The sequence below is a fragment of the Pristiophorus japonicus genome, chromosome 3 (genome assembly GCF_044704955.1).
Source record: "Pristiophorus japonicus isolate sPriJap1 chromosome 3, sPriJap1.hap1, whole genome shotgun sequence".
In the NCBI taxonomy this organism is placed as follows: Eukaryota; Metazoa; Chordata; class Chondrichthyes; family Pristiophoridae; genus Pristiophorus; species Pristiophorus japonicus.
The window spans coordinates 194748726-195024842 of NC_091979.1; the positions used below are offsets into that span (position 1 = coordinate 194748726).

General features: G+C 47.3%; 2 protein-coding genes and 1 pseudogene across 3 annotated transcripts in view; 2 read left to right on the forward strand and 1 right to left on the reverse strand.

Annotated features, from left to right (window-relative positions):
• The first annotated feature begins 99851 nt into the window (after positions 1-99851).
• On the forward strand, positions 99852-239264 carry trak2 (trafficking protein, kinesin binding 2). Of its 2 annotated transcripts, XM_070876173.1 has the most exons (17): positions 99852-100012; positions 105184-105525; positions 139102-139296; positions 161745-161819; positions 174842-174918; positions 175968-176084; positions 177709-177918; positions 182314-182392; positions 185110-185240; positions 185380-185454; positions 207861-207995; positions 211871-211947; positions 212504-212704; positions 215708-216003; positions 228476-228760; positions 230701-230800; positions 233553-239264. In XM_070876173.1, the coding sequence occupies exons 2-17, from the start codon at positions 105471-105473 to the stop codon at positions 234235-234237; spliced, it is 2793 nt and encodes a 930-aa protein (XP_070732274.1). In that variant the 5' UTR covers positions 99852-100012; positions 105184-105470; the 3' UTR covers positions 234238-239264. The 2 variants fall into 2 exon arrangements, with proteins under 2 accessions (XP_070732274.1, XP_070732275.1); XM_070876174.1 differs by lacking the exon at positions 161745-161819 and having other exon boundaries at positions 99853-100012.
• An 18345-nt stretch (positions 239265-257609) lies between these two features.
• Positions 257610-257718, reverse strand: LOC139260601 (5S ribosomal RNA; annotated as a pseudogene).
• A 2115-nt stretch (positions 257719-259833) lies between these two features.
• Positions 259834-276117, forward strand: part of LOC139255081 (flagellum-associated coiled-coil domain-containing protein 1-like) — a 147287-nt gene continuing 131003 nt past the window's right edge. Inside the window, exons 1-2 of the mRNA XM_070873870.1 lie at positions 259834-259895; positions 274160-274226. Coding sequence (XP_070729971.1) covers positions 259834-259895; positions 274160-274226 — 129 coding nt within the window. The remainder of the gene's footprint in view (positions 259896-274159; positions 274227-276117) is intronic.

The window sequence follows — 276117 nt, forward strand, 5'->3', positions numbered from 1 at the left end:
AGTCCTAGTTCGGGAGAGTCTGAGAGTGGGAGAGTCTGAGAGTGGGAGAGTCTGAGAGTGGGAGTGTCCGAGAGTGGGAGAGTCTGAGAGTGGGAGAGTCTGAGAGTGGGAGAGTCTGAGAGTGGGAGAGTCTGAGAGTGGGAGAGTCTGAGAGTGGGAGAGTCTGAGAGTGGGAGACTCCGAGAGCGAGAGAGTCCGAGTTCGTGAGTGTCCGAGAGTGGGAGAGTCTGAGAGTGGGAGAGTCTGAGAGTGGGAGAGTCTGAGAGTGGGAGAGTCTGAGAGTGGGAGAGTCTGAGAGTGGGAGAGTCTGAGAGTGGGAGAGTCCTAGTTCGGGAGAGTCTGAGAGTGGGAGAGTCTGAGAGTGGGAGAATCTGAGAGTGGGAGAGTCTGAGAGCGGGAGAGTCCGAGAGCGGGAGAGTCCGAGAGGGGGAGAGTCCGAGAGCGGGAGAGTCCGAGAGCGGGAGAGTCCGGGAGCGGGAGAGTCCGAGAGCGGGAGAGTCCGAGAATGGGAGAGTCCGAATTCGGGAGAGTCTGAGAGTGGGAGAGTCTGAGAGTGGGAGAGTCCTAGTTTGGGAGAGTCTGAGAGTGGGAGAGTCTGAGAGTGGGAGAGTCCTAGTTCGGGAGAGTCTGAGAGTGGGAGAGTCTGAGAGTGGGAGAGTCCGAGAGTGGGAGAGTCCGAGAGTGGGAGAGTCCGAGAGTGGGACAGTCCGAGAGTGGGAGAGTCCGAGAGTGGGAGAGTCCGAGAGTGGGAGAGTCCTAGAGTGGGACAGTCCGAGAGTGGGAGAGTCCGAGAGTGGGAGAGTCCGAGAGTGGGAGAGTCCTAGAGTGGGAGAGTCCGAGAGTGGGAGAGTCCGAGAGTGGGAGAGTCCGAGAGTGGGAGAGTCCGAGAGCGGGAGAGTCCGAGAGAGGGAGAGTCCGAGTTCGGGAGAGTCCGAGTTCGGGAGAGTGTGAGAGCGGGAGAGTGTGAGAGCGGGTGAGTCCGAGAGCGAGAGAGTTCGAGAGCGGGAGAGTCCGAGAGCGGGAGAGTCCGAGAGCGGGAGAGTCCGAGAGCGGGAGAGTCCGAGAGCGGGAGAGTCCGAGAGCGGGAGAGTCCGAGAGCGGGAGAGTCTGAGAGCGGGAGAGTCTGAGAGTGGGAGAGTCTGAGAGTGGGAGAGTCTGAGAGTGGGAGAGTCTGAGAGTGGGAGAGTCTGAGAGTGGGAGAGTCTGAGAGTGGGAGAGTCCTAGTTCGGGAGAGTCTGAGAGTGGGAGAGTCTGAGAGTGGGAGAGTCCGAGAGTGGGCGAGTCCGAGAGTGGGAGAGTCCGAGAGTGGGAGAGTCCGAGAGTGGGAGAGTCTGAGAGTGGGAGAGTCTGAGAGTGGGAGAGTCTTAGTTCGGGAGAGTCTTAGTTCGGGAGAGTCTGAGAGTGGGAGAGTCTGAGAGTGGGAGAGTCTGAGAGTAGGAGAGTCTGAGAGTGGGAGAGTCTGAGAGTGGGAGAGTCTGAGAGTGGGAGAGTCTGAGAGTGGGAGAGTCTGAGAGTGGGAGAGTCCGAGAGTGGGAGAGTCTGAGTTCGTGAGACTCCGAGAGCGAGAGAGTCCGTGTTCGTGAGTGTCCGAGAGCGAGAGAGTCTGAGAGCGAGAGAGTCTGAGAGTGGGAGAGTCCGAGAGTGGGAGAGTCTGAGAGTGGGAGAGTCTGAGAGTGGGAGAGTCTGAGAGTGGGAGAGTCTGAGAGTGGGAGAGTCTGAGAGTGGGAGAGTCTGAGAGTGGGAGAGTCTGAGAGTGGGAGAGTCTGAGAGTGGGAGAGTCTGAGAGTGGGAGAGTCTGAGAGTGGGAGAGTCCTAGTTCGGGAGAGTCTGAGAGTGGGAGAGTCTGAGAGTGGGAGAGTCCGAGAGTGGGAGAGTCCGAGTTCATGAGAGTCCGAGAGCGAGAGAGTCCGAGTTCGTGAGTGTCCGAGAGCGAGAGAGTCTGAGAGCGAGAGAGTCCGAGAGCGGGAGAGTCCGAGAGTGGGTTAGTCCGAGTGTGGGAGAGTCCGAGGTCTGGAGAGTCCGAGGTCTGGAGAGTCCGGGAGTGGGAGAGTCTGAGAGTGGGAGAGTCCGAGAGCGAGAGAGTCCGAGAGCGGGAGAGTCCGAGTTCGGGAGAGTCCTATAGTGGGAGAGTCTGAGAGCGGGAGAGTCCGAGAGCGGGAGAGTCTGAGAGTGGGAGTGTCCGAGTGCGTGAGAGTCCGAGTGCGAGAGAGTCCGAGAGCGGGAGAGTCCGATGTCTGGAGAGTCCGAGAGCGGGAGAGTCTGAGAGAAGGAGAGTCCGAGAGCGAGAGAGTCCGAGAGAGGGAGAGTCCGAGAGCGGGAGAGTCCGAGTTCGGGAGAGTCCGAGAGTGGGAGAGTCCGAGTTCGGGAGAGTCCGAGAGTGGGAGAGTCCGAGAGTGGGAGAGTCCGAGAGAAGGAGAGTCCGAGAGCGAGAGAGTCCGAGAGAGGGAGAGTCCGAGAGCGGGAGAGTCCGAGTCCGGGAGAGTCCGAGTTCGAGAGAGTCCGAGAGAGGGAGAGTCCAAGAGCGGGAGAGTCCGAGTCCGGGAGAGTCCGAGTTCGGGAGAGTCCGAGAGTGGGAGAGTCCGAGAATGTGAGAGTCCGAGAGTGGGCGAGTCCGAGAGTGGGCGAGTCCGAGAGCGGGAGATTCTGAGAGTGGGAGAGTCCGAGAGTGGGAGAGTGTGAGAGTGGGAGATTCCGAGAGTGGGAGAGTGTGAGAATGGGAGAGTCCGAGAGTGGGAGAGTCCGAGAGCGGGAGAGTCCGAGAGAGGGAGAGTCCGAGTTCGGGAGAGTCCGAGTTCGGGAGAGTGTGAGAGCGGGAGAGTGTGAGAGCGGGAGAGTGTGAGAGCGGGAGAGTGTGAGAGCGGGAGAGTCCGAGAGTGGGAGAGTCCGAGAGTGGGAGAGTCCGAGAGTGGGAGAGTCCAAGTTCGGGTGAGTCCGAGAGTGGGAGAGTCCGAGTTCGTGAGACTCCGAGAGCGAGAGAGTCCGAGTTCGTGAGTGTCCGAGAGCGAGAGAGTCTGAGAGTGGGAGAGTCCGAGAGCGGGAGAGTCCGAGAGCGGGAGAGTCCGAGAGCGGGAGAGTCCTAGTTCGGGAGAGTCTGAGAGTGGGAGAGTCTGAGAGTGGGAGAGTCCTAGTTCGGGAGAGTCTGAGAGTGGGAGAGTCTGAGAGTGGGAGAGTCTGAGAGTGGGAGACTCCGAGAGTGGGAGAGTCCGAGAGTGGGAGAGTCCGAGTTCGTGAGAGTCCGAGAGCGAGAGAGTCCGAGTTCGTGAGTGTCCGAGAGCGGGAGAGTCCGAGAGTGGGTTATGTCCGAGTGTGGGAGAGTCCGAGAGCGGGAGAGTCCGAGGTCTGGAGAGTCCGGGAGTGGGAGAGTCTGAGAGTGGGAGAGTCTGAGAGTGGGAGAGTCCGAGAGCGAGAGAGTCCGAGAGCGGGAGAGTCCGAGTTCGGGAGAGTCCTATAGTGGGAGAGTCTGAGAGCGGGAGAGTCCGAGAGCGGGAGAGTCTGAGAGTGGGAGTGTCCGAGTGCGTGAGAGTCCGAGAGCGAGAGAGTCCGAGAGCGGGAGAGTCCGAGAGCGGGAGAGTCTGAGAGAAGGAGAGTCCGAGAGCGAGAGAGTCCGTGAGCGGGAGAGTCCGAGAGCGGGAGAGTCCGAGTTCGGGAGAGTCCGAGAGTGGGAGAGTCCGAGTTCGGGAGAGTCCGAGAGTGGGAGAGTCCGAGAGAAGGAGAGTCCGAGAGCGAGAGAGTCCGAGAGAGGGAGAGTCCGAGAGCGGGAGAGTCCGAGTCCGGGAGAGTCCGAGTTCGGGAGAGTCCGAGAGCGGGAGAGTCCGAGCTCGGGAGAGTCTGAGAGCGGGAGATTCTGAGAGTGGGAGAGTCCGAGAGTGGGAGAGTCCGAGCGTGGGAGAGTGTGAGAGTGGGAGATTCCGAGAGTGGGAGAGTGTGAGAATGGGAGAGTCCGAGAATGTGAGAGTCCTAGAGTGGGAGAGTCCGAGAGTGGGAGAGTCCGAGAGAGGGAGAGTCCGAGTTCGGGAGAGTCCGAGTTCGGGAGAGTGTGAGAGCGGGAGAGTGTGAGAGCGGGAGAGTGTGAGAGCGGGCGAGTCCGAGAGCGGGAGAGTCCGAGAGCGGGAGAGTCCGAGAGCGGGAGAGTCCGAGAGCGGGAGAGTCCGAGAGTGGGAGAGTCCGAGAGTGGGAGAGTCCGAGTTCGGGTGAGTCCGAGAGTGGGAGAGTCTGAGAGCGGGAGAGTCCGAGAGCGGGAGAGTCCGAGAGCGGGAGAGTCCGAGAGCGGGAGAGTCCGGGAGCGGGAGAGTCCGAGAGCGGGAGAGTCCGAGAGCGGGAGAGTCCGAGAGCGGGAGAGTCTGAGAGTGGGAGAGTCTGAGAGTGGGAGAGTCCGAGTTCGGGAGAGTGTGAGAGCGGGAGAGTCCGAGAGGGGGAGAGTCCGAGAGCGGGAGAGTCCGGGAGCGGGAGAGTCCGGGAGCGGGAGAGTCCGAGAGCGGGAGAGTCCGAGAGTGGGAGAGTCCGAATTCGGGAGAGTCTGAGAGTGGGAGAGTCCGAGTTCGGGAGAGTCCGAGTTCGGGAGAGTCCGAGAGCGGGAGTGTCTGAGAGCGGGAGAGTCCGAGAGTGGGAGAGTCCGAGTACGGAAGAGTCTGAGAGTGGGAGAGTCTGAGAGCGGGAGAGTCCGAGAGCGGGAGAGTCCGAGAGCGGGAGAGTCCGGGAGCGGGAGAGTCCGGGAGCGGGAGAGTCCGAGAGTGGGAGAGTCCGAGAGCGGGAGAGTCCGAGTTCGGGAGAGTCCGAGTTCGGTAGAGTGTGAGAGCGGGAGAGTGTGAGAGCAGGAGAGTGTGAGAGCGGGAGAGTCCGAGAGCGGGAGAGTCCAAGAGGGGGAGAGTCCGAGAGCGGGTGAGTCCTTGAGCGGGAGAGTCCTTGAGCGGGAGAGTCCGAGAGCGGGAGAGTCCGGGAGCGGGAGAGTCCGAGAGCGGGAGAGTCCGAGAGTGGGAGAGTCCGAATTCGGGAGAGTCTGAGAGTGGGAGAGTCCGAGTTCGGGAGAGTCCGAGTTCGGGAGAGTCCGAGAGCGGGAGTGTCTGAGAGCGGGAGAGTCCGAGAGTGGAAGAGTCCGAGTACGGGAGAGTCTGAGAGTGGGAGAGTCTGAGAGAAGGAGAGTCCGAGAGCGAGAGAGTCCGAGAGAGGGAGAGTCCGAGTTCGTGAGTGTCCGAGAGCGAGAGAGTCTGAGAGCGAGAGAGTCCGAGAGCGAGAGAGTCGGAGAGCGGGAGAGTCCGAGAGTGGGTTAGTCCGAGAGTGGGAGAGTCCGAGAGCGGGAGAGTCCGAGGTCTGGAGAGTCCGGGAGTGGGAGAGTCTGAGAGTGGGAGAGTCCGAGTTCGGGAGAGTCCTATAGTGGGAGAGTCTGAGAGCGGGAGAGTCCGAGAGCGGGAGAGTCTGAGAGTGGGAGAGTATGAGAGCGGGAGAGTCCGAGTTCGGGAGAGTCCGAGTTCGGGAGAGTCCGAGAGTGGGAGAGTCCGAGTTCGGGAGAGTGGGAGAGTGGGAGAGTGCGAGAGTGGGAGAGTGCGAGAGTGGGAGAGTCCGAGAGTCTGAGAGTGCAAGAGTCCGAGAGTGGGAGAGTCCGAGAGTGGGAGAGTGCGAGAGTGCGAGAGTGTGAGAGTGGGAGAGTGCGAGAGTGCGAGAGTCTGAGAGTGGGAGAGTGCGAGAGTGGGAGAGTGCGAGAGTGGGAGAGTGCGAGAGTCCGAGAGTGGGAGAGTCCGAGAGTGGGAGAGTCCGAGAGTGTGAGAGCGGGAGAGTGTGAGAGCAGGAGAGTGTGAGAGCGGGAGAGTCCGAGAGCGGGAGAGTCCAAGAGGGGGAGAGTCCGAGAGCGGGAGAGTCCTTGAGCGGGAGAGTCCTTGAGCGGGAGAGTCCGAGAGCGGGAGAGTCCGGGAGCGGGAGAGTCCGAGAGCGGGAGAGTCCGAGAGTGGGAGAGTCCGAGTTCGGGAGAGTCCGAGTTCGGGAGAGTCCGAGAGCGGGAGTGTGTGAGAGCGGGAGAGTCCGAGAGTGGGAGAGTCCGAGTACGGGAGAGTCTGAGAGTGGGAGAGTCTGAGAGAAGGAGAGTCCGAGAGCGAGAGAGTCCGAGAGAGGGAGAGTCCGAGAGCGGGAGAGTCCGAGAGTGGGAGAGTCCGAGTTCGGGAGAGTCCGAGAGTGGGCGAGTCCGAGAGTGGGCGAGTCCGAGAGTGGGAGAGTCTGAGAGTGGGAGAGTCTGAGAGTGGGAGAGTCCTAGTTCGGGAGAGTCTGAGATTGGGAGAGTCCGAGAGTGGGAGAGTCCGAGAGTGGAGAGTCCGAGTTCGTGAGTGTCCGAGAGCGAGAGAGTCTGAGAGCGAGAGAGTCCGAGAGCGAGAGAGTCGGAGAGCGGGAGAGTCCGAGAGTGGGTTAGTCCGAGAGTGGGAGAGTCCGAGAGCGGGAGAGTCCGAGGTCTGGAGAGTCCGGGAGTGGGAGAGTCTGAGAGTGGGAGAGTCCGAGTTCGGGAGAGTCCTATAGTGGGAGAGTCTGAGAGCGGGAGAGTCCGAGAGCGGGAGAGTCTGAGAGTGGGAGAGTATGAGAGCGGGAGAGTTCGAGTTCGGGAGAGTCCGAGTTCGGGAGAGTCCGAGAGTGGGAGAGTGCGAGAGTGTGAGAGTGCGAGAGTGGGAGAGTCCGAGAGTCTGAGAGTGCAAGAGTCCGAGAGTGGGAGAGTCCGAGAGTGGGAGAGTGCGAGAGTGCGAGAGTGAGAGAGTGGGAGAGTGCGAGAGTGCGAGAGTCTGAGAGTGGGAGAGTCCGAGAGTAGGAGAGTCCGAGAGTAGGAGAGTCCGAGAGTGGGAGACTCCGAGAGTAGGAGAGTCCGAGAGTAGGAGAGTCCGAGAGTGGGAGAGTGCGAGAGTGGGAGAGTGCGAGAGTACGAGATTGGGAGAGTGCGAGAGTGCGAGAGTGCGAGAGTGGGAGAGTGGGAGAGTCTGAGAGTGCGAGAGTGCGAGAGTGGGAGAGTCCGAGAGTGGGAGAGTGGGAGAGTGCGAGAGTCCGAGAGTGGGAGAGTCCGAGAGTGGGAGAGTCCGAGAGTGGGAGAGTCCGAGAGTGGGAGAGTCCGAGAGTGGGAGAGTCCGAGAGTAGGAGAGTCCGAGAGTGGGAGAGTGCGAGAGTGGGAGAGTGCGAGAGTCCGAGATTGGGAGAGTGCGAGAGTGCGAGAGTGCGAGAGTGGGAGAGTGGGAGAGTCTGAGAGTGCGAGAGTGCGAGAGTCTGAGAGTGCGAGAGTCCGAGAGTGGGAGAGTCCGAGAGTGGGAGAGTCCGAGAGTGGGAGAGTCCGAGAGTGGGAGAGTCCGAGAGTGGGCGAGTCTGAGAGTGGGAGAGTCTGAGAGTGGGAGAGTCTGAGAGTGGGAGAGTCCTAGTTCGGGAGAGTCTGAGAGTGGGAGAGTCCTAGTTCGGGAGAGTCTGAGAGTGGGAGAGTCCGAGAGTGGGAGAGTCCGAGAGTGGGAGAGTCCGAGAGTGGGAGAGTGGGAGAGTCTGAGAGTGGGAGAGTCTGAGAGTGGGAGAGTCTGAGAGTGGGAGAGTCTGAGAGTGGGAGAGTCCTAGTTCGGGAGAGTCTGAGAGTGGGAGAGTCCGAGAGTTGGAGAGTCCAAGTTCGTGAGAGTCCGAGAGCGAGAGAGTCCGAGTTCGTGAGTGTCCGAGAGCGAGAGAGTCCGAGAGTGAGAGAGTCCGAGAGCGGGAGAGTCCGAGAGCGGGCGAGTCCGAGAGCGGGAGAGTCCGAGAGTGGGAGAGTCCGAGAGTGGGAGAGTCTGAGAGCGGGCGAGTCTGAGAGTGGGAGAGTCTGAGAGTGGGAGAGTCCGAGAGTGGGAGAGTCTGAGAGTGGGAAAGTCCTAGTTCGGGAGAGTCTGAGAGTGGGAGAGTCTGAGAGTGGGAGAGTCTGAGAGTGGGAGAGTCCGAGAGTGGGAGAGTCCGAGTTCGTGAGAGTCCGAGAGCGAGAGAGTCCGAGTTCGTGAGTGTCCGAGAGCGAGAGAGTCCGAGAGTGAGAGAGTCCGAGATTGGGAGAGTCTGAGAGTGGGAGAGTCCTAGTTCGGGAGAGTCTGAGAGTGGGAGAGTCTGAGAGTGGGAGAGTCTGAGAGTGGGAGAGTCCGAGAGTGGGAGAGTCCGAGTTCGTGAGACTCCGAGAGCGAGAGAGTCCGAGAGTGGGAGAGTCCGAGAGTGGGAGAGTCTGAGAGTGGGAGAGTCTGAGAGTGGGAGAGTCCTAGTTCGGGAGAGTCTGAGAGTGGGAGAGTCCGAGGTCGTGAGAGTCCGAGAGTGGGAGAGTCCGAGTTCGTGAGAGTCCGAGTGCGAGAGAGTCCGAGTTCGTGAGTGTCCGAGAGCGAGAGAGTCTGAGAGCGAGAGAGTCCGAGAGCGGGAGAGTCCGAGAGTGGGTTAGTCCGAGAGTGGGAGAGTCCGAGAGCGGGAGAGTCCGAGGTCTGGAGAGTCCGGGAGTGGGAGAGTCTGAGAGTGGGAGAGTCCGAGAGCGAGAGAGTCCGAGAGCGGGAGAGTCCGAGTTCGGGAGAGTCCGAGAGTGGGAGAGTCTGAGAGTGGGAGAGTCTGAGAGTGGGAGAGTCCGAGAGCGAGAGAGTCCGAGAGCGGGAGAGTCCGAGTTCGGGAGAGTCCTATAGTGGGAGAGTCCGAGAGCGGGAGAGTCCGAGAGCGGGAGAGTCCGAGAGCGGGAGAGTCCGAGGTCTGGAGAGTCCGAGAGCGGGAGAGTCTGAGAGTGGGAGAGTCCGAGTTCGGGAGAGTCCTATAGTGGGAGAGTGTGAGAGTGGGAGAGTCCGAGAGTAGGAGAGTCCGAGAGTGGGAGAGTCCGAGAGTGGGAGAGTCCGAGAGAGGGAGAGTCCTAGTTCAGGAGAGTCCGAGAGTGGGAGAGTCTGAGAGCGGGAGAGTCTGAGAGCGGGAGAGTCCGAGAGTGGGAGAGTCTGAGAGCGGGAGAGTCTGAGAGCGGGAGAGTATGAGAGCGGGAGAGTCCGAGTTCGGGAGAGTCCGAGTTCGGGAGAGTCCGAGAGCGGGAGAGTCCGAGAGCGGGAGAGTCCGAGAGCGGGAGAGTCCGAGTTCGGGAGAGTCCGAGTTCGGTAGAGTGTGAGAGCGGGAGAGTGTGAGAGCAGGAGAGTGTGAGAGCGGGAGAGTCCGAGAGCGGGAGAGTCCAAGAGGGGGAGAGTCCGAGAGCGGGAGAGTCCGAGAGCGGGAGAGTCCGAGAGCGGGAGAGTCCGGGAGCGGGAGAGTCCGAGAGTGGGAGAGTCCGAGAGCGGGAGAGTCCAAGAGGGGGAGAGTCCGAGAGCGGGAGAGTCCGAGAGCGGGAGAGTCCGAGAGCGGGAGAGTCCGAGAGCGGGAGAGTCCGAGAGTGGGAGAGTCCGAATTCGGGAGAGTCTGAGAGTGGGAGAGTCCGAGTTCGGGAGAGTCCGAGTTCGGGAGAGTACGAGAGCGGGAGAGTCCGAGAGTGGGAGAGTCCGAGTACGGGAGAGTCTGAGAGTGGGAGAGTCTGAGAGAAGGAGAGTCCGAGAGCGAGAGAGTCCGAGTTCGGGAGAGTCCGGGTTCGGGAGAGTCCGAGAGCGGGAGAGTCCGAGAGCGGGAGAGTCCGAGAGCGGGAGAGTCCGAGTTCGGGAGAGTCCGGGTTCGGGAGAGTCTGAGAGTGGGAGAGTCTGAGAGTGGGAGAGTCTGAGAGTGGGAGAGTCAGAGTCTGAGAGTGGGAGAGTCTGAGAGTGGGAGAGTCTGAGAGTGGGAGAGTCTGAGAGCGGGAGAGTCTGAGAGTGGGAGAGTGGGAGAGTCTGAGAGTGGGAGAGTCTGAGAGTGGGAGAGCGGGAGAGTCTGAGAGCGGGAGAGTCCGAGAGCGGGAGAGTCCGAGAGCGGGAGAGTCCGAGAGCGGGAGAGTCCGAGTTCGGGAGAGTCCGAGAGTGGGAGAGTCTGAGAGTGGGAGAGTCTGAGAGTGGGAGAGTCTGAGAGTGGGAGAGTCTGAGAGTGGGAGAGTCTGAGAGTGGGAGAGTGGGAGAGTCTGAGAGTGGGAGAGTCTGAGAGTGGGAGAGTCTGAGAGTGGGAGAGTCTGAGAGTGGGAGAGTCTGAGAGTGGGAGAGTCTGAGAGCGGGAGTGTCCGAGAGCGGGAGAGTCCGAGAGCGGGAGAGTCCGAGAGCGGGAGAGTCCGAGAGAGGGAGAGTCCGAGAGTGGGAGAGTCCGAGTTCGGGAGAGTCCGAGAGCGGGTGTGTCTGAGAGCGGGAGAGTCCGAGAGTGGGAGAGTCCGAGAGTGGGAGAGTCCGAGAGCGGGAGAGTCCGAGAGCGGGAGAGTCCGAGTTCGGGAGAGTCCGAGAGCGGGAGAGCGTGAGAGCGGGAGAGTCCGAGAGCGGGAGAGTCCGAGAGTGGGAGAGTCCGAGAGCGGGAGAGTCCGAGAGCGGGAAAGTCCGAGAGCGGGAGAGTCCGAGAGCGGGAGAGTCCGAGAGTGGGAGAGTCCGAATTCGGGAGAGTCTGAGAGTGGGAGAGTCCGAGTTCGGGAGAGTCCGAGTTCGGGAGAGTCCGAGAGCGGGAGTGTCCGAGAGTGGGAGAGTCCGAGAGTGGGAGAGTCCGAGTACGGGAGAGTCTGAGAGTGGGAGAGTCTGAGAGAAGGAGAGTCTGAGAGAGGGAGAGTCCGAGTTCGGGAGAGTCCGGGTTCGGGAGAGTCCGAGAGCGGGAGAGTCCGAGTTCGGGAGAGTCCGAGAGCGGGAGAGCCCGAGAGCGGGAGAGTGTGAGAGCGGGAGAGTCCGAGAGTGGGAGAGTCCGAGAGTGGGAGAGTCCGAGAGTGGGAGAGTCCGAGAGTGGGAAAGTCCGAGAGCGGGAGAGTCCGAGAGTGGGAGAGTCCGAGAGTGGGAGAGTCCGAATTCGGGAGAGTCTGAGAATGGGAGAGTCCGAGTTCGGGAGAGTCCGAGAGCGGGAGTGTCCGAGAGCGGGAGAGTCCGAGAGTGGGAGAGTCCGAGTACGGGAGAGTCTGAGAGTGGGAGAGTCTGAGAGAAGGAGAGTCTGAGAGAGGGAGAGTCCGAGTTCGGGAGAGTCCGGGTTCGGGAGAGTCCGAGAGCGGGAGAGTCCAAGAGCGGGAGAGTCCGAGAGCGGGAGAGTCCGAGTTTGGGAGAGTCTGAGAGTGGGAGAGTCTGAGAGTGGGAGAGTCTGAGAGTGGGAGAGTCATAGAGTGGGAGAGTCCGAGAGCAGGAGAGTCCGAGAGCGGGAGAGTCCGAGAGAGGGAGAGTCCGAGTTCGGGAGAGTCCGAGTTCGGGAGAGTGTGAGAGCGGGAGAGTCCGAGAGCGAGAGAGTCCGAGAGCGGGAGAGTCCGAGAGCGGGAGAGTCCGAGAGCGGGAGAGTCCGAGTTCGGGAGAGTCCGAGAGTGGGAGAGTCTGAGAGCGGGAGAGTCCGGGAGTGGGAGAGTCCGGGTGTGGGAGAGTCCGGGAGCGGGAGAGTCGGAGAGCGGGAGAGTCCGAGAGCGGGAGAGTCCGAGTTCGGGAGAGTCTGAGAGTGGGAGAGTCCGAGAGTGAGAGAGTCCTAGAGTGGGAGAGTCCTAGAGTGGGAGAGTCCGAGAGCGGGAGAGTCCGAGAGCGGGAGAGTCCGGGAGCGGGAGAGTCCGGGAGCGGGAGAGTCCGAGAGCGGGAGAGTCCGAGAGTGGGAGAGTCCGAGTTCAGGAGAGTCTGAGAGTGGGAGAGTCCGAGAGTGAGAGAGTCCGAGAGTGAGAGAGTCCGAGTTCGGGAGAGTCCGAGTTCGGGAGAGTCCGAGAGCGGGAGTGTCTGAGAGCGGGAGAGTCCGAGTTCGGGAGAGTCTGAGAGAGGGAGAGTCCGAGAGGAGGAGAGTCCGAGAGCGAGAGAGTCCGAGAGAGGGAGAGTCCGAGTTCGGGAGAGTCCGAGAGTGGGAGAGTCCGAGAGCGGGAGAGTCCGAGAGCGGGAGAGTCCGAGAGCGGGAGAGCCCGAGAGCGGGAGAGTCCGAGAGTGGGAGAGTCCGAGAGTGGGAAAGTCCAAGAGCGGGAGAGTCCGAGAGTGGGAGAGTCCGAGAGTGGGAGAGTCCGAATTCGGGAGAGTCTGAGAGTGGGAGAGTCCGAGTTCGGGAGAGTCCGAGTTCGGGAGAGTCCGAGAGCGGGAGTGTCCGAGAGCGGGAGAGTCCGAGAGTGGGAGAGTCCGAGTACGGGAGAGTCTGAGTGGGAGAGTCTGAGAGAAGGAGAGTCTGAGAGAGGGAGAGTCCGAGTTCGGGAGAGTCCCGGTTCGGGAGAGTCCGAGAGCGGGAGAGTCCAAGAGCGGGAGAGTCCGAGAGTGGGAGAGTCCGAGTTCGGGAGAGTCTGAGAGTGAGAGAGTCTGAGAGTGGGAGAGTCTGAGAGTGGGAGAGTCCGAGAGTGGGAGAGTCCGAGAGCGGGAGAGTCCGAGAGAGGGAGAGTCCGAGTTCGGGAGAGTCCGAGTTCGGGAGAGTGTGAGAGCGGGAGAGTCCGAGAGCGGGTGAGTCCGAGAGCGAGAGAGTCCGAGAGCGGGAGAGTCCGAGAGCGGGAGAGTCCGAGTTCGGGAGAGTCCGAGTTCGGGAGAGTCGGAGAGCGGGAGAGTCCGAGAGCGGGAGAGTCCGGGAGTGGGAGAGTCCGGGAGCGGGAGAGTCTGAGAGCGGGAGAGTCCGAGAGTGGGAGAGTCCGAGTTCGGGAGAGTCTGAGAGTGGGAGAGTCCGAGAGTGAGAGAGTCCTAGAGTGGGAGAGTCCTAGAGTGGGAGAGTCCGAGAGTGGGAGAGTCCGAGAGTGGGAGAGTCCGAGAGCGGGAGAGTCCGAGAGCGGGAGAGTCCGAGAGAGGGAGAGTCCGAGTTCGGGAGAGTCGGAGTTCGTGAGAGTGTGAGAGCGGGAGAGTCTGAGAGCGGGAGAGTCCGGGAGTGGGAGAGTCCGGGAGTGGGAGAGTCCGGGAGTGGGAGAGTCCGAGAGCGGGAGAGTCCGAGAGTGGGAGAGTCCGAGTTCGGGAGAGTCTGAGAGTGGGAGAGTCCGAGAGTGAGAGAGTCCGAGTTCAGGAGAGTCCGAGTTCGGGAGAGTCCGAGAGCGGGAGTGTCTGAGAGCGGGAGAGTCCGAGTTCGGGGGAGTCTGAGAGAGGGAGAGTCCGAGAGAAGGAGAGTCCGAGAGCGAGAGAGTCCGAGAGAGGGAGAGTCCGAGTTCGGGAGAGTCCGAGAGCGGGAGAGTCCGAGAGCGGGAGAGTCCGAGTTCGGGAGAGTCCGAGAGCGGGAGAGCCCGAGAGCGGGAGAGAATGAGAGCGGGAGAGTCCGAGAGCGGGAGAGTCCGAGAGCGGGAGAGTGTGAGAGCGGGAGAGTGTGAGAGCGGGAGAGTCCGAGAGCGGGAGAGTCCGAGAGCGGGAGAGTCCGAGTTCGGGAGAGTCCGAGTTCGGGAGAGTCCGAGAGCGGGAGAGTCCGAGAGCGGGAGAGTCCGAGAGCGGGAGAGTCCGAGAGCGGGAGAGGGAGTGTCCGAGAGCGGGAGAGTCCGAGAGAGGGAGAGTCCGAGTTCGGGAGAGTCCGAGTTCGGGAGAGCGGGAGAGTCCGAGAGCGGGAGTGTCCGAGAGCGGGAGAGTCCGAATTCGGGAGAGTCCGAGAGCGGGAGAGTCCGAGAGCGAGAGAGTCCGAGTTCGGGAGAGTCCGAGTTCGGGAGAGTCCGAGAGCGGGAGAGTCCGGGAGCGGGAGAGTCCGAGAGCGGGAGATTCCGGGAGCGGGAGAGTCCGAGAGCGGGAGAGTCCGAGAGCGGGAGAGTCCGAGTTCGGGAGAGTCCGAGAGCGGGAGAGTCCGAGAGCGGGAGAGTCCGAGAGCGGGAGACCCCATAAGTTCAGGAGGTCGGGAGTTCGGGAGGCCATAGAGGACAGTGAGTTGGGTTGGTAATTAAATTTCTTTTCTCTATTTCTTTTTAATTAGATTTTAAACTAGATAATTAACTAGAGGGATGGCAGGGCACCTCAGTCCCATGGAGTGCACATCCTGCTGCATGTGCGAAGTCCTGGATGCTTCGCGCAGCCGAGACAACCATGTGTGCAGGAGGTGTCTCCATCTTCAACTACTCGAGCTCCACGTTTCGGAGCTGGAGCAGTGGGTGGAGTCAATATGATGCATCCACGAGGCTGAGAGCTACGTGGATAGCACGTTTCAGAAGGTGGTCACTGGAACACTCATAATAAAGGACGAAACTGAGTACTGTGTACAGATTGCAGGTACCTCGTGGGTGGCCTACTTATATACTGTGCTCCCAAGGGATGCTGGGATCCCTTGGGACTCCAACAGGTGGGCCCTCTGGTGATCAGGTGTCATGCAGGTTACAAAGGGTTAAATACATAACATCACTCCCCCGTGAAGTCAACAGTACACTTATTTACAAGGTAAGACAATCTGGGGCTTTACGTTCCCTTGTCGATCGTTTCGGTACAAATGTGGGTGTGGGTGGGTTGGTCAGTTCTTCACTGGGCTGTTGGGCAGTCGGCCTTGCCGGGCTGCTGGGGATGGTGAGTTCGGCTTTGTGGTCAACCATGATGTCAGTTGCCACTTGTGTGTGTGTTGGAGGGTCAAAGTTGGTGGGGTCCTCTTCGGGTTGTTCTTAACTGTTGGTGAACCGCAATTTGATTTGGTCCAAATGTTTTCTGTGCAATTGTTCATTGGCCAATTTGACCTGAAACACCCTACTCCCTTCTTTGGCTGTGACCGTGCCAGCGAGCCATTTGGGACCATGTCCATAATTGAGCACAGACACAGGATCATTGATCTCAATATCACGTGTCAAATTTGGGCAGTCATGGTACATACTTTGTTGATGCCGCTTGCCCTCCACGGGATCATGGAGATCAGGGTGGACAAGAGAGAGCCTTGTTTTAAGCATCCTTTTCATGAGCAGCTCGGCTGGGGGAACCCCGGTGAGTGAGTGGGGTCTGGTGCGGTAGCTGAGCAGCAATCGGGACAACCGGGTCTGCAGGGAGCCTTCCGACACACGTTTCAAGCTTTGCTTCATGGTCTGTGTTATATATTTAACCCCTTGTAATCTGCATCACACCTGGCCACCAGTGGACCTACCTGTTGGAGTCCTAAGGGATCCCAGCATCCCTTGGGAGCACAGTATATAAGCAGGCCACCCACGAGGTACCTGCACTCTGGAACCTTAATAAAGGAGCTAAGGTCACACTTACTCAGTCTGACCATTTATTATGAGTGTAACAATTGGCGACGAGGTAACGAACAACCGCGTGAAAATGCAAAGAACAGTCGGCATCCTGGAGAAGTTCTCAGAAGGGAACAATTGGGAGGCCTTCGTGGAGAGACTCGACCAATACTTGGTGGCCAACGAGCTGGAAGGGGCCAAGAACGTCACCAAACGAAGGGCGATCCTCCTTACTGTCGATGGGGCAGCAACCTATGGCCTCATGAAGAATCTCCTGGCCCCGGCAAAACCAACAGAGAAATCCTACGAAGAATTGTGTACGCTGGCCCAGGTGCACCTATATCCTTAGGAAAGCATTTTGATGGCGAGATATCGGTTCTACATGTGTCAATGAGGGCCAGGAAGTGGCGAGCTACGTCACCGAACTAAGGCGCCTTGCAGGACATTGTGAGTTTGAGGGATTCCTAGAACACATGCTCAGGGACTTTTTTCTACTGGGCATCGGACATGAGACAATCCTTCGCAAACTGTTGACTGTAGAAACTCCGAATCTGAGTAAAGCCATAACGATAGCCCAGGCATTTATGTCCACCAGCGACAACACCAAGCAGATTTCGCAGAACAAATAAGTTCTGGCCAGTACTGTGCATAAAGTAACGTCGCTTTTGAGCAGAAAAGTACAGGGCAGAACATACACGCCAGCTGCTGTGGCCCGACCTCAATTGACTCAGAGTCCGCATCATCTGTTAATGCGAGGCAATTAACACCTTGTTGGCGCTGCGGAGGTGATCATCGGCCCCATCACTGCCACTTTAAGCACTATGCATGCAATGGCTGCAGAACAATGGGACACCTCCAATGAATGTGCAGGTGAGCTGCAAACTCTGCAAACCACCACGTTGCAGAGGAAGATCGATCCACAGTGGATCAGATGGAATTGGAAACTCATATTGAGGAGGCAGAGGTGTACGGGATACACATGTTCACGACGAAATGCCCACCAATAATGTTGAAAGTTGAACTGAACGGTATTCCAGTGTCTATGGAGCTAGACACGGAGGCAAGTCAGTCCATAATGAGTAAAACGGCCTTTGACAGGCTGTGGGGAAAGAAGGCACACAGGCCCAAGCTCAGCCCCATTCACACCAAACTAAGGACTTACACCAAGGAACTAATCCCTGTAATTGGCAGTACTGAAGTCAAAGTCTCCTATGATGGAGCAGTACATGAACTCCCGCTGTGGATTGTGCCAGGGGATGGCCCCATGTTGTTTGGCACAAGCTGGTTGGGGAAAATCCGATGGAACTGGGACGACATCTGAGCGCTTTCGTCCGTCGACAACATCGCATGTACCCAGGTTCTAAGCAAGTTCCCTCCGTTATTCGAGACAGGAAGCAAAGAGCAGGAGTAAATGGGTACTTTTCAGAATGGCAGGCAGTGACTAGTGGGGTACCGCAAGGTTCTGTGCTGGGGCCCCAGCTGTTTACATTGTACATTAATGATTTGGACGAGGGGATTAAATGTAGTATCTCCAAATTTGCGGATGACACTAAGTTGGGTGGCAGTGTGAGCTGTGAGGAGGATGCTATGAGGCTGCAGAGTGGGATAGGTTAGGTGAGTGGGCAAATGCATGGCAGATGACGTACAATGTGGATAAATGTGAGGTTATCCACTTTGGTGGTAAAAACAGAGAGACAGACTATTATCTGAATGGTGACTGATTAGGAAACGGGGAGGTGCAACGAGACCTGGGTGTCATGGTACATCAGTCATTGAAGGTTAGCATGCAGGTACAGCAGGTGGTTGGGAAGGCAAATGGCATGTTGGCCTTCATAGCGATGGGGATTTGAGTACAGGGGCAGGGAGGTGTTGCTACAGTTGTACAGGGCCTTGGTGAGGCCACACCTGGAGTATTGTGTACAGTTTTGGTCTCCTAACTTGAGGAAGGACATTCTTGCTATTGAGGGAGTGCAGCGAAGATTCACCAGACTGATTCCCGGGATGGCGGGACTGACATATCAAGAAAGACTGGATCAACTGGGCTTGTATTCACTGGAGTTCAGAAGAATGAGCGGGGATCTCATAGAAACGTTTAAAATTCTGACGGGTTTAGACAGGTTAGATGCAGGAAGAATGTTCCCAATGTTGGGGAAGTCCAGAACCAGGGGTCACAGTCTAAGGATAAGGGGTAAGCCATTTAGGACCGAGATGAGGAGAAACTTCTTCACCCAGAGAGTGTTGAATCTGTGGAATTCTCGACCACAGAAAGTTGTTGAGGCCAATTCACTAAATATATTCAAAAAGGAGTTAGATGAAGTCCTTACTACTATGGAGATCAAGGGGTATGGCGCGAAAGCAGGAATGGGGTACTGAAGTTGCATGTTCAGCCATGAACTCATTGAATGGCGGTGCAGGCTCGAAGGGCCAAATGGCCTACTCCTGCACCTATTTTCTATGTTTCTATGTTTCAAATCTCTCATGGGCGCTCAACAATTTGAACAACTGTGGCCGCATAAAAGAGACAGACCAAAACTCACAAGGGTCGACACCACACTCAGGACCTATACCAAAGAAATCATACCAGTCCTCGGCAGCGCCATGCCCTCTGTCACACACAAAGGGACAGTGAACCGACTTCCCCTGTGGATTGTCCCCGGAGACCCCCCAGCACTGCTGGGGAGAAGCTGGCTGGCAAAACTAAACTGGAAATGGGATGATGTCCATGCCATGTCATTAGAGGAACGGACCTCCTGCTCAACAGTTATAAAGCGATTTGAACATCTTTTTCAGCCAGGCGTGGACACTTTCAAAGGGGTCAAAGTCAAAATCTACATCACACAGGGTGCTAGACCGGTCCATCACAAGGCCAGAGCTGTAACCTATGTGATGAGGGAAAAGATTGAACACGAACTAGACAGGCTTCTGCGGGAAGGCATTATATCACCTGTGGAATTTAGCGACCGGGCAAGTCCCATCGTCCCAGTCATGAAATCTGATGGATCCGTACGAATCTGTGGGGACGACAAATCTACCATAAACAGAGTCTCCCTACAGGACTAGTACCTGCTGCCCAGAGCGGAGGACTTATTTGCCACATTGGCTGGAGGGAAACTTTTCTCAAAATTAGACCTCACATCTGCGTATATGACGCAAGAATTGACCGAGGAATCCAAGTTACTCACCACCATCAACATACATCGAGGCCTTTTCATGTACAATCGATGCCCATTCAGCATCAGGTCGGCAGCTGCCATATTCCAGCGCAACATGGAGAGTCTGCTCAAGTCCATCCCGTGGACGGTTGTATTTCAAGACGACATACTTATCAGGGACACCGACTCCCATCTCCGTAATTTGGAGGAAGTACTAAAGCGGTTGGATCGGATAGGCCTACGAGTCAAGAAATCCAAGTGCCTGTTTCTCGCACCCGAGGTTGAATTTTTGGGCAGAAGGTTTGCCGCTGATGGAATCCGCCCAACAGAGTCCAAAACAGAAGCAATTCACCTGGCACCCAGGCCCCGGAATGTCTCAGAACTGCGCGACTTTCTCGGGCTACTCAATTACTTTGGGAACTTTATGCAGAACTTAAGCACGCTGCTGGAGCCTCTCCACGTGCTACTCAGAAAGGGGTGCGATTGGTTTTGGGGGGATGCCCAGGAACGCGCCTTCAATAAGGCACGCAACCTTCTGTGTTCCAACAGTGTTTTAACTTTCTTTGACCCGGGTAAAAAGCTAGTTCTCACATGCGATGCGTCAGTGTATGGGGTCGGGTGCGTTTTGCAACATGTCAATAGTGCGGGCAAATTACAACCCATAGCTTATGCCTCCAGGTCACTTTCGCGGGCGGAGCGCGGGTACGGAATGGTAGAGAAGGAGGCACCCGCGTGCGTGTACGGTGTCAAAAAGATGCACCAATACCTTTTCGGGGCCAAGTTCGCGTTAGAAACCGACCACAAGCCCCTCATGTCCCTCCTTTCCGAGAGCAAGGCAATAAACGCCAACGCCTCAGCGCGAATTCAATGGTGGGCACTCATGCTGGTGTCCTACGACTATACCATAAGGCACAGACCAGGCACAGACAACTGTGCCGACGCGCTCAGCAGGCTACCCCTGGCGACCACGGAAGGGTCTGACGAACAGGACTGACAGATAGTCATGGCAATCAATGCCTTTGAGTCCACAGGTTCGCCCATGACGGCTCGCCAAATCAGAGCTTGGACGGCCAGCGACCCCACGTTATCCTTAGTAAAAAGATGTGTCCTAGCCAGTGACTGGGCAGAGGCTCGCGATGCCTGCCCCAAGGAATTAAAACCCTTTCACAGGCGCATGCATGAGCTATCACTACAAGCAGACTGCCTGATGTGGGGCAGCCGAGTAGTCATGCCTCTGAGAGGCAGAGAGGCATTTGTCCGGGAGCTCCACCGCAAGCACCCGGGGATCGTTCTCATGAAGGCCATAGCCAGATCCCATGTCTGGTGGCCTTGTATTGACGCGGACTTGGAGCTCTGCATCCGAAGATGCACCATTTGTGCCCAACTCAGCAATGCCCCCAGGGAGGCTCCACTGAGCCCCTGGCCCTGACCTACCAAACCGTGGTCGCGGGTGCACGTAGACTATGCGGGCCCATTCATGGGCAAAATGTTTCTCGTAGTTGTAGATGCATTTTCAAAGTGGATCGAATGCACCATTTTAAACCCGAGCACAACCTCCACCACTGTGGAGAGCCTCGCAACCATGTTTGCAACACACAGAATCCCTGACATATTGATCAGTGACAATGGTCCGTGCTTCACCAGCGCAGAATTCCAAGACTTTATAATTGACCACGGCATAAATCACATCAAGACGGCACCGTTCAAGCCAGCCTCCAACGGCCAGACAGAGAGAGCAGTGCAAATCATTAAACACGGCGTGCTTAAAATCCAAGGTCCCACGCTGCAGGGTCGCCTGCCGCGACTGCTGCTGGCACACAGATCTCGTCCGCACTCACTGACTGGGATCCCCCCCCCAGCGCAACTGTTGATGAAAAGGACTTTAAAAACAAGGCTCTCATTAATCCTCCCAGACATGCACGAAATCGTTGAGGCAAAGCGCCGTAAGCTGACTGAGTACCATGACAGAAATTCGAGGGGAAGATGGAATGAGATAGGGGACAAAGTGTTTGTACTAAACTATGGCAGGGGTCCCAAATGGCTTGCAGGGACCTGTCCCCTCAGTACAGATTCACACGAGGTAGTGAAGTCAAAGTCACTCTGGACCTGCACCTTTATTTCACAGCTCTGGAACGCTGCACTTGCCTGAGACCTACCCTTATATACCTGTCTCTTGCAAATGCACCCCTGGTGGTAAGGTGTGCTGGTGGTTACAGGTCATATCTTATTACAGTCATGTATAGCATGTTAGGATACAGTTATATATAATAATGTAAGATACATGACACAGATTATGCCAGGAAGGGACAGAGCATACAAACAAAAGAGTGCACTAACAAATAGGGACCTGGTAAGAAAAAATAGCAATAAGACAAATAGGGCAATAGTAGAAAATAATGTTAAGATGTCTAATAATGTTGAAGAGACAAATCTAAAAGCACTGTATCTGAATGCACAAAGCATCCGTAATAAGGTAAACGAATTCACCGCGCAAATAGATGTAAACGGATACGATATAGTTGCAATTACAGAGACATGAATGTCCAAGGATATTCAATATTTAGGAAGGAAAAGTAAAAAGGAAACGGGGATGGTGTGGCGATGTTAGTAAAGGATGAAATCAGAGCAATAGTGAGAAACATAGAAACATAGAAAATCGGTGCAGGAGTAGGCCATTAGGCCCTTCGAGCCTGCACCACCATTCAATATGATCATGGCCTGATCATTTTTGCAACATTAGTACCCCATTCCTGCTTTCTCTCCATACCCCTTGATCCCTTTAGCCGTAAGTGCCACATCTAACTCCCTTTTAAATATATCTAATGAACTGGCCTCAACAAATTTCTGTGGTAGAGAATTCCACAGGTTCACAATTCTCTGAGTGAAGAAGTTTCTCCTCATCTCGGTCCTAAATAGCTTACCACTTATCCTCAGACTGTGACCCCTGGTTCTGGACTTCCCCAACATCGGGAACATCTTCCTGCATCTAACCTGTCCAATTCCGTCAGAATTTTATATGTTTCTATGAGATCCCCTCTCATTCTTCTAAATTCCAGTGAATACGGCCCAGTCAGTCCAGTCTTTCTTCATATGTCAGTCCTGCCATTCCGGGAATCAGTCTGGTGAACCTTCGCTGCACTCTCCCAATAGCAAGAATGTCCTTCCTCAGATTAGGAGACCAAAACTATACACAATAATCAAGGTATGGCCTCACCAAGGCCCTGTACAACTGCAGTAAGACCTCCTTGCACCTATACTCAAATCCTCTCTCTATGAAGGCCAACATGCCATTTGCCTTCACCGCCTGCTGTACTTGCATGCCAACTTTCAATGATTGATGTACCATGACACCCAGGTCTCGTTGCACCTCCCCTTTTCCTAATCTGTCACCATTCAGATAATATTCTGCCTTCCTGATTTTGCCACCAAAGTGGATAACCTCACATTTATCTACATTATACTGCATCTGCCATGCATTTGCCCACTCACCGAACCTGTCCAAGTCACTCTGCAGCCTCTTAGCATCCTCCTCACAGCTCTCACTGCCACCCAGCTTAGTGTCATCTGCAAACTTGGAGATATTATGTTTAATTCCTTCGTCTAAATCATCAATGTATATTGTAAATAGCTGGTGTCCCAGCACTGAACCTTGCAGTACCCCACTAGTCACTGCCTGCCATTCTGAAAAGGACCCGTTTATTCCTACTCTATCCACGTCAATACATTATCCCCAATACCATGTGCTTTAATTTTGCACACTAATCTCTTGTGTGGGACCTTGTCAAAAGCTTTTTGAAAGTCCAAATTCACCACATCCACTGGTTCTCCCTTGTCCACTCTACTAGTTACATCCTCAAAAAAATTCTAGAAGATTTGTCAAGCAGGATAAGGGGTAAGCCATTTCGGACCGAGATGAGGAGAAACTTCTTCACCCAGGGAGTGGTGAACCTGTGGAATTCTCTCCCACAGAAAGTTGTTGAGGCCAGTTCATTAGATATATTTAAAAGGGAGTTAGATGAAGTCCTTACTACTAGGGGAATCAAGGGGTATGGCGAGAAAGCAGGAATGGGGTACTGAAGTTTCATGTTCAGCCATGAACTCATTGAATGGCGGTGCAAGCTCAAAGGGCCGAATGGCCTACTCCTGCACGTATTTTCTATGTTTCTATGTTTCGATGATTTCCCTTTCATAAATCCATGCTGACTTGGACCGATCCTGTCACTGCTTTCCAAAATACGCTGGTATTACATCTTTAATAACGGATTCCAATATTTTCCCCACTACCAATGTTTTCTCTCTCCCTTCTTTTTTTAAAAGTGGGGTTACATTAGCTACCCTCCAATCCATAGGAACTGATCCAGAGTCTATAGAATGTTGGAAAATGGCCACCAATACGTCCACTACATCTGGGGCCACTTCCTTAAGTACTCTGGGATGCAGACTATTAGGTCCTGGGGATTTATCGGCCTTCAGTCCCATCGATTTCCCTAATACAATTTCCTGACTAATAAGGATTTCCTTCAATTCCTCCTTCTCGCTAGACCCTCGGTCCCCTAGTATATCCGGAAGGTTATTTGTGTCTTCCTTCGTGAAGACAGAACCAAAGTATTTGTTCAATTGGTCTGTCATTTCTTTGTTCCCCATTATAAATTCACCTGAATCTGACTGTAAGGGACCTATATTTTTCTTCACTAATCTTTTTCTCTTCACATATCTATAGAAGCTTTTGCAGTCAGTTTTTATGTTCCCTGCAAGCTTACTCTCATACTCTCTTTCCCCCCTCGTAATAAAACCCTTTTTCCTCCTCTACTGATTCCTCAGGTTTGCTGCTTTTTCTGGCCAATTTATGTGCCTCTTCCTTGGATTTAACACTATCCTAATTTCCCTTGTTAGCCACGGTTGAGCCACCTTCTCCGTTTTATTTTATACCAGACAGGGATGCACATTTGTTGAAGTTCATCCATGTGATCTTTAAATGTCTGCCATTGCCTATCTACTGTCAATCTTTTAAGTATCATTCACCAGTCTATCTTAGCCAATTCACGTCTCATATCATCGAAGTTACCTTTCTTTAAGTTCAGGACTCTAGTCTCTGAATTAACTGTGTCACTCTTGTCAGGGGAGCTTGGGGTGTGGGCTTGAATCCACACTCCCCTTGGGTTCTGTACGTGCGATTTATGATGATGGGTGAGTAATGAGGCACCAGACACAGTGGATAAGAGTACAAAATGGCTAATGTTGTTTATTTAGAATAGCAAACACAAAGATAGAGGGCATAGGAAGAGGTCATAAAATAGCAGTAATGGCAAAATCTCATTCAACAACCCGAAATATCTCGCAACAGGGAAGGGGAAAACAAGAGGTTAAAACATCCCACTCACACACAACCACACCTCCCACTTCCACCCTTCCTACCAATTCCTTTCCTAAATTGAGTCTGTGAGGGGGCTTGGGCTATTCTCACAATCCTATCAACTCTGGGGTTCTGGGGCACTTATTTCAGCTCGGGGTCCCTCTGGGGTGGGTTTTTCGTTGTTGTTCGGTTTTCCTCCTCGATGTTGCGTCGGTTTCTTCCATCTGCCTCTCGGTTATCGTCAGACTACAGCTGTGAATCCAGGTTATTGAACCAGGTCTGCACAGCTCTGCGTGCCCCAGCCTGATGCTTCGGCTATTCTCACCCTGTCCAGTGTGTTCAGGGCTAACAGCAGCACCTGCTGCCGCTTACTAACCAGGAGGTTAGATCGTGGGTTTTTAGTCTCAACCAAAATGAAAGTTTGCAAAACTGCCGACAGTTCAGCATGCTGGGCGCTCATGGTGGTTGGGAGCTTTATGGCCCTGGCAATGCCTGCCTGGGGATCATAAATCCCACACCTTGTGAGCTTTTCCCCTGCCACCACTGTGCTGGACCCGTCAACATAGATCTCCCGGCCGTGGGGATGGATCCCCGCCCGGAGCCCTATGTCCACGTCCCAGACTCCCTCAACGGAGCAACGGTGGGCTTTCCTGGGGTACAGCATGTTGGCTGCCAGTCGGGGCTCACACATCCCTTCTACTCTCAAATCCATCTGTGAGAGCAGGAGGGTCCAGCGAGCAATGCGTGCGCTGCTTACTGTCCCATCCTTAATTCTCCCATCCAGCAGCATCTGAGTGGGGGTGTGATGAGTGAGGAGGGTGATTGGGGACACTCCTGTAAACACCTACGACCGCTTCACAGCCCAGTGGGTGGCCAGCAGATGCCTTTCACAGTTTGAGTAATCCCTCTCAACCTCAGTGAGGACCCTGGAGGAGTAGACCACCGGCCTCAGCTGGCCGTGCCGCTGTTGCATCAGCACAGCACTAAAGCTATCCCCGCTGGCTGCTACCTCCAGGAAAAATTCCTCAACCTCATCTACCACTCCCAGGGCCGGAGCTTTCTGTAGATCTCCCTTGAGGCGGGTAAGCGCTGCATCACAGTCCTCATCCCACTCCCGCTCCACGCCTTTGCGCAGGAGCCGGAGTAGGGGGGCTGCAATAGCTGCGTAATCCTCAATGAAGTCCCTGCAGTAACCGGTCAGACCCAGAACGACCTCACCCCTGTAACTGTAGTCGGAGCCAGTAACTCCTGAACTGCCCTCCTCTTAGCCTCATCAATGGCTCTCTCCCCTGCCCGCACAGTCAGCCCCAGGAATTTTACCTCTGTCTGGCCGATCTGTGCCTTCTTAGGGTTTCCTCGTGCAGCAATCCCAACAGCTGTGCCAGCAGGGGACCGTGCTCTTCCTCCGAATCGGATAATAGCAGCAGGTCGTCCACATACTGGACTAGCTGTCTGGGTCTGCTGAACTCTTTCAGGCAGTTGGCCATACACTGATGAAAAATGCTCGGACTGTTGTGGAAGTCCTGGGGAAGACAGTTCCAGGTATACTGCTGTCCTTTGAATGTAAAGGCGAATTTGTACTGGACCTCCCGCCGCAGCGGGATGGACCAGAACCCATTCAAGATGTACAGTGCCGTAAAGCCGGCTGCGGACGCGGGGATGGCTGCGACTAGGTCGGCTAAGGCTGCCACTGTGGGCGCACAGGCAGGGATATTTTTATTGAGGACTCGGTAGTCCACCGTGGCCCTCCAAGAATTGTCCGGTTTCCTAACCGGCCAAAGTGGAGAGTTCACATGTGTGGCTATTGGTCTCAACACTGTCTGACTAGAGATCCCAATGTGACCTCTAGGTCTGCCTCAGCCTCCCTGGGAAAATTATACTGCTTCTGGGGCTTAGACATGGGGTCCCCATCTACTCTGACCTCGACCCCATTTACCCGTCCACAGTCGTGCTTATGCCTGGCAAATGCCGCCAGGTTGGCCCGCACAAAAGTCTGATAGATCATCGGGGTGCCGTCTACCAGAGCGCCGAGGTCATATCCCTCCTTCGGCTTTACGGTGCAGAGGGAACCCTTCCCCTGCTTCCCCTGGATGACTGCTGTACCTTCCCCCTCCCCGGTGTCAGCTGTGCCCCACAGACAGTCGTTCCTCAGGTCGACCAGAATTTTCTGCCCCTAGGATGCCTTTACCCACTCCCTCCCACGGCAGAAGGACACACTTCCACATGGTGTGGAGGGTGCCTATGTGTATCTGCAGTGGTTTGGAGAAGAAGCCCTCGCATTCTTCTCCAGTGAAGCTGGTTAGGCAGTAGGGGATCCCACTGGATAGGGGTGAGGTGGTTGGGACGTCTACATGAACCAGGGTGCACGAGGCTCCTGTGTCCATCAGATACTCTCCCCGGACCCCCTCAATCCCCATTATGACACGTGGTCTGCTCCAGGCATCATGGGTGACCGGGCAGAGGTACACGGGTTCCTCGGGGTCTAGTCATTCGGGGGTGTTGGTCTGGGCCTGAGGGACTTCTCCCTCGGTCACGGCTGCGACCTTCCCAGTTTGGTTAAGGAATGCCTGCAGAGCCACGAGGAGACCCTCGAGTGGGGCGGCAGGGCTGGGCATAGCTGGTTTGGGGGGGCTTGTGGCCACGGGGACTGGGGCTGAGTTTGGGGCCTGTGGACCTCTCTTTTCCTGCCTCGGATCCCGGCGTTCCCTCCTCATGTGCCCTGTCTTCCCGCACCCATAGCAAACCACCTCTCTGCCTGCCTGCCAATTCTCTTCTTGCCTCCACTCTCTTATCAGAGCCGGGGCGGATCTCACACACCTTCTCCTTGGTGGGTTTCTCCCCCCCGATTCTGCCATTGCGAAAAGAGAGGGTCAGCTGCCTCAGCACTGTCTCCTCTGTGGCTTGGGGGTCTCTGAAATCAAACCACAGGTTGGCCTGGGCGCGCAACTCAGGTTGGCTGTTTGCCACCAGTGCACGCAGCTAGAGACCACGTCGATGTGCATCCAGCTGGGTTCTGTCCAAATTCCCCCCACTGGCTTTCTCATACACTGGCCACAGTCGATCAGCGGACGCCTGGGGGGGTCTCCCTGGGTCTCTGGACAGTGGCCTGTACCCGGTCGAACGGACAGCCGTCGTTCAACCCCATGGCCTCCAGGATATCCTCCTGGAGAGCGGCCGCTGTTCACTGACCCCTCTTACTCTCAGCAGAGAGAGCCTGACACAGGGCTGGGTCCAGTGAGAACAGGAGCAATTTGCTCTGTTCGGCATCATCGCAGTCATTTATGTCTCCTACCTGCTCTACTTCCATAAAGTGGACAGAAGAGTCTCCTATTTAGTAAGTTTATTCACATGGGCCACCATCTGCCGCAGCTGGGTCGCACTGTGGGGACCCACGTACTAGTTCTGTAGGAGACCCTCAGCCTGACCCACGGCGGGTGGTCCGAATCTACTCTGCCTGATGGGGCACATTGGGGCTGGTCCCGGAGGTTTAGATTCCAGCATTTCACCCTGCCTCTCCTCCGGGATCTCCAATGGGACTGTGGGAGAGGGCCTGTAGGATTCTTCCTCCCTACAGCCTGTTTCACTATGCTCCCCCTTCCGCACCTAGGCTGGGCTGATAAGGCACACCACTCCTTTACTGGGTGCCTTGCTTTCAACCCAGGGCTTTTGCCTCAGCTAGGGCCAGAGCTTTGGTGTTGGGCCGGGTGGGGATTCGAGTCTCGGGCACTTCCAGAGCTTTTGCTCCGGCTAGAACAAGGGCTGCTTTGGCTTCAGCCAGAGCCAGGGTGAGCCGATCAATTTGTTCCTGAAAGGAACGATGATCCACCTCTGTCCTGATGAGGCATGCCTGAAGCGCAGCCTGTAGCTGGAGACTCTTACCCTCTCCCAACCTTCCCTGGTTCTGAGCCTGGGCAAGTTCCTCCTGCAATCCCCTGATGTGACCTTTTCCCTCAGTTACCTGGGACTGAAGGTACTCCCTGTGGTTGCGATAGCTTTCTCTATCTCTCTCTCTTTCCTGCCTCTCCCAATTTAAATCCTGATCCAGCTTTTCCCTTTCTTTGCTGGTCTTTACTAGCTCCTCTCTCTGCTCAGCTAACTCTGTCCGCAAGACGTCTACCTGCCTGTCCAAAACCTGTATTTGCTTCTGAAAGCAAATCAGCCACACTGCCTTTTCCAGTGATTTTTTCTGATCTTTACTCTGGGTCCACCTGGCTGCTGCGTCCTCAAGCCGTTCAGCCTCCAGCAGCGCCTGCACCCACTTCCTTTGGCAGTTTATCCTTGCTGTTACATACCTAGCAATCCTACCCTCCATTTTATACTCCTCTTCACCAAGACTGACTGTCTCTTCACCCTCACTCAACGCACATCCCTTCGTGGTCGCCATTCTTTAAGGGGAGCTTGGGGTGTGGGTTCGAATCCACACTCCCCTTGGGTTCTGTATGTGCGATTTATGACGATGGGTGAGTAATGAGGCACCAGACACAGTGGGTAAGATGACAAAATGGCTAATGTTGTTTATTTAGAATAGCAAACACAAAGATAGAGGGCATAGGAAGAGGTCATAAAATAGCAGTAATGGCAAAATCTCATTCAACAACCCGAAATATCTCACAACAGGGAAGAGGAAAACGAGGTTAAAACATCCCACTCACACACAACCACACCTCCCACTTCCACCCTTCCTACCAATTCCTATCCTAAATTGAGTCTGTGAGGGGGTTTGGGCTATTCTCACAATCCTATCAACTCTGGGGTTCTGGGGGCACTTATTTCAGCTCGGGATCCCTCTGGGGTGGGTTTTTCGTTGTTGTTCGGTTTTCCTCCTCGATATTGCGTCGGTTTCTTCCATCTGCCTCTCGGTTATCGTCAGACTACAGCTGTGAATCCAGGTTATTGAACCAGGTCTGCACAGCTCTGCGTGCCCCAGCCTGATGCTTCGGCTATTCTCACCCTGTCCAGTGTGTTCAGGGCTAACAGCAGCACCTGCTGCCGCTTACTAACCAGGAGGTTAGATTGTGGGTTTTTAGTCTCAACCAAAATGAAAGTTTGCAAAACTCTCTCAGCTCCTTTCCCCCCAGCAGCCAGCAGCCCTTTCAAGAACTGACCCCAAACTGTTTTTCCTACTGCTCCAGCTGCATTCCCCCTCCAGCAGCCAGCAGCCTTTTCTCCACACACTTTTTCCAACCTCTGTTCTCCCAGTTCTTCTCCACCCACTTCTGCAAGTCTTTTCACACAACTAAATTTCTCCACCTTTCTGCCAGTTTTTCTCTCCACACCTTTCCTCCCCTGTGATCTCTGCCCACTTTCTGCTGGTTCTGTGTCCGATATTCATATTCAATTCTGGCCTTTTCGCTTAGGGGGTGGTCCATTGTGTAAGTTTGGGCGGGGAAATAGCTTTGAATATATTTAATCAGAAGATGTCACAGGTACACGCAGGTGTGAGGACCAGGGTATTGTTACAGGGCACATTGGTGCCTGAAAGTCTGTTGGTCCTTTGTTATAGCTGGGAGTCAGTGGGCCATTCCTGCAATGATCCCAGGGCATTGTCCATTGTCTATATTAATTAGGTAGATGATGGCCCACATTCATAGTTTGATTTGGGGAGAGGGGGGGGAAGTCATTTTCAAACTGGACCAGGGAGTCCTTATTGGTTGAAGATTTCCCCGCTTCAGGCCCAACTCGACCCCTGATTGCCCTGCCAGAATGCACCTTTCCCCCATTGGCCAGTGTCTCTGTCTCGCTTGTGAGCCAGACCCCACAATGTCTGTATCCGTGTTTTCCCAGCCTGCTTTTACTTGGCCAAAAATGTTCATTTAGTGTATGGAACGACCCCATGTTAGTTTTCTTGTCCTTAGGGTGTTTCAAATAAAAAATGCGGCTGTGGATTTTTGACCCTTACACTCTCCATCTTAATGAATGATATTGGCTCAGAAAATCAAGATGCAGAATCAATCTGGCTGGAGCTAAGGAGCACCAAGGGGCAGAAAACATTGCTGGAGTTGTCTATAAGCTTCCAAACAGTAGTGGTAGTGTAGGGGATGGCATCAAACAGGAAATTGGAGATGCATGTAGCAAGAGTACTACAGTAATCGTAGATGACTTTTATCTACATAGACTGGCCAAACCAAATTAATAATAATACTTTGGCAGATGAATTCCTGGAGTATGTACGAGATGGCTTTTTAGACTAGTATGTTGAGGAGCCTATTAGGGAACAGGCTATCCTAGCTTGGGTATTGTGTAATGCGAAGGGGTTAATTAATAGTCTCGTTGTGTGGGGTCCTTTAGGGAAGAGTGACCATAACATTATTGAATTCTTTATTGAGATGGAAAGTGAAGTAGTCCAATCCAAAACTAGGGTCCTAAATCTAAACAAAGGAAACTCCCAAGATATGAGGAATGAATTGGCTATGATAGATTGGGAAGATTCAATAAAAGGCATGACGGTGGTTAGGCTAACATTTAAGGAACGAACGTATGAATTGCAACAGTTATACATTCCTTTCTGGCGTAAAAACACAAAAGGAATATTGGCCCAACCATGGCAAAATAAATAAATTAAGGATAGTATTTGATTCAAAGAGGAGTTATACAATGTTGCCAGAAAAAGTAGCAAGCCTGAGGATTGGGAGCTATTTAGAATTCAGCAAAAAAGGACCAAGAGATTGATAAAAAGGGGAAAAATAGAGTATGAGAGTAAAGGAACATGAAAACCAACTGCAAAAGTTTCTACAAGTACGTAAAAAGAAAAAGATTAGTGAAGACTAATGTAGGTCCTTTACAGATAGAAATGGGAGAATTTATAATGGGAAATAAGGAAATGGCAGAACAATTAAATAATACTTCGGTTCTGTCTTCACAGAAGAGGACACAAATAATGTCCCAGAAATGCTAGGGAACCAAGGGTCTAGTGAGCAAGAGGAATTAAAGGATATGATTATTAGTAAGAAAATAGTGCTGGAGAAACTAATGGGACTGAAAGCCGATAAATCCCCAGGGCCTGATGATCTGCATCCCAGAGTACTAACAGAGGTAGCCATGGAAATAGTGGATGCATTGATTGCCATCTTCCAAAATTCTATAGTTTATGGAACAGTTCCTGCAGATTGAAGGTGGCAAATGTAACCCCATTATTTAAAAAATGAGGGAGAGAGAAAACAGGGAACTACAGACCGATTAGCCTAACATCAATAGTAGGACAAATGTTAGAATCTATTATAAAGGACGTGATAACGGCACATTTAGATAATAGCAATGGGATTAAATGAAGTCAACATGGATTTATGAAAGGAAAATCATGTTTGACAAAACTACTGGTGTTTTTTGAGGATGTAACTGATAGAATAGATAAGGGAAAATCAGTGGATGTGTTGTATTTGGATTTTCAGAAGGCCTTTGATAAAGTCCCACATAAGAGGTTTGTGTGCAAAATTAAAGCACATAGGATTGAGGGCGATGTATTGGCATGGATTGAAAATTGGTTAACTGATAGGAAACAGAGAGTAGGAATAAACGGGTCTTTTTCGGGGTGGCGGGCAGTGACTAGTGGGGTACCACAGGGATCAGTGGTACCCAGCTATTCACAATATATATATAAATGATTTGGATGAGGGAACCAAATGTAATATTTCCAAGTTTGCTGACGACACAAAACTAGGTGGGATTGTGATTTGTGAGGAGGACGCAAAGACGCTGCAAGGCGATTTAGATCGGTTGAGTGAGTGGGCAAACACATGGCAGATGCAGTATAACGTGGATAAATGTGAAGATATCCACTTTGGTGGTAGTATTTAAATGGCGATGGCTTGGGAAGTGTCGATGTACAGAGGGACCTGGGTGTCCTTGTACACCAGTCATTGAAAGCAAACATGCAGGTGCAGCAAGCAGTTAGGAAGGCAAATGGTATGTAGGCCTTCATTGCAAGAGGATTTGAGTACAGCAGCAAGGATGTCTTACTACAGTTATATAGGGCCTTGGTGAGACCGCACCTGGAGTATTGTGTACAGTTTTGGTCTCATTACCTAAGAAAGGATATACTTGCCATTGAGTGAGTGCAGTGACGGTTCACCAGACTGATTCCTGGGATGGCAGGACTGTCGTATGAGGAGAGATTTAGTCGACTAGGCCTGTATTCACTAGAATTAAGAAGAATGAGAGGGGATATCATGTTTGACAAACCTACTGGAGTGTTTTTTGAGGCTGTAACTGATAGAACCAATGGATGTGGTATTATGTTCATAATAAACAATGAAACTGTATGCTGTATGCAATGAGTAAGTGTGACCTTAGCTCCTTTTAATTGGACTACAGAGTGCAGGTTCCGCGTGGGTGGCCTGCTTATATACAGTGCTCCCAAGGGATGCCTGGATCCCTTGGGACTTCAACAGGTGGGCCCTCTGGTGGTGGTGTGATACAAGTTACCAAGGGTTACATACATAACATCACTCACTCGTAAAGTCAATAGTACACTTATTTACAGGGTGAGACGATCTGGGGCTTTTCACTCCCTTGTCGATCGTCTCGGTACAAATGCTGGTGTGGGTGAGTTGGTTGGTTCTTCACTGGGCTGCTGGACAGCTGGCCTTGCCGGGCTGCTGGGGATGATGAGTTCGGCTTCATGGTCAACCGTGATGTCGGTTGCCACGTGCGTGTGTGCGTGCATACGTGCGCGTGCGTACGTGTGTGTGCGTGTGTACGCTTCGGGTTGCTCGTAGCTGTTAGTGAACTGCAATTTGGTTTGGTCCAAATGCTTTCTGCACGTTAGTCCATTGGCCAATTTGACCTGAAACACCCTACTCCCTTTTTTGGCTATGACTGTGCCAACAAGCCATTTGGGACCATGTCCATAATTGACTACAAACACAGGGTCATTGACCTCAATATAGCGTGACAAGTTTGCGCGATCATGGTACATGCTTTGTTGATGCCGCCTGCCCTCGACGTGATCATGGAGATCCGGGTGGACAAGAGAGAGCCTTGTTTTGAACGCCCTTTTCATGAGCTTCTCAGCTGGGAGAACCCCGGTGAGCGAATGGGGTCTGGTGCGGTAGCTGAGAAGGACTCGGAACAGTCGGGTCTTCAGGAAGCCTTCCGACACGCGTTACAAGCTTTGCTTGATGGTTTGGACTGCCCGTTCTGCCTGGCCATTGGATGCGGGCTTGAACGGGGCAGATGTGATGTCCTTGATCCCATTGTGTGTCATGAATTCCTTGAATTCAGCGCTGGTGAGACACGGCCAATTGTCGTTGACTAGGACATCAGGCAGGCCGTGCGCGGCAGACATGGCTTGTAGTCTTTCGAAGGTGGCAGTGGACGTGCTTACAGACATTATTACACATTCAATCCATTTTGAATTAGCATCCACAACAACCAAGAACATTTTGCCTAGAAATGGGCCAGCGAAGTCAACCTGGATCCTAGATCACGGTTTGGAGGGCCATGACCACAAACTTAGCAGTGCCTCTCTGGGTGCATTGTTCAGTTGAGAGCAAGTGTTGCACTGGTTGCATGCATAACTCTAAATCTGAGTCGATGCTGGGCCACCACACATGGGACCTGGCTATGGTTTTCATCATTATAATGCCTGGGTGGGTGCTGTGTAGGTCGCGTATGAGCGTTTCTCTGCCTTTCTTGGGCAAGACTACGCGATTACCCCACAAAAGACAGTCCACCTGCTGGGATATTTCGTCTTTGCGCCTGTGGAACGGCTTAATCTCTTCCTGCATCTCCGTTTTTTACCAAGGACAGTAAAGGATCCTGGCTGGTCCAGGTCCTGATCTGGTGGGCCGTAACGGGTGACTTTTCATTTTCGAATGCATCCACCACCATGAGCAAGTCTGCAGGCTGTGCCATTTCCACCCTGGTGGTGGGCAATGGTAGCCGACTGAGAGCATCAGCGCAGTTCTCTGTGCCCGGTCTATGGCGGATTAGATAGTTGTATGCCGACCGTGTGAGCGCCCATCTTTGGATGTGGGCAGAGGCATTGGTGTTAATTTCTTTGCTCTCTGAGAATAGCGATATGAGTGGTTTATGCTCAGTTTCTAGCTCAAACTTGAGACCAAACAAATACTGGTGCATTTTTTTTACCCCGTAAACGCACGGCAGAGCTTCTTTTTCAATCATGCTATAGGCTCTTTCGGCCTTGGACAGACTCCTGGACGCATAGGCGACCGGTTGCAAAATCTGCGATTCGTTAGCCTGTTGTAACACACACCCGACCCCGTATGATGACACATCGTAAGCTAGCACTAATTGTTCACATGGGTTATACAGAACAAGCAGTTTGTTGGAACATAACAGATTTCTGGCTTTCTCAAAGGCAGCCTCTTGTGAATTCCCCCATACCCAGTCATCTCCCTTGTGCAGTCGCGCATGTAGGGGTTCTAGCAGGGTGCTTAAACCGTTAGGAAATTACCGAAATAGTTGAGGAGTCCCAGGAATGACCGCAGCTCCGTCACGTTCTGTGGCCTCGCCGCATTCTTGATGGCTTCCGTCTTGGCGTCGGTGGGTCTGATGCCGTCTGCTGTGATTCTTCTTCCCAAGAACTCGACCTCTGACACCAGGAAAACACACTTCGAGCATTTCAACCTGAGTCCCACGTGATCTAGCCGACTAAGAACCTCTTCCAGATTCCTCAAGTGTTCGATGGTGTCCCGAACTGTGACCAGTATGTCGTCCTGGAAAACCATGGTGCGTGGAACCAACTTTAGCAGGCTCTCCATGTTCCATTGGAAAATTGCCGCGGCCGAATGAATCCCGAACGGGCATCTGTTATAAATGAACAGACCTTTGTGCATGTTGATGCAGGTGAGGCCTTCCGGAGATTCCGCCAACTCCTACGTCATGTAGGCCGAGGTCAGGTCCAACTTGCTGAACGTCTTTCCTCCAGCCAGGGTTGCAAATAGGTCGTCTGCCTTGGTTAATCGTTACTTTATAGTCCCCGCAAATTTTGACCGTGCCGTCACCTTTGAGTACCAGGACAATCGGATTGGCCCACTTGTTAAATTCCACCGGCGCAATGATGCCTTCTAGCTGCAGCCTGTCCAGCTCAATTTCCACTGTCTCTCGCATCAATTACCGTACCGTCCGTGTCTTGTGGTGGATGGGTCGTGTACCGGGAACCAAGTGGATCTGCACTTCGCCCCCGAGAAACTTCCAATGCCTGGCTTGAACAACGATGGGAATCTGCTCAGAACCTGGGCACATGAGTTGTCGACGATGGATGAAAGCGCTCGGATGTCGTCCCAGTTCCGGCGGATTTTTCCCAGCCAGCTTCTGCCGAACAGTATGGGGCCATCCCCTGGCATGATCCAGAGTGGGAGTTCGTGCATTGCTCCACCAAAGGAGACTTTGACTTACGCACAGCCAATTACAGGGATCAGCTCTTTGGTGTAAGTTTTTAGGCCCAAGCTCAGCCCCATTCACACCAAGCTATGTGCCTTGTTGCACCACAGCCTGTCGAAGGCCTTCCTGCTCATTATGGACTGACTCGCACCCGTGTCCAGTTCCATGGATACTGGAATTCCGTTCAGTTCAACTTTTAACATAATCGGTGGATATTTCTTGAAGGTGTGTACCCAGTACACTTCTGCCTCCTCGGTTCGAGTCTCTAGTTCAGCCTGATCCACCATGGATCAATCTTCCCCTGCAACGTGGTGGTTTGCAGGGTTTGCAGCTCACCTCCACATTGCTCTGCAGCTGTTGCACACATAGTGCTTGAAGCGGCATTGATGGGGCCGATGATCACCTCCACAACGCCAACAAGGTGTTAACTGCCTCACATTAACAATTGATGGCGGACTATGGGTCATCTGAGGTGGTGCAGCAGCAAGCGTGTACGTTCTCCCATGTATATTCCTGCTCAAACGACATTATTTTGTGCACAGTACGAGCCGAAACCTCTCTATGCTGCAAAATTTGTTTGGTATTATCGCTGGTGGACATAAATGCCTGGGCTATCGTTATGGCTTTGCTCAGATTCGGTATTTCAACAGTCAATAGTTTGCGAAGGATTACCTCATGGCCAATGCCAAGCACAAAAAAGTCTCTTAGCATTTGTTCAAGGAATCCATCAAATTCGCAATGTCTTGCAAGGCACCTTAGTTCGGCGACGTAGCTCGCCACTTCCTGGCCCTACGACCGTTGACATGTGTAGAACCGATACCTCGCCATCAAAACGCTTTCCTTCGGATTTAGATGCTCCTGGACCAGCATACACAATTCTTCTTAGGATTTGGTTGTTGGTTTTACCGGAGCTAGAAGATTCTTCATGAGGCCATAGGTTGTTGCCCCACAGACGGTAAGGAGGATCGACCTTCGTTTGGCAGCATTCTCGTCCCCTTCCAGCTCGTTGGCCACAAAGTATTGATCGAATCCCTCCGCAAAGGCCTCTCAATCATCCCCTTCTGAGAACTTCTCCAGGATACCAACAGTTCTTTGCATTTTCGTGCGGTTGTTCGCTACCTCGTCGCCAATTATTATGAGCATAATAAAGGATGAAACTGAGTACTGTATGCAATGAATAAGTGTGACCTTAGCTCCTTTTAATTAGACTCCAGAGTGCAGGTACAACGTGGGAAGCCTGCTTATATACAGTGCTCCCAAGAGATGTTGGAATCCCTTGGGACTCCAACAGGTAGGCCCTCTGGTGGTGGTGTGATACAGGTTGCCAAGGGTTACATACATAACAGGTAGTGTATAAAATTCTGACTGGGTTGGATAGATTGGATGTGGGGAAGATGTTTCCCCTGGCTGGGAAGTCTGGAACAAGGGGTCACAGTCTCAGGATGCAGGGTAGGAAATTTAGGACCGAGATGAGGAGAAACTTCTTTACTGAGGGTGCTGAACCTGTGGAATTCTCTACCATAGAAGGCTGTGGAGGCCAAGTCACTGAATATATTTAAGAGGGAGATAGATTTCTAGAAACAAAAGATATCAAGGGATATGGGGAAAAAGCTGGCATTATAGTGTTGAGATAGAGAGAGGATCAGTCATGATCATATTAAATGGCAGTGCAGACTCGAAGGGTCGAATGGTGTACTACTGCCCCTATTTTCTATGTTTCTAATCCCACCTGGTTTTGTGTCGCCAGCAAACGTGGAAATGTTACATTTGGTTCCCTCATCCAAACTATATATAATATGTATATGTGTGTTATGTATTAACCCTGAAAAAGACTTGTTTATTCCTACTCTCTGTTTCCTGTCAGTTAACCAATTTTCAATCCATACCCCCAATCCTATGTGCTTTAATTTTGCACACTAACCTTTTATGTGCCGTTACGTTCACTGGTTCTATCAGTTACATCCTTAAAAAAAACTCCAGTAGATTTGTCAAACATGATTTTCCTTTCATAAATCCATGTTGACTTTGTCTAATCCGATTGATATTATCGAAGCATGCTGTTATCACAATCTTTATAATAGACTCCAGCATTTTCCCTACTATTGATGTTAGGCTAACTGGTCTGTCGTTCCCTGTATTCTCTCTCCCTCATTTTATTAATAGTGGGGTTACATTTGCCTCCAATCTGCAGGAACTGTTCCATAATCTATAGAATTTTGGAAGATGGCAACCAATGCATCCACTATTTTCATGCCTACCTCTTTAATACTCTGGATGCAGATTATCAGGCCCTGGGGATTTATCGGCTTTCAGACCCATTAGTTTCTCCAGTACTATTTTCTTACTAATAATAATTTCTTTTAAATCCTCTTGCTCACTAGACCCTTGGAATCCTAGCATTTCTGGGACGTTATTTCTGTCCTCTTTAGTGAAGACAAAACCAAAGTATTTATTTAATTGTACTACCATTTCCTTGATCCCCATTATAAATTCTCCCATTTCTGTCTGTAAAGGACCTTCATTTGTCTTCACTAATCTTTTACTTTTTGCGTACTTGTAGAAACTTTTGCAGTCATTTTTATGATCCTTGCAAGTTTACACTCCTACTCTATTTTTCCCCTCAATCAATCTCTTGGTCCTTTTTTGCTGACTTCTAAACTGCTCCCAATCCTTAGGCTTGCTACTTTCTCTGGCAATTTTGTATGACTCCTCTTTGGATCTAATACTATCCTTAATTTCTTTTGATAGCCATGGTTGGGCAGAGTGTGGCGGCCCGGCCCGGAAATCAGCAAGCCGAGGCCATTAGATAGAAACATAGAAACATAGAAAATAGGTGCAGGAGTAGGCCATTCGGCCCTTCGAGCCTGCACCACCATTCAATAAGATCATGGCTGATCATTCATCTCAGTACCCCTTTCCTGCTTTCTCTCCATACCCCTTGATCCTTTTAGACATAAGGGCCATATCTAACTCTCTCTTGATTATATCCAAAGAACTGGCATCAACAACTCACAAGTTAATAACTCTGAGTGAAGAAGTTTCTCCTCATCTCAGTCCTAAATGGCTTACCCCTTATCCTTAGACTGTGTCCTCTGCTTCTGGACTTCCCCAACATCGGGAACATTCTTCCTGAATCTAACCTGTCCAGTCCCGTCAGAATTTTATACGTTTCTATGAGATCCCCTCTCATCCTTCTAAACTCCAGTGTATAAAGGCCCAGTCGATCCAGTCTTTCTTATGTCAGTTCTGCCATCCCGAGAATCAGTCTGATGAACCTTCGCTGCACTCCCTCAATAGCAAGAACGTCCTTCCTCAGATTAGGAGACCAAAACTGAACACAATATTCCAGGTGAGGCCTCACCAAGGCCTTGCACAACTGCAGTAAGACCTCCCTGCTCCTATACTCAAATCCCCTAACTATGAAGGCCAACATACCATTTGGCTTCTTTACCGCCTGCTGTACCTGCATGCCAACCTTCAATGACTAATATACCATGACACCCAGGTCTCGTTGTACCTCCCCTTTTCCTAATCTGTCACCATTCAGATAATATTCTGCCTTTGTGTTTTTGCCCCCAAAGTGGATAACCTGACATTTATCCACATTATACTACATCTGCCATGCTTTGCCCATTCACCTAATCTGTCCAAGTCACCCTGCAGCCTCTTAGCATCCTCATAGCTCACACCGCCACCCAGCTTAGTGTCATCTGCAAACTTGGAGATATTACACGCAATTCCTTCATCTAAATCATTGATGTATGGAATAGCTTGCGGCGGTGCCACTGCAGGGAGCAGTGCGTGCAGGCAGGTGCAGCAGGAGCGGCGAGGTCGGGATTGTCATGTTTGTAACCTTCACATAACTGTAACCAATATGTAACAACACTGTACACTGTATACAACTGTGAAATACACACCTTGACCACAGGGGGTGAACTTGTGGGAGACACTCCTCACCTGGTCAGCCAGGTACTTAAAGGGAGGCTCCACGCAGGCTCAGCACTCCTTGGTCCTGGGAATAAAGGTGCAGGTCATATACATAAAATTACATAAGAATTAGGAACAGGAGGAGGCCATCTAGCCCCTCGAGCCTGCTCCGCCATTCAACAAGATCATGGCTGATCTGGCCGTGGACTCAGCTCCACTTACCCGCCCGCTCCCCATAACCCTTAATTCCCTTATTGGTTAAAAATCTATCTATCTGTGATTTGAATACATTCAATGAGCTAGCCTCAACTGCTTCCTTGGGCAGAGAATTCTACAGATTCCCCTGGGAGAAGAAATTCCTTCTCAACTCGGTTTTAAATTGGCTCCGTATTTTGAGGCTGTGCCCCCTAGTTCTAGTCTCCCCAACAAGTGGAAACAACCTCTCTGCCTCTATCTTGTCTATCTCTTTCATTATTTTAAATGTTTCTATAAGATCACCCCTAATCCTTCTAAACTCCAACGAGTAATGACCCAGTCTACTCAATCTATCATTGTAAGATAACCCCCTCATCTCCGGAATCAGCCGAGTGAATCGTCTCTGTACCCCCTCCAAAGCTAGTATATCCTCCCTTAAGTAAGGTGACCAAAACTCCAGGTGCGGCCTCACCAATACCCTGTACAGTTGCAGCAGGACCTCCCTGCTTTTGTATTCCATCCCTCTCGCAATGAAAGCCAATTCCATTCGCCTTCCTGATTACCTGCTGCACCTGCAAACTAACTTTTGGGATTCATGCACAAGGACAAATTTTAATTTGATTTTACGTTTTAAAGTTTAATTTGTTTTCATTGCCGGTGCTTTTAGTGTCCCCCTTCCCTTTTATAGGGGGCACTGGAAAAATTTGATTTTAGCGCCCCAAAAAAAAAAAAAAAAACCAAAAAAAAAGGGGCCTTGAAAATGTCTGCTGTGTCACCCAGGTCGGGTGGCATGGTTTTAATGTTTTATGTTTTTGCAGGTTAACTCAAAAGAGTTTCATGCACAAGGACCCCCAGGTCCCTCTGCACCGCAGCATGTTGTAATTTCTCCCCATTCAAATAATATTCCCTTTTACTGTTTTTGTTTTCCAAGGTGGATGACCTCACATTTTCCGACATTGTACTTCATCTGCCAAACCTTAGTCCATTCGCTTAACCTATCTAAATCTCTTTGCAGCCTCTCTGTGTCCTCTACACAACCCGCTTTCCCACTAATCTTTGTGTCATCTGCAAATTTTGTTACACTACACTCCGTCCCCTCTTCCAGGTCATCTATGTATATTGTAAACAGTTGTGGTCCCAGCACCGATCCCTGTGGCACACCACTAACCACCGATTTCCAACCTGAAAAAGACCCATTTATCCCGACTCTCTGCTTTCTGTCAGCCAGCCACTTCTCTATCCATGCTAATACATTTCCTCTGACTCCGCGTACCTTTATCTTCTGCAGTAACCTTTTGTGTGGCACCTTATCGAATGCCTTTTGGAAATCTAAATACACCACATCCATCGGTACACCTCTATCCACCATGCTCGTTATATCCTCAAAGATATCCAGTAAATTAGTTAAACATGATTTCCCCTTCATGAATCCATGTTGCATCTGCTTGATTGCACTATTCCTGTCTCGATGTCCCGCTATTTCTTCCTTAATGATAGCTTCAAGCATTTTCTCCACTACATATGTTAAACTAACCGGCCTATAGTTACCTGCCTTTTGTCTGCCCCTTTTTTTTAAACAGAGGCATTACATTAGCTGCTTTCCAATCCGATGGTCATGAGTGACCTTGTCTGCAGTATATGCCTCGTGTGGCTTTATAATACAGTGCAGAGACACTACATTTGGCGACGAGAAACGGGAATCAATGACTCATGAGAATGGCCACCGGTAGCACAGATGAAAGGTACTGTGTTGGTGAGGACTGGGAAGATTTCGTTGAGAGGCTCCAGCAGAGCTTTGTCACGAAGGACGGGCAGCCGACAAGCGAATGGCGCACCTACTGACCAGCTGTGGGCCTAAGACGTACGCACTGATGAAAGACCTGCTTGCACCTGAGAAGCTGGTGGACAAAATCTTTGAGGAGCTCAGTAAACTGATCGATGAGCACCTCAAACCAGCGAGCAGCGTACACATGGCCCGACATCAATTCTATTCACACAGACGTCGGGAGGGACAAAGCATACCAGACTTCGTTGCGGACCTTAGGCGTTTGCCCAGCCTCTAAGTTCATAGATGCCTGCAGGGGGGAGATGTTAAGGGATTTCTTCATTGAGGGCATTGGTCATGCTGGGATTTTCAGGAAGCTTATTGAGACCAAGGACTTGACTTTGGAAAGGGCAGCTTTGATAGCTCAGACCTCCTTGGCAGGGGAAGAGGAGACCAAGATAATTTATGCACTCAGTCCTGGTTTCAACATGGCGATGAACCAGGGAGTTAATGCTGTAAAAGCGATACAGAACCCCGTAGGCAGGCAAGGGCAATTCAACACCGCCCAGGCAGGCAGGCAAGGGCAATTCGACACCGCCTAGGCAGTAACAGATTCCAGGGTGGGACAGCAACAGAGACAATGGCAGGAGGATCAGCAATTCACACCATCACAAGGGACAATGCGTCCCGGGATGGGACCATTGACACACAGCAACAGAGTGATCAGGAGTAATCAAAAAGACAATCAGAGAGGAATGCCTGGTAACAGTCCCTTTGTCCACAACAATCTCAGCTCATGCTGGAGATGCGGGGGCAGACACAATGCAAAAACCTGCAGGGTTCAATAATTTATCTGCAGAATCTGCCATTTCAAGGGACATTTGGCCAGAATGTGCAGAAAACCCGTAGCGAGGTTAGTTAATGAGGCAGAGGAACCAGACGAAGAGTCTGCAAGGCAGTTGGATGCTTGGGGCACAGCCATGGACGCTGAAGTCCAGCGGGTTCACATGGCAGACATCCACAGCTCATACACTAAAACGCCGCCTATGATGATGAAAGTTCTATTAAATAGCATCCCGGTACACATGGAGCTGAACACAGGAGCTAGCCAGTCACTTATGAGTGTCCAACAAGACTATGGCCACTCAAAGCTAGCAGACCCAAACTAGAACGCATTGAGACGCAATTACGAACGTACACCAAAGAGATCATCCCAGTGCTCGGCAGTGTAAATTTGGTGGTCACACATAATGGGATCAGAGAACCGGCTGCCACTCTGGATTGTCTCAGGGAATGATCCCGCGTTTTTGGGGAGGAGCTGGCTAGCCGAGATGAACTGGAAATGGGGGGATGTGCACGCCATTTCATCTGTGGAGCGAAGTTCATGCTCACAGGTCCTACAGAAATTCGAATCACTATTTCAACCTGGGGTCGAGGCTTTCAAGGGCACCAAAGTAGTGATACGCATCACCCCGGAAGCCAGACCAGTGCACCACAAAGCCAGAGCCGAGCCGTATGTGATGCGTGAGAAAATTGAGAGTGAGTTGGACAGGCTGCTAAGAGAGGGCATAATATTGCCTGTTGAATTCAGTGACTGGGCAAACCCCATCGTCCCTGACCTTAAAGCGGATGGCTCGGTCAGGATTTGTGGCGACTACAAGGCCACCATCAACTGAGTGTCACTACAGGACCAATACCCGAGAGCAGAGGACCTTTTTGCCACGTTGGCAGGTGGCAAGCTGTTCACCAAGTTGGACCTCACTTCAGCCTACATGACCCAGGAACTGGACGAAGAATCCAAGCTACTAACCACCATCACTACGCACAAGGGGCTGTTTGTTTACAACAGGTGTCCGTTTGGCATTCGTTCAGCGGCCGCTATCTTCCAGAGGAACATGGAAAGCTTGCTTAAATCCATTCCTGGCACAATCGTATTCCAAGATGACATCCTAATCACGGGTCGAGACACCGAGGAACATCTCCACAACCTGGAGGAGGTGCTACGCCGACTGGACCGAGTAGGCTTGTGACTAAAGAAGCCCAAGTGTGTGTTTTTAGCCCCAGAGGTCGAGTTTTTGGGCAGAAGGGTTGCCGCAGACGGGATCCGGCTTACCGAATCCAAAAGGGAGGCGATCCGTCGTGCGCCCCGGCCCGGCAACACATCGGAGTTGCGATCATTCCTGGGACTCTTAAACTACTTAGGGAATTTTCTGCCGAACTGAAGCACATTGTTGGAGCCACTACACGTGCTCTTGCGTAAGAGTTGCGAATGGTTTTGGGGGGACTGTCAAGAACGGGCTTTCAATCGGGCGCGGAACCTGCTTTGTTCTAACAAGCTGTTGACCTTGTACAATTCCTGTAAGAAACTGGTTTTAATGTGTGATGCATCATCCTATGGGGTTGGGTGTGTGTTGCAGCACAGTAATGATGAGGGCAAACTTCAACCTGTGGCCTATGCCTCCAGGTCGCTCTCCCTGGCAGAACGGGGATGTGGGATGGTTGAAAAGGAAGCACTCGCATGTGTCTATGGGGTTAAAAAAGGTGCACCAGTACCTTTTTGGCAGAAGGTTCAAGTTAGAAATGGACCACAGGCCGCTAACATCCCTGTTGTCCGACAGCAAGGCTGTCAATGCCAACGCGTCAGCTCGCAAACAGCGATGGGCTCTCATGCTGGCTGCGTATGATTACACCATACGGCACCGGCCAGGCACCGAAAATTGCGCTGATGCGCTCAGCAGGCTCCCACTGGCAACCACTGAGGGGCCATCGGAGCAAAGCGCAGAGATGGTCATGGCCGTTGAGGCTTTCGACACAGCAGGCTCCCCCATCACCGCCCACCAGATCAAAATCTGGACCAACAGAGATTCCCTCCTGTCACTGATAAAGAAATGTGTCCTAACTGGGGATTGGGCGCCCGCACACGGAGCATGCCCTGAGGAGGTCAGACCGTTTCACAGACGGATGGACGAGCTCTCCATCCAAGCCGACTGCCTACTATGGGGCAGCCGGGTAGTCATGCCCCAGAAAGGAAGGGAAGCTTTCATCAGGGAACTCCACAGCAAGCACCCAGGCATCGTGCTAATGAAGGCCATTGCCCAATCACATGTATGGTGGCCGGGAATTGACTCAGACCTGGAACACTGTTCGCAGGTGCACAACGTGTGCTCAGCTGGAAAATGCCCCTCGGGTGGCCCCCCTCAGCCTGTGGCCCTGGCCCACCAAGCCATGGTCACGCATTCATGTAGACTACGCGGGCCCGTTTATGGGAAAAATGTTCCTGATTGTTGTCGATGCATACTCGAAATGGATCGAGTGCATCATATTAAATTCGTGCATGACATCCACCACTGTGAAGAGTCTGCGCACGGTATTTGCGACCTATGGCTTGCCAGACATCATAGTTAGCGACAATGGCCCGTGCTTTACTAGCTATGAATTCCAGGAGTTTATGTCGGGTAATGGTATCAAACACGTCAGGACAGCGTCAGTCAAGCCGGCTTCCAATGGCCAGGTGGAACGTGCGGTCCAAGTCAGAAAACAGGGCATGCTCCGGATTCAAGGACCCTCTCTTCAGTACCGCCTATTGCGCCTCCTACTGGCTTATAGGTCCCGCCCGCAGTCGCTCACGGGAGTCCCGCCCGTGGAACTACTCATGAAACGCACGCTTGAAACGCGGCTGTCCCTCATTCATCCTGCTCTGTCGGACATTGTTGAGGGCAAGCGCCAGTCCCAAATCGAGTGCCATGATCGCAACTCAGTGGGGAGATGCATAGAAATCAATGAACCTGTATTTGTTCTCAATCATGCATTGGGACCCAAGTGGCTTGAGGGCACTGTAATAGGCAAAGAGGGGAATAGGGTCATAGTGGTCAGACTGAATAATGGGCAGATATGCCGCAAACATCTGGAGCAGGTAAAGAAAGGTTCAGCATGGACACTGAGGAACCTGAAATAGACCATGGGATGCCAACCACACTACTGTCAGTGAACAAGCAACAAGGGCAGTCAACAACATGCACAGTCCCTGCGGCCAGCCCGGACAGGCCGGAACCAACTCAGGCCACAGGGACACATGACACGGCTCAACCACCAGAGCCACAACTGCGGCGCTCCACGAGAGAGCGTCGACCACCTGAAAGACTCAATCTTTGACCCAAAGACATTAGGGGGGAGGTGATGTCATGTTTGTAACCTTCACATAACTGTAACCAATATGTAACAACACTGTACACTGTATACAACTGTGAAATACACACCTTGACCACAGGGGGTGAACTTGTGGGAGACACTCCTCGCCTGGTCAGCTAGATACTTAAAGGGAGGTTCCACGCAGGCTCAGCACTCCTTGGTCCTGGGAATAAAGGTATAGGTCATGAGTGACCTTGTCTGCAGTATATGCCTCATGTGACTTTATAATACAGTGCAGAGACACTACAGGGATGAAGGATTGGCAAGAGTTCGCAGAGGGATGTGAGCGGGGCGCAGAAGAGGCAAAGGTTCTGGGCCCAGCAGAGGCGAGGGCCCAGGGGCAGCACGGGCCAGCCCACACTGCGATATGTGTGTGCACTAGGTCCATGCAGCAGAGCTGGTCTCCAGTCGTCTTGGTTAATCCTTGCCACTGGACCAAGACCTAGCTCTGTCCAGCCCATGTGGTGGCTGGGGTGCAACGGCCACCACACGTTAAAAGAAATCCATGTACAGGCATCTTCCACACTTCAGGATGAAGTTCGGGATCCGGAATATGATTGAAACACCTGTGAACTCATCCATTTTTGGCATGGAAGCAAGTCATCCTTGTTTTGAGGGACTGACTATGATGATGATGACTTTTCCTTTTGTGTTTTTGCGCCAGAAAGGAATATATAACTGTTCCAAGTCATGCATTTGTTGCTAAATGTTAGCCATTGCCTATCCACCGTCATGCCTTTTAATGAATCTTTCCAATCGATCATAGCCAATTCATTTCTCATATGTTCATAGTTTCCTTTGTTTAGATTTAGGACCATAGTTTCAGATTGGATACTTCACTTTCCATCTTAATAAAGAATTCAATCATTTTATGGTCACTAAAGGACCCCACACAACAAGACTGTTAATTAACTCCTTCTCATTGCACAATACCCAATCTAGGAAAGCCTGTTCCCTAGTAGGCTCCTCAACGTACTGGTCTTAAAAAACCATCTCGTACACATTCCAGGAATTTATCTTCCACAATATTATTACTAATTTGGTTTGGCCAGTTTATATGTAGATTAAAGTCACCTACGATTACTGTCGTACCCTTGTTACATGCATCTCTAATTTCCTGTTTGATGCCGTCCCCTACATTACCACTAATGTTTGGAGGCCGATAGATATTTCCCACCAATGTTTTCTGCCCCTTGGTGCTCCTTAGCTCCAGCAGACTGATTCTACATCTTGATTTTCTGAGCCAATATCCTTTCTCACTAATGCTCTGATTTCATCCTTTACTAACATCACGCCACTTCCTTTTTGCCTGTGCTTCCTAAATATCGAATATCCTTGGATATTCAGTTCCCAACCCTGCTCACCCTGCAACCATGTCTCCGTAATTGCAGTTATATCTTATCCCTTTACATCTATTTGCGCTGTTAATTCATCTAACTTGTTACGGATGCTTCGTGCATTCAGATACAGTGCTTTTAGATTTGTCTTTTTAACATTATTAGACATCTTAACATTAATTTCGACGATAGCCCTATTTGTCTAATTGCTATTTTTTCTGGACCCTATTTGTTAGTGCACTCTTTTGTTTGTATGCTCTGTCCCTTCCTGACATAATCTGGTTATCCTTACCACAATCACTTTCCTGCATTGCTTCCTTTTCTTCTCTCTTTAGCATTCTAGATTTCTCTCCATTAGGATCCTCCTCCTCCCCCGCCCCCCATTTAGTTTAAAGCCCTGTCTACCTCCCTAGTCATTCGCTTCGCTAGAACTCTTGTCCCAGCATCGTTCAGGTGTAATCTGCCCCCATGGAACAGCTCTCTCTTTCCCGAGTATTGGTGCCAGTGCCCCAAGAATTGAAACCCACTTCTCCCACACCAACCTCTGAGCCACACAGTCATTTCCCTAATTCTATTGACCCTATGCCAATTTGCTCATGGCTCAGGTAATAATGCAGAGATTGTTACCTTTGTGGTTCTGCTTTTCAATTTGGTCCCTAGCTGCTCAAACTCTCTCAGCAGAACCTCTTTCTTAGTCCTACCTATGTCATTGGTACCTACGTGTACCACAACAACTGGATCTTCCCCTTCCCACTCCCAAGTTCTTATGCAGCCCGGAGGAGATGTCCTTTACCCTGGCACCAGGTAGGCAACACAACCTTTGGGACCCACGCTCTTGGCTGCAGAGAACCCTATCTACCCCCCTAATGATACTGTCCCCGACTACAACCACCATTCTCTTTACACTTGAATGGCTTTCTGCACCACGGTGCCTTGGTCAGACTGCTTGTCCACCCTGCAGGCTGCACACTTGTCCACACGGGTTGCAAGAATCTCAAATCTATTGGACAAGTGCAGGGACTGAGGCTCCTACAATACTACCTCCTGGATCCCCATACCTGCCTCACGCGCAGTCACACCCTCCTGTCCCTGACCACGTGTCAATTCTAAAGTATTTAATCTAGAGGATGTGGGCGATGTTTATCGAGCCGCAGACACTTACCACAGATGTAGTCGCCCTGGAGATGGGGGGGGGGGGGAAGGAGATGGGGGGGGGAAGGAGATGGGGTGGGGGGAAAGGAGAAGGGGGAGGGAGGCTGAACGGGCCAGGCCTGAGACTTCGGGCAGGGCCTTTACAGGTAGGTGACATTGGGTCGGGTCGGGGGGAGCGCGGGTCGGGGGGGAGGGGGGGAGAGGGAGGTCAGGTCGGATCCAGTCTGGGCGGGGGGGGGGGGGTGGAAGCGGGAGTCGGGTCGGGTCTGGAGGCGGGGGGGAAGCGGGAGTTGGGTCCGGTCCGGGGGCGGTGGGGGGGGGGAAGCGGGAGTCGGGTCGGGTCCGGAAGAAGCAGGAGCTGGGCGTGGGAGGAGCCTTATTCACGCAGCCCCAGTGAGGCCGTTCGGCCAGGGCTAGGGGCTGCGTGCTTCGGTCCCCTCCCACACAGTTTCAGGCGCCTGGAGCTACTGCACTTGCGTGCCCACTGTAGCGCATGTGCAGAGGTCCCGGCACTGTTTTCAGCGCAGGGACCTGGCTCCGCCCCCTACAGCTCGTGCTGCGCTGCGCCGAGGGCCAGAGGACCTGCAGGGAGGTGGAGAATCTGGAGGGTTTTTTTAGGCGCACTTTGTGGCGCGAAAAACGGGCGTCCAGGTCGGGACTGCGCCGTTCTAGGCACGGCTCGAAACTTGGGCCCATTGCAGCAGCAACAGATCTCCTGTTTTCTCATTATTTTATTTAATGAATTAGTTTAGTGTTAATCAAAGTATTTACCTTATATAGTTTATTAAATTAGTTAAACAAATAAAGGTTCATTTTTAGAATTTAGTTATATGCTATATGTTAATTTAAAAGAAAAACTTAGCCCACAATCACTACCAATTATTTACCTGCCTTCCCTGTGATGTCACACTGCAGAGTTATCCCCACCCAGAGCCGTGCGATCTCCTGGGAGAGGCAAAAAAAAGACAAAAACCCAGGCCAATTGGGAAAAGAAATTCAGGGAAAATTCCTCTCCGACCCAACCAGGCGATCGAAACTAGTCCAGGAGATCACACTGGCCGTATGCTGTGGTCTGCTGTGGCTTTGATCCCCACTCTCGGGCCTCGGTCTGCTCCCGCTCAAGTACACCACCGCTCTGCAGAAAAAGTTAGGAAAAACAAGGCAAAGCAACACCTTCTGCCCCTACTTCACTGAACTCTCCCACTTACCAAACGCTCAGGTTTCCCACTCTGAGCTGCTGCACTCCGATGTCGTAATCGTGACCATCTTCAAGAAAGGGAACAAGTCCGATTGCCGTAATTACAGAAGAGTTTCCTTGCTGTCTACCACAGGGAAAGTCATCGCAATAATCCTCCTCAATCGCCTTCTCCTTGTGGCTGAAGAGCTTCTCCCAGTGTCGCAATGCGGATTTCGCCCCCTAAGGGGCACAATGGTTATGATCTTCACCACGTGTCAATTTCAAGAGAAATGCAGGGAACAACACCAACATCTGTACACAGCCTTCTTTTGTTATATATGTGTACTTGCATTTACTCTGTACAGCCACCAGAGGACTTATCTCCTGGAGTCCCAAGTGATCCCATAATCCCTTGGGAGCACAGGTGTATAAAGAGGCTTCACAGGTTGAAGAGGAACTCTGGAGACCTGCAATAAAAGACCAAGGTGACACTTTACTTTGAGCTCACATTGTTGAGTCTGACTCTTTCTCCATACACTACAACTGGTGACGAGATACAGATAGCGAACCCAAAGATGCAGAGAACAGTGGGCATCCTGAAGAAATTTTCGGAGGGAGATGTCATGTATTCAACCAGCATTGTAATCCATGTATAATCTGACCTAGGTTGTACACTGTGAGAACAATGACCACTAGGTGGGAGACACTCCTAACCTGGGCCTTCAGGTACAAAAGAGGAAGCTCCATCCACCTTCATCACTTGGAGTGAAGGAATAAAGGACAGGTCACAGACTGACCTTCTCTCAAGCATGGGCCACGTGTGCATTTATACTGTATAGTAAGGACCTATCAATGGCGACGAGAAACTGGGATTTAAACCACACAAGCATGGCCACTAGCAGAACAGATGAGAGGTACTGTGTTAAGGAATGGTTGGGACAGAGATTCAACATTGTTAAAGCAGCACACAGTTCTCCAGGCAGACAGCGGCAATTGGGCATGCCCCAACATGTAGTCAAACCCAGAGGGGGAGTTCGACAGAGACAATGGCAAGCTGAACGGCGATTCATGCCATTGCAAGGGACAATACGGCCAGTAATGGGGCCATCAACACTTGTTAATGGCGCACTCAAGGACAATAACGGGGCAGTCAGGGACGATCGACTGGCAAGGGACCTTTTGTTTCCAACAACAGCTCATGTTGGAGGCGTGGAGGCACACATTCAGCCGGAGTTTGCAGAGATGAGCAAAATACCTGCAGAAATTGCAGAAATGAACGCTGGGGGAAATCGCTGGAAGCTGAAGTTCAGCGAGTTCATGTGGAGCACGTATACAGTTCATACATCAGGAAGCCACTGATAATGATGAAAGTGCTCCTCAATGGCATCCCAGTATCAATGGAGCTAGACACAGGGGCCAGCCAATCTCTGAAGGGTATCAAACAGTTCGAAAAGTTGTGGGCGTCCAAGGCCAGGAGGCCAAAATTATTGCCGATTGATGCACAGCTACGGACTTACACAAAGCAGATCATTCCGGTGCTAGACAGCGCCACGGTAGTCGTGACCCACAAAGATTCGGAGAACAGGTTGCCACTCTGGATTGTCCCAGGGGACGGTCCCGCACTATTGGGGAGGAGTTGGCTTGCTGTCATGAACTGGAAATGGGGCGATGTCAATGCAATTTCCTCTGTGGAGCGAGTATCATGCTCACAGATCATGGACAAATTTAACTCACTATTTCAACCTGGCATTGGCACTTTCATGGAGGCCAAGGTACTGATTCACATAAACCCGGACGCAAGGCCAGTATACCACAAGGCCAGAGCAGTGCTGTATATGATGCGGGAAAAGATAGAAGACGAATTGGACCACCTGCTGAGGGAAGGCATCATCTCGCCAGTCGAATTCAGTGACTGGGTGAGCCCGATTGTGCCGGTGCTCAAGGCGGATGGGTCGGTCAGGATATGTGGTGATTATAAGGCCACCATCAATCGGGTGTCACTCCAAGACCAGTACCCGCTACCGAGAGCGGAGGACCTCTTTGCGACGCTATCCGGTGGCAAACTTTTTTCAAAATTGGACCTGACCTCAGCTTATATGACCCAGAATCTGGCAAGTGAATCGAAGAAGCTGACCACCATCACGACACACAAGGGGTTGTTTGAGTACAACAGATGTCCGTTCGGGATTCGCTCGGCCGCCGCGATCTTCCAACGAAATATGGAAAGCCTCCTCAAGTCGATTCCAGGGACGGTGGTTTTTCAGGACGACATCCTCATCACGGGTTACGATACTGAAGAACACCTCCACAACCTGGAGGAGGTGCTACGCAGACTGGACCGGGTAGGGCTGGACTGAAAAAATCGAAGTGCGTCTTCCTAGCTCCAGAGGTAGAATTCCTGGGGATGAGGGTAGCAGCAGACGGGATCAGCCCTACTGCGTCCAAGACGGAAGCGATCCAGAGAGCACCCAGACCCAGTAACACGACGGAGCTGCGTTCGTTCCTAGGGCTCCTGAACTACTTTGGTAACTTTCTTCCCAAATTGAGCACGCTGCTAGAGCCGCTACACGTGCTCCTACGCAAAGGTCGCGAATGGGTCTGGGGGGGGCAGCCAGGATAGGGCTTTTAATAAAGCACGCAATTTGTTATGTTCCAACAATCTGTTAACACTATACGATCCATGTAAGAAACCTGTGTTAACGTGCGATGCGTCATCCTAAGGTGTCGGGTGTGTGTTGCAGCATGTCAATGTCAAGGGTCAGTTACAGCCGGTAGCTTATGCCTCCAGGAGTCTGTCCCAGGCAGAAAGGGACTATGGGATGGTAGAAAAGGAGGCGCTCGCATGTGTATATGCTGTAAAGAAAATGCACCAGTACCTGTTTGGCAGGAAATTTGAGCTGGAGACAGATCACAAACCCCTAACATCCCTTTTGGCCGACAACAAGGCCATAAATGCAAACATATCGGCCCGCATACAGAGGTGGGCACTCACGTTAGCCGCCTATGACTGTACAATTTGGCACAGACCGGGCACCGAAAACTGCGCCGATGCACTCAGCAGGCTCCCACTCGCCACCACTGAAGGGGCTGCCGAGCATGCTGCTGAGATGGTCATGGCTGTTGAAGCTTTCGGAAGCAAAGGCTCACCCGTGACAGCCCGTCAGATTAAAGTCTGGACAAATAGAGACCCGCTATTGTCTCTAGTCAAGAAATGTGTTCTGAATGGGGACTGGGCAGCCACGTACAGGGCATGTCCTGAGAAATTTAAACCATTTCACAGGCGCAGGGATGAACTCTCGATTCAGGCCGATTGCCTACGGTGGGGAAACCGAGTAGTCATGCCCCAGATGGGCAGAGAGGTGTTCATCAGAGAACTCCACAATGGGCACCCGGGCATTGTCATGATGAAGGCAATTGCCAGGTCAAATGTTTGGTGGCCAGGGATAGACGCAGATCTGGAACTTTGTGTTCGCAGGTGCAACATGTTTGCCCAGCTGGGCAATGCGACCAGGGAAGCCCCCCTTACCCCCTGGCCATGGCCCGCCAAGCCTTGGTCACACATCCATATGGACTACGCAGGTCCTTTCATGGGAAAAATGTTTTTGGTTGTAGTAGATGCCTACTCCAAATGGATCGAGTGTGACATTTTAAATTCAAGCACATCCTCTGTCACGGTAGAAAGTCTACAGGCAATGTTTGCTGCCCACAGTCTACCGGACGTCTTGGTCAGCGACAATGGCCCGCGCTTCACAAGCACTGAATTCCATGACTTCATGGCAGGCAATGGAATTAACCATGTCAGAACGGCACCATTCAAGCCGGCCTCAAACGGCCAGGCAGAACGAGCAGTGCAGATAATCAAACAGGGGATGCTCAGAATCCAAGGGGGTTCCCTACAAAGACGCTGATCACACCTCCTGTTGGCCTATAGATCGCGACCACACTCACTCACAGGGGTTCCACCCGCAGAGCTGCTAATGAAAAGGATGCTCAAAACTCGGTTATCCCTTATACACCCCACCATGAACGAAATTGTCGAGAGCAGGCGCCAGCCACAATATGACTACCATGACAGGAATGCGAGGGCGCGATGTATTGATGTAAATGATCCTGTTTTTGTCCTCAACTACGCTGCAGGGCCCAAATGGCTTGCAGGCACTGTGATTGCCAAAGAGGGAAATAGGATTCTGGTAGTTAAACTTACCAATGGACAAATCTGCTGCAAACACGTGGATCAAACAAAAAGGAGGTTCAACAACCCCATCGAAGAAGCAGAGGAAGAACACGATGTAGAGTTCACTCCACCACAGGTGACCGAACACCGGAACTAAAGGGAGGAGAGCCCAGTCACTGTGGCCTGAGGCACCGCAAACAGCAGACACTCAGGCCAGCGCCCAACAACCGGAGCCCCAACTCAGGCGCTCTACAAGAGAGCGTAAACCACCAGAGAGACTCAATCTGTGATCCCAATAAGACTTTGGGGGGGAGGTGATGTCATGTGTTCAACCAGCATTGTAACCCATGTATAATCTGACCTGAGTTGTGCACTGTGAGAACAATGACCACTAGGTGGGAGACACTCCTAACCTGGGCCTTCAGGTACAAAAGAGGAAGCTCCACCCACCTTCATCACTTGGAGTGAAGGAAGAAAGGTCAGGTCACAGACTGACCTTCTCTCAAGCATGGGCCTCGTGTGCATTTATACTGTATAGTAAGGACCTATCAGGAGATGATTGGGAAAGTTTTGTGGAGCGACTCGACCAATACTTCGTGGCCAACAAACTAGATGGGGAAGAGAGCGCTGCCAAACATAGAGCGATCCTCCTCACCGTCTGTAGGGCACCGACGTATGGCCTCATGAAGAATCTGCTCACTCCAACGAAATCCACAGAGAAATCATACGATGATTTGTACACACTGGTCTGAGAGCATTTGAATCCGAAGGAAAGCGTTCTGATGGCGAGGTACCAGTTCTACACCCACAAAAGGTCTGAAGGCCAGGAAGTGGCGAGTTATGTCGCTGAGCAGAGATGCCTTGCAGGATATTGCGAATTTGAAGGACATTTGGAGCACATGCTCAGGGACTTTTTCGTACTTGGCATTGGCCATGAAACTATACTTCACAAGCATTTGACTGTAGAGACCCCAACCTTGAGTAAGGCCATAGCAATTGCCACCAGTGACAACACTAAGCAAATCTCTCAGCACATAAGTGCTGCTACAAGTACTGTGAACAAAGTGATGTTGTTTACGAATCGTAACAAACAAAGTAGGTCACACATACCTGCAGCTACATATCCACAGATGTAAGGGTCCACCATCAAGGGTGATGAATGCAAGACCATCAACACCTTGCCACACTGCGGGGGTGATCATTGTTTCCATTCATGCCGATTCGAAGGATACATTTGCAAGGGCTGTGGAACAATGGGACACCTCCAACGAGTGTGCAAGTAAGCTGCTAAGCCTGTTAAAACTGCAAACCACCACATTGCAGAGGAGGACAGATCCACGGAGGATCACTACGAAGCAGAGCCTCAGATAGAGGAGGCAGAGGTACATGGGGTGCACACATTCACCACGAATTGTCTCCCGATAATGCTGAATGTTGAACTAAATGGACTCCTGGTATCAGTGGAGCTGGACACGGGTGTGAGCCAGTCCATCATGGGCAAAAAGACTTTCGAAAGGTTGTGGTGCAGCAAGACCTCAAGGCCAGTCTTAACTCCAGTTCGCACGAGACTAAGAAGTTACACTAAAGAACTGATTCCTGTAATCGGCAGTGCTACTGTAAAGGTCTTCTACGATGGAGCGGTGCAAAAACTACCACTCTGGGTGGTACCGAGCGATGGTCCCACGCTGCTCGGCAGGAACTGGCTGGGAAAGATTCGCTGGAACTGGGACGACATTCAAGCGCTATCACCCGCTGACGACACTTCGTGTGCCCAGGTCTTAAACAAATTTCCTTCGCTGTTCGAACCAGGTATCGGGAAATTCCAAGGAGCAAAAGTGCAGATCAACCTAACTCCAGGGGTGCAACCCATCCATCACAAGGCGAGAGCAGTACCATACATGATGAGAGAAAGGGTAGAGATCGAGCTAGACCGGCTGCAAGAGGGGGCATCATTTCACCGATCGAGTTCAGCGAGTGGGCCAGTCCTCAAGGGAGACGGCACTGTCAGAATCTGTGGCGATTATAATGTAACTATCAATCATTTCTCCTTGCAGAACCAATACGAATTATCAAAAGCCGATGACCTCTTTGCAATGCTGGCGGGAGGAAAGACGTTCACGAAGTTGGATCTGACTTCATCTTATAAGACGTAGGAACCGGAGGGATCATCGAAGGCCCTCACCTGCATCAACACCCACAAAGGTCTTTTTGTTTATAACAGATGCCCGTTTGGAATCCGATCAGCGGCGGCGATATTCCAGCGATACATGGAAAGTTTATTGAAGTCGGTCCCGCACACTGTGGCCTTCCAGGACGACATCTTGGTCACAGGTCGGAATACAGCCGAGCATCTGCAGAACCTGGAGGAGGTTTTTAGTCGACGCAACTGCTTGGGGCTCAGATTAAAATGCTCAAAGTGTGTTTCCTGGCGCCTGAAGTGGAGTTCCTGGGAAGGAGGATTGCGGCGGATGGCATCAGGCCCACCAGCGCGAAGACGGAGGCAATCGAGAACGCATCGAGGCCACAGAACCTAACGGAGCTGCGGTCGTTTCTGGGACTCTTGAACTACTTTGATAACTTCTTACTGGGTCTCAGCACCCTGCTAGAACCACTACATGTCTTACTATGAAAAGGGAGCGAATGGGTTTGGGGCAAAAGCCAAGAAAATGCCTTTGTAAAAGCGAAAAAATTGTTATGCTCAAACAAATTGCTTGTGTTGTATGATCCATGTAAGTGTTTGGTACTTGCATGTGATGCGTCGTCATATGGCATCGGGTGTGTATTGCAACAAGCCAATGATTTCGGGAAACTGCAACAGTTGCTTTTGCATCCAGGCATCTGTCCAAGGCTGAGAGAGCCGACAGCATGATTGAAAAAGAAGCGTTAGCATGTGTCTATGGGTAAAGAAAATGCATCAATACCTGTTTGGGCTAAAATTCGAATTGGAAACTGACCATAAGCCACTTATATCCCTGTTTTCCGAGAGTAAAGTGATAAATACCAACGGATCAGCCCACATCCAGAGATGGGCGCTCACGTTGTCCGCAAACAACTACGCCATCTGCCACAGGCCAGGCACAGAAAACTGCGCCGATGCTCTCAGTAGGCTGCCATTGCCCGCAACAAGGGTGGAAATGGCGCAGCCCGCAGATCTAGCCATGGTTATGGAAGCATTTGAGAGTGAGCAATCACCCGTCACTGCCTGGCAGATCAAAACCTGGACAAGCCAGGACCCCTTATTATCTCTAGTCAAAAGCTGTGTGCTTCACGGGAGCTGATCCAGTGTCCCAGTGGAAATGCAGGAAGAGATAAAGCCGTTCCAGCGGCGCAAAGATGAAATGTCTATACAGGTAGTTTGTCTTCTGTGGGGCAATCAAGTAGTGGTCCCCAAGAAGGGCAGAGACACCTTCATCAATGACCTCCACAGTACCCACCCAGGCATCGTAATGATGAAAGCGATAACCAGATTCCACGTATGGTGGCCCGTTATCGATACGGACTTAGATTCCTGCATTCACACATGTAATACATGCTCGCAGTTAAGCAATGTACTCAGTGAGGCCATAAGTTTATGGTCTTGGCCCTCCAAACCGTGGTCTAGGGTACACGTCGACTATGCAGGCCCGTTCTTGGGTAAAATGTTCCTTGTGGTTGTAGACACGTATTCCAAGTGGATTGAATGTGAGATAATGTCGGCTAGCACATCCACTGCCACCACTGAAAACCTGTGGGCCATGTTTGCCACACACGGCTTACCTGATGTCCTGGTGAGCGACAACGAGTCATGTTTCATCAGTGCTGAGTTCAAAGAATTCATGACCCGCAAAGGAATCAAACATGTCACATCTGCCCCGTTTAAACCAGCATCCAATGGTCAGGCAGAGATAGCTGTGCAAGCCATCAAGCAAGGCTTAAAGAGGGTAACTGAAGGCTCACTGCAGACTCGCCTATCCCGAGCTACCGCATGAGACCTCACTCACTCACTGGGATTCCATCTGCTGAACTGCTCATTAAAAGAGCACTTAAGACAAAGCTGATCAATATGAACAGGTCGAGAGCAGGCAGCTTCAACAAAGTGCATACCATGTTAGCGCAAATGTGTCATGCGAGATTGAAATCAATGATCCTGTATTTGTTTTAAATTATGGACAAGGTCCCAAGTGGCTTCCCGGCACTGTCGTGGCCAAAGAGGGGGGAGCAGGGTATTTCGGGTCAAATTTTCAAATGGACTCATTCACCGGAAACACTTGGACCAAATCAAACTCAGATTCACGGACTATCCTGAGCAACCCACCTTGGACCCTACCCTTTTAGATCGCCCAACATACACACCAGTGGGAACCAGCACCACGGTTGACCACGAAGCAGAACCCATCATCCACAGTAGCCCTGCACGGCCCAACATACCAGAGAGCCCAGCAAGGCCAGCTGCACAGCAGCCCAGCGAGGACCCAACAAATGATTCAACAACACCAGCTTTCACACCGAGACGATCAACCAGGCCCCAGATCGACTCGCATTGTAAATAGTTACACTATTGACTTTGGCGGGGGAGTGTTGTTATATATGTATACTTGCATTTACTCTGTACAGCCACCAGAGGGCTCATTCCCTGGAGTCCCAAGGGATCTCATAATCCAAATATAAAGAGGCTTCACAGGTTGGAGAGGCACTCAGGAGACCTGCAATAAAAGACCAAGGTCGCACTTTACTTTGAGCTCACTGTGTTCAGCCTGAATCTTTCTTCATACACTGACCTCACAAAGGCCTTCGGCACTGTCAACCTTGAGGGATTATGGAGCGTCCTCCTCAAGTTCGGCTACCTCAAAAGTTTGTCACCATTCTCCGCCTGCTTCACGATGACATGCAAGTTGTGATCATGGCCAACAGATCCACCGCAGATCCAATTCACGTGCGGACCGTGGTCAAGCAAGGCTGTGTCATCACACCAACGCTCTTCGATCTTCCTTGTTGAAATGCTCCATCTCACCCTCAGCAAGTTCCCTGCTGGAGTGGAGCTAATCTACAGAACAAACCAAAAACTGTTCAACCTCCATTGCCTCCAAACCAGATCCAAGGTCCCATCCTCTGTCATTGAATTACAGTACGCAGACAACACTTGCGTCTGCGCACACTTGGAGGCCGAACTCCAAACCATCATCAACACCTTCAAAGAAGCATTCGAGAGCATAGGCCTTATACTAAACATCCGTAAGACAAAGGTCCTCTACCAACCTGCCCCCGTCACACAGTACTGCTTCCCGATTTTCAAAATCCACGACGAGGCCTTGGACAACAAGGACCATTTTCCATACCTCGGGAACCTGCTGTCAACAAGGGCAGACGTCGATGACGAAGTCCAACACCACCTTCAGTGTGCCAGTGCAGCCTTCGGTCGCCTGAGGAAGAGAGTGTTTGAAGACCAGGACCTCAAACCCAGCACCAAGCTCATAGTCTATACAGCAATAGTGATACCCGGCCTCCTATATGCTTCAAAGACATGGACTATGTACAGCAGGCACCTCTTAGCACTGGAGAAGTACCACCAATGCTGACTCTGCAAGATCCTGCAAATCCATTGGCAGGATAGGCGCACCAGTGTCAGTGCTCTCGCTCAGGCCAGCATCAAAGCATTGACCAAGCTCGATCAGCTCCAATGGACGGGCCACATCGTCCGCATGCCCGATACGAGACTCCCAAAACAAGCGCTCTACTCGGAGTTCAAAACGGCAAGCGAGCCCTACGTGGGCAGAGGAAACACTTCAAGGACACCCTCAAAGCCTCCTTGAAGAAGTGCAAATCCCCACCGATACCTGGGAATCCCTGGCCCAAGACCGCTCAAAGTGGAGGAGAAGCATCTGGGAAGGTGCCGACTATCTTGAGTTTTTTCGCCGGGAGCAAGTGGAGGCCAAGCGCCAACAGTGGAAGGAGTGAAAGACAACACTAGCACCCCACCTACCCGTCTCTTCAACCAACGTCCCTTCAACCACCATCTGCCCCACCTGTGACAGAGACTGTAGATCCCACATCAGACTCATCAGTCACCTGAGAACCCATTTTTAGTGTGGAAGCAAGTCATCCTCGACTCCGAGGGACTGCCTAAGAAGAAGAAGATGAATACATCTGTTGCTGTTTAGTGCCAGCGCTAACCCACCATGCAAGTTCACGGACGTTGGTAATTACGTCGCAGTGGTCTGTAAGCAGTTAGCTCCACGTTATTCTCCCCCAGCTGCACCAACGGGAGGAACAAAAGAGGACCTTGCTGCCTGTGTGGATGAGAGAAAAGCCTGCAGGATGGATGAGCAAGCTGTTGTAATAACAGTGATTGCACTTTAATATGTAACTCATTGCCTGCAAAATGTTTGGGTGTCCTGATAAAATGATGAGGCTGAAATTCATCGTCGCCGGGTCCGTACGAAGTGCGGACGGACTCAACGGGGCCTCGCAAAAGCCGGTTTCGGAGCGCAGTGCGCTCGCGCCAAAAACCGGCTTTTCCGATCTGTCAAGATTTCTCTTGACAGATCCTTCGCGTCCCCGTAGGAAGGACATTCGCGCAGGTTTGATTGGGCTATTTGCCCATCTCTTGCCCAACGAATGTCCTTCAAACTTTTACGCCTGATGAAAGCAGATGCATAGCCTACTTTTACCAGCGTAAGAGTTTTAAAACATAGAAAAATTAAATTTAAAAACACATTTATGTTAAAAACTCTGTCCATTAAGGTAAGCTTATTTTAAACCGTTAAAACACATTAAAAAAAATTCAAAAAATATTTGTTTTCTTTAAACATTTAATTAACTTTAAGTTCAATTAATTTTAAATATGTGAAATGTTTCATTTATCTATTATGTTGTGTTTCTTGTCTTAGGGGTTTATTCTCATTGATAATAATGGGAGCACGTAAAATTGGAGTTCCCATTATTAATGAGAATACTGCAGAGTGATTGGTGCTCCAGGCCCACGTGACTCCAGCTCTTTCATGCATACGGGGAAGTCCTCTTCCCGTATGCTGCACATCAAAAGAAAACCTCCGACCGGAATCGAAGGTGTCTCCTGGACCACCAGGTACTTTCGCAAAAAATTTTCAGGTCGGAGGCATTTGTCCAAAGGAAGCCCTCGACCAGAATTTTAGCCCCATTATATAGATGTAAGTTCTTTCTATCATTTCAATTCCTTTGAACAATTGTAGATTGAAAATCAGGCACAAGGTTTTCATCATCATAGGCAGTCCCTCAGAATCTAAAAATGAGTTCTTAGGTGACTGAACAGTTGTACAGGGCCTTGGTGAGTCCACACCTTGAGTATTGTGTGCTGTTTTGGTCTCCTAATCTGAGGAAGGATGTGCTTGCTATTGAAGGAATGCAGCGAAGGTTCACCAGACTAATTCCCGGGATGGCAGGACTGACATATGAAGAAGTACTGGATTGGCTAGGCTTATACTCACTGGAATTTAGAAGAATGAGAGGGGATCTCATAGAAACATATAAAATTATGATGGGACTGGACAGGTTAGATGCAGGAAGAATGTTCCCGATGTTGGGGAAATCCAGAACCAGGGGTCACAATCTAAGGATAATGGGTAAGCCATACAGGATCGAGATGAAACTTTTTCACCCAGAGAGTGGTGAACCTGTGGAATTCTCTACCACAGAAAGTTGTTGAGTCCAGTTCATTGAATATATTCAAGAGGGAGTTAGATGTGGCCCTTACAGCTAAGGGGTTCTGGGGGTATGGAGAGAAAACCGGAGTAGGGTACTGAAGTTGCATGATCAGCCATGATCATATTAAATGGCAGTGCAGGCTCGAAGGGCCGAATGGCCTGCTCCTGTACCTATTTTCTATGTTTCTATGAGAACCACAGTCCCTGTCACAGGTGGGGCAGATGGTCGTTGAGGGAAAGGGTGGGTGGGACAGGTTTGCCTCACGCTCTTTCCGCTGCCTACACTTGATTTCTGCTTGCTCTAAGCGATGAGACTCGAGGTGCTCAGCGCCCTCCCGGATGTACTTCCTCCACTTAGGGCGGTCTTTGGCCAGGGACACCCAGGTGTCGGTGGGGATGTTGCATTTTATTAAGAAGGCTTTGAGAGTGTCCTTGAAATGTTTCCTCTGCCCATCTTTGGCTCATTTGCCGTGAAGGAGTTCCGAGTTGAGCGCTTGCTTTGGGAGTCTTGTGACAGGCATGCGGACAATGTGGCCTGTCCAGCGGAGCTGATCAAGTGTGGTCAGTACTTCAATGCTGGGGATGTTGGCCTGGTCGAGGACGCTAACATTGGTGCGTCTGTCGTCCCAGGGGATTTGCAGGATCTTGCGGAGATGTCGTTGATGGTATTTCTCCAGCGATTTGAGGTGCCTACTGTACATGGTCCATGTCTCTGAGCCATACAGGAGAGTGGGTATCACTACAGCCCTGTAGACCAGGACCTTGGTGGCAGATTTGAGGGCCTGATCTTCGAACACTCTTTTTCTCAGGCGGCCAAAGGCTGCACTGGCGCACAGGAGGCGGTGCGGAATCTCATCGTCAATGACTGCCCTTGTTGATAAGAGGCTCCTGAGGTATGGGAAATGATCCACGTTCTCCAGGGCCATGCCGTGGATCTTGATGACTGGGGCCAGTGCTGTGCGGCGGGGACAGGCTGATGGAGGACCTTTGTCTTACGGATGTTTAGTGTAAGGTCCATGATTTCATACGCCTCAGTGAAGATGTTGACTATGACTTGGAGTTCAGCTTCTGTATGTGCACAGACGCAAGCGTCATCCGAGTACTGTAGCTTGACGACTGTAGCATTACTGAATGCTAGATCTACCTGTGTTTCCACTAGAGGACATCAACATATTTAATGGACCAATGGTCCACGTTAAATATTTGTGACCACAACCAAAAAATAGTAACTGGTTAATTGCTTTTGAATTAGTATTTATAATGATGCTATGTTATGTTCTGGTTCTAATTAACTCATGAGACAGTTTAACATATTCTATTAGTCAAAAGTCCATGAAAACTTAATTAGACACAACATTAATAAACAGTTTAATAAGAGCCTATCAGACTTATTCTAATACAAGCCGTAAATAAATACTTGACTGCAACCCAGGTGTGGGACACTTGGCTGGGTTTGGATTCTTCTCCTGCTCTCCCGAAGTGATGGATAGCAAGAGCATTCTCCCGTTAGTTATTTCATTGCCCATAAATGGTCACATTTGTGACTTTTACAATTCGCTTAAGTCATCAAGTTTTAGCTTGTGACCTTTAGGTCATTGAGTTTAACTTCATTCCTACATTACAACAGTGACTACACTTCAAAAGTACTTCATTGGCTGTAAAGCGCATTGGGACATCCTGAGGTTGTGAAACGCGCTATATAAATGCAGGTCTTTATTTTCATTTTGCCTCAGTTCATCGAACAGATTGCTGAACACACACACCTCAATAGGAACCTTTCCCTTATCAGATCCTGCTCCATTGTGTAAAATGATTATCCTTTTAGGCAGTAGTCAACGATATTCATTACACATGTCCTGACAAAATACTTTCCTGTGCAGCTGGTAAAGTAGACTATTGAAACTGTGAAATTTGTGCTTTCTGTGTGATTTGATCAAGATTTTTAATCCTGAGTTTAGGGGCTTCAGAAAGGCTACACGCAGAAGAATACACTACTTTCTTAGGCTAACTATGTTAACCCATATTGCTACATTTTACCCTACCAATAATTCTTGTACTAGAAGATCAGTGAAGACAAATGTAAGTCCTTTACAGACAGAAACGGAAGAATTTATAATGGGGATCAAGGAAATGGCAGAACAATTAAATAAATACTTCGGTTCTGTCTTCACGTAAGAGGACACAACTAATGTCCCAGAAATGCTAGGGAACCAAGGGTCTAGTAAGCAAGAGGAATTAAAGGAAATAATTATTAGTAAGAAAATAGTGCTGGAGAAACTAATGGGGCTGTAGGCCAATAAATCCCCAGGGCCTGATGATCTGCATCCCAGAGTACTAAAAGAGGTAGCCATGGAAATAGTGGATGCATTGGTTGCCATCTTCCAAAATTCTATAGATTATGGAATGGTTCCTGCAGATTGGAGGGTGGCAAATGTAACCCCACTATTTAAAAAAGGAGGAAGAGAGAAAACAGGGAACCACAGACCGGTTAGCCTAACATCAGTAGCAGGGAAAATGCTAGAGTCTATTATAAAGGATGTGATAATGGCACACTTGGATAATATTAACGGGATTAGACAAAGTATACAAGAACTCCACGAGGCTGAGTACTGTGAGCTAAACTTAGTGTGACCTTAGTCTTCTTTATTACAACTCCAGAGTGCCTAAACAACATGGCAGCCAACCTTTTATACCGGCCCTGCACGTGTGTGCAGGTGACCATTCGGACTCCAACAGTCACGCCCTGTTGGCAAGTATTACATAGTTACATACATAACAGTCAACATGGATTTATGAAAGGAAAATCATGTTTGAGAAACCTGCTGGAGTTTGTTGAGGATGTAACTGATAGAATAGATAAGGGAGAACCAATGGATGCAGTGTATTTGGATTTTCAGAAGGCCTTTGATAAGGTTCCACATAAGAGGTTAGTGTGCAAAATTAAAGCAATTTGAATTGTGGGTAATGTACTGGCATGGATTAAAAATTGGTTAACTGACAGGAAAGAGAGTAGAAATAAACGGGTCTTTTTCAGGGTGGCGGGCAGTGACTAGTGGGGTACCACAGGGATCAGTGCTTGGGCCTCAGCTATTCACAATATATATAAATGATTTGGATGAGAGAACCAAATGTAATAATTCCAAGTTTGCTGACGACACAAAACTAGGTGGGATTGTGAGTTGTGAGGAGGATGCAAAGACGCTGCAAGGCGATTTAGATAGGTTGAGTGAGTGGGCAAACACATGGCAGATGCAGTATAACGTGGATAAATGTGAAGTTATCCACTTTGGTAGGAAAAACATAAGGACAAAATATTATTTAAATGATGATGGCTTGGGAAGTGTCGATGTACAGAGGGACCTGGGTGTCCTTGTACACCAGTCATTGAAAGCAAACATGCAGGTGCAGCAAACAGTTAGGAAGGCAAATGGTATGTTGGCCTTCATTGCAAGAGGATTTGAGTACAGGAGCAATGATGTCTTACTATGGTTATACAGGGCCTTGGTGAGACCACACCTGGAGTATTGTGTGTAGTTTTGGGGCTAGATTTTACACTTTTGTGCTTATCACCCAAAAATGGGCATTATTTCCGGCGTGGGTGGTAAAAATAGGTTTTCAGATTGCCGGCTTCTCGCCTATTCTCAAAGCACCTAGTCTCCATTTTTTTAATTGGGCGTTACCATGAACGATATGAAATGGGCGGTAGTGTTAAATCTCGCTGACCTTCTGCCGTAAAGTGTCGCCGCTGTTAGCAATGGCATGGCAACGCTTGATTCCCATGATTCAGGAGGTCAAGGATCATTATGACATGCGCAGAAGAGGAGACCGAGAGAGAGGGAGCTGAAAAGGACTGAAGGCATGTGTGGATGTGGTGTGGCTGCTTTGGGAGGAAGGAGGGAGACTTTAGAGCTTTACAGAAAATAGGGAACTAAAAACTAGCTGTTACCAGGCACATATTTGACAGAATTTGGCCTATAATATAAGGAGAGGAGGAGGCGTCAAAGCATGCTGTGGAGACTGAAGCTGGAGAGAGCAGTGAGGTGGGAGAGGAGCACATTGGAGGCTGAAAAAGAGCCAGGAGTTTCTCAGATGAGACAAATGCCTTCCTCCTGCAGGAGGTCAAGTCACGCTGGGGTGATTTGACACAGGGAGGGCATGGGAAGCTCACCCAAAGGCTTACCAGAAGATATGGACCGAGATAGCAACCAACGAGATGCGCGAGGGCAACCAATGCCACAAACGATGGAACAATCTTGTGGGATCCGCAAGAATAAGTATTACATTCATTTACATGTACTTATGTATTTATCTAATTTGATTTGTAACAGTCATGAGTGACGATCAGCAGATGTGAGGTCTTTCATTTTTACCGGGAACGTTTTACTCAAAGCCTGCAGTCACGCTGCACGTCTTTAGGTAAAGAATGATAATTATCATAACCGACAGATGTAATCATGCTTATTTATGTGTTGTAGCAGTCTCTGTGACAGTACCTAGCAATGATATCACACAATGATCTTATGCCATGTCATCCTGTCACCTTTTACAGAAGAAGCTATTGACGATGAGGTCCATGCAGCGACATCACTGAGATGGAGGAGCGCGTGCTCGCAATCGTGGGGAAGTACACCCGGACAGCCACGGAAGCATCTGCAGACCATGAAGTGATGCCACGTGAGTAAAGCTTACACCATTGCGTGATGTAAAGTCAATAGATGCCACACCCACTCATAGCCGAACAATCATATATGATAGATGATTTCTAAAATTGTCTAAGAAATAATGCTGGATTAATGAAAATCATTGCAACGCAAATGTGTTGATGGTCATGAAATGTGATGTCTGTGATGATTTTGAGAGCGGTGGTGCTTTTGTCGTGCATTTGCTGTGTGTAGGCTGGACTCACCTTGTGACCCTAGCACCCCCTTATCCTCTAATAAACTCATTTGTGTTTTGCAGCTCAGCCAGCAGCGCGGCCCCAGGCAAGACCACAGAGGCCAGAAGGTGGGGGCGCGGGGCCCGACTCTCCAGACGATCCTACCTCTGGTGCTGAGGAGCTCCGATTCTCGCCCGTCAATCCACTGGGTCTGTTCTCTAGGGATGAGAGCGTGGACTTCGAGGAACCTGCATCGCCACACTCCAGAAGCCATTCCACCCAAGGCCATCTAGTGGTCCTCCAGTCATTCCTGCCTCCACTCTGGAGGTACCGGCCCCAAGCACCTCACCACAGGGCACCCCATTTGTCCCCAGGACGGCACCGACCCCACAGAGACCTCATGGACGCGGCAGGTCTGGTCCACAACCGTGACAAGAAAGCGGAGAGATGGTACAGTTGTCCAGGAGGACTGTAGACATTGGTGACCAGCTCATCGAAGCAGTGGGAGGCATATCCCCGCAGCTGGCCACCATGACTAAGTACATTCCGCGGATAGCGGAGGCCCTGGATGCGATAGCCAGGAACACTGCTGGCACAGGCCTCCCAGTGGTCCCAGAGCGCGGCACTCCACCCCTAGGTTCCGCACCACCATTGCGAACGACAGATGAGAGCAAGGACCAAGATCCTGCTTCTGCATCAGAGAATGTTGCCCCCTCGGCACCCCCCGCTCCCTTACCCGTGCAACCACCGCATCTGCCTTCATCCCCCCCAATGAGGCACCGCCTGAGGAGCTCCTCGGTCAGGCAGTGTGGAGTGAGGAGGGAAAGGGGTAGAGGTGGGGAGAAGAAGGGGAGGGGGGGAAGGAAAGTGAGGTGCATGTCCGCAGGTGATGGCTGTGTTATATCTCCATCTGAGTGTATGCAATTTGTTGTAATGTATGGGGGCTGGGGACCACGCTCCTGCTTTGTCTTTGTATTCTGTGTTGCGGGACATGTTGAACATTTGATTGATGTCAATGGTGGAAAAAGTGGTGTGTGGGCTGGGTGTTTTTGCCTGTGATACTTATGATTTCAGACCAATGTTGGTATAAATTTTTTTTATTGAACATAACCTTGTTGTGCATTGTCTCAGATAGCTGGACCATTACACACTGGTGATTCCTTAACATGAAAGGATTAAATAAAACGTAACTTCAATCAACGTAAACTTTAACTCGCATCAAGTTGATCGGCACTATTGTTGTCTGAGCTGCACACACACAGCAGTGTGTCAGCGTTGTCACTCACAGCAACATTCTTTCAGGCAAATCGTTCAGATATCAGCTCCTCACGTAAGAGTCTTGCAGCTATGTAGCCACCACGGGCCCTTTCCTGCGGTCTGGAGGGGGTCGTGGGCATGGTTGCATAGCCAGCCTGGCCCTAAGTCAGCGTCCAGCCCCTCGTCCTCCTCTTCCTCTCTCTCCTGAGGTGGAGCATCAGTCCCTTCTGGTAATTTTTGGCTCTTCCTGATAGCCAGGTTGTGCAGCATGGAGCACACAACCACGAATTTACCTACTTGCTCAGGGTCGTATTGTAGCTCCCCTCCTGAGTGGTCAAGACATCTGAAGTGCTGCTTAAGCACAGTTATTGTTTTCTGGACCACATTGCATTTGGCTCTGATTGTATCGCTTCTCGGCCTCGGTGTGGGTGTCACGCAGCGGGGTCATCAGCCAGGTGGCTAGGCCATATTGGTTGTCACCAAGTATCCAGCATTGTCCTTGTGGCTGACTCTTAAAGATGTCAGAGACAGCGCTCTCACACAGGATGTGAGCCTCATCGCAGGTGCCCGGATATTTGGCAGGCTTTGCCATTATGATCTGGTTATGGTCGACAACTAGTTAGAACTTCAGGGAGTGAAATCCTTTTCTGTTAAGAAAACACTCCGGGTCCTGAGAAGGTGGCCGCATAGCTCCCTGCACCCTGGGGAACTTAGCAATGCGGTAGAATGCTCCAGCCCTGTCAGTCTGAGTCTCCGTCGTCATGGGGAAGCTGATAAAGTCCATCTTTCATGCGTAGAGGGCCTCATTGACCTGTCTAAAGCAGCAATCGGTGGCATGGTGAGACAGAGGGCAAATCTCGACTGGGGAGGCCCGAAAGGAACCGGACGCATAGAAAGACAGTGCCGCGGAGATCTTGAACTTGACCGACACTGATGTCCTGGTGGCAGGTTGTATATGTGGCCTGATGAGCTCACATATTTCATTGATCACCACCTTGTGGAAGCGCAGTCTCCGAAGGCAGGTGTGGTCGGACACGTTGAAGTAAGACCTCTTTTCCCTGTACGTGCGGGGTGTGTATGGTCTGGCCCTCCTCCTCATTCTTGCATGTCTTAAATTGGGGACATAATGAATTACATCACACATTGAGCCATCTGCACTCTGCAGCAGCTGCGTATTAATCGATGCAGGATGAGAAATAGCTGGCCCCATTGCAATGAAAGTATAATAGCGATTGATCAGAAGCAATAATTTCCTCACTAAAATACACCTAGAGTAAATCCCCAATAATCAAAAGTCTGAAAATATGTCTGCTGAGGTGGTCACTTCACCTGAGAAGAACTCCAGAGTCAATGCAAACTCCCCGAAGTTGAACCAGCCTTTTGAATGAAGCGAACTGCGATTTTAAAAAATGGCAGCCACACAGCTGTCTTTAGTTCAGAACAGTTCCACTTTGTCCGGGTGGTTTTTAGGGCAAGCGATATTGTGGGCGATATGTGTGCGAGGTGGTGAAAGTGATGGTGGGCGATCTCCTGGGTGTTAGTTTCGCCAAATGTACTCTTTACGACAAAAAAAAATGGCGGGCGGTATTATTGAATTTCAGCATTAATTCCATGCGGAAAGTAACACTGGGCGATATTATGGGCATTGATTTCGTCCATTCTGATGATTCTGCCTAAAAAGTAGGCGGGTGGTATTTTTTCCCAGCGTTACTTTCCCCATGTGCGTAACGCTCGGCGATAAGTTTCTGAAAAATACCCGTCAGTTTCCATTTTGTGGCTAAATGGGCATTATACGTCATTCCAGCAGTAAAATGGATGTTAATTGGGCGTTAAGCATGCAAAAAACGTGGAAAATCTAGCCCTTGGTCTCCTTACCTAAGAAAGGATATACTCTAGAGGGAGTGCAGCAAAGGTTCACCAGACTGATTCCTGGAATGGCAGGACTGTCATATGAGGAGAGATTATTCACGAGAGTTCAGAAGAATGAGAGGGGATCTCATTGAAACGTGTAACATTCTGATGGGGTTGGAAAGACTGGATGCGGGGAGGATGTTTTCCCTGGCTGGCAAGTCCAGAACAAGGGGTCACAATCTCAGGATACGGGGTAGGAAATTTAGGACTGAGATGAGGAGAACTTTTTTCACTCAGAGGGTGGTGAACCTGTGGAATTCTCTACCTCAGAAGGCTGTGGAGGCCAATCACTGAATATATTTAAGAAGGGGATAGATAGATTTCTAGACACAAAAGGCATCAAGGGGTATGGGGAAAAAGCGGGAATATGATGTTGAAATAGATGATCAGCCGTGATCATATTGAATGGCAGTGCAGACTCGAAGGGCCGAATGACCTACTCCTGCTCCTATTTTCTATGTTTCTATGTTAGCTATTCTGCCTTAGTTTCAATAAAAAGCTGCAAAAGCAAATATATATTCTCCAACAATAACAAATAGACAAAGATGGGGATGCTCTATAAAATACTCTTAGATAGGTTTTTGACGAAGTTGTTTACTTTCAAATACAAAGTGTGCACTCTTAGATTTTTCTTTTCATTGTTCTGATCGCTTCGTGGCCATCCGCCAGGAGGCACTCAGTAGCAAGTTAACTAACAACAGATTCTCTGTCTGGATTTCCCTCTCCCTTTCAGAAGGACGTTGCAGTCACTGCCTAGTACTACTTCCTGGCACAGATCAGATTAGGGATTGAATCAAAAGACTCCCATTCACCACTTTCCTGCATCAGAGCTAAAATGAGCAGCACTATTATACCACCATGTAGTCAGTGACGCATAATACCTACATAACAACAATAGAAACACTGATGGTTATGGATTAATTCACTGGTTTAGAGTTGTTGTTAAAATCGTTAATCTGTCTTTCGGATGAGATGCTAAACTAAGGTGGACATAAAAGATCCCATGGCACTATTTCAAAGAAGAGTAGGGGAGTTCTCCCCAGTGTTCTGGACAATATTCATCCCTCAACAAACACCTAAAAACAAATTATCTGGCCATTATCACATCGCTGTTTGTGGGACCTTACTGTGTGCAAATTGGCTGCTGTGTTTCCCATCATCATCATCATCATCATCACCACCATAGGTAGCCCCTTGAAATCGAGGAAGACTTGCTTCCACTCTCAAAGTGAGTTCTCCGGTGACTGGACAGTCCAATACAGAATTACAGTCTTTGTCACAGGTGGGACTAAACAGTCGTTGAAGGAAAGGGTGGGTGGGGAGCCAGGTTTGCAGCATGCTCCTTCCGCTGCCTGTGCTTGTTTTCTGCATGCTCCTGGCGACAAGACTTGAGGAGCACCCTCCCAGATGTTCTTCCTCCACTTTGGGCGGTCTTTGGCCAGGGATTCCCAGGTGTCGATGGGGATGTTGCACTTTATCAAGGAGGCTTTGAGAGTGTCCTTGAAGCGTTTCCTCTGCCCATCTTGGGATCGCTTGACGTGTAGGAGTTCCGAGTAGAGCACTTGCTTTGGGAGTATTGTGTCGCGCACGCAGACAATGTGGCCCGCCCAACGGAGCTAATCGAGTGTGGTCAGTGTTTCGATGTTGGGGATGTTGGCCTGGTCGAGAACACTGATGTTGGTGCGTTTGTCCTCCCAGGGGATTTGCAAGATCTTGCGGAGACATCATTGGTGGTATTTCTCCAATGATTTGCGGTGACTATGGTCCATGTCTCTGAGCCATACAGGAGGGCATGTATCACTACAGCCCTGTAGACCATAAGCTTCGTGCCAGATTTGAGGGTCTGGTCTTCGAACACTCTCTTCCTCACGTGACTGGAGGCAGTATTGGACCTCGTCGTCGATGTCTGCCCTTGCTGATAGTAGGCTCCCGAGATATGGAAAATGGTCCACATTGTCCAAGGCTGCACCATGGATTTTGATGACCGGGGGGGCAATGCTGTGTTGCGGGGTCAGGTTAGTGGACGACCTTTGTCTTACGGATGTTTAGTGTAAGTCCCATGCTTTCGTATGCCTCGGTTGACAATGTTGACGATGGCTTCGAGTTCAGCCTCTGTGCGCAGACGCAAGCATCGTCCGCGTACTGTAGTTCGATGATAGAGGATGGGACGGTGTTGGATCTAGCCCGGCGACGAAGGTTCTATAGTTTAGTTCCACTCCAGCTCGGAGCTTGTTGAGTGTGAGCTGGAGCATTGCAGCGAGGAAGATCGAGAAGTGTGTTGGCGCGATGACGCAGCCCTGCTTGACCCCGGTCCGAACGTGGATTGGGTCTGTGGTGGATCTGTTTGTCAGGATCATGGCCTGCATGTCATCATGGAGCAGGTGGAGGATAGCGACAAACTTTTGGGTGCAGCCGAAACAGAGGAGGACACTCCACAGTCCCTCGCGGTTAACAGTGGCAAAGGCCTTTGTGAAGTTAAAGGAGGCCATGTACAAGGATTGGTGCTGTTCCTTGCATTTCTCTTGCCGTTGTCGCGCCGTGAAGATCATGTACGTTGTACTCCTTGGTGGACGGAATCTGCATTGTGACTCTGGGAGGAGCTCTTCAGCCACAGGGAGAAGATGGCTGAGGAGGATTCTAGCGATGACTTTCCTCTGTAGTTGCCGCAGTCGGACTTGTCCCCTTTTTTAAGATGGTCACAATTACGACATCGCTGAGATCTCCCGGCATGCTCTCCTCCTTCCAGGTGAGAAAGATGAGGTCGTGCATTCACGCCAATAGTGCCTCTTTGCCATACTTTAGAGCCTCAGCGGGGATTCCATCTGCTCCCAATGACATTGTTCTTGAGCTGACAGATGGCCTTTCCTACCTTGTGCAGGGCTGGGGTTTTGCTGAGATGGTGGCGGGTAGCATGCTGTGGGATGGAGTCAAGGATACTCATGTCAAAGGCAGAGTCTCGATTAATGAGATCTTCGAAGTGCTCCTTCCAATGGGACCTGACTGCCTCGGTGTCCTTGATGAGTGTCTCCCCGTTCTTGGCCAGCAGTGGGGTGGGGCCTTGGGTGCTTGGGCTGTAGATGGACTTGACTGCGGTGAAGAATCCTCGCACATTATGGCTGTCGGCCAGCTGTAGAATCTCCTGTGCTTTCTCCACCCACCATCTATTCTTTAGGTCGCAGATTTTTTGTGGTCCTCGGCCTTCTGCCGTCTGTAGAGCTGTTTTGCTGTTCCCAAGTTGGGTTGTTGCTTTAGGTTCAGAAATGACCTGCGCTTGCGATTTATTAGCTCCTGGATCTCCTGGTCATTCTCATCATACCAGTCCTGGTTGAGTGACCAAGCGTCTCTTCGCAGGCACTGGTTATGGTGGCCTGGAGGGCAGACCAAGCACTGTGGGCACTCTGCGTCTCGGGGTCATCGAGGGTCACCAGGTTGGCAGTGAGCCACTGGCTGTATAGGGCTCTCTTAGTTGAGTATTTGAGTGCCCCAGGGTTGGTTTTTCTGCGGCATTGTTTCTGTTGCTGTTGTCGCTTTGGGGCTATATTAAGGTTGATGATGGAATGGATTAGGCGGTGGTCCATCTGTATTAAAACGGTGCCTAAACTTCAAAAGTACTTCATTGGCTGTAAAGCGCTTAGGGAGGCCCTAAGGTTATGAAAAATGCAATATAAATGTCTTTTTGGGAGCTTCAGTAGTTATTTCTTCGAAGTAATTTAGCTCCAATTTCCACTGGGGTCAGTAAGTACTCCCCTTGCCAATGCCATCAACACTCACCGTGGGTCATTCCACGATCCAGCACTTGAGGAAAATGGCACTCACAGGCAGTCCATTTGGGGAAGTGGTCTATGATTTTCCATTCATTGAAATTAAACTAAATATTTCCTGATCTCCAATGGCTGTGTAGTTAAGTATGCAGCACAGTGGAGAGCTCAGATTCAATGCACATGTTATTCAGCAAAGAAAACAACCAGCTGTGTGAAATAAATATTAAGGTTTAATGTTGAATTCATTTATGAATTCTGATGTGGATAAGTCATATAATGTAAATCCCACTTTCTCACCTTCTGTTATGCTTTTACCCAACTTACTCCTTAAAGGACTTGTTTGTTTTTTAATACCTGCCATCTAATACATCTGTACACACTTGCAGCTAAAAAAATGTAATTCTTCTGTTTGCTTTCTACAATTTTCTTTTCAGTCGACTCTTCTAATATAATTCCCAGTCCTTGTCACTTTCTATTTCTTTTTAAACAGTTCATTTAGCTTAATTCTTATCCCCATATTATTTTTCTCTGTTGTTTCACAGGGATAACTGATTTTTCCACATCCCTTAATACAGTTTTTAAAGACTTCCACTTTTCTGCTTTCCATCTTTGCTTCCTATCTGATCACAAAACAAATACAGATCAGAGAGCTCATTTGGCACATCCTAGTTCTTTTTCCCCCACCCTCACGCTCCCCCCTGCCCCCCCCACCCACATAATTCATTTACCTAGCTATTGAATAAATCCCTTCTAGCCCTTCTCAGATACCTTTGAAGTTTGCTCATTGAAAGTGTTAGAGATTAATATTGAAAACAGGAAGGGAATCCATTTATATTCTTATATTACATTTCATTTTCGATGATTTCTGTAATTAAAGAATGAGGAGAGACTGGATCAACTGGGTGTGTATTCACTGGAGTTTAGAAGAATGAAAGGGGATCTCATAGAAATATATAAAATTTTGACGGGACTGGACAGGTTAGATGCAGGAAGAATGTTCCCGATGTTGGGGAAGTCCAGAACCAGGGGACACAGTCTAAGGATAAGGGGTAAGCCATTTAGGATTGAGATGAGGAGAAACCTCTTCAGTCAGAGAGTTGTTAACCTGTGGAATTCTCTATCGCAGAGAGTTGTTGATGCCAGTTCATTGGATATATTCAAGAGTGAGTTAGATATGGCCCTGACGGCTAAAGGGATCAAGGGGTATGGAGAGGAAGCAGGAAAGGGGTACTGAGGTGAAGGATCAGCCATGATCTTATTGAATGGTGGTGCAGGCTCGAAGGGCCGAATGGCCTACTCCTGCACCTATTTTCTATGTTTCTATTGAAGAAACTAAAATTGAAAGACTGCAAAAAAAGCAGACAGTGTATCTTACAATAGGTTGACAACAGCATTCTCTAAGGCCAACTGGTACATGTTTTCATTTAGATTCTCTTTATCCCCCTAACTGGAGACCAAGGCCTAGAAATTCAGGTGGTTTGCGCCTCCAGTTAGCGTCCCTAAATTACTTTTTGCCCGGGTGTGGTGTCGCTAACGACGCCTGGTAAATTTGGCAGGAGTTTAGCTGCGGCGACATCACTATGCGCAGCACCCCGTTAGCGTCCCAGACCCTAAATTGTATATCACCCCCTGAAGCTGTGTGGGGCAATGACAGCGATAGCTTCAGAGGGTGATATACAGGGCGGGAGGTGGGCCTTTACAAAAAAAAAAATTAGCTGATTTTGTCGAGCGCCCCTTTAGTGCTTTGAATGTGGGGTCCATGCCACAATGAGTCAGCCTGGCACTCTGCTTGAGTGCTGGGCTGTTGGCACGGCACCCCCGCTGCCTGTTAGGACCCTTTCATCACTGCAGAGTTTGCAGCTTGGGCCCTTCCCTTTAATTAAAGGAAAAGCCCCTCTTACGTGGCAGCGCTACGTGGCTCAGTGCGTTGCGCAGCACCCCGCTCCCGACCATCCGTCCCACTACCACCCCAGAAAGGAAGTGAAGCATGTTATTTTATCCTGCCTTGCAAGTGTTTCTGCCCCCAAACGGGGCGCAACTGAATTTCGCTCCCCCCACCTCCCTCCCGCCCCCGAAGTTCTTTTTTTATGCCTTGCTAACCCAAACACCAATGCTTTCTGTGCAGCTATGAAAATAGCTTTGAGAACATCACATTTAAAAAGTAGTTGGATATGCACTTGAAGTGCCGTAACATACAAGGCTACGGGCCAAGAGCTGGAAAGTGGGATTATGTTGGATAGCTCTCTTTCAGCCAGCACAGACACGATGGGCCAAATGGCCTCCTTCTGTGCTGTAAAATTTCTAGGATTGTGTATTCTATAACATTTAGCTGGCCTAGGGACATCTTGAGAGGGACTGATACCAAAAGTGCGTAATGGGGTGATGGATTGCAGATGCCTATGTAGTAGTGCAGCTGGAAACAGCATGAATGAAGTAACCCTAGTCATATGTTGGGAGATGAAGAAGGGAGCAATCTGGAGGGTTGAGCTCAACTGACTAAAATGTATATCTTCCGCAACCGCATTCTATGTAATCTTGATGTTGCTCGCGAGTATGTTGGTTAATTTAAGCTTAGAATCATAGAATCATCAAATGGTTACAGCACGGAAGAAGGCCATTTCAACCATCGAGCCCGTGCCAGCTTTAATAAACCTTCAGGTGTTTGATTGTGTGTTGAATTAATTCTTGGCATACAGATGCAAAATGCAGCCTTTTTCCATAATATAATAAGATTCACAATCCTAACAAAAGGCTTATTCCTCTGCATTGTTATTTTTGGCCTTATTGTATCAAACAAACAATGATTTCTAGAGCCAGAGTGTTTGGACTGACTAGAAACTAAAATGAATGATTGTCACTTGAGTGACACTTGGCCGGTTTGCTTGTAAAGTAGAGCCACAATTCAATTGCACCTTGCAAAGGAGTGCGGTTTACAGTTTATCGTTTCACGAATCATTTTTGTTTTATTGCTAAATACTGTGCCAAAGACCCAATTTGCAAAACCGTCACTGCCTTGCTTCCATAAAAAAAAGACTTGCCTTTATATCGCGCCTTTCACAACCACCGGACGTCTCAAAGCGCTCTACGCCAATGAAGTACTTTTGGAGTGTAGTCACTGTTGTAATATGACATGATCATGAAAAAAAACTGATCTGCAGGCATTTTGGTTAGTCGCCCTCACTGTAGCAAATGGAAATTCCTTTTTCTTATTTTTTTAAAAGAATAATTGGACTACCCAGTGTGGAACTAAGCCATGCAAAGCAGGAAAGTCCCAGGATTGATCCTTGATCTGCACTAAGCATGCTGATCTTTCCCAGGCCGGCATATGGGGCACTCAATCGGGCCTCTTGGGTCAGTGTGAGGAGCCATCATTCAGGTATGCCAATCTTATCACTATCTAGTGACCTCTGGTGACATCTGTGAATAGTAGGGGAGGACAGGTTTAGGTGTGCTTGAATTGCCTCCTAGCACATATGTGAGAAATAAGACTGCCAAACTTCCAGGATTGTTCTGGAATCTCCAGGAATGAAAGATTAATCAACAGGACATGTTGCAGGCAAACAGGGAGAAAAGTCATAGGGGCATTAAAAAACTACACGGGCGAAAGTGCCCATTTGGAGGTGGTAACCTTCCGGGGCCGGGACATTTATCGCCTGGCCTGGAGGTTCCTCCCCCGGCACGGAATTCAGTCCTACCGCCACTCAATGGAACTGGCGCGCTATCGGAGGGGCACTCCCGGCATGCTCTGCATGATGGCCACCAGGGATACTCTCAACCGGGCCAACAGCCCGGCACCCATAACGGAGAGCCGGGCTTCAGGATAACAGCCCCATTTTGGCCAGGATCGCCATTGTCAGGCCTACAGAAGAGTCGGCCAACAGAAAAATATGGCGGCGCACAGTGCAAACGGCCTCCCCTTTAAGGGGTTCCCCAGTGTCGGATGTCTGCCAGCTTCTCAACCCGCGAAGCTGGTGGTGCCAACGGCCGGCATCATCCTCGCTGCCCGCAGGGCAAGTCCTGGCATAGGGCACAAAGGGGTCAGCGTGGGGCGGTGAGGGATCAGCGCACATGACGATGACGTCATCGCCATGCGTGCGCCAGCCCAGGGCGCAAATCGCGGGACATGGCGCCAACAACACAATGCTTCCCCCAAACCTCTGGGGTAATTTTCCCGGTGGCGCAATTGACCCCTTCCCCCGGGCGATAACCTAGTTGCGCTCCCCAGAGGCACTAACATTGAGGATGGGAACAAACTTTGTTTAACTGACAGTCAACAAGAACAAGAACAACAACTTGCATTAATAACTAGTAGTAAAACGTTCCAAGGCATTTTACGGGAACATTATCAATGAAAATTTGACACCGAGCCACATAAGGAAATATTAGGACAGGCAACCAAAAGCTTAGTCAAAGAGGTAGGTTTTAAGGAGCATTTCAAAGGAAGAGAGAAGTAGAGAGGTTTTGGGAGATAATTCCAAAGCTTAGGGCCTAGGCAGCTGAATGATGGAGCGATGAAAATGCGCCAGAATTGGAGGAGCACAAAGATCTTGGAGGATTGTAGGACTGGAGGAGATTATAGACACAGGGAGGGGTGAGGCCATGGAGGGATTTAAAGACAAGGATGAGAATTTTAAAATCGTGACATTGGACCGGGAGCCAATGTAGGTCAGCGAGCACAGGGGTGATGGATGAATGGCACTTGATGCGAGTTAGGTTACAGGCAGCAGAGTTTTGGATGAGCTCAAGTTTATGGAGGGTGCAAGGTGGGAGGCCAGCCAGGAGAGCATTGGAATAGTTGTGTCCAGAGGTAACAAAGGTGCGTTTCGGTAACAGATGAGCTGATGCAGGGTGGAGATGGGGCAATGTTACAGAAGTAGAAGTAGGCAGTCTTGGTGATGGAAAGAATATGGGGTCGGAAGCTCAGTTCAGTGTCAAGTAGGATGCCAGGGTTGGTTTGGTTCAGCCTCAGACCGTGGCCAGGGAGAGAGATGGAGTCGGTGGCTAAGGAACAGAGTTTGTGGTGGGGGTTCTGAAGACTATGGTCTCCTCAATATTTAAATGGAGGAAATTTCTGCTTATTCAGAACTGGATGTTGGATAAGCAGCATGATAAACACAGAGGCAATGGAGGGGTTGAGAGAGCTGGGTGTCATCAGTGTAAATGTGGAACCTGACATTGTGTTTTCAGTTGATGTCACCAAGAGGCAGCACGTAGATGAGAAATAGGAGGGGGCCAAGAATAGATCCTTGGGGGAATCCAGAGGTAACGATGAGAGAAGAGAAGCCATTGCAGGTCAAGAATAATCCAATCGGGTAACAAAGAGTCTGTTAGCTTTCCAATTGGTGTGGGAAGGCTGCGAGGATAGGAGTGTCGAGCGACCAAAGTGGGAATGTCAAGGAGGATGGTCATGTGATGAAACCTCCTGGAATACGTCCAAACATAGTTGGCAACCCTAAAGAGAAATAGTGAAACAAAAACAGAAAATTGTGGTAACACACAGGTCAGTCAGTATCTGTGGACTGCCATCCACAGGTCCAGGTTGGACGCGCCCCTTGGGGGTGATCACTCTGATTGCCTACCTCTCTTCTGCGGTCTTGTCTGGTCCAACAGGCCCCGGCAAAAGCAATGTATGCTGGTTCACTTGAGGCTTTCTGCAACTGGTGGGCACCAAAGAAACTGGAGGGCATAGTAGATACTGGGAAAAATACTATTATTTAATTTTATGAGTTTCCTTTGTTTTGTAGTTTAGTTCCTTATTAGTTGAGCCTCTCTAAAAAAGGGCACTTTTTTCTGTTTTTTGTTTCATGACACTGGGGCAACCCAATGTCTCCTTATGGGTTTTTATTATAAAAGGCATCTGTGGAGAGAACAGAATAGTTAATGTTTCATCAGAATGTGAGGTACAATCATTTCCACAAGAGCTGTGAGCATCTTAAGCCAGTGTGATTCACCACCTTCAGGAATAGATAAGAGTAAATAGATGATAGGATAGAGAGCCACATATCCAAGTTTGCCGATGACACAAAGATAGAAGCATAAAATTACAAACCGATATTAATAATATCGGATATAATAATTTGACATTTTGGAAGGATAGGTAGAAAGGAAAAGGAGGTGGGGTAGCTCTGTTAATGAAGGATGAGATCAATGCAGTAGTGAGAAATGATATTGGCTCAGAAGATCAAGAGGTAGAATCAGTTTGTGTGGAGATAAGAAATAATAAGGGTATGAGGTCACCTGATGGAACTAGTCTATAGGCCCCCTAACAGTAGCTACACTGTAGGACAGAGTATAAATCGAGAAATAATGGAGGCTTGTAAGAAAGGTACTGCAATAATCATGGGTGATTTTAATCTTCACACGGATTGGACAAATCAAATTGGCAAAAGTAGCCTTGAGGACGAGTTCATAGAGTGTATTTACGATGGTTTCTTAGAACAATACATTATGGAACCAACCAGGGAGCAGGCTAATTTAGATCTGATTAATGTGCAAGAGAAAGGATTAATTCTTGATCTCATTGTAAAGGATCCTCTAGGGAAGAGTGATTATAGCATGTTAGAATTTCAAATTCAGTTTGATGGTGACAAACTAGGGTCTCAAACTAGTGTCCTGAACTTAAATAAAGTTAATTTGAAAGATATGAAGAAAGGTTTGGCTAAAGTGGACTGGGAAAATAGATTAAACGGTAAGACGGTAGATAAGCAGTGGCAGACATTTAAGAAGCTATTTCATAAATCTCAACAAAGATATATATGCCAGTCAGAAACAAAGACTCAAAGAGAAGGATGAATCATCATCCGTGGCTAACTAAGGAAGTTAAGGATGGTATCAAATTGAAAACAAAGGCATACAATATTGTGAAGATTAGTGGTAGGCCAGAGGATTGGGAAAATTTTAGAAACCAGCAAAGGACGACTAAAAAATAATAAAGAGAGAGAAGATAGATTACAAGAGTAAACTAGCAAGAAATATAAAAACAGACTGCAAGAGCTTTTACAGGTATATAAATGGAAGAGAGTAGCTAAAGTAAATGTTGGTCCCTTAGAGGATGAGAGTGGGGAATTAATAATGGGGAACAGGGAAATGGCAGAGACTTTGAACAAATATTTTGTATTGTCTTCATGGTAGAAGACACTAAACGCATCCCAATAATAATAGGTAATCAAAGGGCTATAGGGAGGGGGAACTTAAAACAATCAATCACTATTACTAGAGAAAAATTACCAGCAAACTAATGGGACTAAAAAATGGACAAGTCCCCTGGACCTGATGGCCTGCATCAAAATGTAACGTCCCTATTTAAGCAAGGAGGGAGACAGAAAGCAGGAAACTATAGACCAGTTACCCTAACATCGGCATTGGGAAAATGCTGGAGTCCATTATTAAGAAAGTAGTAGCAGGACATTTAGAAAACCATAATACAGTCAAGCAGAGTCAGCATGGTTTTATGAAAATGAAATCATGTTTGACAAATTTGCTAGAATTCTTTGGGGATGTAACGAGCAGGGTGGATAAAGGGGAACCAGTAGATGTCGTGTATTTGGATTTCCAGAAGGCATTTGGTAAGGTGCCACATAAAAGGTTACTGCACAATATAAGAACTCACAGGGTTGGGGGGTCATATATTAGCATGGATAAAGGATTGGCTAACGAACAGAAAACAGAGAGTTGGGATAAATGGATCATTTTTAGATTGGCAAACTGTAAGTAGTAGGGTGCCACAGGGATCAGTGTTGGGGCCTCAACTATTAACAATCTGTATTAATGACTTGGATGAAGGGACCGAATGTAATGTAACCAAATTTGGTGATGATACAAAAATAGGTGGGAAAGCAAGTTGTGAAGAGGATACAAAGAATCTGCAAAGGGATATAGACAGGCTAAGTGAGTGGGCAAACATTTGGCAGATGGTGTATAATGTGGGGAAATGTGAGATTATCCACTTTGGTGGGAAGAACAAAAAAGCTAACTATTATTTAAATGGAGAGAGACTACAAAATGTTGTGGTACAAAGACATCTGGGAGTTCTTGTACATGAAATCCAAAAAGTTAATATTCAGGTACAGCAAATAGTTAGAAAGGGGAATGGAGTATAAAAGTAGGGAAGTCTTGCTACAACTGTACAGGGCATTGGTGACACCATACTTGGAGTACTGCCTACAGTTTTGGTCTTCTTATTTAAGGAGAGATATACTTGCATTGGAGGCAGTTCAGAGAAGGTTCACTAGGTTGATTCCTCAGATGAAGGGGTTGTCTTATGAAGAAAGGTTGAGCAGGTTGGGCCTATACTCATTAGAGTTTAGAAGAAGGAGAGGTGATCTTATTGAAACATATTCTGAGGGGGCTTGACAGAGCAGATGCAGAGAGGATGTATCCCCTCATGGGGGAATCTAGAACTCAGTACCATAGTTTCAGAATAAGGCGTCGCCCATTTAAAACGGAGATGAGGAGAAATTTCTTCTGTCAGAGGGTCGTGAATCTTTGGAATTCTCTACCCCAGAGAGCTGGTGAGGCTGGGCCATTGAATATATTTAAGGTGGAGGTAGAGACATTTTTGAATGATAAGGGAGTCAAGGATTATGGGGAGCAGTCAGAAAAGTGGAGTTGAGACCTAGATCAGATCAGCCATGATCTTAATGAATGGCGGAGCAGGCTCGAGGGACAAAATGGCTTACTCCTGCTCTATTTCTCATGTTCTTATGTTCTTATGTACTAGATAAAGAGAATGGGCAAAACTGTGGAAAATGGATTTCAATGTAGACAAGTGTGAGGTTATCTACTTTGGACATAAAAAGGATAGTTCAGAGTACTTTCTAAATGGTGAAAACCTAGAAACAGTGGAGGTCCAAAGGGACATAGGGGTCCAGCTACATAGATCATTAAAATGTCATGGACAGGTACAGAAAATAATCAAAAAAGCTAATGGAATGCTGACCTTTATATCTAAAGGGGTGGTGTTGGACCGCTTTCTTGTTCTTTTTCATTTTGTTACTTTAAACACCAGATTACGCACACATTCAGTTGTAGTAATGCAGGATCAGGACTTTATTGAAACCTCATACTATCCACAACCAGAATGAGAGCAAAACTCTTTCCATACTACACAAAACCTGCACGAGAGCTCGGGTCATTTCATACTACACGATTCCAGTATGAGCGAGCTGCTGTTGAGGCATTGCACTATTCACAATTCCAGTGTGGGCAAGAGCTGCTGAGACAACACACTATCCGATTCCAGTGTGAGCTGCTCATCATCATCATAGGCGGTCCCTCGAACGAGGGTGACTTGCTTCCACAAGAGTTCACAGATGTTTCAATGAAGGACCCGATATTCCAGTCCTGAACTCCAATTGAGGGGGTGGAAGATGCCTGTGCGTGGATTTTTTTAACGTGTGGTGACCGTTGCACATCAGCCACCACACAGGCTTGACAGAGCTAGGTCTTGGTCCAGTGGCAAGGGTTGAACCAAGACGACTGGAGACCTGCTCTGCTGTCTCTGTGCGGAAGTTAACTTCATCACCTGTGCCATCAGGGAGTCTAGTCAATATATTTATTTATATTTATTTAATTGCTGATCTGTGTTGAGTGAGCAGCAATAAATATGGGGTATGGTAGCATAGTGGTTATGTTACTGGACTAGTAATCCCGAAGTCTGGACTGATGACCCAGAGACATGAGTTCAAATTCCTCCATGGCAGCTGGGGAATTTAAATTCAGTTAATTGAATAAAAAGCTAGTACGGTTGTACCTCTCCAGTCCGGGACTCTTTAGTCTAGAAACATCCCTGGTCCGGCATCATTCACAGCATGGAATAATTAAGGTGTATTGACCAATATGTCGAGGAACCAACTCGAGGGCTGGCCATCCTAGACTGGGTGATGTTTAATGAAAAAGGACTTGTTGTGTGAGGCCCCTTGGGGAAGATTGACCATAATATGGTAGAATTCTTTATTAAGATGGAGAGTGATTCAGTTAATTCAGAGACTAGGGTCCTGAACTTAGGGAATTGTAACTTCGATGGTATGAGACGTGAATTGGCTAGAATAGACTGGCGAATAATACTTAAAGGGTTGACGGTGGACAGGCAATGGCAAACATTTAAAGATCACATGGATGAACTTCAACAATTGTACATCCCTGTCTGGAGTAAAAATTAAATGGGGAAGCTGGCTCAACCGTGGCTAACAAGGGAAATTAAGGTTAGTGTTATATCAAAGGAAAAGGCATATAAATTGGCCAGAAAAACCAGCAAACCTGCGGACTGGGAAAAATTTAGAATTCGGCAGAGGAGAACAAAGGGTTTAATTAGGAGGGGGAAAATAGAGTATGAGAGGAAGCTTGCTGGGAACATAAAAACTGACTGCAAAAGCTTCTATAGATATGTGAAGAGAAAAAGATTAGTGAAGACAAACGTAGGTCCCTTGCAGTCAGATGTAGGTGAATTTATAATGGGGAACAAAGAAATGGCAGACCAGTTGAATAAATACTTTGGATCTGTCTTCACGAAGGAAGACACAAATAACCTTCCGGAAATACGAGGGGACCAAGGGTCTAGTGAGAAGGAGGAACTAAAGGAAATCCTTATTTGACGGGAAATTGTGTTAGGAAAATTGATGGGATTGAAGGCCGATAAATCCCCGGGGCCTGATAGTCTGCATCCCAGAGTACTTAAGGAAGTGGCCCTAGAAATAGTGGATGCATTAGTGATCATTTTCCAACAGTCTATCGACTCTGGATCAGTTCCTATGGACTGGAGGGTAGCTAATGTAACACCTCTTTTTAAAAAAAGAGGGAGAGAGAAAACGGGGAATTATAGACTAGTTAGCCTGACATCGGTAGTGGGGAAAATGTTGGAATCAGTTATTAAAGATGAAATAGCAGTGCATTTGGAAAGCAGTGACAGGATCGGTCCAAGTCAGCATGGATTTATGAAAGGGAAATCATGCTTGACAAATCTTCTAGAATTTTTTGAGGATGTAACTAGTAGAGTGGACAAGGGAGAACCAGTATATGTGGTGTATTTGGACTTTCAAAAAGCTTTTGACAAGGTCCCACACAAGAGATTGGTGTGCAAAATTAAGGCACATGGTATTGGGGGTAATGTACCGACATGGATAGAGAACTGGTTGGCAGACAGGAAGCAGAGAGTCGGGATAAACGGGTCCTTTTCAGAATGGCAGGTAGTGACTAGTGGGGTGGCTCAGAGCTCAGTACTGGGACCCCAACTATTTACTATATACATTAATGATTTAGGTGAAGGAATTGAGTGTAATATCTCCAAGTTTGCAGATGACACTAAGCTGGTTGTCGGTGTGAGCTGTGAGGAGGACGCTAAGAGGCTGCAGGGTGACTTGGACAGATTAGGTGAGTGGGCAAATGCATGGCAGATGCAGTATAATGTGGATAAATGTGAGATTATCCACTTTGGTGGCATAAACACGAAGGCAGAAAATTATCTGAATGGCGGCAGATTAGGAAAAGGGGAGGTGCAACGAGACCTGGGTGTTATGGTACATCAGTCATTGAAAGTTAGCATGCAGGTACAGCAGGTGGTGAAGAAGGCAAAGAGTATGTTGGCCTTCATAGCTAGGTGATTTGAGTATAGGAGCAGGGAGGTCTTACTGCAGTTGTACAGGGCCTTGATGAGGCCTCAACTGGAATATTGTGTTCAGTTTTGGTCTCCTAATCTGAGGAAGGACATTCTTGCTATTGAGGGAGCGCAGCAAAGGTTCACCACACTGATTCCCGGGATGGCAGGACTGACATATGAGGAGAGACTGGATCGACTGGGCCTCTAATCACTGGAGTTTAGAAAGATGAGAGGGAATCTCATCGAAGCATATAAAATTCTGACGTGACTGGACAGGTTAGGTGCAGGACGAATGTTCCCGATGTTGGGGAAGTCCAGAACTAAGGATAAGGGGTAAGTCATTTAGGACTGAGATGAGGAGAAACTTCTTCACTCAGAGAGTTGTTAACCTGTGGAATTCTCTACCGCAGAGAGTTGTTGATGCCAGTTCATTGTATATATTCAAGATGAAGTTAGATACGGCCCTTACGGCTAAAGGGATCAAGGGGTATGGAGAGAAAGCAGGAAAGGGGTACTGAGGTGAATGATCAGCTATGATCTTATTGAATGGTGGTGCAGGCTCGAAGGGCCGAATGGCTTATTCCTTCATCTATTTTCTATGTTTCTCTATATTCCCCACCCCCTTGTATTCCAGTCCTCTAGATATAAAGGCCAGCATTCCAATGGCTTTTTTGATTATTTTCTGTACCTGTCCATGAAATGTTAATGATCTACATACCTGGACCCCGATGCCCCTTTAGACCTCCACTGTTTCTAGGTTTTCACCATTTAGAAAGTACTCTGAATTATCCTTTTTAAGTCCAAAGTAGATAACCTCACACTTGCCTATATTGAAATCCATTTTCCACAGTTTTGCCCATTCACTTACTCTACTACACAAGAACATAAGGGTGATTTGATCAAAGTTTTCAAGATATTAAGGAGAACTGAGAGGGTAGATAGAAAAACGCTATGTCTGCTGGGTGGAGTCGAGGACTCGGGGACATAGTCTAAAAATTAGAGCCAGGCCTTTCAGGGATGAATTTAGGAAACACTTCCACATGCAAAGGGTAATAGAAGTTTGGTACTCTCTTCTGCAAACCGTTGGTGCTGTCAATTGTTAATTTTAAATCTGAGATTGATAGTTTTTTGTTAACCAAAGGTATTAAGAGATATGGGGTAAAGGTGGGTATATGGGGTTCAATTTTCCCCAGTCATTTGCGCCATTTTTTTGGCGGCACCGTTTTTTTTAGTATTTTTTTCCAAATTTCCCCCTGTGGTCTGCGCCAACGTAACTAACTTAGTTACGATTTTTCTTGGACAGTTTTTTTTAACATCATAGTGGCGTTCCCTTATGTCTGCGCTGGTTTTTATAATTTTTCACAGTTTTGCCAACATTTTTTCCTCCTAGGTGGGCATTTCTGGCCACTCCCGAAAAATTTAAGAAAACCAGCGCACATTGAGAAATCGACGCTGAAAGACGCCATTATTTTTAAATCGAAGAACACTGTCAAAATCAATAATAAAGTTCTACTTTTTTTACCTGTCAAAGTAGTAAATGTATTTACTACTTAGTAAGTGGATTTCAGAAGTTTTCTCATTGCTTTACTCACTCATACGCCACCACCGAACGGCTTGAAGCAGGGCTGGAGAGTCTTGGCTTTGGCTGGCAGAATCGGCCCCGGGCCCGGACATAGGGGCTCGGCTAGAAAACAAGCCGTGGGGGGTGGGAGCAGCGGGGGAGGAGAGAGAGAGAGAGAGAAAGAGCGAGGTGCCGATCAGAAGGCTTTGAGCCCAGGGAGCGAGGTGCCGATCAGAAGCCTTCTGAAGACTGAGTCGGGAGGGTAGGGGGGGGTTGCCGTTGGTGGTGGGGGAAGAGAAGGAGAGAAGTCACAAGACTGCAATTAGTTAAGGGATGGGGGGGGGGGGCGGGGGGGTGGTGGGAGGAGAGAGGAGAAGTCACAAGACCTTTGGGTGAGGTCCATCCACACAGACCTTGGGGAGAGAGAACTGCGAACCTGTCCTGCCTGCCTGCTTTCCTGCTGTTTTGAGCTTCTTTCAAAGATTAAATTTAAGTATGGGGGCAATACTGACAATGCCATACCATGTGTGAGCTTTCTGCATCACGTTTACTGTTTGGAGCTGTTCCGTAATGTTGTGTTGTGTTAATGGAACATAATTCAGTAAAATATATTTTATTCAAAAGTTACATGAATGGAAAATATATTTTATTCAAAAGTTTAACAATGTACTTAACTCAACTTTAATAAAATTATTAAAAACTTTAAGATCACTTACCAACGTTTAAACTTGTAAATTTACATAACTTACAAAAAACTTTTAATTTGAGAACAGTTACAACAGTAACAACAATAATAAGAACAACAACAACAGCAAAGAAAGGCTGCACCCATCTTTCCTCCACCTTATTGTAAGACCACCCGCTGCACTTGGTCATGGATACTCCACCACCCCTGCCCACAGACGGTGACGCAGTGTTTCTGGGCTTGAAACCAAGCTTACTCTTTCTAACATCATGAGTATTGCGCACCTCTTGAGGTGTGGGCATCAGGCAGCAAGTTGGAGGGCTCGGCTTTTGGCTATTCAGAGGCTGATGTGGGGATTGGAGTGGGAGTGACAGTTGATTCTGTCAATGGACGCGGGGTCTGGGCATGTTCCCTTTTTGCAGCAGCTAACTCCAACATACCGTCCCTCATGTGCCCTGACAGTGTCTCAACGACCTGCAACATTCCCTCCCTCATGGTCAGTGACGTGGTTTGCACTACCTCTGACATTCCCTCCCTCCTGGCTACTATTCCCTCACTGACGGTCCCAGATATTGTTCCCATTTCTCGTCGTTGTTGTTACTTCTCCCGACAGTCCCGCTACCTCATCACTCACCCCAATGATGGCATCCAGGAGTGATCGGGTAAGGTCAATGCTCTCCACACTCAATGACATCATCTGAACCACATCTGAACCACATCCTGCACCTCAGGAGAGCACGGTTGAGCTCTCCTTCCCCTCCTCCGCATGGGTGTGGCTCGCTGAACCCCACCCTGGGACCCACAACCTCAGAAGGTGTGAAACCATGGAATGTCCCATCAACACTCAGACCACTAGTCATGGAAGGGGTGGCACCTTCTCCAAAGTCAGTACAACAGTGGGAGCTTCATCCAGTTCCATCCTCACCCTCCCCCTCACCCCCATGTTCTTGGTTTGGAGGTTTGATTGGAAGAGTTCTCCTCTTCAGACTCGTCTGCGTCTGAATCTTTTTCTGCACTGTCAGGGTTGGCCTCAAGTTCTGCAAAAAATAACAGAACAGTCAAATAGTTAGCAGCAGAGGAGAGGCAGGGTGGGTAGCATGAGTAGGCTCACACATCGCAGGCCAGGCAGCGGGCTGATTTGAAGGGCCATGTTGAATTTGCAGGACTTACCCTCTCCCTCGAGTGTGGGCCCAGCTTGTGCAGTACTGATTGATTTTCTCCAGGCAGGACCCGTCAAAGCAGCGACCCTCTCTTCCAAGGGTGTCAGTGGCTGCAGATTTGCCGGGCCTCCTCCTGTTTGAGTTCTTTCCCTTTTATTATGTGCCACCTTCCTCTGCAAAGATGAAAACCTAACTTTTTAAAGAGGATGTCTTTCTGCTGGGTGGGACATACAGATGGTCATATTTACAATTGCAATTGAATTGAATAAATGAAAATATTAGTTATACTAACTACGTGACCAAGGTCCTGCCACTTCTTTTGACACTGGCCTCCAGATCTCGTGGTGGTCACCACTGCGCAGTAATCGTCTGCAACTTGGTTCCAGCGTTTCTTCATTTCTTTGGGTGGAACTTTTATGTGACCTCTGCTGGTGTCCAGCTCCTGCCATCTGTTCTCAATCACAGTAACTAGTGCCTCCACTTCTTCCTGTAAGAAATTCTTGGCCCTTGCATCACGTTGCACCTTGTATTGCTGCAGCTGCGATTTTTCCAATGCTCTCACAACACTCAACGTAGTCACACACACAACTGGCTCTTTAAAAATGGTCAATTGCCAACTCAAAGCTGTACTGAGCATGTGCGTCCATTGGAACGACGTCATAAATGTAACTTTTTCCCCCGTGCATGCGCAGAAGGCGCAGCATCGCTTTTTGGCGCCGACAGCAGGCTCCACCCCAAGAGGCGACTGGACACGCTGCGCAGCGCCAAATTCCAATTATACATCGGGAAAACTTTGGCAAATTATTTCCGCCGCATTTCTGGCCTAGAAAAATGGGCAGAATTCTGGCAATTTACCAGAAAACGAGCTTTGGGAAAATTGAGCCCATGGAGTTAGGACACAGATCAACCATGAATAATGGAACAGGCTCAAGGGGCTAAATGACCTACTCATGTTCCTATGTATGTGATGTGGGGAACAAATAAAATTTGTGAATATTGGCATTTTGTTGGGGATAAAGGACTTGTTTTTTGGGTGGGTCGTCAATGTTGATGTCTTCTTCCGTTTGTTCCTGGTTGTCGGTGAAACGCAACCTAGTCGAATCAATATGTTTTCTGCACGTTTGATCATTTGTCAATTTGACTACAAACACCCTACTCCCCTCCTTGGCCAAAACAGTGCCAGCAACCTACTTAGGACCTGGACCATAGTTGAGCACAAACACCGGATCATTCACATCAATATTACGAGTTACAGCCGCGTGGTCATGATACATGCTTTGTTTTTGTCGCCGGGTTTCCACATACTCATTGAGGTCTGCGTGGGCTAGGGAGAGCCTTGTCTTGAGAGCCCTCTTCATAAGAAGTTCGGTGGGCGGGACTCCTGTGAGCGAGTGGGGTCATGTCCGATAAGCGAGCAGAACGCGAGACAAGCGGATCTGCAAGGAGCCATCTGTCACTCGCTTCAGGCTCTGCTTAATCGTTTGGACTGCCCACTCCGCTTGGCCATTGGAGGCGGGCTTGAAAGGAGCAGACCTGACATGCTTGATGTCGTTGAGGGTCACGAACTCGTTGAACTCGGAGCTAGTGAAACAGGGTCCATTGTCACTGACAAGGACGTCGGGCAGGCCATGGGTAGCAAACATTGCCCTGAGGTTCTCAATGATGGCTGTGGACGTGCTGGATGACACTATCACACATTCAATCCATTTAAAGTAGGCATCCACAACTACGAGAACCATTTTCCCGAGGAAAGGACCGGCATAATCCACATGAATCCTGGACCATGGTTTGGAGGGCCATGACCACAGGCTCGGGGGAGCCTCTCTGGGCGCATTGCTCAGTTGTGAGCAACTGTAGCATTGGTGCACGCATGATTCAAGATCTGAGTCGATGCCGGGCCACCACACATACGATCTGGCAATGGCCTTCATCATGACTATGCCTGGGTGTGTACTGTAGAAGTCGCGTATAAAGCTCTCCCTGCCTTTTTTTGGCAAAACCATGCGATTACCCCATAATAAGCAGTCAGACTGAAAAGATGTTTCATCTTTGTGGCAGTGAAAAGGCTTAAATTCGTCCTGCATTTCCCTGTGAATGGTTGACCAGTTCCCGCTTAGGACGCAACTCTTTACTTGAGATAGCACCGGGTCCTGGCTAGTCCAGATTTTGATCTGGCGAGCTGTGATGGGTGACCCCTCGTTCTCAAAAGCCTCCATGACCATTACCAAATCTGCGGGCTGTTCCATTTCAACCCCGGTGGTGGGTAGTGGAAGCCGGCTGAGTGCACCAGCAGAGTTGTCGGTGCCTGGTGTGGCGACTAACATAGTCGTACGGGGATAGTGTCAGGAACGAACGCAGCTCTGTCACATTTTGGGGTCTAGGTGCATTCTTGATGGCCTCCGTCTTGGAGTCTGTAGGCCTGATGCGACCTTCCTCCCCAAAAATTCAACCTCTGGCGCCAGGAAAACACACTTGGAGCATTTCAGCCTGAGTTCCACTCTGTCCAGGCGAAGCAGGACTTCTTCTAGGTCGTGTAGGTGTTCTGTGGTGTCACGACCGGTGATCAGGATGTCGTCTTGGAACACGACTGTCCTTGGGACGGATTTTAGCAAGCTCTCCATGTTCCTCTGGAATATTGTAGCAGCCGAACGAATCTCAAAAGGACATCGGTGGTAAATAAATAGTCCCTTGTGCGTGTTAATGCACGTCAGCTTTTTCGAGGATTCAGTCAGCTCTTGAGTCACGTAGGCGGAGGTCAGGTCCAACTTGGAAAATGACTTCTCGCCTGCCAGCGTTGCAAATAGGTCGTCTGTCTTCGGTAGTGGGTACTGGTCCTGTAGCGAGACTCGGTTGATTGTCACCTTGTAGTCCCCGCAAATTTGGACCGTGCCATCGCTTTTCAAAACCGGGACGATGGGACTGACCGACGAAATGATTCCTTCACGTTGAAGTCAGTCCAGCTCGATCTCGACTTTCTCCCTCATCATATAAGGGACTGCCCGAGCCTTGTGATGGGCAGGCCGTGCATCGGGACTAGGTGGATTTGCACCTTGGCTCCCGTGAAGTTGCCGATGCCTGGTTCAAATAGTATGGGGAACTTGCTCAAGATCTGAGCACATGAGGCATCATCCACTGATGTCAAGGCTTTGATGTCGTCCCAGTTCCATCTGATTTTTTTGAGCCAATTTCTGCCAAACAGCGTTGGGATATTGCCTCGAACAATCCATAAGGATAAATCATGCACAGCTCCATCATATGACACCTTCACAGCCGCACTTCCAATGACTGGAATGAGTTCCTTGGTCTGGGTATGAAGTTTTGCATTGACGGGGCTCAGTTTAGTCCTCTGTGCCTTGTTGACCCACAATTTCTTGAAAGCCTTCTGGCTCATTATTGATTGACTCGTACACGTGTCTAACTCCATAGATATTGGAACCCCATTTAACTTTACTTCCAGCATGATAGGAGGGCTCTTAGTGGTGAAGATGTGCACCCCATGCACTTCTTCCTCGGGTTGAGTTGCCTGTCCTGCGTGATCCACACCGGATCGATCATCCTCTGTCACGTGGTGTGTCACAGCACGTCTGCACATTCGCTGGAGGTGCCCCATTGTTGCACAGCCTTTGCACACGTAGTGCTAGAATTGGCATTGATGGGCCTGATGATTGCCCCACAGCGCCAACAAGGGGCTAATGGATTCGCATTCGCCCATGGTGGCGGACTCTGAGTCACTCCAGGTCTTGTAGCAGCAGGCAAACTGGCCCAGCCATAAGCAGCTCTGCCAGCTGGCGACGTTCGTTTGTGTACAGTACTTGTGTAACATTCCAAAATTCATGGAAACCCCCCAGTGTTTGGGCTCACTGAAAAGGAAATTCGATTTGGGACTATTAAATAGAAAGTTTGGGATCCTAAAATGCATACGGAAGAAATCTACGAGTTTTAACCAAGGTTTGGAACTTTAAAGGTACATGTTGGGCCTGTAAAGGGAAAATGGCTGCAAACCAGGGGATGGGATCGACCTCTGTAAAGCCAGTTTGGATATTGGAGTTAATCAAATTATCTGGGGAAACTGTTTAACCTCAGTCACCCCCCTAGAAGACAATAACATTTCCAACAATCAACCCACAGAAGAGCAGTCCCCACCCTAATCACAGGATCTATTCAACACATGCATAATTCTAATCACCTTTCCAACCTGCATAGAAATCTCGGACCCAGACAGGCAACTCGAAACCAGAGTATAACTTTAACAATAGCTGGGAGTTCATCAACTCATAACTAAGGGTATCACAATTCCAAAGTCTATCAACACCAGATTAAAACATTTAATCAGTATTCAGTTAGCTAGCCCGTCAAAACTTCTACAAAGAAGACCACTTAAAATTAATTGGGCAGCAAAACTCAAACAAAAGAAACGTTAGATTTGGCATGAAGATTAAGCAGCCTCTCAGAGTATAATTAGGGCCTATCGTACCAAGAGAACTATCTCTATTCTGACCATCACAGAAAGAACAATTCTGACCATCACTTCGGAACAATAAAATCAAGATCGAGAGCACATGGCGAGAAAACGCAGGAAGAAACATCGCGACATCGGAGAAAAGAACTTCAAAAACCAATCAGTGGAACATCAATACCAACTGGCTTCAATTCGCAGCAGAGGTCTTCTACCATGTCCGGTGTACGGCAAGGCAAACCGGCTATAACCAAAGAACCCCCGAAACCGCAAAAGAGCCCTAGCTGTCAAAGGAAGGATCTGGTGAGCATGAATCCCTGGAGCCCTCGAGTTTGACCTAGTTAGAGAGTGAGTGGGAGGTGGGAGGTATTTCTGTTGTGGTTATTACCTGTAATAAAGTATTCCCCATTGTTTAGAACCTTTTTGTAAGATTTTACAGTTTTATTGGAGTGTATTTGTGTTATTTGCTTTCTTGAATAAAACCCAAACCTTCTTTGTACAAAACGGTTGTCTGCTGCACTTTATCACACCCTGATTAATAAATCCAAGGTCGCGAACCAGGGAGTGGGAACGACTCGCAACTGCTCTGGTCAGGAAGGCAAGCTGACAGACCCACCACCCCCTACACTTGCCGGTCCCGTTGAGCCTCGATGCTGAGAAGAGATCACTTTAGTGTTGTCGTACGTGGACATGAATGCCTGGGCGATCGTGATGGCTCTGCTCAGGTCTAGGTTTTCGGCAGCCAGCAGCTTGAGAAGAATGACCTCGTGGCTGATTCCCAGCATGAAAAAATCCTGCATCATTTCCCCCAACGCAGCTCCGAATTGGCAGGGCCCAGCAAGACGTCTCAGGTCGGCGACAAATCCCGCCACGTCCTGGCCCACAGTGCGATGGTGCATGTAAAAGCGATACCTGGCCATGGGGATGCACTCCTTCGGTTTTAAGTAGTTGCAGACCAGCATGCACAGCTCGGTGTAATCCTTCTGTGATGGTTTCATTGGGGAGAGGAGATTCTTGATGAGTCCGTATATTTTGGACCCACAAGCGGTGAGGAGGGCAGCCCTGCGTTTAACAGCGTTGTCGGCTCCTTCCAGTCCATTGGCCACGAAGTACTGGTCGAGGCAATCAACAAAATCTTCCCAATCTTCCCCTTCAATAAATCGTTCTAAAATACCAAAGGCAGCCATGGTCACATGAAAGTTCGCATTTCTTTACTTGTCGCCAGTTATTGTGTATGAAATAATCGCACGAGGCCGAGTACTGTAAGCTGAAACTAGTATGACCTTGGTCTCTTTATTCTAACTCTAGCGTGCCTAGACAACAAGGTAGCAAGCCTTTTATACCAGCACAGCATGAGGTGTAGGTTACCCGTAGGACTCCCACAGTCATGCCCTCTGGTGGCAACTATATCTAGCTACATACATAACAAGAAATAAGAGCAGGAGTAAGCCATTTGGCCCCTTGAGCCTGCTCCGCCATTTAATAAGATCATGGCTGATCTGATCATGGACTCATCTCCAACTCCCTGCTCGCTCCCCATAACCTTTTATTCCCTTATCTCTCAAAAATTTGCCTATCTCCGCTTTAAATATATTCAATGACCCAGCCTCCATAGCTCACTGGGGCAGAGAATTCAATAGATTTACAACCCTTTGAGAGAAGAAATTCCTCCTCAACTCAGTTTTAAATTGGTGGCCCCTTATTCTGAGTTTTAGTTTCCCCTATGAGTAGAAATATGCTCTCTGTATTCATCTTGTCGAGCCCCCTCATTATCTTATATGTTTCGATAAGATCACCTCTCATTCTTCTGAGCTCCAATGAGTATAGGCCCAACCAACTTAACTGATCTTCATAAATCAACCCCCTCATCTCCAGAATCAACCTAGTGAACCTTCTCTGAACAGCCTCCAATGCAAGTATATTCTTCCTTAAATACGGAGACCAAAACTGTATGCAGTACTTTAGGTGTGGCCTCTCCAATACCCTGTACAGTTGTAGCAGGACTTCTCTGCTTTTATACGGGAGGATCAAGACCCAGATAAAAGGGCACGGAGGTCGGGAGGAGCCAGTTGCTGCAGGGACAAAAAGTTTTTTAAAAGATCGAAATCGAAGTGTGACGTCACAGCCAAGCGGGTAAGTGATTGGCTGGTGGATTGGTGAGTATTTCTCTTTTCTTTTCTGTAGGAAACCTTTGGCATTGTTGTTAGTAGGAACTGCGAGTAAATATATGTGATCTCTATTATCGAAGGAGAGCCAGTAAATTAAATTGACTGTTTGCTGAGTAGCAGCTGGGTGTGTTTTGCTAAGGTTTAGAGTTTAGTTCTACTTGATAGTTCCGAGAGGGATGGCAGGACAGCTCAGTCCCGGGAATTGCACATCCTGTGGCATGCAGGAAATCCTGGACGCTTCGCGCAGCCGGGACGACCGCGTATGCAGGAGGTGGCTCCAGCTGCATCAACTCCAGCTCCGTGTTTTGGAGCTTGTGCGGCAGCTGGGGTCACTGCGGTGTAGCCGCGAGACTGAGAACTACATGGATAGCACGTTTCTAGAGGTGGTCACCCCGCAGTTTAAGAGTGTGCAGGCAGATAGGGTTTGGGTTACCCCTGGACAGAAGAGGAGGACTAGGCAGGTAGTGCCCTGAGTCCATCTCACTCTGCAACCAGTACTCTGTTCTGAGTACGGGTGACGGCGATGGTGGCTCTCGGAAGTGCAGCCAGAGCCAAGTCCATGGCACCACGGGTGGCTCAGCTGCAAAGGGGGGGAGGAAAAAGAATGGAAGAGCTATAGTGATAGGGGATTCCATAGTCAGGGGAGGACACAGGCGTTTCTGCGGCTGCAGACGTGACTCTAGGATGGTATGATGCCTCCCTGGTGCCAGGTTCAAGGATGTCACTGAGCAGCTGCAGGGCATTCTGGGGGAGAGGGTGAACATCCAGAGGTCATGGTCCACATCGGTACCAATGACATTGGTAGGAAGAGGGATGAGGTCCTGCAGGCAGAGTTTAGGGAGCTAGGAGAGAGATTAAAAAGCAGGACCTCAAAGGTAGTAATCTCCGGATTACTCCCATGTGCCATGAGCTAGTGAGTACAGAAATAGGAGGAGAGAGCAGATGAATATGTGGCTGGAGAGATGGTGCAGGTGGGAGGGCTTTAGTTTCCTGAGGCATTGGGACCACTTCTGGGGAGGTGGGACCTGTATAAGCCGGATGGGTTGCACCTCAACAGAGCCAGGACCAATATCCACATGGGGGGGGGCGGGGGGGGGGAATTGCTCGTGCTGTTGGGAAGGATTTAAACTAGTTTGGCAGGGGGCCGGAAACCTGAAAATAGATTAATTACAGAGGGGAGTAAAGCTGGAATTAGAAAGCAAAAATAAAGAAAGTGAGTTTGAAGGAGAGAGGAAACAGGCAGGAAAAAAGGGTAAATAAACAAATTTAAAGGCACTTTGTCTAAATGCACGTAGCATTTGTAACAAAATAGATGAGTTGATGGCACAAATTGAGACAAATGGGTGTGATCTGATAGCCATTACAGACACGTGGTTGCAAGGTGACCAGGACTGGGAATTAAATATTATGGGGTATTTGACAATCCAGAAGGACAGACAGAAAGGAAAAGGAGGTGGGGTAGCTCTATTGATAAAGGATGGAATCACTGCAATAGTGAGAAACAATATTGGCTCAAATGATCAGGAGGTTGAAACAGTTTGGGTGGAGATAAGGAATAATAAGGGAAAAAAGTCACTGGTGGGTGTAGTCTATAGGCCCCCTAACAGTAGCAACTCTGTTGGTTGGAGCATAAATCAGAAAATAGTGGGGGCTTGTAAAAAGGGAACAACAATAATCATTGGTGATTTTAACCTCCATATTTATTGGACAAATCAAATTGGTCAGGATAGCCTTGAGGGAGAGTTCATAGAGTGCATAAGGGACGGGTTCCTTGAGCAGTATGTAACGGAACCAACCAGGGGGCAGGCTATCTTAGATCTGGTCCTGTGTAATGATACAAGATTAATAAACAATCTCCTAGTAAAGGATCCCTTTGGAATGAGTGGTCATAGCATGATTGCATTTCAAATTCAGATGGAGGGTGAGAAAGTTGGATCTCTAACCAGCGTACTAAGTTTAAATAAAGGAGACTATAAAGGTATGAGGGTATGAGGGCGGAGTTGACTAAAATGGTCTGGGAAAATAGATTGGTGTAGGATGGTTGATGAACAGTAGTGTATATTTAAGAAGATATTTCACAACTCTCAAGAAAAATATATTCCAGTGAGGAGGAAAGGGTGTAAGAGAAAAGATAGCCATCTGTGACTAACTAAAGAAATAAAGGACGGTATCCAATTAAAAACAAGGGCATAGAGAATGGCCAAAACTAGTGGGAGGACAGAAGTTTGGGAAGCTTTTAAAAGCCAGCAAAGAATGACTAAAAAAAATGACTAAGAAAGGGAAGATAGAGTATGAAAGTAAACTAAAACAAAATATAAAAACAGACAGCAAGAGTTTCTACAGGTATATAAAAAGGAAAAGAGTGGCTAAAGTAAATGTTGGTCCCTTAGAGGATGAGACCGGGGAATTAGTAATGGGGAACATGGAGATGGCAGAAACTCTGAACAAATATTTTATATCAGTCTTTATGGTAGAGGACACTAACAATATTCCAACAGTGGATAGTCAAGGGGCTATAGGGGGGGGAGGAACTTAACAGAATCACAATCACTAAGGAGGTGGTACTCAGTAAGATAATGGGACTAAAGGCGGATAAATCCCCTGGACCTGATGGCTTGTATCCGAAGGTCTTAAGAGAAATAACGGCAGGGATTGTGGATGCATTGGTTGTAATTTACCAAAATTCCCTGGATTCTAGGGAGGTCCCAGCAGATTGGAAAACTGCAAATGTAATGCCTCTATTTTAAAAAGGAGGAAGACAAAAAGCAGGAAACTATAGACCAGTTAGCCTAACATCTGTGGTTGGGAAAATGTTGAAGTCCATTATTAAAGAAGCAGTAGCAGACCAATTGTAAAAGCAAAATTCGGTCAGGCAGAGTCAGCATGGATTTATGAAGGGTAAGTCATGTTTGACAAATTTGCTGGAATTCTTTGAGGATATAATGAACAGAGTGGATAAAGGGGAACCAGTGGATGTGGTGTATTTGGACTTCCAGAAGGCATTTGACAAAGTGCCACATAAAAGCTTACTGCACAAGATAAAAGTTCAGGGGGTTGGGGATAATATATTAGCATGGATAGAGGATTAGCTAACTAACAGAAAACAGAGAGTCGGGATAAATGGTTCATTCTCTGTTGGGAACCAGTAACTAGTGGGGTGCCGCAAGGTTTAGTGCTGGGACTCCAACTATTTACAATCTATATTAACGACTTGGAAGAAGGGACTGAGTGTAACATAGCCAAGTTTGCTGATGATACAAAGATGGGAGGAAAAGCAATGTGTGAGGAGGACACAACAAATCTGCAAAAGGAGATAGACAGGCTAAGTGAATGGGTAAAAATTTGGCAGATGGAGTATAATGTTGGAAACTGTGAGGTCATGCACTTTGGCAGAAAAAAATCAAAGAGCAAGTTATTATTTAAATGGAGAAAGATTGCAAAGTGCCACAGTACAACGGGACCTGTGCATGAAACACAAAAGGATAGTGTAATGTATGTATGCCTGGGTTTACCTGCCACCAGGGGGATCGACCGTTGGAGGTCATTGGGACACAATGACACACGTGCAGCCCTGATACAAAAAGAAAGCCTCCATGTTTAATCCTCACTTTGAGAGTGAATAAAGTAGAATCAGGTCGCACCTGACTGAGTTCACGGCACTAAACCTATTGAGTTATTACATACGCAACAGATAGTGTGCATGTACAGAAAGTGATCAGGAAGGCCAATGGAATCTTGGCCTTTATTGTAAAGGGGATGGAGTATAAAAGCAGAAAAGTCTTGCTACAGCTATACAGGGTATTAGTGAGGCCACACCTGGAATACTGCGTGTAGTTTTGGTTTCCATATTTACAAAAGGATATACTTGCTTTGAAGGCAGTTCAGAGAAGGTTCACTAGGTTGATTCTGGAGATGAGGGGGTTGACTTATGAGGAAAGGTTGAGGAGGTTGGGCCTCTACTCATTGGAATTCAGAAGAATGAGAGGTGATCTTATCGAAACGTATAAGATTATGAGGGGGCTTGACAAGGTGGATGCAGAGATAACGTTTCCGCTGATGGGGGAGATTAGAACTAGAGGGCATGATCTTAGAATAAGGGGCCACCCATTTAAAACAGAGATGAGGAGAAATTCTTCTCTCAGAGGGTTGTAAATCTGTGGAATTCGCTGCCTCAGAGAACTGTGGAAGCTGGGACATTGAATAAATTTAAGACAGAAGTAGACAGTTTCTTAAACGATAAGGGGATAAGGGGTTATGGGGAGCAGGCAGGGAAGTGGAGCTGAGTCCATGATCAGATCAGCCATGATCTTATCGAATGGCGGAGCAGGCTCGAGGAGCCGTATGGTCTACTCCTGCTCCTATTTCTTATGTTCTTATACTCTATCCCCCTTGCAATAAAGGCCAACATTCCATTTGCCTTCCTGATTACTTGCTGTACCTGCATACTAACATTTTGTGTTTCATGCACAAGGACCCCCAGGTCCCTCTGTACTAGAAACATAGAAACATAGAAAATAGGTGCAGGAGTAGGCCATTCGCCCCTTCGAGCCTGCACCGCCATTCAATGATTTCATGGCTGAACATGCAACTTCAGTACCCCATTCCTGCTTTCTCGCCATACCCCTTGATCCCCCTAGTAGTAAGGACTACATCTAACTCTTTTTTGAATATATTTAGTGAATTAGCCTCAACAACTTTCTGTGGTAGAGAATTCTACAGGTTCACCACTCTCTGGATGAAGAGGTTTCTCTTCATCTTGGTCCTAAATGGCTTACTCCTTATCCTTAGACTGTGACCCCTGGTTCTGGACTTCCCCAACATTGGGAACATTCTTCCTGCATCTAACCTGTCTAAACCCGTCAGAATGTTAAACATTTCTATGAGATCCCCTCTCATTCTTCTGAACTCCAGTGAATACAAGCCCAGTTGATCCAGTCTTTCTTGATATGTCAGTCCCGCCATCGCGGGAATCAGTCTAGTGAACCTTCGCTGCACTCCCTCAATAGCAAGAATGTCCTTCCTTAAGTTAGGGGAGCAAAACTGTACACAATACTCCAGGTGTGGCCTCACCAAGGCCCTGTACAACTGTAGTAACACCTCCCTGCCCCTGTACTCAAATCCCCTCACGATGAAGGCCAACATGCCATTTGCTTTCTTAACCGTCTGCTGTACCTGCATGCCAACTTTCAATGACTGATGTACCATGACACCCAGGTCTTGTTGCACCTCCCCTTTTCCTAATCTGTCACCATTCAGATAATAGTCTGTCTCTCTGTTTTTACCACCAAAGTGGATAACCTCACATTTATCCACATTACACTTCATCTGCCATGCATTTGCCCACTCACCTAAACTAACCTACCAAGAATTGACTGGTGGTAAAAGCACCGATCCCTGTGTCACCCACTAGTCACTGTTTGTCAACTGGAAAATGACCCATTTATCTGGACTCTGTTTTCTGTTAGACAATCCCCATGCTAATATATTATCCTCAACCCCGTGAACTTTTATCTTGTGCAGCAACCTTTTATGTGGCACCTTATCGAATGCCTTCTGGAAATCCAAATACTCCACATCCACTGATTCCCCCTTATCCACCCTGCTTGTTACATCCTTAATGAATTCCAGCAAATTTGTCAAACATGATTTCTCTTTCATCAAACCATGCTGACTTTGCTTGATTGAATTCTGCTTTTCCAGATTTAAAAAGGTCATTTTGTTTGGCTTTGTGTTTTTTTACTGGGGAAACCCAGTGTCTCCTTATAGTTTAATGAAGAAAAAGCATACGTCCAAATCCCCAGGAACTGTCGCAACTGATTCCCACGTCATTGCCCCTTATGGCCATGAGGGGACGCTGTGCTCCAAGGACGAGTAGGTTTGCTAGTCCGCAATGGCCACCAAGTGATGACGTTGTATTTGTAGAGTCCGAGTGACTGAGCGAAAGGGTCGGTTGTTGATGACGACTGCGGCTGCAAAGACGACCTCCCTGGCGGTTGTTGAGGTTTCCCCGTCCGCTTTCCCGAGCCAGGATCTCAGCCGCGGCCGATAGGCGATAGGCCGGAGGCCGACGGCCCAGATTCGTTGGTAAGATCGGCGTCCAGTATTTGACGGGAGCGTTGAAGCCGCCAGGGTGGAGTGAGGAAGCGAGGGGAGGGAGGCGGAGGAGCGGCAAATCCCCGGCTTCCCCCGTCCGCATAACCCCCTCCGTACTGGCCGCCCAAACCTTCCCCCCTCCCCTTCCCACTTCGTCCCCCTCTTCCCCCCCCGGCCCCCTCTTGTCTCCCGCCCCGGCCCCCTCTTGTCTCACGCCTCACCGCCCCCCCCCCCCCAGCCTCCCCTTGTCTCACCACCCCCGTCTCACCTCCCCCCGCCCCCCCTGTCTCATACCCCCCCTGTCTCATACCCCCCCTGTCTCACACCTCCCTCTGTCTCACCACCCCCCCTCTGTCTCACCCCCCCCCCCTCTGTCTCACCCCCCCCCTCTGTCTCACCCCCCCCCTCTGTCTCACCCCCCCCCTCTGTCTCACCCCCCCCCTCTGTCTCACCCCCCCCTCTCTGTCTCACCGCCCCCCCCTCTGTCTCAACCCCCCCCCCCTTGTCTCAACCCCCCCCCTTGTCTCAACCCCCCCCCTTGTCTCAACCCCCCCCCTTGTCTCAACCCCCCCCCCTTGTCTCAACCCCCCCCCCTTGTCTCACCCCCCCCCCCTTGTCTCACCCCCCCCCTTGTCTCACCCCCCCCCTTGTCTCACCCCCCCCCTTGTCTCACCCCCCCCCCTTGTCTCACCCCCCCCCCTTGTCTCACCCCCCCCCTTGTCTCACCCCCCCCCCTTGTCTCACCCCCCCCCCTTGTCTCACCCCCCCCCCTTGTCTCACCCCCCCCCCTTGTCTCACCCCCCCCCCTTGTCTCACCCCCCCCCCTTGTCTCACCCCCCCCCCTTGTCTCACCCCCCCCCCCTTGTCTCACCCCCCCCCCTTGTCTCACCCCCCCCCACCTTGTCTCACCCCCCCCCCCTTGTCTCACCCCCCCGCCCTTGTCTCACCCCCCCCCCCTTGTCTCACCCCCCCCCCTTGTCTCACCCCCCCCCCCTTGTCTCACCCCCCCCCTTGTCTCACCCCCCCCCCCTTGTCTCACCCCCCCCCTTGTCTCACCCCCCCCCCTTGTCTCACCCCCCCCCTTGTCTCACCCCCCCCCTTGTCTCACCCCCCCCCTTGTCTCACCCCCCCCCTTGTCTCACCCCCCCCCCTTGTCTCACCCCCCCCCCTTGTCTCACCCCCCCCCCTTGTCTCACCCCCCCCCCTTGTCTCACCCCCCCCCCTTGTCTCACCCCCCCCCCTTGTCTCACCCCCCCCCCCTTGTCTCACCCCCCCCCCTTGTCTCACCCCCCCCCTCCTTGTCTCACCCCCCCCCTCCCTTGTCTCACCCCCCCTCCCTTGTCTCACCCCCCCCCTCCCTTGTCTCACCCCCCCCCTCCCTTGTCTCACCCCCCCCTCCCTTGTCTCACCCCCCCCTCCCTTGTCTCACCCCCCCCCTCCCTTGTCTCACCCCCCCCCTCCCTTGTCTCACCCCCTCCTCCCTTGTCTCACCCCCCCCCCCTTGTCTCACCCCCCCCCCCTTGTCTCACCCCCCCCCCCTTGTCTCACCCCCCCCCCTTGTCTCACCCCCCCCCCTTGTCTCACCCCCCCCCCCTTGTCTCACCCCCCCCCCTTGTCTCACCCCCCCCCCTTGTCTCACCCCCCCCCCCTTGTCTCACCCCCCCCCCCTTGTCTCACCCCCCCCCCCTTGTCTCACCCCCCCCCCTTGTCTCACCCCCCCCCCCCTTGTCTCACCCCCCCCCTTGTCTCACCCCCCCCCCCTTGTCTCACCCCCCCCCCTTGTCTCACCCCCCCCCCCTTGTCTCACCCCCCCCCCTTGTCTCACCCCCCCCCCCTTGTCTCACCCCCCCCCCTTGTCTCACCCCCCCCCCCTTGTCTCACCCCCCCCCCTTGTCTCACCCCCCCCCCCTTGTCTCACCCCCCCCTTGTCTCACCCCCCCCCCTTGTCTCACCCCCCCCTTGTCTCACCCCCCCCCCTTGTCTCACCCCCCCCCTTGTCTCACCCCCCCCCTTGTCTCACCCCCCCCCCTTGTCTCACCCCCCCCCCCTTGTCTCACCCCCCCCCCCCTTGTCTCACCCCCCCCCCTTGTCTCACCCCCCCCTTGTCTCACCCCCCCCCTTGTCTCACCCCCCCCCCCCTTGTCTCACCCCCCCCCCCTTGTCTCACCCCCCCCCCCCTTGTCTCACCCCCCCCCCCTTGTCTCACCCCCCCCCCCTTGTCTCACCCCCCCCCCCTTGTCTCACCCCCCCCCCCCTTGTCTCACCCCCCCCCTTGTCTCACCCCCCCCCCTTGTCTCACCCCCCCCCCCTTGTCTCACCCCCCCCCCTTGTCTCACCCCCCCCTTGTCTCACCCCCCCCCCTTGTCTCACCCCCCCCCCCTTGTCTCACCCCCCCCCCTTGTCTCACCCCCCCCCCTTGTCTCACCCCCCCCCTTGTTCACCCCTCCCCCCTTGTCTCACCCCCCCCCCCTTGTCTCACCCCCCCCCCTTGTCTCACCCCCCCCCTTGTCTCACCCCCCCCCCCTTGTCTCACCCCTCCCCCCCTTGTCTCACCCCCCCCCCCTTGTCTCGTCTCACCCCCCCCCACTTGTCTCCACCCCCCCCTTGTCTCACCCCCCCCCCTTGTCTCACCCCCCCCCCTTGTCTCACCCCCCCCTTGTCTCACCCCGCCCCCCTCCCCCCCTTGTCTCACCCCGCCCCCTCCCCCCTTGTCTCACCCCGCCCCCTCCCCCCCTTGTCTCACCACGCCCCCTCCCCCCTTGTCTCACCACGCCCCCTCCCCCCTTGTCTCACCACGCCCCCTCCCCCCCTTGTCTCACCACGCCCCCTCCCCCCCTTGTCTCACCACGCCCCTCCCCCCCTTGTCTCACCACGCCCCCCCCTCCCCCCCCCTGCATATTTAGAAAACTCTACCCCAGAGGGCTGAGGATGCTCATTGCATGAGCGTATTCAAGACTGGGATCGATTATTCTTGGGCACTGAGTGTCGAGGGATATGGGGATCTGATGGGAAGTGGAGTTGAGCGGGAAAATCAGCCATGTTCTTATTGAATGGCGGAGCAGACTCGAGGAGCTGTATGACCTACTCCTGCTCTTATTTCTTATGTTCTTCTGTTGACTGGAATTTGATCGCAGTGTTTCACTGAAAGCTTAAACACTGGAAAGTGAGGAAATTCCTTTTGCATAACTCATTTAAGAATGAAACAAAAAAGAAAAACTTGCATTTATGTTGCACCTTTCATGACCTCAGGCATCCCAAAGCACATCACAGCCAATTATGTATTTTGAAGTGTTGCAATGTAGGAAACATGTCAACCAAATTGTGCACAGCAACGTTCTGTGAACAGCAATGAGATAATGACCAGATCATCTATTTTTCAGTCATGCTGATTGAGGCTGCTTTACTGCCATGGGATCTTTGTCAACCTGAGAGAATAGACAGGGCCTCTGCTTAACATCTCACCTGGAAGAATGGCACCTCCAACAGTGCAGCACTCTCTTAGTACTTCACTGAAGTATCAACCTGGTTTACGTGCTCAAGTCTATGCTGTTGGGATGTGAACCCACAACCTTCTGGCTACCCACTCAGCTATGGCTGACACCTGAAGTATAGGTTAGCATATCTTGTCCAACCAGAAGTAGATTCCTTTTCTAGTTCTACAAGTGTATATTGGCCTGGGGAACTGGTGCAAAGGGAAGAAAGTTTGAAGTCGGCTGGGAGGGTGGCAGGAGTGGGAGAGGGTATACATGTTGATCTATGGGGTGAAATCAGTATTTCAAATATCCGTGTGTGGTAGGAAGCCCTGGGACCCGAGATCCGTGAAATATTTGAATAGCTACTAGTCAGCAATTTGGATGTACTCTAAATGCTAAGTGCGCAGAACAAAATACTGACCTAAAGGTATGAGTGGTATATGTAGAATTTCCCCGAAGTTTGCTCCAGATGCACTGATGGATACCATTAGAGTCACTCCCATTGTGATTGTCCGAATAAACTCCTGATTACAGTACAAAATGTGGATTTTAAAAAAAAATATGGGTGAATGTTAATGGTTATTAAGGGATTGCACGCTGTTTGAGCTTGATGCTGCATAATTTATAACTCCAGTGGGGTGTTGTGCTCAGGTTGACAAGTATTCGCACTCCATTGGACCTCTTGGGCACTCACTAAACTTGCACCAAAGGATTTTCTTTCATGTCTTGAGGTAGCTGCTCCAGTCCACAGGGTGAAAACGGGAGTAGAACTCTGCAGATGTGTATATGTGTAGCATAATTGGCTTTTCTTTCCTGGTTTATTACAGCCTTTATAGGCTACATGTACAGTAGGCACCTCAAGTCGCTGGAGAAATACCACCAACGATGTCTCCGCAAGATCCTATAAATCCCCTGGGAGGACAGACGCACCAACGTTAGCGTCCTCGACCAGGCCAACATCCCCAGCATTGAAGCATTGACCACACTTGATCAGCCTGGGCAGGCCACATAGTTCACATGCCAGACACGAGACTCCCAAAGCAAGCGCTCTACTCGGAACTCCTTCATGGCAAACAAGCCAAAGGTGGGCAGAGGAAACATTACAAGAACACCCTCAAAGCCTCCCTGGTAAAGTACAGCATCCCCACTGGTACCTGGGAGACCTTGGCTGAGGAAACTCATCCGGGATGGCGCTGAGCACCTCAAGACTCGTCGCCGAGAGCGTGCAGACATCAAGTGCAGGCAGCGGAAAGAGCATGCGGAAAACCTTTCCCATCCACCCCCTTCCCTCAATGACTATCTGTCCCACCTGTGACAGAGACTATGGTTCTCGTATTGGACTGTACAGCCACCTAAGAACTCGTGTTAAGAGTGGAAGCAAGTTTCCCTCAATTCTGAGGGACTGCCTATGATAATGATTTGATTCCTATATGTAATTGTGTGGTGAGATAATAGTTACAAAGGGAACAATTACTGAAAGATCATCTTCTTCCTTTTTGTATAATGTCAGTGATACCATTCATAGTGAAGTGAGGCTACACTGCAAGAAGCTGTTGTGTCCTTTTAATATTACCCACTTGTAATTGTGGCATTAGTTTAACTGCACTACCTCTACTGCTAGAGATGTTGAGTTGCCTGGGGAGATCAAGAAATTCATACTAAATGCACTACTTTTTGTTTTGGCCGCAGGTTGCATTTGAATACAAGAGACATCATGCACGTTCTCCCTCCACTTGATCTTTTTGTGACTCTCCAGCCCAGCTTTTAATATCTTCCTTGGTTCCATCTTGATTGAATATGATGAGATCTGCAACAAAGACTTTAACATGAATCTACACAACTGTATTGGGGATTCCATGGGATAGTATGTGCAATTCACCAAAGCGAGGAATCTTCTAGTGCCTTGGTACAGTGTGTCTGTGAGGGGGGGGGGTCCTTTACAAAAGGAATTTTTACAGTATGCCTTTGGACAAGTGATGCCAGAAAATAAACCCATGAATGTGGATCAAAAAGAGACGGGAACCATCACTGGTAAGAACAGAAACTAAACTCTGCACTTGGAGAAGAAAAACATTTGACTATTTATTTTAATTATAACTTGAACATAATTGCAAGTTGTGAAACTTGGAAGCCTGCTAATTACTGGCTTGACTCTGACTTGGAACATAAGAACATAAGAAATAGGAGCAGGAGTAGGCCATTTGGCCTCTCGAGCCTGTTCTGCCATTCAATAAGATCATGGCTGATCTGATCATGGACTCAGCTCCACTTCCCTGCCCACTCCCCATAACCTTTTACTCCCTTATCGCTCAAAAATCTGTCTATCTCTGACTTAAATATATTCAATGACCCAGCCTCCGCAGCTCTCTGGGGCAGAAAATTCCATAGATTTACAACCCACTGAGAAGAAATTTCTCCTCATCTCAGTCTTAAGTGGGTGGCCCCTTATTCTATGTCCCCTAGTTTTAGTTTCTCTTATGAGTGGAAATATCCTCTCTTGTCGAGCCCCCTCATTGTCTTAAGTTTCAATAAGATCACCTCTCTTTCTTCTGAACTCCAATGGGTATAGGCTCAACCTATCTTCATAAGTCAACCCCCTCATCTCCAGAATCAACCGAATGAACCTTCTCTGAACAGCTTCCAATGCAAGTATATCCTTCCTTAAATACGGAGACCAAAACTGTATGCAGACTTCAGCTGATGAGTCAGACATCCATGAGGCATGAACTAGCATGTTAAATGGCTTGCATGTGTTACACTAAACAACTTGGAAGTTTTTATATGACTTTGTTTTAATAAAATGTACACTGATTAGAAAACTGCACTTACTTCTAAAGCTTTGGTTTGAATCCAGCACAGGCCAGTAAGTTTAAAAAAAAAAAAATTCCCCTCTTGCTCTGGCTGTGTAAAATTTAGCTTGAGTCCGTTTAATTCCACATCACTGGTGGCTATAAATGGAAAGACAAAATTGCAGTGATGCAATACTTTATCATGTCTTAGTGCTTCACATGAAATTAAGGCATCGTGTAATTTTAAAGCAATTAAAACTGGCACTTAGAAAGTGCCTTTAATTTAATAAAACATCCCAAAGCATTGAGAGAAGGATTGGAGCTGGTGACCAATTGTGGGATCAAACTGCTTTTGAAAGAGGGGAGAGAAGCAGCAAGGCAGAGGGCTTTAGGGAGAGTATTCCAGAATCTGGGACTGAGACAAAATAAAATTAAGCAGTGGAACAGGGATGCAAAAGAGGACTCGAGTGAAGAGTGGGTGCTGAGAAATGGGGAAGATTGCAGAGGTAGGGAAGGGTGAGGCCACAGTAGAAGAGGACAGGGATTTTGGAATTGGTAATGTTGAGAAACCAAAGGCTGGCAAGGATAGATGGGATGGGGCAGCAGAAGTTGGTATTGCATAAGTTGTGTGTCATGAAATTGTGGACAAGTTGCAATTTGTGAAGGACAGAATTCAGGAGTGCAACAATCAGTATGTTGGAGTAATCAAATCTTGAGGTGACCGACGCAGGGATAGGGCATTCAACATCATTAGGGAGTGGAGATGGGTAATGTTGCCAAAATGGAAATAGGAGTTCCTGGTAGCTAAGGAGAAGGATAGAATCAGGGGCTAAGGTGCCAAGGTTTCATTGGAAGCCAAACAGGATGGCTTTGGTCTTGCCAGTGTCGAATTGAAAAACATTCGCGCGCATCCAGAAATTGATGCCAAAGCATTGAAATGGTTGAGAAGTGGAAGAAGTAGACGAAGAAAAGAAATGAGCCAAAGGTGGAGCCAACATATTTTGCATTTCTGAATTCCAATTATTTATGTAGGTTAGAAACAGGGACCCAACAATGATCCCTGAAGCACTCCACTCCATACATCTCCTGAGCCTGACATCCCTTTGCTAATTAGTACCTAATTTTAGAGTGCTTGGTGCTGATGGTGACCATGTGGGCTTGAGAGAAGCTATGGCAGGAGATGTGCTGAGCTTGTTGGGATAGTTACTAATGGAGCCAGGGTAGTGCAGTACAATGGATGCAGACCAGAGGAAAGACAGTGGAGGAGGGTGGAGTGGGTTTCCTATGCAAAACGTGATGGTTAAAGAATTGGATGAATGAGAGGAAGCAGCAGGTACTAGTTACGGGAGTGATTTCACGTTGAGGAAGTAGTGGAGATTTATCTAATGGAGTGCCCTAGAAATCGATGCCCCATTATAATATCTGCTCCAGAATAGAAAGAAGTCTTTAATTTAAAAAAAAAAGTTTTTAAGGCTGAAATCTTAGTTTGTGAATAAAATGATTTGACTTGGAACTGCTCCAACCTCACTTATACAGAAAGCCATTTTCACCTCACCATTTGGCCACTGCCTTGTAATCAATCGTGAGGTATCCAGTATTTAACATATTTGCACAGCAGGCAAGGAAGGATGTACATAGTGAGTCTTCAAATTGTGGTCCATGGCCCAAATGTAGCCCACGAGTCCATGCAGTTTAGTTCTTGAAACCCAGACAGATGAGTTAAATTTGTTTGATGTTTCTCCCTCAGTATGTCAAGTTTTAATTTTGTGGATCGGGTGATTTGGGAAGGGCTGTTAAGAGTGCTGGTGTATAATCTTCAATCAGTAGATACAAATTAATGGAATTTCAGCCTTGCATGTGGCCCGAGGCTTCATGATATAAATCTACGCAGCTTTTGAAACCGGAATGTTGGGACACCACTGGCACATAGAAAAATCACTTACTGGGAGCGGGTTGAGCTTTTAATAATGCTCCTGTAGTAGATCCAACTCGATTTCAAGTTCAAGTCAAAACTCGGGCAGCCAAATCACAATCTCATGGCTACTTTCAAGGTGATAAATGATGGATATAAAGTGATTACTGCATAGATTGAGCAGGAATAGGATGTGCCCTCCATGTCCAAGAAGGGGAGGCTATAGAAGCATATGAGGGAGAAGGGAATAGAGGATAATGTGGATCGATTTAGATGAGGAAAGATAGGAGGAGGCTGAGTGGAACATAAACGCCGGCATGGACTGGTTGGGCCGAATGGCCTGTTTATGTGCCGTATATCCTATGTAATCCTATGTAAACTTGGAGACTCCAGGACTTTTGGCTGTGTGTAGCAAACCACCATCTTGTGCTTTGGGAGCTTTTATATCCAAGAATAAAAGGACTTGTTGCTGAAGATATGGACTCCTTATATAGATAGAATTCTAGAGGATGGTTGGATTGTGTAAAGTCCTGCCCCCTCAGTACAGATTCACACGAGGCATGTAGTGAAGTCAAGGTCACTCTGGACCTGCTCCTTGTATTTCACAGCTCTGGAATGCTGCACTTGCCTGAGACCTGTCCTTATATACCTGTCTCTTGCAAGTGCACCCCTGGTGGGTAAGGTATGCTGGTGGTTACAGGTCATATCTTATTACAGTCATGTATAGCATGTTGGGATATAGTTATATATAATGTAAGATACATGACATCACCCTCCCCCAAGGTCTTATTGTCTTTATAAGTTCAGTCTCTCAGGTGGTCTATGCTCTCGCGTGGAGCGTCTGAGTTGTGGTTCAGTTGTTTGCCTTGTTGTCTGTTTTTCTTTGGGTGTGGTTGCTGGTATCTCGCCTGGGCTATCTGTTTCGATTGGTGTGATTGTTGTTGACTCGCCTGGGCTGTCTGTTGGGATTGCCCTTTCCTCAGGTTGTTCCCTCTGTCTGTCCACCAGGTGTGGTGCAAGTTCCACATTGTAGTCTGCCTCTGGTTCCGCAGTGCTGTTGGTAAATCTGCTTTTGACTTGGTCTACATGCCTCCGGCAGGTTTTGCCATTGTCCATTTGTACTGCCAGTAGCCTGTTTCCTTCCTTGCCTGTTACAGTCCCTGCAATCCATTTGGGACCCCTGGCATAGTTTAGTACAAACACTTTGTCCCCTATCTCATTCCATCTCCCCCCTCGAAATTCTGTCATGGTACTCAGTCAGCTTATGGCGCTTTGCCTCAACGATTTCGTGCATGTCTGGGAGGATTAATGAGAGCCTTGTTTTAAAGTGCTTTTCATCAACAGTTGCGCAGGGGGGAATCCCAGTCAGTGAGTGCGGACGAGATCTGTATGCCAACAGCAGTCGGGACAGGCGACCCTGCAGCGTGGGACCTTGGATTTTAAGCATGCCTTGTTTAATGATTTGCACTGCTCTCTCCGCCTGGCCGTTGGAGGCCGGCTTGAACGGTGCCGTCTTGACGTGATTTATGCCGTGGTCAATTATAAAGTCTTGGAATTCTGCGCTGGTGAAGCACGGACCATTGTCACTGACTAATATGTCAGGGATTCCGTGCCTTGCAAACATGGTTGCGAGGCTCTCCACAGTGGTGGAGGTTGTGCTCGAGTTTAAAATGGTGCATTCGATCCACTTTGAAAATGCATCTACAACTACGAGGAACATTTTGCCCATGAATGGGAACGCATAGTCTACGTGCACCCGCGACCACGGTTTGGTAGGCCAGGGGCTCAGTGGAGCCTCCCTGGGGGCATTGCTGAGTTGGGCACAAATGGTACACCTTCGGACGCAGAGCTCCAAGTCCACGTCAATACCAGGCCACAAGACGTGGGATCTGGCTATGGCCTTCATGAGAACGATCCCCGGGTGCTCGCGGTTGAGCTCCCGGACAAATGCCTCTCTGCCTCGCAGAGGCATGACTACTCGGCTGCCCCACATCAGGCAGTCTGCTTGTAGTGATAGCATGCGCCTGTGAACGGGTTTTAATTCCTCGAGGCAGGCATCGCGAGCCTCTGCCCAGTCACCGGTTAGGACACATCTTTTTACTAAGGATAACATGGGGTCGCTGGCCGTCCAGGCTCTGATTTGGCGAGCCGCCATGGGCGAACCTGTGGACTCAAAAGGCATTGATTGCCATGACCATCTCACAGTCCTGTTCATCAGACCCTTCCGTGGTCGCCAGGGATAGCCTGCTGAGCGCGTCGGCACAGTTGTCTGTGCCTGGTCTGTGCCTTATGGTATAGTCGTAGGACGCCAGCATGAGTGCCCACAGTTGAATTCGCGCCGAGGCGTTGGCGTTTATTGCCTTGCTCTCGGATAGGAGGGACGTGAGGGGCTTGTGGTCGGTTTCTTAACGCGAACTTGGCCCTGATAAGGTATTGGTGCATCTTTTTGACACCGTACACGCACGCGAGCGCCTCCTTCTCTACCATTCCGTACCTGCGCTCCGCCCACGAAAGTGACCTGGAGGCATAAGCTGTGGGTTGTAATTTGCCCGCACTATTGACATGTTGCAAAACGCACCCGACCCCATACACTGACGCATCGCATGTGAGAACTAGCTTTTTACCTGGGTCAAAGAAAGTTAAAACACTGTTGGAACACAGAAGGTTGCATGCCTTATTGAAGGCGCGTTCCTGGGTGTCCCCCCAAAATCAATCGCACCCCTTCCTGAGTAGCACGTGGAGAGGCTCCAGCAGCGTGCTTAAGTTCTGCATAAAGTTCCCAAAGTAATTGAGTAGCCCGAGAAAGGCACGCAGTTCTGAGACATTCCGGGGCCTGGGTGCCAGGCGAATTGCTTCTGTTTTGGACTCTGTTGGGCGGATTCCATCAGTGGCAATCCTTCTGCCCAAAAATTCAACCTCGGGTGCGAGGAACAGGCACTTGGATTTCTTGACTCGTAGGCCTACCCGATCCAACCGCTTTAGTACTTCCTCCAAATTACGGAGATGGGAATCGGTGTCCCTGCCCGTGATAAGTATGTCGTCTTGAAATACAACCGTCCCCGGGATGGACTTGAGCAGTCTCTCCATGTTGCGCTGGAATATGGCAGCTGCCGACCTGATGCCGAATGGGCATCGATTGTACATGAAAAGGCCTCGCTGTGTGTTGATGGTGGTGAGTAGCTTGGATTCCTCGGTCAATTCTTGCGTCATATACGCAGATGTGAGGTCTAATTTTGAGAAAAGTTTACCTCCAGCGAATGTGGCAAATAAGTCCTTCGTTCTGGGCAGCCGGTACTGGTCCTGTAGGGAGACTCTGTTTATGGTAGATTCGTACGGATCCATCAGGCTTCATGACTGGGACGATGGGACTTGCCCAGTTGCTAAATTCCACAGGTGATATAATGTCTTCCCGCAGAAGCCCCTCTAGTTCGTGTTCAATCTTTTCCCTCATCACATAGGGTACAGCTCTGGCCTTGTGATGGACCGGTCTAGCATCCTGTGTGATGTAGATTTTGACTTTGGCTCCTTTGAAAGTGTCCATGCCTGGCTCAAAAAGATATTCAAATCGCTTTATAACTGTTGAGCAGGAAGTCCGTTCCTCTAATGACATAGCATGGACATCATCCCATTTCCAGTTTAGTTTTGCCAGCCAGCTTCTCCCCAGCAGTGCTGGGGGGGTCTCCGGGGACAATCCACAGGGGAAGTCGGTTCACTGTCCCTTTTTGTGTGACGGAGAGCATGGCGCTGCCGAGGATTGGTACGATTTCTTTGGTATAGGTCCTTAGTTTGGTGTCGACCCTTGAGTTTTGCTCTGTCTCTTTTATGCGGCCACAGTTGTTCAAATTGTTGAGCGCCCATGAGAGATTGACTCGCTCCTGTATCCAGCTCCATGTTGACAGATATCCCATGGAGTAGGACCCTCATCATTATAGGAGGCGTCCTGTCGTAGGAGCAGTGGCCATTGATCGTGTTGACACGCTGTGCATCGGTGTCCCGGGTATTGTCCCCACCGTCTTCTGGTCCGCTTTCCGACCCATCCGATTCGTATACCAGCCGAGCTGCCGTTTCTTTGCACATGCGGGCCAAATGCCCTGTATATTCACAATTCCTGCAAACAGCCTGCTGAAATCAACATTCCCTTGATGAGTGCCTACCCCCACACTCCAGCACAGACTGCTTGCAAAGAATGAGCTGCGTCTGGCTGATCTCTCTTGAGCTTCTCTCAGTTTGTAGTTGATTGCTCGCATTGTGGGTTGATGAGGTGTGAACGGCCGTTCCTGTGGCACTTGATGGCTTCTGTTGCCACTGCTTGCTGTCGAAAGCCTGTTCTGCCGGTTTTGTCTGTGTGGGGGTAGCAGCTTTTCTAATGCTGTGAACTCATTGTTCCATTATTTCGTTAGTTGACGTACCTGCATTGTAAATCAACCTCGTTTCTTCTTCCCCTACCAAGAATGTCTGTGCAACCAGTACTGCTGCCTCTAAGGTCAGGTTCTTGGTCTCTGTGAGCTTTCGGAATATGCCTGCATGCCCTATTCCTTCAATGAAAAAGTCTCTCAGCATTTCTCTCCTCAGTTCATCGGAGAACTCACATAAACTAGCCAACCTCCGAAGTTCTGCCACGAAGTCGGGTATGCTCTGGCCCACACAGCGTCTGTAGTTGTAGAACCTGTGTCTGGCCATGTGTAGGCTGCTCGCTGGCTTCAGGTGGTCTCTTACATGTGGGCTCAATTCTTCAAACGACTTACTTGCTGGTTTCACAGGTGCCAACAGATCCTTCATTAAAGCGTATGTTTTCGAGTCACAGCTGGTCAAGAGATGGGCTCTTCTCTTGTCTGCCGTTTCGTCGCCTAACCAGTCTTTGGTTACAAAGCTTTGCTGGAGCCTTTCTATAAAGTCCTCCCAATTGTCTCCCGCATTGTACTTTTCATCTGATCCGTTGTTCGCCATTCTGTGGATTCTGTAATCCCCTAACCCGTTGCCACTGTAAAGTCCTGTCCCCTCAGTACAGATTCACACGAGGCATGTAGGCGAAGTCAAGGTCACTCTGGACCTGCACCTTTTATTTCACAGCTCTGGAATGCTGCACTTGCCTGAGACCTCTGCTTATATACCTGTCTCTTGCCAGTGCACCCCCAGTGGTATGCTGGTGGTTACAGGTCATATCTTATTACAGTCATGTATAGCATGTTGGGATACAGTTATATATAATAATGTAAGATACATGACATCCAGATTGTTTCATTTCCAGTCTCCTCTGGTTGCTTGCACATGCTGAGTGATTATTTTTCATTTGTTCAATGGATAACATTGCTCTGTAAAACCCGAAACAAGATCAATCACCTTTTCTCTTATGCAAGTATTAACATGCGGAGGTTTAATCGGTTGCAGTGTCTGCACAGGTAGCTGTCTGTTCAGGGCACATTGCTCCACCTAATTATAATCAAAGCAATTTGACACGGTAGTTCAAACGAAAATCGCAGGAGTATCGTGATCACAGCCACAACTTTGTTTCATCAGGTGCATGTAAAAGATCCAATGGCACTATTCGAAGAGGAGCAGGGCAGCTCCCCCCTGAGTATGCAACAGTAGTAGTCCTGTCATGGTGCCAAGTGTGCCTGTCGACGTCACCCTGATGCTTTGCTGGTGGATACAGTTGGTATAGTTTCACCACCTGCTCATGATGTTGTTTGCCAGGGTCCATCAACCAGGGTGGCAAGGGCTATATACAGTTCCATGGTTGTTGTTGATGCTTTGTAGATTTAACTCACCTCTTCCCTCTGGCGCCCTCGCCGCGTGCCCCCGGCATGCTCGCAAGCTCGCCTCTTCTCTCTCTTTATAAAAAAGGAATAAACTCTGAGATAAAACCCTTGGTCCGGATGCATTGCATCCACGCACTTTAAAAGAATCTAGGGAAGAGATAGCAGAGGCATTAATACACACCTTTATTAATTCGTTTGAAAAGGTGTAGTGCCAGAGGACTGGTGGATAGCTAATGTAATGCCTATATTTAAGATGAGGGATGGAACATGTCCAGACAATTATAGACTCATTGGCTTAACATTGGTGGTAGGAAAAATAATGGAATCCCTACTAAAGGAAAATAAAGAACATCTAGAAACCAAAATATAATCAGTATGGATTTCAAAAGGGAAAGTCTTGCTTGACTAACCTCATTGAATTTTTTGAAAGGTAACGGAGAGAGTAGACAATGGTAATGCAGTAGATGTAATTTATCTAGATTTTCAAAAGGCCTTTGATAAGGTACCCCATAAAAATAGACTGATGAACAAGGTCAGAGAATGTGGAGTCAGGGGACAAGTAGCAGAATGGATAGTGTGCTAGCTTCAAGACAAAGCACAGTGGCAGAAGGTGGGTGGTGGTGTTCCACAAGGATCAGTGTTGGAACCACTGTTGTTCACAATTTATATTAATGCTTTAGACTTTGGAATCAAACACACAATTTCTAAATTTGTGAATGACACCAAATTGAGGGGGATAGTCAATACTGAGGAGGACTGCAACAAATTACAGGAGAACATAAATTTGCAGAATGGGCACATAATTGGCAAATTAAGTTCAACACAGATAAATCTGAGGTATTACATTTTGTTAGGAAGAATAAGGGAGGTCACTTAATTCTTGGAGGGTGAGAGTCTAGGTGGGGTGGAGAACATCATCATCATCATAGGTAGTCACTCGGAATCGAGGAGGACTTGCTTCCACTCCCAAAGGTAAGTTCTTTGATGGCTGAACAGTCCGATACGGGAGCCACAGACTCTGTTACAGTGGGACAGACATTCGTCGAGGGAAGGGATGGGTGGGGCTGGTTTGCCGCGCGCTCCTCCTTCTGCTGCCTGCGCCTGGCCTCTTCATGCTTCTTGCATCGAGACTTAGAGCTCAACGCCCTCCCAGATGGACTTTCTCCACCTCGGGTGGTCTGCGGCCAGGGTCTCCCAGGTGTCAGTGGTGTTGTCGCACTTTACCAGGGAGACTTTGAGGGTGTCCTTATAACATTTCTGCTGTCCTCCTTTGGCTCGTTTACCATGAAGGAGCTCCGCATAAAGCATTTGCTTAGGGAGTCCTGTATCTGGCATGTGTACTATGTGGCCTGCCCAGCGAAGTTGATGAGTGTGGTCAATGCTTCAATACTGGGGATGTTAGCCTGGTCGAGGACACTGATGTTGGTGCGCCTGTCCTCCCAGGGGATTTGCAGGATCTTGCGGAGACATCGTTGGTAATATATCTCCAGCGACTTGAGGTGCCTTCTGTACGTCGTCCATGCCTCAGACCCATACAGGAGGGCGGGTATTACTACAGCCCTGTAGACAATGAGTTTGTTGGTAGATTTGAGGACCTGGTCTTCAAATGCTCTTTTCCGCAGGCGGCCGAAGGCTGCACTGGCGCACTGGAGGCGATGCTGAATCTCCGCATCAATGATGAGAGGCTCCCAAGATATGGAAAATGGTCCACGTTGTCCAGGACCGTGCCGTGGATCTTGATGATTGGAGGGCAGTGCTGTGCGGTGATGACAGGCTGGTGAAGGACTTTTGTCTTATGGATGTTAAGCGTAAGGCCCATGCTTTCATATGCCTCAGTAAATACATTGACTATATCCTGGAGTTCAGCCTCTGAATGTGCACAGACGCAGGCATCGTCCGCATACTGCAGCTCAGTGACAGTGGTTGGGGTGATCTTGGACCTAGCCTGGAGGCGGCGTAGATTAAACAGCTTCCCACTGGTTCTGTAATTTAATTCCACTCCAGCGGGGAGCTTGTTGATTGTGAGGTGGAGCATGGCAGCGAGGAAGATTGAGAAGAAGGTTGGAGCGATAACGCAGCCTTGTTTGACCCCGGTCCGGACTTGGATTGGGTCTGTAATGTATCCGTTGGTAAGGATCACGGCCTGCATGTCATCGTGAAGCAGGCGAAGGATGTTGACAAACTTTTGGGGGCATCCGAAACTGAGGAGGACGCTCCATAGACCCTCACGGTTGACAGTATCAAAGGCCATGTATAAAGGCTGGCGCTGCACCCTGCATTTTTCCTGCAACTGGCGCGCTGCAAAGATCATGTCTGTTGTGCCCCGTAGGGGACGAAATCCGCATTGTGATTCCGGGAGGAGCTCCTCGGCCACGGAGAAGACGATTGAGGAGAACTCGAGCGACAACTGTCCCAGTGGCTGAAAGCAGGGAGATTCCCCTGTAGTTGCCGCAGTCGGACTTGTCCCCCTTTTTAAAAATGATCACAATCACTGCTTCTCTGAGATCTCCCGGCATGCTCTCCTCCCTCCAGATGAGAGAGATGAGGTCATGTATCCGCGCCAACACCACCTCTCCGCCATAAGCGTAAAGCGCTTCTGTCACCTGCCGAATGCAGCAATGTGTGGCGTGCTGAGAGATGCAGCAAATGTTGACAGCTGATGCCTGAAAGGAGCCCAATGCAGAGAATGAAAGTGCCAGTCACCTTAACCTCAACGGGCAGTGTTGTCCTGATGGTGCTGGTAGGCTGCAGGTCACCCTTAATTAGCTGGCATATCTCATTGATGACCCCCTTTCGAAAGCGCAGCCTTCTAACGCACGTGTTATCGGACAAGTCCAGGTATGACGAGGAATAAAGGGAACTCTGATTACAAATACACATCACTGAAAGTTGCGACACAGGTTAGCAAGGCCATAAGAAAAACAAACCAAACACTCGGGTTTATTTCTGGAGATACAGAATTGAAAAGTAGGGAATTATGCTAAACCTGTATCGAACCTTGGTTAGAACACACTTGGGGCTAGACTTTCGGCAACTTACTGCCCACTTTCTGTTTTGTAAGCCATTACCGTCCATTAATTGCTTTAAGTGGAAACTAGTGCCCACTTACCACTCGTATATCGCCAGTGGTAATTTCGGCAGCCTATTGCCACCAGCGGTAAATGGAACTGCACCGTAAATATTGCTGCCTGGTGCTAAATTTGGCAATTCGTCCAAATGCCGCCCAAATTACCGCCGGCATAATGTACCGCCCTGAAAATGCTGTACTTACCTGACCATAACCCAGTGGTATGGACGGCATGTTTCAAAACGGATGGCCTTGAAGAAAAGGCTGTTTCAAGTTGGAGGGAGCATTAAAATAATTTGTGTGGATTTTAAGGGTTTTTTAAATTAATGCTCATAATCTGAGGGGATAGTAGTCTATCTGGATTACTTTTTTGGTTGTTTAAGGAAAATTAAATAATTTTTGACCGTTTGGAGGTCTTTTAAAGGAATGTGGCCTGCAATTTCTCAGCCAATATTGCTAACTAATTACATGCTGCAGAATAGAGCTGGAAGAAGGTTCATCGAAGAGCATTATATGCCCAGAGGTGGCAGACTGCTGAGCAGGAGGAGACCTTACACCCAAGGCATTTACAGGGATAAAGGATCATACCTGGACTTGTCCGATAACACATGCGTTAGAAGGCTGCGCTTCCGAAAAGGGGTCATCAATGAGATATGCCAGCTAATTAAGGGAGACCTGCAGCCTACCAGCACCATCAGGACAGCACTGCCCGTTGAGGCTAAGGTGACTGGCACTTTCATTCTCTGCATTGGCATCAGCTGGTGACATTTGCTGCATCTCTCAGCACGCCACACATTGCTGCATTCGGCAGGTGGCAGAAGCGCTTTACGCACGAAGGTTTGATTTTATCAACTTCCCAATGATCAAAGAGGCACAGAGTGAGAGGGCTTTGGGTTTCTCGAGAATAGCAAACTTCACTAAGGTCCAGGGGCAATAGACTGTATGCACATCGCCCTGCGAGCACCTTTAGAGGATGAAGAGGTGTTTCAGAACCGAAAGGGATTCCACTCCCTGAACGTGCAGCTTGTTGTCGACCACAAGCAAATAATCATGGCAGTAAATGCCAATTTTCGAGGGAGCATTCCTGCTGCACTCATCTTGCGTCAGAGCATTGTCTCTGACCTTTAAGAGTCAGCCACAAGGTCAATGCTGGATGTTTGGTGACAAAGGATACGGCCTCGCATCTTGGCTCTGACCGCCCCCCCCCCCCTCTCCGTAAGCCCCAGTCAGATGCCGAGCATTGATACAATAATAGCCACATGCAATATCGTCAAAAAGACAATTGGAGTGCTGAAGCAGCGCTTCAGATGCATGGACCACTCTGGAGGCAGCCTACAATACCACCCTGAGCAAGTTGCGGAGTTCATTGTGGTGAGTTGCATGTTGTTCAACTTGGCTATTAAGAGGGGACAGGAATTGCCACAGGGGACTGCTGCAGGACCACCTCAGGACAGAGGGGACGAGGCAGAGGAAGAAGCGGAAGAGGAGGATAAGGAGGAACTTGGCGATGAACCCATAATACCACCCATCCCTACAGCCAGGAGAAGCCCCGTGGTAGTTACACAGCAGCAAAACTGTTAGGTTAGTAGCTCATAAATGAACGCTTTGCTTGAATGGTGAGAGTTAAGTTTAAGCCCTGCCTGGCTAGAAAGCATAACCGAAGAGGTGAGCAGAAGGGGAAGGGCGGGAAGGTCAGTGTGACATTTTAACAACTTGCAATGTGCAGACATATGTAAAGGAGCAACATTACTGCATTATATATCACCGAGTGACGCTACATGCAATGAACATGAACAGAAACTGCATGGCATTATAAGAAGATTTCATGATGGTCCCAGCATTATATTACATCACTTGGCATCATTTATATATTACGTTCACATACCCATATTACATGAACGCTGCACGGCCTGGGGATTATGCGTGACCTACATGGCACCAACACCGGACCTGCATCCCCACAGATGGCCGAGCGATCATGTGCCCCTGTGAGGGCTGCAGCCCGCTCTTCCAGATCCATGAGTTTTTCCAGCTCTGCCAGCCCTCCTTCAGTGCGCCAACGCTCACCTATTGAAGGCGATTTTTTTTTTTCTGAAAATGAAAATAGCATGGTATAAGATAATTGCCCAAGGACTCGTACCCATCCCCAATGCCTATCAACACTGACTCATTAATGCACCATTAGCATGCATGTGATGCAGCACACATAAGAACATCAGAGATAGGAGCAGGAGTAGGCTATTTGGCTTCTTGACCCTGCTCCGCCATTCAATAAGATCATGGCTGATCTGATCATGGACTCAGATTCACTTCCCTGCCTGCTCCCCATAACCCTTTACTCGCTTATCACTCAAAAATCTGTGTCTCTCTGCCTTAAATATATTCAGTGACCCAGCCTTCACAGCTCTCTGGGGCAGAGAATGCCATAGATTTACAGCCATCTGAGAGAAGAAATTTCTCCTCATCTCAATTTTAAATGGGCGGCCCCTTATTCTAAGACTATGTCCCCTAGTTTTAGTTTCCCCTATGAGTAGAAATATCCTCTCTGCAGCCACCTTGTCGAGCCCCCTCATTATTTTATATATTTTAAATAAGATCACTAATGTGTATAGGCCCAACCTACTCAACCTATCCTCATAAGTCGACCCCCTCATCTCTGGAATCAACCCAGTGAACCTTCTCTGAACAGACTCCAATGCAAGTAATATCCTTCCTTAAAAGACCAAGACTGTTCACAGTACTCCAGGTGTAGCCTCACCAATACCCTGTACAGTTGTAGCAGGACTTCTCTGCTTTTATGCTCTCTTCCCCCTTGCAATAAAGGCCAACATTCCATTTCCCTTCCTGATTATTTGCTGTACCTGCATACTAACTTTTTGTGTTTCATGCAGTACTTTGCAATTTTTCTCCATTTAAATTACAATTTGCTTTTCTATTATTTCTGCCAAAGTGGATAACCTTACATTTTCCCACATTATACTCCATCTGCCAATTTTTTGCACACTCACTTAGCCTATCTATATTCCTTTGCAGATTTTTTGTGTCCTCCTCACAATTTCCTTTCCCACCTATCTTTGTATCATCAGCAAACTTGGCTACATTACAGGGTCCCTTCATCCAAGTCATTCATATAGATTATAAATAGTTGAGGACCCAGCACCGATCCCTACGGCACCCCATCAATCACTGTTTGCCAACTGGAAAATGACCCATTTATCCCGACTCTCTGTTTTCTGTTAGTTAGCCAATCCATGCTAATATATTACCCCTCAACCCCTTGAGCTTTTATCTTGTACAGCAACCTCTTGTGTGGCATCTTATCGAATGCCTTCTGGAAATCCAAATACACCAAATCCACTGGTTCCCCTTTAATCCACTCTGTTACATCTTCAAAGAACTCCAGCAAATTTGTCAAACATGATTTAACCTTTGGTCTGCCTCCTTTTTTAATTAGGGATGTTACATTTGCGGTTTTCCAATCCGCTGGGACCGCCCCAAACTTTTGGTAGATTACAACCAATGCATCCACTATCTCTGCTGCCACTTCTCAAGACCCTAGGATGTAAGCCATCAGGTCCAGGGGACTTGTCTGTCTTTAGTCCCATTATTTTACCTCGTACTACTACATTAGTGATAATATGTTCCTCCCTCCCTATAGCCCCTTGATTATCCACTATTGGGCTGTTTTTCGTGTCTTCTGTGAAGACCAATACAAAATTTACTTTAGCCACTCTTTTCCTTTTTATGTACCTATCGAAATTCTTACTATCTGTTTTTATATTTCGTGCTAGTTTACTTTGATCTATCTTCCCTCTTTTAATCATATTTTTAGTTCTCTGCTGGCTTTAAAAAATTTCCCAATCCTCTGGCCTCCCACTACTCTTGGCCACATTGTAAGCCTTTGTTTTCAATTTGGTACCCTCCCTTATTTCCTTAGTTAGCCACGGATGGTTATCCCTTCTCTTAGTCTTTCCTTGTCATTCGGATCTATTTTTGTTGCGAGTTATGAAATATCTCCTTAAATGTCTGCCACTGCTCATCAACCGTCCCATACTTTAGTCTATTTTCCCAGTCTACTTTAGCCAACTCAGCCCTCATACCTTTGTAATCCTCACAGATAAACATCCACAATTACCCACCCCCATGCCTTTCAACACTGTCCCATTAATGATGCTTGATGAACACATCTTACTAATTATGGAAAACAATATAATAACATCGTTGATAATGTATAACAACAATTTTACCAAGATTATCAAAATCAGAATGGCAGTTTTACATTTTAAGTAATGAGTGCATGATTAAAGTTATTACTTTCGTGGCAGAAACAAGGTCGTCCCAGCGCTTGCGGCACTGGACTGGCCCCTGATGGACCTGGGCAACCTGATATACGGGCGGGCTGGGATGACCACCATGACCACCTTGGATCAGTTAATCCCACCATGCCTTTACTTCGTGCACCAAGATAGCTTGGGCGTCCATGGTAGATCTCTTTGCCCTCTTCCTCCCTCCTACCTTTACCTCGACCATCAACTGATCTTCAATGTCCATTTTAGAATATTTAAAAATAATTTTTATGTATAGTGGTATGATGGTACAATAGTGTGTACAATATAGTATGCTATTGTATACAATCAAAGATATAGGTACACGAGAGCTGCAAACATAAGCTTATAAAACAAGCTGCTAGACGATTTTTCCTCTGCTCTTTCTCTCGCTTTCTCTCGCTTTCTCTCGCTTTCTCTCGCTTTCTCTCGCTTTCTCTCGCTTTCTCTCGCTTTCTCTCGCTTTCTCTCGCTTTCTCTCGCTTTCTCTTTCTCTCTGCACATACGTGGGCTGACCTTTTGATCTATGAATCGTGGTAAAAAGAAGGAAAAAAGCACATGCGCAGTAAGGCCGTTGTCAAGGATGCCGGCCTTACACGAGGAAAGTATACCGCTCCCGCCCGCCCACTATCGCTACTGCCGGGGGGGCGGGGGGGAAGCCGAAATAGCGGCTTTGGAAATTAGTGGTATTCGGGCGGTATTGAAAAGTTGAGAAGTTCATACCGCCAAGATACAGGCGGTAACTGTAAGTAAAAAGTCTAGCCCTTGGAGTATTACGTACAGTTCTGGTCGCCATATTATAAAAAGGATATAGAGGCACTGGAGAGGGTACAGAGAAGATTTACAAGCATGATACTAGAAATGCGAGGGTATACATATCAGGAAAGGATGAACAGGCTGTGTCTCTTTTCTCTTTGGGAAAAAAAGAAGGCTGAGGGCTGAGCCAATAGAGGTCTTTAAAATTATGAAAGGTTTACATATACATATACAATATAAGATAGTCACCAAGAAATCCAATAGGAAATTCAGAAGAATATTCTTTACCCAAAGATTGCTGAGAATTTGGAACTCGCTACCACAGGGAGTGATTGAAGTGAGTAGTATAGATGCATTTAAGGGGAGGCTAGACAAGCATATGAGGGAGAAGGCTCGAGTGGAGCATAAAAACAGGCATGGACTGGTTGGGATGAATGGCCTGTTCCTGTGTTGTATAGCCTATGTATTCCTCTCGCTTGTGCTCTCTCGCACGCTCGCTCACGCTGTCTCGTTCAAGCTCACCTCTTGGATTCATAGATTGGTACAGCACAGAAGGAGGGTGTTCAGCCCATCATGCCTGTTGTTGGCTCTTTGGTAGAACTATCCAATTAGTTACATTCCCCTGCACTTTCCTGATAGACCTGTAATGTTTTCCCTTCAAGTATTTATCCAATTCCCTTATGACTTACAATTGAATCTGCTTCCACCACCCTTTCAAGCAGTGCATTCCAGATCCTAATCACTCACTGCGTAAAAAAAAACTCACTGTGGGGAAAAGAAAGTGCTATTATGTGGTGCTTTATCAAATAGCATTTGAACACAAAATAAACCGTCACCAATCCTCTCCATTACTGCATCAAAGAACTCAATCAAGTTAGTCGAACACAATTTGCCTTTAACCAATCCATGCTAACTTTCATTTATTGGCCCATACTTTTCCAAATACCAATTCATTTTGTCCTGTACTATTGTCTCTAAAGGTTTCCCCACCACCGACGATAAGCTGACTGGCCTGTAGTTGCCAAGTTTATCACTCTTCCCTTTTTTAAATAGGGGTGCAACATTTGCAGTGCAGTCCTTCGGCACCACCCCCATATCTAATGAGGATTGGAAGATTGTGACCAATACCTAAACAATTTCAAGCCTTGCTACCCTCAGTGACCTAACATAAGAACATAAACATAAGAAATAGGAGCAGGAGTAGGCCATTTGGCCGCTCGAGCCTGCTCCGCCATTCAATAAGATCATGGCTGATCTGATTTCTTGGCCTCAACTTCTCTTCTCTGCCCTCTCCCCATACCCCTTGACTCCCTTATTGTTCAAAAATCTGTCCAACTCCACCTTAAATATATTCAATGACCCAGCCTCCACAGCTCTTTGGGGTATAGAATTCCAAAGATTCACGACCCTCTGAGAGAAGAAATTCCTCCTCCATTTTTGTTTTAAATGGGTGACCCCTTATTCTGAAACTGTGCCTCCTAGTTCTAGATTCTCCCACGAGGGAAACATCCTCTCTGCATCTACCCTGACACGCCCTCAATTTTTATATGTTTCATCATAGAAACATAGAAAATAGGTGCAGCAGTAGGCCATTCGGCCCTTCGAGCCTGCACCACCATTCAGTAAGATCATGACTGATCATTCACCTCTACCCCTTTCTTGCTTTCTCTCCATATCCCTTGATCCCTTTAGCCATAAGGGCCATATCTAACTCCCTCTGGAATATATCTAACGAACGGGCATCAACAACTCTCTGCGGTAGGGAATTCCACAGGTTAACAACTCTGAGTGAAGAAGTTTCTCCTCATCTCAGTCCTAAATGGCTTACCCTTTATCCTTCGACTGTATCCCCTGGTTCTGAACTTCCCCAACATCGGAAACATTCTTCCTGCATCTAACCTGTCCAGTCCTGTTAGAATGTTATATGTTTCTTTGAGATCCCCCCTCATCCTTCTAAACTCCAGTGAATACAGGCCCAGTCGATCCAGTCTCTCATATGTCAGTCCTGCCATCCTGGGAATCAGTCCGGTGAACCTTTGCTGCACTCCCTCAATAGCAAGAACATCCTTCCTCAGATTAGGAGACCAAAACTCAACACAATGTTCCAGGTGAGGCCTCACCAAGGCCCTGAACAACTGCAGTAAGACCTCCCTGCTCCTATACTCAAATCCCCAGCTATGAAGGCCAACATACCATTTGCCGCGTTCATCGCCTGCTGTACCTGCATGCCAACTTTCAATGACTGATGTACCATGATACCCAGATCTCGTTGCACCGCCCCTTTTCTTATTTTCTTAATCTGATGCAATTCAGATATTCTGCCTTCGTGTTTTTGCTCCCAAAGTGGATAACCTCACATTTATCCACATTATACTGCATCTGCCATCTCACCTAACCTGTCCAAGTCACCCTGCAGCCTCTTGGCGTCCTCCTCGCAACTCACACCACCACCCAGCTTAGTGTCATCTACAAACTTGGAGATATTACACTAAATTCCTTCATCTAAATCATTAATGCATATTGTAAATAGCTCTGGTCCCAGCACTGAGCTCTGCGGCACCCCACTAGTCACTGCCTGCCATTCTGAAAAGGACCCGTTTATCCCGACTCTCTGCTTCCTGTCTGCCAACCAGTTCTCTATCCACGTCAGTACATTACCCCAATACCATGTGCTTTAATTTTGCACACCAATCTCTTCTTTGGGACCTTGTCAAAAGCCTTTTGAAAGTCCAAATAAATCACATCCACTGGTTCTCCCTTGTCCACTCTACTACTTACATCCTCACAAAATACTAGAAGATTTGTCAAGCATGATTTCCCTTTCATAAATCCATGCTGACTTGGACCGATCCTGTCGCTGCTTTCCAAATGCGCTGCTATTTCATCCTTAATAATTGATTCCAACATTTCCCCACTACTGATGTCAGGCTAACCGGTCTATAGTTAGCCGTTTTCTCTCCCTCCTTTTTTAAAAAGTGGTGTTACATTAGCTGCCCTCCAGTCCCTAGGAACTGATCCATAGTCGATAGACTGTTGGAAATGATCACCAATGCATCCACTATTTCTCGGGCCACTTCCTTAAGTACTCTGGGATGCAGACTATCAGGCCCCGGGGATTTATCAGCCTTCAATCCCATCAATTTCTCTAACACAATTTCCCGCCTAATAAGGATTTCCTTCAGTTCCTCCTTCTCACTGGACCCTTGGTCCCCTAGTATTTCCGGAAGATTATTTGTGTTTTCCTTCGTGAAGAAAGAACCAAAGTATTTGTTCAACTGGTCTGCCATTCCTTTGTTCCCCATTATAAATTCACCTGAATCTGACTGCAAGGGACCGACGTTTGTCTTCACTAATCTTTTTCTCTTCACATATCTATAGAAGCTTTTGCAGTCAGTTTTTATGTTCCCAGCAAGCTTCCTCTCGTACTCTATTTTCCCCCTTCTAATGTCCTCCTCTGCTGAATTCTAAATTTCTCCCAGTCCTCAGGTTTGCTGCTTTTTCTGGCCAATTTATTTGCCTCTTCCTTGGATTTAACACTATCCTTAATTTCCCTTGTTAGCCATGGTTGAGCCACCTTCCCCGTTTTATTTTTACTCCAGACAGGGATGTACAATTGTTGAAGTTCATCCATGTGATCTTTAAATGTTTGCCATTGCCTATCCACCGTTAACCCTTTAAGTATCATTTGCCAGTCTATTCTAGCCAATTCACGTCTCATACCATCGAAGTTACCTTTCCTTAAGTTCAGGACCCTAGTCTTTGAACTCCATCTTAATAAAGAATTCTACCATATTGTGGTCACACTTCCCCAACGGGCCTTGCACAACAAGATTGCTAATTAGTCCTTTCTCATTATAGGATGGCCAGCCCTCTAGTTGGTTCCTTGACATATTGGTCTAGAAAACCATCCCTAATACACTCCAGAAAATCCTCCTCCACCGTATTGCTACTAGTTTGGTTAGCCCAATCCATACGTAGATTAAAGTTGCCCATGATAACTGCTGTACCTTTATTGCACGCATCCCTAATTTCTTGTTTGATGCTGTCCCCAACCTCACTGCTAATATTTGGTAGTCTGTACACAACTCCCACTAGCATTTTCTTCCCTTTGGTATTCCACAGCTCCACCCATACAGATTCCACATCATCCAAACTAATGTCCTTCCTTACTATTGCGTTAATTTCCTCTTTAATCAGCAATGCAACCCCACCTCCTTTTCCTTTCTGTCTATGAATGTTGAATACCCCTGGATGTTGAGTTCCCAGCCTTTGTCACCCTGGAGCCATGTCTCCATGATGCCAATTATATCGTCTTCCTTATTTGCTGCCTGTGTAGTTAATTTGTCCACCTTATTGCGAATACTCCTCGCATTGAGGCATAGAGCCTTCAGGCTTGTCTTTTTAACACATTTTGCCCCTTTAGAATTTTGCTGTAATGTGGCCCTTTTTGAATTTTGCCTTGGGTTTCTCTGCCCTGTACTTTTACCTTTCTTTCGCTTCTGCCCCCATTCTACTTCTCTCTGTCTCCCTTCAATAAGATCACCTCTCATTCTTCGAAACTCCAATGCCCAACCTACTCATAAGACAACCCCTTCATCTCAACACTCAACCAAATGGACCTTCTCAGAACTGCCTCTAATGCAAGTATATCCCTCCTTTTAAATAAGGAAACCAAAACTGTACGCAGTACTCCAGGTGTGGTCTCACTAACAGGTGTAGCAAAACTTCCCTACTTTTATACTATATCCCCCTTGCAATAAAGGGCAACATTCCATTTGCCTTCCTAATTACTTGCTGTACCTGCATCCTAACTTTTTGTGTTTCATGTACAAGGACCCCAAGATCCCTCTGGACTGCAGCATTTTGTAATCTCTCTCCATTTAAATAATTCACTTTTTTATTTTTCCTACCAAAGAGGATAACCTCACATTTTCCCACATTATACTGCATCTGCCAAATGTTTTCCCACTCACTTAGCTATCTATATCACTTTACAGATTCTTGGTGTCCTCTTCACAACTTGCCTTCCCACCTATCTTTGTATCATCAGCAAATTTGGCTACATTACACTCGGTCCCTTCATCCAAGTCATTAATATAGATTGTAAATAGTTGAGGCTCCAGCGCTGATCCCTGTGGCAGTTACAGTTTGGCAACCTGAACATGACCTATTTATCCTGACTCTGTTTTCTGTTAGTTAGCTCATCTTGTATCTATGCTAATATATTACCCCCAACTCCGTGAGCTCTTGGTTTGTGCTGAACCTTTTATATGGCACCTTATTGAATGCCTTCTGGAAATCCAAATATACTATATCTACTGGTTTCCCTTTATCCACCCTGCTCATTACACCGTCAAAGAACTCCAGCAAATTTGTCAAACATGACTTCCCATTCATAAAACCATGCTGACACTGCTTGACTGTATTATGATTTTCTAAATGTCCTGCTACTACTTCCTTAATAATGGACTCCAACATTTTCCCAATGACAGATGTTGGTCTAACTGGTCTATAGTTTCCTGCTTTCTATCTCCCTCCTTTCTTATATAGGGGTGTTACATTTGCGGTTTGCAATCCGCTGGAACCTCTCCAGAATCCAGGGAATTTTGGTAGTTTGCAACCAATGCATCCACTATCTCTGCAGCCACTTTTAAGACCCTAGGATGCAGGCCATCAGGTCCAGGGGACTTGCTCACCTTTAGTCCCATTAGTTTGCCTAGTACTTTTTCTCTAATGATAGTGATTGTTTTAAGTTTCCCCCTTCCCTATAGCTCCTTGATTATCTATTATTGGGATGCGTTTAGTGTCTTCTACTGTGAAGACCGATGCAAAATATTTGTTCAAAGTCTCTGCCATTTCCCTGTTTCCATTATTAATTCCCCAGTCTCATCTTCTAAGGGACTAATGTTTACTTTAGCTACTCTCTTTATATACCTGTAGAAGCTCTTAGTGTCCGTTTTTATATTTCTTGCTAGTTTACTCTTATCTAACCTAGGATGCATCCCATCTGGACCGGGTGACTTTTCTACTTTGAGCATTGCCAACATTTTAAGTACCTCCTTTTATTTTTTTCCTATCCAGTATTGCTGCTATCTCCTTCTTTACTGCTTCATTGGCAACATCCTTTTTTTTTAAAGTTAAGACAGATTAAAAAGTACTCATTTGATACCTCAGCCATGCTCTTTGACTTCATAAGAATATCTCCTTATTGACCCCACCCTTCCTTTGACTACTATTTTACTATTTATATGTTTATAAAAGACTTCTGGGTTCCCTTTTATGTTAGCTGCTAATCTATTCGCATTCTCTTTGTCCCTCTTATTCCCGTTTTTACATCTCCTCTGTACTTTCTATACTCAGCTTGGTTTTCTCCTGTTGTATGAACCTTACTCTTCTCTCTCGAGCTCTGTTTTCCTGCATTTTCTGGTGGGCTTTCCATTGCTGGTTGTTGGGGTAAAAAGAAGACTTCCCCTCTTTAAGGTGGACTAACTGATATAAGGAATCGACACCTGCTCATTTAATGCGACCACGGAATCACTCAGACAAAACCTCAGATCAACTGGTCTTGATTCAAGCATGCAGGGGAAGAGTTCACGAATGAACCTTCGAAATACAAGGGTTTCTACAGCACATTTATACACACTTTCAAGGTGTGCAACCCTCCTACAAAACTTCTATTGGCCTACAGCTTATCAGCGGAGCTTCATTGATTCGTAGACCTTTATCAGACTGGCTGCCGAGTGATTTCCCAACCTGTCCATCTCCCATCACACATCACCCTTCTGGAATGTATTGTTCAGTGGTGTCAACTTTGCCTCCTTGGCTCATGATGTGTTGATTAACCTTGTTCCCCAGCGTTTGCTATCTTGTTCCCAAACACCTTATTTCTTATCCCTTTCCCAAGAGAACTCCAGTCAAAACTTTCTCATTCTCGTGCTACAATCTGCTGCTACAATCTATGTTTCTAGACTGCTGACTCCCTACTATCCTTAGTAGAAATTGTTCTGTACTGAATATGTAAGTTTCCATTTTCTATCTGTCTGTACTAAAGGTTAACCCAATTGATGGTCCATTTACCATCAAGCTTTGCTGTTTAGCAAGCTTCAAAAAACCCATTTGTAAGTGAGCTTTACATAAGCGAATTTTACATACAATCTGTCAATAAGCAATATATTACAATCCCTACTGTGAGATGGAGGAACTCCTGACTCCTCACAACCTCTTAATAGTGATGAGCCCTATAATCTGGACCATTTTATGTGTCAGATCAATTCACTACCTTCAGTATCCACTTTAGTGACCATCTTTATTCCCATACAATACTTGACCTGGACCTGGTTGCTTGGACATATAGGACATCTGTGGTTGGGAAAATGTTGGAGTATTAAAAAAGCAGTAGCATGATATTTAGAAAAGCAAAATTTGGTAAGGCAGAGTCAGCATGGATTTATAAAGGGGAAGTCATATTTGACAAATTTGCTGGAATTTTTTGAGGATATAATGAACAGGGTGGATAAAGGGGAACCAGTGGATGTGGTGTATTTGGACTTCCAGAAGGCAATTGACAAGGTGCCACATAAAAGGTTACTGCACAAGATAAAAGTTCACGGGGTTGGGGGTAATATATTAGCATGGATAGAGGATTGGCTAACCAACAGAGAACAGAGAGTCAGGATAAATGGTTCATTCTCGGGTTGGCAACCAGCAACTAGTGGGGTGCCGCAGGGATCAGTGCTGGGACTCCAACTATTTACAATCTATATTAAGGACTTGGAAGAAGGGACTGAGTGTATCGTAGCCAAGTTTGCTGACGATACAAAGATGGGAGGAAAAGCAATGTGTGAGGAGGGCACACAAAATTTGCAAAAGAAGATAGGCAGATTAAGTGAGTGGGCAAAAATTTGGCAGATGGAGTATAATGTTGGAAAGTGTGAGGTCATGCACTTTGGCAGAAAAAAATCAAAGCGCACGTTATTATTTAAATGGAGAAAAATTGCAAAGTGCCGCAGTACAGCGGAACCTGGGGGTACTTGTGCATGAAACATGAAAGGATAGTATGCTGGTACAGCAGGTGATCAGGAAGGCCAATGGTATCTTGGCCTTAGTGCAAACGGGATGGAGTATAAAAGCAGGGATGTCTTGCTACAGTTATATAAGGTATTGGTGAGGCCACACCTGGAATACTGTGTGCAGTTTTGGTTTCCATATTTACGAAAGGATATGCTTGCTTTTGGAGGCAGTTCAGAGAAGGTTCACTAGGTTGATTCCGTGGATGAGGGGGTTGACTTATGAGGAAAGGTTGAGTAGGTTGGGCCTCTACTCATTGGAATTCAGAAGAATGAGAGGTGATCTTATCGAAACGTATAAGATTATGAGGGGGCTTGACAAGGTGGATGCAGAGAGGATGTTTCCACTGATAGGGGAGACTAGAACTAGAGGGCATGATCTTAGAATAAGAGGCCGCCCATTTAAAACTGAGATGAGAAGAAATTTCTTCTCTCCAGAGTTGTAAATCTGTGGGATTTGCTGCCTCAGAGAGCTGTGGAAGCTGGGACATTGAATAAATTTAAGACAGAAATAAGACAGTTTCTTAAACAATGAGGGGTTATGGAGAGCGGGCAGGGAAGTGGAGCTGAGTCCATGATCAGATCAGCCATGATATTGAATGGCTGAGCAGGCTCGAGGGGCTGTATGGCCTACTCCTGCTCCTATTTCTTATGTTCTTATGTTCTGGCTCAGGTCCAAACATCTCCATGTTGTAAACTGTCAGAGTGAACCTGGCAGCCTCTACCATGGTCTGATGGTTGCAGCAAGTTGCAAAGGAGTTAAAATATATAGTAAACACATTTACTCAACAATGTCTTACAAACATTAATGAGGTAAATGACAATCTAATTCATTTACGTTGGTTGAGTGATACATATTGGCCAAGACTCCAGGGAGAACGCTCCTGCTCCTCTTCGAATAGTGCCATTGGATTTTTTACATTCACCTGAGTAGGCAGATAGAGATTTGGTTTAATGTCTCATCCGAAAGATGCACTCTGACCAGCGTTCCCTTTAAGTTCTGGAGTCGTGCAGCCGGCGAGGTGGCTTTTAAATAGAAAAACCGTACGTGCGCAGAATTTTGAATGGCCCATGCAGCCTGTTAAAGAGGCTGCAAGGGCCAAAAAAGAATTAGAGGGAACACTGCTTCTGACAATGCAGCACTCCATCAATACTGTGCTGAGTGGCAGCCTAGATTAATGTGCTGGTCACAATTTGAATTCCTGAGCCCTGCAAGATTTTAAATCTGAATGTAGATAACTGTTTGAACATCAGACTCTTCTCCCAAAGTCCATGCTTAAGGCCACTTCTTGTAGTCTAACATTCTAAATTATAATGTCACTGTACCATATGTGGCATTGAATGGCTTTTTAAAAACACATAGTTCCCAAACATCAATTTGCAGCTTTCAAGAAATTGCATTTTCATTTGATTGACTTAAAATTCTGAAATATTGCTGTATCTGAACCTGTCCAAACTGCTCCATTTGCCGCAATGGATTGCAGTGACAATTTCTTTTGAACTGTCTTGGCATACTAATACAGTAGAGATTGATGATCCTTTTAACGGAACAGCACCGTCGACCTAAAGCCTATTGTGTGCACCAAATTCTAAGCACTGCACAGGAAAGAACTACTAAAGTTACAGCTCTTGGGGCTCAATTTTCCCTGGTCATTTGTGCCGTTATTTTGGCACGCGCCTTTTTTTTGGCGTATTTCTTTTTTCCAAGCTTCCCCCTGCAATCTGCGCCGGCGTAACTGACTTAGTTCCGATTTTTCTATGCCTTTTTTTTATGTCATAGGGTTCCCTCATGTCTGCGCCGGTTTTTATCATTTTTCGCAGTTTTGCCAATATTTTTTCCTCCTAGGTCGGCGTACCTGGCCACTCCCAAAAAACCTTCTGGGCACTTGGGAAAGCCAGCACACATTGATAAATCGGCGCTGAAAGATGCCATTGTTTTTAAATTTAAGAGTTTGGAGGGAGTCAAGAACACTTTCAAAATCAATAATAAAGTTCTTTTTTTTTTTAACCTGTCAACGTAGTAAGTATAAATTTGTTGGATTTCAGAAGTTTTCTCTTTTTTTTTTTACTCACTCACACGCCACCACCAATGTCTTAAAGCAGGGCTGGAGGGTCATAGCTTCGGCTGCAAAACAATCCGAGGGAGAGAACTGAAGACTGTAATGAGTGTGTATGGGGGTGGGGGCAGAGGAAAAGTCACAAGACCTTGGGTGTGGTCCATCCTGCAGATGTTGGGGAGAGAGAGAACTGCGAGCCTGTCCTGCATGTTTTCCTGCTGTTTTGAGCTTCTTTCAAAGGTTAAATTTAAGTATGGGGCAATACTGACAATGTCATACCTTGTATGAGCCTTCTGCATCATGGTGCTACGTAGGAGGCAATTGACTCGACGTCGTCGCATCAGGAATATCAGAGGCCTTGGGTGCTGGGCAGGAGGTCTTACCCACCTTGGGTATATCGAGACAGTCGTTTGTACCTCCACCTGAGTGATGCAGACTGTATCAGAAGGCTGTGTTTCCGCAAAGAAGTTGTAAGTGAGATCTGAGAGTTGGTCAAAGCAGACCTGCAACCTAGAAGCATCAGGAGGACTATTTTGTCAGTTGAAGTGAAGGTTATAGCTGCACTTTCATTCTATGCCTCTGGCTCGTTTCAAACTGCAACTGGAAATGTATGCGCCATCTCTCAACATGCAACATATATCTCCATTCGCCAGGTCATGGCTGCACTGTACGTGCGTAGGAATGACTTCATAAAGTTCCCCATGACTGCCCAAGCAATCCATGACAGGGCTGTGGGCTTATCCAGGATTGCTGGCTTCCCAAATATACAGAGCTGCATTGATTGTACCCACATCGCCTTGCGAGCACCTTTTGAAGGATTCCGAGATGTACTGGAGCAGAAAAGGCTTCCATTCTATTAATGTACAGCTCGTGTGTGACGACATGCATCATGTCAGTCGATGCAAGATACCCTGGGAGTACCCATGATGCGTTCATCCTACGCAACAGCCATGTTTCAGCAGCAGTAGCCAGAAGGGCAGAGCTGGCTACTGGGAGACAAAGGATACGACCTCACCACCTGGCTCATGACGCCCCTATGCGTAACCCGGACGGAAGCTGACCGTGAATACAACATGTCACACGTTGCGACGCACAGCATCATAGAGTGGACCATTGGCATCTTGAAATGGCATTTCCGATGCCTGGACCATTCCGGAGATTGTCGGTCAGTTCACTGTTGTGTGCTGCATTACTTAGCCATCATGAGGCAGCAGCACCTGATAGTGGAAGACCCATCTGCGGTGAGGGTGGCTGATAATGATGTGGAAGATGCAGATGACGAGGATGAGGAAGCCATGCAAGTGCCTGAGGCCAGAGCACGATGGCGGAGGAGGGGGGGCCATCGTGCCCCTTAACGATTGCTCGAGCCTTGCGCCAGCAGCTCATCTGTGAACACTTTACTGATGTTTGAGGGCTCAGTGACAACTATTCCACATGGACCATGTTTACTGTTTATAGCTGTTCCGTAATGTGTCGTTAATGGAACATGATTCAGTTTTAATGTAAAATATATTTTATTCAAAAGTTTAACAATGTACTTAACTTTTAATAAAATTATTCTTGTATCAAACTTTACTTTAAATCACTCTTAAAGATCACTTAAAAACTTGTAAATTTAAATAATTTCTGTTCTCAAAATAAAAGCTTTTTGTAACAACAACAATAATAACAACAGCAGCAAAGAAAGGCTGCACCTATCTCTCATTCCCCTTATTCTAAGACCGCCCGTAGCATTTGGTCATGGATACTCCACCACCCCTGCCCGCAGGCGGTGGCGCAGTGTTTCTGGGCTTGGTACCAAGCTTATTCCTTCTAATATCTCGGGCACCGCGCACGTCTATTTTTTGGGAGGGGGGTGGCGGGGGTGGTAAGTTGGAGAGCCCGGCTTTGGGCTCTTCAGAGGCTGGTGTGGGGATTGGAGTGGGAGTGACGGTTGATTCTGTCAATGGACACGGGGTCTGGGCGTGTTCCCTTCTCGCAGCAGCTAACTCTAACATGCCGTCCCTCATGCGCCCTGACAGTGTCTCACCGACCTGCAACATTCCCTCCCTCATGTTGAGCAAAACTGTCTGAACTGCCTGCAACGTTCCCTCCCTCGTGGTCAGTGGCATGGTTTGCACTATCTCTGACATTCCCTCCCTCATGGCCACTATTTCCTCTCTGATGGTCCCGGATATGGTTCCCATTTCTCATGTCATTGCTGTTACTTCTCCCGACTGGCCTGCTACCTCATCACTCACCCCACTGATGGCGTGCAGGACTGATCGGGTAAGGTCAATGCTCTCCGCACTCACTTACCTCATCTGAACCACATCTGTTAGATCCTGCACCTCAGGAGAGCGCGGTCGAGCTTGCTGCACTCCACCATTGGGACCCGCAGCCTGGGACGGTGGGGCTCTGGGTGTACCTCGCTGCACCACACCACTGGGACCCAAAATCTCGGAAGGTGTGAAACCATGGAGTGTCCCACCAACACTCAAACCACTAGTCATGGAAGGGGCTGTCCCCTCCAAGAGCGGCACCTCTCCAAAGTCAGTACAACAGTGGGAGTTTCATCCAGCTCTATCCCCTCCCCATGTTTTTCGTCTGGATGGTTGGATTGGAAGATGTTCTCCTCTTCAGGCTCGTCCACAACTGAATCTACTGCATTGTCAGGGTTGGCCTCAAGTTCTGCAAAAGAGAACAGAACAGTCAAATGGTTAGCAGCAGAGGAGGGGGCAGGGTGGGTGGCATGAGTAGGCTCTCACATCGCAGGCCAGGCAGCAGGCTGATTTGAAGGGCCACGATGAATTTGCAGGACTTGCCCTAAGAGGGTGTCTTTCTGCTGGGTGGGACATACAGATGGTCACATTTACAATTGCAATTCCATTGAATAAATGAAAATATTACTTATCCCAACTACTTGACCAAGGTTCTGGCACCACTTTTTACACTGACCTCCAGATCTCCTGGTGGTCACCATTGCACAGTAATGTTCCGCCTTAGGTGGAGAAAGTGCATCCGGGATGGCATTGAGCTCTTTGAATCTCAACGCTGCGAGCGTAAGAGGTCAGGCGCAGGCAGCGGAAGGAGCGTGTGGTAAATCAGTCCCACCCCCCTTCCCCCGATGAATGTCTGTCCCCCCCCTGTGGCAGGGTCTGTGGCTCTCGTATTGGACTGTTTAGTCACCAAAGAACTCACTTTAGTAGTGGAAGCAAGTCTTCCTCGATTCCGAGGGACTGCCCATGATGATGGAATCTTCTGTAACTTGGTTCCAGCGTTTCTTCTTTTCTTTTGGTGGAACTTTTATGTGACCTCTGGTGGTGTCCAGCTCCTGCCATCTGTTCTCAATCACACGATTGTGTAGTGCCTCCACTTCTTTTTGTTAGAAATTCTTGGTCCTTGCACCGCGTTGCATCTTGTACTGCTGCAGCTGTGATTTTTTCCAATGTTCTCACACAGCACTCAACGTTCTCAACTTGCTCTTTAAAAATAGCCGATTGCCAAATCCGAGCTGTACTGGGCATGTGCGTCCATTACAATGACGTCAAAAACATAACACTTTTTCCCCCGCGCACACGCAGAAGGTGCAGCATCGATTTTTGGCGCAAGCAGCAGACTCCACCCACCTCCGGTCCCCCCACCGAGGCGACTGAACACGCAGCGCCAAATTCGAATTATACATTCGGGAAACTTTGGCAAATTATTTCTGGCCTAGAAAAACAGGCGTAACTCTGTCAATATGCCAGAAAACGACCTTGGGAAAAATTGAGCCCTTAGTGTTGTCCTGTTGCTAATTCAAATTGAGACTGCAACAGGGCCGCAATTTGAATCTTCAATAACTCAGCTCTGGGACACAGGTACTGAAATAAGAGTGTTTTTTTTGATGGATGGGATGAGATAGATTTTGTTAATTTACAAAGCAACTCCCTAGGTGTGACTGGAGGAATTCAATGTGATACAATTGGCTCTTAAACACCAGGCTAGCCACCCACACATTGTGACATAGCAAGTGTATTCTATCTGACCTTTTCGTTCGTGCCTTGTGGTAGGTAGTGGAATTACTCTCAGCCAGCTTGACCACACACCAATAACAGTGAGATATATATTATCAAATAAGCGGGTTTTATTTATCTAAATTCTCTGGCTTACCGTTGATCTGTTTCTTGCGGCTTATTTGGATTTGTTCAGACACGCACTGTTTTGCCCCATGTGAAAAGGTAGCCATGTTCGCCCATTCCAGGTATATGTTCGTGTTAGCTTTTGCAGCCAACAAAAGTATCAGAAAAGCATGAACAGGAGGAGGCCATTTGGCCCATCAAGTCTGCGCTGGCTCTTTTCGAAGACCAATCCAGTTTGTCCCACTGCCCCACTTTTTCCCCATATCCCTGCAATTTTTTTTTTTCTCATTCTTCTGGAAAAGGGAACGCTAAGAGATGAACTAATAGAGGTCTTCAAAATTAAGAGATTCCATAGGGTAGACATTGCGATGATGTTTCCACGTATGGGGAGTCCAAGATAAGGGGCTATGAATATAAGATGGTCACTAATAAATCCAATAGGGAATTCAGGAGAAACTTCGAGTGGTTAGAATATGGAACTCATTACCACATGGTGTGGTTGAGGTAAATAGCATAGATGCATTTAAACGAAAACTAGATAGGTACACGAGGGAGAAAGGAATAGAAGGAGGCCAAGATCCTGGAGAGGGCACAAAGGTGATACCAAAGATGAGGGAGTTCAGTTATGTAAAACACTAGTTCAGCGCCAGCTGGAGTATTGTGTCCAATTCTGGGCACCACACTTTAGGAAGGGCGTGAAGGCTTTGGAGAGGGTAAAGAAGAGATTTACTAGAATGGTTCCAGGAATGAGAGATTGCAGTTAACAGGATAAACTGGAGAAGCTGGGGTTCTTCTCCTTGGAGCAGAGAAGGCTAAGAGCAGATTTGATAGAGGTGTTTAAAATCATGAGGGGTTTTAGATAGAGTAAATAAAGAGAAATGTCCAATGGCTGAATGGTCAATAATGAGAGGGCACAGATTTAAGGTGACTGAACCAGAGGCGACATGAGGAAAGACTTTTTTACGCAACGAGTGGTTAGAATTTGGAATGTACTGCCTGATAGGGTGGTGGATACAGATTCAATAGTAGCTGTTAAAAGGCAATTGGATAAATACAAGGATAAAAAAGTGCAAGGGGGAAGAGCAGGGGAGTGGGACTAACTGGATTGATCTTCGAAAGAGCCGGCGCAGAGTCGATGGGCTGAATGACCTCCTGTGGTGTACGGTTCTATGATTCTATGTGGAGAGATTGGAGAAGCTGGGATTGTTCTCAAAAGGTTAAGGCGAGACCTAATGGAGGTATGCAAAATTCCTCTGGTAAGAGGGTCGGCAACTGAAGGACACAGATGTAAAATAATTTGCAAAAGAACTAGAGGGGGAAAAGAATAAATTTATTCACATGTTTGTTAATATCTGGAACTATCAAAATGTGGTGGAATCAGATTCCACAGGAACTTTTAAAAGGCAATTAGACATGTACTTGAAGGGTCTCACCAATACCCTGTACAGTTGTAGCAGGACTTTATTATTTTTATACTCCATCCCCTTTGCAATAAAGGCCAACATTCCAATTGCTTTCCTAATTATTTGCTGCACCTGTATATTAACTTTGTGTGTTTCATGTACAAGGAACTCAAAAGAGTTTCATGTACAAGGATCCCTAGATCCCCCTCTACTGCAGCATTTTGTAATCTCTCCCCATTTAATAAAACAATGCAATAGCAGTCATACTATATATAGTCTCTGGCTATTAAAGGAGAGATTTATCTAGCTGGTCTGAAAGGGATTAATTTGAATAGGAACTCACAGAAATCCATTCCTGTGAAGTTATAGGTCTTCAGCGCTAATTATTTGTGATGATTTTGGGTGGTGGAAAGAGTGAACTCAGTCAGAGAATTTGATCTCCCATCTGATTAAAAATCGTTTTAAACCCTATTTATGGTGCATTGCGGGAAATGTTCAGAATTTAGTATCAAATAATATTGGTAATCGTGCTCCACACAAGCCTGCCCCGCCCCCCTATAATTACTTCATCTCACCATATCAACATATCCTATTCCTTTGTCCCTGATGTGTATATCTAACTTCCCCTTAAATGCATTTATGCTATTCGCCTCAACCTCTCTATGCAGTAGTGAGTTTCACATTCTCATCACTCTGAAGCTTCTCCTGAATTTCCTGTTGGATTTATTAGTGACTATCATATTTATGACCCCTAGTTTTGGACTCTCCACAAGTGGAAACATTTTCTCTCCATGTACCCTATCAAGCCCTTTCATAATTTTAAAGACCTCTATCAGGTCACCCTTTACTAGAGAAAAAATCCTCAGCCTGTTCAGTCTTTCCTGCAAGCTGACAGAATGATTGGACTATTAAAGTGAGATTTTCTTGCATTACTACCATTGCTCAAATCCTTGATTCTTATGAGATCTGAATTCCATGGGTTGACTAAGAACAGGTTTGCTCATGTTCAACATTACATTGAGAAGGTCCGTGGAAAAACTTTTTTTTAAAGCTGGGAGTGAAATGCTAGACTAACTTGCATAGAATTTACATCACAGAAACCAGCTTTTCGGCTCAACTAGTCAGTGCTTAGGCTCCACACTTGGGAGTGTTAGGAGAAAAAGCTTGTTATCTGAATGTTCCCTGTTCCTTAACATAATATGTATCTGAACTTTATCATTGTTTCTCTTGGATAATTTTCTTAAAGTTCATCGCATGTTCTAGTTGATAACAATTGCTATGTATCTTGGCGTGATGTGTGCAACAAAATTATGATTCTGGTCTGATAAATGTGACGAGGTGTCCCTGAAATGTGTGTCTGTTCCTGTTACCAGATGTGTGCAGCAGTGGGGAGTTGCCTGAAGTAGAACTTGTGAGCCTGATTGAAGACCAGCCGGCCCAGTATCACCTGCAAGCAGAGTCGCTCTATCTCTATCAAAGCAAAGACTGGGAGCAGACCCCCGAGTACTCTGGCCATGCATCCAGCGAGCTATCTCCCACCCAGGCCGAGGAGGCCTTCCGCTACATGAGTAAGTGGTTTGGACATGGAAACCTTTAATTTGAATGATTTATTGTGTCAATTCAAAAGGCAAACGATCCACCCCTCCCATAAATTTTTTAAAAACCTGTTACATTATTTTTGTCAGAACTCATCGACCCGAAACATTTACTCTGCTTCTCTCCACAGATGCTGCCTGACCCGCTGAGACTTCCAGCATTTTCAGTTTTTATTTCAGATTCCAGCATCTGGTCTATTTTGCTTTTGTTTTATATTCTTTTTGTAACCTGGGTTCAGATGACACTATTTCTCTTGCCAGTTGCATTTGGAAGTACTAGACTGGAATTAAACACACACGGCCAAGTTTGACCTGCAATTGTAGGTTAATAGAAAGAGCTAGCGATTCTATAAAAGCATAAGAAATAGGAGCAAGAGTAGGCCATTTGGCCCCTCGAACCTGCTTCTGCCATTCAGTAAGATCATTGTTGATCTTTGATCTAAATTCCACTTTCCCACCCGATCCCCATATCCCTTGATTCCCCTATAGTCCAAAAATCTTACATCTCAGCCTTGAATGTACTCAACGACTCAGCATCCACAGGCCTTTGAGGTAGAGAATTCCAAAGATTCACAACACTGAGTGAAGAAATTCCTCCTCGTCTCAGTCTTAAATGACTGACCCTTTATCTTAAAACTATGCCCTTGGTTGTAGACACGTCAGCCAGGGGAAACAACCTCTCAGTACCCTGTCAATCCCCTTCAGAATCTTATGTTTCAATTAGATCACACCTCATTCTTCTCAACTCCCGAGAGTAGAGGCCCATTCTACAATCTCTTCTCATTGGACAACCCTCTCATCCCAGGGATCAATCTAGTGAACCTTTGTTGCATCGCCTCGAAGCAAGTATGTCCTTTCTCAAAAAGGCAGACCAAGATGTAGCGACATTCACAACCTCAGGAAGTTGCAAAGCATTTTACAGCCAATTAAGTACTTTTGAAGTGTAATCACTGTTGTAATGCAGCCAATCTGAGCACAGCGAGGTGCCACAAACAGCAATGTGATGTTGACCATAAAATTTATTTTAGTGATGTTAGTTGAGGGATAAATATGGTGCCATAGGATCTGTTACATCCACCTGAGGGGGCAGGCAGGGTCTCAGTTTAACTTTTCATCTAAAAGACAGCACCTCCGACAGTGCAGCACTCCCTCAGTACTGTACTGGAGTGTCAGCCTGGATGTTTTGCTCTAGTTGAGGACAAACATTGACAATTCATACCTGAAGGGCGGCTGTGTTGCAGCCAATTCACATGTCTTGACACTATATTTTGGACAAGCATAGGCCTCCTCATTGTGTTGGACCCAATACAATACCGTTTGTTTCATCGGGAAGCCACGGAGCTTGGCAGAATTGACTTGTGGATTGAATATAAATGTGATAAAATGTTAAATATCTTCTCGAATGCTTGGCTGTTGCATGGAATTAAAAGATGCTCTTAGCTCTTCTCTTATAGGCTGGCTACGTAAGTGTGAATGCGACTGCAGTAAAATGTCAGAATATAGGGTTTTAAACATTTTGTGTTTTTGGAAAGCTTGTACTGGTGGTTTTGGAATGTGTTTAGAATAAATTCCATCTGTAGGCATGGAACTGATTTCTTTTGTGTGCATGCACTTCGGATTTTTAATATTTCTGGTAAGTCTTTACCTCTTTCAATCATAGATCCTTTGTGACAAAGGATTTATTTAAAGCCTCGTCCTCCACCAAGACCCTCTATTCCATTTGCTGCTTAAATGGAGACAAATCCCCTGGACCTGATGGCCTACATCCTAGGGTTCGAGTAGAGTGGCTGAAGAGATAGTTTGTGGATCCCCAAAATTCACTAGACTCTAGAATGGTCCCAGCGAATTGGAACATAGCAAATGTAACCCCACTATTCAAGAAAGGGGAGAAAAAGGAGCGAGAAAATAGGGGCCAGTTAACCTGACATCAGTCGTCGGGGGGAAAATGCTGGAATCCATTATTAAGGGATGTGGTACGAACTTGTCATCAACACCTTGTTCTGCCAGAGGGACAAATACAAGGCATCATGGCAACACCCTCACTCCAAGCACTGGCACCTGCTCGACTATGTCATCGTCCGAGCCAGGGATCGCAAGGATGTGCGCATCACCCGCGCCATGACAGGAGCTGATGACTGCTGGACGGACCACCGCCTAATCCGATCCATCATCGACATCAACATAGCCCCAAAGCGGAGGGGGTAGCAGAAGTAGTAGCACAAAAAAGTCAATGCTGGGGCACTTAAGGACCCAGTTAAGAGAGCCCGATACAGGCCAGCGCCTCACAGCTAACCTGGCGTGCCTTGATGACCACGAGACGCAGAATGCTCTCAGCGCTTGGTCTGTCCTCCAGCCCTCCACAACCAGTGCCTGTAAAGAGACACTTGGTGACCCAACCAGGAATCACCAGGACTGGTTTGATGGGAATGATCAGGAGATCCAAGAGCTAATCGATCGCAAGCGCAGGGCATTTCTGAGATTTAAACAACAACCCAACGCGGGAGCAACAAAGTAGCATTACAGATGGCTCAAGGCTGAGGTCCAACAAAAAACCCAGGACCTAAAGAGCAGGTGGTGGATGGAGAAAGCACAGGAGATACAGCAGCTGGCCGACAACCATGATGTTACGAGGATTCGTCACCGCAGTCAAAGCCACCTACGGGCCAACCATCCAAGGCCCCACCCCACTGATGGCCAAGAATGGGGAAACACTCATCAAGGACACCGAGGCAGTCGGGGCCCGCTGGAAGGAGCACTTCGAAGATCTCCTTAGTCGAGACTCTGCCTTTGACTCGAGTTTTCTCGACTCCATTCCGCAGCATGCTACCTGCCACCACCTCAGTGAGACCCCAAAGCTGCACGAGGTAGAAAAAGCCATAAGGCAGCTTAAAAACAACAAGGTTACAGGTGCGGACGGAATCCCTGCTGAGGCATTTGAAGTATGGTGGAGAGGCACTGCTCGAGCGAATACACGACCTCATCTCTCTCTCATCTGGAGGGAGGAGAGCATGCCGGGGGATCTCAGTAATCGTGACCATCTTTAAAAATGGGCACAAGTCTGACTGCGGCAACTACAGAGAAATCTCCCTGCTATCAGCCACTGGGAAAGTCGTCGCTAGAGTCCTCTTCAACCGTCTTCTTCCCGTGGCCAATGACTTCGGGAGGAGCTCCCAGTGCGGATTTCGTCCCCTACGGGGCACAATGGACATGATTTTTACAGCACGATGTAAAAATGCAGGGAACAGCGCTAGCCCTTATACATGGCCGCCTTTGACCTTACGAAGGCCTTTGACATTGTCAACCGCGAGGGTCTATGGAGCATCCTTCCCCCATTTCAGATGCCCCCAAAAGTTCGTCACCATCCTCCGCCTGCTCCATGACGACATGCAAGCCGTGATCCTTACCAACAGATCCACCACAGACCCAATCCACATCCGGACCGGGGTCAAACAGGGCTGCGTCATCGCCCCAACCCTCCTCAATCTTTCTCGCCGCCGTGCTCCACCTCACAGTCAACAGACTCCCCGCTGGAGTGGAACTAAACTACAGAACCAGCGGGAACCTATTCAACCTGCGCCGTCTCCAGGCCAGGTCCAAGACCACCCCAACCTCTGTCGTCGAGTTACAGTACGCGGACGACGCCTGCGTCTGCGCACATATGGAGGCTGAACTCCAGGACATAGTCGACGTATTTCTGAGGCGTACGACGTATTTAATGGGCCTCACGCTTAACATCCGTAAGACAAAGGTCCTCCACCAGCCTGTCCTCACCGCACAGCACTGCCCCCCAGTTATCAAGATCCACGATACGGCCCTGGACACTGAGGAGGCTCCCAAGATATGGGAAGTGGTCCAATCAAAGAGCAGGCATCAACGACGAGATCCAACACCGCCTCCAATGCATCAGTGCAGCCTTCGGCTGCCTGAGGAAAAGAGTTTTTAAAGACCAGGCCCTCAAAACTGCCACGAAGCTCATGGTCTACAGGGCTGTTGTAATACTTTCCCTCCTGTATGGCTCAGAGACATGAACCATATACAGTAGACACCAAGTTGCTGGAGAAATATCACCAAAGATGTCTCCAAGATCCTACGAATCCCCTGGGAGGACAGGCGCACAAACATCTAACATCCCCAGCATTGAAGCACTGATCACACTCGATCAGCTCCGCTGGGTAGGCCACATCGTCCGCATGCCAGACACGAGACTCCCAAAGCAAGTGCTCTACTCGGAGCTCCTTCACAGCAAACAAGCCAAAGGTGGGCAGCGGAAACGCTACAAAGACACCCTCAAAGCCTCCCCGATCATGTGCGATATTCCCACTGACATCTGGGAGTCCCTGGCCCAAGACCGCCCTAGGTGGAGGAAGTGCATCCGGGAGGGTGCAGAGCACCTAGAGTCTCAACACCGAGAGCATGCAGAAATCAAGCGCAGGCAGCGGAAAGAGCGTGCGGCAAACCAGTCCCACTCACCCCTCCCCTCAACAACTGTCTGTCCCACCTGTGACAGTCTGTGGCTCTCGTATTGGACTGTCCAGCCACCAAAGAACTCACCTTCAGGAGTGGACGCAAGTCTTCCTCGATCCCGAGGGACTGCCTATGATGATGATGATGGTAAGAGGGCACTTAAAAATCATATTGGTCCTGAAATTCTGGCCTCCCCGGGTCCGTACGGAGTTCCTATGCAATGTGCATGCGCTGGAAACCAGTTTCTGGCTTGACAGATGGCCGCATCTCGGGAGCGAAGACACTTGTAAGTGGAAATTTCCGATATTTACGTTTATGTCCTCAAAAATCTTGTGCCTGAAAAAACAGGCGCATAACCTACTTTTACAGGCGCAAGTGTTTTTAAAGAAAAAGCACAAACAAAATATGTTTTAATAACTTTATTTTATCATTTAAAAACTCTCCCCACAACGGTAAGTTTATTTTAAAAACTTTTTAAAATAATTTCCCGATTTTTTTTTTTAAAGGCATTAATAACTTTAATTTAAATGAATGTAGTGTAATTATTTTCTATTTTTTAATTAGTGTTTTGGGTGTTTGTTTCGGGCTCTATCACAATCATAGTAGTAGGAGTTTAGGACCCTGCGGATCTCCTATTACTATGATACTTTACCTGATTGGCTGCCCAGAGCCATGTGACTCCAGCTTGAGGCCTGCGCACGCGTCGACGTGCACACGCTGCGAATCGCAGTCGAAGGAGGCCTCAGCATCAGAAAGTCAAACGTGGGCAGCAGCTTAAGGTAGATGCATATTTTTTCTCTCAAATGCCTGCGGGAAGGCCAAAACAGAATTTCAGGGCCATTATGGTTAGGCAGAGTCAACATGGTTTTATGAAAGGGAAATTGTGTTTGACAAATTTATTCAAGTTTTTTGAGGATGTAACTAGCAGGATAAATAAAGGGGAACCCATGGATGTAGTATATTTGGATTTCCAAAAGGCATTCGATATGGTGCCACATAAAAGGTTGTTACGCAGGATAAGTGCTCATGGGGTTGGGGGGTAATATATTAGAACATTAAAAACATAAGAAATAGGAGCAGGAGTAGGTCATTTGGCATCTCGAGCCTGCTCCGCCATTCAAAAAGATCATAGTTGGCATGGATAGAGGATTGGTTAACGGACATAAAACCGAATAGGAATAAACGGGTCATTTTCAGGTTGGCAGGCTCTCACTAGTGGGATACTGCAAGGATCCATGCTTGTGCCTCAACTATTAACAATCTATATTAATGACTTGGATGAAGGGACCGAGTGTAATGTATCCAAGTTTGCGGACAATACAAAGCTTGGTGGGATAGTAAGCTGTGAGCAGGACACACAGAGCCTACAAATGGATATAGACAGGTTAAGTGAATGGACAATAAGGTGGCAGATGGAGTATCATGTGGGAAAATGTGAGGTTATTCACTTTGATGGGAAGAATAGAAAAACATTTTTTTTAATGGTGAGAAGCTATTACTTACATGTTGGTATTCAGAGAGAATTTGGTGTCCTCATACAGGAAACAGTTATGATGCAGGTACAGCAAGCAATTAAAAGAAGACTTGCATTTTATATAGCACCTTTCATGACCACCGGACATCTCCAAGCACTTTACAGCCAATTAAGTACTTTTGGAGTGTAGTCACTGTTGTAATGTGGGAAGTGCGGCAGCCAATGTGCGCAATTAGGAAGGCAAATGGCATGTTGACCTTTATTTCAAGGGAGTTGAAGTACAAGAGTAAGGAAGTTTTGCTACAACTGTACAAGGCTTTGGTGAGACCACACCTGGAGTACTGTGCACAGTTTTGGTCTCCTTATTTGAGGAAAGACATACTTGCCTTACAAGCGGTGCAGATTGATTCCTGGGATGAGATAGTTGTCCTCTAAAGAGAGATGGATTAGATTGGGTCAATACTCTCGAGTTTAGAAGAATGAGAGGGAGGGAGATTGTCAGGGTAGATGCTGAGAGGTTGTTTCCCCTGGCTGGAGAGTCTATCACTAGGGGATATAGTTTTAAGGGGTTGTCCAATTTAAAACTGAGATGAGGAGGAATTTCTTCACTGAGGGTTGTGAATCTTTGGAATTCTCTGCCCAAAAGGGCTGTGGGTGCTCAGTCGTTGAGTATATTCAAGGCTGAGATAAATTGATTTTTGGACTCTAGGAGAATCAAGGGATATGGAGATCGGGTGGGAAAGTGGAGTTGAGATCAAAGATCAGCCATAATATTGAATGGTGGAGCAGGCACGAGGGGCCGTATGGCCTACTCCTATTCCTAATTCTTACGGTCTTGTGTTCTGACCTGGAATTTTGTTTAGCCATACTGTTAACTTTTTGTAGCAAGTTTGATTTGCAGTGGAACTAAATTTTTTAACTAATGTTTATCAGTAACTGGTTGGATTTAGATGCTGGAAGCAGAATACTATTATCGTGTGGATTCTAGTGATCTCGAGTGGCAAGTAAATTCTTAACATGCTATTATTGGTCTACAGGGCTGTAGTAATATCCGCCCTCCTGTATGGATCTGAGGCATGGACGATTAATAGAAGGCACCTCAAGTCGCTGGAGATATGTCACCAACGATGTCTCCGCAAGATCCTGCAAATCCCCTGGGAGGACAGGCCAACATCCCCAGTATTGAAGCACTGACCACACTTGATCAGCTTCGCTGGGCAGGCCACATAGTTCGCATGCCAGATATGAGACTCCCTAAGCAAATGCTTTATGCGGAGCTCCTTCATGGTAAACGAGCCAAAGGTGGGCAGCGGAAACGTTACAAGGACACCCTCAAAGCCTCCCTGGTAAAGTGCGACATCACCACTGACACCTGGGAGACCCTGGCCGAAGACCGCCCGAGATGGAGAAAGTACATCCGGAGGGCATGAAGCGTGAAGAGGTCAAGCGCAGGCAGCGGAAGGAACGCGCGGCAAACCGGCCCCACCCACCCCTTCCCTCGACGAATGTCTGTCCCACCTGTGACAGGATCTGTGGCTCTCGTATTGGATTGTTCAGCCATCAGAGAACTCGCTTTGGGAGTGGAAGCAAGTCTTCCTTGATTCTGAGGGACTGCCTATGATGATGATTGATTTCTGGAGAAGGGCGCTATGAACTTGCTTCCTCTGGTTGCAGCTTTATTGTGACTGACTGACTGACTGGTTTTCAGTCATCCTGCCTCTCATGTTTATGTGCACATGCTAGAATTGTACCTGGGCAATTTGTGATGGAACTTGATAACTCATGAAAGTTCCTGAATAACTGGTGGCCCCGTGCAAGACTTCAGAATGAGGGAGAAATTTCTCGTGGAGTCCTCTCCCCATTATGCAGAGAAACACTGTTCCCATCTTAGTGTTTTTCACCTTTGCTCTCTTTCACACCATCTGATGAGAATCATTCTCTAAGGAGCAACCTGCTTTCAGGAATTCTGTCTATGGGGGGAGAAGCTGAGTTGGGAGTATCGTGGATGTGGCGCTATCACCAGCTCTGTCCTACCGTTGTGTTCCACTATCTACTGCGACAACAAAATTATACCATATGCAGCCAAATGTCTTAGCTCTTGATAGCTCTAGAGAAAACTGGCAAACATTTCGAGACACTTATTCTTATCGGGGTCCCATCTTATAGAGAAAGAAAGAAAAAAAGATAGACTTTCATTTCTATAGCACATTTCACAATCTTAGGACGTTCCAAAGCGCTTTACACTCAATTACTTTTTTGAAGTGTAGTCACTATTGTAATGTAGGAAATGCAGCAGCCAATTTGCCCACAGCAAGGGTCCCACAAATAGCAATGTGATAGCGACGATCTATTTTTAGTGATGATGTTGATGGGTAAATATTGGCCATGACACTGGAAACAACTCCCCTGCTCTACTTGAAAATAGTTCTATGGGATCTTTTACGTTCACCTGAGAGGGCAGTTGGGGCCTCGGTTAACATCTCATCTGAAAGATGGCACCTCCGACAGTGTAGCACTCCTTCAGACCTGCTCTGAGTGTCAGCCTAGATAATGTGTTCAAGCCACTGGTGTGAGACTCAAACCCACAACCTCTGACTCTGAGGCGAGAGTGCTACCCACTGAGCCAAGGCTGTTACAAAGAGCTTGGTTGTATTTTGGTTCACTAGTCATTCTCAAGATAGAAATTGCCTCGGATTCTCATCAGTGGCAACACCATATCCCAATTTATAGTCTATCACAGAACACTGGGATAATAATGGAGAAGTTGTGGAGGTTTGTTTCATTGGAAGGTGGGTTGTGCAGCCTGGTGATGCAAATCCAACTCGTCATAATTGGGAGGATGTTGAGCTTTGTACAGAACAAGCTCTGATGGCACTTAAAGATTTCACAACAGTGATTAAGAGCATTTTTTTTTATTCACACGATGTGGGCGTCGCTGATAAGGCCAGCATTTATTGCCCAACCCTAATTGCCCTTGAGAAGGTGGTGGTGAGTCACTTTATTGAACCGCTGCAGTCCATGTGGTGAAGGTACTCCCACAGTGCTATTAGGAAGGGAATTCCAGGATTTGACCCAGCGACAATGAAGGAACGACGATATATTTCCAAGTCAGGATGGTTTGTGACTTAGAAGAGAACTTGCAACTGATGATGTTCCCATGCGCCTGCTGCCCTTGTCCTTGGTGGTAGAGGTTGCAGGTCTTGGAGGTGTTGCCGAAGAACCCTTGGTAAATTGCTGTAGTGCATCTTGTAGATGGTGCACACTGCAGCCACGGTGTGCCAGTGGAGGAGGGAGTGAATGTTTAAGGTGATAGATGGAGTGCCAATCAAGTGAGCTGCTTTGTCCTGGATGGTGTTGAGCTTCTTGTGTTGTTAGAGCTGCACTCATCTAGGCAGGTGGAGAGGATTCCACCACACTCTTGAATTGAGCTGTCTGTTGTGCTAACAATTCTTTAATTGGTGCTATGTAACAAATTTCACACAGATGTGGGCCACTTTTGTTTTTCCTGGTTGAGGTTAGGGCAGAGGGAGAGCAACGCAGGGTATCTTCCATGTTGACGATTGTAAATGCATAACCTGCTGCAATCGTGTTCACCTGCCCATATAGAGGGATGTATTCTAATATTTAAGAATTGAACATTAACCGGTTAGTCAATTTTTAACTTCCAATTCATTTTCTTCGATTATGTGCTGCTTCCTGCTCCCATGTGGGAACAGATTATAAATACACTTATGTTGTCTACAAATACACAACAGTTCAAATGGCTTTGAGCCCACATTATAGTTTTATTGTGCTCCTAGTTCTTCAGTGTTGCAGTATTTAGCAGCAAGTACCTACTACTGATAGATCTGTAAAAGATTGAGCCACATTGGGGAATGTGAGTTAGTTAGTGGTGGTCAGTAAATGTTTGAGATGTATGGGATTCTCTTATCATGGAACAGCAATGAGGTCAAATTGATGCAGGTGAGAGTTGCAATGAAGAATTTCTGGAAAGTTTGGTAAAGGAAGGTGAGGCTAACCAATTAGTTATGTCTTAGATGTAGCAATCTGATACAATTTCTCAAACCCGCTGATCTGTGTCTTTTACGATAATTATGGTGAAGTAACTAGCAGTCAGGGGGAAGAGTGGTTAACATTTTGATACTTTACCTGGCTGCTGCTCTTTTTATGGCTCCGACCTGCAAGAGACCATCAGCGCAGTTCGGGGCTATAAAAGGCGAGCGGTGGCCTGGAGCAGAGTGGCAGCATACCACTGCAAGGTACAGCGTGAGCTGGTGCAGGAGGGCGATGGCAGTGAAGAGGGCGACTGGATTGGACGTCAAGATCCAGGTTGGTGATTGGAGTGGGGGCAGTACTGCAGGAGCGGCGAGGTTGGGGCGCAAGAGCGGCAAGTGATCGTCGAGCGACATGATCAGGGCCCAGGAGAGGCACGAGTTTGGGGCCAGAGAGGCACGGGCCCAGGGGCAGCACGGGCCAGCCCATAATGTGATTGTGTGTCTTGGTTAATCCTTGCCACTGGACCAAGACCTAGCTCTGTCAAGCCCATGTGGTGGTTGGTATGCAATGGCCACCACATGTTTCAAAAAAAAATCCACGCACAGACATCTTCCACCCTTTAGGGTGTAGTTCGGGACCTGGAATATTAGGTCTTTCATTGAAACACCTGTTAACTCATTCCTTTTTGGCGTGGAAGCAAGTCATCCTCGATACGAGGGACCGCCTATGATGATGACTTTATCTGGACAGCATACTAGATTAATAAATGATATTCTGTCTCAACTAAAAGTACAGTTTATGAGCACTGCAGTTCTCGAGCTTTAAATTCTTCAGCTACTGCAGTTATAAGGTGACCTTGTAGGCTTTCGCCCTGTTTAGCCCAGCTGTGTGACATTGTCGTTGACTCTCGTTTTGAAACTTTCCTCCATTGTGCATCGATTTACAGGTTACTTACGTCACTAATTTACTGCCGCATAAGACGGTTTTGGAACCAGATTGTGGGAACCTGATCTTCTGATCAGAATCATTCCTGTTCAGCAAAGTTCCTCTCCCATCCCCACCCACACCCCAGTAACAATAGCTTGTATTTATAAAGCACCTTTAACCGGGCCACCAAAGGAGAAGAATTGAATTTTAAAGAGTGTCTTAAAGGAGGAGATAGGTGGGGAGGTTTAGGGAGGAAATTGTAAAGCTTAGGGCCCAGACAGCTGAAGGCACAGTCCCCAATGGTGGAGTGATTAAAATTGGGGATACGTAAGAGGCTGGAATGGGAAGAGTGCAAAGATCTCGGAAGGTTGTAGGGCTAGGGGAGATTACAGAGATAGGGAGGGGACAGGCCATGAAGGGATTTGAAGAAAAGGATGATAATTATATATTCATGGCATTGCTGGAGGGGGAGCCAATGTAGGATAACAAGCACAGGGGTGATGGGTGAATGGGACTTGGTGTGAGTTAGAGTACGGGCAGCAAGCGTTTTGGATGAGCTTAAGCTTACGGAAGGGCGGCTGGCCAAGAGAACTTTGGAATAATTGAGTCTAGAGGTAACAAAAAGCATGGATGAGGCTTTCAGAAGCAGATGAGCTGAGATAGAGGCTGAGATGGACAATGTTACAGAGATGGAGGTAGATGGTCTTGTTGTTGGAGTGGATTTGGGGTTAGAAGCTCATCTTGGGGTCAAATAAGGATATCAAGATTGGGAACGCTCTGATTCAGCCTCAGACAGTGGCCAGGGAGAGAAATGGAGTCGGTGGCTAGGGAACGGAGTTTGTGGTGGGGACCCAAGACAATGGCTTTTGTCTTCCCGAGGTTCAATTGGAGTATATTACTACTCATCAAATACTGGATGTCGGACAAGTGACCCACCAGAGGCAGTGGAGGGGTTGAGAGAGATGGAGTGAAGTAGAGCAGGCTGTCATCAATGTACATGTGGAACCTAATGTGTTTGTGGATGATTAATCTACTAATGTGATCGGGTGGAGGGCAGGAGTGATTGACAAAATAAATGATGGCGCAAGGCACAAGGGGCTGGTAATAGAACAAGTAAGGAATCAAAATATGGGTCTAGAGGACCAGCACCTACTGTTCGAAAAATGGGAAGCAGTGGTTATGATCTGAAATTGTTGAACTTACCGTTGAGTCCGGAAGGCTGTAAAGTGCCTAATCAAAAATTAAATGCTGTTCCTCAAACTTCCATAGAGTTTCATTACAATAATGTAGGAGACCAAGGTCAGAGTGCGAGTGGAGCGGAGAATTAAAATGGCAAGTGACCGGAAGCTCAGGAGTCACACTTGCGGACTGAATGGAGGTGTTCAGCAAAGTGATCACCCAATTTGCGTTTGCTTTCCTAAAATGTAAAGGAGATCGCAGTACTGAATGCAGTGTATTAAATTGAAAGAAATACAATTAAATCGCTGTTTCACCTGGAAGGAATGTTTGTGGCCCTGGTGGGAAGGGAGAAGGTGAAAGGGCAATTGTTGCATCTCCTGCTCTTGCACGGGAAGATGCTGTGGGAAGGGGAGTGGGTGTTGGGGGTGATGGAAAAGCGGACCCAGGGTGTTTTGCCGAGGGAACTGTCCCTTCAGAATGCTGGGAGGGGAGGGGAAGATGTGTTTGGTTGTGGCATAACTCTGGAGGTTGGAGGACGGGTGGGTGGGGGGGAAGATCTCCAGAGGAGATGAGGTCAGTGACGGTCTGAGAAATAGAAACATAGAAAATAGGTGCAGGAGTAGGCCATTCGGCCCTTCAAGCCTGCACCGTCATTCAATGAGTTCATGGCTTAACATGCAACTTCAGTACCCCATTCCTGCTTTCTCGCCATACCCCTTGATCCCCCTAGTAGTAAGGACTACATCTAACTCCTTTTTGAATATATTTAGTGAATTGGCCTCAACAACTTTCTGTGGTAGAGAATTCCACTGGGTGAAGAGGTTTCTCCTCATCTCGGTCCTAAATGGTTTACCCCTTATCCTTAGACTGTGACCCCTGGTTCTGGACTTCCCCAACATTCATAAGAACGTAAGAATTAGGAACAGGAATAGGCCATCTAGCCCCTCGAGCCTGCTCCGCCACCCAACAAGATCATGGCTGATCTGGCCGTGGACTCAACTCCATTTACCCGCCCACTCCCCATAACCCTTAATTCTCTTATTGGTTAAAAATCTATCTATCTGTGATTTGAATATATTCAATGAGCTAGCCTCAACTCTTCCTTGGGCAGAGAATTCCACAGCTTCACAACCCTCTGGGAGAAGAAATTCCTTCTCAACTCGGTTTTAAATTGGCTCCCCCGTATTTTGAAGCTGTGCCCCTTAGTTCTAGTCTCCCCGACCAGTGGAAACAACCTCTCTGCCTCTATCCTGTCTATCCCCTTCATTATTTTAAATGTTTCTATAAGATCACCCCTCATCCTTCTGAACTCCAACGAGTATCTCTCATCATAAGGTAACCCCCCCCATCTCCGGAATCAGCCTAGTGAATCGGCTCTGTACCCCTTCCAAAGCAAGTATATCCTTCCTTAAGTAAGGTGACCAAAACTGCACACAGTACTCCAGGTGCGGCCTCACCAATACCCTGTACAGTTGCAGCAGGACCTCCCTGCTTTTGTACTCCATCCCTCACAATGAAGGCCAACATTCCATTCGCCTTCCTGATTACCTGCTGCATCTGCAAACTAACTTTGGGATTCATGCACAAGGACCCCCAGGACCCTCTGCACTGCAGCATGTTGTAATTTCTCCCCATTCAAATAATAATCCCTTTTACTGTTTTTTTTTTTTCCCAAGGTGGATGACCTCACATTTTCTGACATTGTATTCCATGTGCCAAACCTTTGCCCATTCGCTTAACCTATCTAAATCTCTTTGCAGCGCCTCTGTGTCCTCTACACAACCCGCTTTCCCATTAATCTTTGTGTCATCTGCAAATTTTGTTACACGACACTCTGTCCCCTCTTCCAGATCATTTATGTATATTGTAAATAGTTGTGGTCCACGCACCGATCCCTGTGGCACACCACTAACCACCGATTTCCAACCCGAAAAGGACCCATTTATCAGCACATGGTGTATGGCGTTGAGCGTGGATCTCAGGATGTGGCGAGAGCAGTGGTTTGAGGATAAAAAGGTTTATCTCGTACTTGGTCAGATGATGCACTTGTTTGTAAGTCTGGCCCTTTCAGCATTGGGTCCTAGATTATCCAATAGGTTGAGCCTTCAACCTTCCATCTTCCCTCTTCCCCTAGTTTGGTTAGACCACAATGATGGAGATTACATTTATCGTGCACCAAGTCCTGCTTACCCAATACCCCTGACCTACATTGGCTCCCAGTCACCCAACGCCTCCAGTTTAAAATTCCCATCCTCGTGTTTAAATTCCTCTTGACCCCATCCTTCCTTATTTCTGTAACCTCCTCAGCTTCAACCCAATCTGAATTCTGTGGTCCTCTGATTCTGATCTCGTGCACCCCGAACCATTTTTCCCCACCATTGGCAGCCGTACCTTTCTATACTGCTCTTCTGCTCCACCTTGCCCCTCCTTAAAACCCACCACTTTGTCCAGTTTCTGGTCAACCCATCTAATATATCCTCCTTTGGCTTGGTGTGTATTTCTGACCGATTGCTCCTCATGTGAGGCATCCTCAGAATGCTTTTCTGTGTTGAAGGCTCTATGTAAATGCAAGCTATTGTCGGTCTCTTTCTCAAGGAGCAGTAAAGATTGTTGTGACTGATCAATTAAGTTTGGAGACTGAAGTACTGCAGGAAGTCCATGTCCCAGCGTATACTGTTGCCCTTTGAGTTCCGATCTACATTTTCTGCTTTCAGAACATCCAGTCTTGCAACAGATGATTTGAAATCAATTTCTTGTCAATTCCTTCGTCAACAGAATGAAATGTTCAAAATTGCCTTTTCTTTTATTCAGTTGGGTGCTGACCCAAGCAAAAAAAGAAAGACTTGCATTTATACAGCGCCTTTCAAAACCTCAGGATGTCCCAAAACACTTTACAGCCAATGAAGTACTTTTGAAGTGTAGTCACTGTTGTAAGATAGGAAATGCAGCAGCCAATTTGCACATAGCAAGCACCCACAAACAGCAATGTGATGATGTATTTTAGTGATGTTGATTGAGGGATAAATATTGGCTGGGACACCGGGGATAACTCCTCTTCAAAATGGTGCCATGGGATCTTTTATGTCCACCTGAGAAGGTGGACGGGACCTCGGTTTAACATCTCGTCTGAAAGATGGTACCTCCAACAGTGCAGCACTCCCTCAGCACTGCACTGGAGCAGTGGATTGTGCTCAATTTGAACCCACAATCTTCTGACTATGAAGTGAGAGTGCTACTCACTGAACCATGGCTGACACTGAAGAGGGAAGTATCCCAATGTGCAGAGACTATGTTCTATCCATTCAGGATTGCATTAGTGAGCATATCTGACTGCTACCTGGAGTACAGTGCACGTCTCTGGCTCAGGAATTGGATTACTGACTCTGCCACAGAGGGGTTGACGATTCCAAATTTTAATCGGCATAAACATCATCATTATGGCAGCTCAGTCCCAAAGAGCCAAGAGTTAATGTTTCTGTCCCTCTTTTCGATCTCCCGAAAATGAATAGTTGCTATTTGGTCATTGAACCTACTGACAGCTGTTGATCTGAGATTTTACGAGGCACACGGCAGGTGCTCGAGGTAGGAGCTTTTTCTGAGCAGCACAACTCATCATAAAATGTATTACCATACTTCTGACTGCAACATGAAGACATACCATGACTCCACTGTTGGAGGTTTGGTGCATAATAACAGCTGCTTACCTCTCTATGGCCCAGTTATGATGAGTACTGAGTAGTGGACTTCTCTGGTCTTTAGGCAATGCCTTCCAACAGTTGTACTCAAGTCCGAGTTTCCACATCAGCTAAATGGTGCGCATTTGATTTCAGCATGTGCTGGTCCTATGCTGGACTACTTGCAACAACTGCTTACCAGCCACCTGATGTTCTTACTGTGCAAGTCCAGTGCCAGCCAGGCTTAGTCATCTTTAACTGTTGAATGGACTTGTGAAGGACTTGGCTGAAGTGGCACACCTGCCTTAAAGCTGACTTGTGCCACCAACTCCCCCTGCATTCAGAAAAAGGTTGGTGCAGGCCAAAGAGGGATTGATTTCCCCTTTTGCCACACATACGCTTCAAGGTTTGGTTCTCAATTTTGCGCAAGGACTAAAGGAAGCCCTTCTAGGTTTCAGTCTTGGCTCTGTGTATAGCACTCTTTCCTCTGGTTGTGGATTAAAGCCCCGCTCCAGAGAGGAGAGCACAATCTAGTCTAACACTTCAGTGCAGTCTAGGGTGTGCTGCACTGTCGGAGGTGCCGTCTTTCAAATGAAATGTGAAGTCGAGGCTCCTTCCCATCTCGGGTGAAAAATCCTATGGGATTATTTGAAGATGTTCTACCCTGGTGTCCTGGCCATTATTTATCACACGAACATAAGAACATAAGAAATAGGAGCAGGCGTAGGCCATACGACGCCTCGAGCCTGCTCCACCATTTAATACGATCATGGCTGATCCGATCATGGACTTGGGTCCACTTCCCTGCCCGCTCCCCATAACCCCTTATTCCCTTATCAGTTAAGGAAACAGTCTATCACTGTCTTAAATTTATTCAATGACCCAGCTTCCACAGCTCTCAGGCAGCGAATTCCACAGATTTACAATCCTCAGAGAAGAAATTCCTCCTCATCTCAATTTTAAGTGGGCGGCCCCTTATTCTAAGATAATGCCCCCTAGTTCTACTCTACCCTATCAGTGGAAACATCCTCTCTGCATTCATCCACCTTGTCAAGCCCCCTCATAATCTTATATGTTTCGGTATGATCACCTCTCATTCTTCTGAATGCCAATGAGTAGAGACCCAACCTACTCAACCTTTCCTCATAAGTCAACCCCCTCATCTCCGGAATCAACCTAGTGAACCTTCTCTGAACTGCCTCCAAAGCAAGTATATCCTTTCTTAAATATGGAAACCAAAACTGTGCGCAGTATTCCAGATGTGGCCTCACCAATACCCTGTACAACTGTAGCAAGACTTTCCTGTTTTTATACTCCATCGCTTTTGCAATAAAGGCCAAGATTCCATTGGCTTTCCTGATCACTTACTGTACCTGCATACTAACCTTTTGTGTTTCATGCACCAGTACCCCCAGGTCCCGCTGTATTGAGCACTTTGCAATTTTTCTCCATTTAAATAATAACTTGCTCTGCCAAAGTGCATAACCTCACACTTTCCAAAATTAAACTTCATCTGCCAAATTTTTGCCCATTCACCTAGCCTGTCTATGTCCTTTTGCAGGTTTTTTGTGTCCTCACACATTGCTTTTCCTCCCATCTTTGTATCATCAGCAAACTTGGCTATGTTACTCTCGGTCCTTTCATCCAAGTCGTTAATATAGATTGTAAATAGTTGGGTCCCAGCACTGATCCTGCGGCACCCCACTAGTTATTGATTGCCAACCCGAGAATGAATCATTTATCCCGACTCTCTGTTTTCTGTTAGCATAGATAGAGGATTGGTTAACTAATATATTACCCCCAACCCCGTGAACTTTTATCTTGTGCAGTAACCTTTCATGTGGTACCTTGTCAAATGCTTTCTGGAAGTCCAAATACACCACATCCACTGGTTCCCCTTTATCCACCCAGTTCATTACATCCTGAAAGAATTCCAGCAAATTTGTCAAACATGACTTCCCCTTCATAAATCCATGCTGACTCTACCTGTTCAACCTTCGTCGCCTCCAGGCTAGATTCAAAGTCGCCCCATCCTCTGTCATCGAACTATAGTACGCGGATGACGCTGAATTATGTTTTCCAAATGTCCTCCTACTGCTTCTTTAATGAACTCCCAACAATCACGAACACCGATAAACAGATATTTCCTGTGTGCAATTCGGCCGCCGTATTTTCCTACATTACAACAATGACTACATTCAAGAGTACTTCATTGGCTGTGAACTTCATTGGATGTACCGGTGGGAATCTTGCACTTTATCAAGGAGGCTTTGAGGGTGTCCTTGAAGCATTTCCTCTGCCCATCTGGGGCTCGCTTGCCGTGACGAAGCTCCGAATAGTGTGCTTGCTTTGGAAGTCTCGTGTCAGGCATGTTGACAGTGTGGCCTGCCCAACGGAGCTAGTCGAGTGTTGTCAGTGCTTCGATGCTGGGGATGTTGGCCTGATCGAGAACACTGACATCTATCCTCCCAGTGGATTTGCAGAATCTTTTGGAGGCAGTGCTGGTGGTACTTCTCCAGCGTTTTGAGGTGTCTATTCTATGGTCCACGTCTGAGCCTTATAGGAGGGCGGGTATCACTCCTGCCCTGTAGACCATAAGCTTGGTGCCAGATTTAAGGTCCTGGTCTTCAAAAACACATTTCCTTAGGCGACCGAAGGCGGTGTTGGACCTCGTCATCGATGTCTGCCCTTGCTGATATGCAAAATGGTCCATGTTGTCCAAGGCCGTGCCGTGGATTTTGATGACCGGGTGGCAGTGCTGTGAAGCGAGGTCAGGTTGGTGGAGGACCTTTGTCTTACGTATGTTTAGTGTAAGGCCCATGATTTTGTACGCCTCGGTGAGGCTGTTAACGATGGTTTGGAGTTCGGCCTCTGCGCAGACGCAAGCGTCATCCGCGTACTGTAGTTCGATGACAGAGGATGGGACAATCTTGGATGTAGCCTGGAGGCGACGAAGGTTGAACAGGTGTCCATTGGTTCTCTAGTTTTGTTCCATTCTAGTGGGGAGCTTGTTGAGAGTGAGATAGAGCATTGCAGCGAGGAAGATCGAGAAGAGCATTGGCGCGATGACGCAGCCCTGTTTGACCCCGGTCCGAAAGTGGATTGGGTCCGTTGGTCAGGATCACGGCTTTCATGTCGTCGTGGAGCAGGCAGAGGATGGTGACATACTTTTAGGGGCAGCCGAAACGGGAGAGGACGCTCCATAGTACCTCATGGTTGACCGTGTCAAAGGCCTTTGTGAGGTCAAAGGCGGCCATGGTACAAAGGTTGGTGGTGTTCCCTGCATTTCTCTTGTTGTCGCGTGGTGAAGATCCTGTCCGTTGTACCCCATGGTGGACGGAATCCGCATTGTGACTAGGAGAAGCTCTTCAGCCACAGGGAGAAGACAGTTGAGGAGGATTCTAGCGATGACTTTCCCAGTGGCTGACAACAGGAAGATTCCTCTGTAGTTGCCACAGTCGGACTTGTCCACCTTTTTGAAGGTGGTCACGATTACAGCATCTGCGATCTCCTGGCATGCTCTCCTCCTTCCAGATAAGAGAGATGAGGTCATGCATTTGTGCCAATAGTGCTTCTCCGCCATACTTTAGTGCATCAGTGGGGATTCCATCTGCTCCTGATGCCTTGTTCTTGAGCTGACAGATGGCCTTTTCTACCTCGTGCAGGGCTGGGGTTTTGCTGAGATGGTGGCGGGTAGCATGCTATTGGATGGAGTAAAGGACATTCGTGTCAAAGGCAGAGTCTCGATTAATGAGATCTTCGAAGTGCTCCTTCCAACGGGCCCCGACTGCCTCGGTGTCCTTGATGAGTGTCTCCTCGTTCTTAGCCAGCAGTGGGGTGGGGCCTTGGTTGCTAGGGCCATAGGTGGACTTAACGGCGGTGAGGAATCCTCGCACATCATGGCTGTCAGCCAGCTGCTGGATCTCCTTTGCTCCTGTGCTTTCTCCACCCACCATCTATTCTTTAGGTCGCGGGTTTTTTGTTGGACTTCGATCTTCAGCCGTCTGTAGAGCTGCTTGGTTGCTCCTGAATTGGGTTGTTGCTTTAAGTTCAGAAATGCACTGCGCTTGCAGTTTATTAGCTCCTGGATCTCCTGGTCGTTCTCATCAAACCAGTCTTGGTGTTTCCTGGTTGAGTGACAGAGTGTCTTTTCGCAGACGCTGGTTATGGTGGCCTTGAGGGCAGACCAGCCACTGTGGGCACTCTGCGTCTCAGGATCATCGAGGGTCGCCAGGTTGGCAGTGAGATGCTGGCTGTATAGGGCTCTCTTAACTGGGTCTTTGAGTGCCCCGGCGTTGATTTTTCTGCGGTATTGCTTCTGTTGCCGTCGCCGCTTTAGGGCTATATTAATGTTGAATGAACGGATTAAGCGGTATCTGTCCAGCAGTCGGTGGCTCCTGTCATGGCCCAGATGATGCGCACGTCCTTGCAGTCCCACTCGGATGACTTAGTCAAGCAGGTGCCAGTGCTTGGAGCGAGGGTGTTGCCATGAGGCCTTGTACTTGTCCCTCTGGCGGAACAGTGTGTTGGTGATGACAAGGTTGTGTTCTAGGGGGTCCAAGACGACAGGAGACTAAGCTCTACTGTATGGGCCTAGTTGCCTACGGTGGGGATGCGAGCCGTAAGCTCGATGCTGAGCGGCACTCTTCGGTGAGATGGTGAGAGTTCCGAGTTTTGGAAGATGGGGGTGAGATTTAAGGTGATGCTTCCCTCTCCCAAGCATTGGGATGGCGAGAGGTTCACTTTGTAGAAGGAGGAGAGGTCAAAGTGGCCGCAGCCATTGTGCACAGCTCGTGCTCACCAGGGGCTCTGCAGTTGAGCAGCCGGAGGAAGGCCAGGATGTTGCCGGAGTGAAGGGGAAGGCCCGAACGTTGCCGGAGGGGTGGAGGCCCAAATGTTGCCGATGGAGTGGCAGCCCAAATGTAAGGGCGAAGAGGGAAGGTAGGGCCCAAATCTGTGATCGGAGGCTCATCGGACGCCATCGAGTGCAGCAGCTGAGTCGGCCATGTCCAAAGGAGGGCAAAAGGCAAAGGTCCAAGATGGTGGATGGGATGGCAGCTCCCGAGGGAGCTCTCCCTAAACAAACTTCCCCCTGGCCATCTGTTGCCATCCTTCACTCTTTCCCCACCCCTAAAGTATATCCCTTACCCCTAAAACCCATACTGCCCACTGCCCATCCCCCAATCTAGACTTGCCTTCCAGATCGACCTCCCTGCTGCCAAGACTTTCCTCATTTATATAGTGCCTTTCACAACCATTCGACGTCCCAAAGCGTTTTACAGCAAATGAAGTACTTTTTCAAGTGTAGTCATTGTTTTTATGTAGGAAATGTGGCAGCCAATTTGCGCACAGCAAGCTCCCACAAACAGCACTGTGATGATCAGATAATGTGTTTTTGTGATAGTTGATTAAGGGATAAATATTGGTTAGGACACCGGGGAGAACTCCCCTGCTCTTCGAAATAGTGCCATAGGATCTTTTACATCCACCTGAGAGAGCAGACATTGGTTTAACATCTCAACTGAAAGATGGCACCTCCAACAGTGCAACACTCCCTCAGTATTGCATTGGAGTATCAGCCTAGATCTTTGTGCTCAAGTCTTTGGCGTGGGACTTGAACCCACAACCTTCTCACTCAGGCGGCGGTGCTACCCACTGAGCCACAGCTGACAATCAAGGCGCTTTATATAGGCACAAGTTCCTTCCTCCTTTCCAGGAGTTCGAGCCATGAACAGTTGCATGTCATATTCTTTTAGTTAAGTTACTTTTATATATTACTGACTATTCTCCTGAGGTGGCACTTTACTTCAATTAGAGCTAGGCCATGCAGGGGTGATGTCAGGAAGCACTTCTTCACACAAAAAGGGTAGTCGAAATCGGGAACTGTCCCTAAAAAGCAGTTGAGGCTGAGAGCGAGGACTGGGTCGCTTGAAAATTCAAAAACTGCAATTGATAGATTTTTGTTTAACGGGTGAGCCATGATCAATGTCCTCTCTAAGCCCTGCGGCCGCGCAGTCATAGGAAAAATCCCACGCAGGCCGCTTTACGTTGTAAATACTGCACATGCGCAGAAATGAAAGTGACCACGCATTGAAAGAAACATGCCATGCAGAGCAAAAGCACAGCTTACAGGGAACATTAGCCATGATCTAATTGAATGACAGAACAGGCTGAATGGGGCTACTCCCGTTTAGATAACTTGCCATCCATCTGAGATGCTGGTCAGGAAGCACACGAGCTGGGAAAAGCCATTTGTTGTACACAGTAAGTTACCGGTCTGAAAATTTCCCAGCTCAGGTTTTTCCATTGGCTTCTGGACAAGTCCTGGATGCCAATCACAGGATTCCTTATGGGAGCCATTTATTGATATGCGACTCGTTAATGAGGGTCAAGTGACAACCTGGTGGAAGAGGAGAAATGAAATTGCAGGTTGCCTTGTGAAAATCAATTATACATTTTTAAACTATTTTCTCTCATCTTGAACTTTGCTCTTTTACTCCATTAATTCTATTCTATTTCATTGAAAAAGCAACTGTCTTTTCTGATGTGCAGATGAGGTCTTCTGGCAGATAATGTTGCTTCGATTACTCATTGGTTGTAGTGGCATTGGTTGATTATTCCATTTACTGCGAATTCTCGCCACTGACTTTTATCTGTTTCTGTTTTCTTCCTTCCATCTTATCTTTACCTTTCTCTGTACCCCATAGCCCCCTCTCCTGCAGCCTTCATCCATATGGAACAGAATTCCTCGGTGCTCCCTACATCTTGCAGCCTTCCTCGAGGTAATGATTTATATTTGCCACGACTTGGATTTTAATGAGCCATAACTGTGATCCCGTAGCTAAACATCTGAGGAAACAAACTGTCAGTGGGAAGCTGCACAGTTTCAGTAAATCCTAATGTTTGATTAAAATGAGCCTTTAATCATGCAGGCGTGCTTTTAATATAGCGGAAGTGGCATTGCTTTTTACACTCCAATTGCTTGCTATTTTGTGTAGTGTGGTCATTTGGGCACCAAGAGCTGAAATAAAATACAAATCATTTTGACTAATATTTACAATTATTGCATTCTGATACTAGAGGTGTTCTGTGGGGTTAAACATTTTTCGTTTTTGGTATAAATATCTTTATGCTTCAGAATGGATAGCTTTTCATTTAATCTGTGGGTGATCTAATTATACAGGACTTTGCAGTTCTTCCCTATTTATACCCGCCTATTTTTGTGGGATTGTAGCATTGGGGAAAGGTGGTGGGTGGGTGTGGATATTGGTGACAGACGCCATAAGTTAAACCGTTGTACTCTTTTTTTCCCCCGCCGCCCCCCAAATCCTCCAGTGGCAAATTTACACCACAATTTGCTGGAAAAATAATTGGTATATGCTGCACTACGCATAGTGGCGGAGCAGGGCGTCTAATGGCCAAAGTAAAAACACATTGTATGTCGATGCTACTCCTGACCAGAAGTGTTCAAAATAAATATTTGAAGGTTGAACTGATGGGCAGAAACAAGCACAAATTCAAATCAGAGAGCTGATTCACCTTAAGGACTGTTTTTATATCTGTCTTGTTAGTTCATGAGTTAAAACAGCTTTCCCTACCTGCCTCCCCATTGAGGTTGCACAAACAACATGTGAACCAGAGACTTTTAGTATTCAGTTGCTCAAGCAGCAACAACAATTTGCATTTATATAGCGTCTTTAACTTACTAAAAACATCCAGTGCATGTCACAGGAGTGTTATCGAACAAAATCTGAAACCAAGCCACAAGATATTAAAACAGGTGACCAAAAACTTGGTCACAAAAGTAGGTTTTAAGGAGCATCTTAAAGGAGGAGAGAGAAAAATACGGAGGCAGATAGATTTAGGGAAGATATTTCAGTGCTTAGGACCTAGGCAGCTGAAGGCACGGTTGTCAGTGGTGGAGCAAAGAAAATTGGGGATGCGCAAGAGGCTAGAATTGGAGGAGCTCAGAGATCTCGGAGGGTTATAGGGCTGGAGGAGATTAGAGATGGGGAGATTTGAAAACAAGGATGAGAATTTTTAAATTGAGGCATTGCTGAACCGGGAACCATAGTAGGTCAGTGAGCACAGGGTGATGGGTGAACAGGACTTAGTATATGGGCAGCAGAGTTTTAGATGTAATCCTTGTGCTATTTCTGACTTCTTACTTCAATTATAATGTGTCATTGGGCTCATTCAGATCACTAAAGAGCACATTCACAACGTATTGGTTTAACAATCCCAATTATATCTTAAAATATCATGTTTGGAAGGTAGTTTAAGGCTAGGAATGAGCAATCTGCTCCCACCACATACATACCATTTCTGTTGCTTTTCACTTTGCTCCAATGACTCTAGACACACAGTCAGAACTGTGCCACTTAATAGTAAAAAAGGACACCGATATTAAGCATTTAATTTAAAAAGTAAACTATGATTGCACGAAACATACTAAGCCCACTAACGGCATTCTGCAATGGGCTAATTATCTGTGGCCATCACAACAGCATTAATTCAGCAGAGCCTGGTCTTCGATCCCCTTGTCATTGGACTAAGACCTTGCTCTGTCAAGTTTGTGTGGTAGCTGGTGTGCAGCAGCCACCCCATGTTAAAAGAATTCACGTACAGGTATCTTCCACCCTTTAAAATGAAGAAAGGGACCTGGAACATCAGGACCCTCATGGACAATCCCAACAGCAACAGACCAGAACATTGTACTGCTATCATTGCCCGGGAACTCAGATGCTACGACATCGACATCGCCGGCCTGAGTGAGACACGGCGGGCAGGTGAAGGTCAGCTCAAGGAACAAGGTGGTGGATACACCACCTTCTGGAAAGACAAACCAGAAGAAGGACGCAGTCTTCATGGGGTTGGCTTCACCATCAAAAATGAGCTAGTTTGGCGCTTTAGAGATTCCCCCTACAGGATAAACGAACGCCTCATGACCCTTCGGCTCACCCTAACCCGGAACCAGTATGCTATGGTCATCAGTGCAAACGGCCCAACCCTGGAAGTTACGGACGAGGCCAAAGAAGAATTCTACTCCAACCTTGAAGAGTAGAGACATAGAAATCTACAGCGCAAAAGGAGGCAATTTCGGCCCATCGTGTCCGTGCTGACCGACAAAGAGCCACACCACACAGCCCTCGGTCAGCAGTCCTGGAGGTGACATATAAACCAATGAACAATGTCAGAAAGGTAAAGAGCACCCAGCCCAACCAGTCCACCCCACACAATTGCGACACCCCTTCCACCAAAACATTCGACACACCACCCCAACCGGAGCCATATGATCTGGGAGAGGCAAAAACCAGATTTAAAAACCCAGGCCAATTGGAGGGAAAAAAAATCTGGGAAAATTCCTCTCCGACCCATCCAGGTGATCGAAACTAGTCCAGGAGATCACCTTGGCTGTCTTTGATTCCCTGCAGTACTTATGATCGTATCTGTGCCAGCCAACAAGAGGTTATCTAGTCTAATCTCACTTATCAGCTCTAGGTCCGTAACCCTGCAGGTTACAGCACTTTAATTGCCCATCCAAGCACCTTTTAAATGTGGTGAGGGTTTCTGCATCCACCCTTCCAGGCAGTGAGTTCCAGACCCCCACAACCCTCTGCGTGAAGGAGCCTCCCCTCAAATCCTCTCTGAACCTTCCACCAACCATCTTAAAACTATGCCCCCTCACAATTTACCCCTCCACGAAGGGAACTAGGCCCTTGCTATCTACTATATCCAAGCCCCTCAAAATCTTGTACACCTCAATGAGGTCTCTTCTCAACCTCTTCTGTTCCAAAGAGTACAAACCCAGCCTATTCAATCTGTCCTCATAGCTAAGATTCTCCATTCCAGGCAGCATCCTAGTAAATCTCTGCACCTTCTCTAGTGCAATCATGTCCTTCCTATAATAAGACGATCAGAACTGCACGCAGTACTCCAACTGTGGCCTAACCAGAGTATTATAAATTTAAGCATAACCTTCCTGCTCTTGTATTCTATGCCTTGGCCAATAAAGGCAAGCATTCTATATGCCTTCTTAACCAGCTTATCCACCTGACCTACTTTGTGATCTATGGACAAGCACTCCAAGGTGCCTTTTTCATCTACACTAAGTGTCCTACTGCTTAATGTGTATACCTTTTCCTTATTAGCCCTCCCAATCTACATTACCTCACACTTCTCCACATTAAATTCCATTTGCCACTGCTCTGCCCACTTGACAAGTAGATTGATGTCCTCCTGCAGTCCATGACTTTCCTCTTCATTATCAACAAAACAGCCAATTTTAGTGTCATCTGCAAACTTCTTAATCGTACTCCCTATATTCAAATCTAGATAATTGATATAAACCGCAAAAAGCAAGGGACCCAGTACTGAGCCTTGCGGAACCCCACTGGAAATATCCAGTCACAAAAACATCCAACAAGCATTACCCTTTGCTTCCTACCTCCTAAGCCAATTTTGGATCCAACTAGCCACTTTGCCCTGGATCCCATGGGCTTTAACTTTCATGACCAGTTTATACTGTGTGGGACCTTATCAAAAGCTTTGCTAAGTCCATATACACTACATTGTACGCACTACTCTCGTCGACCCTCCTGGTTACCTCCTCAAAAAATTGTCAGGTTAGTCAAACACGATCTTCCCTTAACAAATCCGTGCTGACTGTCCCTAATTAATCCTTGCCTTTCCAAATGTAGATTTATCCTGTCTTTCAGAATTTTTTCCAATAATTTCCCCACCACTGAGGTTAAGCTGACAGACCTGTAATTACTCAGCCTATCCCTTTCTCACTTCTTAAACAAGGGTACCACATTAGCAGTCCTCCGGCACCATGCCCAAATCCAAAGAGGACTGGAAAATGATGGTCAAGGCCTCTGCTATTTCCTCTTTTACTTTGCTCAACAGCCTGGGATGCATTTCATCCGAGCCTGGGGACTTATCTACTTTCAAAGCTGCTAAACCCCTTAATACTTCCTCTTTGTTTATTTCATCCAAAATTCCACACTCCTCCTTGATAGCAATATCTGCATTGCCCCTTTCCTTTGTGAAAACAGACGCAAAGTATTCATTAAGAACCATACCAACATCTTCCGTCTCCACACAAAGATTACCCTCATGGTGTACCCTTTCTTTAGTCACCCTCTTGCTCTTAACCCAAAGATGTTCTATAAATGTATTTTTATTTTTACTAGCCAAAAATTTTTCATGCTTTCTCTAAACATTTCTAATATCCTTTTTTAATTTTACCTCTTAACTTTCTATATTCTTCCAAAGATTCTATAGTATTTAACCGTCGGTATATGACATAAGCGTCCCTTTGTTCCCTGTCCTGAGTCCCAATGGGTGACAAGCTGATCCTCCTTGGTGACTTTAATGCTAGAGTTGGAAGGGACACAGACCTGTGCAGAGGGGTGATTGGCAGGGCTGGGTTAGGGAAAACCAACTCCAATGGTATCCTCCTGACGAAATGCTCAGAACATGGTCTTGTCAAAACCAACACCTTGTTTTGTCAGAAAGACAAGTACAAGGCTTCCTGGCAACACCCTTGCTCCAAGCACTGGCACCTGCTAGACTATGTCATCATCCGTACGAGGGACCGCAAGGACGTCCGCATCACTCACGCCATGACAAGAGCTGATGACTGCTGGACTGACCACCGTCTAATCCGCTCTGATATCTCCCATCAACGTAGCCTCAAAACAGCGGGGACAGCAGAAATGCTGCCGCAGGAAGATGAATGCTGAAGCACTCAAAAGACCCTGCAAAGAAAGCCCTCCTCAGCCAATGCCTCACAGCCAACCTGACGACCTCCAGTGAACCGGAGCCGCAGAGTGTCCATAGTGCCTGGTCTACACTCAAGTCCACCATAGTTAGCACCTGCGAAGAGACACTTGCTTACTCTACCAGAAAACATCAAAAATGGTTCGATGAGAACGTTCAGGAGATCCAGAAGCTAATAAACCGCAAACACAAGGCATTTCTGAATTAGAAACAACTCCACAACTCGAGTGAAGGAAAGCAAACCGATAGACAACTGAAGGCCAAGGTCCAACAAAAACTCGTGACCTAAGGAACAAATGGTAGGTCAAAAAAGCACAGGAGATCCAGCAATTAGCCAACAATCATGCCGTGTGTGTTTTTTTTTTTAAGCGAAGTCAAGACCACCTACATCCCAAGCACTCAAGGTCCTATTCCACTGAGAGCCAAGAACGGAGAGGTGCTCATCAAAGGCAGAAAGGAGCACTTCGAGGATCTTCTCAACCAAGACTCTGTCTTTGACGCGAGTGTCCTTTACTCCATCCCACAGCATGCTACCCGTCGCCACCTCGGCACAATCCTAGCCTGGCCTGAGGTTGAAAAGACCATCAGACAACTGAAAAACATCAAGGTCTCGGGAGCAGATGGAATCCCCGCCGAAATACTAAAACATGGTGGAGAAGTACTCTTGTCGCGAATCCATGACCTCAACTCTCTGATCTGGAAGGAGGAGAGCATGCATGGGGATCTCAGATGCCGTAATCATGACCATCTTCAAGAAAGGGGACAAGTCCGACTGCGGTAACTACAGAGGCGTTTCCCTGCTGTCTGCACAGCGAAAATCATTGCAAGAATCCTCCTCAATTGTCATCTCCTAGTGGCTGAAGAGCTCCTCACAGAGTCGCAATGCGGATTCCGCCCACAAAGGGGCACTACGGACATGATCGTCACCCCGCGACAAATCCAAGAAAAATGTAGGAAGCAGCATCAACCTCTGTGCATGCCTTTCTTTGACCTCACAAAGGCCTTCGACTCTGTCAACTGTGAGGAATTATGGAGTGTCCTCCTCAAATTTGGTTGTCCTCAAAAATTCGTCACGATCTTTCGCCTGCTTCATGATGACATGCAAGCCGTGATTCTTATGAACGGATACACCACCGACCCAATACAAGTGCTGACCGGGGTCAAGCAAGGCTGTGTCATCGCACCAACGCTCTTCTCAATGTTCCTCGTTACAATGCTTCATCTCGCCGTTAACAAGCTCCCCGCTGGAGTGGAGCTAATCCACAGGACAAGTGGGAAATTGTTCAACCTCCAACGCCTCCAGTCCAGATCCAAGGTTGCTCCAACCTCTGTCATTGAATTACAATATGCAGATGACGCTTGCGTTTGTGCACACTTGGAGTCCGAACTTCAAACCATTGTTGACACCTTTACTGAAATGTCTGAGAGTCTGGGCCTCACATTAAACATCAGTAAGACAAAGATCCTCTACCAACTTGCTGCCGCCACATAGTACTGCTCCCCGGTTATCAAGATCCATGATGAGAGCTTGGGCAATGTTGACCACTTCCCATACCTTGGGAGCCTACTATCAGCAAGGGCAGACGATGAAGTCCAACATCACCTCCAGTGTACTAGTGCAGCCTTCAGCCACCTGAGGAAAAGAGTGTTCAGGATCTCAAACCTGGTACCAAGCTCATGGTCTACAGAGCAGTAGTGATACCTGCCCTCCTATATGCTACAGAGACATGGAATATGTACAGTAGGCACATGGAGCACTGGAGAAGTACCACCAACGCTGCCTCGCAAAGTCCTGCAAATTCATTGGCAGGATAGGTGCACCAACGTCAGCATTCTCTCTCAGGCCAGCATCGAGGCATTGACTACGCTCGACCAGCTCCGGCGGGCGGGCCACATTGTCCACATGCCCGATGCTAGACTCCCGAAACAAGCACTTTACTCCGAGCTACGTCACGGCAAGTGAACCCCAGGAGAGCAGAGAAAACGCTTAAAGGACACCCTCAAAGCCTCCTTTTAAAAAAAAATGCAGCACCCCACCGACTCTTGGGAATCCCTGGCCCAAGACCGCTCAAAATGGTGGAGGAGCATCCGAGAAGGCACCAAACACTTAGAGTCTCTTCGCTGGGAACACACGGAAGCCAAGCACAAAATGCGGAAGGAGCGCACAATAAATCAAGCACCCCACCCACCCGTCCCTCCAACCACCATCTGCCCCACCTGTGACAGAGACTGTAGATCCTGCATTGGTCTCATCAGTCACCTTAGAACTCATTTTAGCGTGGAAGCAAGTCATCCTCGACTCCGGGGGACTGCCTAAGAAGAAGAATTAATTCAGCAAGCTCGATCTTGCCATTGTATTTAATGGGAGCTATGATAATTAGCTATAACTTTTTAGGCTAGGGTCTCTGTGCAGCAGTGTAAATGTTCCAGGAGGTTATGGTGTGGCCTAAGTAAAAGCATAATTCACCCATGCCATAACGCGCTGGAATTTCTGCAACATCATACAGCATAGATGCACCATTCCTTTGACACACGTTTTTGGCAAATTCTGGTCCATTATTTATTCATTTAACCATTTTGCACTGCGCTTGAATTAAATGCCTTGGCTACACTTTCCGACACTTGCCTAACGGCAACCACCGAATCAACAGCAATTGTATCAAAGGGAGCTGGACTCTGACTGAATCGAAGGAGCTCAAAACAAGCTAAATGTGAGACAAAAATACTTCACTCTGTCACAAAGTTTCCTCTGAAAGAGGGCCATCATTTCAGATGTGAGCTGTGTTTTGCTCTACTTTCTGTCTGGGGAAACGAGAGAAACAGTGCTGAGCTTCCAAATGGTGAAAGAGCGAGTGCAGGGATGAATACATTGATGTTGGTTGCGAGCTGATTTTGTTTTTTCTCCGCTCAGCGAAGCTGGAATCAATCCAGGGCAATTAAAATGATAGAAATTTATCAGCCCACAGTTACAGCTTACTTCAAGGACCTGAATACTGGACAGGATACGGGGGAGAACTCCCCTGCTCTTCGAAATAATGTGAGGAATCTTTTGCATCCACCTTCGAGAAGGTGCCTCGATTTAACGTTTCATCTGAAAAATGGCACCTCCGAATGCAGCATTTAATGCTGCACTGGAGCGTCAGCCTAGATTATGCACTCAAGTCTCTGGAATGGGACATGAACCCACAATCTTCTTGGCGTGAGTGCTACATCTGAGCCATGGCTGAAACCGTGCTCTGACTTACTGTGTCAAATAATGAGCATGTTTCAAACCACTCTTTTTGATGTAAAAAAAAAAATCTATAGCAGTGCCCTTTGTGCTGATGATTGTTGACAGGCTAGATTCCAGAGCACTCCTCTTTTTGGCTATACAGGGTACTCACTTCAGTGAGCCCTTGAAGTAGGCTGTAACTTTGTGCGTTTTAAAGCGAGGCTGCTAAATTTCCATCACTTAATTACCCTGGATTGATTCCAGCTTCACTGAACGGAGAAACCAATCAAAATCAGCTCGCAAGCAGCATCAATTTGATTATCCCTGCACTCGCTCTATCACCATTTGGAAGCTCAGCACTGTTGAGGGTCACAAGTATAAATTCCTAGTGATTCTGCTTCAGTGCCATACACTATAATCCTAAACCAGCTACCCTGCTCTCACCCTCTCTGCCTTTCTGTCCTATTTTGTTTTAATCTACATTTTTTATTCATGAGTGAAGTTACTTTTGGGCTTAGATCATAAAGCTGACAGTTGTCAGTTCTGTGAAATGTAATACCTTAGACTTTTCTTTTGCCTCAAACAGCAGCATCAAGTACTCCCAAGTCAATTCCAACCTATTTCTAATTGTATTTCTTCTTTACTTCTTGCCCTGTTTCAATTATGTGGGCCGAAAGGGTTAGAAAATGTTCCTTTTACCTCGTGTTGTCTCATTTGATAGAAAAATCCTCAATCAGAACGTCAAGATCAGTTAGCAGATCTCCCAAGCTGTGTATACTAATTCATGGCAATATGAATTTAAACTTTATATGCAGCTTCTGAGGCTCTGTGATATGAATCTAAGTGGCCCACAAAGATAAAAGCTTGGACATCCTTGAGCTTATAGTATGTGCTAAATGCAGAGCAAAGCTTATTTTCCTATGTCCCAGAAATTACCTTTGGCGGTAATAGCAGCCAACTACTTAAAATGGTTAACTTTAAAAAAATTTTTTTTTTAATTATTTCTCGGGATGTGGGTGCAGCTAGCAAAGCCAGCATTTATTGCCCATCACTAATTGCCCTTGAGAAGATGGTGGTGAGCCGCCTTCTTGAACCACTGCAGTCCATGTGATAAAAATACTCCCACAGTGTTATTCGGGAGGGAGTTCCAGGATTTTGACCCAGCGACGATGAAGGAACAGTGATATGTGTCCAAGACAGCATAGTGTGAGAGTTGGAGATGGTGGGATTCCCATGTGCCTGCTGCCCTTGCCCTTCTAGATGGTAGAGGTTGCGGGTTTGGGAGGTACTGTTGCGGTAGCCTTGGTAAGTTACAGCAGTGTACATTATTGATGAGTAAGTGCTGCTTGATAGCACTGCCGACGACACCTTCCATCGCTTTAGAAACATTAGAAATTTACAGCGCAGAAGGAGGCTATTCTGGCCCATCTTGTCCGCGCCGGCCGACAAAGAGCCACACGGCCCTTGGTCAGCAGCCCTAAAGGTTATATATAAACCTATGAACAATGACGGAAAGACAAAGAGCACCCAGCCCAACCAATCAGCCTCACCACAACTGCGACATCCCTTTTACTAAAACATTCTACACTCCACCCCAACCGGAGCCATGTGATCTCCTGGGAGAGGCAAAAACCAGCTTAAGAACCCAGGCCAATTTAGGGAGAAAAAAATCTGGGAAAATTCCTCTCCGACCCATCGAGGCGATCGAAACTAATCCAGGGGATCACCCTGGCCATATTCTATTCCCTGCAGTAATTACCATTATATCTGCTCCGTCCAACAAAAGGTCATCTAAGCTGATGATTGCGAGTAGACTGATGGGGTGGTAATTGGTCGGATTGGATTTGTCCTGCTTTTTGTGGACAGAACATACCTGGGTAATTTTCCACTTTGGCAGGTGTTGTAGCTGTACTGGAATAGCTTGGCTAGAGGCGCAGCTAGTTCTGGAGCGCAAGTCTTCAGTGTGCTCAGCTGTTCCTTGATAGCACATGGAGTGAATCGAATTGGCTGAAGACTGGCATCTGTGATGGTGGGAACCTCAGGAGGAGGCCGATATGGATCATTCACTTCTGGCTGAAGATGATTGCAAACGCTTCAACCTTGTCTTTTGCACTCACGTTCTGGGCTTCGCCATCATTCGGGATGTAGATGGTAATGGAGCCTCCTCATCCCATTTGTTGTTTAATTGTCCACTACCATTCACAACTGGATATGGCAATCCTGCAGAGCTTTGACCTGATTCATTCGTTGTGGGATCACTTAGCTCTATCTATAGCTGCTTTTTGGTGAAGCTACAACACAGCGTGCATGTAGTCCTGTGTTGTAGCTTCACCAGGTTGGCACCTCATTTTCAAGTATGTGTGGTGCTGCGTCTGGCAGGCTCTTCTACACTCGGCATTGAACCAGAGTTGGTCACCTGGCTTATTGGTAATGGTGGAATGAGTTTGGCAGCTGTGTCCTTCAGGACTCTGGCAGCTCAGTCTGTAGTCATGCTCCCGAACCACTCTTGGCGATGGACATTGAAATCTCCCACCTTGAGTACATTCCGTGCCCTTGATACCCTTAGGACTTCTTCCAAGTGGTGGTCAACATGGCGGAGTACTGATTCATCAGCTGCAAAGAGGGTGGTAGGTGGTAGTTAGCAGGAGGTTTTCTTGCCTGTGTTTGACCTGATGCCATGAGACTTCATGAGATTGGGAGTCGATGTTGAGGACTTCCAGGGTCACTCTCTTCCGACTGTACACTACTCTGCCGCCAGCTCTGGTGGGTCTGTCCTGCCATTGGGACAGGACATACCCAGGGATGGTGATGGGGGAGTCTGGAATATTTGCTGATAGTTACTCCTCCATTAAAACTGTGGACGGAGTAATGCAATATGAGAGCACTAAATGTCTGTCCACCATTACCAACGATAATTTCTAACCTAATATCTTCAATCCCAACTGCAAATCAATGCACCCTACTACACCAGTGGGAACCGTTCTTTCTGCACTCTAACCACCCCTTCATAGTGAAACTGACAGCTCAGTGCAAATTTTGGCCGAATACTAGGCAGTTTCTTTCATACCATCGATCCCTGTTGACAAGGAACCAGCTAAATCTTCACAACGAGAAGCAAGAAAGGCTTCTGCCCAACAGTCTGGGCTGTTTGAAAGAAAGACAGAAAGTCTCTCGCGCCCTCAGGACGCTTCCAAGTTTTACGGCGTTGGCCAGGACACACACAACTCCTCACCTTTAACCCCACCACCTTCGGCGTGGGTGTTATCCCTGAACCACTACTAGTTTGAACCCAGTCCCTAGAGGTAGAGGAGAGGTTGTTAAGTCAAATTGCGCTTGCAATAAGGAAGCTTGATTGTAGCAAATATCATTTATTTAAAAATCCTCAGAAGTGAAATATATTTGGCTGACCTCAAAGATAAATAATGAAATGTTGCAATCTGTAGATTTCGTAGATTAGGTACAGAGGAGATTTACGAGGATGTTGCCAGGATTGAAGCATTTTAGTTATGAGGTCAGATTGGATAGACTGGGGTTGTTTTCTTTGGAACAGAGCAAGCTGAGAGGAGATTTAATTGAGGTGTTTGAAATTATGAGGGGCACAGATAGAATGGATAGGAAGGACCCATTTCCCTCAGCAGAGAGTTCAATAACCAGGAGGCATAGATTTAAAGTAATTGGTAGAAGGATTGGAGGGGAATTGAGGAGAAATTCTTTCACCCAGAGGGTGGTGGGAGTTTGGCACTTACTGCCTGAAAGGGTGATAGAGGCAGAAACTCTCAGCCCATTTAAAAAGTACTTGGATATGCACTTGAAGTAAAGCAACCGACAAGGCTACAGACCAAGAGCTGGAAGTGGGATTAGGCAGGATAGCTCTTTTTTGGCTGGCACAGATTCAGTGGACTGAATGGACTTCTTTCGTGCCGTAAACTTCTAGGAACAGCTAGTTAATTAGGTTTTAACACCCTGTCCTTTTACCTCTTGGACCTGGGTTCAAATATAGCCTAGAATAAGGGGGTGAAAGCCTTTTACATGAATGTTCTGAAATAAAGTTGTTTCCACATTGCAGTGGTGGTGCTGGTGCCATGTAGGACCTGTACAATCAACGGCACCACCAAATATAAAGTGTTCACCAAAAGGCTGCAGAGCCACACTTTCGTTTTCCCCAGAGTCTCCCGATCTATTCTCTCAAGCTCTCGTGACAGCCTTTTAAACGTGCTCAGCCGATTCAGCTCTTCAGGCCCAGCATCTCTTTGGAGGCTGGCATTACTTTAAGTGTTGTATTTTTTTTAAATAGAAAACATTGTACTGTGCTGTACTTTGACTCTGCTCAATGGAAACCCTCAAGCGTGACTGAGTCTCTGTGTCCTCCTAATCAGTCTCTCAGTGGCTGGGACAGAAGTAGTGTGTAAATGTAGGAGAGTGATGCATAAATGCAGGTTAAGTACAGAGGGCCACAGTAAAATTCTCTTTGTGTGACCAGTTCCTAATGGCTGTGTATCCACAGTTCGAGGATTCTAAAAGTGCAGAGTGATCGAGTAGAATCATAGCATCATAGAGAAATTACGATACGGAAGGGGGCCATTTGGCCCATTGTGTCCGTGCCAGTAAATAGGGAGAAACTGTCATTATTTCTTTCAGGTCCCACCGTGTGCTTTTGGTACTAATATAAAATCTATATATTCTGCTAATTGGAGCAGTCACAAATTAAATAAATCTGTCTGCTGCTGATCTGATGGCTTTATTTATTGTACTATATTTTGACCCAGGCTAATTTAAAGATTTTTTTTTTTAAATTTCTCTCTCCAATAGTTCTCGGTCCCGACGGGGTGGATCAGATGACCAGGACATACAATGATGTTGATATGGTCACGCACCTGTTGGCTGAGGTGAGCTTCGGTTAAGCTGCATTTGCAGTCGCTTGAGTCCACCATTGGAACCAGTTTAAAAATGGAAAGGTTTAGAAATCAAAAAGGAGCAACAACATCTGGCAGACCAGTGGGATTCTGCAGTTTTGATGTATACAGCTGTGGAACTGCCTCAAATTTAACATTTCATCGCATTTTCTATAGCACAGTTAGTATTTGAAATGTTCACAATATAGAATCATACAGCACAGAAAGAGGCAATTCAGCCCATTTGAAATAGCTATCCATTTACTCCCATTCCCCTGCACTTGCAAATGTCCTGCAAATGTTTCCCTTTCAAGTATTTGTCCAGTTCCCTTTTGAAAGTTACTTTTGAATCTGCTTCCACCACCCTTTCAGGCCGTGCATCCAGATCATCGTAACTTGTTATGTAAAAATAATTCTCCTACTCGCCCTCTGATTCTTTTGCCAATTGTCTTACATCTGTCCTCTGGTACCAACCCTCCTGCCAGTGGAAACAGTTTCTCACTATTTACTCCATCAAAAAATCCTTTTCTTTTTAAAGACATCATCTTAAATTATTCCACAAAGTTAGATATGTTCAAGTTGCCTGTGCCTCCCAAAGTGTTCCCAGTTACGGGCTAGTCGATGATAAACTTGAAAATATGGGAAGTATTTTCCAAAAGGCTCAAAGATGAACACTTGAACATGTGCATTTCCACTCTGGATTCCCCAAACACACATTTCCTAATTTTCTTTTGGAGGATTTAATTCATTTTGATGTTATAAACTGAGCTACTGACAGTATGGTCAGCCTATGATCCTTAGAGCTGGGGCTGAGGGGAATAGTAAAACGATCTGCGCAGAATTGTCTGGACTAGAACTGATGCATCTGTTTGTGTAGATGGTAAATTTGTACTATTGAGGAAATTAATTGCATGTAAAACTATAAAATCACAATGCCTTGCAGCTTCAAGGTATAAACTTACTAAACTCGTTGGAGTACCGATTGACTCTGTTCAAAGAACTCAGATTGCTTATTATTATATATTTTTTTTGATGTTCGGCAGAGAGACCGTGATTTGGAATTGGCTGCCCGGATAGGACAGTCGTTACTGCAGCGAAACCGGGTACTGTCTGAGAGAAATGAGCTCTTGGAAGAACAATTGACCCAGGCTTATGATCAAGTGAGTAAACACTTTCAAAGTAAAAAGATGCTAAACTATCAAATCAAACCCAACTGGGTAATTTGTTTTAGGGAAGGAAACCTGCTCTCCTTTTCAGATATAGGCTATAATTGACTCCAGTTGCATATCGATGCCCTCTGACGTGGCCTAGCAAGCCTCTCAATCGAAACCAGTAATAAATGCCGGTTTTGTCAGTGACCTCCACATCCCAAGAATGAATAAATAAAAATAAAAATCTCATGTCAAAAAATAATCTGAAGCAAATGGATGCATACAGTTCATAATGTTATGGAGTTAATCTGAATGTGTGCCTTTTGAAATCCATGCTCTGTTAGGTTGGCTGACGGTGGTAGCTGCTGTATAGGTTGATCTGGGTATCTGCTCAAAGTCTTTTCAATGGGTGCCATGTTATTAAAAGTTGGCCCTGTGGGGAATCACCATCTCACAGTTGATAGATGCTCCAACAAGCTGCACCATTACCCAGCCATCTCTTTCCATTACTAACACTGATTGGAGGAGTTTGCTGAAGGGAGGAGAGAATTAAATTCACATCGTGTATCATCATCATAGGCAGTCCCTCGGGGTTGAGGATGACTTGAAATAGTTGTTGGAGTTGTCCATGAGGGTCCTAATGTTCCATATTCCGAAATTCATTTTGAAGGGTGGAAGATGCCTGTGCGTGAGTTCTTTTAATGTGGGGTGGCCGTTGCACACCGGCTACCACACGGGCTTAGCTGAGCAAGATCTTGGTCCAGTGGCAAGGGGGTCCAAGACGATTGGAGACCAGGCACTGCTGTATGAGCCTAATTGCCTATGGTGAGATGCGTGAAACGGTTGTTGTGGCAGCATAAATCATTCACAGCCACCAAACGGTGGTTTTGTTCATATAAACTATACTCTGTTCACATGTTCTGTTTACAGAATTTTTAAAAAATGGTTAAAGCACCAAGTCCCGTTCACCATGACCCTTGTACTTGCTGACCTACATTGGTTCCCAGTCCAGTAATGCCCCAAATTTAACATTCTCATTCCTGGGTTTTAGATCCTGCCATGGCCTCGTCCCTCCCTATTCCTGTGACCTCCTACAACTCTGATCTACAAGAAGATCTCTGCGCTTCTCTAATTCTGGCCTCGTGCACATCCCTGATTTTCATCGCCCTACCATTTTCTGCCGTACCTTCAGCTGTCTAAGCTCTGAAATTCTCTCTCCCTCTTCTCCTCTTTCCCCCCCCCCCCCCCTCTCCCCCTCTCCTCTCTGACGCTCCTTGAAACTTTTTTAACTTATTTCATTGACCAAGGTTTTGGTTACCTGTTCTAATCTCCTTATGTGGCTCGGTGTCACATTTTGCCTGATAACGCTCCTGTGAGAAGCGCCTTGGGACATTAGTCACTATTACAATTTAGGGAACAAAGCAACCAATTTGCGCACAGCAAGGTCCTACAAACAGCAATGTGATAATGACCAGGGAGTCAGTTTAGTAGTGATGGTTGAGGAATAAATATTGGCCAGGACATCGGGGAAAAATCCCCTGCTCTTCTTCCTATTCCCCTGCACATTGCTCATATTCACTTGTTTTCCATATTTTTTAATCGCCCATCTTTCAGTCCATGTTCTTTCCATTAGGTTAACCAACTGCAGCATGAGCTGTCCAAAAAAGATGAGCTTCTACGAATGGTGGCCATTGCTTCAGAGGAGAGCGAATCTGACTCCAGCTGCTCCACACCTCTCCGTCATAACGAGTCCTTTCATCTGTCACACAGCCTGATGCAGCTCGATGCTTTGCAGAGTAAACTGCGAGAACTAGAGGATGAAAATCTCTCTCTCCGTTCTGAGGTATGTAATGGTAGGCTGGGCTCCATTTAGAATAACTAATCACATGTGCACCACAAATCTGAGACAAGTCACTGGCTTAGTTGTACATTTCCATGCCTTACTTGTGAAGCACTTTAACACACAAATGGTTGTCTTCAAAGGATCTGCTGATAGGATAGATGAAGTAGGGTAAGAGGGGACTCATGTGGCGTGTAAACACCGGCACAGACCAGTTGGCTTAAATGGCCTGTTCCTCTGCTGTAAATTCTAAGGAATAAACGTGTCATTTTCGGGTTGGCAGGCTGTAACTAGTGGGGTACCACAAGGATCAGTGCTCGAGTCTCAGCTATTCACAATCTAAATCAATGATTTGAATGAGGGGACCAAATGTAATATATCCAAGTTTGCTGAAAATACAAAGCTAGATGGGAATGTTAAGTTGCGAGAAGTATGTAAAGAGACTTCAAGGAGATATAGACAAACTAAGTAAGTTGGCAAGAACATGACAAATGGAATATAAGGTGAAGGTGTCCACTTTGGTAAGAAAAATAGAAATGAGTTTTTTTAAATGGTGAGGGATTGGGAAATGTTGATGTTCAGAGGCACCTGGGTGTCCTTGTACATGAATCATTGAAAGTTAACAAGCAGGTGCAGCAAGCAATTAAGAAAGCAAATAGTATGTTGGCCTTTATTACAAGATTAAAAGTGGCCAAAATTTCCCACCGCCCGAAACAAGTCACATCTACCACTCTTGAAGTGTCCTGGCCACCCCGATGCGGGACCCCGCTGCGGAGGTCGTCGTCGCGCTGGCCCAGCCAAGGATGTTGCCAGGCGGGGCCCTGCCGAGAAGGCTGTCGGGTGGGCCGGCCCCGCCGGTGAGGAGGCCCCAAGGTCGGGCAGGGTCGTCCGATCCGGATTCCGGACCATTTTACGGATTCCGGATGACCCTACCACGAAACATTCTGGGACTCCAGATTTTGGACGCTGCAGCTGTATCCCTTTGCAGACTCTTTGTGTTCTCCTCATAACTTACTTTCCCACCTAGCTTTCTATCGTCAGCAAAATTGGATACATCATTCGGTCCCTTCATCTAGGTCATTTAATGTAGATTGTAAATAGCTGGGACCCAAGCACTGATTCTTGCGGCACCCCACTAATTACAGTCTGCCAAACTGAAAAAGACCTGTTTCTCCCTCTCTCTTTTCTGTCCATTAACCAATCCTTTATCCATGCTAATATATTTATTGCACCCAACCCCATGAGGCCTTATCTTGTGCAATAACCTTTTACATGGCACCTTATCGAATGCCTTTTGGAAATCCAAATATACTACATTCACTGGTCCCCCTTTATCTACCCTGCTTGTTACATCCTCAGAAAATTCTAATAAATTTGTTAAACACGATTTCCCTTTCATAAAACCATGTTGACTCTGCTGAATCATGTTATGATTTTCTAAGTGCCCTGATACCTTAACAATGGATTCCAGCAATTTCCTGACGACTGATATCAAACTAACTGGCCTGTAGTTCCTCTTTTTCTCTCTCCCTCCTTTCTTGAATGGTGGTGTTACATTTGCTACCTCCCAATCTGCTGGGACCTTGTGCAGAATTGCCTGAGGATTGTGTTTTCCATCAAGGTGGGATGCTACAGAATTGCAACATCAGACAAGCCCTACCCCACCTGTAACATTTTTTCTCGTGAGTCGGGTGGTAGAAAGCATGAGAATACAATGATTTCAAGCAGGCACCCTGTCACGGGTCAATTGATTAGAAATATTTATAGAAAGAAAGAAAAAAGATTTGCATTTCTATAGTGTCTTTCATGACCTCAGGAACGTCCCAAAGCGCTTTACAGCCAATGAAGTACTTTTTGAAATGTAGTCTAGGAAACGTAGAGAAAAATTATGCACAGTAATGAGATAATAACCAGATCATCTGTTTGTTTCAGTGATGTTGGTTAAGGGATAAATATTGGCCAGGACACAGGGGATGACTCCCCTTCTCTTCTTGCCACGGGATAATTTACATCAAACTAAAACACATTACGCAGACTAACCGACTGCATGGGTAATTTGTTCAGTGAGGAATGCATTTTATTTTACATTCTGGTCTCGCTAGCCCCTGCACCTAGGATCACGAGGGTGGGCAACATGCCCACAAGCTCCCTGCTGATGTTGAGCAGGACACTGACCAGCATGTAGGACTAGCCTCCTGAGGATTCTTCCTGCAGTTACTTCCTCCTCCTTCTGGAGAGATGCTCGGCTTCTGTACAGCATCTCTCCGCGGCAGCACCATTGAGACTGGGAACTCAAAGCAGAGTTACGATTTGACCTTGTATCCCACCTGTTCAGTCCATGCTGCGCCACCAGGTAACCACAATGTGCTCACTGCTTTTTTTGCACAAGGTACAGTTTTGTTTCTTCTTCAAAGTTGAAGCATGAATGGTGCAGTAATGCCCATAATGTTTGGTTAATGTGTAACATTTCCAGCAGTAAAAAGAATTTTGATAGTCTAAAAATTAACATGCATATCTGGTTACCTAACAACCTGAAGTTCTGTGGAATTGGTTGGATCCCAGTAGCAACTGAGCAGTGCCAACTGGTTTGGTGCCACACTGAAAAATACCCATGACTCATTCAATTATTGGATTCCACTATCTGCCTGTAAACTAAATAATATGTCCTACTAGAGGTTAAACAATTGTAGAGGTGTACTATAAGGTTATGATTATGAGATTTGGACAAGTTTTAAATAGTAAGTGAAACTGAAATGGATACACAATCATTCGAATCCCAAGACATGTTGTAGCCTTGAAAATGCAAACATATTTTTACTTAGTAATTTGGATTCTCTTCTCCTAGCTATTCCACTTCTTATATTGAAGTTCTGATGAAGGGTCATCGACCTGAAACATTAACTTTGTTTCTCTCTCCACAGATGCTGCCTGACTTGAGTATTTCCAGCATTTTCTGTTTTTATTTCAGATTTCCAGCATCCGCAGTATTTTACTTTTGTCTTGTATTGAGGTTATGGGTTCATTCAATCTTGTGATCTAATGCCATTTAAATGGTGAAATCAAACTATTGCCTATTTCAGATAACAGTAGATTGACGGTGCAGGCACCAGATAGAGTGGCCTAGATTGACAGTGCGGGCGCCAGATTGACAATGTGGGTACCAGATAGAGTGGCCTGGATAAACAATGTGGGAAGTGTGAGCGATGAGTTCCGATTGGTCAGTTTTGTGCACCGTGACTGAAAAGGTGTTTTAAATATTTTACATTTTGCTGTGAAGCAGTATTGCAGTTGCCTTAATTTAGTGTGTTATGTTAGACCACTGTTCCTAGTAAAATAATTTTAAAAGAAAACATGGAGAGGGGAGGAGAGTGAGAGGATTCATGAGACTTTCTTTGTGGAACTGGGACAAAAATGCACATTAATTTTGAGTAAAATTTTCCACCTTTTCTCACCGACCTTTTCTCAAGACATCCACCTCGCTGCTCTTGTGGAGACTTCACTTGGTGCCAGTCTGTGGTTCCTCAGTGTAATTTTTAACAGCCCTGATAACGGCTTAAGTTCTGTTCAAGGTTAATGACTTTGATATTGGGCCTATGATTTTTAATCTATGTTCTTGGAACTGTAATTTAAAGCACATTATAAAACCATTGCTTGATTCCCTATGCTGTTCATAAACATTTAGGGTTATCTCCTTATATAACCACACCAGAAGAGTCACAGTATCAAATGCCAAGTCTGTCACATTAAGTTTGGCTGTATACAGTTGTACAGTACATCTCTTAAAGGGTAAGGTTGAGGGTCAGGATAGGACTAAATGACGCACGAGTTAATGCGTTGACCTGGGTTTAAATCCAGTTCAATCCGATGGGGTTGAGGTCCCCTCTCTGATGATACTTCTGGTGTGAAATGTACTTGGGCAGTCCTACCTGCTTTTGATGCGGGCGCATGCCTAAAGGGCAAAATTGCCACAAGTTGGTTGTCTCGTTCAGGTCCCAAGGATGGTTAGTGAGGGGAAATATGAAAATCCACACCAATGTACTGGGATGGGGGTTTGTTTTTGCGGGCGGGAGTAGTGGCGGGGGGCGAGTGTCAAAGCACATTATTGTGATAAAGTAGAGGACACTAAAAACCCTGTCCTGAGTCTTGCACAAGTAAATAGACTCTGTTTACAGTGTAGTATTTGTATTTGTTTCATTCTCTGGTGGCTTACCAACGTCCAGATTGTAAGTTCCACATAATTGAACTATATCCCTGCATGCACTGTCTCATATTCAAGTACAATGGGAGCTAGCAAAGGACCTGATGCTGAGAAGCAGTGAATACAGTGTGTTGTGTGGGAGGAATTGGTAAGTGTCCTTACCTAATCTGATTGTCTCTCTACGTCCCTTCAATCCAAAGGCTTGTCACCTGAAGACCGAAACTATCAATTATGAAGAGAAGGAACAGCAGCTGGTCAATGACTGCGTGAAGGAGTTAAGTAAGTACAAATAAAAAAAAAAAGGATTACATTTATAGAGCACCTTTCATGACCTCGGGACGTCCCAAAGTGCTTTACAGCAAATTAAGTACTTTAGAAGTGTAGTCACTGTTGTACTCCCCTGCTCTTTATTGAAATAGTGCCTTAGGATCTTTTACGTCCACCTGAGGGGGCAGATGGGGCCTCAGTTTAATATCTCAACTGAAAGACGGCACTGTTGTACATCTTTCTTGCTCTTTTCACCGTTGCTTTAAATGTCGAATTACACACACACTCAGTTGTAGTAAAGGCAGGACCAGGTCTTTTATTCAGACATTCATACTAAACAAACCCAATATGAAAGTTACTGAGACATTTCACAAAGGCAGCTCTTCCAATTTCCATGGCTGCTTGTGACACACACACATACACACACACACACACACACACACCCCTTCCGAGATTCCAGTGTCCAATGTGTGTGTGTCAAACTCTCATCTTTATACCAAAAAAGCCTTTGGACTTTGCATAGTACATTTAGACAATTAACATGCAGACGATGTATGGCATTGTCCTGAAATCACGGCTAACTGCTTCCTGAATTACTATACACAACCAGACCGTTTAACATACAGACGATGTCATCAGATTATTATTTGCATAGTAACAAGGTACACGCAACAGATAAATGATCAGCACAATCATTTCAATGGCTAAATGGCACCATATTGTCCAGCAGCCTGTTTCGATCCAAACATCCTCTGTTTTAATCCAAACTTCAATCTTCCAACTTTTAACCCTTTTGATATCTCCAGATCGTGCCAAAGCAAAACTTTTCAGAAATGTGGGCTTGTGCTCCCACAGGCACCTCCAACAGTGTAGTACTCCCTCAGTACTGCACTAGAATGGCAACCTAGATTTTGTGCTTGTGTCCCTAAATTGGACACCAAAGCTGACTTTGGTCGACACTCAGAGCATCACATTCAACCGAAAGTCATGTCTTCAGTGCACAGAACCATTGCCATTTTACTGCAACACATTGTAAGTCTGCAAGCAAGGGATCTTTGATATATAAATCTGGGGATGTTGGTCTTTGAAACCAGATAAAACGCTTGAGAATCTTTAATCTCTCCAAGAGCTCACCCCATCTCTCCTCAGGAGCTCTCACCCCATATCCTTGTTATAAAGCACTATTCAGTATAGCACTTAGCTATGCAGATCAGAAAGTCCCCAGGTTTAGTCCATGTTCTGTATTGAATTAGTTGATCTCACCTAGGGCAGTAGATGCTCTTCATTGTTAAAATAGCTTAAACATCCACTCCCTCCACTACTGACACAACTTGGCTGCAGTGTGTACTATCTACAGGATGCACTGCAGCAAGTTGCCAAGGCTTTTTCGATAGCACCTTCCAAACCTGTTACTTCCACCACCGAGAAGGACGAGGGCAGCAGGTGCATGGGAACACAGCCACCTCCAAGTCACACACCGACTTGGACATATATCGTCACTGGGTCAAAATTCTGGAACTCCCGACCTAACAGCACTATGGGAATACCTTCACCACACGGACTGGAGCTCAAAAAGACGACCCATCACCACCTTAAGGGAAACTAGGGATGGGCAATAAATGATGGCCTTGCCTGCAACGCCCATATCCCAAGAATTAATATATTTTTTAAAAGCTTGCCAACATTTATCAAGAGGTTGAGGTACTGGGGTACTGATGCTCTTCGAACTGTTTCAAGAAGTGTCTTCAGGAGTGGAGACTACAGGAAAATACATAGAATAGGCAGATTGCCTTTGTGCACAAGCATGAGTCTTGATTTTGCATTTGTGCTAAGTTTTGAAAATACAGTCCTTTTAGTTCACATTAATGCCAGTATTTTTTGCGAGCTTCAATTTTAAGCCTGTTTCTGCTGAGTCCCAGTGCTGCAATCCACTGAAGTGTAATGGAGCTTTATCCATTTACTTGTAATGCTGGACGTTCCTTGCTGTTTCAATCTCTGAGAAGGTGGTAATTCATGAGGGGAAGTTAGCTGACAGGATGCAGGTGTTTAGTTGTGAATTCCATGCATCCAAAGTGAGAGAAATCCCAAATTAGTAGTAGTGGTAGTGTGGACATGCGTGACCACAGTGTGGCAATTTAAGCAAGGTTTTGTTCTGAGCTGTGTGGAGACAATTAACATTGATCCACTTGTGGGCTGCGTTTGGACCATGGTGGCAGAAATGCAAGGTTGTGCCATTCAGTCTCCCCATCACGAAAACTTGAAATTGTACGACAGTCATTTAAAAAAATATATAAAATTCGTTCTTGGGATATGAGTTTCGCTAATAAGGCCAGCATTTATTGCCCATCTCTAGTTGCCCTTGAGAAGGTGGTGATGGGCTGCCGCCTTGAACCGCTGCAGTCCTAGTGGTGAAGGTACTCCCATAGTGCTGCTAGGGAGGGTGTTCACGGATTTTGACCCAGCGATGATAAAGAAAAGGCGATATATTTCCAAGTCAGGATGGTGTGCAATGTGGAGGGGAAGTTTCAGGTGGTGGTGATCACGTGCACTTGCTGCCCTTTTACCTTCTAGGTGGTAGAGATCGTGAGTTCAGGAGAAGCCAGGATAAATATCCACGGTATCCCAGTGGAATTCCTGCTAAATCGAATGATGTATAATCTGCCACATTCATGCATTCACCATTTCTTTCCCTTTAACTCACCTTACCTTCCCGTTTCTCTTTTTTGAAGGAGAAACAAACATACACATTTCCAATCTGGCAGACGAACTTTCCAGAAAGAATGAGGACATTGCTCGCCACCATGAGGAGATCACCAACTTACTCAGTCAAATTGTGGAGCTTCAGCTTAAAGTCAAAGAGGCAAGTGTGAAAAGCCCATGAACAGTGGCACAGAATTCCTAACAAATTTGTAGCCAAGGCTGGTGTTGAAGCCTGCCTGCTGCTTGGGTTAGGTTTTTCTTAAAAACATGTCCTGGATCTTTATATTTTATTTTCCTAGTGTGCCATTGAAAAAGAAGAACTTAAACAACATCTGCAGGCATCCAAAGATGCCCAAAGACAGCTAACGGCAGAGGTGAGTATCCCACTTCTTATCCTGCGCTAGGTTTAACTCAATTATGGTGGGGTTTTTTGTGCTTATCAAAATGAGAAACCGAAAACTCTCCACTTTCTGGAGTCAGCTACAGAATGAAGCTGGGCATATTCTCAGCCTTAACCTCAGATGTACAACCCCTGCTGTGCACCAGTGTGACGTTTCCATTTTCCACATCAGCCGGTCCCCCTCTGCAGTGACGTCCTTACTGCTCAGTTATGGGCAGTGTTTGGTGATAGTCTTGTGTACACTAGGATTTCAGTTAAGAGCGCTGAGACTCATTCTACCCAGGCTGAATTCCAGGTAGGACAAGACGTGTGCTATCCCACCAAACCAACCAATCCCTCTATCGGGCATTTAACAGATGCATTTCTAGTTTTGTCCGGTCAAAGATAGATTTTCTAACTCCATTTTAGAGAGTGGTTTTAGAAGCACTGGAGAAGTTGCAAAAAAGATTCACAAGGGTGATAGTAGAACTGAGAGGATGCAATTATCGGGAAAGACTGAACAGACTGGGGTTCTTTTCTCTAGAAAAGAGAAGGTTGAGGGGTAATCGAGATCTTTAAAATTATGAAAGGGTTTGATAAGCTAGACTTAGAGACGATGTTTCCATTTGTGGGGAGTCCAAACCTAGGAGGAAAGAAAGAAAGACTTACTTTTATATGGTGCCTTTCACGACGGATGTCTCAAAGCACTTTACAGCCAATGAAGTACTTTTGGAGTGTAATCACTGTTGTGATGTGGGAAACACAGCAGCAAATTTGTGCACAGCAAGCTCCCACAAACAGCAATGTGATAATGACCAGATAATCTGTTTTTTTTGCTATATTCCCTTTAACTCACTGGAGGAGTCACAGTACATTAGATTACTGCAGTGAGACTCTTGCACTTTTCATTTGGCAGTTATTTCCTTCTATTTTAATTCCAAGTTCATGCTGCACAAGTCATGCATCAAGTGAGGCTAGTTGCTGAATCTTATACCAATGCTAAGTTGACCAGGGTGCTGCTTTTCTTCAAAATAGTGCCATGGGATCTTTTACGTCCACCTGAGAGAGCAGACGGGGCCTCGGTTTAATGTCTCATCTGAAAGATGGCACCTCTGACAGTGCAGCACTCCATCAGCACTGCACTGGAGTGCCAGCCTAGATTTATGTGCTCAAGTCCCTGGAGTGGGACTTGAACCCACAACCTTCTGACTCAGAGGCGAGTGTGCTACCCACTGAGCCACAGCTAACACAACTATAAGATAAATATAAAATAGTCACTAATAAATCTTAACAAGGAATTCAAGAGCAAGTTCTTAACCCTGAGAGTGGTTAGAATGTAGATCTTGCTACCATCGGGAGTGGTTGAGGTGAATAGCATGGATCCATTTAGAGGAATGCTAGATAAATACATGAGGAAGAAAGGAATAGAGGATATGCTTATCAGGTAAGATGAAGTAGGGTGGGAGGAAGCTTGTATGGAGCACAAACATTGGCATAGACCTGTTGGGTTAAATGGCCTGTTTCTGTGCTGTATATTCTGTGCAATAACTAAAGGGGTTATTTCCCGGTCTTTTCGCCCAACAGGTAGTTGGTTACATGTCTGCACTTGGTCACTTCTCAAAGTGTAGCAACCTTGGTGTGTATAGTGTGGCGGAACATGGGTTTCCTTTGCTGTCTGTTGCTCGAGAGATGATTACAGAGGGCACGTATTTCTCTACAGGAAGGGAATGTCATCTCCAGCCAGCTCTTGCCCATCTCCAAGATGTCAATTTAGAGCAGCATTAGTATAGGATTCAGCAACTAATTTCACTTGATGCATGACTTGTGCAGTATGAAATTGGAATTAAAATCGGGAAATAACCGCTAAATGAAAAGTGGAAGAGTCTCACTGCAGTAATCTAATGTACTGTGGCTCCTCCAGTGTACATTATTCTAACTTTAATAAATGTTATAAACCGCGCATGGTGGCTTCCTGTATTGTACAGGTTTAACCCCTCTTATCCAAGACACTCTTATCCAGCGCCACCCCTTGTCCGGCATCATTCCTGGCGGGTGGGTGGGGGGAGCTGGGGGGGCACATGCCTCTACCACAGAAAGTTGTTGAGGCCAGTTTGTTAGATATATTCAAAAGGGAGTTAGATGTGGCCCTTACGGCTGAAGGTATCAAGGGGTATGGAGGGAAAGTAAGAATGGGGTACTCATAATCATTTGAATGGTGGTGCAGGCTCGAAGGGCTGAATGGCCTACTCCTGCACCTATTTTCTATGTTTCTATGCGCAGATGATAAAAATTTCGTACAAATCAATATTCTCTGCTCTCTTGAAGACAGAGACTCCCTCCTAGGGTCCGGCTCTGAAGGCACTTGACGATGGGTATTCAAGTTGGGGGGAGATCCAACTACTTATAATTATATTTTGAATTAAATTATAAATAAAAGCTTGCTAAAAGTAATTTAAAAAAAAAAGAAATATGTTTAAACTCACCGGCAAGTTTTTCGCTTTGCCGAGCTTGGCCGTTATCTTTCTCCTCAACGCCGGGGTTACCGGCTGCCCTCCCCCTTGTCGCCCTGCTGAAACTCCTGCCACAGAGCTGCCATAGTTTCGCTTACACTGGGCGGGTTTGCTCTTAACACGATCCTGGCTCAGCACATGGATTGCACTGAGTCCCATCGACCTTGTTGTGGAGTATTACAAAGATACTCAACACAGGTCGGTTTCGGAAAAAATAATTGTTTATTATTAAGAACTTGATCACGGGAGAAACAGCTCTGTACGAGTTCAATAACTCGGTGACCCCAACCAGCCGTTCTCCCCGAGCAGCTTCGGGGCTGCTATTTTTATACATTCAAAATACATACAAAATCATGAAGCATATGCGCGGAAGTTTTCCATTGGTTGTTTCCCCTAACACGTCACAAGTCCTCGCCCTAGCTACAACAATTTCATTGGTACATACAATTTCATTATGTCACTTCCGTGCGCCTCTTATCTGATTAGTTATGTGCTACATCATTATTTTTCTACGGTTAAGTAATTATAAAGTACTTGTTCCCAGACCTTTGTGTCCTTGATTATATTTGTTATTAATGATCGACAAACTGGAGTGTTTCAATCTTCTTTTGTATCATTGTCTCGTACCATGTTATGTGAATCAGCCGTTCCCACAGCTTGCCTCGCCACGATAAGCCTGCTTTCCCATCACACAATATACTCCTGAGAATTACAAGCTTAGATACAATACTTTTAGAAATACTAATGATTTTAACCCCCTCCCGCGCCCTGGCCGGGGTCGGGCTAGCGCACTGCGACCTGGCGCCGGCCATTCCTCCCTTCCCTGCTTCCCTCAGCGCTCTACCAAACAAAAAGCAAAGACCTCTTCATTACTTTGAATGTCCTAGGAGTGAGTCTGGGAGATGCACACGCTGGTATATCCTGTGGGGTAAGCCATGACTAGGCATAAGGAGGCCAAGCGTCGCAGAGGCACCGGAGCTGGTCCCGAAATGCTGACCTCCCCTCATCCGGCAAAATCCCTGTCGGATAAGAGGGTCAACCTGTATCAAAATTAAACTAATACAGTTTCTATTTTGATTGCACCATATTATTTGAGCGCCTCAGTATAGTATGTAATGGACAGCTTTGGAGCATATTGCAAGAAAGATTTGCATTTATATAACACCTTTCACGACCTCTGGGCATGCCAAAGGGCTTTGCAGCCAATTAAGTACTTTTTGAAGTGTAGTTGCTGTTGTAATGTGAGAAACACGGTAATTTGCACACAGCCAGCTCCCACAAACAGCATTGAGATACTGTTTTACTGATGTTGATTGATGGATAAATATTGGCCCGTACTCCCCTGCTTTTCTTCAAAATAGTGTCACGGGATCTTTTACGTCCACCCGAGAGGACAGCTGGGGCCTGGGTTTAACAGCTCATCCGAAAGACAGCACCTCTGACAGTACAGCACTCTCTCAGCACTGCACTGGACGGTTCAGCCTAGATTTTGTGTTCCTCTCTCGGGTGTGGGATTTGAACCCACAGTCTTCTGACTCAGGCAGGCATGCTACCTACTGAGTCACAGCTGACACTGTAGCTGATAGGATACCAAGTGTCTGATCAATAAATTCATCAGGGTTTTACCTGAACGTGTTTGCTTTTCTCATTACTTTATTACAGCTTTGAGTCATCGAATCCAGTACGTATTAAATGTCAGCTGAATTTGCCTATGCAATGCTATTCAATCTGTAGTTGGCCCTCATTGCGGAAAAATAAGTTGTGGAGTTGAACAGTCATGATAGGTGTCAAGTACACAGTGTGGTAATGGGGGGTGGGGGATAAGAGTCCTCGGGGCTGGGTGTAGGAGGCTTGACCCAGCCCTTCCCCCACCAAAGCTAATGGAAAGTGGTCTGCCAGGATGGGTCTTTAGAGGGGAAAATATTCATTTTTTTAAAACTTGTATACAGAAAGGGGCAAATAAAAGCTGGATATTGGAACACTATGTTCAAATCTTTAACTGTAGAAATGTTTAATCATAAGCATTCACATTTTTTGGACTTCCAGAACACTGGGAGAGCAGGCTGAATTCCAATTGCTCGTAAGAGCTATTGCATCTCTTCTGCTCCCCACCCCTTCTAATACATCTTGTCCTTGGAGCTGCCCCATATCTCAATCTGCATTGATTCTTGTTGCATTGAGGGAGAGTGGCGGGGAAATAACAGGACATTATAGAGTTTAGTGCTCAAACCCTGAGTGTGATATCTTTCTAGGTAGAAGCTGTTACCAGGGAAAGAAAGAAAGACTTGCATTTATATATTGCCTTTCATGTCCTCAGGATGGCTGTAAACAATTTTCAGCCAACTAAGTACTTTTACGTGTAGTCGTTATTCTAATGTGAGGTAAAGCATTAGCCAATTTGTGCACATCAAGCTCCCACAAACAGCAATGTGGCAATGACCAGGTAATCTGTTTTTATTAATGTTGGTTGAGGGATACACTCAGGGATAAACTCTGTTTAATGCACAGAACGGCATTAAACGGAATTAACTTAAACAGTGTGTTTTATTTGGGAAGTTGGAAAGAGTGGGAATTCGGAGAAGAGGTGGAAGAAGTTGTTGCTTTTTGCCTACACTACTTGTAATGCTTTGTGTTACAGGTAGATATTTAATTTCATTTATCCATAACTTAATCTTATCAATTAAGTAGTCAAGAAACTAAACTAAACTAAGTTACTTAAATACAAATTTAATTAAATAGAACAAGGTCATATAGGGATGGCAGTGCAGGTGGTGTGCCACAACTGCAGCATGTGGGAGTTTGTGGAGAGCATTGTGATCCTGGACAAGCATGTTGGCAATAAGTGTCTGCATCTTGAGAAACTTCAGTTCAGCGTTGTTGAGCTGGAGTCTGAGGTGCAGACATTGTGGGGGATCAGGGAGGGGGAGAGTTACCTGGACACTTTGATACAGGAGGCAGTCACACCCCTTAAGTTCGGTAGTGGTACAGGTCTGGTTAGTGGTCAGGGATAAAAAGATGTGACTGCAGCTCAGGCAGGTAAGGCGACCCCAGGTGCAGTGCTGGAGGAGCCTTGGCATTTGTCCTTATCCAACAAGTATGAGGTTCTTTCTGCCTATGTGGATGAGGGAAAAGCCTGCAGGATGAATGAGCAGGCTGACCACGGCACCATGATGTAGGAGGCCATTTGGTGTGGGGTGGGGGGGGGGGGCGGAGAGTGAAAGGGAATGTAGTTCTATTAGGGGACAGTATAGTCAGAGAGATAGATACGAAGGTTGTATTGCCTGCCCGATGCCAGGATTAAAGACATCTCGCGGCTGGAGAAGAACTTGAAGGGGAGGATCCAGTTGTCGTGGTCCATGTAGGAACCAACGACATAGATAGAACTAGGAATGAGGTTCGGCTGAGAGACTTGAGGAGTTGGGGTCCAAATTGAAAAGCAGAACTTCAAAGGTAATGATCTCTGGATTGTTACCGATGCCATGCAGCAATTGGCATAGGGATAAGCAGGTTAGAAAGTTAAATGCATGGCTCAGTGGTGTGGGGAGGCATGGATTTTGCTTCAAGGGCCACTTGCACCAGTACTGGGGAAAGAGGGAGCTGTTCCATTGGGACGGGCTCTACTTAAACCAGGCTGTGGAACAAGTGACCTGGAGAATCGAATAAACAGGGCTTTAAACTAATGAAGGGTGGATGGGAGGATTTGGGAAAGAGTAAATTTAAAAGTAGCAAGAGAAATGTCAAGACTTTAGAACAGAGCAGAGTTTCGTGTAAAAAAAAAAAAATAAATAAAAAAAATAAACAGAGTGGGTCAGGAAGGGACAGAATGTAACAAAAGTTCGTCATCAGTGACTAAGGTGACATCAGGGAAAAATAGAAAAAAGTCAAAGCTAACGACACTATATCTGCGCGAGGCATTCGCAAAAAAATTAATTAATTAATAGTTTGATCTAATGGCTACTACGGAGTCATGGTTGGAAAGTGACCATGGTTGGGAACTAAATATTCCAGGATACTTAACTTTTAGAAGGGATAGGCAAAATGGAAAAGAAGGATGGGTAACCCTGATTACGGATGGGCTAAAGACAGAGAGAAAGGATCTTGGCTCGGAAAATCAAGAAGTAGGATCAGTTTGGGTGGAGCTAAGAAACAGCAAGGGGGGCAGAAAACATTGGTGGGAGTTTTTTATAGGCCCCCTAGTTGTAATGTAGGTCAGAGTACAAATCAGGAAATTAGAGGTGCATGTAACAAGGATAATACAGTATAATCATGGGGGACTTTAATCTATATAGAGACTGGGCAAACCAAATAGTCTGGAGGACGAGTTAATGGAATGTATACAAGATCGTTTTCTACATCATTATGTTGAGGAACCAACTAGGAAACAGACTATTTTAGATCTAGTATTGTGCAATAAGAAAGGGTTAATTAATAACCTTGTAGTAAAGGGGCCCTTAGAGAAGATTGACCGTAATGTGATAGAATTTTATATTAAGTTTGAAAGTGACTTAGGGCTAGACTTTCCACTGATGATCGCCGAGCTATCGCCCAAATAGGCAGGCTATCGCTCATTTTAGCTTAAAAATGGAAAGTTGGGCCGAAACATCGGTCACTAATCGCCGGCCCAACTTTCGGCACATGAATCTGCTATCGCCGAGATGATCACCCACTGCAATTTTTGCCACATCGCCAGGCTGATCGCTCGCCGAGAAGATCGCTGGAGAAAAGCTACTCCCGACTGGCAGTACTCAACACTACGGACGCCATTTTGAACTGAGAGAGGCTGCTTCAACAATTAATTTGGGAGTGATTTTATGGGCCTTATTGATTCTTGGCAATCATCTAATCACATTTCTATGTGTTGAGGGCAAATTTAGGGCATTTATAGTGATGAGGTCTGTAATTTCTCTAACAGTATTGGTCACTAATCACATGCTGCAGACTGAAGATGGGAGAAGGTATATTGAAGAACGTTATATGCCCAATCAAAGAGATGGCAGACTGCTGCGGAGGAGGAATCCTTACACCCGATGCACTTACAGGGAAAAGCAATCATACCTGAACTTGTCCGATAACACGTGCCTTAGGAGGCTGCATTCTGAAAGGAGGTAATCGCTGAGATATGCCAGCTCATCAAGGGAGATCTGCAGCCCACCAGCACCATCAGGACCGCACTGGCCGTTGAGGTAAAGATTACTGCGGCACTTTCCTTCTACAAATCGGGCTCCTTTCAGGCCTCAACTGGAGACATTTGCGGTATCTCTCAGCACGCCACACTGCTCTATTCGACAGGTGACTCAGCATCATAGGCAGTCCCTCGGAATCGAGGGAAGACTTGCTTCCACTCTTTAAAAAAAATGAGTCCTTAGGTGGCTGAACAGTCCAATACGAGAATCTCAGTCCCTGTCACAGGTGGGACAAATAGTCGTTGAGGGAAAGGGTGGGTGGGACAGGTTTGTCGCACGCTCTTTCCGCTGCCTGCACTTGATTTCTGCATGCTCTTGGTGATGAGACTCGAGGTGCTCAGCGCCCTCCCGGATGCACTTCCTCCACTTAGGGAGGTCTTTGGCCAGGGACTCACAGATGTCAGTGGGGATGTTGCACTTTATCAGGGAGGCTTTGAGGGTGTCCTTGTAACGTTTCCTCTGCCCACCTTTGGCTCATTTGCCGTGAAGGAGTTCCGAGTAGAGCACTTGCTTTGGGAGTCTCATGTCTGGCATTTGAACAATGTGGTCTACCCAGCGGAGCTGATCAAGTGTGGTAAGTGCTTCAATGCTGGGGATGTTGGCCTGGTCGAGGACGCTAACATTGGTGCGTTTGTCCTCCCAGGAGGTTTGTAGGATCTTGCCGTGACATCGTTTGTATTTCTCCAGCGTCTTGAGGTGTCTATGTACATGGTCCATGTCTCTGAGCCATACAGGAGGGCGGGTATTACTATAGCCCTGTAGACCATGAGCTTGGTGAAGGTTTTGAGGGCCTGGTCTTCAAACACACTCTTCCTCAGGCGGCTGAAGGCTGCACTGGCACACGAGAGGTGGTGTTGAATCTCATCGTCAATGTCTGTTCTTCTTGATAAGAGGCTCCCGGAGTATTGGAAATGGTCCATGTTGTCCAGGGCCGCGCCATGGATCTTGGTGACTGGAGGGCGGTACTGTGCGGGAAGGACAGGCTGGTGGAGGACCTTTGTCTTATGAATGTTAAGCGTAAGGCCCATGCTTTCGTACGTCTCAGTAAATACGTTGACTATGACTTCGAGTTCAGCCTCTGTGCGCAGACGCAAGCAACGTCCACGTACTGTAGCTCGACGACAGAGGTTGGGGTGGTCTTGGACCTGGCCTGGAGATGACGAAGGTTGAACAGGTTAGTTCCACTCCAGTGGGGAGCTTGTTGAGGAAGATTGAGAAGAGGGTTAGGGCGATGACGCAGCCCTGTTTGACCCTGGTCCAGGCTTGGATTGGGTTTGTAATGGATCCGTTGGGAAGGATCACGGACTGCACGTTGTCGTGGAGCAGGTGGAGGATGGAGACGAATTTATGGGAGCATCCGAAACTGAGGTGGACGCTCCATAGATCCTCGCGGTTGACAGTGTCAAAGGCATTTGTAAGGTCGAAGAAGGCCATGTATAAGGGCTGGCGCTGTTACCTGCAGCTGTCGCGCTGCAAAAATCATGTCCGTTGTGCCCCATAGGGGATGAAATCCGAACTGTGACTCCGGGAGGAGGTCCTCAGCCACAGGGAGAAGACAGTTGAGGGGGACTCTAGCGACGACTTTCCCAGTGGCTGATGATAGGGAGATTCCTCTGTAGTTGCCCGAGTCGGACTTGTTCCCCTTTTTTTAAAGATAGTCATGATCATGAAATCTCGGAGATCTCCCAGCATGCTCTCCTCCCTCCAGATGAGAGAGATGAGGTCATGTATTCGCACCAACAGTGCCTCTTCGCCATACTTCTGTGCCTCAATGGGGATTCCATCCGCTCCCGTAGCCTTGTTGTATGCCTAATGCAGTGCTGGTGTTTTACTGAGGGGGTGGCGGGTAGCATGCTGCGGGATGGAATCGAGCACTCGAGTCAAAAGCAGAGTCTCGATTGAGGAAATCTTCGAAGTGCTCCTTCCAGCAGGCCCTGACTGCCTCGGTGACCTTGATGAGTGTTTCCCCGTTCTTGGCCAGCAATGGAGTAGGGCCTTGGGTTTTTGGATCGTAGGTGGCCTTGACTGCAATGAAGAATCCTAGCACATTATGGCTGTCGGCCAACTGCTGTAGCCTCCTGTGCTTTCTCCATCCACCACCTGTTCTTTAGGTCCCGGGTTTTTTGTTGGACCTCAGCAGTAAGCCATCTGTAATGCTGCCTTGCTGCTCCCGAGTTGGGTTGTTGTTTAAGGCTCAGAAATGTCCTGCACTTGCGATCTATTAGCTCTTGGATCTCCTGATCATTCTCATCAAACTAGTCCTGGTGTTTCCTGGTTGAGTGACCGGGCGTCTCTTTGCAGGCACTGGTTACGGAGGCCTGGAGCGCTGTGGGCATTCTGCGTCTTGGTCATCAAGGCACGCCAGGTTAGCTGTGAGGCGCTGACTGTATAGGACTCTCTTAGCTGGGTCCTTAAGTGCCCCGTTATTGACTTTTTTGCGGTACTGCTTCTGCCCCCTCGCTTTGGGGCTATGTTGATGTCAATGATGGATAGGATTAGACGGTGGTACGTCCAGCAGTCGTCCGCTCCTGTCATGGTGCGGGTGATGTGCACATCCTTGTGATCATTGGCTCGGACGATGATGTAGTCGAGCAGATGCCAGTGTTTGGAGCGAGGATGTTGCCATGATGCCTTGTATTTGTCCCTCTGGCGGAACAAGGCGATGGTGATGACAAGTTCATGTTCTAGACATTTTGTCAGGAGTAGGGTACCGTTGGAGTTGGGTTTCCCTACCCCCTCTCTGCCAATCACGCCTCCCCAGAGGGCTGTGTCCTTGCCAACCCTAGCATTGAAGTCACCGAGGAGGATCAGTTTGTCGTCCGCAGGGACATGGGACAGGGATTTTTTGAGGTTGGAGTAAAAGCCCTTTTGGTCTCATCTGTCGCATCGAGTGTTGGGGCGTACGTACTGATGACTGTGGCGCATTGATTCTGGGATAAGGGATAGGGTGAGTCGGAGAGTCATGAGACGTTCGTTAACCCCGCAGGGGTAGTCTCTGAGTCGGTCGACCAGCTCGTTTTTGAGGGCGAAACCAACTCTGTGCAGGCGCCGTTCTTCCTCTGGTTTCCCTTTCCAGAAGGTGGTGTAACCTCCACCTTGTTCCTTGAGCCCTTTACGCTCACAGGCTGGACTGTATAAGCTTCCCTGTGACCAGTGGTGTACAGACTGGGAGGGCTTTGGGTTTCTCGCGAATATCAAACTTCCCCAAGGTGCAGGGAGCAATAGACTGTATGCACATTGCCCTGAGAGCGCCTTTACAGGAGGGGGAGGTGTTTCGGAACCGAAAGGGATTCCATTCCCTGTGCAGCTTGTTGTCGACCACAACCAAATAATCATGGCAGTAAATGCTAATTTTCCAGGCAGCATCCATGATGCGCACATCTTGCGTGAGAGTACTGTCTCTAACCTGTTTAAGAGTCAGCCACAAGGTCACGGTTGGTGCTGGGGGATAAAGGATATGGCCTTGCCAGCTGGTTCATGACCCCCCTGCGTAATCCTCAGGCAGAGACGTGCTACAATGAAAGTCATATAGCTACACGCAATATCGTCGAAAAGACAATTGGAGTTCTGAAGCAGCGCTTCAGATGCCTGGACCACTCAGGAGGCAACCTACAATACCACCCTGACCAGGTTGTTGAATTTATTATGGTGTGCTGCATGTTGCCAGATTGCCAAATGGGACAATTGCCAGATGGGACTACCGGCCCACCTCAGGAGAGAGTGGAGGCGGAAGAGCATGACGAGGAGGAGGAAGATGACGAGGACCTCTGGGAGGACAAATCAGCCTGACAATGACCATGGCTCCACGTTCTCCCCCCCCCCCCCCCCCCCCCCCTGCAAGACTGGAAAAGCCCCTTGGGAGTTACACAGCTGCAAAACTCTTGAGTCAGCAGCTCATAAATGAACACTTTGCTTGAACTTACCTTGGTGACAGTTACGGAAAGACAACGGTTGCAGTTGCATTACGTTTCATCCTTGCCTGGCCTGGCTATTGTTTTCCAACAATTGTATTCATGTTTTACCTTGCCTTGCATTATTAGAAAACACTGCACAACAATTGTAAAATTCTATTAAAAAACGCTTAATAATTTAACAATATAGGATTCATGTGTGCGGGAAGTGTGTCCAGCTGCAGTTCCTGACAGACCGCATGAGAACACTGGAGCTGCGGATGGACTCACTCTGGAGCATGCGCGATGCTGAGAATGTTGTGAATAGCTCATTTAGTGAGTTGGTCACACCGCAAGTAAGGGTTAGGACAAATAGTGAATGGGTGACCAAGAGACAAGGCAAGAGCAGGAAGGTAGTGCAGGAGTCCCCTGCGGTCATCTCCCTCCAAAACAGATATACCGTTTTGGATACTGTTGGGGGAGATGACTTACCAGGGGAAAGCACCAGCAGCCAAGTTCATGGCACCATGGGTGGCTTTGCTGCACAGAAGGGCGGGAAAAAGAGTGGGAGAGCTATAGTGATAGGGGACTCTATTGTAAGGGGGATAGGTAGGAGTTTCTGCGGCCGCAACCGAGACTCCAGGATGGCATGTTGCCTCCCTGGTGCAAGGGTCAAGGATGTCTCGGAGCGGCTGCAGAGCATTCTGGAGAGGGAGGGTGAACAGCCAGTTGTCGTGGTACATGTAGGTACCAACGATATAGGTAAGAAGCGGGAAGAGGTCCTACAAGCTGAATTTAGGGAGCTAGGAGTTAAATTAAAAAGTAGGACCTCAAAGGTAGTAATCTCTGGATTGCTACCAGTGCCATGTGCTAATCAGAGTAGAGGGAGCAGGATAGTTAGATTAAATACGTGGCTTGAGCAGTGGTGCAAGAGGGAGGGATTCAAATTCCTGGGACATTGGAACCAGTTCTGGGGGAAGTGGGACCTGTACAAAAGGGACGGTCTGCACTTGGGCAGGACTGGAACTGATGTCCTAGGGGTAATATTTTAAAATGCAGTTCGGGAGTGTTTAAACTAATATGGCAGGGGGGTGGGAACCTATACAGCGAGACAGGGCGAAGTAATATGGAGTCAGAAAGGTAAAAAGCAATAGTGGAAGGCTGAGTAAATAAAGGCAAGAAACAAAAAGGGCCACACTACATCATAATTCTAAAAGGACAAAGGGTGTTAAAAAAACAAGCCTGAAGGCTTTGTGTCTTAATGCAAGGAGTATCCATAATAAGGTGGATGAATTAACTGTGCAAATAGATGTTAACAGATATGATGTGATTGGGATTATAGAGACGTGGCTCCAGGATGATCAGGGCTGGGAACTCAACATCCAAGGGTATTTAACATTCAGGAAGGATAGAATAAAAGGAAAAGGAGGTGGGGTAGCATTGCTGGTTAAAGAGGAGATTAATGCAATAGTTCGGAAGGACATTAGCTTGGATGATGTGGAATCTATATGGGTAGAACTGCAGAACACCAAAGGGCAAAAAACGTTAGTGGGAGTTGTGTACAGACCTCCAAACAGTAGTAGTGATGTTGGGGAGGGCATCAAACAGGAAATTAGGGGTGCATGCAATAAAGGTGCAGCAGTTATCATGGGTGACTTTAATCTGCATATAGACTGGGCTAACCAAACTGGAAGCAATACAGTGGAGGAGGATTTCCTGGAGTGCATAAGGGATGGTTTTCTAGACCAATATGTCGAGGAACCAACTAGGAGGGAGGCCATCTTAGACTGGGTGTTGTGTAATGAGAGAGGATTAATTAGCAATCTCGTTGTGCGAGGCCCCTTGGGGAAGAGTGACCATAATATGGTGGAATTCTACATGAGGATGGAGAATGAAACAGTTAATTCAGAGACCATGGTCCAGAATTTAAAGAAGGGTAACTTTGAAGGTATGAGGCGTGAATTGGCTAGGATAGATTGGCGAATGATACTTAAGGGGTTGACTGTGGATGGGCAATGGCAGACATTTAGAGACCGCATGGATGAACTACAACAATTGTACATCCCTGTCTGGCGTAAAAATAAAAAAGGGAAGGTGGCTCAACCGTGGCTATAAAGGGAAATCAGGGATAGTATTAAAGCTAAGGAAGTGGCATACAAATTGGCCAGAAATAGCAGTGAACCCGGGGACTGGGAGAAATTTAGAACTCAGCAGAGGAGGACAAAGAGCTTGATTAGGGCAGGGAAAATAGAGTACGAGAGGAAGCTTGCAGGGAACATTAAGACGGACTGCAAAAGCTTCTATAGATATGTAAAGAGAAAAAGGTTGGTAAAGACAAACGTAGGTCCCCTGCAGTCAGAATCAAGGGAAGTCATAACTGGAAACAAAGAAATGGCAGACCAATTGAACAAGTACTTTGGTTCGGTATTCAGTAAGGAGGACACAAACAACCTTCCGGATATAAAAGGGGTCAGAAAGTCTAGTAGGAAGGAGGAGCTGAGGGAAATCCTTATTAGTCGGGAAATTATGTTGGGGAAATTGATGGGATTGAAGGCCGATAAATCTCTAGGGCCTGATGGACTGCATCCCAGAGTACTTAAGGAGGTGGGCTTGGAAATAGCGGATGCATTGACAGTCATTTTCCAACATTCGATAGACTCTGGCTATCCTCCACTCCATAGGAACTGATCCAATGTAACCCCACTTTTTAAAAAAGGAGGGAGAGAGAAAACAGGGCATTATAGACCGGTCAGCCTAACATCGGTAGAGGGTAAAATGATGGAATCAATTATTAAGGATGTCATAGCAGCGCATTTGGAAAGAGGTGACATGATAGGTCCAAGTCAGCATGGATTTGTGAAAGGGAAATTATGCCTATCAAATCTTCTGGAATTTTTTGAGGATGTTTTCAGTAGAGTGGACAAGGGAGAACCAGTTGATGTGATGTATTTGGACTTTCAGAAGGCTTTCGACAAGGTCCCACACAAGAGATTAATGTGCAAAGTTAACGCACATGGGATTGAGGGTAGTGTGCTGATGTGGATTGAAAACTGGTTGGCAGACAGGAAGCAAAGAGTCGGAGTAAATGGGTGCTTTTCAGAGTGGCAGGCAGTGACTAGTGGGGTACCGCAGGGTTCTGTTCTGGGGTCCCAGCTGTTTACATTGTACATTAATGATTAGACGAGGGAATTAAGGGTTACGGGGAGAGGGCGGATAAGTGGAGCTGAGTCCACGGCCAGATCAGCCATGATCATATTGAATGGCGGAGCAGGCTCGGGGGGCTAGATGGCCTACTCTTGTTCCTAATTCTTATGTTCTTATAATTAAATGTAGTATCTCCAAATTTGTGGATGACACTAAGTTGGGTGGCAGTGTGAGCTGCGAGGAGGATGCTATGAGGCTGCAGAGTGACTTGGATAGGTTAGGTGAGTGGGCAAATGCATGGCAGATGAAGTATAATGTGGATAAATGTGAGGTTATCCACTTTGGTGGTAAAAACAGAGAGACAGACTATTATCTGAATGGTGACAGATTAGGAAAAGGGGAGGTGAAACGAGACATGGGTATCATGGTACATCAGTCATTGAAGGTTGGCATGCAGGTACAGCAGGCGGTTAAGAAAGCAAATGGCATGTTGGCCATCATAGCGAGGGGATTTGAGTACAGGGGCAGGGAGGTGTTACTACAGTTGTACAGGGTCTTGGTGAGGCCACACCTGGAGTATTGTGTACAGTTTTGGTCTCCTAACTTGAGGAAGGACGTTCTTGCTATTGAGGGAAGGTTCACCAGACTGATTCCCGGGATGGCGGGACTGACATATCAAGAAAGACTGGATCAACTGAGCTTGTATTCACTGGAGTTCCGAAGAATGAGAGGGGATCTCATAGAAACGTTTAAAATTCTGACGGGTTTAGACAGGTTAGATGCAGGAAGAATGTTCCCAATGTTGGGGAAGTCCAGAACCAGGGGTCACAGTCTAAGGATAAGGAGTAAGCCATTTAGGACCGAGATGAGGAGAAACTTCTTCATCCAGAGAGTGGTGAACCTGTGGAATTCTCTACCACAGAAAGTTGTTGAGGCCAATTCACTAAATATAGTCCTTGCTACTAGGGGGATCAAGGGGTATGGCGAGAAAGCAGGAATGGGGTACTGAAGTTGCATGTTCAGCCATGAACTCATTGAATGGCGGTGCAGGCTCGAAGGGCCGAATGGCCTACTCCTGCACCTATTTTCTATGTTTCTATGCATCCATCCCCCCCACCCCCAACAGTCAACCAACAATAAATACAAAATACAACAACCTCCCACCATCCTCAACATTAAACAAATTTGTAACAAAATCAAATAACTCCCTACCTGTGGCCACGCTTCCCTCCAGATCCTTTGCCCCCCGTTGTAATCCCTGAGTAATGGGACCAGGACGGCTTGTGGCAGGGGGATGATGGTGGCAGCATCCCCTTGGCGTGGAGGAGAATATGTTTCGGATGAAACTACTTTCAAGCTAGAAGGAAGTGTTTCCTCCCAACTCGCATCTGTGCTGATGGTTGGTGGAATGGCACCTTGGAGTGCAGTGCTATCTCCCGACACTATCGCATGCCGCACGGCATGGACGACAGCAGTCGTTTGGCCCATTGCCACAACCATGCGCTCCATACCCTCCGATATACAAGCGGACATTGCGGCAATGTTCCCGGTCAACCCACCAACCCACCAATTGACTGATGGCGACGCTCTCCCTGCACAGTGTCACCATGTCCTCATTGGGATCTGCCCGTCACAGTGAGTGCCGATCTCACTGACTCAACCTCCATGGGGTCGGCGCAGGCACTGTACGCCTTGGTGTCGCCTGCTGCAAGCCGCTTGGGCCCGCTACTTCTTCTGTCGAAGACGACTACGTGGCCGCAGGTACAGCAGATACCGGGATGCAAGGTCTCCATCATTTCCTCCTCTCCCTCTGTGGTCTCCTCCTCAGCACCCATGGTGATAATCACCTACAAAGGGACAGGGATAGGTGCGGCCTCCCTTTGCGCCTGCGGAGTTGGACCTGCAAAACACAGTTGAGCTATTGAGCTTATTAGAACAGAAGGGTACACATGATTCTTGCGCTGCGCTGGCATATGTAGGAGGAGCAGCATTACTGCAATAAATGTAACTGAGAGATGTTACATTTTAATACATCATATGGTAGTACATCTATGTGGAATTCACTGCCCCAGAGAGTCGTGGAGGCTGGATCAGTGACTATATTTGAGGTGGAGATAGACAGACTTCTGAATGATTCGGGCATGAAGGGTTATGGGGAGCGGGCAGGGAAGTGGAGCAGAACCCTAGATCAGATCAGCCATGATCTTATTAAATGGCGGAGCAGGCTCGAGTGGCCTACTCCTATTTCTTATGTTGTTAACTTGAGAGTAGTACAATAGCTGCATGCATAACATGACATTTATATATTATAATGAAATGCTGTTGCATTACTTTAAATTACCACTGCTTTATACATTTCTCACGTGACGCAAGCAAGGGATCTGCACCACAACGGGTGGCTGCCGACCAGTGCCGTAGCGCGTTCCTCCAAGTCCGTCAGGGTGGTCAGCTGGGTAGGGCCTCCTCCTGTTTACCTGCGCTTTGCCTGATTCTTAGATATCATCCTCTGCAAACGTGACAAGAGCAAGGCATAAGCTAATTGACTAGGTTCTATCATGGAAAGACAACAGGTTTCAACGTTATATGCTAATATGGTTTGTATCCACAATTGATGCATAGTTAAAACATCTATGTTCAGATAAAATATTTCATAGGATTGTGTTTAGGATCTAATGCTTGACACAAAACATCTCGACTACAATCTCCATGAAGGCCTCCAGGGGGGGGAAGGGAATCAGGACCGCTGGTCAGCTCGGCAATATCCGAAGGTGTCCCAGGACAGACAGAGAGCCAGGGCAGCTCTCCCCCAGTCCAGCTGGCTCGCTAAGTGACAGTAGCCGGAGAGACTGACGCAGTCAGGGTAAAGGTGAAACACAAAAGGTTAGTATGCAGGGTACAGCAAGTGATCAGGAAGGCCAATGGAATCTTGGCCTTTATTGCAAAGTGAATGGAGTATAAAAGCAGGAATGTCTTGCTACAGTTATACAGGGTATTGGTGAATACTTGGAATACTGCGTGCAGTTTTGGTTCCATATTTACGAAGGGATATACATGCTTTGGAGGCAGTACAGAGAAGGTTCACTCGGTTGATTCCGGAGATGAGGGGGTTGACCTATGAGGAAAGGTTGAGTAAATTGGGCCTCTACTCATTGGAATTCAGAAGAATGAGAGGTGATCTTATCGAAACGTATAAGATTATGAGGGGGCTTGACAAGGTGGATGCAGAGAGAATGTTTCCACTGATGGGGACGAGAACTAGAGGGCATGATCTTAGAATAAGGGGCTGCTCATTTAAAACTGAGATGAGGAGAAATGTATTTTCTCAGAGGGTTGTAAATCTGTGGAATTCGCTGCCTCAGAGAGCTGTGGAAGCTGGGACATTGAATAAATTTAAGACCGAGATAGACAGTTTCTTAACCGATAAGAGGTTATGGGCAGTGAAGTGGACCCGAGTCCATGATCGGATCAGCCAAGATCGTATAAAATGGCGGAGCAGGCTCGAGGGGCTGTATGGGCCCACTCCTGCTCCTATTTCCTCTGTTCTTATGTAACCCAAAAGGAGACGGTGTCAAAATTAGACTTAAAGGGCGCAGGTTCCGAACCCTGTCCAGATCGCAGCCGAGACTTTATGCAAGAATAACCAGCTTAATTTCAATCCGGCAGATTTACATATTCTGTGGATCATTAAAATTTAAAATCTATTCAGTACTTACTCTTGCCGAAGCAACCAGGCTGTTCCAGCACTTGCGGCACTGGTCCGAACCCCTCGCCTCGTGGGACACCGACGACATCACGTCGGCGATCTCGCTCCAAATTTTATGGTACGCCTGGGGTGGAGGTTTCCCACGCCCACCTCGAGTTATTTGCTCCCACCTCGACTGCATCTCCTGGACGAGGGCCTCATTGGCCTCATCGGAGAAGGGTTTTGCCCCCCTCCTCCTCTCCACATCCTGGCCACTCTTTGCCGACTCTTGCTCTTGTTCCAGGTTGGACATATTATTTTTGTTGAACTACAATTTTTATCTATCTTGCTCAAATCTCTCCAGTCTGTCTGTCTGTCTCGCGCTTTCTCTTTCGCTCTCTCGCTCTCTCTCGCTCTCTCTCCCCTTCTCTTTGCCTTCTGTGCATGCCCAGATGACCCCTGACCTCCAAAATCGCGGGGAACCTTCTTTGCAAAAAAAAAATCACATGCTCAGAAAGGCCATTGCTGGAGACGCCAGCCTTCCACATTGCTGAGGCCTATTTCACATCGCTGAGCTTATCGCCCCCCCAAAAAAGCCAAATGTAGCGATCAGAAAAATGGGCACTCTTCCAGCAATTCTGAAAGCTGAAACATATTTACGGATAGACAGCTAAGTAGAAATTAAATCCAAAATGAGGGTCTTAAATCTAAACAAAGCAAACTACGTAGGTATGAGGGGCGAGTTGGCTAAGGTAGGTTGGGAAACTACATGGCGGTAGAAAATCAATGGCTAGCATTTAAAGAATTAATACATAATTTGCAACAAATATACATTCCTTTCAGGCACAAAAGCCCCACATGAAAAATGGTCCAACCATGGCTAACGAGAAGTTAAAGATAGTATTAGATCAAAGGAAGAAGCTTATAATGTTGTCAAAAAGAGCAGTAAGCCTGAGGATTGGGAGGATTTTAGAATTCAGCAGAGGGCCAAGAAATTGATAAAGGGAAAATAGAATATGAGAGTAAACTAGCGAGAGACATAAAAACAGACTGTAAAAGCATCAAAAGGTACGTAAAAAGGAAAAGATTAGCGAAAGTAAATGTGGGTCCCTTACAGGCCAAGACAGGAGAAATTATAATGGGGAGTAAGGAAATGCAGAGAAATTAAACAAATACTGTGTCTGTCTTCAGAATATGCAGCAATAAACCTGGAAATAGTGGAGAACCAAGGGTCTAACGAGAATGACGAACTGAAAGAAATGGTTATTAATAAAAAAAAATAGTCCTGGAGAAAGTAATGGGACTGAAAGCCGATAAATCCCCTGGACCTGAAGGCCTACATCCTAGGGTTTTGAAAGAGGTGGCTCTGGAGATAGTGGATGCATTGGTTGTCGCCTTCACTATTTAACGAAGGAGGGAGAGAGAACGGGGAACTACAGACCAATTAGCCTGACATCAATAGTTGGGAAAACGCTAAAATCTACTGCTAAGGACGTGGTATCAGGGCAATTAGAAAATAATAATGGGATTGCGCAGAATCAACATGGATTTATGAAAGGGAAATCATGTTTGACGAATCTGTTAAAAGTTCTTAAGTGTTTGTTACTAGCAGAATAGATAAGGGGGGAACCATTGGATGTGGTATATTTGGATGCTCAGAAGGTATTTGATAAGGTGATTATTAAACAGAATTAGTGCTTATAGGATTGGGGGCATCATACTAGCATGGATTGAGGATTGGTTCACGGACAGAAAATAAAGAGTAGGAATAAACGGGCCACTTTCGGGTTGGCAGGCTGTAACTAGTGAGATACTATAAGGATCAGTGCTTGGGCCTTGGCTATTCATAATCTATATCAATCATTTGGATGAGGGAACCAAATGTAATATATCCAAATTTTCTGATGCAAAGCTGGGTGGGAATGTAAGTTGTGAGAAAGGTGCAAAGAGACATCAAGGGAATATAGACAGGCTAAGTGAGTGGGCAAGAACATGCCAAATGGAATATAATGTGGAGCAATGTGAAGTTATCCACTTGTAGGAAAAATAGCAATGCAGAATATTTTTTATGGGCGCGACTTCTGCCAATGAGCCAGAAGCCATCTGCGCATGCGGGCTGTCTGTTCATCATGGGAGCAGATTCGTTATTTTTCTTTTGAAAAGCCAGGAAGGGAGATGGGTTGTTGAGAAAGCCGGGAAAATTTTAAAAAGCCATGAAGGGAGCGGGCTGGTCAGAAAGCTGGGAACATTTTTTAAAGCCGTGAAGGGAAAGGGCTGGTCAGAAAACCAGGAAGGGAGAGGGCTGATGAAAAAACCTGGAAGCCAGAGCACTTCAGATCCTCCGTCTGTTGTGGTGAATATTATTTTTTTAAATTTGGGACCCGACAATTATGTGCAGAACTTCTGTGCAGCTTCCGCTAGCATCCAGTTCGTTGGCAGGAGTCACTTCAATTTTTTAAATGGTGAGAAATTGGGAAATGTTGGTGTTCAGAGGGACCTGGGTGTCCATGTACACGAATCACTGAAAGTTAACATGCAGGTGCAGCAAGCAATTAAGAAAGCAAATGGTATTTTGGCCTTTATTATAAGAGGATTTGAGTAGAAGAGTAAAGATGTCTTACTGCAATTATATAGGGCCCCGGTGAGACCACACCTGGAGTATTGTGTACAGTTTTGGTCTCCTTACCTAAGGAAAGGATATACTTGCTGTAGAGGAGTGTGACGAAGGTTCACCAGACTGATTCTGGGATGGGGGATTCTCCAATGAGAAGAGATTGAGTAGACTCAACCTATGTTCTCTAGAGTTTAGAAGAATGAGAGGCAACCTCATTGAAACATACAAAATTCTTACAGGGCTTGACAGGGTAGATGCCAGGGAAGTTGTTTCCCCTGGCAGGGGAGTCTAGAACCAGGAGTCACAGTCTCAGAATAAGGGGTCGGCTATTTAGGACTGAGATAAGGAGAAATTTCTTCACTCAGAGGTTGGTGAATCTCAGGAATTCTCTAGCCCAGAGGGCTGTGGAGACTCGGTTGTTAAGTGTATTCAAGACAGATAGATTTTTGGTTATTAAGGGAATCAATGGATATGGGGAAAGTGGAGTTGAGGTAGAGGATCGGCCATAATGAATGGCAGAGCAGGCTCGAGGGTCTGAATGGCCTACTATTTCTTATGTTCTTGTGTTCTTATGATAAATATTGTCCACAATACCGGTGGAGAAGTCCTCTGGTCTTCAAATAGTGACATGGAATCTTTTATGTCCACCTGAGCGGGCAGACAAGGCATCAGTTTAATGTCTCATCCGAAAGACAGTGCAACACTCCCTCAGTACTGCACTGGGAGTGTCACTCTAGGTTTGTGCTCAAGTCTCGGGATTTGAACCCACTCCTGAGGGATTGGGATTCTGACTCTGAGGCAAGAGTGCTACTCACTGAGTCATGACTGACACAACTAGGAAAATTACTTCCCTCCCAGTAAAGGGGAAGGACAGGTCAGCGCAAACTGCTGAACCTTTATTGGCTAGGAATTTCTTGGATGGCAGGGGAGGGTGCAAACAGCGGAACCTTGTCTGTTAATAATCTTTGTAAAGGAATCAAATTATCCTTTTGATTCTCATAACTCTCATTTCAACCTGCTGATTTTTGATCTTGGATCTTAAGGGCCTTTGTATATAACAGCCAAATCGCAAAATTACTAAATGGTAAAGATGTCGTGTTGTTGGTGTGCTGCTGTCCCCCCTCCCCCCCCCCCAACATTTATTGACATTCTTGAGGTAGACGAGTGGGTGGGCTGTGGATAGCATTCCCCATCCATGATATCACACAACAGATATTGTATTGTACCCTACCCTACAACCATGCACATGAGTATGCACTGGAAAAGGAAGGTGTATCGTGTTGACTAATGTCGCAGGGTATGCTGATTCCATAGTTTGATCAGTGGGATGGTCTGTGCTTTTTCTGACGATTTTTAATCTTGTTCTGTTTCACTGCAGCTGCAAGAAGTGCAAGATCGGAACATTGAGTGTTTGGGAATGTTACATGAATCCCAGGAGGAAGTAAAAGAATTGCGGAACAAATCAACATCATCCTCACTTCAGCGGCCCCAATCCTACAGCATGTTCCCAATGGTATGGACACCTGATACCAAATCCACTTTTTTTTTATGCGAGTGTATTAAATCCCACTGTTCCACTCTCCGATGTTGACTGACTGTGGAGGAAGAGCGTTGGGCAAGCTTTTTCCAGCTAGCCACTGATAACCTTTGCACCAGCCGCTAGGTTTGTAGCAGTTACCTGGGATTGATTCTCTGTGGGGTTTTTTCTCCTCCCATTCTCCTTTTCCTCCCTCCCACCAGAAAAAATGGTGAAGCATTTGCTTTAGAGAGGGTGTAGAGAACATTCACCCAAAAGGTACCAAGAATGAGGGCTTTCAGTGTGGAAAGACTAGAGAAGCTGGGATTGTTCTCCTTAGAGCAGAGAAGGGGAGATTTAATAGAGGTGTTTAAAATTATGAGGAGTTTTGATAGTTAATAGGAGGTAACTGTTTCCACTGGTAGGAGGGTCGGAAACCAGAGGACATGGATAACAACAACAATTTACATTTATATAGTGCCTTCAATGTAAAACATTCTAAGGTGTTTCACAGGAGCGTTATCAAAAAATGGTTGACATTGAGCCACAAGAGATATTAGGGCAAGTGACCAAAAGCTTGGACAAAGTGGTAGGTTTTAAGGAGCACCTTAAAGGAGCAGAGAGAGAGGTAGAGAGGCAGTCAGGTTTAGGGAGGGAATACCAGGGTGTAGGAAGATGAAGGAACAGCCACTAGTGGTGGACCAATTAAAATCCGGGATGTAGAAGAGGTCAGAATTGGAGGGTAGCAGAGATCTTGGAGGGTTGTAGGGCTGGAGGTGGTTGCAGAGGTAGCGAGGGGTGGGCCATGGAGTGATTTGAAAACAAGGATGAGAATTTTAAAATTGAAGCATTGCCAGACCGAGAGTCAACGTAGGTCATCAAGCATGAATGCATAGGCCAGGATAATGTAACATAAGAAATAGGAACAGGAGTAGGCCATACGGCCCCTCGAGCCTGCTCCGCCATTCAAAAAGATCATGGCTGATCTGATCATGGACTCAGCTCCACTTCCCCGCCCGCTCCCCATAATCCCTTATCCCCTTATTGTTTAAGAAACTGTCTATTTCTGTCTTAAATTTATTCAGTGTCCCATCTTCCACAGTTCTCTGAGGCAGCGAATTCCACAGATTTACAACCCTCAGAGAAGAAATTCCTCCTCATCTCTGTTTTAAATGGGCGGCCCCTTAATCTAAGATCATGCGCTCTAGTTTTAGCCTCCCCCATCAGTGGAAACATCCTCTCTACATCCACTTGTCAAGCCCCTTCATAATCTTACACGTTTCGATAAGCTCACCTCTCATTCTTCTGAATTCCAATGAGTAGAGGCCCAACCTACTTGACCTTTCCTCATGAGTCAACCCCCTCATCCCCGGAATCAACCTAGTGAACCTTCTCTGAAATGCCTCCAAAGCAAGTATATCCTTTTGTAAATATGGAAACCAAAACTGCACGCAGTATTCCAGGTGTGGCCTCACCTTATATAGCTACAGCAAGACATCCCTGTTTTTATACTCCATCCGCTTTGCAATAAAGGCCAAGATTCCATTGGCCTTCCTGATCACTTCCTGTACCTGCATACTATCCTTTTGTGTTTCATGCACAAGTACCCCCAGGTCCCGCTGTACTGCGGCACTTTGCAATCTTTCTCCATTTAAATAATAACGTGCTCTTTGATTTTTTTCTGCCAAAGTGCATGACCTCACATTTTCCAACATTATACTCTATCTGCCAAATTTTTGCCCACTCACTTAGTCTGGCTATGTCCTTTTGCAAATTTTGTATGTGCTCCTCACACATTGCTTTTCCTCCCATCTTTGTATCGTCAGCAAACTTGGCCATATGATACATTCAGTCCCTTCTTCCAAGCCGTTAATCTACATTATAAATACTTGGGGTCCCAGCACTGATCCCTGCGACACCCACTAGTTACTGGTTGTCAACCAGAGAATGAACCACTTATCCTGACTCTCTGTTCTCTGTTGGTTACCCAATCCTCTATCTATGCTAATATATTACCCCCAACCCCGTGAACTTTTATCTTGTGCAGTAACCTTTTATGTGGCACCTTGTCAAATGCCTTCTGGAAGTCCAAATAAACCACATCCACTGGTTCCCCTTTATCCACCCTGTTTGTTACATCCTCAAAGAACTCCAGAAAATTTGTCAAACATGACTTCCCCTTCATAAATCCATGCTGACTATGCCTGACCGAATTTTGCTTATCCAACATTTTCCCAACCACAGATGTTAGGCTAACTGGTCTATAGTTTCTTGCTTTTTATCTGTCTCCTTTTTTAAATAGGAGCATTACATTTGCAGTTTTCCAATCTGCTGGGACCACCCCAGAATCCAGGGAATTTTGGTAAATTGCAACTAATGCATCCACAATCCCTCCTGCTATTTCTCTTAAAACCCTAGGATGCAAGCCATCAGGTCCAGGGCATTTATCTGCCTTTAGTCCCATTGGGCTCAAGTTTCGGTCTGAGTTGCTCCTCTTTGTTTGGAGTAACAGGTTTAGAATGGAGTATCTTAGAAATCGCAATTCTCGGCAGTTCATTTGCTCCAGTTCTAGTGAGTTAGAAGAGTTTCATTTTAGAACAGATTTTTTTTCAAAAGGGGCTGTGTCCCGCCACTTACGCCTGTTTTGCAAGTTTAGGCAACAAAAACTTACTCCAAACTAACTTAGAATGGAGTAAGTGTAGATTTTTGTACGCTCAGAAAAACCTTGCCTACACTTATAAATCAGGCGTAGGGAACGAGAGATGGGGGGGAGGGGGGTTTGCAAACATTAAACACTTCATTTTTACAAATAGAGCCATCATAAATAATAAATGATAAATAAAATCAATAAATCAATTAAATTAAAAATTAATATCAATCAATAAAAAATTAAGTTTCTACTCACCTACTGCAGCACTGGGAGCTCTCCAACAACATGCTGGGATGGCGCCCCCCCCCCAGTGTGTGTCTCTCTCTGTCTCTGTCAGTGTGTCTCTCTCTCTCTCTGTCAGTGTCTCTGTGTTTCTGACAGCGAGGGGTGGGAGGGAGGAGGAGGAGGAGGAGAAAGGAGGGGGGTGGGAGGAGAGGCTGATACTTCGGGCAGGGCACGCCCCCAGAGAGATGGCAGGCGGGCCCCGATGACGACAAAGGGGGGGGTGGGGGGGGAAAAAGAGGGAGCTGAACGGGAGGGAGGTCCGAGTCCCGATTTTTGCCCGGGGTGCCCATTCGGCCAGGGCTAGGATCGGACCCCTCCCACGCAGCGTCGGGGGGCCTGGAGCTACTGCTCATGCGCGCACACTCTAGCGTGCATGTGCAGAGGTCCCGGCACTGTTTTCAGCGCTGGGACCTGGCTCCGCCCCACCCCGACCTCTTGTACTGTGCCACGCCGAGCACGAAGACGTCCTGAGGAGACCGGAGAATCACAAGGTAAGTTTTCGCCGCCCTTTTTATTCCAGAAAGTCGCCGCACCTTATGGAGATGTGCCGTTTTCCCAGAGGACTTGGGCCCCTTATCTTACTGAGTACCACCTCCTCAGTGATTGTAACAAATGGGGTGGGGGTGGAGTTGTTAAATATGAGCATGTTGGCAAAGTGTCTTGCTGTGATTGTATAAAGTTTCACAGTGGCTTCACTCTTGCAGGGAAAATCCAAACCCATTAATTTCGATAAAATAAAACAGACCAAGCTCAACCAATGAATTATCAGGTCAACAACTTTATATCAAGTCATGTCCTTGTGATGGCTTTGACTTGTTTAATGTCAGACAGCATTATTGTAGTATTTTGATATTAGTGATGCGGCTATCTACATACTTATTCCTGCAGCTAATTTTACTATTTTTTTCTTTAATTTTACAACTGACTATCCTTACAGGATTCCTTGGCTGCTGAGATTGAGGGAAGCATGCGCAGGGAGCTAAATCTGGAAGAGTCAACCGTTCAAGACCAAAGGTAAATGAAAATAACTCTCCTGCTCTTGGCACTTATTTTTGGTCCTGTTACTTTGAGAAAAGGAAAGTCTTATCTGAATGGAACATGCCACCTTCACAATAATTCAGAGAGAACGATTCTTCTCTTGTCGCCCCCTCCCCCCCCCCCTCCTGGCCCCAGAACATAGGAAAGGGGTAGGCCATTGAGCCTGTTCTGCCATTCAATTAAATCATGACTGATATGTACCTTAACTCCATTCACCAAATTTTGTTCCTTATCCCTTAATATGCTTACCTAACATATATCAGCTCAGTTTGGACATTTTCAATTGACCCCCAGCCTCAGCAGTTTTTATTTGCGGGGTGGGGGGGGAGGCAGGAGAGAAGGTTCCAGTTTTCCACTACCCATTGTGTGAAGAACTGCTTCTTGACATGACCTCTGCACAGCCTAGTTCTAATTTTAACATTAATTAAAATTAACTTCCCCTCTTCTTCCTCCCGTTCCCTACCCTGGCACCAAGCAATGGCAAGTTTTCCACTAGACTAATGCATTCCCTCTTCTTGTGTTTTTACCTCAGGGACCAACACAAACGAGTCTTCCATACCGTCAGGAACATCAACGAAACTATACAATCCCACACACCGGCATCCCCTTTGGGATCTATCCCAGGATCCGGTAGCTCATCTGTTGTCATGACCGTGAAACCGCACCAATCTGTCATGGAACCAACTGATATGAAAGTGACAAATAACTCGACAAGTGAAGTGGGTCCCCACTGGTAAGTAGCAGACAGCAATAACCTGCATTTTCACTGGCCAACGGTCAAAGTTAAAAGAGCAGGATGCATAAAGGGGAGAAACATGCGTGAGCAGTCTTTTATGTTGTGTGTGTTATGTGTTTCAGTGTAATGTCAGAAGACTGGATGGACCCTCACTCTGTCAAACTGAACAAATTTAAATAATGGCACAAAACTTTCTGTAGCTAACTGGGTTTCTTTCCCACTGTTTGCTATTGTTAGCTCATTTGTTGGTGCCTTTCCATTTTAGCTCCTTCACACAATATAAGAACATTAGAACAGGAGTAGGCCATTTGGCCCCTCGAGCCTGCTCCGCCATTTAATAAGATCATAGCTGATCTGATCTTGGACTCGGCTCCACTTCCCTGCCTGCTCCCCATAACCCTTTTGGTGTATTTGTTAACTTGTGATTTTTTGCTAAGAGAGAATGAAATCCAGGTGGAGATTTATTATCTCTCAAATTGCTGGTTACTTGTGCATAAATTTGAATAAAAGATTTTCCCAGATTTTTGATCCACCACTTTTGCGCTCTTACGAAGTCCTTCTTGTGAAACTCATTTTGCCAATTACCATTGTGTTTATTCTGCCTGCACCACACACCAATCCACAACTGAAAGTGTGGGTAACTGCGTAGAGTTCTGACTACTGTAGGAACTTGTAGAGATTGGGGATGTAATTGCAATCATTATTTCACTTATGAATTTGAGGAGTCTAATGGCAGGCAGTGTGGATTCATTTCTAATAAAGTAATGACATCTGCAGGACAGGTGTAATCAATTGGAAAGGAATTAACTTTATTGTACAGGATACATTAAAAATAATAAATACTCATTTACTTGAACAAAACAAATCACACAAAAAGCCTGTAGTCTGTCAGTGTATTAGTGTAAAATGGACTCTGCCATTTGAATGCAAGTTTTTCTTTACAGAGAATGTACAGCACAGAAACGGGCCATTCACAACTAGTCTGCCAATGTTTATGCTCCACACGAGCCTCCACCCATCCTACTTCTTTTAACCCCATCAGCGTAACCTTCTATTACTTTCTCTCCCATGTACTTATCTAGCTTTTCTTAAGTACAATTATGCTATTCGCCTCATCAATTCCGTGTGGTAGAGTTCCACTCTCTGTCTAAAGAAGTTTCTCCTGAATTCGTTACTGGATTTATGAGTGAATATCTTATATTTATGGATCCTAATTTAAGTCTCCCCCACAAGTGGCAACATCATCTCCACATCTACCCTATCCAACCCTTTCATAATCTTTTGAGCCCACAGAGGTGAATGATGATGGCCAGTGTGAGTTAAGGTGACCTTAATTCTGACAATGGCATATCATCTGCATATCCCAGTGTTCATTTGTCAGTGGGAATAGAGAATCCTATAGGATAGAATGGTTCGTTTGAGTTGCTCACATTAACTTTCAGGACCAGATGGAGCTTTTCAGATGGATGAGTAGCTTCATTTTCCCTGTAGCATGCTCCTAAGTTTTCTTCTTTATTGACTGTGGGAAAGTTTTTGGGGATGGAATTTCAAAACAGAATTTCAGGGCTCAAATTTGGCCCACCCTTTTTTTTTTTCGGCGTACTTACCAGATATGCGCCACTGTTCTCCGTTGCTAAGTGCACCGAAAAATTCGCTCCCCACTTTGGCCACTGTCCAGCCTCTCCTCGGTCTTCACGCAGCGTGGCCAGTCGGGTCGGGGGGGCGGAGCCAGCATCCTGCACTAAAAACAGTGCCGGGACGTCTGCACATGCGCAGTGGAGTGTCCGCGCATGTGCAGTAGCTCCTCACCCCCAGCCTCTCTGTGTGCGTGCTGCAGCCGCTGTGTGTGTGGGACCTGATGCCCACCCCTAGCCCTGGCCGAGTGGCCTTCCGGTGCGATCGACCTCGGGTTTGAAATTTTATGCAATGTACTTTTTTAATGGCTTGTCATTTTCCTGGACTTTTGGATATTTTGAAGAATTATGTAAATATGTTTTGTGTCTTGTGAATAGTGGTGATCATTTGTCAAGCCTATTCACCTGGTGTTTTTGTGACAAGAACATAAGTGACGGAGGAACACTGAGAGAATATCTTATTTATTGAAGTAGACTTTATTTAGATAATATGGGCTCAATTTTGGTCCAGTATAATCATTGTAAACAAATAGTTGTTTAAATTAGTTGAGATTAGGGCAATTTAATTCAACTATCTTTTACTACTTTTATTTTTGTAGTTTTAAGCTTCCATGAATGCTTCTGTTGTATAGTAAATTAATTTTGTGAAGTTTGTCATATGATGTCCTGTATAGCTGTTTGATCCTATTCACATTCTTTCATCATGTCATTAAGTTCTGCTGGCCTCCGATGTACCTACCTGCGCTGATTTCTTAACTCTCCGCAGAAGTTTTCTGAAGTGGCCACATACGCTGGCCTAAGTAGATTTGGAGTAACTATTCGCTGGCCAAAGTGGCCTAAATAGCTAAAACTGGCATAGGTGGCTGGTAACGTCCCCTTTTGAGAAAAACTAAACTAAACTTTAAAAAAATCGTAACTAACTCACTTACACTGGCGTAAATTGAATGTGCAAAATGGGAATTTTTAAGATACCCCAGAAAAATCAAGTTGCTCCAAAAAAACAGAGCAACTCCTGGCCAATTTTGAGCCCTCAGTGCTGGGGTTTTGGTTCTGTCAATGAGGCTTCTAATTCTTAAACTGACTGTCCATTACTGTATCCATGGAAACACTATTAGGACATCAACATGGATTTATTTAAACTGAGGCCATTTCTCGTTTGCTGATAGCCTGTGAAAAATGTTTCAGTTGAATAAAAGTTGTGCTATTTAGTGTAATATAGCTTCTGTACACTTGGAGCTCAGTTGCCACTACTGGATAGCGATTGCCTAATAATTTGGTCACTGCTCATAGCTGCTTAATTCAAACTTGACAGCCTTACCCTGGAAAGCCTTCCAGATGTTGCTCACTCTCTCGTTTTCCCCCGCAGCAACCTGTCTAGGATTGGGCAGCCTGGCACTCCTGGGGGCAAAGACCTGGCCACTGCCCTGCGCCGGCTCTCTCTGCGGCAGGCAAATTACCTGAGCGAGAAAATGTTCTTCGAAGATGAGCGGGACCGGAAGCTGATGACCCTGGCAACGGAGGAGGAGTGCGGCTGCAGTACGCCGGCAGAAAGTGTCCTGTCCAACCTCACGGATCTAACGGAGATGTCTTGCTTCTCCGGGGTGTCCAGCTGTTACCGCACATTCCTACCTGAGAAGCTACAAATAGTCAAGCCGATAGAAGGTAGGAGAGGGACTTGAGGGTAATCTGTGCTCCCAAATGATTGTAATAGCCATTAATTTAAAAAATAAAAAATGCCTGCTCGCAACCCAAACCCAAACCTGCTGAGACTCCATGCCTAGCCACACGCCTGAAGAATGATCATTTGGATGAGATCCCAGATAGTGCCCAGCACCGAAGAAACTATATCCCAGTAGAGAATCATTGCCTTCAGAATGGGAACCACACTAATACAGCTCTTGATCAAATCTTGCACAAGCAGTTGAGCGCTCAGAACGTACTCAAATCAAACTTTCAAAGAGGACTCACTCTGAAACCGAATTTGCTTAATCAAACAAAAGAAAAATAATTGTCCTCATTTGCTCTTATGTGGAGGATACTATTTTTCTTTATAAAGGGATTTTGTGCTCCTGCATCCAGCTGCCATCCTTAACCATAATATCATTGTCCAGGATGACAGTCAAGGCTGAGGGCTTACAGTGATGGCATCACCAAGGGCTCTTTAATAAATAATGCAGCCCAATTTGATTTTCTTAAAGAAATTATTGAGTGACCATTTGTGGCCATTAAATGTTTATATATCTTTGATATTTTCCATCATAACAGTCCTTCAGCCAACAGCTAGTACTGGTCAGCCTAGTTCACTTGACCCTTTGAAAGCATAAGAATTCCTGCTACTGAGAGTTGGCTTTTAATTGTACCCAGCACAAGGACACAAGTGCAATGTGACATTTCATACATCATGGATAAACAACAAATGGAACATACTGCATTAAACAAACTATGGGCTGAATTTTCGCCACCATTCTACGCCTTTTTTTTGAAGCAGACTAAAATCTGCAAGTTTCGCTATATTTTCTGTGCCATTCTAAAGTACTTAAGTTTGATTTTTTTTTTAATTCACGATTTTTTGACGTCACTGGGGGCAGAAACTGTCAGGTGCGCCATTTCTGGCCAATTAAGCGAGTTTGGCCAAGTAGGATTTTTTTCTAAAACGGCGCAGTGCACCGTTCTGAAAAACCTTGCCTACACTTAAGAAAATAGGCGCAGAGAAAGACGCCATTGTTTTAGTGGAGTTGAAGACACAGCGCAGGGGGCCTTTTGTCCCAGGATAGCAGCGGCACCAGGGGTGGGGCGGGGGGCATTCGGCCCTGGAAAGCAGGGGCATGCGCAGACCAGGGTGTGGTCCATGGACTAGGGCGTCAACCTTTTGCAGGGAGCGGGAAGGTGCGAGTGCTTTCTATGAGTAGTTTAATTCGTTTGCTACAAAGAAAAAACAATGGGGGACGATCCTAACAATGCCTTTTTTCATAAGAGCGTTTTGCATCGCGGCTATGCAAAGGAGAAGATTAATAAGACAACAATATGTCAGGAACCGGAGGGCTCACAGAATGATGGTGAAGAAGCTTTACCCGCATCGGGTGTACAGGGAGAGACGCTCTGAGTGATGTGGACTGCATTCGCAGGCTGCACTTTCGGAAGGAGGTGATCAGAGATCTGTCAACTTATTAGGGCAGACCTACAGCCTAGAAGCAGGAGGAAGACTGCACTACCCATAAGAGGTCAAGGTGACTGCAGCACTTGCCTTCAATGCCTACTGCTTCTTTCAGGCATCAACTGACTACTGCACTGTATGCCCGCAGGGACGATTACATCAAATTCCCCATGACCACCCAGGCAGGACCGTGGATTCTCGAGGATTGCTGGCTTCCCCAAGATACAGGGTGCGATTGACTACGCATATCGGCTTGCGAGCACCATTGCACAATTCGGAGGTTTACAGGAACAGGAAAGGGTTCCACTCACTAAACGACCAGCTGGTCTGCGACGATATGCAGCGGATCATGGCAGTTGATGCCAGATACCCATGATGCTTTCATCTTACGCGAGAGCGCGACATATGTCATTTTTCAGCAGCAGCCAGAAGGGCAAAGGTGGGGGACAAAGCTTACGGGCTCACCACCTGGCTTGTGACCCCTTTACGCAATGCCCAGACAGAAGCCGAGCGTCGGTACAACATGTCCCACATAACCACACGCAGCATCATTGAGAGGATAATTGGAATACTAAAGCTGCGTTTCCGATGCTTGGACCACTCTGGAGGCTACCTGTAATACGCCCCCGAGATGGTCGGTCAGTTCACTGTCATGTGCTGCATACTGTACAATTTAGCCATCATGAGGCAACAAGCATTGAAAGTTGAAGAGCAAGCTCAGGTGAGAGTGGATGAGGAGCAGCAGCAGGAGGAAGCCATGCCACCACTCAACCCGCAGGACGACGGAAGAGGAGGGGGCGGGGTGCCCCCGTGCACCGATAGCCATTGCGTCGGTGGCTAATCCTTGAAAGCATTGCTGCATGAAAGCTGAGCGGCAAGTTTGATCATTCATCATTTGACTGTTGCGTTAATTTAAAGAATAATGTTCATGATTCTGGTTTAATTGAAAAAAGAATTATGTTTATTAAACATTTTTACACTTACACTTAACTTTAATAAAAATATTTTTGTTACAAACTTTGAATTTTTCCATTAAGATCACTTACAAAACTCTAAACGTTTCAAGTTACCTTACTTACAAACTTTAAACTTTTCAATTAAGATCAGTTAAATAACAATAACATAAGAACAACAGTAACAACAACAGCAGCAGCAAACAAACTTTAGCTGCAGCCATCTCTCCCCCATTATTCTACCCTTGGCTGGTGGCGCAGGCCTTCTCCCGCTGGAACCAAGCTTTTTTCGAGCATCTTCAGGGCAACGCATTTCTTGTTTGCGGGTGTGGGCAGACCTAAGAGACGGCATTGTGGAAGGCCCGGCTTGGGCCTCTTCAACCTCTTCCTCGGCCTGCAGATGATCCGACACACTACCCGAGGTTGGGTGGGTGATGGAACAGCGGGATTGTTGTCAGAAGTAACAACACTCTTGGGTAATCCTTACCACTGGACCAAGACCTAGCTCTGTCAAGCCAGTGTGGTGGCTGGTGTGCAACGGCCACCACACATTTTTTTTTAAATTGATGCACAGGCATCTTTCACCCTTGAGGATGTAGTTCAAGTCCTTCATTGAAACACCTGTGAACTTATCCTTTTTTGGTGTGGAAGCAAGTTAATCTCGCTTCGAGGGACCGCCTATGATGATGATGAGGTTGGACTGGGGATTAGAGTGTGAGTGGCGGCAGTTGATTCTGTCATTCACCACTGGGCAATGACAGCCTGGCGTGTTCCCTTATTGCAGCAGCTACCTCTGACATTCCCTCCCTAATCTGTCCCGACAGTATATCGGCTACCTCTGATATTCCCTCCCTAATCTGCCCCGACAGTGTTTCCATTTCTCCCAAGAGTGTTGTTACTTCTGACGACAATCCCGCTATTCCATCCCCACCCACCCATGGTGTCCAGGAGTGATTGGGTAAGCTCAATGCTCTCCCCACTCATTGCCATGAGTTGAACCACATCTGTTGGATCCTGCATTTCAGGAGAGTGCACGCGAGCGAGCTCTCTCCTCCTCACCCTGGGTGTGGCTTGCTGCAACCCACTGGGACCCGCAACCTCGGACTGTGGGACACCATGAAATGTCCCATCGGCCGTAGCAGTCCAGAAAGGGCTTGGCACATCATTGTACGGCACCACCACCTCCAGATTCAGCGTCACAATCTCAATATTGGGGCCTTCCCACTCCTCCTGCTCATCCTCGTCCTGATCTTCCTGTGGAAGTTCTGCATTAAAGACTTCATCCTGGTCAGGCTCCTCAGGAATGATTGGTCTTCTGTGGGGATTGTGCTTCCGCAGTGTTGGGCGCATCTTCTGCAAAATATAACAGAGCAGACGATCAGTTAGCAGCAGGGGAGGGGGCAGGATGGCATGAGTAGGCTCACACAGCGCAGGCTCATTTGGAGGACCAAGATGAATGATAGCACATTGCATAAACCGAAGCGTAGCTGACGGAGAGTACATCCCATAAACCGAAGCGTGGCTAGCCCACGCAGTACTTAACATTTAGCCAAGCCACACTCTGGAATTTGCAGGACTTATCCTCTCTCTCTAAGCTGGGCCCAGCTTATGCACCGGGTGTTGACCTTCTAGAGCCAGCGCCAATCATACCAGCGATCCTCACTTCTGGGGGTGTCAGTGGGTGCACATTTGCCGAACCTCCTCCAGTTCATGTTCGCTCTCTGTTGTGTGCCACCTTCCTCTGCAAAGATGAAAATAGAACTTTTTAAGAGAAGGGTCTGCTGTGGTGGCACACACACACGATCACATTTACAATTGTAATTCCAATGCATAAATGAGAATATTAGTTGCACAAACTATTTGGTCAAGGTCCTGCCATTTTTTGCACTGCCTGCCGGTCCTTGAGGTGGTCACCACTGCAGAGAAATCATCTCCAACTTTGTCCCAACGTTTGTTCATCCCTTTTGGCTTTAGTTTAACTGGACCTTTGTTCTAAAGCTTGTGCCATCTGCCCGCAACGATAGAAACCAGGGCCTCAGTTTCATCTGGTAGAAAATTCCTGGTCTTTGTTCCATGATCCATATTGCAGCTCCGATTTTTCTACTCGCAAGCAACTCCGAAAGTGCGCAGGCACACCCCTCACGTGGAAAGTAGGAATTTTTTTGGGGGTGCCATTTGGCCCGGGATAGGAGCGGCGGGGGTGAGGCTTTCAGCCCGGGTTAGCAGCGGCATCGGCACCTGGGGCGGGGGGACCTTTCGGCCTGGGATAGCAAGGGAACCGGCAGGGGATGGGGGGGCCTTTCAGTCCGGGATAGCAACTGAACCGGCAGGGGGTTGGCGGGGAGGGGGGGCCTTTTAGCCCAGGATAGCACCAGCACCTGGGGTGGAGGGACCTTTCGGCCCGGGATAGGAGCGGCACCAGCCGGGAGGGGGGGGGGGGGCCATTCGGTGCCAGGATAGGAGCGGCACCAGCAAGGTTTGGGGGGCCTTTTGGCCCGGGATAGGAGCGGCACCGGCAGGGTTTTGGGGGGGCCTTTTGGCCCGGGATAGGAGCGGCATCAGGGCTCTATAATTGCTTATCTCTTGCTACATCTTGTATGTTTTACTTTCCAGCCTCAGCCCTCCAGTGCGTCCCTCATTACCCTGACATCCTCAGTTTTTGGTGCAGAGCTCAAGTTCCACCCACAGAATTTGACTATGCGCTCCAAATTCAAAGTTTATTCCGGCGAAACTTGGAACTTTCTTTTTGGCACAGTCGGCCACTAAAAAATCGGACGTACCTCTACAACTGCACCAAAAAAAGTTCATATGGAATTTTGAGCCCTTAATCTTACTCGAATTGTGTTCAGGTTAGGTTTTTTTATAATTTAATTACTAACATTTTCTTCTGGTTTGGTGAGCACGAACTTGCTCCCTATTAAACTGGACATCCTCTAACATGGTTGCTCTGCGTGTGGGACGGAAATCTGTCTGGTGGCGCTGTGAAGAAATTGAGATCCAAGCCGAGGAACCAAGTAATTGGGGAAGGAATAGGGAGGTTTGGTCATGAGGTTGGACAGTGAGGCATGATTTGGTTTTGTAACCTTGGCTTGTTCTGCTTTGGTTTACGGGCCTGAGTGGTGTGTGGGCGCCTGTCGGAGATTTCCTGCAGCATTAAAGTGATGCACCACTCCAAAGACCTCAACCACAGTATGAATATTCCTGTCCAGTTAGATTTACATTCCTGACTGGGGCTCACAGTAAATATGGTAACTGTTGAGATGGCAGCGTTGTAGTGTTGGATGCCCTTGCGGAAATGAGAATCTGTATAAAAGTGAACTTGAAGCATAATTTTTGTTCGGCTGTGAAAGGTTCTTAAACACCGTGAAAGTAGAAATCAATCTCAGCACTTTGGACATCTGGTCTACCCTTGGTTAGCAATATTATGTGAATATTTACATGGACCTGATGTGACAATGCTTGTTTGGGCAGGTCCGTCTGCATAAGTAACATCACTCATTGGCTATCTTTTATCCAGCCCCCCCCGCCAACACACATTTTCCTCCCTCTCTGTGCCCTGATAATTGAAAGTACTGGAATTCACTGCTCAGTCCTCTCAGTTAAAGTACGATATTCCTTGAAGATCGTCAAATTTCCTAACTGGAGATCCCCATATCTCAAACTATTTTTTAAAAATGGTCATATACTGTATTGTCCAATTCTTGCTGAGTTTAACTTTGTAGGGTATTTTATGACCCTTAGGTCATCAAATAGATTGCCGAACACACACACACACACACACATCTTGGGCATAGAAAATAGGAGCAGTAGTAGGCCATTCAGTCCTTTGAGCCTGCACTGCCATTCAACATGATCATGGCTGATCCTCTATCTCAACATATTCCCGCTTTCTCCCCATACCCCTTAATGCCTTTTGTGTCTAGAAATCTATCTATCTCCTTCTTAAATATATTCAGTGACTTGGCCTCCATAGCCTTCTATGGTAGAGAATTCCACAGGTTCACCATCCTCTGAGTGAAGAATTTTCTCCTCATCTCAGTCCTACATTTCCTACCTCGTATCCTGAGACTGTGACCCCTTGTTCTAGACTTCCCAGCCAGGGAAAACATCCTCCCCGCATCCAGTCTGTCCAGCCCCGTTAAAAATGTATAAGTTTCAATGAGATTCCCTCTCATTCTACTAAACTCTAGTGAATACAGGCCTAGTCGACCCAATCTCTCCTCATACGACAGTCCTGCCATCCCAGGAACCTGTATGGTGAACCTTCGCTGCACTCCCTCCATGGCAAGTACATCCTTTCTTGGATAAGGAGACCAAAACTGCACACAATACTCCAGGTGTGGTCTCACCAAGGCCCTGTATAACTTGAGTAAAACATCCTTGCTTCTGTACTCAAATCCTCTTGCAATGAAGGCCAACATACCATTTGCCTTCCTAACTGCTTGCTGTACCTGAATGGTTGCCTTCAATGACTGGTGTATAAGGACACCCAGGTCCCTTTGTACATCGACATTTCCCAAGCTATCACTGCCTTTGTTTTCCCTACCAAAGTGAATAACTTCACATTTATCCACGCTATGCTGCATCTGCCATGTGTTTGCCCACTCGCTCAACCTATCTAAATCGCCTTGCAGCGTCTTTGCATCCTCCTCACAACTCTCAATCCCACCGAGTTTTTTGTCGTTAGCAAACTTGGAAATATTACATTTGGTTCCCTCATCCAAATCATTTATTTATTTATTTATATTATATTATATTTCTATATATATAAAACACACACACATATTGTGAATAGCTCAGCCCAAGCACTGATCCCTGTGGTACCGCACTAGTTACTGCCCGCCACCCCATTTATTCCTACTCTGTTTCCGATCAGTTAACCAATTTTCAATCCATGCCAGTATATTACCCCAATGCTATATGCTTTAATTTTGTACACTAACCTCTTATGTGGGACTTTATCAAAGGCCTTCTGAAAATCCAAATACACTACATCCACTGGTTCTCTCTTATCTATTCTGTTACATCCTCAAAAAACTCCAGTAGGTTTGTCAAACACGATTTTCCTTTCATAAATCCATGTTGACTTTGTCTAATCCGATTGATATTATCTAAGTTTGCTGTTATCACACCCTTTATAATAAACTAGCATTTTCCCTACTACTGATAGGTTAACCGGTCTGTAGTCCCCTGGTTTTCCCCCTCGCTCATTTTTTAAATACTGGGGTTACATTTGCCATCCTCCAATCTGCAGGAACTGTTCCATAACCTATAGAATTTTGGAAGATGACAACCAATGCATCCGCTATTTCCATGGCTACCTCTTTTAGTACTCTGGGATGCAGATTATCAGGTCCTGGGGATTTATCGGCCTTCAGTTCCATTAGTTTCTCCAGCACTATTTTCTTATCAATAATCATTTCCTTTAATTCCTCTTGCTCATTAGACCCGTGGTTCCAAGCATTTCTGGGACGTTATTTGTCTCCTTTTCTGTGAAGACAAAATCAAAGTACTTATTTAATTGTTCTGCGATTTCCTTGTTCCTCATTATAAATTCTCCCGTTTCTGACTGAAAAGGACCTACATTTGTCTAAACTTTGTTTAAACTTTCCCTGGCCTTAATAGGCCTTAATAGGGGGTGCATTTATTTCCCTAAATCTCTCAAATCCCACAAATTTGGGCCTACCTCAGGCGCGAACCTTCACCCATCGGCGACGACCGGATTATCCGCCAACCAGCGGCGACCGAGCCTCCTGCAGCATGTGAGCCTCTTCCCTTCAGCGGCGACCTGGACCTCCTCACTCCTTCGGCGACCGGACCTCTTCTACAGCGAGTGGACCTCCGTTCCTTCAGCGCTGGACCTCTTCTCCCCCACGCTCCTCACAGGCTTTCCTCTCACTCCTGACTGGACGAGGCCGACTCAGCTGCCCCACCGATCCCCGACGACGCCCGATGAGCCTCCGACCTCACGTCTGGGCCTACCTCACGCTCCCCACTGTCCTTAATACTATCTTAATTTCTTTTGTTAGCCACGGTTGGGCCACTTTTCCTTTCGTGTTTTTGCGCCAGAAAGGAATGCATAACTTGCAATTCATGCATTCGTTCCTTAAATGTTAGCCATTGCCTATCCACCGTCATGCCTTTTAATTAATCTTTCCAATCTATCATAGCCAATTCATTCCTCATACCTTCGAAGCTTTCTTTGTTCAGATTTAGAACCCTAATTTCGAATTGCACTACTTCACTTTCCATCTTAATAAAGAATTTAATCATGTTATGGTCACTCTTTCCTAAAGGACCCCGCACAACAAGACTATTAATTAACCCTTTCTCATTGCACAATATCCAATCTCGGATAGCCTGTTCCCTAGTAGGCTCCTCAACATACTGGTCTAAAAAACCATCTCGTACACACTCCAGAAATTCATCCTTCACAGTATTATTACTAATTTGGTTTGGCCAGTCTATAAGTAGATTAAAGTCACCTACGATTACTGTAGTACCCTTGTTACATGCATCTCTAATTTCCTGTTTGATGCCATCCTCTAGGTTACCACTACTGTTTGAAGGCCTGTAGACAACTCCCACCAAAGTTTTCTGCCCCTTGGTGCTCCTTAGCTCCACCCAGACTGATTCTACATCTTGATTTTCTGAGCCAATATCCTTTCTCACTATTGCTCTGATTTCATCCTTTACTAACAACACCACACCACCCCATTTTCCTTTTTGCCTGTCCTTCCTAAATATCGAATATCCTTGGATATTCAGTTCCCAAACCTGGTCACCCTGCAACCATGTCTCCGTAATTGCAACTATATCGTATCCGTTTACATCTATTTGCGCTGTTAATTCGTCTACCTTATTACGAATGCTTCGTGGTTACAGTGCTTTTAGATTTGTCTTTTTAACATTATTAGAATCTTAATATTTTTTTGTACGATAGCCCTATTTGTCTTATCACTTTTTTTCTTACCTGGACCCTATTTGTTAGTGCACTCTTTTGTTTGTGTGCTCTGTCTCTTCCTGACATAATCTGGTTATCCTTGCCACAATCACATTCCTGCATTGCTTCCTTTTCTTTTCTCTTTAGCATTCTAGATTTCTCTCCATTGGGACCACACGCCCGCCTCCCCCCCCCTTATTTTGTTTAAAACCCTGCCTACCTCCCTAGTTATTCGATTCGCTAGAACTCTGGTCCCAGTATAGTTCAGGTGTAGTCCGTCCCCACGGAACAGCTCTATCTGTCCAGAGTATTGGTCCCAGTGCCCCATGAATCGAAACCCACTTGTCCCACACCAACCTCTGAGCCATGCATTCATCTCTCTGATTCTATTGACCCAATGCCAATTTGCTCGTGGCTCTGCTTTTCAATTTAGTCCTGAGCTGCTCAAACTCTCTCAGCAGAACCTCTCTTAGTCCTACCTATGTCATTGGTACCTACGTGTACCACGACAACTGGATCCTCCCCCTCCCACTCCAAGTTCTTTTCCAGCCCGGAGGAGATGTCCTTTATTCTGGCACCGAGTTGGCAACACAGCCTTCGGGACGCACACTCTCAGCTGCAGAGAACCCTATCTATCCCCCTAACTATATTGTCCCCTACTACAACCACAATCTTCTTTACTCCCCCACTTGAATGGCTTTCTGCACCACAGTGCCTTGGTCAGTCTGCTCATCCACCCCGCAGTCTGCACACTTGTCCACAAGGGTTGCAAGAACCTCAAATCTATTGGACAAGTGCAGGGACTGAGGCTCCTGCAATACTATCTCCTGGATCCCCGTACCTGCCTCACTCACAGTCATACCCACCTGTCCCTGACCACGTGTCAATTCTAAAATATTTAATCTAGAAGGTGTGGCTGCCTCCTGGAGCAAAAGGTCCAGGTAACTTTCTCCCTCCCTGATGACTCACAATGTCTGCAGCTCGGAGCCGAAGTTTGTCGAGCTGCAGATGTAGTCATCCTGGACCAAAACGTCCAGAAGCTCCCACATATTGCAGCAGCAACACATCTCCTGTTTTTCCATTATTTAATTTAATTAATTAGTTTAGTATTAATCAAAGTATTTACCTTATATAGTTTATTAAATTAGTTAACTAAAAAGGTTAGTTTTTAAAATTTAGTTTTATGCTATATGTTAACTTAAAAGAAAAACTTAGCCCACAGTCACTACCAATCATGACCTGCCTTACCTGTGATGTCACACTGCAGAGTTCTCCCCACCCGGAGCCATGTGATCTCCTGGGAGAGGCAAAAAACCAGGAAAAAACCCAGGCCAATTGGGGGAAAAAATCTAGGAAAATTCCTCTCCGACCCAACGATGCGATCGAAACTAGTCCAGGAGATCATTCTGGCTGTATTAGATTCCTTGAAGTTGCAAGTTTGCTGCGGCATATCCTAGACAATATTCTGTCCCATTTGTCTAAAGTTTCATCCTGCTCCAATGTTATCAGTGTCATTATGATCAAAACATAGGATTTACAAGCATACCGTTTAATCCAATTTTGCCTACTTATTGTGGTTTAACTGTAGTTGCTACATTAGCTGTTCTGTTTTTGTTCCATATTTAAACCTGAGACGTTGGGCCCAAGTTTCCACATGATTTGCGCCTGATTTTTAGGAGCAACTGGTGGAGAACGGACTATCTTAGAAATCGCAATTTTATTTTCTGCAGTTCTAGTCAGGTAGAACAGTTCTACTTTGGAACAGAATTTTTTCTTCAAAAGGGGGCGTGTCCGGCCACTGAAGCCTGATTTCAAAGTTTCCACAGTGAAAATGTATTCCAAACTAAAGTAGAATGGAGCCAGTGAAGATTTTTGTAGAACTGAAAAAACCTGTTCTACACATTAAAAAATCAGGCGCAGGTTACAAATTAGGCGTCCAGAACGAGGTGGGGGGGGGAAGGGAAGTCATTAAATTCTACAATCAATCCTTATTTACACTTCTACAAATATTATACAAATAAATCCAACCTGAATAAACATTTATAAGCAAAGAAAAGATTAAATAAATCATCTTCCTACCTGTGTGAAAGTGCTTCAGCCATCGTTCGTTCCCGCGGGGGGGTGGGGAAGGAAACCGCCGTTTGTTGCCGTGGAGGGGAGGGAGGGGAAGGAGACAGCGGTTTGTTGCCGCGGAGGGGAGGGAGGGAAAGGAGACAGCGGTTTGTTGCCGCCGCGGAGGGGAGGAGGGGAAGGAGACAGCGGTTTGTTGCCGCGGAGGGGAAGGAGACAACAGTGTGTTGCCGCGGAGGGGAAGGAGACAGCGGTTTGTTGCCGTGGAGGGGAGGGAGGGGAAGGAGACAGCGGTTTGTTGCCGCGGAGGGGAGGGAGGGGAAGGAGACAGCGGTTTGTTGCCGCGGAGGGGAAGGAGACAGCGGTTTGTTGCCGCGGGAGGGAGGGGAAGGAGACAGCAGTTTGTTGCCGTGGAGGGGAGGGAGGGGAAGTAAACCGCCGTTTGTTGCCGTGGAGGGGAGGGAGGGGAAGGAGACAGCGGTTTGTTGCCGCCGCGAAGGGAGGGGGAGGAAACCGCCGTTTGTTGCCGTGGAGGGTGGGGGGGGGAAGGAGACCGTGAGAAGGGTAGCCTCAGTGCTGATGGCAATGTGCTTTTATTAAAAAATGTTCAAAAATTAAACAGCTACAAAGAACTACAAAAATGGCCGAGTGCCAATGTTTCCTTCACACTGAGCATGCGCGAACGCTCCAACGCGCACGCGCAGCGTTGCCGGCAGGAAAAAAACTAATTTAAATAGTACCCACCCCCTCCCACTTACAAAATCGGCGCGAGTGTAGGCTCCGCCCCCCCTGGGCGCCGCGCCAAACAGACAAGGAGCTGCAAAGCGCTCGAGAATAGCGCGTTTTTTTTCTGGCGCTGTTTTAGGCACGAAAAACAGGCGCCCAGCTCGGAGGGGCGCCCGTTTTTTATCCTGTGGAAACTTGGGCCCTTAATATTTATATTGATGTATTTATCTGGTCAAAGCTATAGATTCTTGACCTTTTTTGGTTGTGTCTTCTCCTCCCACTCGGTAGGTTCTATGACATTGCACCAGTGGCAACAATTAGCACAGCCTAACCTAGGCACGATTTTAGACCCGCGACCCGGGGTCCTCACGAAAGGCTTTGAGTTACTGCCAGAAGATAGCATCTACCACTTGTCTGACCTTGAGGAGGACAGCGAGGAAGGAATCACCTTCAAAGCGCAGCACACCTCCACCCCCGAGGATAAGAAGGAAAAGCAGCCACCAAAGGGGCAGGAGCCACCGCCGGATATTTTTCTGCCGATGACTAACTTCTCTACTCATGATGTGACAACTGGTGAGTTGACTGTGGGATAGCTGGTGGGCTAATAAACTGGAGCCTTGCACAATGAGAGCCAATGAGCAAATTATCTTTAGACTTGTATTGGACAGTAATGGGCGTGACCATTTTAAGGGGATTGTATGTCATGTTACTTCCCCCACCCCCACTTTGAAGAAAACCCTGTGATTTTCTTTATTTTTAAAGAGAGATTTATGCAGGCTGTGTCTATAGCCATCAGATCTCACTACTGCACTTACAAAATTGAACTAGCACTGGAGCCGTTCAGTCATGTTGCAAGTGTACTGCGTCATCTAGGTTGCTTGTTCAGCCATCCTTGCACATTTATTTTTCAGAGTGACTGCTGCCAATGAATCGAAAGTTGTGCAGAAGCATTCTGCGCATAAGTGTCAGGCCCCAAGTTTGAAAAAGTAACGTTCACCAAAACAGACGGAGGAACTGATAGTGATAAACACACTTGGCGAGAGTACAATTAAACTCTCTCAATCTGACAACATCCTCGTTAAATTGTACTGGATGTTTTAGCAGTTCATTCTGATGAATTAATCACTCAGCTGCCACTCTCCTCGCGTTCCTTCTCCGCCCTCCCTCTCGTTTTCCTCCCTAGTATCTTTGTCTAGCGCTGCTCTCTTCATCTCTCTGCACTGTCTCTACTCTCTTTCTCAATGATCCTTTTCCCAACCGATTAAATCCTGTGCTTGCATTCTGTTCACCAGCCGTGTGTTCAAACCACAACAGAGGACCTGATGGCGATAAACACACACCGTGAGAATACCATAAAACACTCTCAAGCTCACAACATCCTAATATCACCTTCAAGTCACATTTCAGACCTCACAATGCCTGAAATTTCCACCCCTCACCATTCTCACTAATCTGTGGAAAGTCTGGCGAGAACGAGCACAAAAACACTAACATGCGCAACTACTTCCGGTACGTTGGCAGCCCAGTTGCAGCTGTAGAAGCAGGGCATGGATACATGTGCGTTGCTGAAGCATCTCCCTTTGTCAGAAATGAGGAGTTGAGGAATGCACAGTGTTTGAAGAGGGGCAACTGATTGCATTTTTACTTCTAATTTACTCAAATTAATAGGCTTTACAACATTGAATGTCAGATGTCACCAATTTATTAAGCATACAATAAATAAACATACACACAACAGCAGCACCTACAACTAAACCTTGCGAGTTTAAGCTGGAGAATTCAGATACGTTGCAGTTCCCAGCTCGATACACAGGTTGATCAGACCTTAATCGAATTCTAAAGTATCTGTTGCAACACCCACTTTTTATACTTTTTTATCGCCCCTTCAACGTGATAATTTGCACGCTTTTTATAGTATTTATCATTCAACACTGAATTAATTTTGTTCTGTCCTTGCAATATACTCTTTTTACTTGACTACAGTCCCTAACTTTGCAGATCTAGGCTATGATATTTCTCAGGCAGGTACTTATCTCCAAGATCTCCCTTCTCATGGATGAGCAAAGAGCTTTTCTGCCTTTTTAACAAACTAAAGGCTAAATGCGAACGGTACTACAATATGAAGAGTAACTGGGATCCAGTCCCAGATAGATGTTATGCACGAGGACCATAACTCAAAGCTCAGATCTGTTCATGTCCTGCCCAGTGATATTGCTGTGTGCTCTGTTGACTATCTTGATTGTACTCTGGGACTGCGTGGTGAGGTAACTCCCTGCAGGAAGAAAGATCTGAGGTTGATAGAGTGGGCCACTCTATCCCATCCTTGTGGCTGCTTATTCATGGTGTTGCTAGACTCTGCAAATTTCTCACTTGGCAAGTGGGTGTATGGCACAGATGAAAGACCAAGAGAGAATGTATTTTGAAAATGGGGTAATTGAAATGTTCAAACCATGCTATTTGTGTTTTGAAATTGGCACCATTGCTGGTGTGAAAAATTCTCTCTCTGTTCTTAGTGCGGAATCCAGGCAAATGTCTGTCACAGACCAACTCTACTTACACCTTCACCACTTGCAGGATTCTCCATCCCACGGATATCGCTCAAGTCACAACCAGGTGAAATGTTAACCTGCACTGTTGTTTTCCTATAGAACTATCCTCTCCATTAATCACCTGTCCTGTTTAATGCATTATTTTTGACACTGTGTGAACATTGAATGAAAGGGGAAAATTTGCCAGGATGCTATTATAGGATCATAGAATCATACAGCACAGAAGGAGGTCATTTGGCTCATCGTGCCTGTGCCGGCTCTTTGAAAGAGCTATCTAATTATTCCCACTCCCCCTGCTCTTTCCCCATAGCCCTGCAAATTTTTCCTTTACAAATATATATCCAATTCATTTTTGAACATTACTATTGAATCTGCTTCCTCTAGCCTTTCAGGCAGTGCATTCCAGATCATCATAATTCGCTAAGTTTTTAAAAAAATCTCATCTTCTCTCTAGTTCTTTTGCCAATTACCTTAAATCTGTGTCCCCTGGTTAATGGCCCTCTTTCAGTAGAAACAGTTTCTCCTTATTTACTCTATCAAAACCCTCCATAATTTTGAGCACCTCCCCTTAACATTCTCTGCTCTAAGGAGAACAATCCCAGTTTCTCTCATCAAATGATTTATTTTTAAGTACTTTTATGAGCAATCCTAATGCAATGTGACAAGCAATACATTTTGAAGCTTGTTTAAGTGTGGTGATGCACATATTTTTAAAGAAAGGTAGGAAAAAATTATCTTGGTGTAGTCGGTATTCTGTTAAGCATACATACCATTACAACCCAGGATTAAACTGGCCAACTGATGCACCATCACGAGAGGGGAGAATTTAGTTCAGGGGAGTTAGTGGGGCCAGAGTCTGGTTTATTGCAGGCAAATTATGTACTTAGTGAAGTATAATATCCTATAGTTCTAAATTTCCTGTGACTGGCTGTGTTGAACTTTATGGACAGCTTTGGAGTAGGCCATTCAGTCCCTCAAGTTTGTTCCGCCATTCAGTTAGATCATGGCTGATCTGTATCTTAATTCCATCGACCCATCTTGGTTCCATATCCCTTAATAATCTTGACTTTAAAAAAAAAAAAAATCTTTCCATCTCAATTTTGAAATTTTGAATTGACCCTCAGCATCAACAGCTTTCTGGGAGAAGAGAGTTCTGGATTTCCACTGCCCTTTGTGTGAAGAAGTACTCCCTGACATCACCCCTGAACAGCCTAGCTCTAATTTTAAGGTTATGCCCCCTTGTTCTGGACTTCCCCATCAGAGGAAATAGTTTCTATCAAACCCATCAACTCCTTTAATCATTTTAAGCATCTCAATTGGATCATCCCTTATTCTTCCATAATCGAGGGAGTACAAGCCCAGTCTATGCAACCTGTTGTCATAATTTCAACCTTTTAGCCCCAGTATCATTCTGACAACATTGCATTATCAACTGTTGCCCAGTAAGAGTTTGGTCATGACTGCATGAACTCTTCACTTTGCAGCCTTCCATTCCATCAGTGATACTGAATTTAATCCGTATTCAGCTGTGAAGAGGGCAGTGGGCTTAATTCACTGCTGTTTCATCCCTTGAAAATGTTTTAACTATTATTTTGTTTCCTTACCCAGAGACAGGTGAGAATGTGGAACTCGCTACCACAAGGAATATTTGAGGAAATAACATAGATGCATTTAAGGGGAAACTAGATAAGCACATCAGAAAGAAAGGAATAGAAAGGTATATTGAAAAGATGAGATGAAAAAGGGTAGGAGGAGGCTTGTGTGGAGCATAAGCACCAGCATAGATCAGTTGGGCTGAATGGCCTGTTTCAGTGCTATCGTGCTATGTAATTCTGTCTAAGGATCTTTATTCAAAATACTTGGCTAAATGTCTGCTAACCTTTCCGATTGAGAACCTTACTTAACCTATAAGGTTTTACGTGGTGAATCAAGCTGCACGAGAATAGTATTCAAACACTTTATTTACCACACAAAATTTTTATGTGACATTTCTATTTTAACAGGAGTTAAAATGGTGGACAAAAGAATTTCTTAGGAATGCATTATCGTATGCTAATGGGTGTCAGCCGTGGCTTGGTGGTAGCACTCTCGCCTCCGAATTAGAAAGTCACGGGTTCAAATCCCACTCCAGAAACATGAGCACATAATCTAGACTGACATTCCTGTGCAGTACTGAAGGGAGTGCGTCACAGGCAGAGGTGCTGTCTTTTGGATAAGATGTTAAACCAAGGCCCTCAGGTCTGGCACATCAGGTGATCGTAAAAGATCCTACAGCACTATTTTGAAGAAGTGTCCTGGCAAATATTTATCCCAACATCAATTTTAATTTAAATAAAAAGATTATCTGTTCATTATCACACTTCAGTTTGTGGGATCTTGCCGAGTGCAAATTGGCTGCTGTGTTTCCTACATTACAATAGTGACTACACTTCAAAAGTACTTAATTCGCTGTGAAGGGCTTTGGGCTGTCCTGAGTCGTGAAAGGCGCAATATAAGTGCAAGTCTCCTTTTTTTTTCTTTTTCTCTTTCTTTCCTTCTTTCCTTCAAGTGCCAGCTTGGAAACAAACTAAATCAGGCAATTGGGTAATACAATACACAAAGCCAAATCTTGGATTGCCAGGATTCCTCCAAGTAACAGTGGGTGGCTTTCTCATGGGTTAGAGTACAGAGTGGTACTGCTACATGATGGAGAAATCCACGACCTGTTTGCTAGCCTACCTGGTCCTTAAGCTCATGCTGCTTTGTGAAATAAATATATCTAAAGGAAGTTTGACGATGAAAGCTTGTTCAATTTATCTCTGTGTTCTTCATTTTAGCTTCATGTATGCTCCAGTGCCAAATACAGGGGGCTCATCTGTAAACGTGGTCACCAGTCCAAGCACCCCACTAGCTTCTTGCCGCCCAAGCATTGGTGAATCCTTCACGAAGAAGAGGGAGTTGACTACCACTCTGAGCAGCACCAGCAGCCTGACAAAACTCCTGCATGATCGTGGGATCTCCGCTGGTGTTTATCATTGCCCCCTGTCGAAAAGTCCACCCGTGGTTCGCCCCAAAACGTTAGCCATACCCCGCACCCCACCAAACTCTCCCTCCTGCTCCCCATGCCCGTCGCCATTGCCCTTCGACGCACGGGGAGCTATCGACAACTTCCTCGCTTCACGACCCGCAGAGACGCTACTGCACGAGGTGTACTGCCTGAAGCCTGGGCGGAGCCATGCGGATTCCGCTCCTGTCAGTCTGAACTTGGTCAAGAAGCTGCAAAGAATGGGAATTGCTCAAGCAGTCAACCCATGGAACGCTCCAGAACCTGCTGAAAGCCAAAAGTGCAAGAGCAGGCAGGAATCGGCGATGTTCATGGGGACCAGCAGCACCCTTTTGGGGGGTCTGAGGCGGAACCAGAGCCTCCCCAGTGTGATTGGTGGACTTGGTATTTCAGTACCAAAAATGGGCAGCTTAAGCGAAGAGAAGACTGAAAACAAGTTGGCTTTACCAGCACAGTGATAGCTGATGCAGTATCACTGATGTGAATGGGTTCCCCATCCCCTTCCACCACCCCTGAGCAATTTGAACTGGAAGAAAGGGTTTTGCTTTTTTATGTTGTTGAGAGGCTCCTGAAAGTTTGAAGATGGTGAGCGTATGTGAGGGAGCAGAGAAGGGAAACCGAGCTGGAGAAAGAAATGGAATGGTTTAGAGGTGAGAGGGTAAATGAAGGGAATTGATTAATGATGAGGTAAGGGCAGAGGAGAGAAGTGAAATAAAAGGCTGCGAGTTTTGAGGGTTTGTAAAGGGACCAATGAAAATGAGGTAATGACACATGAGCTGGAGTGACAGCTCGACACTAATTGGCGAAAGTAACTCCGAACTAAGCACAATTCCTCGACTCGCATCTTTTCCTAGGAAATTATTTTGGTGTTTGCTTCGGGCATTTGACAGTAGAGCACAAAAAAATATTATAGCACACTCCAGAAAGGTTTATATGGGAAAGAAGCACAGTTTTAGCTGCCACTTGCAGTGCTGTCAAACTGTTATGAATCAGTCTGCTGCTGAAGAATCCCTGGCAACCCCGATACAAGGTGAGCCTTGCTGTATTTCTTCTTCCACTCCTCGCACTGCACCACCACCTTTTGAGCTGACGTGCATTTTTAAATCACACATACTTTGACCATTTTTAGAGCACAGTCACCAGAACAGAACCTGTTTTGCTACATCATTTTGAAAAGAAATGTAAATAATCCTTTTTCTTCTACACCCATTCTCCATATCATACATTATATTTGTAACTTAACTTCATAACCCTTATTAAATGCTTTGGGGTGGTTTGGGCATTCTAGAACCCTGTTTGACAAGACACTTAGCCCTTTTTTGACCTGAAAATAGGAAACTAGCAGCCTCGAGATATTGCACAATCTTTTTTGACAGTACTGCAATCAGTTAGAAAACCATCGCAGTATGTCGAACTTGAAGGGCTGAGCTAATCAAATATACCTAACTGGGAATTTGTGGCTCCCAGTGATGCCGCAATATGAGCATCTGACCGCACAATGCATAGCCAACCACCACAAAGGCAGCCTTGACAACATGCGAGGGACTGAAGACCATTCCGATTAAAACCATATGTATTAAATGACGTGTATCTGGGAGTGACTATATAATGGGAGCAGTGGGGGCATGTTACTATTGTAACTCGAGCTTTACTGTCGAAGTATATGTGAACTGATAAGTTACTGCTTTATATAAACTCCTAAGGTGTCCATGTTTTGCTCTGTATACTTATCTATTCTAATGTAATATGGGACGAATGGCTGAATTTATTTTCAATCTGCCAAAACCTGCGAAAATCTCAGGTGTACTTACTCGCAATGGAAGTAGAATTTGAGCTGGTTATAATTTTGGATTGCCACAAGTTTTGTCCCCCTCGTACTGTGTACATTTGGCCTGTGTGTTTTAAGTGCGGTGGGAGGGATGGCATGGGTAGAAAAACACGGGGCTGAATGGTGGAGCTATAGCTTCCCTCTTGAATTTTTGAGGTGTAGAATGTAAGGGCAGAAATTGACAGAAAAATCTACAAAATGCAGATGTGAAATTCACCACAGCCAAAAAGCATGTGCTTTCATTCAATTTTATGCAGTTTAAAAAAACAAAATAAACCCAGATGGTAGAGTGAAAGGGATGTGGGGAAACTTTAGGTAGTCCAAGCTGATTTTTCAACCCAAGTATGGTGCCTGGTGTCATGGTCTTGAACTTTAATAGGTTTTTGAAGTTATTAATGGCACAGTACATATTGATTCTATTTTATTTATAACGCACATACGTTCTGATATTTTTTTTAAGGAAGCATTGTTGGTTTTGGTTGCTTCACTGTAATCTAGAACCCCTCTCTCCCCAGAGCCAGTCATTAGCCTGTGCGTTGACCAATGAGGAAGAGGTTTGGTTGAAGGGAAGTGGTGACAAATCTTATCTACCCACAAAGTTAGGGTTGCGAACTTGGAGCGAATATACTCCAGGAGGTTTCATCACATGACCTCTCGCCTCCAACCAACCCGGCCCCACGCTGCCACTATTGTTTGCCCTCGCGGTGCCTTGCCTACCCACCCCAATCGGAAAAGGAACAGAATCTTTGTTACCCCATTGGATGATTATTGACTGACAGTCAAGCAGCTGTTTTCCCATCGCCGATATTTTTATAAGTTAAAAACGAAAGTGTTAAAATAATTTTTTTTTAAACTTCGTGATTTTTCTCCAAATATTTAATTCCTGGAAACTCCAGGATAATCCGGGAGGGTTGGGAGCCTTACCCAGGGCACAGTTTTTGTGTTCATTTTTTCAATTAAATTAGATTTTGTGTATATTTACAATGTTACCCATAATCTGCAAAGCCACAATTTAAAAACAAATCTAAGGCTGAGCGGTACTGTTTTCCTCAACACAGGCTAATCAGAACCCACCTTTGTATGAAGTAGAATGTAAATAGCTCTGCTTCCCGACGAGCTGCGAAGGTTGGGTGCGGTCTGTGGCAGAACTCATTTAGTTGCTCCTTTCCAGATGTTTAAGCTGCAGGTCTGTCTGGAATAGACACATCAACATAAATCGGAAAATAACTTGGGCTGATATCAATGCTCAAAAGCTGGACAGTGCAGACTAAAAACTGCATCCAGTAATGGTTCAGAATGGGCAAGTTACGTGCCATACTACGAGGTTCTTGTCAACTAGCAATGAAATAAGCAAATCGCACTAATTTTGCATGGTTTTGCACTTTTTTAAAAAAAAATTAAAAATGCACTTTAAAAAAAAAAATTCAGTGTTATCCTGAATAATATAGAGAAACCCGTGGAAATCTAAAAAATTAAAATTTGCAGAATAAGCTTAAAATTTTTTTTAGCCGTTCAAACGCCTCCAGTTCTCAAAGATTTGAGGTTTACTTCCTGTTTGTGGCTTGCAGATATGTTTTGTTTACTTAGCGAACGGGACCATAAAATGCACTAAACTCCGATTAGGAGTGCATTGTGTATACTGTTCTCAGTTGGGTTGTACTGTGCACAAAGCCAGGCGATCATCTGGGATTGTTTATTGGAGAAGGGCACAGTAATTACTTGAAACTTGCCGTTTGAAGTCACATGATTGCAATAAACAGACAATGAAGATGCCCTTTGGCATCTCCCAAGATGCATGCAGCAGACTTGACATTCGAACACGGCATATGGAGATACCAAATTTACTAACTTGTCGGTCACTGCTAGTTTAGAAACACATCAAGCTATTGGCCCCAAGAAGAACAAATTCCACCTTTAACACTTGCATTTTGATGTGAGTCTTGTATTTCAGGCATATGTATGTGTGGATTCACATCTATTTAAAAAGGGAGTTGCAATCCACTTTCTTTCGTGAAGTGGTTAGATTAGGACCAAGCATGACGTAGCCTGGTCCAGGTTTCACCTGCCTTCATACCCAGATTATGAGCTGGATATGAGCACCTCCCTCAAGCTGGGAGCCCTGAGCCCAGTTGCGTAGTTGGCATGTTACTGCAAATTTCTGAGAGCAGTACAGTGGGCGGGGGGGGAAAGCTGCTTGATGTTGGAAGGAGGAGGAGCATGTTAATGTACCGCAGCGGACTTGGCACCTTGCTTCCTTTGGATATTACCCTCAACAAAGTGTTCTGATTGTAGCAGTGCCCGCCCGCTGTGTAAACATCAGACTGGACTTGGAGCAGAATGTCCCTTTGTCAAGTCCTGTGACAAATCTTGTGACTAGTTTCTACTAGGCTTTCTAAAGGAAGTCGCGGCAGTCTTGATCTAAAGCTTGTGATTGGTGGGGCTAGGTGTGGTTGTTGTAAAGCCTATTTATAAGCGGACAGGTCACACTGGGTTCTCTCAGATCCGAGGCAACCAATTGATGATTCAAATGTGGAATGCTGTTAAAGAAAAATGCACCCAAAGTGAGGGGAGAACTAACTTAAAGAAAAGTAGCTGTTAAACTCTAAATGAACAGATTTTGAAATCTCTACTGTTTTACCCTGTCATGGCTTGTCGATTTATGGACTATGTTTAAATGCAGATCTTCTATGGTGTGGGAATTGATGACCATTTGCGTTCACATGCAAGTGAGATATTGGCAAGCAGTGCACATTTTCAATTTAAACTCCTCCTGCGAAGGAAGCACAGGTGTAAATGGGAAGTTTTTTTTGTTTAGATGCTGTATTTGAGGATCTGGTCTTACTCCGCTGCCTTAAAGATGGCACATCTCGTTTAGTCTGAACGATCCTGCTTTAAATACGGCCCGGCCGCCGATTCCAAGTCCCTGAGGTCCCCCATAGTTTAGGAAGGGCTGGGAGAGAAGGAAGCATTCATTTATACTGCGCTCGGTTAAGTTTGAATCCTGATGCCGCCATTGTTGCTTCTACTTAGCTTGCATGTTTCGTTTATATATTTTACATATATATATAAAAATAGGATTGTGATTGTAGGCTGACCAAAGATTAGCGTGATGTTGGAACCGTGTGACCGAGGGGCAGAGGAGCCAGTCCCTGGACCAGTTTGCCCAGAAGTAGACAAAAGTCTGGAGAGAGAGGGTATTTTTTCCGATTTGATCGGGTCTCGGTTAGTCTTTGCTGAGCTTGCGCCAACCATCTGCATCATTGAATTTCCTTAGAAAGTCTCCGGGTAAATTCTAGCACTAAAGTTTTTTTTTGGTGGGGGGGGGGGGCATTTATTTTGTCCAAGTAAATGGATAGCTTGACTTGCTGCTGTACAAAGTTACTACTTGGTGTGTTCCTCCCTCGTTTACTTACGCCACTGGTCGAGAAATTAAACTTTTGGGGCCTATTTTGACACCTGGCTAGATTTAGTTGATGCCTCAGTCCTTGAGGTTTACCTCCTAGAACTACCCTGAAAAGAATGAATGCAATTGTTTTCACCAAATCTGTCATTTGTTATGCATTATTTGATATTTATTGTAATAATTGATGTAACTACAAAAATACGTGGGATTTCTGAGTCACTTCAATTCCTAAATAAAACGTTTTGTAAATTTCCCTTGTGACTTTTTTGCTTTATTTCACAATGTGAGCACCCACCTTACTGATCAATACTGCCATGGTGAAAGGCACACACAGGTTGGATTGTCAAGTCACACAGGGCCAGGCACATCGGGTGTGTTTGTCTCGGTGGTATTGAGATTCCTCCAGCTGCTTTCGCCTCCACAGTCGAGCGGGACCGGTGGCTGAAGGGAAGCCGAGATGCCAACGGGATCGAATCAGCTCAATGAAAAGCTGGTCCCAGGACAGGCACACCGCGCTGCTTAGAGGGAACGGATGGTTGGTATGTACTCGGTAGGGTCCAAACCTGAGTTGGTCGGCCACCATCGATGGGGGGAGCAAAGTCTTGGCGGCAGGAAAGTCCAGTAGGTTGAAGATCAGTTGAAGAGGCGTACGAAACCATAGGCCTTACACTAAACATCCATAAGGCAAAGGTCCTCCACCAACCTGACCGCCGCATAGCACTGCCTCCCCCCCGCACCCCCACATCAAAATCCACAGCAAGGCCTTGGACAACGTGGACCATTTTCCATACCTCAGGAGCCCACTGTCAGCAAGACGTCGATGACTAGATCCAACACCGCCTCCAGTGTACCAGCGCAGCCTTCGGTCGCCTGAGGAAGACCAGGACTTCAAATCTGGCACCAAACTTATGGTCTACAGGACAGTAGTGATACCCACCCTCCTATATGACTATACGGAAGTGCATCCGAGAGAGTGCTGAGCTCCTCGAGTCTTGTCGCCAAGAGCATGCAGAAATCAAGCGCAGGCAGCGGAAAGAGCATGCAGCAAACCTGTCCCACCCACCCCTTCCCTTAACGACTATTTGTCCCACCTGTGACAGTGACTGTGGTTCTCGTATTGGACTGTTCAGCCACCTAAGAACTCATGTTAAGAGTGGAAGCAAGTCTTCCTCGATTCAGAGGGACTGCCTATGATGATGATGTTATGGCTCAGAGACATGGACTATATATACAGCAGACATCTCAAAATATTGGAGAATTATCAGCAGCGCTGTCTTCGCAAGATCCTGCAAATCCATTGGGAGGACAGACGCGCCATCGGTGTTCTCGATCAGGCCAAAGTCCCCAGCATCGAAGCACTGACCACGCTCGATCAGCTCTGTTGGGCGGGCCACATCGTCCACATGCCCAACACGAGACTCCCAAAGCAAGTACTCTACTCGGAGCTTTGTCATGGCAATCGAGCCCCAGGTGGGCAGAGGAAACGCTTCAAGGACACCCTTAAAGCCTCCTTGATAAAGTGCAACATCCCCACCGGCACCTGGGAATCCCTGGCCCAAGATGGCCCAAAATGGTGGAAGAGCATCCGGGAGGGCGCTGAGCACCTCGAATCTCATCACCGAGAACAAGCAGAGAAACCAAACACAGACAGCGGAAGGAGCATGCGTCAACCCAGGCTCTCCAACACTCTCCCCCACCCCCTTTCAATCTACCCCACCTGTGACAGAGACTGTAATTCCTGCATTGGACTCTTCAGCCACCTGAGAACTCACTTATAGAGTGGAAGCAAGTCTTCCTCGACTCTGAGGAACTGCCTATGATGATGATACTGAGCACATTGAGTTGGAGACAGTGAATGGAGCTTTACATCGAATATAACGGGGAAAACAGCCCACTTCCCAGCACATCTTTCACTGCAAGAAGCAATGAGAATAGTGCACAATTTCAGAAAGATGACACTGCAATTGGTATTACAGACAATCCGAGTTTCAACACTGGCACAGACCAGTTGAGCCGAATGGCCTGTTTCTGTACTGTAGACTCCCAGGCAAGCATTTAATATTACATAGGATCAGGAGCCCATTCAGCCCCAATGAGATCATGACTGATCTGTAACCTAACTCCATAAAGCACAACAATAAAATGGCCTTTTCTGCAACATTATCACTCGGTTTTTTAACTTAACCTTTCCCATCACTTGCAACTAATCTTGATATTGTATTGAGTCTCTATTCCATAAGCAATTCTTTTGCCTCCAGCTCACATCCTCTATTCGTCTTATCTCCCAGCATCGAAGCACTGACCACACTTGATTATTCCGCTGGGCGAGCCATATTGTTCGCATGCCAGAGACAAGACTCCCAAAGCAAGCGCTCTACTCTGAACTCCTTCACGGCAAACGAAGGTGGGCAGAGGAAATGTACAAGGACACCCTCAAAGCCTCCCTGATAAAGTGCAACATCCCCACTGACACCTGGGAGTCCCTGGCCAAAGACTGCGCTAAGTGGAGGAAGAGCGTCTGGGAGGGTGCTGAGCTCCTCGAGTCTCGTCGCCAAGAGCATGCAGAAAGCAAATGCAGGCAGCAGAAGAAGCGTGCGGCATACCAGTCCCACCCACCCTTTCCTCCAACCGCAGGGCTCAGTGCTGGGACTCCAGCTATTTATAATATAGTTCAATGATTTAGATGAAGGAATTGAGTGTAATATCTCCAAATTTGCAGATGACACTAAGCTGGGTGGCAGTGTGAGCTGTGAGGAGGATGCTAAGAGGCTGCAGGGTGACTTGGATAGGTTAGGTGAGTGGGCAAATGCATGGCAGATGCAGTATAATGTGGATAAATGTGAGGTTATTCACTTTGGTGGAAAAAACACGAAGGCAGAATATTATCTGAATGGCGGCAGATTAGGAAAAGGGGAGGTGCAACGAGACCTGGGTGTCATGGTACATCAGTCATTGAAAGTTGGCATGCAGGTACAGCAGGTGATGAAGAAGGCAAATGGTATGTTGGCCTTCATAGCTAGGGGATTTGAGTATAGGAGCAGGGAGGTCTTACTCCAGTTGTACAGGGCCTTGGTGAGGCCTCACCTGGAGTATTGTGTTCAGTTTTGGTCTCCTAATCTGAGGAAGGACGTTCTTGCTATTGAGGGAGTGCAACGAAGGTTCACCAGACTGATTCCCGTGATGGCAGGACTTGCATATGAGGAGAGACTAGATCGACTGGTCCTGTATTCACTGGAGTTTAAAAGGATGAGAGGAGATCGCCAGGAAACATAAAATTCTGACGGTCTGGACAGGTTAGATGCAGGAAAAATGTTCCCGATGTTTGGGAAGTCCGGAACCAGGGGACCGAGTCTAAGGATAAGGGATAGGCCATTTAGGATTGAGATGAGGAGAAACTTCTTCACTCAGAATTGTTAACCTGTGGAATTCCCTGCCGCAGAGAGTTGTTGATGCCAGTTCATTGGATATATTCAAGAGGGAGTTAGATATGGCCCTTACGGCTAAAGGGATCAAGGGAGAGAAAGCAGGAAAGGGGTACTGAGGTGAATGATCAGCCATGATTTTATTGAATAGTGGTGCAGGCTCGAAGGGCCAAATGGCCTACTCCTGCACCTATTTTCTATGTCACTATTTAAACTATTGCCGTACACTTATACTGGTGGCGACTGAGAGTCCACCTGACTGGAAGACGTTTGCGGCACTGATGCTTAAGACCATCGTCACCCTGACCGGATTTTATCTTTAAAGCCTTAAAAGCGATGCCCCAGTGATGGGGCAGAGTGCCTTCTATCTGTTGGCAGGTGCCGGATGAGGCTGTGTTAGTGACTTGTTTCTCTGCAATGTCCAAACTGTCGATCCAGGGGCCCACCACCCACCCAAGCTATAGCCCCAGATTATGGTTCGAATAAAACGCCAATGAAGCACGATGCTGAAGAGTAAATAACTCGGGGATTCCAGCACTCCCTTGTGATGTGACCAGCAGACAGATTGGAAAACTCATGACTTTGACACCCCTCAATTCTGCTCAACTGTTAATAGTCGAAGCAAAGAAAATATTTTTGTGACCTCGCTCTCATAGCAACAGTCAGAGGCCCAGCGTTACACATCCCGAGAACAATGACCTTTATGACCTGCGAGGTCTACCTGTTTGTTTCATGGTCACTGGTTACTAAGACTGAGAAACATTCTGCGGTCGCCGTGGTGACTGTTTGCTTTTTAGACGCGGATTCCAGTCGATTGCTCCCTTTGACCACGTTGAGTTGGGAACTTCCCCTGTCTAGGTGGCGGGAAATCGTACACCCGATGTCCACCTGAAAGCTCTGCAAACGGCCGTCTAGTTCTCGTTCTGTGCAGGTCAGTGTTCTCCCGTACTCAGGTTGGGGTTATAAACAGAAGAGTGATTCACAATGTGACCATGGACCATTGACTCAATCCGATAGTGGCATCAAGAAATTATTTCCATGTGTTTGAGTTTATGTAAGAAAAATGAAAGACAGGAAAAGACCCTCCGGTCTCGCCAGCCTGTCCCACGCAATTTTGATACGTGCATCATTCCCCAGCCCACTCGAAAGCATGTGATCTCCTGGCAAACCAAAAAAAACAGATTTAAAAACCCAGACTAATTTGAGGAAAAAAAGATTTGGGAAATTCCTCTCTGATAGATCCTCATTAGGCGATCAAAACTAGTCCAGGTGATCACTCTGACCCTGAAACTTTCAGTATCTACCTTTTGTACGAGCTGATCTCCGCCCAGAAACAGGTCCAGCTCCCGCTTCAAGGAATCCAGCGAATCAGTCTCCACCACACAAGTTCGGCATTGTCCCAGAGGCCCACTGTTCTGGAAAAAAAAAACACCTTGTGACATCTAACTTAGATCTGGCCTTAGACAACTTAAATGTATGATCCCGATCCTCCGTAACCTATTTACAATAGCTTGGATTTATATAGCACCTTTAATATAGTAAAATGTCCTAAAGCACTTCACAGAAGTGTTATGAAACAAAATTTGACATTCAGCCACGTAAGGAGATACTGGCCTGGAAATCCCAGCCTCCTCGGGTCCATACTGAATGTGTACGGTCCCAGGAAGGCATTGCAAAAGCCGGTTTTCAGCGCACAATGCACATGCTCCAGCTTGACAGATCCTTCGCATCTCGAGAGCGAGGACATTCGCATAGACAATGTTGCGGTATTTACCCATATCTAGCCCAGCGGATGTCCTGAAAACTCTTGCGTCTGATAAGAGCAGATGCATAGCCTACTTTTACAGGCGTAAGAGTATTAAAACACAATGTATTAAAAAACATTGTAAAATAAAATTTAAAAAACACATTTTATTGTTAAAAACCCTGCCCACTTAAGGTAAGTTTCTTTTTTATAAATAGGAGCAGGAGTAGGCCATACGGCCCCAGGAGCCTGCTCCACCATTTCATCATCATCATAGTCAGTCCCTTTTAATACGATCAAGGCCGATCTGATCATGGACTCAGGTCCATTTCACTGCCTGCTCCCCATAACCCCTTATTCCCTTATTGGTTAAGAAACTGTCTATCTCTATCTTAAATTTATTCAATGTCCCAGCTTCTACAGCAACGAATTCCACAGATTTACAATCCTCTGAGAGAAGAAATTCCTCCTCATCTCAGTTTTAAATGGGCAGCTCCATATTTTAAGATTATGCCCTCTAGTTTTAGTCTCCCCTATCAGTGGAAACATCCTCTCTGCATCCACCTTGTCAAGCCCCCTCACAATCTTACACGTTTCAATAAGATCACCTCTCATTCTTCTGAATTCCAATGAGTAGAGGCCCAACCTACTCAACCTTTCCTCATGTCAACCACCTCATCTCCAGAATCAACCTAGTGAACCTTCTCTGAACTGCCTCCAAAGCAAGTATATCCTTTTGTAAATATAGAAACCAAAACTGCACGCAGTATTCCAGATATGGCCTCACCAACTGTAGCAAGACTTCCCTGCTTTTATACTCCATCCCCTTTGCAGTAAAGGCCAAGATTCCATTGGTCTTCCTGATCACTTGCTGTAACTGCATACTACTAACCTTTTGTGTTTCATGGACCAGGAGCCCCCAGGTCCTGCTGTACTGCAGCACTTTGCAATTTTTCTCCTTTTAATTAATAACTTGCTCTTTGAATTTTCTGCCAAAGTGCATACCTCACACTTGCCAACATTACTCCATTTGCCAAATTTTTGCCCACTCACTTAGCCTGTCTATGTCCTTTTGCAGATTTTTTGTGTTCTCCTCACACATTGCTTTTCCTCCCATCTTTGTATCATCAGCAAACTTGGCTACGTTACACTTGGTCTCTTCATCCAAGTCGTTAATATAGATTGTAAATAATTGGGGTTCCAGCACTGATCCCTGCATTAGTTACTAATTGCCAACCCGAGAATGAACCATTTATCCCGACTGACTCTTTTCTGTTAGTTAGCCAATCCTCTATCCATGGTAATATATTAGCCCCAACCCCATTAACTTTTATCTTGTGCAATAACCTTTTATGTGGCACCTTGTCAAATGCCTTCTGGGAGTCCAAATACTCCACATCCACTGGTTCCCCTTTATCCACCCTGTTTGTCACATCCTCAAAGAATTCCAGCAAATTTGTCAAACATGACTTCCCCTTCATAAATCCATGTTGACTCTGCCTGACTGAATTATGCTTTTCCAAGCGTCCTGCTACTGCTTCTTTAATAATGCACTCCAACATTTATCAACCACAGATGTTAGGCTAACTGGTCTATAGTTTCCTGCTTTTTGTCTGCCTCCTTTTTTAAATAGGTACATTACATTTGCAGTTTTCCAATCTGCTGAGACCTCCCCAGAATCCAGGGAATTTTGGTAAATTACAACCATTGCATCCACTATCCCTGCCGCTACTCCCTAGACCCTAGGATGCAAGCCATCAGGTCCAGGGGATTTATCTGCCTTTAGTCCCATTATCTTACTGAGTACCACCTCCTTTGTGATTGTGTGAAGTTCCTCTCCCCTATAGCCCCTTAACTATCCACTGTTGGGAAAAATTTAGTGTCCTCCACCGTAAAGACTGATACAAAATATTTGTTCAGAGTTTCTGCTATCTCCATGTTCCCCATCACTAATTCTCTGGTCTTGTCCTCTAAGGGACCAACATTTACTTTAGCCACTCTTTTCCTTTTTATATACCTGTAGAAACTCTTGCTATCTGTTTTTATATTTTGTGGTAGTTTACTTTCATAGTCTATCTTCCCTTTATTAATCATTCTTTTAGTCATTCTTTGCTGGCTTTTAAACGCATCCCAATCTTCGATCCTCCCATTAGTTTTGTATGCCCTTGTTTTTAATTGGATACCATCCTTTATGGCTTTAGTTAGCCACGGATGTCTATCTTTTCTGTTACACCCTTTCCTCCTCACTGGAATATATTTTTCTTGAAAGTTATGAAATATCTCCGCCACACTAAATGTACGCCATTGTTCATCAACTGTCCTACACTTTAATCTATTTTCCCAGTCCACTTTAGTCAACTCTGCCCTCATACCTTAGTAGTCTCCTTTATTTAAGCTTAGTAGACTGGTTTGAGATCCAAATTTCTCGCCCTCCATCTGAATTTGAAATTCAACCATGCTATGATCACTCATTCCAAGAGTATCCTTTACTGTGAGATTGTTTATTAATCCTGTCTCATTACACAGAACCAAATCGAAGATAGCCTGCCCCCTGGTTGGTTCCGTTACATACTGCTCAAGGAACCCGTCGTAACTATGCACGCTATGAACGCTTCCTCAAGGCTACCCTGACCAACTTGATTTGTCAAATCAATATGGAGGTTAAAATCACCCATGATTATTGCTGTTCCCTTTTCACAAGCCCCTACTATTTCTTGCTTTATACTCCGACCAACAGAGTTGCTACTGTTAGGGGGCCTATCGACTATGCCCACCAGTGACATTTTCCCCTGTAAGGGGTTGTTTGCAGGGTGTCAGCTTTCCCTTCTGACCTTATATGAGCGGTTCCGAATCGCTCCCACACCCTTGGTTCTAGACACTGGAATTATGAAGGGACTGTGACAGACTTGGACAGACAATCAGTTTCAAGGTAGGAAGCAGGTATGGCTTTATTGTGTTTAAAAAGAAGTAAAAAGGCGCACCTTTAATAACGCACACAGACCAATACACACTGAAGGGTACAACACATTGAATAAATTGTCCAATTACAGTCTGTGGGGAAAAGAATACAGCTTAAACTCTAAATTGGGTAAAGAGGCGAATGCAGATTCATTTACTAAAGTTATCCCAGCCTCCCCCCCCTCCCAATTCCCCTAACTAACTAAGTTATAGCTCTCAGGGTTCAGGGACTATGCTCACCAATCCCTTTAGACAGTTGCCGGTGAATCACGGTTTCGGGGTTCGCTGCACTTGGCCTTCTAGGCGATCCATACCCCGGTCGGAGGAGAGGACTTCGGACTGCGTAGTCTTCAGTTGAGGTGAGTCCGTTGATGCGGTAAGTTGCGTTTCGGATGTATGGGGTAAGTACCCCACTTTCTTTGGTTTTAGTTAGTCCTTTTAGGTAATTTCTCACCCGTTGGCCCTTCAGAAGTAGATTGCAGAGTGGAAATAACTGTCGATTCTTCGGTTTTTGCTGAGTTGGTTTTGGTTGGTCGTTTCGCTCGTTGTGGTAGCCCGGGTTTATCAATTTGATTGCTGACAACCTTCCATTTCGTGGGCCTCGTGCTCAGTCGGTCCTTGACGATTTCTTGTAGGTTCCTTCACGATTCCATTTCTTCACTGTAGAGCAAGCAGGTTGCTTGTCTGTGTCTGTGTCTGTGTTCCAGTCTATGCGAGTTACAGTCTGTGTTCTGCTAGCTTTGAGTTCTGCTAGTTTTCCTGTGTTCTGCTAGTTTTCCTTGTTCTGCTAGTCTGCGTGCTGCTCCTTTCCTGGTAAAAACTGGGGGATAGATATATCCCAAAAAAAGGCTCCGTTATCTCCCATCAAATCTCTTGGGCTCTGTTTAAACTGTACTGTCCATTGATTTTCAAATGTCTCCTTTGTCAGCAGTAACTCGATTAGGGTGTGAGAATGTGCTATCACTGGTTTTGCATTGTTTTAGGATTGTCCAGTTTCTTGACCATGATTTCCATTGTGCTTGATTGGGTAATTCGATTATCTCTTAGAGGGTGAATAGTTCCCCCAGACAGTCTGGGGTCTTTAATACACGAATTTGGCCCCAACTCCTGTATTTGGTAACTTTTTTTGCAGCCAAAATGTTGTAGAATCTTAAAATTGATATGCTCCTTCCTATAGATGTTTAGGGGATCTCAAGCTTCTGTAATTTAGGTCCATTTTGAATTCCCTTTCCTATGAGTCCAAACACTGGGGGGGTCTCCATGAATGCATCCCCTTTTATCCCCCTCAGGCTTCGTCTGCCCCTTTAAACTCATTTTAAAAGCCCAGAAAGGGATTCTTCTCTGTAGGGGAAAGGTACCTGGAATCTTTGCGAGATATTGGTAAATTCTACACCCCTTATTAATCCTTATCTCCACCCAAACTGTTTCAACATCTTGATCATTTGAGCCAATATCGTTTCTCACTATTGCAGTGATTCCATCTTTTATCAACAGAGCTTACCCCACCTCCTTTTCCTTTCTGTCTGTCTGTCCTTCCGAATTGTCAAGTACTCCTGAATGTTTAGTTCCCAATCTTGGTCACCTTGTAACCACATCTCTATTATGGCTACCAGAACATACCCATTTGTAACTATTTGTGCCGACAGCTCATATTATTTGTTACAAATGCTGCGTGCATTCAGATAAAGAGCTTTTAAATATGTTTTCTTACCATTTTCTCCTGCTGTGGTTCCAGTTTCTGATACACTCTCATGTTTGTAGATTCTGTCCCTTCCTGTCACACTGTTTTCCGTTTTCCCCAATGCTACCCTGTGTATTACCTTCACCTTGTTCTTTGAGCTTTTAGGTTTCTGCTCACCTGAGCAACCCCCCCCACCCCCTACACAGACACTAATTAGTTTAACTGCAACCCTAGTTATTCTCAGGGAAGACTGAATTGGAGTGAAGCTGGGACCTTTCTAATAGTAATGTATGCACCTGGTGAGTATGCTCACAGGTTTGCAGTGCTGCTATACTGTGAGTGGCTTAGCCAGTCATGTAATGTTCACAATAAACCCCAGCCAGTTGGGTCTAGGTCATCCATGATGAGGTATGCTTTACTGAGATTTGGTGGGTGATCGTGACGGAGGGTCGGCGAATGTTTGGTGCATAGGTGCGGCGGGAGATTGTGGCGGAGATGCGGCAAGTGTTTTTGTGGCGGAGGAGCGGCGAGAGATCATGGCGGAGGTGAGGTGAATGAGGGTATGGGGCCCTGAAGAGCCGAGGGCCCAGGGGCAGCACAGGCCAGCCCACACTGCGATGTGTGTGCGCACTAGGTCCGTGCAGCAGTGCAGGTCTCCAGTCATCCTGGTTAACCCTTGCCACTGGATCAAGGCTTCCTGAATATTGGGTCCTTCATTGAAACATCTGTGAACTCATGTGGAAGTAAGTCATCCTTGTTCGAGGGACCGCCTATGATGATGATGAATTATTCGGTTCGCCAGGACCCTAGCCCCAGCAGTGGAGTCCGTCCCAACGGAACAGCTCCCTCTTAGCACAGTACTGATGCCAGTGCCCCAGGAACCAAAACCCATTTCTCCCACACCAGTCTTTGAGCCACGAGTTTAGCTCTCTGATCTTATTTAACTTATGTAAATTTGCCCGGAGAGAGAGGTGGAGAGTTTGAGGGCAGGTATTCCAGAGCTTAGAGCCTAGGCACCGCAATGGAAATTGTGGGAAGCACTAGAGACCAGAATTGGAGGAACATAGATATCTCAGAGGGTTGTAGGGCTGGAGGAGGTTACTGAGATGGGGAGGAATGAGGCCATGGAGTGATTTGAACACACAGATGAGAATTTTAATATTGAGTCATTGCCGGTCTGGTGTCAATGTAGGTCAGCGAGCGCAGGGGTGATAGGTGAACGGGAGTTGGTGCAAGTGAGGATATAAGGCCAGCAGAGCTCAAGTTTATGGAGGGTGAAAGATGGGAGGCCGGCATCGGAGAACATTGGAATACTGCAGTCTAGAGGTAAGAAAGCCATGGATGAGGGTTTCAGCAGCCATAAGAACATAAGAAATAGGAGTAGGCAGGGGAGGTCCCAGCAGATTGGAAAACTGCAAATGTAATTATTGTGTTCCTAACACCGATGAGGCTGCACACAGGGAGGTTAAAGTAACAGTGACCTCAGTCTTTAATAAGACACTCCAGAGTGAGGAACAGGCCTTAGGGGGGCCGGCTTATATACAGCGCTCCCAAGGGATGTTGGGACTTCAGGGCGGAACATAGGAGTGCATGATTTACAGATACACAACATCACTCCCCCCCCCCCCGCCAAAGTCAAAGTGAAAACTATTTACAAGGTGAGGCGGTCGGGAGCCTTTCTTTCCCGGTGGACCGCCTCGGTACAAATGTCTGTTCTGGTGTGTTGGCTGGGCTGGCGTGTGCTGGCTTCTAGGTGAGCCTGGGCTGTTGGGCATGATGGGTTCGATTTCCTGGTCCGGCGTGGTGTCGTTGATCCTTTGGGTGTGTGTTGTGGGCTCGAAAAAGGTGGTGTCTGCTATGGGTTGTTCAGGGCAGTCTGTGAACCGCAGCCTCGTTTGGTCCAGGTGCTTTCTGCAAATTTGTCCATTGTCTAGTTTGACTTAAAACACCCTATTCCCTTCTTTAGCTATCACCGTGCCCGCGATCCACTTGGAACCATGTCCATAGTTTAGCACATACACAGGGTCATTCAGATCAATTTCCCATGACACAGTGGCGCGACCATCGTTTACATTTTGTTGCTGCTGCCTGCTCTCTACCTGATCATGCAGGTTGGGGTGAACCAGCGAGAGTCTGGTTTTAAGTGTCTTTTTCATGAGTAGCTCAGCCGAGGGCATCCCTGTGAGCAAGTGGGGTCTCGTGCGGTATCTGAGCAGTACTCAGGACAGGCGGGTTTGGAGTGAGCCTTCTGTGACTCGTTTAAGGCTTTGTTTGTTTGTACTGCCTGCTCTGCCTGCCCATTGGAGGCTGGTTTGAACGGGGCCGAGGTGACATGTTTGATCCCATTGTGGGTCATGAATTCTTTAAACTCGGCACTGGTGAAACATGGCCCGTTGTCACTGACCAGTATGTCAGGCAGGCCGTGGGTGGCAAACATGGCCCTCAGGCTTTGGTGGTGGTGGTGGTGCTTCCCGACATTATTTCACGTTCAATCCATTTTCAAAAGCATCCACCACCACCAGGAACATTTTACCGAGAAATGGGCCCGCATAGTCGACATGGATCCTCGACCATGGTCTGGAGGGCCAGGACCACAAACTTAGTGGTGCCTCTCTGGGCGCATTGCTCAACTGAGCACATACGCTGCATTGCCATACACAGGACTCTAAGTCAGAATCGATACCGGGCCACCACACGTGGGATCTGGCTATCGCTTTCATCATTACTATACCTGGGTGTGTGCTGTGGAGATCCGAGATGAACGCCTCCCTGCCCTTTTTTGGTAACACTACGCAGTTACCCCACAACAGGCAGTCTACCTGAATGGACAGTTCATCCTTTTGCCGCTGGAATGGCTTGATTGGCTCTTGCATTTCAGTGGGGATGCTGGCCCAGCTCCCATGCAGTACGCAGTTTTTTACTAATCTGGCGGGCCTTGACAGGTGATTTTATCATTTTCAAACGCTTCCATGACCATCAACAAGTCTGCGGGCTGCGCCACCATCAACAAGTTTGCAGGCTGCACCATTTCCACCCCCGTGGTGGACAATGGTAGCCGACTGAGAGCATCCGCACAGTTCTCTGTGCCTGGCCTAATGGCGGATGGTATAGTTATACGCTGATAGCATGAATGCCCACCTTTGTATGTGGGCTGAGGCATTAGTATTTATCCCCTTGTTTTCAGCGAACAGGGATGTGAGGGGCTTGTGATCGGTTTCCAGCTCAAATTTGAGGCCAAACAGGTACTGATGCATTTTCTTTACCCAAACACACGCTTAATGCCTCTTTCTCAATCATGCTGTTGGCCCCCTCGACCTTAGACAAGCTCTTGGAGGCATAGGCGACAGGTTGCAACTTCCCCACAACGTTAGCTTGTTGTAATACACACCTGACTCCATATGACGCGTGTCACATGCTAGCACAAGTCTTTTACACGGGTTATACAATACAAGCAGCTTGTTGGAGCATAAAATGTTCCTGGCTTTCTCATAAGCAATTACTTGGTTTTTTTCCCCATACCCAGTTCTCAACTTTGCGCAATAACACATTTAGAGGCTCTAAAAGGGTGCTTAATCCCGGTAGGAAGTTACCAAAATAGTTGAGGAGTCCCAGGAACGACCGCAGCTCCATGACGTTCTGTGGCCTGGAAGTGTTCCTGATAGCCTCTGTCTTGGCATCTGTGGGCCGAATGCCGTCCGCCGCGATCTTTCTCCCCAAAAACTCCACTTCTGTTGCCATGAAAACGCATTTTGACCTCTTCAGCCGCAGCCCTACGCGATCCAGTCACTGGAGGACCTCCTCCAGGCTTTATAGGTGCACGGCAGTGTCCCGACCCATGACCAATATGTTGTCCTGAAAGACCACCGTGTGTGGTACCGACTTGAGTAGGCTCTCCATGTTTCTCTGGAAGATTGCTGCAGCCAACTGAATTCGAAATGGGTATCTGTTGTAGATGAACAGTCCCTTGTGCGTGTTGATGCAGGTGAGGCCCTTCAAAGACTCCTCCAGCTCTTGCGTCATGCAGGCTGAACGTCTTGCCTCCTGCCAGCGTCGCAAATAGGTCGTCTGCCTTAGGTAGCGGGTATTGGACTTGTAGCGAGAAACTTTCAATTGTTACTTTATAATCGCCACAAATCCTGACCGCGCCATTGCTTTTGGGTACTGGAACAATCGGGCTGGCCCACTCGCTGAATTCCACTGGGAAGATGATGCCCTTGCGTTGCAGCCTGTCCAGCTCGATTTCCACTCTCTTTCTGATCATGTGAGGTACCGCTCGCGCCTTGTGGTGAATGTGTTGTGCCTCTGGGACCAAGTGGATCCGCACCTTCACCCCGGAAAAGTTTCCAATGCCTGGTTCAAAAAGGGAAGGAAATTTGTTGAGAACCTGGGTACATGAGGCCTCATCGACATGTGATAGCGCTCGGATGTCATCCCAATTCCAGCGGATTTTGCCCAGCCAGCTCCTTCCAAGCAGTGTGGGGCCATCGCCCAGGACAATCCAGAGTGGCAGTTCGTGCACCGTGCCCTCGTAGGTGACCTTGACCATGGCGCTGCCCAGGACAGTGATAAGCTCTTTGGTGTACGTTCTCAGTTTCGTGTGGATTGGGCTCAGGGCTGGTCTGAATGCCTTGTTGCACCACAGTCTCTCAAACATCTTTTTACTCATGATGGATTGGCTAGCGCCAATGTCCAGTTCCATGGCTATAGGTAAGCCATTCAATTTTACGTTTAGCATTATAGGTGGACATTTCTTTGAAAATGATTGCACCCCGTGTACTTCAGCATCTGCCTCCTCTCTCTGAGGCTCGAAATTGCTTTGATCCACCATGGACCAATCTTCCTCTGCCACTTGGTGGTTAGCAGGTTTTGCAGAGCTTGCAGCTCGTTTGCAAGCTCCTTGGAGGTGCCCCATTGTTCCACAGCTCTTGCAAACATACCCTCTGAAGCGGCATGAATAGGCTGAATGGAAGCCTCCACAACACCAACAAGATGTGAATTGCCTTGCATTCATCCTTTGTTGGGGACTTTGAGTCATCTGGGTCACCTGAGGCCTGCTGGCAGTTGCAGACTAGTGGTTTCTGCCCTGTACATTACTACTCGCAAACACAGTTCCAGTTAATTTATGAACATTGCTAACACTTCTGTGCTGAGAGATTTGTTTGGTGGACATAAACGCCTGTGCTATAGCAATGGCCTTACTGAGGGTCGGTGTCTCTACAGTCAAAAGTTTTCGTAGGATGGTCTCGTGGCCAATGCCCAGTACAAAAAAGTCTCTGAGCATTTGCTCCAGGTAGCTATCAAACTCACATTGTCCTGCAAGTCGCCTTAGTTCGGCGACATAGCTCGCCACTTCCTGACCTTCAGATCGCTGGCACGTGTAGAACCGAAACCTCGCCATCAGCACGCTCCCCTCAGGTTAAGATGCTCCCGAACTAGTATACATAGCTCCTCATATGACTTATCTGTGGGTTTCACCAGAGCCAGAAGATTCTTCATGAGGCTGTAGGTCGGTGCCCTGCAGACCGTGAGGGGGACCGCTCTCCTTTTTGCAGCGCTTCCTTCTCTGTCCAGCTCGTTGGTGACAAATTGCTGGTCTAGCCGTTCGACATAGGCTTCCCAGTCCTCACTCGCCGAGAACTTCTCCAGGATGCCCACAGTTTGCTGCATCTTTGCATTGGATTCGTATTCTCGTCGCCAGTTATTGTGTTCCTAACACAAATGAGGCTTCACACAGGGAGGTTAAAGTAACAGTGACCTCAGTCTTTAATAAGACACTCCAGAGTGAGGAACAGGCCTTAGGGGCCGGCTTATATACAGTGCTCCCAAGGGATGCTGGGATCCCTTGGGACTTCAGGGGATGCACTCCCTGGTGGCGGAACATGGGAGTGCATGCTTTACAGATACACAACAGTAACGTCCCTATTTAAAAAAGGGGCAGACAAAAAGCAGTTAGCCTAACATCTGTGGTTGCGAAAATGTTGGGGAACCAGTGGATGTGGCGTATTTGGACTTCCAGAAGGCATTTGACAAGGACACATAAAAGATTACTGCATAAGATAAAAGTTCACGGGGTTGGGGTAATATATTAGCATGGATAGAGGATTGGCTAATGAACAAAAAACAGAGAGTCGGGATAAATGGTTCATTCTCGTGTTGGCAATCAGTAACTAGTGAGGTGCCGCAGGGATCAGTGCTGGGACCCCAATTATTTATAATCCATATTAATGACTTGGAAGAAGGGATTGAGTGTATGTCGCCAAGTTGGCTGATAATACAAAGGTGGGAGGAAAAGCAATGTATGTGGAGGACACAAAAAACCTGCAAAAGAACATAGCCAGGCTAAGTGAGTGGGCAAAAATTTGGAAGATGGAGTATAATGTTGGAAAGTGTGAGGTCATACACTTTGGCAGAAAAAAATCAAAGAGCAAGTTATTATTTAAATGGAGAAAGATTGCAAAGTGCTGCAGTACAGCGGGACGTGGGGGTACTTGTGCATGAAACACAAAAGGTTAGTATGCAGGTACAGCAAGTGATCAGGAAAGCCAATGGAATCTTGGCCTTTATTGCAAAGGGGATGGAGTATAAAAGCAGGGAAGTCTTGCTACAGTTGTACAGGGTATTGGTGACGCCGTATCTGGAATACTGCATGCAGTTTTGGTTTCCATATTTACGAAAGGATATACTTGCTTTGGAGGCAGTTCAGAGAAGGTTCACTAGGTTGATTCTGGAGATGAGGTGGTTGACTTATGAGGGAAGGTTGATTAGGTTGGGCCTCTACTCATTGGAATTCAGAAGAATGAGAGGTGATCTTATCGAAACGTATCAGATTATGAGGGGGCTTGACAAGGTGGATGCAGAGAGGATGTTTCCACTGATAGGGGAGAGTAGAACTAGAGGGCATAATCTTAGAATAAGGGGCTGCCCATTTAAAATTGGGACGAGGAAAAATTTCTTCTGGTTGTGGATCTGTGGAATTTGCTGCCTCAGAGAGCTGTGGAAGCTGGGACATTGAATAAATTTAAAATAGAAATAGACAGTTTTTTAAACAACAAGGGAGTAAGGCATTATGGAGTGCGGGCAGGGAAGTGGACCTGAGTCCATGATCGGATCAGCCATGATCGTATTAAATGGCGGAGCAGGCTCGAGGGGCCGTATGGCCCACTCCTGCTCCTATTTCTTATGTTCTTATGTTCTTATTTGGCCCCTCGCGCCTGCTCCGCCATTCAATATCATGGCTGATCTGATCATGGACTCAGCTCCATTTCCCTGCCTGCTCCCCATAACCCTTATTGCTCAAAAATCTGTCTATCTCCGCCTTAAATATATTCTATGACCCAGCCTCCAGGGCTCTCTGGGGCAGAGAATTCCATAGATTTACAACCCTCTGAGAGAAGAATTACTGTTTGCCAACTGGAAAATGACCCATTTATCCCGACTCTCTGTTTTCTGTTAGTTAGCCACTCCTCTATCCATGCTAATATATTATCCCAACCCCGTGAGGTTTTAGCTTGTGCAGCTGAGGCAGGGGCAGAGTCGGTCGATGTTGCAGAGGTGGAAGTAGGCAGTTTTAGTGCTGGAGCAGATATGTGGTCAGAAGCTCATCTCCGGGTCAAATACAACACCAAGGTTGCAAACGGTTTGGTTCAGTCTCAGACAGTTGCCAGAGAAAGGGATGGAGTTGGTGGCTGGGGAACGGAGTTTGTGGCAAGGACCGAAGAAAATGGCTTCAGTTTTCCCAATATTTAGTTGGAGGAAATTTCTGCTTATCCAGTACTGGACAAATTAGAGACAATGAAGGGGTCGAGAGATGTAATGGTAAGGTGGAACTGGGTGTTGCCAGCGTACATGTGGAATCTGAGGTTTTGTTTTCGGATGATGTCACCAAGGGGCAGCATGTAGATAAGAAATTGAAGGGGCCTTGGGGGAACTCCAGAGATAACCAGGGTAAAAATGAGGAAGTTGGAAGAGAAGTCAAGTGCAATGTTCTCATCCAAAGGGTAATAGGGTTGCTGAAAAAGTTACCAAGGAAGCCCATTGGAGATGACCATAGATGTGGAATCGAGAGACATTTTGATGTTTATTTGGTGGAAGAAGGGATTTAGTGAGTTAATAAATAAGGAACAGGGTTGTTGGGCTGAATAGCCTCTTCATGTTCCCATGCTATACTAGTACAAGAGTAAGAAATTGTACAGGGCTTTGGTGAGATCACACCTGGAGTACTGTGCACAGTTTTGGTTTCCTTATCTGAGGAAGGATATACTTGCCTTAGAGGAAGTGAAATGAAGGTTCGCTGGATTGATTCCTGGGATGACATTGTTGTCCTATGAAAAGAGATTGAGTTGATTGGGCCTATACTCTCTAGAGTTTAGAAGAATGAGAGGTGATCTCGTTGAAACACACAAGATTCTGAGGGGGTTGACAGGGTAAATGTTGAGAAGTTCTTTCCCCTTGCTGGAGAGGAACTCGGGGGCAATGTCTCAAGATAATGAGTCTGCCATTTAAGACTGATAGGAGGAATTTCTTCACTCAGAGGGTTGTGAATCTTTGGAATTCTCTACCCCAAAGGGTTTGGATGTTGAATTGTTGAGTTTTTTCAAGGCTGAGATAGATAGATTTTTGGCTCTTGGGGAAATAGAAAACATAGAAAATACATGCAGGAGTAGGCCATTCGAGCCTGCACCGCCATTCAATGAGTTCATGGCTGAACATGCAACTTCAGTAACCCATTCCTGCTTTCCTCGCCATACCCCTCGATTCCCCCTAGTAGTAAGGACTACATCTAACTCCTTTATAAAGCCTACTGCACCTGGTATTCCCAGGCGGTCTCCCATCCAAGTACTAACCAGGCCTGACTCTGCTTAGTTTCCAAGATCAGGTGTTTTCAGACTAGTGTGGTCGTAGGCTTTTTTTTTTTAAAGAGGTAAAACAGAAAATCAAGGGATATGGAGATCAGGTGAGAAAGTGGAGTTGAGGTTGAAGTACAGCTATGATCTTATTGAATGGTGGAGCAGGCTTGAGGGGCCTACTTCTGTTCCTAATTCTTATATTATGTTCTTAAACACAATGTAGAGAAAGTTGTAAACAGCAGAGCTTGTCAGTTGGTTTAAAGATCTGAATCAACTCTCTTTTTGAAATACTCCCTTTTGAATATTCAATCCATCAAGAGTTTAAATAAGTCTAGATGTATCATTGAAAGAGATAGGTTAGATGGGCTAACATGGCTTTTCCACTATCCCCTTTTCTTAAGCTGGTCATGGTGGTGTCTTCCATCCTACAATGTGTTGTGACAAGAAACATAAATTACGCTCCTGCTTCTCACCCACCCCAGTCACATATAGATACCTAAGGATGGTTACAAAGAGAGAAAGTAAAATACATTACAAAAAATACTGGCATTCTAATTTAAAGGGTAAGGTTCTAAATGTTCCCTAACCATTAATTTTTCAGAGTGGCTGGATCTGATACTATGAACTCATTGTGTGGTCCTCCATCGCCACAGTCTGGGTAAGCTGGGGAGCATCCAATTACTGTCTGGGACAGTATCGAGGAGATGAATTGTTTAATGCAGTGTACTATTTGAATGTCAATTCAGTTCTTCAATGACCACTGGCATCCGTAGCCCCTCCAAATCGTACCACTAGTGATGTCATCTGCGCTCACTGTTTAAATGAGAAGATGATATTGTTCCCGATTAGTTGACTCCTGTCACTGCCTTTATTTTCAAATCAATGTCCTGGAAAGTTAACAAGGCCAAAAAAAATGCAAACAATGCAGTTCTAGAGAAATAGAATTGAAAAGCAGAGAGGTTATGTTAAATTTGTATTGAACCTTGGTTAGATCACACTTAGAGTACTGTGCACAGTTCTAGTCTCTATATTATAATTGGGATAGAGAGGCACTGAAGAAGTTGCAAAAAAGATTTACAAGGATGATTCCCGAACTGAAAGGTTATAACTATCAGAAAAGATTGAACAGGTTGCGGCTCTTTTCTCTAAAAATGAGAAGGTTGGAGGTGACCAAATAGAGGTCTTTAAAATTATGACAGGATTTACTAGGATAGACGTAGAGAAGATGCTTCCACTTGTGGGAGAGTCCCAAAACTAGTGATCATAAATATAAGATGGTCACTAATAAATCCAATAGGGAATTCAGGAGAAACTTCTTTACCCAGAAAGTGATGAGAATGTGAAACTTGCTACTATAAGGAGTGATTGAGGTGCGTATCAGAGATGCATTGAAGAGGAAGCTAGATAGGTATCGGAGAGAGAAAGGCGTAGAAGGATATGCAGATATGGTTAGATAAAATAGAATAGGAGACTCCTGTGGAGCATAAACACTGGTATAGACCATTTGGGCTGAATAGCCTGTTTCTGTTCCAAAGTTCTATCTAATTTCTCTGATGCCAGGCCTAAGTGGGCTGTTTTGAGCACCGTCTCCATTGGCCGATCCTCCCATGAGTACTAAAGCTCTAGTCACATTGATCAGGGAGAGGGGCAATGCTGTTGGGTATTTCTCAAGTGCAGGATAATTTTCACAAGTGAAGTGTTCCATTCTCTGGCACTGCAGAAACATTAAGCAGTAAGCCTTTGCTATAACCCTTTTAAAAAACACTGGTTAGCCCTTAGCTGGAATATTGTGTCCAATCCTGGCCGCGCACTTTAGGAAAGATGTCAAGACCTTGGAAAGGGTACCGAGATTTACTAGAATGGTACCGCAATAGAGTTTTGATAGAGTAAATAAGGAGAAACTGTTTCCAGTGGCAGAAGGGTCAGTAACCAGAGAACATTAGATTTAAGATAATTGGCAAAAGAACCAGAGGCGAGATGAGAATTTTTTTTATTCAGTGAGTTATTGTGATCTGGAACGCACTGCCTGAAAGGGTGGTGGAAGCAGATTCAATAGTAACTTTCAAAAGGGTTTTGGATAAATACTTAAAGGGGAAACATTTACAGGGCTATGGGCGAATGGGACTAATTGGATAGCACTACCAAAGAGCCAGCACAGACATGATGGGCCAAATGGCCTCCTTCTGTGCTGTATCATTCTCGGATTCTATGAAGTACATGTATGTGGATCTCAGGTGAGGACAAAATCTGGGTTTGCTGAGGTGCCTCTCATCGGCTCCCTCCCCCATGTCACTGTTAATGGTCACACGTGAACTTGGGTGAAGGATAAGAGGGCTCGTGGTGCTAATGATGTCAACTCTCCAAGATTGCCCTGGAATCGCCAGGAATTAAATATGAATCTCCTGGATATTGCTGCGAGCATTCTAGGAGAATAAACAATTAAATTTTCTTTGAACACTTGTTTATTGGTTATAAAAATATTGGAGATGGGAGATGCAGTCTTTGACTGGGCGGGTTAGTTGAAGGCGGGAGGTCATGTGATAAAACCTCCAGAAATATGTCCATCTAGAGTTTCCGCCTAAAGTGGTGCCCAGGGACCCATTATCAGGCAGCAAAGGGATTGTGGAAAAATTGGAGGGGGTGGCAGCAAAGAAAAAAAATTACTTGAAGCCTCAGCATCTCACCATTTATATTGTGCCTTTCACGACCTCAGGACATCCCACAGTGCCACAAGGACATTGTGAGCAGCAGCTTTAAATATGGTTGCCAACTCTGGTTGGACATATTCTTGGAGGTTTCATCACATGACCTCTGGTCTCCAACTGCCCCGCCCCCACACTCCCACCATTGGTCACCCGACATGTCCATCAACGCGGTGCCCCGCCATCCCATGCCACTCGGAAAGTGAATAGACACCTCGTTACCCTATTGGATGATTCTTCATTGTCAGTTAACCAGCCTTTATTCCCCATGTCCAATAGTTTTATAACTAATAAAGAAAAGCGTTTACAAAGAAAATGTAATAAAACAGTCTTTTAATGCCCCAGTGATTTTTTTTTTCCTGGGTTGCTTACAGCAGCGTCATGGAAATTAATCTTTAATTGTTGAGATGCTAGGGTAATCTTGGAAGGTTGGTACTCCAGCTTTAAAGGGACAGACCAGGTAAAGCACAGCTCCATCTTAGCAGCTAAACAATATAACCATGCTCCAGACTACCAATGAGGAAACACCATACGATATCAGATAGTATATAATCCATAGGATTGCATAGGTTTGATAGTCTGTCACTTGCACATTCGGTAAATGTATCTCCTATCTTCATAATAAAGCGTGCTGGAACAGACAGCGACTACACTCCAACATCAGATTTGGGGAAGTCTGTGAGCATGTGTTCCTATTTTAAACCCACTATGTGGGTCCAATTTTAATCCCACTATAAAAACAGTAAAGGCTACAAACACTCAGCAGGCCAGGCTACATCTTTTTTTAAAAATTTGTTCTGGAATGTGGGCATCATGTCAAGGCCAGCATTTATTGCTCATCCGTAATTGACCTTGAGAAGGTGGTGGTGAGCCGCTGCCTTGAACCCCCGCAGCATGTGTGGTGAAGTTACTCCCACAATGCTGTTAAGGAGGGAGTTCCAGGCTTTTGACCCAGCGACAATGAAGAAATGGCGATATATTTCCAAGTCAAGATGGTGTAAAACCTGGAGGGAAATTTACAGGTGATGGTGTTCCCCTGCATCTGCTGCCCTTGTCCTTTTAGGTGGTAGAGGTTGCGGGTTTGGGAGGTGCTGCTGAAGAAGCCTTGGTGAGTTGCTGCAGTGCATCTTATAAATGGTACATACTGCAGCCACGGTGCGCTGATGGTGGAGAGAGTGAATGTTGAAGGTGGTGGATGGGGTGCCAATCAAGCGGGCTGCTTTGTTCTTCATTGGAGCTGCACTCATCCAGGCAAGTGGAGAGTATTCCAGCACACTCCTGACTTGTGCCTTGTAGATGGTGGAAAGGCTATGGAGATTCAGAAGGTGATGCACTCACCACAGAATACCAGGCCTCTGACCTGCTCTGTTGCCATTGTATTTATGTGGCTGGTCCAGTTAGGTTTCTGGTCAATGGTGACCCTCAGGATGTTGATGGTGGGTGATTTGGTGATGGTAATGCCATTGAATGTCAAGGGACGGTGGTTAGACACTCGTTTGTTAGAGATGGTCATTGCCTAGCATTTGTGTGGCGCAATTGTTACTTGCCACCTATCAACCCAAGCGAGCCCCAAGTGGGCAGAGAAAACACTTCAAGGACACCCTCAAAGCCCCCCTGACAAAGTGCAACATCCCCAACTGGATTCCTGGGAATCCCTGGCCCAAGACCACCCAAAGTGGAGGAAGAGCATCCAGGAAGGCACTGAGCAACTCGAGTCCCATCGGCGAGAACAAGCAGAAACCAAGGATAGACAGCGGAAGGAGCATTCGTCAACCCAGGCTCCCGGACCCACCCGTTCCTTCAACCACTGTCTGCCCTACCTGTGAAAGAGACTGTCGGTCCCACATTGGACTCTTCAGTCACCTGAGAACTCACTTTTAGAGTGGAAGCAAGTCATTCTCGACTCCGAGGGACTGCCTATGATGATCAGTCCAACCCTGAATGTCGTTCAGGTCTTTCTGCATGCGGCTATGGACTGCTTCATTATCTGAGGAGTTGCGAATGGAACTGAACACTATGCAATCATCCCCACTTCTGACCTTATGATGGAGGGAAAGTCATTGATGAAGTAGCTGAAGATGGTTGAGCCTAGGACACTGCCCTGAGGGACTCCTGCTGCGATGTCCTGGGGTTCAGATGATTGACCTTCAAAAACCACAACCATCTTCCTTTGTGCTAGGCATGACTCCAGCCAGTGGTGAGATTACCCCCTGATTCCCATTGACTTAAATTTTACTCCGGCTTTTTGATGCCACACTCGGTCAAGTGCTGCCTTGATGTCAAGGGCAGTCACTCTCACTTCACCTCTGGAATTCAGCTGTTTTGTTCATGTTAGGACCAAGGCTATAATGAGGTCTGGAGCCAAGTGGTCCTGGCGGAACCCAAACTGAGCACCATTGAGCAGGTTATTGGTGAGTAAGTGCTGTTTGATAGAACTGTCGATGACACCTTTCATCACTTTGCTGTGATTGAGAGTATACTGATGGGGCAGTAATTGGCCGGATTGGATTTGTCTTGCTTTTTGTGGACAGGACATACCTGGGCAGTTTTCCACATTGTCGGGTAAATGCCAGTGTTGTAGCTATACTGGAACAGCTTTGCTAGATGCACGGCTAGTTCTGGAGCACAAGTCTTCAGCACAACAGTGGGAATATTGTTGGAGCCCATAGCCTTTGCTGTATCCAGTATGCTCAGCCGTTTCTTGATATCATGTGGAGTGAATCGAATTGGCTGAAGACTGGCTCCTGTGATGGTGGGGATCTCGGGAGGAGACCAATATGGATCATCCACATGGCACTTCTGGCTGAAGATGGTTGCAATTGTTTCAGTCTTGTGTTTTGCACTCGTGTGCTGGACTCAGCCATCGTTGCGGATGGGGATATTCAGCAAGCGTTTAATTGTCCACCACCATTCAGGACTGGATGTGGCAGGACTGCAGAGCTTTGATCTGATCCGTTGATTGTGGGATCGCTTAGCTCTGTCTATAGCATGCTGCTTCCACTGTTTAGCATGCATGTAATCCTGTGTTGCATCTTCCCCAGGTTGACACCTCATTTTTAGGTACGCCTGGTGCTGCTCCTGGCATGCTCTTCTGCATTCCTCTTTGAACCAGGGTTGGTCCCCTGGCTTGATGGTACTGGTAGATTGATGGATATGGCAGTCCATGAGGTTGTAGATTGTGATGGAATACAATTCAGCTGCTGATGGTCCACAGCACCTCATGAATCCCTAGTTTTGTGCTGCTAGCTCTTTTCTGAATCTATCAACATCATCGGGAGGCCAGCGGAATATCGAGGAGTTGGAGCGGCAACGTCAGGAGGCCTATAAAAGGCCCAACGTCGGGAGGCCAGCGGGACATCGAGGAGGCGGAGCGGCAGCGTTGGGAGGCCTATAAAAAGCCCAACATCGGGAGGCCAGCCGGTGCAGGGTGAGAAGGCAAAAAAGTAGAAAGAAATCGAAGGGTGATGTCACAGCCAAGGGGGTAAGTGATTGGCTGGTGATTGGTGAGTAATTTTTATTTTCTTTATCAGTAGGTAACCTTTATCATTGTTGCCAAATTAAGTTAATCTAGGGGTTAAGTCATGGCAGGAGAGCTCGGACCCATGTCATGCTCCTCCTGTGCTATGTGGGAACTCAGGGACGCTTCTAGTGTACCTGACGATTACATGTGCGGGAAGTGTATCCTGCTGCAGCTCCTGACAGACCGCATTGCGGCACTGGAGCTGCACGTGGATTCACTCTGGAGCATCCACGATGCTGAGGATGCCGTGAATAGCACATTTAGTGAGTTGGTCATACCACAGGTAAAGGTTACACAGACAGATAGGGAATGGGTGACCAACAGGAAGAGCAGTGGAAGGAAGGTAGTGCAGGGGTCCCCTGCGGTCATCTCCCTGCAAAACAGATAAACCGCTTTGGGTACAGTTGGGGAGGATGACTCATCAGAGGAAGGCAACAGCAGCCAAGTTCATGGCACCTTGGGTGGCTCTGCTGCCCAAGAGGGCAGGAAAAAGAGTGGGAGAACGATAGTGGTAGGGAATTCTATTGTAAGGGGAATAGATAGATGTTTCTGCGGCCACAATCGAGACTCCAGGATGGTATGTTGTCTCCCTAGAGCAAGGGTCAAGGATGTCGAGGAGCAGCTTCAGGACATTTTGGAGGGGGAGGGTGAACATCCAGTTGTCGTGGTATATATAGGTACCAACGATATAGGTAAAAAAAGACGGGATGAGGTCCTACAAATGAAATTTAGGGAGCTAGGAGTTAAATTAAAAAATAGGACCTCAAAGGTAGCAATCTCAGGATTGCTACCAGTGCCACGTGCTAATCACAGCAGGAATCACAGGATAGTTCAGATGAATACATAGCTTGAAGAGTGGTGCAGAAGGGAGGGATTCAAATTCCTGGGATATTGGTTCTGGTCCTGCCCAGGTTCCAATGTCCTAGGGGGAGTGTTTGCTAGTGCTGTTGGGGAGGGGTTAAACTAATATGTCAGGGGGATGGGACCCAATGCAGGGAGACAGGGAAGTAGAATGGGGGCAGAAGATAGAAAGAAGAAAAGTAAATGTGGAGAGCAGAGAAACCCAAGGCAAAAATCAAAAAGGGCCACATTACAGCAAAATTCCAAAGGGGCAAAGTGTGTTAAAAAGACAAGCCTGAAGGCTCTATGCCTCAATGCAAGGAGTATTCGAAATAAGGTGGACGAATTAACTGCACAGGCAGCAATTAAGGAATATGATTTAATTGGCATCACGGAGACATGGCTCCAGGGTGACCAAGGCTGGGAGCTAGACATCCAGGGGTTTTCAACATTCAGGAAGGATAGACAGAAAGAAAAATGAGGTGGGGTAGCAGTACTGGTTAAAGAGGAAATTAAGGAAGGACATTAGCTTGGATGATATGGAATCTGTATGGGTGGAGCTGCGGAATACCAAAGGGCAGAAAACGCTAGTGGGAATTGTGTACAGACCACCAAACAATAGTAGTGAGGTTGGGGACAGCATCAAACAAGAAATTAGGGATGCATGCAAGAAGGGTACAGCAGTTATCATGGGCGACTTTAATCTACATATAGATTGAGCTAACCAAACTGATAGCAATACGGTGGAGGAGGATTTCCTGGAGTGTATTAGGGATGGTTTTCGAGACCAATATGTTGAGGAACCAACTAGAGGGCTGGGCCATCCTAGACTGGGTGATGTGTAATGAGAAAGGACTAATTAGCAATCTTGTTATGCGAGGCCCCTTGGGGAAGAGTGACCATAATATGGTAGAATTCTTTATTAAAATGGTGAGTGTCACAGTTAATTTAGAGACTAGGGTCCTGAACTTAAGGAAAGGTAACTTCGATGGTAAGAGACATGAATTGGCTAGAATAGATTGGCAAATGACCTTAAAGGGTTGATGACAGATAGGCAATGGCAAACATTTAAAGATCACATGGATGAACTTTAACAATTGTACATCCCTGTCTGGAGTAAAAATAAAATGGGGAAGGTGGCTCAACCGTGGCTAACAAGGGAAATTAAGAATAGTGTTAGATCCAAGGAATTGGCCAAAAAAGACGCACACCTGAGGACTGGGTGAAATTTAGAATTTAGTAGAGGAGGACAAAGGATTTAATTAGGAGGGGAAAATAGAGTATGAGAGGAAGCGTGCTGGGAACATAAAAATTGACTGCAAAAGCTTCTATAGATACGTGAACAGAAAAAGATTAGTGAAGACAAAAGTAGGTCCCTCGCAGTCAGATTCAAATAAATCTATAATGGGGAACAAAGCAATGGCAGACCAGTTGAACAAATACTTTGGTTCTGTCTTCACGAAGGAAGACACAAGTAACCTTCCAGAAATACTAGGGGACCACAGGTCCAGTGAGAAAGAAAATCCTTATTAGGCTTGAAATTGTGTTCGGGAAATTGATTGGATTGAAGTCCGATAAATCCCCGGGGCCTGATAGTCTGAATCCCAGACTACTTAAGGAAGTGGCCCTAGCAATAGTGGATGCATTGGTGATCATTTTCCAACAGTCTATCGACTCGGGATCAGCTCCTATGGACTGGAGGGTAGCTAATGTAACACCACTTTTTAAAAAAGGGAAAGAGAAAACCGGTTAGCCTGACATCAGTAGTGGGGAAAATGTTGGAATCAATTATTAAAGATGAAATAGCAGTGCATTTGGGAAGCAGTGACAGGATTGGTCCAAGTCAGCATGGATTTATGAAAGGGAAATCATGCTTGACAACTCTTCTAGAATTTTTTGAGGATGTAACTAGTAGAGTGGACAAGGGTGAACCAGTGGCTGTGGTGTATTTGGACTTTCAAAAGGCTTTTGACAAGGTCCCAAAGAAGAGATTGGTGTGCAAAATTAAAGCACATGGTATTGGGGTAATGTACTGATGTGGATAGAGAACTGGTTGGCAGACAGGAAGCAGAGAGTCGGGATAAATGGGTCCTTTTCAGAATGGCAGGCAGTGACTAGTAGGGTGCCGCAGGGCTCAGTGCTGGGACCCCAGCTATTTACTATATACATTAATGATTTAGATGAAGGAATTGAGTGTAATATCTCCAAGTTTGCGGATGACACTAAGCTGGGTGGCGGTGTGAGCTGTGAGGAGGATGCTAAGACGCTGCAGGGTGACTTGGACAGGTTAGGTGAGCCGCAGATGCAGTATAATGTGGATAAATGTGAGGTTATCCACTTTGGTGGCAAAAACACGAAGGCAGAATATTATCTGAATGGCGGCAGATTAGGAAAAGAGGGGTGCAAAGAGACCTGGGTGTCATGGTTCATCAGTCATTGAAAGTTGGCATGCAGGTACAGCAGGCGGTGAAGAAGGCAAATGGAGCCTTCAAATAAGAAGTCTTCATAGCTAGGGGATTTGAGTATACAAGCAGGGAGATCTTACTGCAGTTGTACAGGGCCTTGGTGAGGCCTCACCTGGAGTATTGTGTTCAGTTTTGGTCTCCTAATCTGAGGAAGGACATTCTTGCTATTGAGGGAGTGCAGCGAACGTTCAGCAGACTGATCGCTGGGATGGCAGGACTGACATATGAGGAGAGACTGGATCGACTGGGCCTGTATTCACTGGAGTTCAGAAAAGTGAGGGGGATCTCATAGAAACATATAAAATTCTGAAGGGACTGGACAGGTTAGATGCTGGCAAAATGTTCCCGATGTTGGAGAAGTCCAGAACCAGGGGACACAGTCTCAGGATTATGGGTAAGCCATTTAGGACTGAGAGGAGGAGAAACTTCTTCACTCAGAGAGTTGTTAACCTGTGGAATTCCCTATCGCAGAGAGTTGTTGATGCCAGTTCATTGGATATATTCAAGAGGGAGTTAGATATTGCTCGTAGGTCTAAAGGGATCAAGGGGTATGGAGAGAAAGCAGGAAAGGGGTACTGAGGTGAATGATCAGCCATGATCTTATTGAATGGTGGTGCAGGCTCAAAGGGCCAAATGGCCTACTCCTGCACCTATTTTCTATGTTTCGATGTTTCTATCCCATTTAGCACTGTGGTCGTGCAACACAACATGATGGAGGGTGTTCTCAGTGTGAAGACAGGACTTCGTCTCCACAAGGACTGTGCGGTGGTCACTACTACTAGCATGGACAGATGCATCTGCACAGGTAGATTGGTGAGGACGAGGTCAAGTAGGTTTTTCCCTCATGTTGGTTCTCTCACCACCTGCCACAAGCGCAGTCTGGCAGCTATGTCCTTCATGACTCGGCCAATTTGGACAGTCGTGGTGCTACTGAGCCACTCTTGGTCTTGGATGTTGAAGTCCCCCACTCATTCTGTGCCCTTGCTACCCTCAGTGCTTCTTCCAAGTGGTGTTCAACATGGAAGAATACTGATTCATCAGCTCGGAGGGCAGAAGGTGGTAATCAGCAGGAGGTTTCCTTGCCCATGTTTGACCTGAAGCCATGGGGTTTGGAGTTAATGTTGAGGACTCCCAGGGCCACTCCCTCCCACTGTACCTCCATCTCTGGCGATGGAGAAGTATAGGACATTGGCTGAGGGGTACAATTCTGTGAGTATTACTGTGTCAGATTGTTACTTGACTTTGCAAGATTGACTGGGCTGGCTGAACCGTTGTGGTGCTCGAAGCCGGTGCCTAGATCGATGCCAATTTTATTTATTATTGTTTCTCGTAGCGGTCTGTTCCAACTGAGTGGCTTGCTAGGCAATTAAGAGTCAACCATATTGCAGTAGGTCTGGAGTCACATATAGGCCAGACCAGGTAAGGACAGCAGATTTGCTTCCCTAAAGGACATTAGTGAAGCAGATGGGTTTTTGTGTCAGTCTGAGTTTCATGGTCACCATTACTGATACCAGCTTTTTATTTCAGATTCATTTAATTAACTCAATTTAAATTCCCTAGCTGTCATGGTGGCATTTGAACTCACGTCTCCGGATCATTTGTCCAGGCCTCTGGATGAGTCATTATAGGCGGTCCCTCGAATCGAGGATGACTTGCTTCCACGTCAAAAAGTTCACAGGTGTTACAATGAAGGAGCCAAAATTCCAGGTCTCGAACTAAATCTTGAAGGGTAGAAGATGCCTGTGCGTGCAATTTTTTAACGTGGGGTGGCCGTTGCACACCAGCCACCATACGGGCTTGACAGAGCTAGGACTGGGTCCAGGAGCAAGGATTAACCAAGACGACTGGAGACCAGCCCTGCTGCACGGACCTAGCGCGCACAGAGTAGGAATTGCAGGATAGCTCAGATGAATACGTGGCTTGAGGAATGGTGCAGGAGGGAGGGATTCAAATTTCTGGGACATTGGAACCGGTTCTGGGGGAGATGGGACCAGTACAAACTGGACAGTCTGCAACTGGGCAGGACTGGAACCAATGTCTTAGGGGGAATGTTTGCTAGTGCTGTTGGGGAGGGGTTAAACTAATATGGCAGGGGGATGGGAACCTATGCAGGGAGACAGAGGGAAGTAAATTGGGGGCAGAAGCAAAAGATAGAAAGAAGAAAGGAGGGCAGAGAAACCCAAGGCAAAAATCAAAAAGGGCCACATTACAGCAAAAGTCTAAAGGGACAAAGTGTGTTAAAAAGATACGCCCGAAGGCTCTGTGCCTCAATGCCAGGTGTATTCGCAATAAGGTGAATGAATTAACTGCACAGGCAGCTATTAACAAATATGATATAATTGGGATTATGGAGAAACATAGAAACATAGAAAATAGATGCAGGAGTAGGCCATTCAGCTTTTTGAGCCTGCACCACCATTCATTAAGATCACAGCTGATCATTCACCTCAGTACTCCTTTCCCACTTTCTCTCCATACCCCTTGATTCCTTTAGCTGTAAGGGCCATATCTAACTCCTTCTTGAATATATCCAATGAACTGGCATCAACAACTCTCTGCGCTAGGGAATTCCACAGGTTAACAACCCTCTGAGTAAAGAAGTTTCTCCGCATCTCAGTCCTAAATAGCTTACCCCTTATCCTTAGATTATGTCCCCTGGTTCTGCACTTCCCCAACATCGGGAACATTCTTCCTGCATCTAACCTGTCTAGCCCCGTCAGAATTTTATATGTTTCTATGGGATCCCCCTCATGTTTCTGAACTCCAGTGAATACAGGCCCAGTCGATCCAGTCTCTCCTCATATGTCAGTACTGCCATCCCGAGAATCAGTCTGGTGAACCTTCGCTGCACTCCCTCAATAGCAAGAACATCCTTCCTCAGATTAGGAGACCAAAACTGAACACAATATTCCAGGTGTGGCCTCACCAAGGCCCTGTACAACTGCAGTAAGACCTCCCTGTTCCTATACTCAAATCCCCTAGCTATGAAGGCCAACATAGCATTTGCCTCCTTCACTGCCTGCTGTACCTGCATGCCAACTTTCAATGACTGATGTACCATGACACCCAGGTCTCGTTGCACCTCCCCTTTTCCTAATCTGCAGCCATTCAGATAATATTCTGCCTTCGTGTTTTTGCCACCAAAGTGGATAACCTCACATTTATCCCCATTATACTGTATCTGCCATGCATTTGCCCACTCACCTAACCTGTCCAAGTCACCCTGCAGCCTTTTAGCGTCCTCATCACAACTCACACCGCCACCCAGCTTAGTGTCAGCTGCAGACTTGGAGATATTACACTCAATTCCCTCATCCAAATCATTAATGTATATAGTAAATAGCTGGGCTCCCAGCACTGAGCCCTGCGGCACCCCACTAGTCACTGCCTGCCATTCTGAAAAGGACCTATTTATCCCAACTCTCTGCTTCCTGTCTGCCAACCAGTTCTCTATCCATGTCAGTACACTACCCCCAATACCATGTACTTTAATTTTGCACACTAATCTCTTGTGTGGGACCTTGTCAAAAGCCTTTCGACTGTCTAAATACACCACATCCATGGTTCTCCCTTGTCCACTCTACCAGTTACATCCTGAAAAAATTCTCAAAGATTTGTCAAGCAGGATTTCCCTTTCATAAATCCATGCTGACTTGGACCGATCCTGTCATTGCTTTCCAAATGTGCTGCTATTTCATCTTTAATAATTGATTCCAACATTTTCCCCACTACCGATGTCAGGCTAACCGATCTATAATTACCAGTTTTCTCTCTCCCTCCTTTTTAAAAAGTGGTGTTACATTAGCTACCCTCCAGTCCATAGGAACTGATCCCGAGTCGATAGACTGTTGGAAAATGATCATCAATGCATCCACTATTTCTAGGGCTACTTCCTTAAGTACTTTGGGATGCAAACCATCAGGCCCCGGGGATTTATCTGCCTTCAATCCCATCAATTTCCCTAACACAATTTCCCGCCTAATATGAATTTCCTTCAGTTCCTCCTTCTCACTAGATGCTCGGTCCCCTAGTATTTCCAGAAGGGTATTTGTGTCTTCCTTCGTGAAGACAGAAGCAAAGTATTTATTTAACTGGTCTGCCATTTCTTTGTTACCCATTATAAATTCACCTGATTCTGACGACAAGGGACCTACTTTTTGTCTTCAATAATCTTTTTCTCTTCACGTATCTATAGAAGCTTTTGCAGTCAGTTTTTATGTTCCCAGCAAGCTTCCTCTCATACTCTATTTTTCCCCTCCTAATTAATCCCTTTGTCCTCCTCTGCTGAATTCTAAATTTCTCCCAGTCCTCAGGTTTGATGCTTTTTCAGGCCAATTTATATGCCTCTTCCTTGGATTTAATACTATCTCTAATTTCCCTTGTTAGCCACAGTTGAGCCACCTTCCCAATTTTATTTTTACTCCAGACAGAGAGTCACCCCCACCGCCCCAGTCTATGTCGCCCCCCCCAGTCTATGTCCCCCAGTCTATGTCGCCCCCCCCCAGTCTATGTCGCCCCCCCCAGTCTATGTCGCCCCCCCCAGTCTATGTCGCCCCCCCCAGTCTATGTCGCCCCCCCCAGTCTATGTCGCCCCCCCCAGTCTATGTCGCCCCCCCCAGTCTATGTCGCCCCCCCCAGTCTATGTCGCCCCCCCCAGTCTATGTCGCCCCCCCCAGTCTATGTCGCCCCCCCCCAGTCTATGTCGCCCCCCCCAGTCTATGTCGCCCCCCCCAGTCTATGTCGCCCCCCCCAGTCTATGTCGCCCCCCCCAGTCTATGTCGCCCCCCCCAGTCTATGTCGCCCCCCCCAGTCTATGTCGCCCCCCCCAGTCTATGTCGCCCCCCCCAGTCTATGTCGCCCCCCCCAGTCTATGTCGCCCCCCCCAGTCTATGTCGCCCCCCCCAGTCTATGTCGCCCCCCCCAGTCTATGTCGCCCCCCCCAGTCTATGTCGCCCCCCCAGTCTATGTCGCCCCCCCCAGTCTATGTCGCCCCCCCCAGTCTATGTCGCCCCCCCCAGTCTATGTCGCCCCCCCCAGTCTATGTCGCCCCCCCAGTCTATGTCGCCCCCCCCAGTCTATGTCGCCCCCCCCAGTCTATGTCGCCCCCCCCAGTCTATGTCGCCCCCCCAGTCTATGTCGCCCCCCCCAGTCTATGTCGCCCCCCCCAGTCTATGTCGCCCCCCCCAGTCTATGTCGCCCCCCCCAGTCTATGTCGCCCCCCCCAGTCTATGTCGCCCCCCCCAGTCTATGTCGCCCCCCCCAGTCTATGTCGCCCCCCCCAGTCTATGTCGCCCCCCCCAGTCTATGTCGCCCCCCCCAGTCTATGTCGCCCCCCCCAGTCTATGTCGCCCCCCCCAGTCTATGTCGCCCCCCCCAGTCTATGTCGCCCCCCCCAGTCTATGTCGCCCCCCCCAGTCTATGTCGCCCCCCCCAGTCTATGTCGCCCCCCCCAGTCTATGTCGCCCCCCCCAGTCTATGTCGCCCCCCCCCAGTCTATGTCGCCCCCCCCAGTCTATGTCGCCCCCCCCAGTCTGTCTCTCTCCCCCCAGTCTGTCTCTCTCCCCCCAGTCTGTCTCTCTCCCCCCAGTCTGTCTCTCTCCCCCCAGTCTGTCTCTCTCCCCCCAGTCTGTCTCTCTCCCCCCAGTCTGTCTCTCTCCCCCCAGTCTGTCTCTCTCCCCCCAGTCTGTCTCTCTCCCCCCAGTCTGTCTCTCTCCCCCCAGTCTGTCTCTCTCCCCCCAGTCTGTCTCTCTCCCCCCAGTCTGTCTCTCTCCCCCCAGTCTGTCTCTCTCCCCCCAGTCTGTCTCTCTCCCCCCAGTCTGTCTCTCTCCCCCCAGTCTGTCTCTCTCCCCCCAGTCTGTCTCTCTCCCCCCAGTCTGTCTCTCTCCCCCCAGTCTGTCTCTCTCCCCCCAGTCTGTCTCTCTCCCCCCAGTCTGTCTCTCTCCCCCCAGTCTGTCTCTCTCCCCCCAGTCTGTCTCTCTCCCCCCAGTCTGTCTCTCTCCCCCCAGTCTGTCTCTCTCCCCCCAGTCTGTCTCTCTCCCCCCAGTCTGTCTCTCTCCCCCCAGTCTGTCTCTCTCCCCCCAGTCTGTCTCTCTCCCCCCAGTCTGTCTCTCTCCCCTCAGTCTGTCTCTCTCCCCTCAGTCTGTCTCTCTCCCCCCAGTCTGTCTCTCCTGCCCCCCCATTCTCTCCTGCCCCCCCAGTCTCTCCTGCCCCCCCCAGTCTCTCCTGCCCCCCCCAGTCTCTCCTGACCCCCCCCCCCCCAGTCTCTCCTGACCCCCCCCCAGTCTCTCCTGACCCCCCCCCCCAGTCTCTCCTGACCCCCCCAGTCTCTCCTGACCCCCCCCCCCCAGTCTCTCCTGACCCCCCCCCCCCAGTCTCTCCTGACCCCCCCCCCCAGTCTCTCCTGACCCCCCCCCCCCCCAGTCTCTCCTGACCCCCCCCCCCAGTCTCTCCTGGCCCCCCCCCAGTCTCTCTTCCCCCCCCACCCCAGTCACTGCCCCCCCACCGCTCCAGTTTCTCTCTCCCCAGTCTCTCCTCCCCCCACCCCCAGTCTCTCCTCCCCCCACCCCCAGTATCTCCTTCCCCCCAGTCACTGCCCCCCCCTCCTGTCTCTTCCCCCCCTCCCCCCCGCCCCCCCACCAGTCACTGCCCCCCCCTAGCCCACCAGTCTCTCTCTCCCCAGTCTCTAACAGTGTAGGAGGCCGGGGACAGAGAGGCTGGAGTGGGCATGGGATGCAGAGTGAATGTGGAGAATTGAAGCTTGCTTCTGTGATGGGAAATGTTGAGCTCACAATCTTTGGATGGGCTGCCTAATTTGGTCTAACATGTCCTTCTGCAAGCTGGATGAGTTACTGTCGGACTGTGACGATTTACTAAAAGCAGCGCTCATTGTTACTGATACTTTTCTGTTCGTTGCTCCTGATCCAGAACGGAGGATTATTTCACAGCTTCTCTCTTTGTCTTTTCCCTAACAGCACAACATGTGCATCGGAGTTGTGTAAGAAATGCGAAAGAGGGACGTCTTTCCCGCAACATTATAAGGTAAGGGTTTTTTTTATATGGACCCATTGTGCTACAGCGCGGTGGCCAATGGGAGATCGCAGTGACACATTGAGAAACGTTTAGTACTTGGCCAGAGGCGAACCCTGAAAATCTGGATTTTAAAAACGACCGTCCAACCAGATTTTGTAAGATTGGATAACTTTTTGACCAGTTGAACAGTTTCTTGTGACAGATATGTTGGTTAATGCAATAATGTCACTCTGTCAATCTGCACTCCTTTATTTGAGCATAATCACAAACCCACACAGGTGCCCCTTTTTTCAATTTTCCGAATGCCTTGTTGCATCTTTCAACCTCTGTCCTCTTTCCATATTTGAACCATCGTTCCCTTTTAAAAAAAATTCTCATCCTTGTGTTCAAATCCCCCCAAGGCCTCACCCCTCCCTATCCCTATAACTTTATCCAGCCCTATAACCCTCCGAGATCTCTGCGCTCCTCCAATTCTGGCCTCTTGCATATCCCCCATTTCCTTCACCTCAGCATTGGTGGCAATACCTTCAGACGCCTAGGGCCTTCGCTCTGGAATTCCCTCCCTAAACCTCGCCGCCTCTCTACCTTTCTTTCGTCCTTTAAGATGCTCCTTAAAACCAACCTCTTCGACCAAGCTTTTAGTCACCTGTCCTAATATCTCCTTATGTGACTTGGTGTCAAATTGTGTCTGATAATGTTTCTGTGAAGCACCTTGGGACGTTTGCAAAGTTTAAGGATGTTTTACATCAGGCTGGGTTATCTGCAACCATCGTTCTTCTGCGAAAGTGTCTGGGTTGTGGGAGAGTAGCACGTCCATCCGTATCAGGGCTTGTGAGAGGAGAGAAGGATCATTAAACATGGGCTGGCAATAAATTGTAAAATACTTTATGCTCCATTTTTAAGAGATTTTCACTGCTATGTTTTGAGGTGGCTGATGTTCTGCTGTACTCTTTGAAGTTTAGTGGGAACGCTGTTGGTGGACCATGAGCCAGTGTAGGTAAGGAGTACAGGGGGGATGGGTGAATGGGACTTGCTGCGTGTTAGGATACGGGAAGCAGAGTTTTGGATGAGCTCAAGTTCATTGAGGGTGGAAGATGGACAACTGGTCAGGAGAACATTGGAATAGTCGAGTCCGGCAAATAACACATAAATGTAATGATATGCATGTTACTGTAGAACCAACACAGAAGACGCTCTCATTTTTAAAAATGTATTTATTTATTTCCTATTTCTAGTTGCCCTTGAGAGGGTGGTTTTGAGCTGCCTTCTTGAACTGCTGCGGTCTGGGGGGGAGGAGAGGTGAAAAGGGGGTGGGGGGTGGAAGAATGTGCTTCAGACTTAACAGAGGGTGGGAGAATCTGTCTTCCCATCTGGATCACAATCATGTTCTTGCTCTCATTCCCCGCCCACCCTCCTTTAAACCCTGACCATGTACAGCCCCCCACCCCCCCCCCCCCCCACTCTCTCCACCATTCTCACCGTCCTCCTCCCAAGTTCCTGAACTTCTCCCCCCACTTCGGGCTCCACTCCCCTCCCACCCCTTTCGATCCCTCTCATCCCCCCCTCGATTCCCTCACCTCTCCCCACCCTTCGACCCCCCCTCTCCTCCTCCTTCAACCCCATCTCCTCCCTTTCGATCCCCTCCCCTCTCCCCCCCCAATCCCTTCCCCTCTCCCCCCCAATCCGCTCTTTCCCCCTCCCCTTGATCTCCTCTCCTCCCCCCTCAATCCCCTACCACCTCCTTCGATCCCCTCTCCTCCCCCCAATCCCCTCTCTCCCCCAATCCCCTCTCTCCCCCAATCCCCTCTCTCCCCCAATCCCCTCTCTCTCCCCCAATCCCCTCTCTCTCCCCCAATCCCCTCTCTCTCCCCCAATCCCCTCTCTCTCCCCCAATCCCCTC

Excerpts from the sequence above, each read along its gene's own strand:
- trak2 (XM_070876173.1), top strand. The coding sequence starts at position 105,471 with ATGCCAGAAAATAAACCCATGAATGTGGATCAAAAAGAGACGGGAACC. Across the intron at positions 207,996-211,870 it reads CCTACAGCATGTTCCCAATG|GATTCCTTGGCTGCTGAGAT; the intron begins GTATGGACACCT and ends CTATCCTTACAG. Across the intron at positions 216,004-228,475 it reads AATAGTCAAGCCGATAGAAG|GTTCTATGACATTGCACCAG; the intron begins GTAGGAGAGGGA and ends CCCACTCGGTAG.